General features: G+C 43.3%; 3 protein-coding genes and 1 pseudogene across 5 annotated transcripts in view; 1 reads left to right on the top strand and 3 right to left on the bottom strand.

Moving 5' to 3' along the window:
* The window catches only part of slc8a3 (solute carrier family 8 member 3), a 392,649-nt gene extending 390,001 nt beyond the window's left edge, over nt 1-2,648 (top strand). For all 3 annotated transcript variants that reach the window (XM_055640820.1, XM_055640817.1, XM_055640818.1), the window contains one exon: nt 1-2,648. This exon is cut by the window's left edge and continues 2,811 nt beyond it. The gene's annotated coding sequence lies outside the window, so the exon portion shown is untranslated.
* A 40,388-nt stretch (nt 2,649-43,036) lies between these two features.
* LOC129700382 (deubiquitinase DESI2) lies at nt 43,037-178,729 on the bottom strand. The gene is made up of 5 exons (XM_055640821.1): nt 177,828-178,729; nt 69,237-69,309; nt 67,592-67,685; nt 62,033-62,174; nt 43,037-43,702 (listed from the first exon to the last, which is right to left on the bottom strand). Exons 1-5 carry the CDS (start codon nt 177,864-177,866, stop codon nt 43,457-43,459), a joined length of 594 nt encoding a protein of 197 aa, XP_055496796.1. The 5' UTR covers nt 177,867-178,729; the 3' UTR covers nt 43,037-43,456.
* Nucleotides 53,049-53,192, bottom strand: LOC129700614 (U1 spliceosomal RNA; annotated as a pseudogene).
* Nucleotides 178,730-208,156: 29,427 nt separating the features above from the next.
* Nucleotides 208,157-238,931, bottom strand: synj2bp (synaptojanin 2 binding protein). The gene is made up of 4 exons (XM_055640822.1): nt 238,774-238,931; nt 223,966-224,102; nt 217,261-217,356; nt 208,157-214,127 (listed from the first exon to the last, which is right to left on the bottom strand). The coding sequence occupies exons 1-4, from the start codon at nt 238,832-238,834 to the stop codon at nt 214,011-214,013; spliced, it is 411 nt and encodes a 136-aa protein (XP_055496797.1). The 5' UTR covers nt 238,835-238,931; the 3' UTR covers nt 208,157-214,010.
* Between the last annotated feature and the right edge of the window lie 42,489 nt (nt 238,932-281,420).

Here is a 281,420-nt window from a genome sequence, read left to right on the forward strand (position 1 = left end):
TTGAGGAAGCAAGCAGCACAATTGTCAGGTACTTGCTGGTAGCGACATTGACGGCTGCCCAACGTGAATGTGGGATGTAATGGAGCTGTAACATTGATGATTCCAGGCTAAAGCTGCAGGGAATGTCTCAAATTCAAAACCTCGAGGATAATAGGCTGTAATCATAAAATAGATATTCAAAAGTGCTCTTATTTTTCCTGCTCTATGCCTATCTGCTTCCCAGTATTTTTGAATGGAGGGCAAAAGCCAGTCCTGCACAAGTGGACTTCTTTCAGCTGCTGGGTAAACATGTCCATCGTTGGGTTTAGCCTAGCGCTGTTTTTGCTGATGAATTAATTGGATTGTTGTTTAACCCTTTGTTACCACCCCCCCGGAGAAAGTCTGCATGGAAAACTGCAATTTATTTGTGTGCGTACCTTTCTTTCTGATCCGGAAAGGCTAGAGTAAAATTACCAAAAAAAATTGATTTGCAAAAAAAATAGATTAATTTGCTTTAAACTTTTTTCCTTAATTAGTTGAAGTTGTTCTGGGTTTTGAGGTGATACATTGTAGCTACATTGACTTGGGACAGTTGCTTTTTAATTTAGTTGCACTTGCACAAATGGTCTACTTTGCCCAAGGGTTTCCGTTTCCCAGCTCTTCTTATAAAGGTAGTTGCATGCATCCTTAATATACAGGGGCCATGTGCACGCACCTTGTATCATGCTTATTTTTTGGGTGATTATTGGGTGACCCTGCTTGTCCCCCGTCCCCCGTGGACACACCAATGCAGAAGTAGTCATGATGCTCATTATTTGAAGTGGCTGCTTTCTCCCAAGGAAACGATCAAGTATTCTGAAGGTACACAAAGATGCTCCGAAATTGTATTTGCAAGCAAGATCCTTGGGATGAATCTTCACCCTGATCCTCACCAATCCTCCGCCCAAATAATAGTACAAGTGTAATTGTTACTCATGATTAATAACCTCATCTGGCTTGGACAAGGGGGCAGGCAATTGCCCTGGAAGATTGTAGCACCTATGAATGTAAATGTTGATGGCAGTGGATGTGTGTATTTAGCAGTGTGGTCTGTTCAAATCAAGTGTTTTACTCCTGCAATGTATTTTACAGTACAGGAACAGAGGCCCCACTTCATACCCCACACATATGTTCCACCATGCACTTAGCATCAGAGAAAGATGTCATGCAGTATCTACTACTCTTTCTATATACCAGAAATGCCCATTTTATAACACGTGGTCAAACCAGTAGTTTAGATGCAGATATCATTTAAAGGTATTAACTATAATGCCTTTAAACAAACATTCCCTCCCAGCTGACTTTATACAAGCTATCAGATGACATTTTATACAGACTGTCATTTGATCCTTTCTGCAGAGTTTTTCCACTCCAGCTGAATTCTTTATACAAAACAACTCACTGCAGACAGTACCTTTGAGCCTTGAAGTGGTACTGTAGACATGATAAACACAAACCTTTTGGACATAAATGGCCCCTTTATACAGAGACTTTGTGACATCCGACTCTTTATATTGAATAACTCAGTGTGGGTGAGTCCTTTATATATGTCATAGTTGTATCCTGCGGCTAACTATTTATCCTGGTGAAATGAGGAGAAATCACTGTAAATTGTCTCACTATATTGATAATTTAGTATCCTTTATAGTTTAAAAGTCATTTCAAAAACAAAGATCAGATAATCTCCGCAGTTTGTCAAAAAGAAACAGCTAGAATGCCAATTCATTCATCTCTGAAAAGTCTTCTGAAGCAAAGAGTACATCGTCTACACCAGTTGCCGAAATTCCAGGCAGGGTGGAGGGGTGGGACGGACGGTATGGTGTGATTAGGTGTTCTGGGGATATCTTGGGGTAGCATTGTTTGTAGCAAGTCAACAGTCTGGGTTGCATTTCTCCATTTTAATTTCTATTTCCTTTGGCTTCAATGGAGATGGTGAACTTGGCTGCTGACCTGCCCATTTGTGTTGCCTCACTAAATCGGGATCTACCCGCACATGATTTCCCTTCGTCTGTGGCGAAAGGCAATGTTTTTGAAGCAAGCAGAATCTCCTTTTATTTGTAAATGACCTGACATCTTGCAAGATCCGTTAGTAACCAGTTCAGCTTTGGAGTCCAAAGATGATAGAAAGCAGAGTTCAAAGAATAGACAGTAAAAACAAAACATCTCCCACTCTGGCCTTGCCCACAGCCACGTGTAGTGCCAGCAAAACACACAAAATGGTTTTGCCACACAGATCTTCCACCCTTGGTCTGCATGCTTTGCATGTTGCATTGACTGGAATTGTTTTTTTTTTTCCTTTCCACTGTTGTCTTCTGATTTATTTTTCCTAACTTTCTTTCTTTTACTGCATCAAAGAGATTCTGTACACAGTGCCATGAATTGTAGCCATAGCTACTTGAACTAGTTTCATTTGCTGTGCTTAGCGTATCTGACCATTGCAGCTAGGTTTGGTAAAGGCAGGATCGCTCACCGCAAAATACTTCTATGGGAAAACTTTAGGTAAATGGGTAATCGCACTGCCTGTTCGCCTAGGCCCTTAGGTGTAAACACCCCAGACTTGCATTCAAAACTGCTTTGTACAGTAACCTGAAGGGAAAATGTGTGAACATTTACAATAAAAGACTGAAAAATACCAACATATCTAGTGTGCTCATTTTGCCTTGAAGAGCCTTGAAGGTTTTCTCAATTATCTCTTGAGCGTGAAAGATCTCTGGCTCCATGTCGATGAGTAAGGAAGGAGTTATCTTAAGCTTTAGGATGCACAATGCATCTCATATGATCGGCATCATTTTTCTCTGTTACCCTGTGCACAAATTATCTGCTGCAACTCCTCACAATATAGAAACATAGAGAAACATAGAAACTAGGTGCGGGAGTAGGCCATTCGGCCCTTTGAGCCAGCACTGCCATTCATTAAGATCATGGCTGATCATCCAAAATCAGTACTCCGTTCCTGCTTTTTCCCCATATCCCTTGATTCCGTTAGCCCTAAGAGCTATATCTAATTCTCTCTTTAAAACATCCAGTGAATTGGCCTACATTGCATTATGTGGCAGAGCATTCCACAGATTCACAATTCTCTGTGTGAATTATCTTTACCTCATCTCAGCTAATATTAAAGGGTACACTGCTCAAAGGGCACTGAATTGGCTGTCAAAATGTTTTGGAATGCCCTCATATAAATAAAACTGCAGAATCAAGCTCTCCTTTTAAGCGTAGCATTTCAGAATGCTGCCTGGATTATAGGGTAGTCCTGGCATCTGAGTGGCTTTTAAATATACTACACATGAGGGGCAGGGAATTAAGGGAAATGGATCATGTGGAGGCAGATGAGATCAGTTTAACTTGGCATCATGTTTCAGCACAAACATTGTGGGCCAAAGGGCCTGGTCCTGTGCTAAACTGTTCTATGTTCTCATTAGAAGTGTTAAAGTTATCGGGTAAAACAGCATTGGATCACAATGAAATGATGAAATGAAATGATTCAATTTATTGTCATTGTCAGTGTACAGTACAGAGACAACGAAATGCATTTTTAGCATCTCCCTTGAAAGGGAGACACAGGGCGTCGCGGTGTGCCCGCGCCTGCCGCCGTAACATTCCATTACAGGCAAAGGTGGGTGAAGTGTCTTGCCCAAGGACACAACGACAGTATGCACTCCAAGCGGGATTTGAACCGGCTACCTTCCGGTCGCCAGCCGAACTCTTAGCCCATTGTGCTATCTGTCGTCCATGGCAGATTTCCCTTCCCGTTCACACAACCTTATACACATGTTTGTCTTGCATTCAACAAAGCAGAGGATCTCAGAGTTGGGTCTCTATGGTCACTATCTTCCCAATCCCAGCAATGGCAAGATAAATAAAGCTCTTCAAGCTGTGGTTCCCAACACTGACTCACCATGAAGCTTTTTGTAACAATACCTGGTATAGCTGTATTCTCTGTCCGACTAGCATATACACTTGATATTAGAATGGAACACCTTTTATTGCATGGTTATCAGTAAAGGGATGGATCTGATTTGATTGGGTTTATTTCCTGCATTTATGCCATTGTATAATATAGCAAAGTTGAGCGGGAAGCCAGAGGATTGGGAAACTTTTAAACTTATTATTGCCTTTTAACTAAAAAGGCAATAATGTGGAGAAAAGATGAGGTATGAAGGTAAGCTATCCACGAATATAAAGGAGGATAGTAAAAGCTTCTTTAGGTATATGAAGAGGAAAAAATAGTTAAGACAAATGTGGGTCCCTTGAAGATAGAAACAGGTGAATTTATTATGGGGAATAAGGAAATGGCAGGCAAGTTGAACAGGTACTTTGGTTCTGTCTTCAATTAAGGAGGACACAAACAATCTCCCAGATGTACTAGGGGACAGAGGACCTAGGGTGACGGAGGAACTGAAGGAAAGTCACATTAGTCAGGAAATGGTGTTGGGTGGACCGATGGGACTGAAGGCTGATAAATCCCCAGGGCCTGATGGTCTGCATCCCAAGGTACTCAAGGCGGTGACTCTAGAAATCGTGGACACATTGATGATCATTTTCCAATGTTCTATAGATTCAGGGTCAGTTCCTGTGGATTGGATGGTAACTAATGTTATCCCATTTTTTAAGAAAGGCGGGAGAGAGAAAACAGGGAATTATAGACCAGTTAGCCTGACATCGGTGGTGGGGATGATGCTGGAGTCGATTATTAAAGATGTAATAGCGGCGCATTTGGATAGCAGTAACAGGATCAGTCCAAGTCAGCACGGATTTACGAAGGGGAAATCATGCTTGACTAATCGTCTGGAATTTTTTGAAGATGTAACAAGTAAAATGGGTAAGGGAGAGCCAGTGGAATGTAGTGTACCTGGACTTTCAGAAAACCTTTGATAAGGTACCACACAGGAGATTAGTGGGCAAAATTAGAGCACATGGTATTGGGGGTATGGTATTGACATGGATAGAAAATTGGTTGGCAGGAAACAATTAGTAGGGATGGCGGGCAGTGACTAGTGTGGTGCTGCAAGGTTCAGTGCTGGGATCGCAGCTATTTACAATATACATCAATGGTTTAGATGAAGGAATTAAAAGTAACATTAACAAATTTGCAGATGACACAAATCTGGGTGGCAGTGTGAACTGTGAAGAGAATGCTATGATGCTATGATGACAGACAGGTTGGGTGAGTGGGCAGATGCATGGCAGATGCAGTATAATGTGGATAAATGTGAGGTTATCCACTTTGATGGTAAGAACAGGAAAGCAGATTATTATCTGAATGGTGTAGGAAAGAACTGCAGATGCTGGTTTAAAGATAGACACAAAATGCTGGAGTAACTCAGCGGGACAGGCAGCTTCTCTGGAGAGAAGGAATGGGTGACGCTTCGGGTCGAGACCCTTCTTCAGACTTTATCTGAATGGTAGGTACACAAAAATGCTGGAGAAACTCAGCGGGTGCAGCAGCATCTATGGAGCGAAGGAGATAGGTAACGTTTCGGGCCGAAACCCTTCTTCAGACCCTTATCTGAATGGTGTCAGGTTAGGAAAAGGGGAAGTACAATGAGACCTGGGTGTCCTTGTACATCACTCAATGAAAGTAAGCATGCAGGTACAACAGGCAGTGAAGAAAGCTAGCGGCACATTGGCCTTCATAATGAGAGGAGTTGAGTATAGGAGCAAAGAGGTCCTTCTGCAGTTGTACAGTGAGACCAAACCTGGAGTATTGTGTTTAGTTTTGGTCTCCAAATTTGAGAAAAGACATTCTTGCTATCGAGGGAGTGCAGCGTAGGTTCACAAGGTTAATTCCCGAGATGGCCGGACTGTCATATGATGAAAGAATGGAGCGACTGGGCTTGTATTCACTGAAATTTAGAAGGATGAGAGGGGATCTTATAGAAACATGTAAAATTATTAAGGGATTGGACACGCTAGAAGTAGGAAACATGTTCCCGATGTTTGGGGAGTCCAGAACCAGGGGCCACAGTTTAAGAATAAGGGGCAAGCCATTTAGAACAGATGAGGAAACAAATTTTCACCCAGAGAGTTGTGAATTTGTGGAATTCTCTGCCTCAGAAGGTAGTGGATGCCAATTCACTGGATGCATTCAAAAGAGAGTTAGAGCTCTTAGGGCCAGCGGAATCAAGGGATATTGGGAGAAGGCAGGAACGGGGTACTGATTGTGGATGATCAGCCATGATTACATTTAGTGTTGGTGCTGGCCGAATGGCCTACTGCACCTATTGTCTATGTATATATGTAATACTCTTTATCCTTTTGGGCTCACTATCACTGTTCTCCAGAGATGCTGCCTGAACCATCTAATTACTCCAGTATTTAGTGTCTTTCTTTGGTAAACCAGTATCTGCAGATCTTTGTTAATACAACGAGATTAATAGCCAATTACTGGATGAATCGATACACCAATGATTTTGGTACAGTCAAATAGTTTACTTTAGTTTAGAGATACAGTGCAGACTGAGGCCCTTCGGCCTACTGTGTCCGTACCGACCAGCGATCCCCGTACACTAACACTATCCTACACACATTAGGGACAATTTACACTTAGTCTGGATCAAACCCGGGTCTCTGGCGCTGCAAGCACTGTGTCACCACGCCACCCGTTATTTGGGATTTGGGATGAAGTTATATCAATGTTCGATGTGTAATATTGAAGGTACAGCATCTATCTTTTGTGATACAGCACAGGAACAAGCCCCTTGACCCACAATGTCTTTGCTGCATATGATACCAAGTTAAATCATCTCTGCCTGCACGTGATCCATATCCCTTCATGTGCTCATCCAAAATCCACCTTAAATGCCGCTATTGAATCTGCCTCCACCACCTTCCCCAGCAGCATGTCTCAGGCACCCACTATTAGTAACATAGAAACATAGAAATTAGGTGCAAGAGTAGGCCATTCGGCCCTTCAAGCCTGCACCGCCATTCAATATGATCATGACTGATCATCCAACTCAGTATCCCGTACCTGCCTTCTCTCCATACCCTCTGATCCCCTTAGCCACAAGGGCCACATCTAACTCCCTCTTAAATATAGCCAATGAACTGGCCTCGACTACCCTCTGTGGCAGAGAGTTCCAGAGATTCACCACTCTCTCATTGTGAAAAAAAGTTCTTCTCATCTCGGTTTTAAAGGATTTCCCCCTTATCCTTAAGCTGTGACCCCTTGTCCTGGACTTCCCCAACATCGGGAGCAATCTTCCTGCATCTAGCCTGTCCAACCCCTTAAGAATTTTGTAAGTTTCTATAAGATCCCCTCTCAATCTCCCATTCATTGTGTAAAATAAATATGCCCTGCACATCTTGAAATGTTGCCTTTTCACCTTAAAGATACGCCCTCTCGTCTTTGACATTTCCAACCTGGGAAATGTAAAGATTTATTTTGCTCCTGGTCGCGGTCAAACTCAGTTGCGAGCCTGGTACACAGAACATTCAACGAACAAATGCAGTCAAGCAACATTTTAGAACATAATTCTCTTTTTCAAGTTTTCATTAAAAAATTTCTGTTATATATTGAAAAGTAACAATGCAATTCAAGTCGTCAAGTCAAGTTTATTCGTCACATACACATACGAGATGTGCAGTGAAATGAAAAGTGGCAATGCTCGCGGACTTTGTGCAAAAAAACAAACAAACAAACAACCAAACAAACTACATACAGAATGGAACAGAATCACATATTCTTTTACATATTAAATATTGTGGGCGGAAGGAAAAAGGGAAAAAACCTCAGCAATTTCAGCCCAGGGGGGTGAGTGAAGTTCCCATAGTGCGTTCAGCCGAATGCACTACTCTCTGCAGAGCCTTCTTGTCCTGGGCAGAGTCCAATTACCAAACCAGATTGTAATATTTCTGGACAAGATGCTTTCCACAGCCGCTGAGTTGAAGCACTGGAGGCAGTGTTATTCAGTTTTATTATTGTAACTGATCTTAATAAAAGTAATTTAATCAGAGTGTCGAATCCAATATCTATTAATAGCCCAATTTCCAATAATGTGACGTAAAAGCGTAGAGAAAAATCCATCATTTCTGTTGGTGTCAAGCTTCCTGCGTCTTAGAATATTTTAAAGCCTTAAAAAATGCATCCAAAAATGGATAGTGTAATTTAAAAAATCTCCTACTGTCTCAAAGATTGGCATGAATAATGATATCTCATGTTTAGCCTGCTTTATCACCTGGTCAATTTCTAGCACAATGCTTTATAAATTGCCTAATTGGTGCTTGTGATTCCTGGACCTTATCTTCTTCATTGAGAGATTTGTAATACAACAAAAAAGTGTAACTGATGGAAATATCAGGCCTAATTATTTTGCTTGAAAGGACCTGTTCATGACATGCGGAATGTTTTCTGCCAGCATAGCATGGTGTAATTATCTCCAAGCATCACCAGCAAGGACAGCATTTATTATCCATCCTTAATTTCCCTTGAGAATGCCGTCGTGATCCCCCTCTTAACTACTGTAGTCTTTCTGATGAAGATGTTTCCTTTCTAATGTCGGGTATGGAGTTCAGGATTTACATAGAAAATATAACACGATGCAAATACAGCACACGAACGGGTCCTTCAGCCCACACTGTTTGGGCCGAACATGATGCCAAGTTAAACTGATCTCATCTGCCTGTACATGTTCTTTATCCCTCTATTCCATGCACTTCTGCATGCCTATCTAAAAGCCTCTCAAACCACTATCGTAACAGCCTCCACCACCACTCCAGCAATGCAATCCAGGCCTCCACTACCCTCTGTGTAAAGAACTTACCCCGCACATTTCCCTTAGATTTTCCACTTCCCACATAGCTATTCCACATGGTGTTGGATATTTTCATCCTGGGAAAAAGGTCCTTACTGTCGATCCAATCTATGACTCTCATAACTTTATATACTTCTATCAGGTGCGGCTCGATGGCGCAGTGGTAGCGCCAGAGGCCTGGTTCGAATCTTGACTACGTGAGCTGTCAGTACAAAGTCTGTACATTCTCCCCGTGACTGCGTGCGTTTTCTCCAGGCGCTCCGGTTTCCTCCCACATTCCAAAGGCACACAGGTTTGTGGGTTAATTGGCTTTGATAAATTGTCCGTAGTGTGTAGGATAGTGCGAGTGTACAGGGTGATTGCTGGTCGGTGTGGGCTCGGTGGGCCGAAGGGCCTGTTTCTGCACTGTATCTCTAAACCAAACCAAAGTCTTCCCTTAACCTCCCACAGTTCCTGAGAAAACAATGCAAGCCTATCCCTGTGGATGAAACCCTTTCATCCAGGCAGTATTCTGAGAAGATCACCTTGAAAGGAGAGCTGGCATCTGCACAATATTGTTTCACAGTCGGTAAGGAGAATGACCTGGAGGGGCACCTGTAGGCATCCTGTCCGTTCCAAACTACTGTACAAAGCAATTTATCTCTATCTGTCCTATTTGCTAATCACTCCAAATCTGTGTCTTCTGGTGCCGATGGCTCAGCCAGAGAAAGCCGTTTAATATAGAAGTGATTTAACTGTAGTATGGTGATCCTGCTCCAAAACACATAGTTAAGCTAAGGAAAGGCCGACTGTCAAGAGAAGTATGAGTCGTCAGTTAATTGGTGCCCAAAATTGCCTCCAGAGATAGAATCAGGGGAAATTTGATGGGAATATGTGGACAATAATACTTTATATTTTATGTTTTATTTTTAATGTTTTATGTTTTACTTTTATTTGTCTACTGTACATCGTGTTGTTACTTGCGAGCAAAGCACCAAGGCAAATTCCTTGTATGTATGCATATTTGGCTAATAAAATTTATTCAATTCAATTCAATTCAATAATATCAATAACATTAGTATAAATGGTCACTTGATAGCTGTGGTGGATTTGATGTGCGGAAGGACATGTTCCTTGGGTATGACTATCTAAACTTGCAGCAATTTTTCTTGAGTTGATAACTTTGGTCAAATAACATGAAGGCAAATAATTCTCAGTGACTGGATGTTTGGTGCTTCTGTTTTGGATTGGTTATATCGAAAAATAATGTCAGAGTAAGTTTGTCAAAAGCTTCTTTGCCAAGGAGAAGAGCGGGATCCTGAGAGTACCTGCAAGGGAACTGGAGGAGCACCTGAGGGAGACGTACTCTGACAACCGGAGGCATGAGCCTGTCACCATTCCAGATGACATGCCACCTATCCACCCACCTGAGCGCCAGATGGATATAAGGCCTCCTACATGGAAGGAGGAGGAGAACACATCCATGGCCCACTGAAGAGAAAAGATGCTGTCTGGGCTGTCAGGTGACCATCTAGAGGCTAACAATAAGACACACACTCAGGTCTGATCAACGTGCGGTGGCCCTGCCTCGACTGAAGGTGTCTTGTGATAAAAGGCCGAAACACCCAGTGATGCTGATGTGTCTGATTGTTAGCACATTCACCTAGTGGTCATACCCAAGAATGTCAATTGTAGCGAAATCTTAGGGATTGTAACATCCAGTCCTACTAATCAATCAGAGAATCTTACTATTTGGGGAGAGAACTTTAACAAGGCCAACAATCTGCTTAAATCTTCATGAAAATCAAAAATCTGCCGAAGCTGGAAATCTGATGCAGAAATAGGTGATGTTGAAAACATTCAGCAAGTCAGGCAGTTTCTGTGGAAGAAGAAACAGAGGCAGTATTTCAGGTCAAAGACGCTTGGTCAGAACTGGGAAAGGGAGAAAAGCAAGTTTGTTTAGCGGGTACGTTTAGAGGGTTGAGAGGGAATTTCATTGAAACTTGCCGAATAATGAAAGGCCTGGATAGAGTGGATCTGGAGAGGATATTTCCACTAGTGGGAGAGTCCAGAGACTCAGAATAAAAGGAGGTACCTTTAGAAAGGAGATGAGCAGGAATTCCTTTAGCCAAAGAGTGGTGAATCTGTGGAATTCATTACCACTGGAGGTTGTGGAGGCCAAGTCATTGGGTATTTTTAAAGTGGAGTTTGAAAGATTCTTGATTAGTAAGAGTGTCAAAGATTACGGGGAAAAGGCAGGAGAATGGTTGAGGGGGAAAGATAGTTCAGCCATGATTGAATATATAATATAAACACAGTGCATAATGTAAAAAAACACAAAAAAGTTCAATAAAAAGAAGCAATATAGTACAAAAACAAAAGAAAGCCAAAAGACCCGAGTACAACTCGGCCAGTTTGTATTTTGGAGTTTAGTTGGAGTTTGTAGTATTCAATAGCCCAATGATTGTTAGGAAGAAGCTGCTCCTGAACCAGCTTACAGTTTTCAGATGCCCTGCAGCAGTGAAATGAGAGCATGAGTAGTATTAGACTCTGATGATGTTTCACCTTCGTTCCTGAGCTTGATGCTAACAGTTTGAACTGATTTGAGATACCAATAATTTGAACAAGTGAAACTCTGAACACAGGGCGGCACAGAGGCACAGCGGGTAGAGTTGCTGCCTTACAGCGGCAGAGACCCAGGTTCCATCCTGACTATGGTCGCTGTCTGTGTGGATTTTGTACGTTCTCCCCGTGACTGCGTGGATTTTCTCCGGGTGCTCCGGTTTCCTCCCACACTCCAAAGACGTACAGGTTTGCAGATTAATTGGATTTAGTAAAAAAAAATTGTAAAGTGTCCCTAGTGTGTAGCATAGGGGTAGTTTACGGGATAATCGCTGGTCGGCACGGACTTGGTGGACCAAAGTGCCTGTTTCTGCGCTGTATCTCTAAAGACTCAAAAGACTTTAAAGACTCGATGATATGTGCAGCAAATGCACTGCCATCATGTGGGAGCACTGAGCAACTGATGCTATTTAACTCTCCGTCTTTAGATGGTGCTGTCTGTACAGGAATGACAATTCAACAGGACCAAAGTTCAAAGACCATGTTATGTTAAAGATTTAGAATCCCTTATAAGATTATTATTTCCCTAAATTTATTTTTGTTTGAAAGGAAGAAAAGACACAAAATCTAATTGATACGAATACTGTCATGATGGTTGTGGAATAATAGAGTTATGTTTGCACAAGAAGACTGCACTGTCTGAACTAGGGTCCCGACATAAAATGACACCTATCTATGTTCTCCAGAGATGCTGTCTGACCCACTGAGTTACTCCAGCATTTTATGTGCTTTTAACTGCTCTGTCCCATTCTGTACCATCTCCTGGTCAAATAATCTAGTTATCACCTCCACTCTTTCTTTATAACTCTACAAAATATTTCTTCTCATGATCCTGTCTAATACCCTTTTCGTAAGTTCATAGCTTCATAAGTTGTACGAGCAGAATTAGGCCTTTCGGCCCATTAAGGCTACTTCTCCATTCAATCATGGCTGATCTATCTTTCCTTCTCAACCCCATTCTCATGCCTTCCCCCATCACCCCTGACACCCATACTAATCAAGAATCTGGCAATGTCCGTCTTAAAAATATCCATTGACTTGCCCTCTACAGCCTTCTGTGACAATGAATTCCAGCACCCTATGGCTAAAGAAATTCCTTCTCATTTCCTTTCTAAATGTATGTCCTTTAATTCTGAGGCTATGGCCTCAGATCCTAGACTCTCCCAATAGTGGAAACATCCTCTCCACATCCACCCTATCCAGGCCTTTCACTATTTGGTAAGTTTCAATGAGGATGAAACTCCTAAACTCCAGCGAGTACAGGCCTCCTAAACTCCTAAAGCTCATTCTCCTAAACTCCAGCGAGTACAGGCCTTCAAACTTATTTCCCTCAATTTACTCTTAGAACAGAGGTTCCTCGAATAAAAACATTTACCATGCCGTTGACCCTCTGGGCCAGGGGGCTTTTGTTACATTTTAACAAAGTTACATTTTGCTATAACGAATAGCACACCATTCTCTACTCATTAGGGAAAACTGTACCAAAATCCAATTAACTTCTCCAGCCTTTTAGATTTATGATTTTTTATGTTATTAAAGCTTTTCCAGGAAAGCAACCTCAGCAGGTCTGGCAGCATCCGTGGATAGAGAAACAGAGTTAACGTTTCATGTCTGCTATCCTTCTTCAGCGTTCCTAAACTGTAATGAAATAGGAACGAACTGCAGGTGCTGGTTTGTACCATTGATGAATGCAAAGTGCTGGCGTAACTCAGCAGGTCAGGCAGCATCTCTGGAGAAAATGGATAGTTTTGATGTTTCAGGTTGGAACCCTTCTCAGGACTCTTGAGAAGGGTCCTGACTCGAAATGTCACTATCCTTTTTCTCCAGAGATGCCGCGTGATCCGCTGATTTGTATCTATTTCTGCCTGACGTGCTGCGTATTTCCATTTTCTTATTTTACTTCAGATTTTCAGCATCTGCATTTATATTTTTATTTTCCAGCACACATGCGAAAGGATTTCGAGGTGGGAGGATGGTGTATGGGGAATGTGCGATTAATTTCATAGCTCTATCAAAGAGCCAATGCTGACATTCTGCGCTGTATCCTACCCCAATACTCTAATCCTATCAATGTCTTTAATGGTGGTGGAATATGGGCTTTTACTAAAACTAAAAGAGAAGGCATATAACATTGCAAAGATTAGTGGGAAGCCAGAGGATAGGGAAGCTTTTAAAAAACTATAACCAAGAAGAGATATCTGAATGGATAGAAACTTGGCTTCATGTAAGGAAGCAGAGGATGATGGTGGAATGTTGCTTCTCGGACTGGAGGCCTATGACTAGTGGTGTGCCTCAAGGTATGGTGCTGAGCCCATTACTGTTTGGTATCTATATCAATTATTTGGATGGGAATGTACATGGCAAGATTAGCAAGTTTGAAGATGATATAAAAGTGGGTGGTATTGCAGATGGTGAAGTTGGTTGTGAAAAATTACAGCAGAATATTGATCTGTTGGCCAGGTGGACTGAGGAATGGTTGATGGCATTAAACACAGAGAAATGTGAGGTGTTGCATTTTGGGAAGTCTAATGGGCGGTGAATAATAGGGCTCTAGGGAGTGTTATAGAGCAGAGGGATCTAGGAGTGCAGGTACATAGTTCTTTGAAGGCAGAGTCGCAGGTAGATAGGATGGGCAAAAAGGCACATTTTGGCACATTGTCCTTCTTCAGTCAGAGTATTGAGTATAGAAGTTGGGAGGTCATGCTGCAATTATATAAGATGTTGGTGTGGGCCGCATTTAGAGTATTGTGTTCAGTTCTGGGCATAATGTTATAGGAAAGGTTGTCCAAATGGAAAGCGTACAGAGAAGATTTACGAGGCTGTTGCCAAGACTTGAGGGCCTGAGCTATAGGGAGAGGTTGAATAGTTTGGGACTCTATTCTTTGGAACGCAGGAGAATGAGGGGTGATATTATGGAGGTGTATAAAATCAGATAGATCGGATAGGCGCACAAAGTCTTCTACCCATGTAGGTGAATCGAGGACCAGAGGATATATAATAGGAATGTGAGGGGTAGCTTTTTCACACAAAGGGTGGTGGGGTGTACGGAATGAGCTGCCAGAGGAGGTAGTTGAGGCAGGTACTATTGCAACGTTTAAGAAACATTTAGACAGGTACATGCAAAGAACAGGTTTGGTGGGATATGGGCCAAATGCAGGTAGGTAGGACTCGTGTAGCTGGGATATGTTGGCTGGTGTGGGCAAGTTGGGATGAAGGTCCTGTTTCCAAGCTGTAAGACTCGATGACACTATGACTCTATTCACGTTACACCATCTGGCCTGTGTTTGTCATCCCTCTCCCAAGTTTTCCAAAGTAATTCTCGTCCTCTAGGAAGCACTCAGTGCCTTACAGAACCAGAAAGCCTGGTTCAATCCTGATTGTGGATGCTGTCTGTACGGAGTCTGAAGAAGGGTTTCGGCCCGAAATTTTGCCTACTTCCTTTGCTCCATAGATGCTGCTGCATCCGCTGAGTTTCTCCAGCACTTTTGTCTACCTTCGGAGTTTATATGTTCTCGCTGACCACGTGGGTTTTTTCCATGTGCTCCGGTTTCCTCCACCATTCCAAAGACATGCAGGTTTGTAAGTTAATTGTAAATAGGTCCATAAATTGTCTCTAGTGTGTAGAATAGAACAAGTGTATGGGTGATCATAGTCGGATTGGACTCAGTGAACTGAAGGACCTTTTTCAATGTTGTATTTCTGTATTAAACTAAACACTCTCATTTTAGAAAGAAACTGAAGAATGTTGCCAAGATCTCCATGGTTTTCACCCTAACTCCCTTCATTGATCTCAGATGCATTTCTGATTTTTCCACCTTGTATGCTGGAAATCTGCAGCTTTGTGAAACAGCTAGAAGGGCAGCTGCCTCACAATGCCAGAGATCCTGACCTTATGTGTGCTGTCTGTATGGAGTTTGCATATTCTCCCAGTTATCTTGTTGGTTTCTTCTGGATGCTCCAGTTTCCTCTCACACCCCAAAGATGTGTGGGCTTGTAGGTTAATTGGCCTCTGTATGTAAGCAGTGGGATAAGAGAAGTAAGGGAGCTGTCCCACTTGGGCGAAATAATCCGCGAGTTCTGGCGAGTTTGCCCTCAACTCATACTCGCAGCATGGTCAACACAAGGTCGTAGGAGGTCCTTATAACTCTCCTTCATGCTCGAGAGTAGTCCCCGTGTACTCGAGGTCTCAGCTAGGTCGCGGCATATTTTTCAACATGTTGAAAAATGCCCGCGAGTAAAAAAAGTTCGCCATGGAAAAAATCAATACTATTTTTACTCGTAGGTTTAGTCAAAGTAGGTCGTAGCAGATCGACATGTTAGTCGTAAGTACTCAAGGGTAGTCGAAGGAGTCGAAGGTAGTCGTAGATAGTCTTCATCATAGTCGAAGGGAGGTCAAAGGGAGGTTGAAGGAGGTCGTCTTCACTCTCCACTATTTGGTGTCCAATTTTCCCTAAGTTAGTTGTAGCTAGTCGTAGCTAGTCTTCAACATAGTCGAAGAAGGTCTTCAACATGACATTTTTTCAAACTCTCCTAAACTCTTCTAAACTCGCCAATTAGGTCGCCCAAGTGGGGCAGCCCCTTAATGGAAACACTTGGTCGGCATGGGCTCAGTAGGTCAAAGTCAACCGACTCCAACTGGTCCAGAACGCAGCCGCCCGACTCATCACCCACACCAAATCCTGGCATCACATCACTCCAGTCCTCAAACAACTTCACTGGCTTCCCGTCTCCCACCGGATCACCTACAAAATCCTGATCCTCACCTACAAAGCCCTCCACCATCTGGCCCCCCCATATCTCACTGACCTCCTCTCCCCCTACCAACCCTCACGGTCCCTCAGATCCACATCAGCCGGTCTCCTCTCCATCCACGTCCAACCTCTGCAGTTTTGGGGACAGAGCCTTCTCCAGGGCAGCTCCCAGGCTCTGGAACTCCCTCCCCCAACTGATCCGCAATTCCGTGTCCCTCACCATCTTCCAGTCCCGCCTCAAGACCCATCTCTTCACCTCTGCCTATCCTTAGCCCCATGTCCCCCTCCCTTTTCATCTGTGCACTAATTGCCTCATATTGTGTTTTGAATTGTATTCTGTCTTTACTTTGTGTACTAGTCATGTCTCTACTATTTATTTCATTCCCCTTACATGTTTTTCCTCTACCTGTTAAATTTTTGTAAGGTGCCCTTGAGACTCTTGAAAGGCGCCCATAAATAAAATGTATTATTATTATTATTATAAAGTACTTGTATCCATGCTGCATCTAGAAACTAAAGCTGATAGCGACCTCTTCTTTACTTTATTTCCATACAATATATCACCACAGCAGCTTATTTTGTCATCAGCCATCTCTACATTCAATACAGATATAAAAGATTAATTTAATACCCCTGTGACATCATCTCCTTCCATTAGATAATCTTGCTTATTATCCCTATGAAGCCCTACCCTTCCTTGGACTATCTTTTTCATTATTTGTATTATATAAATATATTTTATGATTTATAGGAATATTTTTTACACAAAGGGTGGTGGGTGTATGGAACAAGCTGCCAAAGGAGGTAGTTGAGGCAGGTACAATTACAATGTTTAAAACACATTTGGACAGGTACAAGGATAGGTTTGGAGGGATATTGGCCAAGTGCAGATAGGTGGGACTAGTGTAGATGGGGCATATTGGTCAGCATGGGCATGTTGGGCCGAAAGGCCTAAATCCACATTAAATGACTATGGCTCTATAAGAAGACTTTTAGCATCCTTATCTTAGCTGATAAACAACTTTCAAGCTCTTCCAAGGAAGGGAGGCAAAGTGACACAGTGGTAGAGTTGCTATCTTACAGCACCAGTGACCTGGGTTCGATCCTGACTACAGGTGCTGTCTGTACGGAGTTTGTACCTTCTCCCTGTGAATGGGTGGGTTTTCTCCGGGTGGTTTAGTTTCCTCCCATATTCCAAAGATATTCAGGCTTATAAGTTAATTGGCTTCTGTAAATTGTTCCTTGCCCGTAGGGTAAAACTAGTGTATGGGGTGATTATTGGTCGGTGCAGACTTGGTGGACCGAAGAGTTTTTGAAGAAATCTTGAATGTGAAAAAGGGTTCCGACACGAAACATCAGCTGTTCCTATCCTCCAGAGGTACTGCCTGACCCGCTGAATTACTCCAGCATCTTGTATCTATTTTGGGATTAACCATCTGCAGTTCCTTCCTACACATTGTGGTCCAAAGAGTCTGTTCTTGTGCTGCACTGTTCTATGTTTTAATACCCAAAGCAGACCGAGAATGAAGGTCAGGGGAAGGAATGGTGTAACTGCCCTTCACTGCCATTTCACTGTACCGACTCGGTACATGTGACAATAATATTATTATTATTATTATTTATTATTATTATTATTATTATTATTAATGTTTAATGTTTTATGTGTCATTCCTAACTGTCACTGTATGTCATGTTGTCACTTGCGGGTGGAGCACCAAGGCAAATTCCTTGTATGTGAATACTTGGCCAATAAACTTTTTTTATTCATTCATTCGTTCACCTCAGTACGTGTGACAATGCTGTATCATTGACCTCAGCAGGTGTAAAGTTAGCTGTTGGCAGCATTTGTAACGGCAGTTGTGTTATCTGAGGATGATACCAATAATAAAATCTGCATACAGAACTTTAATTCCCGGCAGAGAGAAAGAGAGTTTCAAGCTGTTTATTCTAATATTATTAAACAGCAGTGTCATGTTTGGTGAACAAAGAGCTTTGTATTAACGTTGTGCCCATTGCGTCATTCTAGAGCACTTTGTGGTCAGCAAAATACATCTGTTGTTATAATTGCAACAGAAGGAATGAAGCAGCCACTGCACACAACAAACTCCGTCAAACAGCAATGTAACAGGATCCAGTTAATATTCTTTTTCTTAAAAGAGCATTGAGGCGCGGGGGGTGGGGGTGGTAACGAGAACAAAGTGGGTCTCAGGGAGGGGGGGGAGGAAAGAGGGGGAGAGAGGTGGGGGCGAGAAAGAAGAGGACTATACTGAATGCTTTTGTAACATAGGAAGCAAATGTAGATGCTGGTTTACACCGAAGATAGACACAAAATGCTAGAGTAACTCAATGGGTCAGGCAGCATCTCTGGGGCGAAAGAATGGGTGACGTTTAGGGTAGAGACCCTTCCTCAGACTATCTTTGTCGGCACCCTATACGTGGTGACTCTTTGCATCATTGTGTATTGTATGCAAAACAAAGAATTTCACTCTACCAAGTACATGTGAGAATAAAGTATAAATCAATCAATCAATGACAAGGAGACACAAAAAAACATTAGGGAACTGTGCAGATCTACAAGCCAAGTGGGATTAAAGAGTTCCAAAAATTAGCTTTTGAAATAATGATATTGGAAAATTTCAGGGATTAAAAGATGATAACTCCCCAGGAATTGGTCACCCGCAACCTAGGGTTTTGAAGGAGGGGATCATGAAGATAATGTAGAAACGAGGAGCTGCAGATGCTGGTTCACCAAGTAAAGACACAACATGCTGGAGAAACTCAACGGATCAGAAAGCATCTTGGACAACATGGATAGGTGACGTTTCAGGTTTGCATCCGTCTTCAGACTGATGTCTGGGCTAAGTTTTTTTACACAGGATTTGGTGAATGCCTGGAATGGAATGTTGGGTGGAGACAAAAATGATCGTAGCAGCTAAGAGGCATTTTGATGGGTACGTGGATACGTAAGGAATGGAAGGATATTGATCTTATGGAGGCAGAAGTGATTGGTTAAACTTGCCATCGTGTTTGATGCAGACATCGTGGATTGAAGAGCCTGATCCTGTGGTGTACTCTTCTATGACTACAAGAAGGGATCGGTCAATCAGGACTGAGATGAGAAGATTTATTTTGTTGTTCAGATGATATTGTCTTAGAATCCTTTTAAAAAGAGGGCCGTGAAGGCTCAGTCACTGGACATTCAAGTAAAAGATCAATAGATATTTAGAAATTGACATTAAAACGCGGGAGTAACTCAGCGGGTCAGGCAGCATCTCTGGCGGAAAGAAATAGGTTACCTTTTGGGTTGTAACCTTTCTTCAGTCCCGAATCATCGCCTATTCCTTTTCTCCAGAGATGCTTCCTGTCCTGCTGAGTTACTCCAGCTTTTTGTTTCTGCCTTTGGTAAAATTATAGGTATGAAAGAAAATGCAGTTAGTGCATAAAGGTACCATTGAGAAAGATCAGTCATGATCTTACTGAATGTTGGGCAGACATGGGGTGGCCACATGACCTATGGCATGGCGACAGCATGATGGCGCAGTGGTAGAGGTGCTGCCTTACAACGCCATGGGTCCGAATTCAATCCTGACCACAGGTGCCGTCTGTACGGAGTTTGTACATTCTCCCTGTGACCGCGTGGGTTTACTCTGGGTGCTCCGGCTCCCTTCCACACTCCAAAGACGTACAGGTTTGTAGGTTAATTGGCTTCTGTAATTTTTTATTGTCCCTAGTGTTTGTAGGATGGTGTTGGTGTGTGGGGATCGCTGGTCGGTGCAGACTCGGTGATCGAAAGGCCTGTTTATACCCTATATCCCTAAACTATAAAATTAAACTAAACCTACTCTCACTGCGTCAATTTCTTGGAAAGTTATTGTGCCCTACATGGGATCTCGTACATAAACTGGGGAGACAAAGAGAGTGCAATATATTTTAATTTAATCAGTTAACCTACAAAAGGGACCTAGAGCAGCTTGTTGTTATTTTTCATTTTACAAAACACCTTTAAATATCGGTTGATTGAATTCTCACCTGTAAATCATTTATCATTTGTTGCTTGTGGGTTTTTACAATGTGAAAATTGATTGTTCGTTGCCTGCAGTGGTTGCACTCAAATAGATATCTTAAGTAACAAAAACAGAAAATGCTTACAAAACAATGCTTGGGCACTATATGTGGATAGTTAGTGTTTTAGGCCAAAATATACCTCTCTTTCTACATATGCTGCCTATTTTACTGAGTGTTTCGACATTTTCTGTTTTTATTTCAGATTTCCAGCTTCTGCGGTATTTGTTATTATTTTATTTAACCAGGTGGTTGTAGGATACTTTGGGAATGTTAAGTACTAACCAATAACTATTTTTCTGTAAATCTTGACGCAAAAGCTGGAGCTGTTTTAATTTTACTGCCCTGATTTTCTTACTTGCCATGAGATACAATTAACTCTTATTCAGCATGTGGCAGAGACTAACAGTTATAAAGCAATGGGCGAAGGCTTTCTACATAGTTTTTAGAAAAAGAAGGAATTAAAAAACAACTCACATTCTGATTATTTTTTCCTGTTCTTTTGAGGCTGGTTAGGCATTTTTTTCAGGAAAAAACGGCATTTCTTGAGTCAAAGCATCATACAACATAAAAACTGGCCCTTTGGCCCTGCTTGCCAATGCCAACCAACATGCTCCATCTCTACTAGTCCCCCTTGCTAGGGTTTGGCCCATATCCCTACCTATACATCTTTCCTGTTCATGTACCTATCCAAATATATAGTGCATTCAGAAAGTATTTAGACCCCTTCACTTCTTCCACATTTTGTTATGTTACAGCCTTATTCTAAAATGGATTAAATTATATTTTTTTATCATCAATCTACACACAATACCTCATAATAAAAAAGCAAAAACAGGTATTTAGAAATGTTTGCAAAGAAAGAACTGAAATATTACATTTACATAAGTATTGAGATCCTTTGTTATGACACTCAAAATTGAGCTTCGGTGTATCCTGTTTCCATCCTGGTGACCAAGAACCCGATGGTCACTCTGACAGCGCTCCAGAATTCCTCTGTGGAGATGGGAGAACCTTCAAGAAGGACAACTATATCTGCAACACTCCACCAATCAAACCTTTATGGTAGAGTGGCCAGACGGAAGCCACTCCTCAGTAAAAGACACATGACAGCCCACTTGGATTTTTCCAAAAGGCACCTAAACAAGATTCTCTGGTCATATGAAACCAATATTGAACTTTTTGGCCTGAATGGCAAGTGTCACGTCTGGAGGAAACCAGGCACCGCTCATCACCTGGCCAACACCATACCTACGGTGAAGCATGGTGGTGGCAGCATCATGCTGTGGGGATGTTTTTCAGCGGCAGGAACTGGGAGACTAGTCAGGATCGAGGGAAAGATGAACAGAGCAAAGTACTGAGAGATCTTTGATGAAAACCTACTCCAGAGTGTTCTGGACTCAGACTGGGGCGGAGGTTCGCCTTCTAACAGGACAACGACCCTAAGCACTCAGCCAAGACAACGCAGGAGTGGCTTCTTGACAAGTCTGTGAATATCCTTGAGTGGCCCGGCCAGAGCCCGGACTTTAACCCAATCGAATATCTCTGGAGAGACCTGAAAATAGCTGTGCATTGACGCTCACCATCCAACCTGACAGAGCTTCAGAGGATCGGCAGAGAAGAAGGGGAGAAATTACCCAAATACAGGTGTGCCAAGCTTGGAGCTTCATACCCAAGAAGACTTGAGGCTGTAATCACTGTCAAAGGTATCTCAACAAAGTACTGAGTAAAAGGTCTGAATACTTTTGTAAATGTGATATTTCTGTTATTTCTTTTTAATTACTTTGCAAAAAATTCTGAACATCTGGTTTTGCCTTTTTATTATGGGATATTGTGTGTAGAAAAAAGAAAATAATTGAATCCATTTTAGAATAAGGCTGTAACGTAACAAAATGTGAAAAAAGTGAAGTGGTCTGAATACTTTCTGAATGCACTGTATATTAAGTAGTGTTATTATACATTCCTCAACTACCTCCTCTAGCAGCTTGTTTCATACACCCATCATACTCTGTGTGAAATGTTGCCCCTCAGGTTCCTATTAAATCGTTTCCCTCTTGGCTTAAACATATGTCCAAACATATGTTTTATTGTCATATGCATTGTTTTCTTTTGGGACATTTGACAATAAAACACTCTTGACTCTTGACTTGTCCTCTGCCCCTTGATTCCTACTCTGGTTTAGACATTTGGATTGTTGTTGTAAGAGGCAGCATCATGCTGCAGCTTTTAGAGGAGATTAACTTTATTCAAAGGGAACATTTTGCAAGGACGCCTCAGAATTTACTGGTATCGCCATAAGCAGATTCAAGGTTGATACTCATGCATTGAAATACAGCCCTGAGTCATGCAAGTGTGATTGTTTTAAACAAAGCCATCTTGTCAGTCACTCTCACTGGCATCTGTGAAACAGACAACAGCGGATCCAGACACTAAGCCTTAATGTGGAAATATCAGCGAGTGAAGGCATTCCCTCGAATAGGCAGAATATAATGAGTATTTTGCATCTAACATTTACAAATTAGAGCTGCTCTGGTCCTTTGTCAAAGTTACAGTTTAAGGTCATGTTGCTCTGAAATGATGGCATTTTGTCATTTGCTCTGACAGCCCCAAGCAGCAGCTTAAGAAGGTGAGGATGCTACTGGTTAATTTTCTGAGCCATTAGACTATAACTACAGACATTTATAGCAAAGAGGATTAAAGATCCCCTGATGGATAACTCTCAGTATCATGGCTTCACATTTTAATGGGAATCTGTGATGTTTCCAATCTTCTGGGACCCCATCAATTTCCCCCTATATAGTTGTGTCAGGAAGTTTAATTTTACTTTATAATATGTTTCTGCAACCTGCCACAAACTCATCTGAAAATGATAGTGCTTCAAATTAAGTACTTTTCTGATAGGCTGTCAGATTGACTTATTTGTTAGCACTGAAGTTGAAACTTCTGAATGCCACGTTATAGAATCTTAGAAGCATAGAATTGTTACAACAGAAAAGCAGGTCATTTGGTCCATTGAGTCTTTCCTGGCTACGGGTACAGTCAGTCCCATTCTTCGGCTCTTTCCTCAGTTCACCTCCCCTCCAGTTCCCCGTTCGAAGACCCTGATTGACTCAGTTTCCACCCTCCCTTTAGTTACAGATCATTACTCTATGTTGGGTGTGGGGCCATAATCTAGATTTATGCTTTCATAGTGAAACAAAGAGACTCTAGCATTGGCAGAATCAGTGGAGTAGTATTCCTCAGTGAATGGGCTCAGTGCCACTCATCAAGATCGGTCTCCGTTATTGAAAATCAGATTGCTTATAGGTGGTGAACCAGTCTTTCTGGCTAAATATCAGATGCATAAGATCCACTGCCTGATCAGTACTGATGCTAAACTGGTTCCAATGCAGTGACCACAGTGTTGTCATTGAATCGATACCTGGAGATTGAGACCATGAATGTACAAAGTCATTGTCAATTTCAGTCCAAGCATAAGTTCACAACAGAGGAGCAGAATTAGGCCATTCGGCCCATCAAGTCTACTCCGCCATTCAATCATTCCCTCTCAACGCCATTCTCCTGCGTTCTCCCCATAACCTCCGATACCCTTACTAATCAAGAACCTGTCAATCTCTACTTTAAAAATATCCATTGAATTAGCCTCCACAGTCTGTGCTAATGAATTCCACAGGTTAATCACCGTCTGACTAAAGAAATTTCTCATCTCTTTTCTAAAAGTACATCCTTTTATTCTGAGGCAATGCCCTCTGTTCGAAGACTCTCCCACTAGTGGAAACATCCTCTCCACATTCACTCTACCCAGGCCGATTCAGTAAATTTCAATGAGATCCCCCCACATCCTTCCAAACCCCAGCAAATACAGGCCCAATGCCGTCAAACACTCATCATATGTTAATGCAATAATTCCTGGAATCATTCTCATAAACTTCCTCTGGACCCATTCCAGAAACAGCACATTCTTCCTCAGATATGGGACCCAAAACTGTTCACAATACTCCAAATTATATATCTCCAGTGCCTTATAAAGCTTCAGTATTATATCCCTACTTCTGTATTCTAGCCCTCTCAAAATAAATGTTAGTATTGCATTTTCCTTCCTTACTACCAATTCAACTTGCAAATCAACTTTTTGGGAATCCTGCACCAGCATTCCCTAATTCCTTTACATCGTTTTCTAAATTCTCTCCTCATTTAGAAAATAGTCTACACCTTTATTCCTACTTTACTACGCTGTATACCATCTGCCACTTCTTTGCATAGACTTTCTGTAGAGTCCCTACTTTCTCTACACTACTTGCCTCTCCACCTATCCATGTATTATCTGTAAACTTGGACACAAAGCCTTCAATTCCCCCATCCAAAACATTGATAAACATCGTGAAGAGCAGCGGCCCCAGCCCCGACTCCAACGAAACATTGCTAGTCATTGACTGCCAACCAGAAAAAGCCCCCTTTATTGTCACACTTTGCCTTCTGCCATCCAGTCAACCTGCTACTCATGCTAGTATCTTCCCTTTGATACCATGGGGTCCTATCTTACTTAACAGCCTCACGTGCGGCACCTTATCAAAGACCTTCTGACAACCCAGGTAAACAACGTCCATTGACTTCTGTCGTGCTGCTTACTTCATCAAAGAATTCGAACAAATTAGTTAGGCAAGATCTCCCTTTCACAAAACCATGTTGACTTTAGCCGATTTATCATGTGCTTCTAAGTGCATAGTATAACTGCCAGGGTAGATCAGGTGGGGGAGTCTGTTTCAGAATTAAAATGCTTTGAGTTTTATACCTTTTTGATACAATGATAATACATGTTACAAGTGATAGATGATCAGATGTGGTCAAAGCCATTGTTGGTGTGACTCGGTGGTCAGGTAGCTCAGGTAGCTACCAGGCTATTCTGGTCCTCCCACAGCCCAATAAGTGATTTTAGGGCCGAGGAACAGTCCTGCTTTCTATGTTTCAATGTTGCCAAATACCTTTATTCCAAACTGTGTGGTGGTCCAAATGTCTGGTCCACTCAGACACCATTTGTCTCTTCAAAATTGCTGTTCTCATCCATTCCGCACATTCCCCACCTCTCATGGAGACCTTGAAGTATAGTTCTGTCTTATCCTGACCTCATCAATGTACAGGGTCTTGGGGCTCTCAAAGTGTCAATGGATTCCTGTTAACATAACTCTTTATCTCATCTTTAGTATTTCCAGGGATGCTGAACGATTGGCAGCCCCACCAACAGTCTGTCTGTTTTTTTCTTTTTTTGTTGTTATTTTTACATTTATACCAAGCCAATTAGCTTACAAACCTGTATGTCTTTGGAGTGTGGGAGGAAACTGAAGATCTCAGAGGAAACCCACGCAGGTCACGGGGGCAACGTACAGACAAAACCCATGGTTGGGATCAAACCCGGGTCTCTGGCGCTGTGAGGCAGCAACTCTACCGCTACGCCACCGCGCTGCCCCAGTCCTTCCAGCACTTTGTGTTTTGCTCAGCAATCTGCAGCTTGTTAGGGAATGAAATAAAAGCAAGAATGAGCCAACAATACAACAGATGAAACATTAATTATGAATCTGCCTATCAATTTTAGATGGAAAATACTGTGTTAGTGGTTTTCATGTTATTATCTCATCTCAGCTGCCTCACAACCAATAAATGTTTAGAAATTCATATCCTTCTGGTTACGCTAAACACACTATATATCGAGCATCGGCATGTTTTACCTTGCCTCTGAAGTTCACTTTATAGAAAAATGAATTTCACAGGATGAGTTCAACATATTTACAGTGATATATAATGTTTAGCACTATTGACCAGGAACAAATTCCAAGGAATCGGGAAGCTTGAACTGCATCCATGCAGACAATTGCAGCAGGCAATTGCACCAATTTTACTGTTCCACTCACAGGAATGAGTTGAATACTAAGTAATCTGTGTTGCTGTTCTTGGTTGTGGGATAAATGATCAGGGAATTTAATGAAATAAAAGGCAGACACGAGAAATGGAAAAACAATATTTTATTCTTTAAAAATACAAATCTCCAGCACTACCTTTCTTCTGAGGGAATGAAATGCCTCGTTAAAATTACATTTCCAGAGGCTCACTTTCTCTTGATTATGTGAGTTCGGTATTCCGGAAAACGCAAGGAATCATGGGATTTGTCAAATGTCACTCGCGATAAACATTCTCGGCAACTGTGCTGCTGCATGGATACAGACCTGTGCTTCATCCGTTGTCAGCTGCAAGCACTGTTGAATTGTTACTGGACCGTCCCCGTCACCTCCCGAGTGTCCCATCCCTGTCCGAGTGCGGCCGGAGATGTCCGGGGTGACCTTGAACTGACGGGACACTGGCCCGGAGCAATGGCGGCCCCAGGCTTACAGCCAGCGCGGAGAAGGAGCGCTGTCTCGTCCCTTTCTTCTTTTGTTGTTTTTGGCCTGTTTCACTTGTATGTTTAGTGTATCTTTTGTTTTTGTTTTTTGGTATGACTGTATGGTAAATCAAATGTCACTGTACGTCAAGCTACACGTGACAATAAAGGACCATTGAACCATTGAAACCAGTCGTCACGTGTTACAGCATCATATTCATTTTGATGGCAAATCCATTTTTGTGGACTGTGCAATGCACCATTTGCAAAAGCAAGCTATTTTGCGCCATAACTTTGGATTTCTATATTTAATATTGCCCACACATACTCTGGAATTTGTGTCCAACGTCAAACCTTAGTGCTAGCCTCAGCATCATCAGCTAGATTGCAGTCCTGACCTCCCATCCACCTCAATGGAGACCTATGAACGATCTTGAATGGTACTTTATCGAACTTCAATGGCATATCTTTTACACCTAATATCATGCCCCATAACCTTTACCTTACCGTCTCAGTCTGAAGAAGGGTCTCGAACCATAATGCCATCTATTCATTTTCTCAAGAGTTGCTGCCTGACCTGCTGCGATACTCTGGCATTTTATGTCTATCTTTGGTGTAAACCAGTGTCTGCAGTTTCTTCCTACACAACCTTTATCTGTGCACTGTGGACAGATTAATTGTATTCTTGTATAGTCTTCTTTGACTGGATAATTGTCAGGTCAGGTCAGGTCGGGGGTAGTTCCCCCCCCCCCCCCCCCCACGGATACCATGTAATCCCGTGCTACCTGCTCCATGGTTGGTGACTAAATCGTCTCCCCCACCTGGTTTGCCAGGTGAGGAGGGAGCTGCGGACAGTTGCGATCACTGTCGTACATAGCATTGTAAGGGATGATGATAAACCACACACACCAAAATCCTACACTTCCAGTGGCGGAATTCCACAGGAACTGGAGGACAGAGACGTGTGGTGCATCCGCCACCGTTCCTGTCAGAAACCAGCACCACTGCGTCGCTAATGTTTTCAATGATGATGAATGAATGAATTTGACTGGATAACATGCAAACAAAAACTTTTCACTGTACCTCGGTATAAGGGCCAATAATAATCTCAACTAAAGACCGAACTCAACTTTTGTTGCAGCATCTTGCCCATGTCACCCTGAGGAAGACCAAGTTAACAATTGGACGCACATTTGATGAGTATCATTCAGACCGAACATTGCTGTGAATTTATTTCCAAAAGAAGAAGCAAAAATCAAATTCCTTGATCCTTCATCGAGTTGGAATTGAGTTCCCTAGCTTTCAATGTATTCAAGAAAAAACATGCCACTTCACTTTTTCGATCAAGGATTCCCTAAAGAGAAATTAAGATTTTTTTTTTTAAAGCCGGCTTTAATTAAAATCAATAAAATCCCTGCAATTTGATATTCAGACACTGCTAGACAACTTTTTCCAAAAAATAATAAATATGGTCATTCATTATTTTTTTTTAGAAATCAATTTTATTGACCTGCAATCTCAGTTCTTACAAGCAGTGTCTCTGATTTGGAATCTACACTCTACTCAACCAGTCTATTACATTACAATCTACTACAGTGTGAAAGTAATGCAGGTTATATACACATTATTTAAGAAAAGCAGAGCCATGTTTCATTGAGCCATGTTAATGGCTGTTGGCCACCACGAGAAGCACAAAGTCATTACAAATATTTGAGCCATCTTAAAATTCCATTGGGATTCCCATGTTTCAAATGCTACCTGTGGCATTCCAGCAAGTGAGAAAACTTTCATGGGGGTTTTCTCAGGTTTTGTAGGTTTAACCACATGGTTCCAAATGTTGATGTTGCAGGCTCTTCCATTCTTATGAAATGGCCAGACATGGACTGGAATTTTTTTTTAAGGATTTTGATTTAGTTTAGTTTAGTTTAGTCTCGAGATACAGCATGGAAACAGGCCCTTCGGCCCACCGAGTAATCCTCGCACACCAGGGACAGTTACAATTTTACCAAGCCAATTAGCCTGCAAACCTTAGATCTTTGGAGTATGGGAGGAAAAACCATGTCATGGCGAGAATGCGCAAACTTCGTACAGACAGCATTGGTAGTCAGGATCGAACCTGGGTCTCTGGTGCTGTCAGGCAGCAACTTCACCGCTACATCAGTTCAAAATTTGTAGTGCCTAAAATGACAACATGATATCTATAAGGCCAACAGGGGTGGGAATAGGCAGTGCGATAGTGCTAATATGTGGGGATTGCTGGTCGACACGGACTCCTGGGCCGAAGGGCCTGTTTCCGTGCTGTATCTCTAAACTAAACTAAACTCAGAGGGTCAGGCCACATCTGTGGAGAGGATGGGCAGACAACATTCTGGGTCAGGAAAAATAGCTGGCCTTTACCTCTTGCTGCTTTAATTCTTTCTTCATTCATGATCACAGTTCAGAGTGTACAAAAACCTGGGAAAAATATATAGTACCAGCTTTGGCAAGTGTAGTATTATATAGTATCTGTTAAATGGAATGAAGAGGTTATATCATCTATGGTAGCATTATGTGTAATTTTAAAGTTCAAGCAGTGATTGGTTTATGAAATATTAGCAGGAGCTGAATGGGTGGAGAAAAATCATTTATCTGACTATCACCACAGAATGGAGTAGAAAGTATGAACTGCAGATTCTGGTTTATACCAAAGAAAGACACAAAGTGCTGGATTAACTCAGTGGGTCAGGCAGCATATCAGGAGAAAAAGGTGGATAACATTTCGGTTTGGGACCTTTCTTTAGACTGAAAGTCGGGGGTGGGGGTGGGGGTGGAAGGTGAAGAGCTGGAGAGTGGAGTAGAACATTCATGAAGATATGAAATTGTTATACACACAGTAGGTGTTGGAAATTTAGTTTGTTTAAAAAGTATTAAAAGTTTGTTTTAAATCTGCAATTGGTAGACTTTTGCTATGAGGTATATCAAAGCGCAGCATGCTAGCACATGTTAGCACTTCTGACTCACAGCTTTAGGGACATGGGTTAAATCATGTTGTCAGATGCTGACTATGTGGAGTTTGCATGTTCTTTCTGTGACTGTTTGCTCTGTGTGCTCCATCTTCCATCAATATGCACTGTTGGGCTAATTCACTGCCATAAATCACACCCTTAATAGCGGCTAAACGGCTTGTAACGGCTAAAGAACCAATTGGAAGTTGAGGGGCATATGAGAGAAAGTTGCAGGGTGGTAGGGAAATAAGGAGGGGTAATGAGATGGACAGAACTGGCCATTTGGAAGCCAGCATGCATCCTAGGGATTGAATGGTCGTCTATCATTGTGGGGATATGGGGAAAGCTGTATGGAGTTTAGACACAGATCAGCTTTGATCAATTTAATAACAGAACTGACTCAAAGCACAAAATGGTCTACTCCTCTTCTAATGCACCTATATTCCTCAATGTCACCTTGTCCACCTCCATTGCCATGCTGTGGTGTAAATATGCTTCCAAGGGGAAGATTGTTTAAGGGCCTGTCCCACTGTGGCGACCTAATCCGTGAGTTCTGGTGAGTTTGCCCTCGACTCATACTCGCAGCATGGTCGACACGAGGTCCTATTGGTTTTTGTAACTCTCCTTCATGCTCGGGAGTAGTCCCCGCGTACTCGAGGCCTCAGCTAGGTCGCGGCGTAATTTTCAACATGTTGAAAAATGCCTGCAAGTAAAAAAAGGCCACCATGGAAAAAATCGATAATTTTTTTTACTCTTAGGTTTAGTCGTAGTAGGTCGTAGTAGGTCGGCATGTTAGTCATAGGTAATCGAGGGTAGTCGAAGGTAGTCGAAGGTAGTTGTAGATAGTCTTCGACATAGTCGAAGGGAGGTCGAACGGAGGTCGAACGGAGGTCGAAGGAGATCGAAGGAGGTCGTCTACACTCTCCACTATTAGGTGCACAATTTTCCTGAAGCTAGTCGAAGCTAGTCTTCCACATAGTCTAAGGTCTTCAACATGACCTACAACATGAGGTCTTCAACATGACATTTTTTCAAACTCTCCTAAACTCTTCTAAACTCACCAATTAGGTTGCCGCAGTGGGACAGCCCCTTTAGTTTTTAGTTTTGTTTAGAGATACAGCGTGGAAACAGGCCCTTCGGCCCACCCAGTCTGCACCGACCAGCAATCCCTGCACACTAACTCAATCCTGCACACACTAGGGACAATTTCCAATTATACCAAGTCAATTAGCTATCAAAGCCAAACGTCTTTGGAAAGACATTTGGACAGGTACATGGATAGGAAAGGTTTAGAGGGATTTGGAGAAATTGCAGGCAGTGGGAACTAGTGTATTATTATTATTATTATTAAAGCTTTATTTCAGACACAGGTCCATATACACATCAAACAGTACAAAGAATTACAAAGATACATTAAGAAATTGCATATTAGCCTAAAATATATATAAGCTATTGCACCAATGCCATCTTAGCCTAGAAGTGAATCTATAGCAGCTTTTCAGAGGGCTGACTAAGGCTTCAATTATGTGGTTCTCTGACTTGTCCAGGCAACACATAAAACTAAACATCAGCTGTCTTAAGAGTGCCTCACAGGTTGGCACTCTAGTAGACACAAACAATTGACTGGCACTATGCCACCTAGGGACACGAAGTAGCAACCTCATTGCATCATTGTATGCTACCTTAAGCCTATGCATACTCTTTTTCTTATACTTTGACCACAATTGAGCAGTATATATTGGTGTGATGTAGGTTCTGAACAGGGAACACTTCACATGGTCAGAGCACATATAAAACTTCCTTATAAGCATGTTGGCTTGAAGATAAATTTTACAGCGCTGTCGGTAGAGGTCTTTGTCATCCTTCCAGTCATCAGATATGACATGACCTAAGTATTTAATTTCCTCACACACTGCAAGAGGACTGTCTGACAAATAAAAGGTCGGAAATGTAGATGGGGCATCTTGGTCAGCATGGGCAAGTTGGACTGAAGGCCTTCTTTCCGTTCAGTATGACTATGACTCTTTGTTCAGAACCATACTAAGGGTTTAAGGAATCAGAAAAGGTGTAGAGGAGATGTTTTACAATGGAACAAGGGCTAGAAGGATGAGGAAACCCCATACATAAGAAATAGGAACTGAATCAGTAACTGGAGTACACAGATTTAAGATAATTACAAATGAGGAGCATTTTTGTTACAATCCAGTGATCAGGAATACACTGCCAGAGGGAGTAGTAGAAGCGAATTCCTTCAAAATACGTTTAAGAAACAGCCAGACGGGTCCATGGATAGGATAGGTTTGGAGAGATATGGGCCAAATGCATGCAAGTGGGGCTAGTGTAAATGGGACATGTTGGCCGGTGTGAGCAAGTTGGGCTGAAGAACCTGTTTCCACGCTGTATCACTCTAGGACTCTCTATGACTATAAATGGGAATAGTAGGTGGGAAATACACATTCATGGTAAAGGGACAGGAGAATAAATGGGAGTAATTGGGTAGCACTTTCCAAAATCTAGCACAGGTCCAAATTTCACAATTTGCTGCTATATTGTTCTCTGCCTAAGAGGGCGGTGGAGGCGAGTTCTCTGGATGCTTTCAAGAGAGAGCTAGATAGGGATCTTAAAAATAGCAGAGTCGGGGGATATGGGGAGAAGGCAGGAACGGGGTACTGATTGGGGATGATTAGCCATGATCACATTAAATGGCGGTGCTGGCTCGAAGGGCCGAATGGCCTACTCCTGCACCTATTGTCTATTGTTCTCCTTTTTTGCGATTCTTGTAAAAATGCTCAACAGATGTTTTTTGGTTTCAAAGAACCTGATGGGCTGATTCACCTTGCAGCCAAGAACAGACTGTTCTATGATCAGGTCGGCATGTTTTCTGCAGATCATGGAGTGGCACTAATTGCGTATTCTTATAACCGAGCATTATATTCTAATGTAATCCCATTTTACCGACGCCTAATCACATGTCACAACTGGGAATTGTCCAAAACATAAAGCTAAGAGAAAGCACTTACTCTTTTGTTGAGGGAATTTCCTCAGTTCGATGACCCGTTCCTTTCTGCAAGGCTGACAGCCCATGAAGGTGGTATTATTTTTTGGTACCTGACCACATATATCATGAGGAAACATTTCTGTAAAGCTGAAAATAATTCCTTCTCTTTGCTTCATTGATTGGGACAGGTAAGGTCAAGCCACTCCAGATAAATTCCACCTGCTCGCAAAGCCTTCAGCTTTTTCTCTCTACCCTGTCTCAAAGAATCACAGTAAAATGGAGATTTATACACATTACTCTAGTCTTGATGCCTGGGGGAGGTTAGGTAGCTTTTAAAACGGCACATTCCATTGTTTCCCTTTTAATAGCTCTTGTTTGAACAAATCCATAGCCAAATATCCCTCAGGCTGTATATCACGGCTGAGAAAAACTCCTCCATTTGCAATCATCTTAAGATTATCTTATCCCTATTTCTGATTTCTTAAGGTCCCATGTGGTCTCTTGGCCCTGCTGGCAGTGGTTACATTCTCAAATATCTTGGCTTCTGGGGATTGATTCAGATAATGCAACTCAAAGCCCAAAGGAGTTATGCTCTACAACAATGGGATATCAATCTGCTCTCTCATTTCTTATGAGAGAAAGCGCTGATTTGGATGTCATAGTCACAAAGCGTGGAAACGAGCCCTTCAGCCCAACTTGCCTACACCGATCAGCATGTCCCATTTATACTACCTGCATTTGGCCCATATCCCTTTAACCATATCCTGTCCATGTACCTGTCTAAATGTTTCTTAAACATTGTGATAGTACCTGCCTCAACTACCTCCTCCTACAGCTCATTCCATATACCCACCACCATTTGTGTAAAAATGTTGTCCCTCAGGATTTTATTAAATATTTTTCACCTCACCTATGTACTAGGCACTATAGGTACATCAAATCTAGGACAAATAGACTCAGGAATAGTTGTTTTCCGAAAATTATAACTACTCTTAATTCCCACATGCACTGACTTTACAGCCCAACACCCGGACTTCCATCTATTATATCCACGTAATGAAATTTGGAACTGTAATGTGAATTGTAACTGTAATTTTTAACATTTAAAAAAAAAAAACATTTTTAATATTTAATATAATCTTTAAACATCTCCTTCACCATTTTGCCTTTATAGATATGTATATAGCGCCGCAGAATTGTGCACCTATCCCCCCCCCTTCTCCCTTTTGTTTTTGTTTTCTGTTTCTTGTTTTTTGTACTAAATTATATGTATGCACTGAGTACGAGCAGCTTTTAATTTCATTGTACATGTATAGTGACAATAAATGGCATATCTATCTACTCTGGATCTTCATTTACTCACTCTGGGCAGGAGATTCTGTGTGTTTACCTGATCTATTCCTGTCATGATTTTGTACAGATCACCCCTCATCATCCTGCTTTCCAAGGAATCACAATTACTCTCCTTATTTCCTCTAGAGTTCTTTTGCAAATTTAGTTTAGTTTAGTTTAGAGATACAGGCCCTTCGGCCCACCGGGTCTATGGCGACCAGTGATCCCCACACACTAACACTATCCTGCCCACACTAGGGACAATTTCCAATCTTTACCACAGCCAATTAACCTACAAACCTATATGTCTTTGGAGTGCGGGAGGAAACCGGAGCTCCCAGGGAAAAACCACGCAGGTCACAGGGAGAATGTGCAAACTCCTTACAGAGAGCAACCGTAGTCAGGATTGAACTCGTGTCCCTGGTGCTGCAAAGCTGCAACTCTGCCGCTGCACCGCAGCGCCACCCCAAACTATCTTACACACTTTGTCGTGAAGGCAGCATTCTTCTATGTAAGGACTAAAATGATGAGATTACATCGAGCAGATAAATCACTATCTAGTCTTACTGTTCACATTTTACGAGATTCTGTAAAATCAATCTTTTATTGCCGATCCAAAGATTCAAATTTTATACAAGTTTTATCGCTGGTGTAAAATTCTTCAGGAATAGAGAAACTGAATCACAGAATACAACCTGTATTGCTAATGCACAAAACCAACCATAATGAAATCTGTTTTTATTTGGAATATAACTTACCCTCAGAAAGAGAACCAAGGGACAAAGTGGAAAGGCCACATTTATTTATGAAGTTAATGGATGGATTTCATCCTCAAATTGTGTTGAAGATAGACACAAAAGTGCTGGAGTAACTCAGCGGGTCAGGCAGCATCTCTTGGGGAAAAAGGATGGGTGACGTTTTGGGTTGGGACTCTTCTTCAGACTAGAGGGGAGGGGTGGGGAGGGGGGAGGGGGAGGGAACTGGAGGTTGGAAAAGGCCAGAACAAATCAGGGCCGGCAACAGATGGCCAGGGACGGGTGGAGCCCACAATGACCCACAGTTGGCTAGGGAAGAGGTGAGAACGGGGATACAGGGCTGTGAACAGTGGAACTAGTAGGATAACCAGGGTGGGGGAGGGGAGGGAGGAAATGCAAGGGTTACTTGAACTTAGAGAAATCACTACTCATACTGCTGGGTTGTAAGCTGCCCAAGCGGAATGTGAAGTGCTGTTTCTCCAATTTGCGTGTGGCCTCACTCTGACAGTGGAGGAGGCCCAGGACAGAAAGTTCAGTATAGGAATGGGAAGGGGAGTTCAAATGTTTGGCAACCGGGAGATCGTTCAACGGAAAGATCGCCCGGTCTACACTTGGTCTCTCGGAGTCCACACCGATACAGTAGATGAGATTATTCATTCTTTGGAAATTTTAAATCTAGGCTTTTGTGCTTCTATAATTCAAAGCAAATTGAGGATCATGAATGAACCTCAAGTGGTAACATAGCAAAGTCTTCAAATTGTTGGCTATTTATGTGCAGAGAGGTACTTACTTGTGATGTTGCTTTAGCAGTAAAAATCTTGGCATATGATACAGATTAGCCTCTGATCAATGACCTCAGTAACTGTATCAGCGTGGCTCAGGAAGTAGCTGTATATCCATCTAAGGAACAAAGCGCTGACATTCGCTGTCAAATAAAGAATATAATCTCCACAGCAGGAGTACTAAAGTGACTATATAGCACAGAGCTTGTGATGTATCTGTCCCTACACAGGCCTCAGTCTTGAGATGAAAAGCATTTTGTTAATCACACTACTTTGGTTTCAATTTTTAATGGAAATAATTATTTTATTTGACTCACCACTCTTAGCAAATAAAACCATAGGTTATTATTAGAAATGGTTCATGATGGATTATAATGTTCCTTCTCATTTCTCTGTGTGCAGCTAAACAAAGCTATTCAATTAGGGTTCAGGCTTCCTATTGGGATACTCAGCCTTTAAGCAACTGGTGATCAATGTCCATATTATTATATTCAGTTCATTAGACTTCAGAGGGACAGCGCAGAAACAGGCCCTTCGGCCCACCGTATCTGCGCCAACCAATCACCATCCCGTACACTGGCACTATCCTACACACTAGGGACAGTTTATCATTTTACCGAAGCCAATTAACCTACAGACCTGTACGTCTTCGGAGTGTGGGAGGAAACCGGAGCACTCAGAGGAAACTTACGCGGTTACAGGGAGAATGGACAAACTACACACAGACAGCACCTGTAGTCAGGATCAAACCTGGGTCTCTGGCACTGAAATGGAGCAGCTCTACAGCTGTGCCACCGTGCTGCCCGCTACACCACCATGCCTCATATTCAAGAATGAATTGTTTTCTAATGTTAAGTGTAAGTATTTTATCACTATCCTACATCTCAAAAGCATTATCTTATAATCTCTCCCTATTTTAAGCATTCTCTGTGTTGGTACATATTGACAGCAGGCATGGTACATACTGTATAGGGCCAGACGCACCATATCCTACAGGAAGATAATTCCTCCTGACACAGCTGTTATATGCTTCAGTTAATGCTGTACTGCGGAGATCTTGCTACCAGTTTGGTCATAAGGTCATAAGGTCATAGGTGATAGGAGTAGAATTAGGCCATTTGGCCCATCAGGTCTACTCTGCTATTCAATCATGGCTGATCTATCTCTACCTCCTAACCATATTCTCCTGCCTTCTCCCCATAACCTCTGACACCTGGCAAAGTATTGGGAGTAAGGTGACCTCCAAATGGCTGTGTCCCATTGAAATGACTGCCAAGCCACTGGCGTCATATGTAGCATCTCACACAATGCAATGCATATTGTGCCTATAAGGGTGTCTAGACCTAGAAGGATAGTAACTTGCTAATCTCTGACCATTCCAGGTAATGAAGGCATTTTAATCATGCGCACAGGATAATATTTGGAAAAAAATGCACCGGCATACTATATAGGGAGGCAACAATCAGCTTCTTTAGCTGTTTGGAAATTGCAAAAGAGACAATGGATATCTCAGGGTGACGGACTCCTTAGAAATGATTGAATGCAGGAACTGTGATAACATAAACCACAACACTTAATCTTTATTAAACTCTGGACTAATCATTCACTTTCCATTGTTCAATCAGCTCAATGCCACATACCACTGAAAAGGCAAAAAGGCAGAAATAATTGTGTTCAATATTTTTTCATCATCTTTTAAACTTTTTCAACTAAGGTACGCCAGAGCTGTCGAGTGGAAACCTTGCATTTGGACTGCTCCTTTTGGAAAGTAGTTCGATTTTTAATTTCTTGAAGAATTTATCAAGTAGGCAGCATCTGCAGAGAGAAAAGGATAGATGATGCTTTGGGATGGGACCCTTCTTCAGACTGATGCAGCTTTTTTTCAGCTTCCTCCCCCCAGTCCGTCAATCTGCAGAATGGGCCCAACCCAAAAATGCTGTATGTCCATTCTCTCCATGGATGCTGCCTGGCCTGTTGAGTTCCTCCAGCACATTGATTTTTGCTCATGATTCCATAATTTGCAGTTTTTTGTGTATTGATTGTAATGTCCAATTTGTTTAGCAGGGAATGAACTGCAGGCACTTCCCAAATGTTTAAAATTCCGAGCTGTGTCACTGTGGGATACTATCCTCCTGGTCTAGTCAACACCTCTGTCCTCCCACCCCCTTCCCCTCCCACCCAGATTCCATCCCCTACTAGGGACAATTTACATTGGCCAATTCATCTACCAAATTGCACAGCTTTGTAATGTGGGAGGAAAACCAGAAAACCTGAAGGACACACACATGGTCACAAGGAGAACGTGCAAATTCCATACTGGCAGAAGAAAGGTCTCGGCCCAAAGGACTTGGACAGCTTGGGAGAGTGAGCAAAGAAGTGGCAGGTGGAGTGCAGTGTATCAAAGTGTGAAGGCATGCAAGGTACACAAAAATGCTGGAGAAACTCAGTGGGTGCAGCAGCATCTATGGAGCGAAGGAAATAGGCGACGTTTCGGGGCGAAACCCTTCTTCAGACTGTGAAGGCATGCATTTTGATTGTAGGAATAAAAGCATAGACTATTTTCCAAATGGGGAGAGAATTCAGAAATCATAGGTCATAGCGACTTGGGAGTGCTGGTACAGGATTGCCAAAACATTAATTTGCAAGTCAACTCTGTAGTAAGAAGGGCAAATGCAACACTAGCATATATTTAGAGAGGACTAGTATATAAAAACAGGGATGTAATGCTGAGGCTTTATAAGGCACTGCTCAGGCTTCATTTAGAGTATTGTATGCAGTTTTGGGTGCCTTATCTGAGGAAGGAGGTGCTGGTGTAGGAGAGGGTCCAGAGGAGATGTTCCAGGAATGATTGGGTTAACATATGATGAATGTTTAATGACACTGGGCCTGTATTTGCTGGAGTTTAGAAGGATGAGGGGGTCCTCATTGAACGCTGCTGAACAGTGAAAGGTCTGGATGAAGTAAATGTGGAGAGGATGTTTCCTCTAGTGGGAAAGTCTAGGACCTGAGACCACAGCCTCAGAATAAAAGGATGTACCTTGAGAAAGGAGATAAAGAGGAATTTTATTTAGTCAGACGGTGATGACTGTGGAATACATTGTCACAGACGGCTATGGAGGCCGCCAATGGATATTTTTAAGGCGGAGATTGACAGATTCTTGATTAGGCAGAATCTTGATTAGTACCGGTGTTATGGGTTATGGAGCAAAGGCAGGCAAATGGGGTTGAGGGAAAGATAGATCACTCATGATTGAATGATGCAGGAGACTTGATGGGCCCAATGGCCCAATTCTGCTTCCATAACGTATGAACTTATGAACATCACATCTCCAGAGATGCTGCCTGACCTGCTGAGTTGCTCCAGCACTTTGTGTCCTTTTGTGGATTAACCAGCATCTGCAGTTCATTGCTTTTCCATACAGGCAGTGCAGGAAATAAACACTAGTTAGGAAAAAAATATGTTAATAATAAATTAAAAAATCTTTGTTTTCAAAGCTAGCTTTAACATCTAACACATGTTACATGGTTGATTTGGTGAATTTGGGCGGTATAGTGGTGCAGCAGTGGAGTTGCTGCTTTACAGTGATTGCAGCGTCGGAGACCTGGGTTCGATCCCGAGTACGGGTGCTTGTCTTTACGGAGTTTGTACGTTCTCCTCATGAGCTGCTTGGGTTTTTTCTGAGATCTTCAGTTTTCTCCCACACTCCAAAGGCATACAAGTTTGTAGGTTAATTGGCTTTGGTAAAAATGTAAATTGTCCCTAGTGTAAGTAGGATAGTGTTATTGTGCAGGAATCGCTGGTCGGTGCGGACTTGGTGGGCCGAAGGAACTGTTGGTTCAGAACTTAGGAACAGGGAAAGCGGAGGAGCGCTGTCTGCGCGGTGAAGAGGAAGGTAAAACGTTAAGTCCGTAAGTCCTTTAGAGAGTGCGGGGGGGGGGGGGGGGGGGGGGGGGGGGAGAAAAGGGGGAGAGAAGGGGGAGCGAAGGGGGAGAGACGGGGGGGGGGGGGGGGAGAAGGGGAGAGAAGGAGAGGAGACACTTTTAAGAAGTTTAATAAAGTTTAGCGAGCATTTTACCCACCGGTAGGTCTTCCTAGGTCCTGAAAACTCCAATGAGCCAATCAAAATGCCCAATCAGCGAAGGAGATGGCCTACGGCTGCCCTCGACTGTCTGTAAGTAAATAGCGACCCCACTCCACTGCACTACGATTGAAAAAGACCCATGCCGACCAAATTTTACTCGCAGAAAATGTTTCAATATCCTGAAATTTTTTCCGCGACCTAGCTGAGGCCCCGAGTCGGTGGGAACTTCCCATGAGCATGCAGGAGAGTTCCAGTGGCCTCATACTACCTCCCAGGACCTTGTGTCGACCATGCTGCGAGTTTGAGTCAAGGGCAGACTCTTCTAAACTCGCAGATTAGGTCGCCCAAGTGGGACAGGCCCTTTATGATGTCTTGCCTTTATCTAAGGGATGAGTGAAATCAAGACTGAGGGGACTGTGCGTAATCGTCTCTAACACCAGAAACTCCAGACTGAGACTACTCATTGAATTTATGTTTGAAAAATTGGCCGAATTACAGATTGGAGTTATCACTGATGGTTTGCTGTAGGATTGGAAGATTTGTAATGTGATCTCCCTCAGTTGCTAGTTATGAATAGAAATTAAAGTTTCTCCTAATTCTATCTATATTTTCGCAGTTATATATAACAGTGCTCAAAGAAAGTGGATCGAGTGGTACAATGGCCTAGCTACTAGAGCGGCTGTGTCACGGTGCCTGAGATCCAGGTTAGATCCTGACCTCGGGTGCTGTCTGTGTGGAGTTTACATGATCTCCCTGGGACCGCATGGGTTTCCTGCTGCTTCTCCGGGTTTCCTCCCACATACCAAAGGCATGCGAATTTGTAGGTTAATTGGCCTCTGTAAATTGAGTGGATATGAAAGTGAGATAACATAAAACTACTGTGAACGGGTGATCAATGGTTGTCGTGAACTTGCTGGGCCAAAGGGCCTGTTTCCTTGCTGTATCTCTAGACTTTAGAATCTAAGTTTTAGACATTAGACTAAATTTTACAGATACAGTGAAAACAGCCCCTTGGCCCATCGAGCCCGTGCCAACCAGCGATCAACCTGTACACTGGCACTATCCTACACACTTGGGGCAATTTACAATATACACAATCCAATTAACCTACAAAACCTGTACGTCTTTGGAACGTGGGAGAAAGCTGGAGCACCCAGAGATAAGCCATGTAGTCACAGGGAGAATGTACAAGCTCCACACAGACAACACCCGTGGTTAGGATGGAAGCCGGGTCTCTGGATCTGTAAGGCACCACCACTGCACCACTGTGCCTCTAAACTAAATAAAAAATGTGTGCAATATTTTGAATGAATATTCTCTACTAATTTACTCCTGGTTTCCTCACTGCAGCGCTCAGGAGACTCTCTTTCATTCCCTGCAAACTCCAGGCCACATTAGGAGTGCTGGCAAACCATCTGAATGCAGTGGTACACAAAAATGCTGGAGAAACTCAGCGGGTGCAGCAGCATCTATGGAGCGAAGGAAATAGGCCGAAACCCTTCTTCAGACGGTTTCGGCCCGAAACGTTGCCTCTTTCCTTCGCTCCATAGATGCTGCTGCACCCGCTGAGTTTCTCCAGCATTTTTGTGTACCTTCGATTTTCCAGCATCTGCAGTTCCTTCTTGAACCCATCTGAATGCAGTGTTTTGTTGCAGAGCTGATATTCCAGAGATCCGTCCATTCTTGGCATGGGGTTTTCTGTGGCGAGTAATTTACTACTGCAAAGAGACCAACATATTCTTCATCTCCAGGATGTTTAATGCAAAACTGCTGTACTCAAAGCAAACCACAAGATGTCAAGATTCAAATGCAGAAATTCACCGTGCCAGTGTCCACTGCGAATGAATTACTGTGGTATAAATGATTCACAAGATCATTACAATCTCCAGTCCATTGACTATGGTTGGTGTTTGTCTTCATCAGAGCTGAGGTTTTCCATTTAACACAGTGAGGTCTAAATTGTGAAGGAAATGCAATTTAAACACAAAAACACCTCTTGCCCATGCACAGACCTTGGCCTACTGTCTATGTTTGTGGCAGTACAGTACAGTACTTCTCCTTCTGCTGTCATTTCCCCAATGGTTATTCCTCCTCCTAATGGTTATTTGGCAGCAGCAAGTCACCCCTCCCGGTTGTGTGGCCCCTTGTGCTGTCTGTGTGGAAATACCTCCTGCCCGTGTGGCAGTCCAGTGTCTCACCTCCGTGGCACTGCAATGCCTGTCTATTTGGCATGCGTTAATGTGCTGACCCACAAGTGTGATCTCTGAGGCAACGCACTAGCCCAGCTGCTGTTATGTTCCTGCACATAGAACATTTCACTCTCCCTACACCAATACCACCCATCCATTGTTCCCGTTCCACATGTTCTTGTACAGTGCTGCTGAATCCTGCTTTGCCTGAATTCACCCACAGATTGCCTGCTACCAGTGGTGCACAATACCTGACCATGCATTAGAATATCTTCCCAACCCTCATATTGCCCGGAGAGCACCCCTTTTAAGCCAGAACAGCACCCTGCATGCCAATGCTATATCCCCTGCTATGTGTGCCAGGATCGTACCATCTAGTGTCTATATCCTATGGGGCATCATATAGAGTCACAGTCGTACAGAGTGGAAACAGGCCCTTTGGCCCAACTTGCTCAATGCTGACCAACATGCCCCATCTACACTAGTCCCACGTGCTTGCATTTGGCCCATATCCCTCTAAACATATACTGAAGAAGTGTCTCGACCCAAAACATCACCCATTCATTCTCTCCAGAGATGCTGCCTGTTTTGCTGAGTTACTCCAGCATTTTGTGTCTATCTTCAGTTTAAACCAGGAATCTGCAGTTCCTTCCTACATGTATATTTGTCCAAATGTGTTTTAAATGTTGTGATAGCACCTGCCTCAACCACCTCCTCAAACAGTACATTCCATATACCTACCACCCTTTGTGCAGAAAAACTCAAATTTTAATTTTGAGTTTGTCAGTGGAGCACTCCCTACTATCCGTCTGTGTGTTCTATGTGATCGTCTATTGAGGTGCCTGACCAATGTGTCCTAGTGTCAGTATGCCCATGTAATGCCAGCATTGTCATTATGCCAGACAGTGCCCCGTTACCCATGTACCACAACGGCACCTCAACTATCTGTGTGCCAAAGCAGGACTCTGTGCACAGTTCATAAGTTATAGGAGCAGAATTAGGCCATTCGGCCCATGAAGTCTACTCCACCATCTATATATCTCCCTCTCAACCCCATAACCCCTGACACCCGTACTAATCTAAACCCGAACCCTCAATCACCGCCTTAAAAATATCCATTGACTTGGCCACCCACAGTGGTTCATAACTGTGGATAATTCACCACAGTGCATTATCCCCACTGTCCATGTGCCACTCATATCAATTTAGACACCCCTCTCCCCTCAATGCCTGTGCAACAGTCCCTGCCTCACCGCCCTTCTTCTGTTTGATGGACTGAAGCTCGTTACGACATTTTAAAGCAAAAAAGAATTGGCAAATAAGACTGTATGAGGTCAATGTTGGAGAAATGTCTCGTTTCCAAGTCAGAATGTTTTAATAAATATAATTCCTCTCTGCTATTATTGTTAACATCGCCCCGATGTTTTCTCTCAGCAGACGGTGCAATCAACACTAAATAATTTGTTTTGGTCCTGCCGTTTAGAATACACGTAAGAGGTTGGTTGTCGAGGTGAAATGTGCACAAGAGGTGTTTTAAAAATGATCTGGAATACAGTCTGGGAAGTAGGCTCCAACACCATCTTCCTGTCAGAACAGGTTCCCCTGATGTTACGCTCTTGGAGGTCACCCAGTTATCAGTCCAGACCATCGCACACTGAGCCTCTCACTGGGATTTGACTTGGTATCAGCCTGAGGCTGTCGAGGTCGTCACAGAAAGTCTACAAAAAACAGATATGAAAAACTGGAAAAGGGTCAGAGAAGGGTCCAGAGGCATGGTTAGACCCTGGTGTGCCTGCAGGTCCTGGCAGCTCCTGAGGTGGTGGCTGAGGCCGAGGCGGACGGAGGCTCATCGTCCCCTGTGTCGCTCTGATCATCCTTGTTCAGTCCCTGGCTGCTGATGTGGCTCTGGAGGGCGGCAGGTGTCAGCCATTCCTTGGGGAGGCAACTCTGTAGGAAGGGTATACAGGAACTGAAGTAAGCCAGTCGATTCACCCAGCGAGGGATCTCCTTGCCGCAAAGGATCTAGTAAAGAAACAAATGCAATCTGAGAGGAATTCCAAAGATAGATCAACTCCTCCAGTATAAAAGCAAAGGAACAATTCCTGAATGGTCCAAACCCGAAACATCGTCTGTCCATTCGACGTGGAAAGGATGTTTCCATTAATGTTGTGTTTAGTTTATTGTCATGGTACAGTGTTATCCAGTCAGCGGAAAAACTACACATGATTAGGAAAGACTATACGTGCATGGGAGAGTTTAGGATAAGAGGGCACAGCATCAGAATGAAAGGTCATACCTTCAAATGGAGATGAGGAGGAAAATCTTTAGCCAGGGGGTGGTGAACCTCTGGAATTCATTGCCACTGATGGCAGTGGAGGCCAAGTCATTGGTATTTTTAAGGGGGAGATCGATAGGTTCTTGATTAGGAAGGGAGTCAAAGGTTATGGGGAGAGGGCAGGAGAATGGAGTTTTGAGGGAAAAATAGATCATCCATAATTGGATGTGGAGTAGACTCAATGGGGTAAATGGCCTAATACTGCTGCTTTGACATGGTCTAATTCTCTCCACAGATGATTCCTGACCCATGAGTTCCTCCAGCACTTTGTGTTTTGCTCAATTCTCCGAAATACGCTCAGGTTAAAAAAGGTTTGTAGTGCAGGGTTTATGCTTCATTGCAATAAAAACAAATTTAAAAAATGTGCAGCTGCTGTAAATCTGAAATGAATACAGGAAATGCTGGAAATGCTGCAAAATGAGACCTAGTTACATCTGGTGAAAGGGGCTTTGATCTGACATTTTGCTACTAAGAAAGTATTCAGTGCAAGGTAACCACAAAAAAAAATATACATCAGAAAAATGTGCAGCTGCTGTAACTTCATCTCAGAGAATGAATGAGCTTCCAGAAAGGTGCTGGAGGCAGGAAATGCTGCAAAATGAGACCTAGTTACATCTGGTGAAAGGGGCTTTGATCTGACATTTTGCTACTAAGAAAGTATGTGGCAGTACAGTGCAAGGTAACCACATCATTAAAAAATATATACATCAGAACTTTAACTCTACTCAGTTTATCACATATGTCGCTTTATCTGTTGTGGATTACTAGCAATTTTGTTTTGTTTTTATTTATGACCTTACAACCATCTGATGTAAACCATTCATTACTTAGTAGGATAAGTTTAGTTACTAATTAGTGTTATAGTGTCTAGTTTCGTTTAGCTTAGTTTAGTTTAGAGATACAGTGTAGAAACAAGCCCTATGACCTACCGAGTCTGCACTGAACAGCGATCCCCATTGCACACGCACACACTACATAATAGTGACAGTTTTTTTTCTGTGGATTGGTTATTTCCTACTAATCAACTGTAATGCTTGTTAGTAGTTGCTCCGCCTAATGTGCGATTCATAGTACCAAGAGCTTGCTTATGTAAGTCAGTCTGAGTAGCTGCTAGTTACTGTAATGTCCTGCAGACCGTTGATATAAGTGGACTTTAATAAACATGTGTTGTATCTTGCTGTGTGTCCGACTCGACTCATTACATGGTGTCAGAAGTGGGATACACAAAAACGTTTTTTCGACAAATCCAGTAAGCCACATAAACCTCTCACCAGTGGACGGACAGGTGGTTCGCCTCCAGACCAGCAAGGGCTACGGCTGTCTGGGTCACATCCACAGCCCTTCCAAAGAACCTTGCTCCTACCTGGTTAATGCGGACGGAGCCATTTACAGACGCAACCGTCAACATCTCCTACCAGTGAAGGAACTGCGTCCTGAGACTCCACATCCAGAGGTTTTGCATTTTGTATACCCACCCACCCACTCGACTCATTACATTTTCTTAAGCCATTTACCCTACAAACCTGTACATCTTTGAAGTGTGAGAGGAAAAGCCATGGTGTCACGGGGAAAATGTACAAAGTCTGTACAGACAGTACCAATAGACAGGATCGAACCCGGGTGTTTGGCACTGTAAGGCAGCAACACCACCATTGTGCCACTCTGCTGCCCTAAGGACTTAGACTGTCTAGGTCTTATAATTTTTGTCAGTTTCAATCCTAAATTAGAATTTCAATGTACAATTAGAGCTCATGGTATTGTGGGTAGGGTAGGGTATGGACATGGATAGAGAACTGGTCGGCTGACAGGAAGTAAAGAGTAGAAATTAACGGGTTCTCTTCAGAATAGCAGGCAGTGACTGGTGGGGTGCCGCAAGGCTCGGTGCGAGTAACGGTAGGTACTCGGGAAATCCGGTAAACTCGTGACGTTTTTTCAACACTATGAAAAATGTCCACGAGTAAAAAAATATTTGTGATGAAAAAAATTGTTACTTTTTACTCGTACAAGCCGCTATGAGACATCCATGAACTCCTACGGACCCGCTCCGAATCAGGCGAAAACTCGGGAGAACTCTTGAATGACCTCGTACAGTGGGACAGGCCCTTAAGGCAGCAGCTCAAATGCTGCGCCACTGTGCCACCCTTTAAATGATCAGTGTAAAATTAGACTGTCTGCAAAGAGTTAATACCGGAAAAAAAATTTGAAGCATCTTACGTTTTGAGTAAAATCTTCCTATCAATGAATTCAAAATCAATGTCTAAAGATCTGATTTCAATCAGCAATAACAAATGAACAATAGTTGTCAAGCCCAGTTAAAATGATGAAGTTACAGAAACACAGGTGTACATGGGATCACTGTGAAATGGATTCAGTATGTCCCATTCCCATTCTGTCTTGGGCTTTAATGAAACTGCTAACAAATTGATGAAGTGGCTACAGGCTGTGATATATTACCCTGGGTAAACTTAACATATGCTTCAAAGGTGTGCACTCCAGGTCTGTCAATGAGCATTGGTAATCTGGCACAGAGAAGAAAGCTGCAACAAAATGAGAAGGAATTTCTTTAGTCAGAGGGTGGTGAATCTGTGGAATGCATTGCCACAGATGGCTGTGGAGGGCACGTCAATGGATATTTTTAAGGCGGAGATTGAAAGATTCTTGATTAGTAAGGGTGTCAGGCGCTATGAGGTGAAGGCAGGAGAATGCGGTTGAGAGGAATAGATAGATCAGCTGTGATTGAATGGGAAAAATAGACTGATGGGCCAAATGGCTTAATTCTGCTCCTAGAACTTAATTTACAAATATTTGAAGACATAGGTTCGATCCTGACTATGGCTGTCTGTCTGTACAGCTGTCTGTCTGTCTGTCTACTGTGGCTGTCTGTCTGTACAGCTGTCTGTCTACTGTGGCTGTCTGTCTGTACAGCTGTCTGTCTGTCTCCCTGTGGCTGTCTGTCTGTACAGCTGTCTGTCTGTCTCTCTGTGGCTGTCTGTCTGTACAGCTGTCTGTCTGTCTCTCTGTGGCTGCGTGGGTTTTCTCTGGGTGCTTCGGTTATTCCAAAGATGCACAAGTCTGTAGCTTGGCAGTCAATTGGCTTCTATTAGTTGTCCTTGCTGTGTAGGATAGTGCTAATGTACCAGGTCATCGCTGGTCAGCATGGACTCAGTTGGCCAAAGGGCCTATTTTCATGCTGTGTCTCTAAAGTAAAGACTAAGCCTATGAAGGCCACTTTTTTTTAGATGTGGAATTTAAGCACATGGTTCTGGGCAAGTGATTCCGAGCTCGAGCTGCAAGTTTGCTAACATAACTGTTATGGTAATGATTGCTGTGTCGATATGTATTCCTTCCTTCTAAAGGCATAATGTAGAGTCAGAGAATCAAACGGCCGAGAAACAGGCCTTTCGGCCCAACTCGTCCATGCCAACCAAGCCCCGTCTAAGCTAGTTCGATTTGCCTGCATTTAGCCCTTATCTCTAATCCTTCCATATACTTTTACCTGTCCAAATTTCTTTAAAATGTGGTTATTGTACCTATTTCCTCTGACATTTCAATCCATTTATCCATCACCCTCAGTGTCAAAATGTTGCCTCTTAGGTTTCTATTAAATGTTTCCATTCACCGTCAACGATGGCAGTCTCGCCAACATCCTGTCTGTCTTTTCGTCTTTTTTGTTATTTTTAGTGTGTTTTAAAAAGTATGCGTTAATGTCCTCTGGTTTGTTTTATGTGGGGGTGGGAGAGGGGGTCGGAGAAAACTTTATTCAATCTCTTTCCTTGCCGGAGATGCAAATGTTTTCCGGATCATATCTCCAGTCGTTCTGCGGCCTAACACCATGGAGTTGGCCGCCTTGCTCGAGACTGACTTTGAGCCCCACCGCGGGGTCGTGGACTTACCATCGGAGCCTGCGACCCCTTGCCTGGGATCGATGCTCCAACCGCGGCCTGCAGATTTCACCATCAAGGAGCTCACAGTCTCGGGTAGAGGCTGATGTCGGGAAGGTCCAAAGTCGCACGAGGTTCGACCAGCCCTGACCCGGGGTCCGATCGTGCGGCGCTGGGAGCTGAGATCCCCCTGATGCGGGAGCCCGATCGCCCCGATGCGGGGGGCTCGACCGCCGGTTGCGGGAGCCAAGATCGCCCCAACAACGGAAGGTTCGAGTGCACCGATCGCGGGAGAACAAAGAAGGGACAAAGATTGAACTTTTCATGTCTTCCATCACAGTGAGGAATGTGGAGGAGTTGCTGTGGCGGATGTTCATGATAAAAATTAAAACAATTATTTGGATGCCTTGTTACTCTTTATTGGTATGACTGTATGGCAAATCAAATTCCTCGTATGTTGCAAAACATACTGAACTAATAAAGTACTATTATGAAATCTATGGCTAGTTCTTGATTCACCTACCCTAAGAAAAACACGCTGTATGTTTACTCTACCCATTCATGATTTTATACACTTCTATAAGTTCTCCCCTCATCCTCCTGCATCTAAAGTCCTAACCTGCCGAAGCTCTCTCTCTTCCTCATGCACTGATGTCCTGGCAACATCCTGGTTATTCTTCAATGCACTCTTTGCAGTTTAATGACATCTTTCCCAATGCAGGGTGACCAGATCCAAACATGATATTCCCCCAGCGTGCATGCCTTTAAGTGGCATCACAAATACCCCAAATCTACCAACTGCAATGCCAACAGTGCCACCTCTCATCCCTCACCTACATGTTGTTCGACGTGGTACATGCAGACAAAGGCAACTTTTAAGTTGACACCATTCACAATGGAATTGAGATGAGAGTGAATTGAAGCAGTGCCAGATCAGTGCAGGCTTAGAGGGAGAGTGGAACTCCCATCCTCGTAGGTTGATGAAGTAAGGACACTGGTGAAGGCTGCAGGAGTTTGCCTGATAGAATATTCTGGCGTTTAGACAAATGAAGGAACTACTCTTTCTGTGGTTGGCATCAATTTGCCACTAGCTTCAAAGGTTCAAAGGTTCAAAGATTCAAAGGTCTTTTATTGTCACGTGTACCAATTAAAGTGTAGTGATATTCGATTTACCAAACAGCCATACTTTGCTTTAGACTTCAGACTTTAGAGGTACAAAGCGGATACACCGAGTCCGTGCTGACCAGCGATCACCCTGTACACTAACACTATCCTACTCACGAGGGACAATTTACAATTTTACCAAAACCAATTAACCTACAAACCTGTATGTCTCTGGAGTGTGGGAGGAAACCGGAGTATCAGGAGAAAACCCATACGGTCACAGGGAGAACGTAAAACTCCGTACAAACAGCACGTGTGGTCAGAATCGAACCCGGGTCTTTGGTGCTGCAAGGCAGCAACTCTACCGCTGCGCCATCGTGCTGCACCTCAGGGAACTCAGGCTCTGTAACATTTAATAGTAAGATTAAACGAGTACTTACCAGTATGAAGTTTGATCTGTATTTTATGAGGAGTTACGATGAGGGATTACGTGAAGAACCCGCCCAGTGCGCTGTTGCGGCATACTTCGAAGCAGCGGTGTGGAATCACAGGATAGGCACAATATTTGAAGTAACATAGTAAAGATCAGTGAGACATCAGTTTTTTAGTTTGATCTATATATTGAGGGTGGGAGCGGAGGGCACGTAATCCCTCATTGTAACTCCTCATAAAATACAGATCAAACTTCATACTGGTAAGTACTCGTTTAATCTTACTATTTGACTTCAGAGTCACGTGAGTGATTCCGTGAAGATTTCAAAGGTCTGTGATTTCAAACCGTGTAACAGTTTTTATTTCACTCACTGCCGAAGTTTTTGAGGGAGGAAGTGTTATCATAATCAACCAATGGATCTGCTTTCACAAGAAACAGAAAGGTATTTGTTAACAATAACAACATAAATAACTCCCCTGAGAAATTAATATTGCAGTTTGTAATATTCTTTCTGCAATTAAATCAGGCTTATCAACGGTTTACAATAAAAAATGTTCTGAACGTCGTTTCCCTGACCATCCTCCCGTATTGAGAATGTGGTCAACCGGGATGTCCATTCGTTCAGCCGCTGATATCAATGCTGCCCTAGTGGAATGGGATTTAAATGTATTATTATCTATTCCGGCAGCTTTCAGTACCTGTTTGAGCCACCTTGAAGTGGTTTGGCTCGTTACCCCGTCTTGGGGTTTCTGTGGTTGACCCATAGGCTTTCCTCTCCCTCTAAGATTGTGGGTTGTGTCTATATATTGTTGTAGATGGGTCACCACACTCAACCTGGACTCTGGTGGGTAGGCCCGGAATCCCACCAGTGAATTGGGCGTTCCTGGTCCATATAACCATATAACAATTGCAGCACGGAAAAACAGGCCATCTCGACCCTTCTAGTCCGTGCCGAAGTCATAATCTCGCCTAGTCCGATATACCTGCGAGTTAGGTTTTTACCAGACCTAGAATGATGAACGTGATCCGTCTGGGGTAATCACCATGTTATCCAGTCTAGTTTTATGGAGTGACTGGACTCTGTGAGCGTATACAAGAGCCATAAGCATGACCGTTTTTAACATAGATTGAGCAAGACTGAGGGATCTGGCTGGTGCCATTCTCTGAGATATGTCAATATCACACCGATATCCCATGCATGGGTATAACTGGGTTTTTGGGGCTTATTATTATAATTGCCCTTCATAAGTTTATCTTCAGTGGATGGGATCCCATGCTCTGTTGTCCTGCTGTTTTTAGATAAGCAGACAAGGCGCTTCATGCTGTATTTACGGCACTGTAACTCACCTTTTAATCATGGTGTAGATCGTCCAGGAACTGCAATACGTCAGTGGTTGAATAGTTTGGTATGTTGTCCCTGCGTCGTGGCAGTATTTTTCCCATGTTTGCTCTTGGTGACTGTTCGCAGGGATGCCGACATGGTGGTAATGGTTCATTTGGATAATCCCAGTCCCTGGTAAGGTCTATTCAAAACCTACACCCAGGAGTTTGATGTTTTTATGGCATGGGTGGCTTATGCCTGATACTGGGTTGAGTCAGCAACCATGGTCCCTAGGGAAATCCATAGGTGACTCCCCACCATGTCGTGATGAACTGGGAACCATGGCTGTGTAGGTCGGTCGGGCACGTTCAATATCTCGGAGACAGATTCCATCTGTATTGCGAAGTGCCCGACTGATGAGGCAGAAGGGAGGAAAGCAAAGCCGAAATTCCCCCTTCCAGCGTGTAGGCATCTATCGCTGCTGCCTCTGATCTGGTTCCTAAGTCACATACATAGGTTACTGGTGATTCCGTCTTGTGCAACCAAATTGATATCTGGCGTTCAAACTGCTTAATACCTTTAGCAGATATTTTGGGTTTGACATCTATTCAATGTTATCATAAATTTTTACCCGTGACGTGGTGTCTCCCACTGTGTTCTAGCTTCCTAGGGAATAGGCAGCTGATAGTTAAAATGTCTTTTGACACACCATTGCCAGATCTGTTTGACCAATTTGTTGCACGATAATGATTTTATGCTCCCCATATGGTTGATATAAGCCACCACTATAGTATTATCAATCCGTAACCGCATATGTACGTGCTGCATTTGAAATGCATATGCTTTTTAACCCAATAGGCGATCACCAATCCCTAATAGTTGATGCCCGGTGTGTGTAGTAACGATGATTCTGAATTAGTCCATCTGTTACCTGTGCTGGATATGGAGTTTAGTTGCTCCCCAGCCTAAAGTACTGGCATCGGTTTTTAATAACCAAGTTGGGATTGGTGATAATAATAGGGCTGAAAACTATGCCAAACATATGTCTGCCCACCACTGTAATTGTGATATAGCTTCAGTGGGTACATTCATGATTTGATTATAGTGACCCAAGCACCTTGACAAAGTAACAGTCATATGGATAGAATTGATATTGAAGCCCAGATACTCCATGGTAGTTAACGGCTTCAATTCTGGTTTATCTGGGCGTGGGATGAACCTCAGTGCTTTAGGGAGCTGTTTCGTAGCTAGAACTGCTGCCACGGCTAATTCCTTTGTTTCCCCTAATATGAGGATATCATCCAATATATGCCATGATTATGCTTGTTTTCTTAATATTTTCATGGCTATTTTTAATGTTTATAATAGTTTAGGGCTGAGGTTAGACCATTGGGAATGCTCTATACTCCCATATTTGCCCTAACCGGGATGTCCATCATCCAGGTAATTTTTTTTTTTTAGGTATCTACAATGATCCTAGTGTATGGGTATAAGATAGTTTGCATCTTCCATATCAATGCTTGCCATAAGGTATCCTTTGGAGATCAGATGTCTGGCAGTGACAAAAACCCGTCTCCATCTTAAAGTGTATATACTCAACAGATTTATTTAGTGATATTAGGTCAATGATGATGCTACATTCACCATTTTTTGTAGTTTTGGTGAATATATTCGATATAAATTCCAATGGTTCATGTTTACTCCCATGATCCGTTTAGTAATGAGCCTTTCTAGTTCAGCTTGACCTTCTCGCTTCTCTTTCTTAGAGGGAGAAAATGCCCTTTGGGCGCATTGCTGAACTGGCGGTAATATGCCCAATTTGAATTCAAGTTTTTATCCACTAATACTGTTGAGTATATATTAGTTATTTGTGACAGCACCCCATGCTTTTATCAACAAGTGTAAATGCCCCCCCCCCCCCCCCGCAGTTAGTAGAACACTCCTTATTTTGTGTAAACTGGGAGGAACCAGACTACCTACCTCCATGTTCATTGTTTTTTCATGAAGGCTTAGTTTTGCTGGTATGCTGGTGCTGTCGGTGGGGCGGCACATTTTCCCACGGCTCCGCTCTGGGCCCCTGTCTAAAAAGAACTTTGGGGGTAATGTGAGGCGGTCGCCAGGCTTTCACCAGTCCTTGTTCGATATTTGCTGGTGGATGCCGAGGGGTGCTGCCAGCTGGGTGTTGGATGCGATGTCCTGCTCGTTCCATGGCCTGCCCTCATGAGGCGCACAGGTTTAGCTGCCTCTCTTCCCGCAGCAGCGGTTTGCATAGCCCCGTATATTTGGGGTTGAGGGCAGGTCTTATATGCACAAATGTCAGTTGAGTGTCCCAAATTTGGGAACATCTTAGGCGTCAGCACACTCGTAGTGCAACGGGATAGTCTCATCCTGGGAGAACCACCTTGGTGATCATGGTGTCTCGCCTGCCAGGTGAGTATGTTCCGTGGAAAAAAAAACGAGCAAAGGCGGTGACATCTTGACCCTTCTGTTAGGAGCTTCAGAATTTGCTGCTTTTAGCTCTTGTCTGCGAGTCTGCTGACCCAGCTGCCTGCAGATTTACCTCTAGAAAGGCCTACTCCTGCAGGGCTTTGTTTGGGAAGATGGTCGCGTGGAGGAGCCATGTAGTGGCCCACGACACCCAGCAGCTCTTCCTGATCCTGCTCCCCTGGCATACTCCTGTTCTCGTCCGCCTGCCCAGCGTTTAAGCCAGCCCAGCCCTGGCCTCCTTAGCTAGCCTCAAAAGAGGGAGCAAAAGAGTGTGCTATAAATTGGAGGAGGCATAGCTCAAACTCCGTTGTTGCATCAATCCCTCGACAAGGGGGATGGCTAGTGCAATAGCACTGGGGTAGGAGTGTCAGCTCCCTTGGCATTCAGCCAGTGACCCCTCGTTTTCCTGGAGGTTTTGTAACTCCATGACCTCCTCTGGCTTGGGGAGACAGACATACTTGTTTTTGCTGTCTCCAGTCTGTTCCAGTATTGGAGGAAGTTGGTTCCTGTAGAACCTAAATTTTTGGTAAGGTTTTGTCTTACCTGTAGTTAGAGGCTGCCTGCCGTTTTTCAGGCGGCATTGTAGCGGTTCCCGGGCGGCGATTCTCCTTGTCAGGAGTCTGCAGGGCTGCCGGTCGGGTTTTTTAAATTTCCCTCCGGTCCGCTGCTGTTAACCAAAACAGCTGTTCAGCGGACCGGTATCAGCGCAGCTCCCTGTCAGCGGTCCGCAGCGTGTGCGGTCCCGTTTGCGCCTATCCCCCTCCACTGTCGGCTCCTTCGCTGGAGTCGAACGGGGGCCGCTTCCTCTGCTGCTTTGCTCCCCCTGGAGCAAAAAACCACAAGGCCCGATTAAGGTAGGTACTTACCTCACGTTCTTGGATTGCGGGAGCGCCCGACTCCCGCTGGCTGTGTGTGCACAGCTGTGCGATAATGCCGCAACAGCGCACTGGGCGGGTTCTTCACGGAATCACTCACGTGACTCCGAAGTAAAATCTCTATTAAAAAAAGAAAAGCCCTATTTCCCTGTGGGATTTGTCAGCAGGGTATGAGAATGAATTGAAGTGCTACAAAATACTGAGGGGTAGACCTGTCCAATAGATCCTCGATAACAATCAGCACAGGAGCACCTCAAGGCTGCGTGCTCAGCCCCCTGCTGTACTCACTCTATACTCATGACTGCATAGCCGGACATAGTGCAAACTCCATCATCAAGTTCGCTGACAACACCACTGTTGTGGGACGTATCACTGATGGGGACGAGTCAGAGTATAGAAGTGAGATCGACCGATTGACCAAATGGTGCCAGCATAATAACCTGGCCCTCAACACCAGTAAAACAAAGGAACTGATTGTGAACATTGGAAGGGATAGGATGGGGACCCACAGCCCCGTTTATATCAATGGGTCGATGGTGGAAAGGGTCAAGAACTTCAAATTCCTGGTCGATCAAATTCTGAAGATCTCTCCTGGTCTGAGAACACTGATGCAATTATAAAGAAAGCACATCAGCGCCTGTACTTCCTGAGAAGATTACGGAGAGTCGGTATGTATGTCAAGGAGGACTCTCTCAAACTTCTACAGGTGCACAGTAAAGAGCATGCTGACCGGTTGCATCGTGCCTTGGTTCAGCAACCTGAGCATTCAGGAGCGGAAAAGGCTGCAAAAGGTCATAAACACTGCCCAGTCCATCACCAGTTCTGACCTCCCTACCATCGAGGGGATCTATCGCAGTTGCTGCCTCAAAAAGGCTGCCGACATCATCAAGGACCCACACCATCCTGGCCACACACTCATCTCACCGCTGCCATCAGGTAAAAGGTAATCAGCAACATCCAGGTTCAGGAACAGCTACTTCCCCACAGCCATCAGACTATTAAACACAACTTCAAACAAACTCTGAACTATAACAGCCTATTGCACTTTAAACAGATAGTTCATTTATGTGTGTATATATATATTCTATGGTACATGGACACATTGATCTGTTCTATATTTATGCTTACTATATTGTGTTGTGCTGTAGCTAGCAAGAATTTCATTGTCCTATCGGGGACACATGACAATAAACTCTCTTGTCTTGTCTTGTAGAGCACTCTCCAGGCAAATCCCTTCGCAAAACGGCAACTGCTCTTTGACTTTCAATTTGTTATCCTGCTTTATCTATTTGCTTGCACAGCCCATTAATTTTCACACTCCCTCTGTCAAGAGCATCCTTTCACTTTTCTCAGCCGCTTCCCAAGGGGCTCTGTTTATAATTGCACTTGGGTCAGAAGCAGAATCTTGTTTCATTTAGCAGCAGCCTCGTAGTTTACATCTTGGCATTTGTCAAAGCCCAGTCTGCGTTTAAGTGCCTGCACAGATCATGCCACAGCAGTCTTAATGTTCTCATTATATCACCTCACAGGGCTGATGGGACAGTTTGGTCAATGTATATGTCCAGCCCTAACTAATTCCACAGATGAAGCTTAGGATAGGAATTTTATTGCCTACTTCTAGAGCTGCAGCCCATGCACCTGTTCTTGGGAGAAAAGTGGAGCTCAGGTGAACATTTTTGCTGCTTTGAGATCTGCAACGTGACAGATTTGATGCGGGGTGGCTAAAAGTTGTTTTGTATCTTGCACGGAGCAACAGATGGTATCATCCGTAAAAGCACAGCCAATATGGGAGCAGTGTGCTTGGTTCATTGCATGTTTTAATGAGTGTGCTTTATGGATGTACAAAGACGGAGCAAAAATGGTTCTCCTCCATCTGTCTCCATCCACCTGCCACCCTTCACCTCTCCCACATTCACCAATCACTAACTGGCCCCTGTCCCACCACTCCCCCTCTCCTCTTTACACTGGCTATCGTCCTGCTCTATTCGCATTCAGGGTTTTTGACCTGAAATGTGATAATGAGATGGAAGATTAGCCATGATTATATTGAACGATGGACCAAATCGCCTCGGATAGATTTGAAATTAGCTCAACGGGTCAGGCAGCATCTCTGGAGAAAATTGGATAGTTGACGTTTCGGGTCGGGAGCCTTCTACAGATTTCCAGTCTGACGAAGGGTCTCGACCCGAAGCATCATCTATCCATTTTCTCCAGAGATGCTGCCTGACCTGTTGAGTTACTCCAGCAATTAGAGTCTATCTTTGGTATAACCCAGCATCTGCAATTCATTTTTATAATTCCAAATTGCCTAATTCTCCTCCAATTTTTCTATGTTTTTATTTTTTTTATTTCTAAGTCAGTTTCTGTCTTTGTTAAATTATTTGGCCAAAATATCCTGCCATGTGGGGCCAGAGTGGCAAGAACCCCTGCATTTAACTGGGGAGCAAATGAAAGACCAGATTGCACTGGCCCTGGGACCCCTCGTACCTACGCCCGTGACTCAGTTAAGTCCCACACTGGAACAGCTCCACATACAGCACGTCTAGAATGGCCACACTCTGGCATTACCCTTTGGAGTCATCCATCACGGACAACATGATTCAGTCCTTAAACTCTTTATTAGACAAATTAGATAATAAAACACATCCCTTTACATGCTGTTTACTTACTAATGAGAAGCCAGGGCATTAGTAAAGGCTTTGTGTCTATCCTCCTGGGATTTCCATAAGAGAGGCACTGCCGTAGATAATTTATTCTGCATTCTTACTGATGATAAATGATGACTGCCTCAGAATTAACTACACTGCAATGGGAGCCTCCAAAGTTCAGATGCTCATGGAAGTTTGATTGTGTAATGCAGCATAATATGTGAGTGGGAGTATTTGATATTAATGAAGTCTTCTGAGATACTTCTTAAACTTGGTCACAGAATCAGGATTTGAGGCACAACCTACGCCTGACCTCCTGATGATATGGCAATGGAGGAGTTTCTATCTTTGGCTCCATATAATGTAAGCAGAGTAGGGGTGGGAGAACAAGATAGAAAAGCAGTGGTAATCAGCTTTCCCTTGTTCCAACTGCAGAGTGGAAGACAGGAGAGTGGAGGTGGGATGCAGGAGGAGAATCCAACTAGCCCGGAAGTGAGTTAGTTGAAAGAAGCCAAGTGTCGCAGGGGCAATAGGAAGCTGCGGGGCAATTGTACATTAAAGGTCCAAAAAAGGTGTTCCCAGATAGCAGGATTTGGGTAAAAATAAAGAACTGCATATGCTGGTTTATTCATTGGCTATATTTAAGAGGGAGTTAGATGTGGCCCTTATGGCTAAGGGGATCAGAGGGTATGGAGAGAAGGCAGGTACGGGATACTGAGTTGGATGATCAGCCATGATCATATTGAATGGCGGTGCAGACTCGAAGGGCCGAATGGCCTACTCCTGCACCTAATTTCTATGTTTCTATGTCTTTGGTGTGTCGGAGGAAACCGGAGCACCCGGAGAAAACACACAGGGTCATGGGGAAAACGTACAAACTCCGTAGTCAGGATTGAACCCAGGTCTCTGGCGCTGTAAGGCAACAACTCTACTGCTGCGCCACCGTGCCACCCAGAGGAAACTTAATCTATAATTAATTTCCACTAGATTCAGGAGTTTGTAAGTAATAAGTTTATCTTTTTAATCCATTTTTATTCTGGTACATTACTTAAATTGAATTGAACTGTTTTCAGATGTTCCTGATTACTGGAGACATTGTAAACAGTTCAAAGGCCTTTGAGGGCAATGAAATGGGATCACAAACAGGATCTTGGATCCACAGCCTGAGGCTTAGTCATCAACCGCAGCCTCTCCGCACAACGGGACACACATGGCAGTCAAATATCTATCTCTATTAATCCCACAGCACTGCAACAAGTTAGTGAAGCCATAAGGTATATACGGTGGCTGCTGGAAGAGACAAATATGAGTAATCACAAATGGCCTGACATTTTATAGGAAAGATAAAGTCAAGCTTGAAAGGGTTCAGAATAGATTTACAAGGATGTTGCCAGGACTAGAGGTTGTGTGCTATAGGGAGAGGTTAAGTAGGCTGGGTCTCTATTTTCTGGAGCGTAGGAGGATGAGGGTGATCTTATAGAGGTGTACAAAATCATGAGAGGAATAGATCGGGTAGATGCACAGAGTCTTTTACCCAGAGTAGGGGAATCGATGGTCCAGAGGACACAAGTTCAAGGTGAAGGGGAAAAGATTTAATAGGAATCTGAGAGGTAACCTTTTCACACATGGGTGGGTGTATGGAACAAGCTGCCAGAGGAGGTAGTTGAGGCTGGGGCTATCCCATCATTTAACAAACAGTTGGACAGGTACATGGATAGGACAGGTTTGGAGGGTTATGGACCAAGCGCTGGCAAGTGGGACTAGTGTAGCTGGGTCATTGTTGGCCAGTGTGGGCGAGTTGGGCCGAAGGGCCTGTTTCCACACTGTATCACTCTAGGACTCTATGACATGAGAAAAAATAACCGGATAAAAAATGTTAACCATGTTTCCTGCAATTCATGATGTTATTCCGTGTTGAGTTCTCCATGTATAACACGATAGACTGCCATTCATAGAGTACAGCTCTGTCCTTAACACCATTATCCCATCCAAGCTCATCACCAAACTCACGGGACTTGAAGTCAGCACTTATCTCTGCAACTGGATCCTCGACTTCCTGTCCAACAAACCTCAATCAGTGAGGATATGCGACAAATCATCCTCTATGATAATCCTCAACACTGCAAACTCAAAAACATCTGAAAAGTCCAAGGGATTGATTCGGTTTTGGGCAGTCAATGCATTTTCTGTTACAAAGTAACTGATTATTCAAGAAACTATACAGACCTCAGTCCTCCTATCAGCCTTGTTACCAACGTCAGGTAACTCGGTCTCTGCACCCCTCCTTGCAACTGGATCCTCGACTTAATCGTCAACAAAATACGAGTGGTACGAATTGACAACATAACCATCTGTACAGGAGCATCTCAAGGCTGGGCGCTCAGTCCCCTGCTCTACTCACTCTACGCCCATGACTGTGCACATTTACCGATGACACCACCCCGCTCGCTGTTGGACAAATTACGGATAATGAGGAGTCAGAGTGCAGGAGAAAGATCAATCATCTGATTGAATGATAACAGAATGTCACCTTGCTTTCAACACCTGTCAAACCTAACAGCACATTGTTGAGTTTAAAAGAGAAAGCCCGAGAATCCATATATCTGTGTTTATCAACGGGATGGTGGTGGAGAGAGTCAACAACTTCAAATTCCTGGATGTGCATATCTCTGAAGATCTGTCCTGGACCCAACACATTAATGCAATCCTAAAGAAAACCCATTAATGCTTCTACTTCCTAAGAAGATTGAAGAGTTTTGGTATGTCGAATACTCTCTTGAACTTCTACAAGTGGACAGTAGAGACCATTTTGACTGGTTGCACCTTGATCTGATTCGGCAATTCAAATGCCCATAAATTGAGGAGATTACAAAAGGTGGTGAACACTGCCCAGTCCATCATGGGCACTGACCCCCCCCCCCCCCACCTTCCTATAGGAGGCAGTGCCTCAAAAAGGCAGCCAGCATCGGCAAGGACCCACACCGCCCTGGCCACACACTCATTTCACTACTGCCATCAGGAAGAAGGCACAGGAGTCTGAAAACCGTAATATACAGGTTCGGGAACAGCTTCTTCCCAACAGCCACCGGGCTATTAAAAATTATGAACTCCAAAATTCGACTCCAAACTACAAACTGCCTTGCTTGCATTAGGGACTTCGGGCCTTGTTTTATTTTGCACTATATACAATACAATACCATTTATTTGTTATTTGAACCTCACATGAGGTTCAAACGAAATTTGGTTTCTGCAGCCATACAAGAAAAGAACCAAGACACACACCAACACAATTTACACAAACATCCATCACAGTGAATCTCCTCCTCACTGTGATGGAAGGCAAAGTCTTGTCTCTCCCCTGCTCTCCATTCTTCTCCCGATGTCAAAGTCAAAGCCCCCGGCAGGCGCTAGCAAGTCCGCGGCCATTTAAAGCCGCCCCGGGCAATGTAAGGCCCTGTTCCGGGTCTTGATGTCGGAGCCCCCAGCGGGTGCTAGCAAGTCCGCGGCCATTTAAAGCCGCGCCGGGTGATGTAAGGCCCCGCTCCGGGTCACTTTCAAACCCGCAATTCGAGCGGGAGAAGTCGCCGTTGCTGGTGCCCCGCAAAGCGGTCTCCCACCGGGGACCCGCGAGCTCCCGGTGTCACCATCCACCGGAGTCGGGTCGCAGCCACACGCCACCACAACTCTCCACGCTCCGAAGCTGGCCAGCTCCACGATGGTAGGTCCGCAGCTCCGCAGGCTCCGTGACTTGAGCCCCCAGGTCGTTCCTGTTGGAGGCCGCTCCACGGTGCTAGGCCCCAACGACAACGGAGACCCGACAGAGAAAAGGTCGGGTCTCCATGCAGGGAAGAGATTTAAAAGTTCCCCCCCCCACCCATCCCCCACACATACACATTTAAAAGCCCACTACAAACTATACCCTCAACGGGACAAAAAAAACCAAAAAAAACAGACAGACTGCAGAGGCCGCTGCGACGTCAGTCGCCGCCACCCACCCTATATATTAGATTAATAATAATTTACTTAAATTGTTATTTTATTTTTTTATTTATTATGTAATCTATTGAGTATTGTGTTTGGAAACCTGTTGTGCTGCCGCAATTAAGAATGTCATTGATCCATTTAGGTACATATGACAATTAAACACTTGACCCTGGAATAAATTACGCACCAGCTCCTCTCTAACAATGCACTCACTTTATATATGTTTTACATTGTTTAAACAGTGAGAAGTTGCAGAAGGTGAGGAAGTAATCGGGAGCAAGGAATGGATGATTTACAGGAAATGATAGCTAAAACCCTTGGAAACACTAGGATAGTGATAAAGAATCTGCTTCTTCTAACGGATGGAAGTACGGAATTATATGGCTACGTATAGGATGGTGAGATTATGTATATTCCATTCAATAGAATGTAACTTCTGATTACATGCTCATCGGAAAGATAGGTAACAGGAAGGTGAGTACAAAGAGAAATTCAGCCAAGATGTGACATGGGTCTATGTCTTTTTCTCTTCCTCAATACTTAGAGAATTATCTTACATAGAATAATACCTTTGGCATCAGGGAATCCTACAGGACAAATTGGAACATACTGCAAAACACATTAATTTTAAAGTAAAGTTAAGTTAATCCATTTGAAAAGCATTTCAAGAAGCTCTTTTTTAATTAATCTGTGTGTGTGTGTGTGTTCAGTTACCATGTAGGATTTTTAGAGTACATTAATCAAAGCACGTATTCTCTTAAAATAAATCCACTTTCTACGGGTCCTCTGGTTTTCTCCCACACTCAAAATATATACAGGCTTGTAGGTTAATTGGCTTCGGTAATAATAATTGTAAATTATCCCTAGTGTGTAGGGTAGTATTAATTTGCAGGGATCGCTGGTCGGCGCAGACTCGGTGGGCCAAAGGGCCTTTTTCCATGCTGTATCTCAAAACTAAACTAGACTAAACTAATGTGTGCATGTGTGTGTGTGTGTGTGTACTGTGTGTGTGTGTGTGCATGTGTGTGTGAGTCTGTCTGTACGTTTGTGCATGAGGAGGTTTGTGTGATGGTGTGTGTGTGCATGTCTGTGTGTGTGTGTGTGAGTGAGTGTGTGTGTGAGAATGTCTGTTTATGTGTGCAAGAGGATGTATGTGTGTCTGAGGGTATGTGTATGTGTGTGTGCGTTTGTGTGTGTGTGTGCCTGTGTGTGTGTGAGAGCGTGTGTACATATGCACAACTTAGGATTGTTAAAGTACATTCATTATAACGCATGTTCTCCTACCTCTGCCAGACCTGCAGAGAAGTGGTTGCAGTTCTTGTGCATGAGATGGTAGGCATTGCCCTTGAACTCCTTCCCAAGCTCCTCGATAATTTTGTCGACATCTTCCTCCGTGAAGTCTGTGGTGCCGAGAGCGATGGCCTCTCTGAATAAACACAACATGTTTCATTCATGTAACAGGGTGACTGACAGCAGCACATAGAGATGTCCCATGGCAATGGTCACAGTCAGAGGATGTGCAGATCATCTCTTTAAGGACACAGATGAACAGCAAGAGATCAGCACAATTTCTGTATTTGCCACACAACATTTTGAATTTTTTAGTAGTTTTAAGAGACGATTCTGGTAATCAGTAATGTTAATTTTTAACCATGCAGTCCTTCACACAACTTTTAATTTGTATATTTTGGAAGTTGGGTGTGTATGGAAAGATTTTCTGGTTTGATTTAGTTCAGTTTAGTTTATTGTTGTCATGTGTACTGAGGTACAGTGAAAAGCTTTGACTTGCGTGTTATCCAGTCAGTGAAAATAGTATGCAAGGGCGGCATGGTGGCACAGCGGTAGAGTTGCTGCCTTACAGCGCCCGACACGCAGGTACAATCGTGGCTATGGGTGCTGTCTATATGGAGTTTGTACGTCTCCCTGTGACTGTGGGTTTTCTACGGGTCCTTCTGTTTCCCCCCACACAACAAAGATTAGATAGACAAAATTGCTGGAGAAACTCAGCGGATGCAGCAGCATCTATGGAGCAAAGGAAATAGGCAACGTTTCAGGCCAAAACCCTTCTTCAGACTGATGTGAGGGTGGGGGGCGGGAAGAAGAAAAGAAGAGGAGGAGCCAGAGGGCTGAGTGAGAGCTCCAAATACAAGGCTTAGCTATGGGCATGCGGATGGGCCCTAGCTATGCCTGCCTCTTTGGAGGGTACGTCGAACAATACTTGTTCGTGACATACCAGGGCCCCATCCATGACCTCTACCTCCGCTACATCAACGACTGCATTGGTGCTACCTGCACCCACACACAACTCACTGATCATCCATGTCACCACTCCACCTTCACATCAGTCTGAAGAAAAGGGCTTCACCTTTCGCCCCGACCCAACAGTCTTTCCAGGTGCCTATCCGCTGTTCTAGATGTCAGCTTCTCTACATCGGTGAGACCAGGCGTAGGCTTGGCAATCGCTTTCATTTGCTCCATAGATGCTGCTGCACCCACTGAGTTTCTCCAGCATTTATGTAATCTTTGATTTTCCAGCATCTGCAGTTCCTTCTTAAAGGTGTTTAGGTTAATTGGCGTTGGTTACATTGTAAATATTCCCTATTGTGTAGGATAGTGTTGGTGTATTCATTTGTCATTGCAGACTCGGTGGGCCGAAGTGCCTGTTTCCACGCTGTATTACTAATGTCTAAAGATTACAATCTCTATTTCTGGTGACCTGAAACATCACTTATCTATCATCTCCAGAGATGTTGCCTGACCTGTTGAATTACTCCAGCACTGTGTCCTTCTAAACCAGCACCTGCAGTTCCTTGGTTCTATATTCAAGATTCTGTTGTATATTTATAGAACAGTGGTCCAGTCCCAAGTGAAGTATAGTGTTCAATTCTGATTGTCACATTATAGGAAGGATGTAAATGCAGTAGAGAGAGAATTGTGAATTGACAGATATTGGATTGATAGGAGAGTTTGAGACTGGTTTCTTTGTGCGAAGAGAAACAGAACAGATTTGATTAAGGTGATGATGAGGGGAAGTAAGTTAAACGAGTCATAGGTCCACTGTAAAATTGGGGCTTTTTACTGTAAATTCCAATGGCAGGTTTACTTTGCAAGATCTCCAATATTGATTTTGCAAATCTTTATAAAGTTCATTTTTGTTTGAGCTTGATGATTATTAGGGGCTCTAATGGCACAGCAGTTATGTGCTGCATGCTCCTGAATAACCAAGTGTAAATATCAGGCCAGCACCCGGGGAATAAAAAAACTACCAGCCATTGTAAATAAAGAGCAGCCGGCAGTGAATGGAACTTTATTATAGACAGTATATGAGGACTTCCGCTGAGCAATACCTTCAGCTAAATTTGGTTTGGAAATTACATTTGCATTCATGTCAATTATTATCTGCACACATTAAAGTTAATTCTGGTGAACTGTAAATGTTTCTATTTGAACAACACATAAACAATCAAGACAATCTTGTTCAGAATGGGGAATGTTTCTGCAGGATTCCGCCGTTTTATTAAAAGACACTTGAATGGATTTATTGATTGTTAAACGCTGACCTATAATCTTGTTTCGTTTATATGTACACCAGAGTAAAGAGCATTGGCACCCAGTCATGAGGCAGCTTTCATATTTTACCATCTGATCGCTGTTTCAACCCGGACATTTTATCGGGATGCATCGCAGCATGGTTTGGGAACAGCTCAAATTGTGGACGTAGACCAGACCATCACACTAACTAACCTCCCTGCCATTTGACCATTTACACCTCACGCTGCCGCGGCAAGGCCACCAGCATAATCAGGGACGAGTTGCACCCTGGCCATTCCCTCTTCCCCCCTCTCCCATCAAGGCAAGAGGTACAGAAGTGTGAAAACACATACCGCCAGATTCATGGACAGTTTCACCCCAGCTGTCATCATGCAACCAAACCATCCTATCAACAACTAGAGTGTGGTACTGAGCTACATCTACCTCATTAGAGATCCTCGGACTATCTTTAATCAGACTTTACATTATATGTTATATGTACTATACATATTAGGTATGTTACAAAACCTACCTGAATCGTCGATGAGAATCTGCCCCCAGGCCGTGTCCGCGATTTTGGCACTGTTTAGAGGGGGCGGGTTTAAAACGCGATTTTTACTAGGCTGTTGCAATCGAAAATGTTCAGCCTAGTAAATCATTAACGGAAAATCGCTGAACGACCCCGTCACAAAAGGTATTATTAGTTTTTATGGCCTTGTATAATAGTTATAGTAGTTTAAAAATCGCTCTCTAAACCCGCGACCTCTCGCAGCCCCAGGGTTTTATAAAGCAAACAATTAAAGGTATGTACCTTATTTTTATATTAAAAGGGGTTTCTTAAGAACCCTGTATATAAAGTTTTCTATAGCGAGTAGCTTATTTTGGGCTCTTTATATCCCGCAGTATTTACTGGGCATTTGAGGGCACAAATCCAGCGCAATGTGAACGTTCTAAACCAGCGCATTCACAGGAACCCACTAGAAAGCCGATTTAAAATAGACTTTAATTTACAGCAATTGAACACTAAATTCCTTCCATTTGGCCTATAAATTGATGTAAATGAGATTTAAAAATCATGTTTTATTGTGAATTATTTGTGAATATTATTTGGACACTTAGGCTATTTAAAAATGTTAATCATTTATTAAGAAATGGATAGATGTTTAGATCTAGTAATTGAAGTTTGAAATTAGCTACAATTGGGTAACTAACTAATTATATGCTTTAATTTCATGTCATCCAAGTAAGATTCTTTTATATTTGTTTCAGAATGTTTCAATCTATGATAACTGAAAATTTCATTCAGTTCTCTTAATTTTTAAGAAGGTTATGGGCTTTTGACTGTCCATGATCACAGCTTTTTTGTTATGTCCATAGAAAATCAATAGGGAACAAGATGCTAATTTCCGAGTATGAAAATGGCCATAACCTTTTTATTACTTCAGATATGAAAGTGAATTAGGTGTCAAATTAAACTTATTGTTATGCTTTATCTGATGGGATAAATTGCAGACTTGATTTTTTAAATCTCAAAATTTTGTAACATTGCTATACATATTCCTTTTATTCTGTATATACACTCTGGACAGATCGATTGTAATCATGTATAGTCCTTCTGCTGACTGGATAGCACCCAACAAAAAGCTTTTCACGGTACCTCGGTGCACGTTACAATAAACTAAACTAAACTGGATGCTCGGGTGAATGGAAGTCCCTTTGCTCTGTCTCAACCAGCGTACTGCATTTCTGCTTCGATGCAGCAGATGAAATTGTCATATCAAAATGGCAGGTGAACCGTGCTACTGATGTTGCCATTTGACCTCAGAAATGCTGGATTGTAACCAAACCATGCAACATAAATCAGAATTGTAATCAATTCCCGTCCCACAAACAGGTCACACACCAAAAACAACTAATCTAAAGTTAGAGCTTCAAGGCCATATGATTATTGCTGTAATAGGAAAGCATTAGAGGGATATAGGCCAAACGTGGGCAAATGAGACTCGCTTTAGATGAGCATCTTGGTTGACATGGACGAGTTGGGCAGATGAGCTTTCATGGTTTCCACGGTGTATGACTCTCGTAGTGCAATTAACATAACTTAACCACAAGCAGCCTCTCCCAGAAACTTTGCATGTACACAGCTTTATATGCTGTAGTTAAAAGAAGGAGTTGTTGTAACGGAGCTTCCTTCTGAAGGAGAATGACAACCCAAAACATCATCTGTCCATTTCCCTTGACAGATACTTGCTGAGTTCCTCCATAAGTTTGACATATGTTACCAATGTCGCTGGTTTAACAATGCGACTACATCCACACTCAACGCTTCCTTTACAACAAAGGTCTAAAATGGATTGAAATGGATTGAAATACTCATTGACAAGAATGATATTGTGAAATTCTTCTTAAGGGATGGCACAGGAGGGCAGCTAATAGAGCTTCTGCCTCACTGCACCGGAGGCCAAGGTTCAATTCTTTCCTCCAGTGCAGTCAGTGTGGAGTTTGCACGTTTTCCCTGGTTGCCATGTGGGTTTTCTCGGGTGCTTTGGTTTCCTTCTCCATCCCAAAGATGTGCAGGTTTGTAGGTCAATTGGCCCGCTGTCAATTGTCCCCAGTGAGCAGGGAGTGGATGAGAAAGTGGGAAAACATAGAGCTGAACGGATGATTGATGGACCCGATGGGTTGAAGGGCCTGGTCCTTATTTGTATCGCTAAACTAAAATAATTCATCATGCGTAGGTTACCATTATGTCCTCCAATTTACTATGGATGTTAGAACTGGGAGCGGTAGAGTTGCTGCCTTACAGCGCTTGCAGTGCCAGAGACCCGAGTTCAATCCCGACTATGGGTGCTGTCTGTACGGAGTTTGTACGTTCTCCCCGTGACCACCGTGGGTTTTCTCCGGGATCTCCAGTTTCCTCCCACTCTCCATAGACGTACAGGTTTGTAGGTTAATTGGCTTGGTATAAGTGTAAATTGTCCCTAGTGTGTATAGGATAGTGTTAATGTGCGGGGATCGCTGGTCGGTGCGGGCTCCATGGACCGAAGGGCCCTTTTCCGTGCTGTATCTCTAAACTAAACTAAACTAGTTCCTGTGTAGGAAAGAAGTGCAGATGCTGGTTTAAATCGAAGGTAGACACAAAATGCTGGAGTAACTCAAGCAGCATTTCTGGAGAGAAGGAATGGGTGCTGTTTCGGATCGAGACCCTTCTTCAGTTCCTCCTGCTATTTATTTTGTCCTTTGCCACTTACTACATAGGAGCCTCAGATGTGCACAAACTGCATTGTGTTTCCTTCAATAATAAATCCTTACTTGAATTTAAATGTTTCCCCCAACTCAGCAGCATTTCCAGGTGTGATCTCGAATATTCCACTGAAAGAGTAGGGGTGGCCACCATAGGCATACTCTGACAAAAGAGAGCAGAGAAAAGGTGACTCGAGCAAGGTTCAGCAACTCACAGGAATGTAATCCCTCCCCATACATGCACTGAATGCACAATGTGGTGGAGGCTGTGTGTTTGGCTCTGCTTCTGAAACATCCTACTAATGCAATGAAAAAACAAAGGAGTGGATGGTGTTTGCGAGATAGCTATACAAATATTCCATAGACAACATACATGAGGAGGAGTAGGGATTTATCAGTGTCATAGTTTGAGAGTGGACATATCGACCTTAGTGACCTTCAAGGATATGGATGACAAATTAAACGTTGGGGGTACAAAGGGGTATGTGTGTGCATCTTTAACTGTATAGAGCAGCACAGGGGTGCAGTGGTAGAGTTGTCAGACTGCTTTACAGTGCCAGTTGCCTGGGCTCAATCTGATTATGTGTGCTGTCTGTACGGAGTTTGTACGTTCTCCCTGTGACCGTGTGGGTTTTCTCTGGGTGCTCTGGTTTCCTCCCACACTCCAAAGACATACAGGTTTGTGGGTTAATTGGCTTTGGTAAAATTGTAAATTGTCCCTAGTGTGCCAGATAGTGCTGGTGTTGGCACAAACTCAGTGGGCCAAAGGGCCTGTTTCTGCACTGTATCTAAAGTCTAAAGTTCAATTATGGCATGAATGCACATAGACTATGCATATCTTTTAGATTATTACATTTTTGACTTTGTCCCCTCTCCCACCCACACCCCTATTCCATCTGCCCATCACCCACTGGATCCACTTGCTCCCTCTTCCTCACCCTTCCCCTCCCTCAGTTCCTCCCATCTGTCTCCTTAACTTAGTTCCACTCTTCACCTTCTTTTCCTGTTAGATTCCAGAACCTGCAACTTTTTGTTCTCCATCAATCATGTCCGAGCCTCTGTTCTTATTCCTCACCGTTCCCTCCCCAACCTGAGGTTTATCAACCCCTCCTCGCCCATGTCTACCTATCACTTAGGAAAGACACAAAATGCTGGAGTAACTCAGTGAGCAAGGCAAGATATCTGGAGTAAATGGAGGCGTGGCGTTTCTGGTCGAAGGCCCCCTAACCCAAAAAATGTCACCTATCCATGTTTTCTGGAGATGCTGCCTGACCTGCTGAGTTACTACAGCACTTTGTGTCTTTCCTTGGTAAACCAGCATCTGCAGTTCCTTGTTCCTACCTTTTGTTTGCTGGCTCTTATCCCACCTCTTTATACTGGCTACATCCCCTCTGCTTCTTCAGTCTAGAAGACGTGTCTCATCCTGAATCGTCAACAGTGCATTTCCTTCCACAGATGCTGCCTGACCTGCTGAGTTCGTCCAGTAACTCTTTTTTCTAAACTACATTTCCAACTTGTTTTGAACCCAACGCTGTAAGAGACGTGAGGTGAAAAGATCCAAAGCTAATTTAAATACTACAAATGACAAAGGAGACCTATTGATGTTTGACTATTTATTAGTGTCTGAGGTTTATTAAACTTTAACCTGAGACTGGACGGTGAAGAAATGAGGTGCAGGTGCATGAGGCATACAATACAACATCCCGTTGCTTACCTCGTCCATACACCTCAATACCAGAATGAAAAACTCCTATTCCAAGTGTGGATGTGTACTCATTAATCCAATACTGCAAAGGAAACACAAATGGTAAATGGTATATTAATGAGCTGTTCAGGAAGTCTAGCTATGCAGCATCTAGATACTACTAACAAGGCATTAAACACATAATTGCTTTGCTTGTCACTTTCAAATACAATGGCTTTTTTTTTGTAGAAACAAGGAACAGCAGATGCTGCTGTAAAAAAAAACCCTCAAAGTGCAGGTTAATTCAGTGGGTCAGGCAGCATCTTTGGACAACATGGAGAGGTGACATTTTGGGTCAGGACCTTCTTTAGACTGATCAGTCTGAAACGTCGCCTATTTCCTTCGCTCCATAGATGCTGCCGCTGAGTTTCTCCAGTATTTTTGTCTACCTTTGATTTTCCAGCATCTGCAGTTCCTTCTGAAACACATATGTAACTGGGGTTGATTTCATGTATGTGATTTTTGCATTCGTTTTCCCAATCATTGCTTTTTCTGTAGCTGTAGCCTGGTTTTACTGGGGTGAATTCTTGTAATTTCAGCCATAAATTCTGATTGCACTGTGTTTAAATATTCTCCATTTTCTGGCTATATACTTTAGATCTTATATACTAAACTGTGACACACACCTGGACCTGCTTCCAAGTGAAGCGCATTGACACTCTGTCAGTGATTGCAGAATTCAATCCCCATGTTAAGTATGTTATCAAATCAGAGCCCGGGGCATTTCCTTCACTCTGATGAACAAGCATTACTTCACTGAGAAAATATCACAAACGACTTCATGGGATGCACAGAGCAGAAATAACCTAACAGTTCATGCGAGTATTTATGTGCTATTCAAGCCGCTAGTATTTCCCGTATAACTAAATCTATCACTGTAACCCTCTATTCTCTCCTTCCTCGCAACCTCCTCTCAAATCTATCCATACATTTCCAGTGACTACTCACTGTGAAAAGTGTTCTACATTCTAACTATTCTTTGCGTAAAAATATTCTCTGTGCATGTAATCTATCAAAACCTCCTATCGTCTTAAAAATAATGATATCAGCCCTCAACCTTCCTTTCTTAAGAGAAAAGGGAACCAATATGATCGTCCTTTCCTGATCCACATAACCTCTATCCTTGCAAATCTCCTCTGCACCCACTTCAGTTCTCTATATTCACTTGACAATGACAATATTGTACAGATTAAGCAATTCTGCCATCAATTGCCCACATGCGTTGGATATCTTGTGTGAGCATATCTTAGCCGACTTTAAGTTGAGGTAATTTTAGACCATGCACCAAAAAAAATGTGTCCTAATGGAAAGCAAATGGAAGTAAATCATCTGGATCAACCACTTTAGTCCACGTCTAATGAAGCTGCACTGTCTTGGACATGTTTTCTTTCCTCAGCACTTATACCTAATAACAGATTGTGATGATTATAATCAATAGGATTATAAAATAAAAAATCCCATTATAATTGGGCGTCATGTATCATGGTGAGATAATTAATGTCTGCCTTTATGCCTGTTCAGGAGCGGTTCTGGGTGGCTGCAGATTGGAAGGATATGTGATTCTTTGAATGAGATGTGAGTCTTCTCTCCAGAGATGCCGTCTGTCCAGCTGAGTTACTCCAGCATTTTATGTCTATCTTTGTTCCTTTGAAGTGTTGCTTCTCATCAGCGACAGCCCTGACCATGTTAAATGTAACTTTTGACACTTGATTACGAGTCATCCTTAGAAATCCCCACTTGGTTTTGTTGGTTATTCACTGATCATGTCCTGCAAAAGATTACGCCCGATGGTCAGAAATATTGCAAGAATAAAGCACCACCAAGAAAACGTGTTGGTGCATAGGCTTCTGGCAATGTCACTAAAGCAGTGGTGACAAATTGTTGCAAGTGAACATAACAGACCGATCGGAAAGAAGAATACCCACCTGGGAGCAGGGAGAAGACAGATTCCTCAACATACCACCAAGGAGACAAAGTACTGGAGTAACTCAGCAGGTCAGGCAGCATCTCCGGAGAACACGAATAGGTGATGTTTCGGGTCTTGACGCAAAACGTCAACTATCCATTTTCTCCAGAGATGCTGTCTGACCCTCTGAGTTATTCCAGCACGTTGTACCTTTTTGTGTATTAACCAGCGTCTGATGTTTTTTGTTTCTACGCCAAGATAGTATGATTGGGCCACAATATTAGCGCAATGTTTCAGGAAGGCTTAGAGCTTTTTTCTTTTATTTTGATCACCACCAAGAGGCCAGAATTAATTTAGAAATTCGCAAATGAAGCAGAAAAGTAAATTAAACATTAGGTGGATACCTTAAATTTCAAATGGTAACTTATTGAGCTATGAGAGTTTGGCTGATCTAATTCAGAAGTAATTCGAAGATGTATTTTTCTAATCCATTCTCCAGGATTTGTTGTGCTAATCACATCATTCTACCTAAAGTGAGAAGAAAGCTATTTTGGATTCTGGCACTAATACTTTGATGGAAACAGATGAGATTTTTTTTTAATCTCTGCAATATGGATTGGAGACACCACTCAAAGGAAAATAACAAATAGCTATCAGTATTTTGAGGGGATTCAGAGTTGCCTTTTATCACTGGCTGCTGAGTTCAAATAAAATCCAGGGTTAAAATGTTTGCTGGCTGCTCGCTGTCCTGCCTGATGTGAGCCTGGCTGTGGACCGCAGTAGTAAACTGCTCTGATTCAGAACTGGCTGCCAATGTTACTCCAGGGAAATCATCTTATTTGTGTTTGGATGTTTTATTGAGGCACATTAGAGTTACAAGAGAAGGGGTGAGAGAAAGGTAAAAAGGTAAAATGAGAGGTGGCGATGGGAGAGAAGGTGAAGATAAAGCAAGTCTGGGAGGGAGGAAAGAGAGAGGGAGGGAGTGGGAGATGGAGAGGAGAGAGGGAGAGGGAGAGGGAGAGGGAGGGGGGGAGGGGGGAGAGGGAGGGGGAGAGGGAGAGGGGGAGGGGGGGAGGGGGGGGGAGAGGGAGGGGGAAGGAGAGGGAGAGGGAGAGAGGGGAGAGGGAGAGGGAGAGGAGAGGAGAGAGAAGAGAAAGAGAGAGGGAGAGGAAGAGGAAGAGGAAGGAGGGGGAGGGGGGAGAGAGAGACAGAGACGGAAGGAGGGAGAGGGAGAGGGAGAGGGGAGAGGGAGAGGGAGAGATCTAGTTAGAGAGGGAATGAGGAGAAAAGAAGGGAAGAGAGAAAGAAGAAAGTGAGAGAAAGAATAGAAAAAGAGAGGGCAAAGCAAAGGAGAGAGAGACGTGGGGAGAGAGGGAAAATGGCAAAGTGGAAAATTAAGGTTGTGGGAGAGGGAGAGGGAGAGGGAGGTAGTGGTAGGGAAGTGTTGAGACAAAAAGTGAGACTGAGGAGGAAGTGAACAAGATAGGAGAGGTTGCCTGCAACTTTATCCCAGCTAGGAGGAATCAGTATAATGACATTGTTGATCAAGGCCCAGGACAGATAGGTCAGTATAGGAATGGGAAGGGGAGTTGAAATGTTTGGCAACTGGAAGATTGTGTAGACCAAGGCGGATTGAGCATAAGTGTTCATTGAAACAATCGCCCAGTCTGCGCTTGGCGTCACTTTGGATGTGGGTGGGTCCTTTAACCTTTGAGCTACATGTTCAATTTCCGTATCTGTGGCAGTGCTGAGCTCCAAGTTAGCAGTTCTCACATCAGGTTAATGAGGCACATGCAGGGGAATCCTAGCCTGCTTCCCTTCAATACTTCCAACGGCTGTCAGTATTGCACAAACGGCAAAAATAAGCATATTCCAGCCTAGCCTGGAACCAAAAACTGTCCATTGCACCAGAAACCTCATTGCGATGGATGTGACCATCAGGGCCGCAGCTCATCAAATTAAAATGACAAAGACATTGCAATGAGTCAGAGTGATAAAAGTGCACCAAGTTAATGTGTCATCAACACTTCACCATTTCTCAGCAGATTTGCTGCCAGCTGTATTAGCATTTCAGCAAATCTGTCGTGCAAATCAAGCTGCAGTTCTCTGAATTTTGTGGTCGAAACGTCAGCAAGCTTAGGAATCTGCTGCTTCAACTATTTGTCCTTTATCATTGTTAGTTTTTTGCATATCTTTCATTCATTGTTCTTTATCTCTTTACATCATCGCCTATATCCCTCCTTTCCCTTACCCCTAACCAGTCTGAAGAAGGGTCTTGACCCAAAACATCACCCATTCCTTCTCTCCAGAGATGCTGCCTGTCCCGCTGATTTACTCCAGCTTTTTGTGTCCAGCTTCGACGATATAAACGGGTCGATGAATCCCAGGGAAGATTTGAAACTGAAGATGATCAGAAAGTGCAGGAGTAACTCAGTGTATTAGGCAGCATCTCTGGAGAAAAAAGATGGGTGATGTTTTGCGTCAGGAGCCGACCTAGTCTGAAGAAGGGTCTCGACCTGAAACTTCACCCATCTTTTTTCTCCAGAGATGCTGCCTAACCCGCTGTTACTCCAGCACTTTGTGCCTATCTTTGGTATAAAGCAGCATCTCAAATTTCTTGTTTCTACAAGATTCAAAACTGATTGGGTGCCTATGTTGCTGCAATCAAGAAATCTGCAGCTAGAGAAGTTCGAAAAAAAAAAAAAATTTAAATTGTCATGAGCTTGAAACTTTTGTTTATTTTAGACTAAGTTTTAAACATATTACACCCCAGAAAACCAAGGGAAACACTAGGTAAATAAAATATATATACTTTTTTGTGAGTTTAGTTGAGTTTAGTTTATTGTCCCGTGTCCTGCAGTGCACTGAAAAGCTTTGTTGTGTACTAATCAGTCAGCGGAAAGACAATACATGACTTTTGAAGTTGAAACCACCAACTCTAGATGTGTGCCATTCTGATCTCTGGATATTTATGTCTAATGGTCCAATTCAGATTCAAAGCTGGGCAGAAAGGAGGGAAACAATGGGAGCCCAGAGCTACTAAAGGATAACCCACTGGTTAAGAGAAACTGAAGGATTATATCCAGCCCCATCATGGAAGTGTGACTTTCCTCTTCCTCTACACTGACTGAAATCCCTAGTGTCCATCTATGCCCATCTTCTCTTGAATCTTAACCATTCACATCGCCTCTGAATTCAAATATTGTTTTGATGCAATAGACTGGTATTAATCAACACCTCAAACATTGTTGATAATTTACTGATTCTTGGGCAATGAGAGTTTAGCTGGTATAACTAATGTCTTTGTCAAGGGTGTCAGGACTGTTGGAACAATTAAATACTTAGGGAATAAAATGTAGAATGGATCGGATTAAAATCTAACTAATCTGTATTGGAATATGCTCATTCTTCCTGTAGCTATGTGAGTTTCTACCAGTTTTCTCCCACATCCCAAGGAAACCAACCTCCCTTTCGTGGACTCCATCTACACTTCACACTGCCTTGGCAAGACCACCAGCATAACCAAGGACCAGTCTCATTCCAGTCACTCCCTCTTCTCCCCTCTTCCATCAGGCTAGAGGTACAGAAGTTTGAAAATGCATGCCTCCAGATTCAGTTTCTTCTCAGCTGTTAGCTTTTGGTATGCTAGCCTTTATAAATCAGAGCATGGAGTATAGAAGCTGGGATGTAATGTTAAAATTGTACAAGGCATTGGTGAGACCAAATCTGGAGTATGGTGTACAATTTTGGTCGCCCAATTATAGGAAGGATGTCAACAAAATAGAGAGAGTACAGAGGAGATTTACTAGAATGTTGCCTGGGTTTCAACTAAGTTACAGAGATAGGTTGAATGTTAGGTCTTTATTCTCTGGAGTGCAGAAGGTTAAGGGGGGACTTGATAGAGGTCTTTAAAATGATGAGAGGGATAGACAGAGTTGATGTGGACAAGCTTTTCCCTTTGAGAATAGGGAAGATTCAAACAAGAGGACATGACTTCAGAATTAAAGGACAGAAGTTTAAGGGTAACATGAGGGGGAACTTCTTTACTCAGAGAGTGGTAGCGGTGTGGAATGAGCTTCCAGTGAAGTGGTGGCGGCATGTTCGTTGGTATCATTTAAAAATAAATTGGATAGGCATATGGATGAGAAGAGAATGGAGGGTTATGGTATGAGTGCAGGCAGGTGAGACTAAGGGAAAAAAAGTTGTTCAGCACGGACTTGTAGGGCCGAGATGGCCTGTTTTCGTGCTGTAATTGTTATATGTTATATGGTTATCAGGCAACTGAATCATCCTCTCACCAGCTAGAGTGTGGTCCTGACCTCCCATCCAACACATTAGAGACCTTTGAACTATCTTTAATTGAACTTTACCTCACACTAAATAATATACTCTTTATCATGTATCTGCACACAGTAATGATTGTTATCATGTATAGTCTTTTCATTGACTAGACAGCACGCAACAAAAAAAAACTTTTCTCTCTACCTCAGTACACGTGGTCGACAGGGAACCTTCCTGAGAAGATCCCAGACTGGCACCAGTGACCGACTCAGAAGGATTATAGACACTGCTGGAGTAACTCAGCAGGTGTCGGGTCAAGACCCTTCTTCAGACTGGAGACCCAGACTAGGGACTCATTCTGAAGAAGCGTCTTGACCCGAAACGTCATCTATTCATTCTATGCAGAGATGCTGCCTGAGTTACTCCAGAGTTACTCCAGAATTTGGTGTCTATCTTCGGTGTGAACCAGCATCTACAGTCCAACTCAGAAGGATTATAACTGCACACACAATAGAAGCTGGAGGAGGCCATTCAGCCCCTCACACTTGCTCCGTCATTCAAAGAGATCAATTCAGAGCACTGACCTCAGCATCAAGTTCCTGCACTATCCCTGTACTCCATGATTACCCAAATGTCCAAACATGTACCAATCTCTGTCTTCCATACACTCAGCAAATGAGCTTATACACCCATCTTCGATACACAATTCTAAGGATTCGCCACGCTCTGGGTACAAAAATGGCTTCTTATCTTATTCATGAATGGCTGAACTGTTATTCTGAGTCTTCGACTGCACACACTCTCCAGTGTGGAAACATTATTCCCGCATCTCTCCTGCAAGGAAATCGCCTCTCATTCGTTCAAACTTTATGGATTGCTGGTTTACAAAAAAAGACACAAAGTGCTGGAGTAACTCAGCGAGTCATGCAGCTTTCATGGAGAACATAAATAGGTTACATTTCGGGTCGGGACCCTTCTTCAGACTGGTCCTGTTTTAAACTCTCGTAACAGATCAACATTGTCACAGGTGTACTGATCTTACACCCCAATTCATCATCTTTAATGTACACCAACCCCTGCCCTCCCACATCGTAAATGAAGCAATGGCCCAATCTGACCGCTCCTCCCCGCTGATACTCACAATGGGATCCAACATCTTCCCAACTCCATGTCCAGTCCTTGATTACCCCTCCTCCCCCCGTCTGTCTTTGCCTGATCTCCCGACGCCTGGCTCCAGCCCTGGGTTTGCTCTGGACTGTTCCACGTGCCTGAAGCATTGGCTCTCCCTGGAGCGAGTTTGATTCAAAGCCACAAAGGCTCCTGATTTGCTTGCGCAGCAGTCTGTCAAACAAAGTGTACATTAGCACCCTGTATGGTGATCAAATTGAATTGCCGGTGCATCGGAGCCAAATATCTTCCAAAAAATGGTGCGGTGTTCTTCTAGATATGTTTATAAAGGAGTCAAGGCGGAATTTATTTAGTCAGAGGGTGGCGATTGTGTGGAATTCAGTGCCACAGACGGCTGTGGAGGCCAAGACAATGGATATTTTTAAGGCGGAGAATAACAGATTGTTGATTAGTACGGGTGTGACGGAATATGGGGAGAAGGCAGGAGAATGAGGTTAAAAGGGAAAAGAGATCAGCCATAATTGAATGGCAGAATGGACTTGATGGGCCGAATGGCCTACTTCTGCTCCTATGACCTATGAACATGAACTTATAATGCCAGAGCCAGTCAAACTTTTTCTGTGCTGGTCCCAGATAGGATCTGCAATCATACATGACAATTGCTCCTCTCTTTTAATTATTTATTTCAACAGCAGTATTTCTTACGCATTACCCTTTATCTACACACCGTGGCCGGTTCGAGTGTAATCATGTGTTGTCTTTCTTTGGATAGCATGCAACATAAAGCTTTTCACTGTGCCTGACAATAATAATAATAATAATAATAATAATAATAAGATAGACACAAAATACTGGAATAACTCAGCAGGTCAGGCAGCACCTCTTGAGAAAAATAATTGACCCACTGAGTTACTCCAGCATTTTGTGCCGGTCTTCGCTATAAACCAGCATCTGCAGTTCCTTCCTACACAATAATAATAATAACTTAAACTAACTAAACTAAACCAAGTTATGCAGAATTTAGGGAATATTGTTAACAATTGGCCTATATCCAGATATAACTAATGGAGCTGGCAAGTGATTAAGTGTTTATCCATATAGTTTCTCTACCACTCTAGTCCATCCTATCCGTCAATACTCCAAAGAGCTTCTGCCAGCCCTCAGAAGTTGAAAAGCTTCTTAAAAAAATGCTTTGAAGTTAGCTTTGTTGCAATGATCTCAATGGTCTGACAGTGCAGTGTTTATCTCAGTCCCAATCAAATCAGCTTTAAAGTTCCATTAATTTGGCCTTTATACCTCGATGATTTTGTTCAAAGAAATGCTCTTTGATTGACTTGCGAATGAGTGCTAATCCCAGACACAGCAGCATGCCGAAAGAACTTTAATTTAAAATTTGAAAGTAATCCCAGCTGCCACACTATCTGCTCAAATTCCCAATGTGACCACTAAACAAATGGTACAGTAATACTGTTAGTTTTCAGCCAAAGACTTCATCTTAGCACAGGGCCTTTTATAGACTGGAATCATCTTCTGTGCTGAATTCAATCACTGGGATGAATTTGATTTTGCCCAAAGAAGGAGGTTAGAACACAGAACATAGATCAGCACCAGAATAGGCTCTTCGGCCTGCAATATATGTGCCGAACATGATGCCAAGCCCACCATTTATCTACCTGCACATAGCCAATATCCCTGCATATCCATATACCTATCTAAAAGCCTTTCAAATGCCACGAATGTATCTGCTTTAACCACCATGCATGGCAGCGTGTTCCAGGCACTCGTCACCCTCTGTGTAAAAAACCTACCCCGCACATTTCCTTTAAATCTTGCCCCTCGTGCCTTGAAGCTGTGCCCTCCAGTATTTCGTTTTTCCATCCTTGGCAAAAGAGGTTGGGAGAAACTAAGTAGGTATGCCATTAAAATTAGCTAGATTTTAGTATTAGTTTTAGTTTTAGTTTTAGTTTTAGAGATACAGGCATGGAAACAGGCTCTTCGGCCCACCGAGTCCACGCCGACCAGCGATCCCCGCACATTAACTCTATCCTACACACACTAGGGATAACTTACATTAATACCAAGCCAATTAACCTACAAACCTGTACACCTTTGGAATGTAGGAGGAGATCGACGATCTCGGAGAAAACCCATGCAGGTCTCTGGTGCTGTAAGCGCTGTAAGGCAGCAACTCTGGTGCTGTAAGCGCTGTAAGGCAGCAACTCTACCGCTGCGACACCGTGCAGATAATTTACTCTATCCCATTTCAGGTATGATGGCTCTAATTTTAATTTGCCCTTCGGAGCATGCAGCTAAACTGGGGTGAGGTCCGTGATAAAGATAATGATAATACAGGTATTTGGAATATTAACTGGTGCTCAGAGGAAAGGCCATATTGTATTTACCACAAGGTGAAAAGAACATGATCCCAAATAGATAGACGGACGAGGTCTATTTTTACTTTCCTGTCCTTAAGGTCCAAGAAGCACAACAGCCAAGCTCAGGAACGTTCAGGGCTCCCACTGGAACCCCTCAAAACTCATGACTTATTTTGTTCCCAGCCCAATCGTTCCGTGGGCTTTTTTGCCTCTGCTAGTATTTCAGTTGAAGGGCAATTTGGGAACACTGATTACAACTCCATATTTTTTAACTAAAGATAGACACAAAATGCTGGAGTAACTCAGTGGATCAGGAAGCTTCTCAGGAGAAAAGGAATAGGTGACATTCCAGGTCGAGACCCTTCTTCAGACTGAGTCAGGGGAGAGGAAAACTGGAGGTATGGAAAGGTACAGAACAAATTAGAGCTGGCACCGATGGCCAACGAACCCACAATGGTCCATTGTTGGTTGTGGAGGAGGTGGTAACAAAGAGACACAAACAGTGAAACTAGCAGGATGATTTGGGTGGGGGAGGGACGGAGAGAGAGGGAATGGAAGGGTTGGAAGGGTTACTTGAAATTAGGGAAACCATTATTCATACCGCTGGGTTGTAAACTGCTCAAAAATAAAAATAAGTCTGGACTTTTGGGGGTGCGTGCTAAATAGTAACACGGATTATTACATTATTAGGGATTATTTGATGGGAGGATCCCAGGTTATTGAGAGGCAAGAGAGGAAATTGCAGGAGCATTGACGCAGATCCGAGTACCTTCTCTAGCAACAGGAAAGGTCCCAGATGGCTGAGAATGGGCAATGTTGTTTCGTTGTTTAAGAAGGGAAGTAGAGACAATCAGTTGGGAAACAAGTGAAGAGGATTCCTCAGGATAGGAGTTACTTGCATTTAGAAGAGAATGGGTTAATTAGGGCCAGTCAGCATGGCTTTGTCCGTTGTTTGATTGGTTTTTGAGGAGGTGAATGGCTACTTCTCCGTGGATTGTCACCTTGTCGTGGTGGAGAAGCTTGTGTGGTCCTGAGATCCTGAGAGCGATGCCGTCTGGAGCTATGCTCCTGGTAAGGCCGCTCATGGCAGTAAGGTTGAGGGGGAGGACTGACAAAGAGCAATCCAACCAAGACCTCAACGCTGGAACAGGCAGAGGATGATGGCTAACCTTAGTGGAGCGTCACAACGGCTGGGAAGGCGGAAGAAGGCTGCAGCAGAAAAGGGTCTCCTGTCGTCTTGGACTCCATGTCACTGGATTCTGACCCAGATCTGTCAAGGACCATGAATGAGGTGGCTATCTGTGCACCTGCCTCCCCACGTTAAAGAAAGTCACACACTGGTGTCCTCCAACCCTGGAGACACCCATGGCAGCCATGACCGAAGGGGGCGTAAGAAGATTGGCTACTGTACAGTTCCAGAAGAGTCAAAGGGGAGTTTTGGGGCTGGTGAGGGAGAATACAAGGAATTGAAGAGCAGGAGAATGTGATTGATGCTATTACGCTGTTGGGAGTCGCCTTGGATGTCATGACACAAATGGCCACATCTGGATAGATGCTTTATCATGCCAGAGACCCAGGTTCCATCCTGACTCCGGCTGCTGTCTGTACGGAGTTTGTACGTTCTCCCCGTGAATGTATGGGTTTTCCTCGGGTGCTCCAGTTTCCTCCCATACTCCAAAGATGTACAGGTTTGTAGGTCAATTGGCTTCTGTATATTGTAAATTGTCCCTAGTGTGTTCCAGGATAGTGCTAGTGTACAGGGTTTGCTGGTCGATGCGGACCCGGTGGACTGAAGGGCCTATTTCCACGTTGTATCTCTAAACAAAACTAAGGTAAAGAGATACCTAAATGCCCTAGATACCTATGTTCTTTAAACACATGGCTTGAGGAAAGTAGCACACAGCTGGGGAAATTGTAATTAGTTAGCATTGAACACAATGTTCCTGTATCCTGTTTTGTGTTACAGTTCTGGGGAGAAAAGGAGGGGTCCCTGGATGTAGAAGGCATAAAAGGGTGGAAGTAAGTTGATGAATAGCATGGGGTGCCTGAGCTAGGAAGAACATTAGGGGAAATAATGATGTTGACACTGGGGAAAAAAAGGCCAATGAAATTCTGAATGAGGTGCTTGATATCTTCAAGGGAGTTAGCAAACTGGATTGCAGATTTCATCAATATTAACATAAACTCAAAGAGTTTGTAGATCAGTAGGTGGGGATGGAATTTATGGGCGTACTGCTTGGAATTTCATTGACAGGCAGTAGTGTCGAGGTTGTCAAGTTACAGTTGTACATGACATTGGTGAGGCCAACATTTAGAGTATTGTACAAGATAGACACATAGTGCTGGAGTAAATCAGTGGGTCAGAGACTACCAACTGCATCACAGTATGGTATGGCAACTGCTCTGTCTCTGACCGGAAGGCATTGCAGAGGGTGGTGAAAATTGTCCAACGCATCACCGGTTCCTCGCTCCCCTCCATTGAGTCTGTCCAAAGCAAGCGCTGTCTGCGGAGGGCGCTCAGCATCGACAAGAACTGCTCTCACCCGAACCATGGACTGTTTACCCTCCTACCATCCGGGAGGCGCTACAGGTCTCTCCGTTGCCGAACCAGTAGGTTGAGGAACAGCTTCTTCCCGGCGGCTGTCACTCTACTCAACAACGCACCTCGGTGACTGCCAATCCCCGGACACTTATTATTATTTATTCAAATCATGTGCTATGTCGCTCTTCCAGGGAGATGCTAAATGCATTTCGTTGTCTCTGTACTGTACACTGACAATCAGAATCTCTGCAGAAAAGGGATGCGTGGCGTTTTTGGGTCGGCACCCCACCGATCCTTTTTCTCCAGAGAAGCTCCCTGACCTGCTGAATTACTCCAGCACTTGGAGTCTGTCTTTGGATTAAACCAGCATCTGCAGTACCTTGTTTCTACACTTAGAGTATTGTGTTCAGTTTCAGTCACCCTGTTATAGGAAAGATGTTGTTAAGCTGGAAAGGGTGCAGAGAAGATTTACAAGGATGTTGCCAGGACTCGAGCTATAGGGAGAGGTTGAGTAGTCCAGGACTTTATTCCTTGGAGCGCAGAAGGATAAGGAGTGATCTTATAGAGGTGTATAAGATCGGTAGAGGATATTCTACGGTAAATGTCTTTTACCCAGAGTAGAGGAATCAAGAACCAGAGGACATAGGTTTAAGGTGAAGGGGGAAAGATTAAACAAGTGCCTGAGGGACAACTTTTTTTACACAAAGGGATATGGGTATATGGAATGAGCTGCTGGAGGAGATAGTTGAGGCAGGTACTATCACAACGTTTTAAAAGATATTTGGACAGGTACATGGATAGAATAGGTTTAAAGGGCCAAGCGCAGGCAGGTGGGACGTGCAGATGGGGCATTTTGGATGGTGTGGACAAGTTGGGCAGAAGGGCCAGTTTCCATGTTGCATGACTCTATGAGTCTACGACTAAGTTATGGGAGTATTGCCAGGAATTTAATTTACAATCAGTAGTGCTAAATGCACAGTATTGCTGTGGCCATGCGTTTTACTCAACTTTCAAGATTCAGCGCCTTTGACTTCAGTGAAGTGGAGCAGAACATGCAGCCGCTGCACAACAATGACCTGGCCGATGACGGATTTCAGAGTGACAAATAGATTTTTGGGCAGAAATGGAGTGATATGGCTTTCAGACAGACGCAGTATGTTGCAGTGGTTGTTCCCAGCTTTGTTTAAACTGCAATTGGAAGGAAACTAAGTTTATGGGGTGGCACACTTAGTAATGCATCAAGGTTTGCCAGAGCTTGCTTCATTGCCTTAGGGAGCTGGGAGTAAAGTCCAGAGTATTTATCGACTCGAATTTCTATATGGGTTTTCCATGTCGGTGATTTTATTGGTGAATTAATCTCAAACTCACTCACTGTTACATTTTCAACCCATCACGGTTTCTTTTAATTACTAGGCAATGAAGATAAAAGCAACTTTTCATTCAGGCAAAATCGAAGCAAGTGATTTAGCACATCTGAGAGTTGGTACGTACTCAGCGTATTTGCAATGCAGATTTATTTTATTCATTGTTTTCACGGTCTTATGTTTTATCTCATTTTAACATAATGAAAAAAAAATGCAATCAGTTTCTCTGTTGTACTTTCTAATTTATGGTTATTCAGTGGAGTTTATCTTGGTTTGAAGGTAATTATAGCAACTGATATCATAATCTTCTGCAGAAAGGAAAATTTGGCTGCTGCAGCTTCCCGTCGCAACAATTCACAAAAATCTCATTGTTCGCAGGCAAAAAGGCCAGATCTTAAATAAAAACAGAAAATGCTGGAAATGTCTGCCTTATGCGCCTGTTCCACTTGGGTGACTTTTTAGACGAGTGCAGGAGACTCTGCGCTCGCCACATGGTCGCTGATGGTCGCTGATGGTCGCTGATGGTCTCTGGTGAGTCTCCTTCATGGTCACGAGGAGTTCCCACATACTGGGAACTAGTCACGGCCTCAGTATGGTCACCGCAAATTTCTTCAACATGTTGAAAATTGGTCGCCATGGAGAAAATCAATAATTCTGTAGCCGTAGGTGCAGTTGTAGTGGGGTCGCCATGTAGTTATGGGTAGTCAAGGTAGCCGTAAGTAGTTTTTGTTAATCGCCTTAGCTGACCGGGCATTTTCAATGGCTCATTGAGGAAAAAAACTTAAACAGGAGTTTTCAGAACTAAGGATAGCCGACCGGTAATGCTAAATGTCCGCCAAACTTCACAGTTGTGTGTCTCTGGCTTATTAAAAGTTGTCCGGCTTCTGAAATGTTGTCTCCACTCCTTCTCCCCCCTTTACCCACTTCTCCACCCCTTCTTCCCACCTCTCCGCCCTCTCCCCCCCCTCCCCCTTCTCCCCTCTTTTACAGGAGTTACCGTACACTGTCCGAGCCAGTCGTCGGAAGTCCGCTGAAAAATCACCTAAGTGGGACAGGCCCATTAGAGTAATAGCTCTATTTCCAATTCTACACATGCTGCCTGATTTGCTGAGTGTTTCCATAATTATTTCTGATTTCTAGCATATGCAGATGTTTTTACTTGCAAAATCAAATCTTGCCTCATATTGCCAAACCTTAAATGTCCCCCCCCCCCCCCCCCCCCCCCCCCCACAACCCCCACCCCCCCCCCCCCCCCCCCCCCCCCCCCCCCCCCCCCCCCCCCCCCCACCCCATTGGTAAAATCTGCACTGCCACAAAAACCCTCCTCTGTGTCTTTGATGTTTTCTGACCCAACCTAAGACTGTCTGAATCAGACTGAATCGGGGTGATCACTGGTCCGCGAGGATTTTGTGGCCTATTTCTGCTCCTATGACATGAACTTATGAAGGGGGGCAGAAAAAGGCTGGAAGAGGGGAGCAACAGGACAAAGCGTGACAGGTGGATGCTGACAAACGGGGCTCGGTGAACTTTGGTAACTTTGTCGGCACCAGAAATGCGGCGACTCTTGTGCACTGCTTAGGTGAGGTCTGCTGTGTGATTTTACCAGGTTGTAAGCAAAACAAATCATTTCACTGCACCTAGTTACACTTGACAATAAAGTATCATTGAACCATTGAATTTTTGATAGTCATGTTTTTGGAACAAAGGACAGATATAAAAGCAGAAGGTGTGAGACAGGGCTGAAGAGCTGTGAATTGTGAAGCCAGAGGGAGGAATGTAACAGGAGGGTAGGGGGAAGAAATAGTACTGTTCACAGATGGAACGCCTTGCTCCACCTCTCCAGGCTCAGGCACCAGTTCTCTAACCAGCTCAGCTCACAATAAATTATTTCTAGTTTGTTCAGCCTGCTAGATTTTATACTCCTAGAAGGAGAATACTGCAAATTGGCCGACTCAATGTAATCACTTCAGTAGTGAATAAATGTCCACGGAACAATATTTCACAGGGATTTTATCTGTCTCTTGTGATATCACTGGCATATATCTGAGAGAAGCAGCATAAACATGCCTAGCAGGGCTGATTATACACGGGCTGGGCTGGGAGCATGGCCAAACATAGTATTCCAAGCATAGTCACATGCAGTTGAATGAATTGCAGCTTGTGTAACCCGTAAATCCATGGCCATTGTTTGTATAGCCTCATTGTCTCTTAATCTGGTACGAATGTTAGATATCTACACGGGCTGTAGAAAGTCCCATGTATGTATGCCTAGAACAGTGCAACATAGTTCTAGGTACAGCACAGGAACGGGCCCTTTGCCTTACATATTCTGTGCTGAACATGATGCCAAAAACAAAACTCCTCAGATTCACACTAGGTCATAAGGTCATAAGTGATATTAGTAGAATTAGACCATTTGGCCCATCAGGTCTACTCCATCATTCAATCATGGCAGATCTATCACTACTTCCTAACCCCATTCTCCTGCCTTCTCCCCATAACCTCTGACACTTGTACTAATCAAGAATCTATCTGTCTCAGCCTTAATAATAACCACTGACGGCCTCTACAGTCTTCTGTGGCAAAGAATTCCACAGATTCACCACCCTCTGACTAAGCAAATTTCTCCTTCCTAAAAGAACATCCTTTAATTCTAAGGCTATGACCTCTCGTCCTAGACTCTGCCACTGGTGGAAACATCCTCGCCACATCCACTCTATCCAAACCTTTCACTATTCTTACGTTCTTACACTGATACCCATCGCTTCATTCTCTGCATATCCAAGTGCCCATCTAAAAGTATCTGAGGTGCCACATTTGCATCTGCTTCCCCCACCATTGCCCCGCACATTTCCTTTACACTTGAGAGACACAAGAAATTGCAGATGCTGGAATCCTGAGCAAGAAATTAAATGCTGGAGGAACTAAAAGAGTCAGACAGCATCGGTGGCGGGAATGGACAGACGACATTTCGGATCTGGACCTGGAAGTCTGAAGAAGGATCTTGTTCCGAAACATCCTCATAATGTCTATTCCCTCCACAGATACTGCCTGACCTGCTGAGTTCCTCCAGCACTTTGTATTTAGCTCCATTAAATGTTCCTAATTGACCTTACACCTATACTCTCCACTGTTTAACACTTCCACCCTGGGAAAGAGGTTCTGAGTGTCTCTCATCTATGCCCCTTATAATTTCACATATTTCTTGTAGATCTCCTCTCAACTTCTGACGTTCTAGAGGAAAGTATCCAAGCTTGTCCAACCTCTTCTTATAGCTAGTACCCTCTAATCTAGGCAACATTTTGATAAACCTTTCTTCACTCTCCCTATGCCTCCTCATCCTTCCTGTACCACAGTGATCAATACTGCTTATAATAGTCCAAATGTGGCCTGACCAACGTTTTTTAAAGCGACAATATGATTTTCTGACTCGTATATTCAATGCCTCGACCGATGAAGGCAAGCACATCGTATATCTTCTTTATGTTCTCTTGTGTTTCCAAGTGGACCAAGATAATAGACAGATTAAATCTATTTATTTAAATTTTACAAGGGAGAATTGCAAAAGTGAGATATTGGTCACAGACACTGATATGCCATTAAATTATAAATGATCAAAATTAAATTAAGGGCTTTTCCTAATGGAAATGAATTTGATTGTGTTTCTTTGGTTAAATAAATATGAATGAGACATTTTCTTATGTGGGCTCATGCCTTAGAAGCACCTTGTTAAAATGTAGGGTATTTACACCTTCACCACCAGCATAATCAAGGGCCAGTCTCTCCCCGGTCATTCCCTCTTCTCCCCTCTCTCATCAGGCAAGAGGTACAGAAGTTTGAAAACACATACCTCCAAATTTAGGGACGGTTTCTTTCAGCTGTTATGAGGCCTTCTTCTCCCTCTTCTCATCAACTAAAGTGCTGTCCAGACCTCCCATCTACATCATGGAAAACATTTGAACTATCTCCAATCAGACTTTATCGACGTGATTGTATTCATGTATTGTCTTGACTTTGACTAAACAAAAGCTTTCCACTGTACCTCAGTACACATGACTAATAAAACTAAGCTAATGAAACTATTTGTTTACAAATTATGCGTTCACCTTTTTCTATATGTACAAATGAGCCACTAAAAATTAATTGTACCAGCGTGGTGTGTCTTTGATACATTGTTGTACCAGATACTGCTGTTGGTTTAATGTTCAGTGTGTTCAATAAAAGATGTTCTATTGATAACTCTATCTTTAAAATAGACACAAAATGCTGGAGTAACTCAGCATCTCTGGAGAAAAGGAATGGGTGACGTTTCGGGTCGAGACACCATTCCTTTTTTCCAGAGATGCTGCCTGAGATGCTGAGTTACTCTGTGTCGATGTTTGGTGTAAACCAGCATCTGCAGTTTCTTCCTACACGCTCAATATTTAAAATCATTATTTGCAAATACTCACACTAAAAAGTCAACAGTGTGCAGCAATAGCTAAAATTCGCATAGACTAAACTGTGAAATCCAGATTTATGTTTTACATTCGGGATGGCTTCATGTCTAGCTGACTTATGTTGCAGTACTTGTTCCAAGCTGGATGGGTAAAAGCTCAATATCTCCCCTCAGGCAACATCACATCAAGAAGGAAACACATTCTTTCCCATGAAACAATGTTAGTTTCATACAACTTTTGGTATATTATAAGTTGATGCAGAAAATGTAAGCCCTTCCATTCATTTTGCAACAATAAGATAAAGAGCCTAAATAATAATCGCAAAAGGTGAGTGACTGTCGGTAAATTGGTTCAGGCCCATCCAGACCATATTATCAATGAGGTAAAATGAGTCTGAAGAAGAGTGCCGACCCGAAACATCACCTGTAAAATCAGTCTGAAGAAGAGTGCCGACCCGAAACATCACCTGTTCATTCCCTCCACAGATGCTGCCTGACACGCTGAGTGCCTCCAGGAACTGGAAAAAGACATACTTTGGTCTGCATAGTGCTTGCTGGACTTCCAGTGTAAGGAGATGGCTGCAAGTGAATGCAGCTGACTGGCACACTCCACACCACAGCAGTATGGGCTGACGACCCATTGAATCTCACTGCAGCTACTGCAAATGCAGTGTGGGGAAGGAGCAGAGTCTTGGTCCCTGTTGCACTGTATACTGAGGGTCTTGGGCCTGCATAACAACCTCTCAGCAACCTCACTGGTACATTGGTTATATGGGAAACGTGAGTGGTGTTGATGGATTGTAAGAAAAGCAATGTATTGCTGGCACAGAGAAACGTGTATACTGATTGAATTTACTGCCTATCTTATGGAAGAAATATATATTTCAAATAAAATAACTACACGACTCCCCCTGGTGCTGTTGATGCTTACATATCATCAATTGTGTAGTTTAGTTCAGAGATGAAGTGTGGAAACAGGCCCTTCAGTTCAGTTCAGTTTATTATTGTCACGTGTACCGAGGCATGGTGAAAAACTTGTGTTTGCGTGCTATCCAGCCAAAGAAAAGACTGTGCATGAATACGTTCCATGTATCTGCCACCCTCTTTGTGGTGTGTCCAGAGATACTGCCTGTCCCACTGAGTTACTCCATCATTTTGTGTCTATCTTCGGTGTAAAGCAGTATCTGCAGTTCCTTCCTACACACTCTGTGTGAAAAGGCATCAGGAACATTTGGGGTTATATGTCCAAGTGTCAGGTGTGGGATGGGGGTGAAAGAAATGCTTTACCTTGAAGGAATGTTGTGCTATTTTAATCAATATAATTGATTCAATCGAACCTACTGCCAAGGTGAGTCTGAGTCGGGACCGCTGGGCTCCGCAGGGTGTTGAATGTATCCTCAATAAGGATTGTATCATAGTTGTATAGTAATTTATTACGGATACATGTTTGTATTGTATTATGGTGGTGGGTTCTGGTTTGTTTTATTGTAGTGTAAATATTATTTTTAATAATTGAATAAATTTTGTTGTATAAAAAAAAAAAAAAAAGAAAAACGGTGAGTCTGAGCATAGATGGGAAGAAAATGCAACAAGCTGCTTTTTCTTTCAATTTCTCAGCATAGTCCAAATCTGACGTGTTCTTTAGTGTAGTCAATCAACATCATGTTAGCTTATGTGTAGCCTAACCTTGAAAAAGCCTTTGTGCGCCCAGCTCATCAGCATGCAGCTCCTTCCTGTGTGTCTGTGAGATACAATAAATGTCAGTATTAATAATTACTCTATCAGGCCCACTATCAGAAACGCGCAGCTTTTCACTCTGCTCAGCCTGATCCATAAATCAAATAGACGGGATATCCCTGCTTACTTAAGAGATAAACTCATGTTTTATTTTAGGAAACAGCTTCCACTGATGGTGTGAACAGAATTAAAAACCGGCTTAAGTTGCCTGCCGTGGATCAAAAAGAATCTAACTCCGTAGAAGAAAGACCTCTATTTATGTAGACCCAAGCAGACAATCAAGCACTTTTGAAAGACAGGGGATTAGGGATGGATGCGGAGGTTGGATGGATAAAAGGTGAGGACCAGGGGAACTCTATCCCTGTTTTGTTTGGGGCAGATGGATGAGTGAACAGAACTGCGGGACGCAGAGGAGACACGGACAAGGGTACCTTCCACAACAGCGGGAGTGAAACTATGTTTACTGAAAAGAGACGTCCGAATGTGGAAAGTCCTGTTTTGGGAGCAGATGAAGTGGAGACCGAGAAATTTAGAGTAAGGGATGGATGGAGTCTTTACAAGGGGCATGGTGGGAGGAGGTGTGGTCAAAGTAGCTGTGGGAGTCATGCACCCAGAGTAAACTACAAATGTAGAAGCTTCCCGACTCGAAATGTCACCCGTTCTTTTTCTCCAGAGATGCTGCCTAACCCGCTGTGTTACTCCAGCACTTTGTGTCTATCTCTAGTGGGTTTTTAGTAGGCGTTAGTAGATAGTCTGTCCCTTCGGATGGAGACAGAGAGATCAAGAAGGGGAGAGAGGTATCAGCTATAATGCAAGTGAATTTGAGAATAAAGTGGAAGTTTAATGGAGGCAGCCTCAGTGCAGTCGCGGGTGTAACAGAGAAAGTTGGGTAATGGTGGCGGGGAATGGCTTATTTGGGGTTATTCTTCATTCTTGAGATGTTCATCTGTGATCTTCCCTCAACCAAATCGCTTGCTCAGCTATTTCCTATTAGGAGCTGTGGAGGCCAAGTCTGTGGATATTTTAAAGGCAGAGATAGACAAATTCTTGATTAGAATGGATGTCAAGGGTTATGGGGAGAAGGCAGGAAAATGGGATTAGGAGGCAGAGATCAGCCATGATTGAATGGCGGAGTAGACGCGGTGGGCCAAATGGCCTAATTTTACTTCGGAGTCACGTTAGTGACTACGTGAAGAGCCCGCCTCAGCACGCATGTGCGGCATTACGTTTCAGCAGGCAACAGCGGAGGCGGGAGTCAGGGCTCCCGCTACAACCTGAAAAACGAAGCTAGGTAAGTACTTACCTTTATTCTAACAGCCCCTCGCGTCTGCTTGTTCCCCGTAGGGCATGCAAGCGGCCCCTTGGACTCCGGGGAAGGAGTGTTCCGTTCGTGGAAGGGGGGGGGAAAGACGCCACCAGGACCGCACACACGGCGGACCACGGACTGGGAGCTGTGCCGGTGCCGGTACCACTCCACACAGGGGCGACAATGGCGAGAAGACGGCGCTTGCACTCGTTCCTCTCAGGAGGTTTTCCTCAGTCCTCGCTCGCCCCTCGAGTAGCTGGCCAGGTGAAGGCAGGCAGGCGGGCTGGCGGAGGCTTCCGACCATCGGAGCCGATGAAGGGGCGGACCCACTACCGCAGTGTTGGCGTGAAGTGCGCTGCACTCTGACAGCAGCCCGAGTGCATGAGAGAGAGAGAGAGCGTCTAGGACCGCAAACCAGCGCTCCGCTCCCGACACTGCGCCAAGCCCAGCCGTCAGCGCAGCAGGCTGGGAAAAACGCCACAGAGGCATCGGGCCGCCAGCACCTGCACGCTCGACCGCGGAGGAGCGTCTTCATTGCGGTAACAGGCGGTAGGACCGCTTACCGGGCAGTCCGCTAACCTGACACTGCGACCAAGCCCAGCCCCGCTAGCGCCTGAGCAGTGGGCTGGATGTACATGCACAGAACCGGCCGGTGGTTCCGACATCGGACGGGGACGTCTCTCCACCCAGGAGGGGGAGAGACAGCCGCCTGAGCGGCAGGAGCGGCTCTTGGGCATTGGATAAACAGAGGTGAGTTGCAGTTGTGTTTTGCAGGCTTTCAGAGATGTCACAACGCAGAAAACTCTCAAAGAGAAACTGCCCCACTCCAACTCTACCAGCGGGGCAGCAACCGGCGGCAGTGTCGCTCTCAGAGCGGTTCGCTATCCCCGAGACCGAGCCAAGCCCAGTCTCGCCAGAGCCTGCACGGCGGACTGGGAAAGCAGCCAGGAAGACCAATCGGCCGGTCGTCTCCGATTCGTCGGAGGGGGAAATGTCTCCCCCAAAGCAGAAGAGAGACAGCCGCCTGAGCTGCATTTAGCAGCTCCTGGAGGAGATGGTCCACCGGGAACAGCAGCGCTCCCGGGGACAAAGGACAGGTACCTCCTCCACAGTGTCTTGTGCACTGCCCTTTGCTCCCTCATACCAGGAGGCTAGCATTGGTGACAAGGGCAGGGCTGGTCTGGAACAGGGCCAGGCGGACGAAATCGGGAGTATGCATGGGGTGCAGGAACAGGAACAGTTGTTGGGTGTGGTGGACCTCTTCGTAGCAACCCCACGGGCTGGAGCACCGCTGAAGCCAAAATGGCAGCCAGTATTAACCACCTAGCCAATAAACCTCTACTGGAAAAGATGCTCGCCGAGGTGCTGGAAGAACATACAGCACCAGAGAACTGTGAGGCCCTTAAGGGAAAAAAGCCTCAACAGCCAAATCTCGGGAAATGTGGGGGCCCCTATTCGGGCACAAGAACTCAAGCTACAGCGGATCCTAAGGCTCCTGACGTCAGCTATCACAGCCTTTGCTCGTTCTGTGGAGACAACGGAGATGAATACATGCCAGCAGGATGTGCTGGCATTAATGTGTACCACACAATTCGAACTCAACAATCTCCGGAGGGAAAATATAAGACCTGCCCTCAATCCCAAATTTGCTGGCTTGTGCAAAGCCCCAGCTGCGGAGGCTGACTCACTGCTGTTTGGGAAAGATCTGAACAAAAAGCTGAAGGAGATGGAAGAGGCATCAAAAACCTTCGGCCTCATGAGGGCAGGCCCCGGGACGAGCAAACCACGACCACCGATACCCAAGCGGCAGCACCCCACGGCATCCACCAGTCGACGTCTAGAATATGGGACTGGTGAACGCTTGGGGCCGCATTATCCCCAAAGATCTTTTTTAGATCAGTGCCCGCCGCGGACCCCCTGGAAAATGCGCCTCCCTCCAACATCGCCAGCACGTCGTCAGAACAAAGCACTCAGAAAACAGAAAGGACAAAACTGCCAATAACCATGGAGGTAGGTGGGTCTGGTTCCTACCAGCATATAGAGCTCTTTCTTGGACTATCTTGGGCTTCATAATTAATTCAGTCTACGTGACTATAATGTTGCCAAGAGACAACATAGTTGAATTGGCACAAACATGCAACAAATTAATGGTCAACAAACTACCAACTACTCGACAAGTAACAGAGTAATTGGGAAAATGGTAGCATTTCTGTCTACATAATTCGGACCTTAGTATCAAAAACGACATATAGGTTGTCATTGAGCGTCTCATGAAGTTACCCACTGAAGTAATATCAGAAAGACAGTGGTGGGGTTACCACTTATACTGGGCATTAATTATCTAAAATGTTTGGGTGAATTTTATGGATTTAAAGCACTTGCATGTACGGTTATAAATAGACTATACTACGGTGGTGGCCTACATTAACCATATGGGCGGCATAAAGTCGGTATCATGCGACAAGTTGGTCAACACAATTTGGCAATGGTGTGTCCAAAGATGTATTTGACTATCAGCAACTTACCTGCCAGGTAAGCTAAATACAGTGACAGACACCAGGTCACATAAATTTAATGACAACATCGATTAGATGTTTTTATAAAAAAGTTTCAATAAAACTATCAAGCTATATGACACGCCAGATATCGATTATTTGCATCAACGCTAAATCACCAGGTGTTTGGGTGATGTCCTATGTATGTCGCTTGGGAACCAGACCCTGGGGCAGCAAATGCGTTCGCGCTGGATTGGTGAAATTATTTTCTATGTATTTCTTCCCTTCTGCCTCATCAGTCGGGGACTACGCACAGTACAAAAGGACTCTGCTTCAGGTATTTTGATAGTACCCGACTGACCTACGCAGCCATGGTTTCCCAATACTCCATGACATGGTTGTTGAAACTTCGATGGTATTCCCCAGTGACCCAGAATTATTAACACTCGGAGTCGGGCACAAGTCATCCGTGCCATGGGAAATTCAAGCTCCTGGGTTGCAGATTCTGCACAAACCACTTCTGGGACTGGGATTATTATAACGAACCGTCGACACCATGTCAGCATCCCTCTGAACATCCACTGGACTACAGCACTTGTCCAGCATCAAGAGAAGTACTGCATGGATACAGGGATAACCTACTCAACCGATACAGTTACTACGAACTGGAATTCCTGGTGAACCTTCACCATGATGAAGGATTCGGCTACAGTACCATCAACACAGCTAGAATTGCCCTGCCTGTCTTTTCAAAACAGCTATAGGACAACAGGCCATGGGGTCACACTGGCTGGTGGTAAATCTATGAAGGGTATTACAACTCTAAACCCCTAGACCAGGTACACCCATATATGGGATGTCACAGTGGTACTGCCATACCTCAGGGGATACCCACCAGCCAGATCCCTCAACCTGAACCATCTATGCTCTAAGCACATATGTTGATGGCACTTGGAGCGGCACAGAGGGTCCAGTCACTACTCCTATTGCAACTGGACACCATGCTCACAGCTCCAGACCAGATCTCTATCATTGTCCAGGGAATGGTCAAACCAGACCAGGGACACCTAATCCAATCATAGAATCCGGGCTTACCTGCCAGAAAACATGGTAATGTGCCATGACCCTATTACCCTACATAGACACAACCTAAATATTCGAGGGAGATGAAAAGCCTTGTGGGTTAGTCACAAAAAAAAAACCTTGTGGTCGGGTAACGAGCCATTTTGGGATGGCTCAAGCAGGTACTAAAGCTGCTGGGATAAAACTAACATGTACAAAGTTTCATTCCACAGGACAAGCTTCCACGTCAACGGCAAAAAGAATGGACGTGCCTATAAACCACATCCTGGCTACAGCAGAATGGTGGGGGTAAAACGTTCAGAGAAAAAACCTGTTTTTATTTGCAAGAAAGATTCCAGTCTGCAAATATTTAAATTAGCCCAGGGGAGCATTTTAAATTTATTCATTGTTATTGTAAAAATACCATTGTGTTTTTCTATAAACAGATTCATTGGTTGATTACGATAACACACTTCCTCCCTCAAAGACTTCGGCAGTGGTGTAGTAATAGCTGTTACACGGTTTGAAATCACAGAGCTTTGAAATCTTCACGTAGTCACTCACGTGACTCCGAAGTAAAATAGTAAGATTAAACGAGAACTTACCAGTTTGAAGTTTGATCTGTATTTTATGAGGAATTACGATGAGGGATTACGTGCCCTCCGCTCCCACCCTCATTAAATGGATCAAACTGATAAATTGATGTCTCTTTTTTCTTTACTATGTTACTTCAAATACTTGTGTCTATCTGTGATTCCACACCGCTGCTTTGAAGTATGCCGCACATGCGTGCTGAGGCGGGCTCTTCACGTAATCCCTCATCGTAACTCCTCATAAAATACAGATCAAACTTCAAACTGGTAAGTTCTCGTTTAATCTTACTATTATACTCCTATAACTTGTGAACTCGAATATTAAAGTGTGCTACATTGCTGCAGCAGTACTATGTTGCTTCACGTAGAGGCCAGGCCAAGAAGGACAGTTTATTTCCCTGAATGACATGAGTAAATCATAGGGGTTTTACAACAATACGGCATTTCATCTTAACTGTGACTATCACTTTATTTCATTACTTGGATTTAAATTTACCAGTGGCTGTGATGGGGTTTGAAATTAACCCCCCTGATCAACAATCAACAGTTGGGGGCAGCACGGCAGCGTAGCAGTAGAGCTACTGCCTAATGCCCCTGTCCCACTTAGGAAACCTTAACGGAAACCTCTGGAGACTTTGCGCCCCACCAAAGGTTTCCGTGCGGTTCCCGGAGGTTGCAGGTGGTTGCCGGAGGTTGCAGGCAGTGGAAGCAGGTAGGGAGACTGACAAATACCTCCGGGAACCTCCGGGAACCGCATGGAAACCTTGGGTGGGGTGCAAAGTCTCCAGAGGTTTCCGTTCAGGTTTCCTAAGTGGGACAGGGGCATTACAGTGCCAGAGACCAGGGTTCGATCCTGGTTATGAGTGCATGTCTGTATGGAGTTTATACGTTCTCCCCATGACCAGTGTGGGTTTACTCTGAGTTCTTCGGTTTCCTCCCACACTCCATAGACATACAGGTCCGTCAATGTATGGTATAATGTGAAATTGTCCCTAGTGTATGTATGATATTGTTAATGTGTGGGGATCAGTGGTAGGTGGGTCAAAGGGCCTGTTTCCACGCTGTATCTCTAAGCTAAACTAAACAGTCCAGTCCACTGGATACCCATCAAATAAGTTAACCCCCTATGATATCATTACTACATACTCCATCTGGGAGAACAGATGGGGCCTTAATTTAATGTTACTGAATTCCTGTTGGAAGTTAATGCTGAACCTGCTTCCACATTATCATGGCTCAGCATGTAAAATTAAATTCCCTTTATTCCCCTTTGAGTATTTGGGAATATTACTCATCTCGTTGCCAATTCTAGCACATCAGCTGCTGAAATCAGGACATTTGTCTTTGTTCATCCCAAATCTGACCATTGCATCCCTCTCACAGTCTCCCACCATTCACGCTGCATTTGGCTGAACTGATCCACTCTCTTCAACCCCAACAAGACCCTAATGCAAACTGCCAAGCTTCACTGATCTACACTAATCATGGTCCATTGATAGGTTTGTTTTAATATTCCCATTTCTTACATTCTTAATAGCTTGTGAGCTTTCTAAATTTCCCAAGCTTGCAGTAGGTAACATCTCTACAAGTCTCCTAATTCCTGCTGCTCCAATATTGAAAGCCATTCATTCTGGTTCTGGTGTGTGATGCCCATCCCTGGACTACATCCACAACCCTCTGCAATTTCTTGTGATCTTGAGCAGTGCTTAGTTCGTTTCAAATAACCCTTTCATTCCCCCTCTCTCCATCTCCCCAGGTCTCTGGCGCTGTAAGTCAGCAACTCTACCTCTGCGCCACTGTGCTGTTCTCAAATCAAAGTGTGATACAACCCAATAGTTGATTGGAAGTAATTCTGAGCAAACCAGGAAGTAAGGAGTCCCTATAAGGAAACGATTGGTTGAAAATTTATGTAGCGAGGCCTCTGGGGAGAAAGTCATGTTCGACTGCAGCACAAATGGAAAGGTTGGTAGCAGCTGCATATCAGACTCGGTTTCTGAAATTCAGAATTTTGTAAGTTGCAATCTAGAATATATCGTGAAATTAAAAACAGACTGCTGAGGCTGGAAAAGTAAACTAGTACGAGAAAATGCTGGAAACCCTCAGCAAGTCAGGCAGCATCCAAAGATGATGAAACATGCATGCATGCAGATCGCACCTTTAAAGAAATGAGTATCAATGAAGGAGTGTAAAAAAGAAAACGGCAAAAGATTTCAATGTTCTGCCATGGAGTTCATACTTGCTTGAATTCCATGCAAGTGATTGATTCTGCCAAAGTCAAAAGAAAACCTTTGCATAACCTGTCGTGATTACCAGGCTAACCTAGAGGTGAGAAACCCTGAGGTGAGAAGTCCCAGTAACACTGTCGGATGACATGAAGCAAATATGTCATTTGGAAAGAACACATATGTTACTTTTGGTAGTGAAATTAGTGTTGGCTATGGCAGCGTTCTTTTGTTCCAGAAGGTAAACCTCCTTGATTGTTCTCAGCAGGCCTTATCTAGTCATATTATTTCTCTGTCACATCAGTTTCCAAAAGGAAGTGTAATTATCTCTTTAATCTGTCTCTACTGTCCCTTTTAAATGGCTATCATTAATAACCTATCTCACAAATTCTAATGCTCTCTGTGCAAGTGTCAGCCCCAAGAATGAGTGGTTTCATTAAAAAGTACAGGGGATGACAATATATCTACATGGTTTCGCACCGAAAAAAATTTAAACCTGACAGTCTGATATAATTATGAGATTTGCTTGAGTATAAACAGGTTGCAAAGGATACCAGTGAGCATACTGTCATGGTAAACACCAAACATGGAAGAATTTTGCATAACTATTCATTTGCCTTACCTATTACATTCTACTATGCATTCCCAATTGTATTATTTTCCTTCATTACTGGGCTAACTCTAAATAGTTTTCTTAATGTCATCCTTGTTATCTTGCCATGCATTATTCCACTCCCTACCTTTCTTACACACTTTGACTTTTTGCACATGTGTGTGGCTTTATCCTGGAACTTCCACCAACTCATGACAACTGATCACAAGAGAGCGCCTGACAAATAACAAAATAAATATTAAACCTTCACTTCTTCTGGATGGAAGCCGCTGTATCACAAACAACATTTAATCAAAAGACAGAGATGGCACAAATCCAGCTGTTCGCTGATCTGCCCAGAATACTAATTGACACACTCATTAGCACTTATGATATTGACAGTATGGTTCTCTTATCCCACACAGGGCTGACATTAGGTTGTAAAAAGTTCAGCTTTATTAATTGCTCTTCAATGAGAAACATTTTAATGAAAATTAATCATCTCCCAGGACTCGCAATGAGATAGAATTCTTCTGACATTCAGCACTAAGCTACTGAGGTGTAGTTACACCTGTTGCTAGAAGATTAAATCATCTCCACTATAGTTCTACGAGGAAGTCAGAATTAAATCCAGCACACAACAAAAGGTTGCAATTAACTGTCGGTTAAATGAACACCGATTATCAGTTGTTATTTTTTTCTCCATTAACCTTACAAAGCAGCAATAATTCAATTCTAATTAGTCCATAATGCGAAAAATAAAGTCAAACACCAATATTATTGTTCAGATTAATTCTCATTAGACATCATTGTTAGTTTGTCCTTAGAGCTTTCTCGATACAATTTGACTTAAAACTCATTTTCAGAAGGTGGACATTACAAGTAAAATTGATATTTAGTTACGTTTAATTTAGAGATACAGCACAAAAACAAGCCTTTCTGCCCACTGAGTCCGCGCCAATCAGCAATCATCCCATACACTAACACTATCCTACTAGGGACAATTTTCAATTTTTACCAAAGCCAATTAACCTACAAACCTGTACGTCTTTGGAGAGTAGGAGGAAACTGGAGCACCCGGAGAAAACCCACGCGGTCATGGGGAGAAGGTACAAACTTTGTACAGATAGTACCCGTAGTCAGGATCGAACCCGGGTCTCTGGTGCTGTAAGACAGGAACTCTACCACTGCGCCTGGTAATATGCTATTTATTTGCTATTGTGAAGGTGCTGGTGAGGTTGAAGATATTTTTAAATATTGGTGTCTATCTGGTGAAGGTACTATTTGGCAAGGAGTTGAAGGACCACCAACAATGAAACATGTTAATATCCAGGTCAGAATAGGGTTTGACTCAGTGCATCTCCAAACTATATGATAAAGCAGACAAATTTAAATATATTTGATTTATATCAAAATATATATCAACCTAAAACTTTTCAATTTCCTCACATAGAAATATCCAATGGTCAGAGAATCAACAACCCTCGCCCATACCCTATCAGTACATGAAATAGGCCCCACTGCTCAAATGTACTTTTACAGGATCAGACATTGAAAGTGCACAGTAAAATGCCATTCAATCATGCTACTGTCGGCTCTTTGGTCGGCGTTCCAATTTTGTCCAAATCCTCATCTGTTTTTCATTATTCTGGAGATTTTTTCTACTTGAGTATTTAAAGCTGAGTTTCACTGTTTGTATCACTAGTTATCATCTTCTCCACAGCCAGCAATGGACCATTGTGGGCTCCACCTTTCCTTAATCATCGTTGCTGGCTTTGACGTCCTTTGCATACTTTTTATTCCTATACCTTTTCATATCTCGTTTCACTCTTCCCTGACTCTCAATCTGAAGAAAGGTCTTGACCTGAAATGTCACTTATTCCTTTTCTCCAGAGATGATGCCTGACCCGCTGAGTTACTCCAGCTTTTTGTGTCTATCTTCAGTGTAATCCAGCACCTGCAGTTCCTTCCTGCACATTTTGTCTGCAAAGAACTGATCCTGATTTCCTCTGCAATAGGGCAGAGAGCTAGATTGCAATATGATCAAAATGCTTTGCTTCTTTAGACTGACAACAATTTATTCTGAATGTATTGTTGCTTGAATCCAGTTGAGCAAAACAGGCAGAGATACTGAGATAAAAGTTTTCTAAGGTTTATCATTTGCTGTCTAAGTCCCCCAATATATGATTAGATATGTAGTAGAGTTATTTGTGAAATATCATCTGTATAAACATGCAGTACAGCCTGAAATCGTGCACATTTGCTGGTCTACTTGAATTACATTACATTTTGGGAGAGATATTAGAAACATAGAAACATAGAAAATAGGTGCAGGAGTAGGCCATTCGGCCCTTCGAGCCTGCACCGCCATTCAATATGATCATGTCTGATCATCCAACTCAGTATCCTGTACCTGCCTTTTCTCCATACCCCCTGATCCCTTTAGCCACAAGGGCCACATCTAACTCCCTCTTAAATATAGCCAATGAACTGGCCTCAACTACCTTCTGCGGGAGAGAATTCCAGAGATTCACCACTCTCTGTGTGAAAAATGTTTTTCTCATCTCGGTCCTAAAATACTTCCCTCTTATCATTAAACTGTGACCCCTTGTTCTGGACTTCCCCAACGTCGGGAACAATCTTCCTGCATCTAGCCTGTCCAACCCCTTAAGAATTTTGTAAGTTTCTATAAGATCCCCCCTCAATCTTCTAAATTCTAGCGAGTACAAACCGAGTCTATCCAGTCTTTCTTCATATGAAAGTCCTGACATCCCAGGAATCAGTCTGGTGAACCTTCTCTGCACTCCCTCTATGGCAAGAATGTCTTTCCTGAGATTTGGAGACCAAAACTGTACGCAATACTCCAGGTGTGGTCTCACCAAGACCCTGTACAACTGCAGTAGAACCTCCCTGCTCCTATACTCAAATCCTTTTGCTATGAATACTAACATACCATTCACCTTCTTCACTGCCTGCTGCACCTGCATGCCTACTTTTAATGACTGGTGTACCATGACACCCAGGTCTCGTTGCATCTCCCCCTTTCCTAATCGGCCACCATTCAGATAATAATCTACTTTCCTGTTTTTGCCACCAAAGTGGATAATCTCACATTTATCCACATTATACTGCATCTGCCATGCATTTGCCCACTCACCCAGCCTATCCAAGTCATCTTGCAGCCTCCTAGCATCCTCCTCACAGCTAACACTGCCCCCCAGCTTCGTGTCATCCGCAAACTTGGAGATGTTGCATTCAATTCCCTCGTCCAAATCATTAATATATATCGTAAATAGCTGGGGTCCCAGAACTGAGCCTTGCGGTACCCCACTGGTCACTGCCTGCCATTGTGAAAAGGACCCGTTTACTCCTACTCTTTGCTTCCTGTCTGCCAGCCAGTTCTCTATCCACATCAATACTGAACCCCCAATGCCGTGTGCTTTAAGTTTGTATACTAATATTGGTCACTTAATATTAATTTAATTCTTAATAAATTTGAAGACAGCTGCCTAGCCTATAGGAATAGATTATGACCTAATACAGAATTTGTTTTAAATATTTCTGCTTTATCGGACAGATCTGATTGCACTACAAACAAAACAGCCTGGCAAAGTGAACACTGTGGACTCAAACTTCAATCACCTATTGTTTTCAATATTGTGCAAATGAAAACGGATGTTGTTCAGGGACCTATGGCTGGACACTCACGGAGCCCATGGATCCTATCTGCACAATACCTGTGTCAATAGCCCACACAAGCCTAACCAACAACCAGAACAGCTTACACTGCCAATGTGAAACAGAAATGGCATGTGCCAGTAAGGCAGAGTGTACATATGCAGATCAATAAATAAATAGCTTGATCCATTTAACATTTTTTCTGGCCGTCTGAAGAAGGGGGGAGACCAGAGCGTCACCTGGGTGTCTTTCTACACCAGTCATTGAAGGTAGACCCGCTGGTTTCAGCAGCAATTTGTATATAAAGCAACTGCAGTCCCTTCATTGCAAAAGGATTTTAACAGGAGCAGAGAATCATACTGCAGTTGTACAGGGTCTTGGTGAGACCACAGTGTGACAGTCTATTGCGGAGGTCACAGTCTCAAAATGAGGAAGGACATTCTTTGCCATAGAGGAGTGAGAGACGGTTCTTCAGTCAGATTCCTGGGGATGTTGTGGACTGTCTTGCCACAGAAAGACTGTGGCGTTTATACTCTCTAGAATTTATAATTTTCAGGCAGGGATCTTACAGAAACTTGACAAAATACGGGGGAAGGGGTTGGATGGCTAGAAGGCAGGAGAGATGGGGTCCCGAGGCAGAGAAAGATCTGCCATGATTGAATAGGAGAGTAAGGATTGATGGGGAAATCCTTTAAAACCGAGATGAGAAGAACTTTTTCACCTTAGAGAGTGGTGAATCTCTGGCACTCTATAATTGCCACAGAGGGTCTTGAGGCCCATGCATTTCATTGGCTATATTAAGAGGGAGTTACGGATCCATGGATCCTATGTGGCTAACAATATCTGTGTCAATGGAGAGAAGGCAGGTAACGGGATACTGAACAGCTTATCAGCCAATGTCATATTGAATGGCGGTGCAGTCAGTAAGGGCCGAATGTACATACTCCTGGAGCAATAAATAAATAGCTTGATTCCATTTAATCATTTCTATCTTGTGAGTGAATACTGTTATTTTACTTCCGAGTCACGTGAGTGACTACGTGAAGAACCCCGCTTACGACGCATGCGTGCCATATCGCTACACGCATTGCGACGAGTCACACAGGGGGAACGACGTTCCCCAGCGGGAGAATTTGAAAGTCGGGAACAGCAGGTAAGAGACTCTGCGTTCCTTCCACTTACCTTTTAGGTGGAGACATGGACCGGATCCATGAAGGCTGCGGAAAGCTGGCGGGGGAGAACCGCGGAGTGCGGGCAGCCGGCAGCAGCAGCAACGGCACACCAATTTTCCTGGAGAGGAAACACCTGTGCCCGACTTCGCTCCCGCACCGGCAAAATTCACTTCTCGGCCGGGCGGGAAGCGAAGCAAAGACGTCCCGTATGCCAGTCTCAAGCGAGTCTGGCTTGGAGCAGTCGCTAGCGGCCAGCGCCGAGGCTGGAGGACAGAGAGCAACCACGAGGGACCAGTGCTGTAAGTACCGGGGGTACACAGGAGGGCTGGAGAAGCTCAGCGGGTGCAGCGGCATCTATGGAGCGAAGGAAGTGGGGACGTTTCGGGCCGAAACCCTTCTTCAGACTGTAAGTACCGGGGTTGGTCCGAGGGGTCCCTACGAGCAGCCGGGAGTGGCCAGTGCTGAGGGCATTTGAGCCGGTCTGACCGGCTGTAAACCAGTGCCGTGAGCACCGGGGTCGGTCCCAGCGGTTTAAGTTTAAGATTAACAGCCGGTTTGACCGACTGCGGAACTGCCGCGAGGGACCAGTCCCGTGAACACCGGGGTCGGTCCGAGCGGTTCGAATCTGACCAACAGCGGGAGCGCCCAGAACTGAGGGCATTGGAGCGGGGTTGACCGGCTGCAAACGACCGCGAGGGACCAGTACCGTGAGTACCAGGGTCGGTCCCAGCGGTCTGAGATAAACGAGCAGCCAGGAGCGCTGAGAGCGTTGGAGCCGGTTTGACCGGCTACACAGCAAAATCCCGACGAATCGGGTACAACCCCACGGACCCCATTGAATTGAGTGGTGGTCCAGGCTCGAGGGGCCGAATGGCCTGCTCCTGCACCTAATTTCTACGTTTCTATGTTACTATGACCCTTACTATAGGTATGTGGGAAAATGGTGTAGACCTAAAAATAGGGTTTTTTCATAGAATCTGTTTGTTAATCCTTTGGTTAAAGTATTAGATGGGTCCAGGGCGCGGGAAGCACGGAGACGGCGTGGACCCGCTAGCCCACGCTGGAGGAAGCCGGTACGAGTGGCTGCAGCATGATCAGCAGCCAGCACAGGTGCCTGTGAGTACCGGGACCGTGTGGAGTGGTGGACCTACATACAGGACCGGTGCGGTCAGCGGCGGGGCGAGGAAAACCCGCAAACCAGTGCCCGTGTGTACGGGGGACGGGAACAGCGGAGGAAAAAAGGAGCTCCTTCACAGTGGCAGTCACATGAATGTGGAGACTAGCCACAGTGGGCAGGAGGTAAGCCCCACATGGGTACCCCGTGCGGGACCCTAGAGATCTCTAACTCTTTAAAAAAGAGTGGGCAGGACCCTGATGGGCCAGACCCTGACCACACAGGATTACATAATCCAGAAGCTGCTGGATGGTGGAGACTGGGATCCAAGGATGGCAGCCAGTATAAATTACATGACTGGCCATCAATTACAACAAATTTTCACAGAGACCATCTCCGAAAAAGGTGGAAGAAAGAAAGAAATCAGCACCACCATCTCCGAAAGTGCAAATCACACCAAAACAGGTGGAAGTGGAGGAGCTCCTCCATGGTGGCAGCCCCATGAATGTGGAGGCTAGCCACAGTGGGCAAGAGGTAAGTCCCACAGCGGTACCCCGTGTGGGGCCGCAGAATATCTCTTACTCCTCGGAGGAGAGTGGGCAGGACCAATTTTGGTCAGACCCTGACCAAGGCACAGGTTTACATAACCCTGAAGGAGGGGAGACATCAGCTGTGCCGGATTTAAACCCCGCGCCGGGAAAATCAAATCCTAGACCGGGCGGGAAGGCAAAGCGCAAAGTACATCACTGCGAAAATGATGTGGAGAAACAGCCTCCGGATAATACTTACCGATACCGGAGTAAGGATGAGCAGCTGCAGGATATAGCGCAGCCAGCAGCGGCCACTTTCGCGGAGCTGGGAAACCGGTACAAGAGGCTGCAGCATGTTCGGCCGTCAGCGACAGGTGAACCGGGACTGCGAGGAACGGCACAACTATATGGGGCGGCCGGGAGCGATCAGTGCCCGTAGGCATGGGGACCGGCTGCGGCAAAAACCGCGTGCGACTAGTGCCCGAGAGCACGTAGGTCGGCAGGAGCGGTTGTTGGAGGAACTTCTCCAGAGTGGCAGGCTCCAGGATATGGACGATAGCCACAGTGGCATAGGTGTAAGTCCCTCAGCAGATTACCATAAAGGGCTGCTTGACGTTTCATCCTCCTCGGAAGAGGGTATTGAAGGGCTGCCTGTGTTAGATTCTGAACCAGAGATGGAGCCACATTCCCATATGGAGGACGAGGAAACCAAGTTGCTGGACATGGTGGGGCAATACTTTCAGCAAAAACAGACTGGCAAAGATCTAGAGGCCAGGATGGCTGCCAGCATTAAGTACATGTCTACACATCACCTGCAAGCCAATACCTTTGCTGAGGTGTTGGCAAGACATTTACCTCCGGGAACATAACAGGACAAGGTATTGAACCGAAAGAAAGTTCTAAAGTCCTATCAGCGGGATATTATCGGCCGCACTATTAGAAATAGACATGACACTAGTTCACCAGGATGCACTGGCCTTATATGCAAACCTGGAACCTCCCTAACCACTGATATAGAATGTGGAGGTATTCATTACTTGCTCCTTAGTTCAGCATGTACTGAACTGAACGTCATTCAGACAAGGGAGCAACAAATTGAAGCATTATTAAACTACGTACACACATTATAGATGTTATGGAGACATCCAATAAGAATCACAGAAACTCGTGTACTAAATATCCTTATCATAATCAGAGGTGGTGGCCACTTCATTTGGTCGTACTTATATTCTTTCAGATGGGAACTTTGTGTCAGCTTCTGTATTGATCCTAGGGTACTATCTGGCGAGCATCGTACCAAGATGGCTGGCTAGATTACCAATTAGATGTACCCACATATGTGTTAACTACAGGTCATCTGCGGTTCACTGCTAACACAGTTCACATGGCACTGACTTTGCTGGTAAATATGGTACAGCCTTAATGGAAACTGGCAGGGAACAAACTATCCATCAGACTGCTAGTAGATTGGCATAGGGACTGTGTGCCAGCCATATAATATCAGGCATTTTCCAATTACTGAACGCAGTCACGCGTCATTCAAACTTACTGGTTCTTTCTAGCAACATGGAGAGTTACCCATGTTACTATCTATATTAACCTATTCATTGTAGAATTGAAAGCACCTCTTCTACACCTAGGACTGACGGACCATAGGCGGAATTTTTTCAGCGGGTCACAGACAGTCCACTCATTCAACAGTACTTGGTATCCTCTAGAAATAGGAAGTACGTTCATAACTATTATCATCACCCACAGATATATGAACAGCCATCTGTTCTGGAATTCCTGGCAAGCCTCCATTACGATGAGAGGCTTTGTCATAGTACCACAATTGCGCCAGGAGTGCTCTGTCTACATACCTGTCGAACGTACAGAGCGGCATTCTGTGGGGACACACACACTGGTAACGAAACTCATTAGGGGCATGTTAAAATTAATCCCCAAGAACTAGGTACATTCATATATGGGATGTGAGTTTTGTACTGACCAAGTTAAGAAACTGGTCTCCAGCTACAGCTCTATCATTACAGAAACTGACTATGTAAACAGTCATGCTGATGGCCTTGGTCACGGCACAAAGAGTCCAGTCACTACAGAAACTAAGGCTGGACAACATGATGATTTCATCAGGGAATCAAACCTGTCACATTTATCATAGGGTCAAACGGAACAGACTGGGGTCAGCAGGCCTAAAAACAAAGTACAGAGCCTATGCGACAGATGGTCGTTGCTGTATTATATCTCATTTACTATCATACATGAAGTATGCTAGATCATCAGAGGAAGAAATGTCACGTTTATCAGCTACTAATAGCCACTCAAAACAGTGACAGTCCAGATCATCTCTAAATGGTTAAGCAAGTCCTAACAAAGGCTGGAGTGGACACTAAGGGAAACATTTAAATCTTACTCCATTAGGGCTGCAACTACATTGGCAGCTATAAAGTTGGACGTACCAATGTACTAAACCCTCAAGACAGTAGAATGGTCAACAGAGGAAATTATCCAATGACTTTATAACAAACCAGTTATTAAACCTGGAAGAATTGCAGAAACAATTTTAAGTCTGCATATATAATTCACTGCACTATAGGGGCAATAATTGGATTTAATATTTTACAGTTGGGTTTCAATATCGTATTATGTTTAATGATGTTAACATCATTTCTCCCCACAACCAAGGCAGTTGTGAAGCATGGACTCGTTCCACGGCATGAGGTCACAGAGCTTTGAAATCTTCACGTAGTCACTCACGTGACTCCGAAGTAAAATAGTAAGATTAAACGAGAACTTACCAGTTTGAAGTTTGATCTGTATTTTATGAGGAGGAACGTTGAGGGAATACGTGCCCTCCGCTCCCACCATCTTATGATCATATCAAAAACTGGTATCTTTTTCATAATCTTACTATGTTAGGTCAATATAGGATATCTGTGACCTCACACCGCTGCTTTGAAGGATGACACGCATGCGTCGTAAGCGGGGTTCTTCACGTATTCCCTCAACGTTCCTCCTCATAAAATACAGATCAAACTTCAAACTGGTAAGTTCTCGTTTAATCTTACTATTTTGGTTTAGAAAACTTCGTGAAAAATAATTCAAAAAGAAAAACAAGTCATAATGTATATTCAGGAATCAGGTAATCATCTCCTGATGTTCATTACTTTTAATAATAGTACAAATAGCAAGGACCGAATGCGTATCTCACAATTCATTATTAAGTAAAAATATGGGGTCTTGATAATAAGAGCACTTTATCAATGTTATCTTTGATATACTTCAATGGAACAAAATTAATAAAAACACTTTACTTAATGGAGGAACAGATCCAATTAGCTTAAGTAACACTTGATATGTTATTGATGCTGGATCCCTGTATTTTCAGCATTTCAAGAGGTACTCTGACCAGCTTTCATTGTTGGTGATAGTGAACGTGATGTATGTTTTCTGCTTATATATTCTGGTGTATTATGAAGCAATGCTAATTACTTCACATCTTCCCTCAAAAGCGTCACTGAACAATTTGTCTAATTAGCTTAATTGTATTACATCATCCAAAAGTGCTTTTGTAAATGGACAGTTGAGATATTTCCAGCTGCCAGCAATTTTGTGAAGAAACTAGTCGGTGATTCCAAGCCATGGACTTTCTGCATGAATACAATAATCACATAAACATAGCAATAAATGTCCCCAATGCAATATTTCCAAGCTGTTCCAAATGTATTCGATAGGTGAAGCCCAGAAGTGTTTCAGTCCTTTTAGCAATTAGGAAGTAGTGAACTTCAAAGTACAGTAAACCCTCATTATACTGAACCATGGGGGGAGGGGGGAATGGTGCCGGTTATTGCCGATTGTGCGCCAGAATTGAGTACGGTATTATCATTGTATCAGTAGAAACAAACACCATTTGCTGGTTTGCTGGTTAACACACAAAATGACACAAAGTACTGGAGTAACAGCGGGTCAGGCAACATCACCGACCTCGGATGAACATGAGGAGGTGGACTGAAGTTTTTACTGTGTTCCTTCACAGTGGAAAATGTTCACTCTGCTGTGGGGAGACGTTCATGTTAAATTCTATAGTGTGTTGTGTCATTTTTATATTTTTATTTTTATGAATATATGGAAACCTAATTTCTAATTCCTAATTTCTTCTATGTAACCATATAACCATATAACAATTACAGCACGGAAACAGGCCATCTCGGCCCTGCAAGTCCGTGCCGAACAACTTTTTTCCCTTAGTCCCACCTGCCTGCACTCATACCATAACCCTCCATTCCCTTCTCATCCATATGCCTATCCAATTTATTTTTAAATGATACCAACGAACCTGCCGACACCACTTCCACTGGAAGCTCATTCCACAACGCTACCACTCTCTGAGTAAAGAAGTTCCCCCTCATGTTACCCCTAAACTTCTATCCCTTAATTCTGAAGTCATGTCCTCTTGTTTGAATCTTCCCTATTCTCAAAGGGAAGTCCACATCAACTCTGTCTATCCCTCTCATCATTTTAAAGACCTCTATCAAGTCTCCCCTTAACCTTCTGCGCTCCAGAGAATAAAGACCTAACTTATTCAACCTTTCTCTGTAACTTAGTTGTTGAAACCCAGGCAACATTCTAGTAAATCTCCTCTGTACTCTCTCCATTTTGTTGACATCCTTCCTATAATTGGGCGACCAAAATTGTACACCATACTCCAGATTTGGTCTCACCAATGCCTTGTACAATTTTAACATTACATCCCAGCTTCTATACTAAATGCTCTGATTTATAAAGGCTAACATACCAAAAGCTTTCTTTACCACCCTATCTATATGAGATTCCACCTTCAAGGAACTATGCACGGTTATTCCCAGATCACTCTGTTCAACTGTATTCTTCAATTCCCTACCATTTACCATGTACGTCCTATTTTGATTTGTCCTGCCAAGGTGTAGCACCTCACATTTATCAGCATTAAACTCCATCTGCCATCTTTCAGCCCATTTTTCCAAATGGCCTAAATCACTCTGTAGACTTTGGAAATCCTCTTCATTATCCACAACACCCCCTATCTTGGTATCATCTGCATACTTACTAATCCAATTTACCACACCTTCATCCAGATCATTGATGTACATGACAAACAACAAAGGACCCAACACAGATCCCTGAGGCACCCCACTAGTCACCTGCCTCCAACCCGACAAACAGCCATCCACCATTACCCTCTGGCTTCTCCCATTCAGCCACTGTTGAATCCATCTTGCTATTCCGGCATTTATACCCAACAGTTTAACCTTCTTAACCAACCTTTATGAGGAACCTTGTCAAAGGCCTTACTAACGTCCATATAGACAACATCCACTGCTTTACCCTCGTCAATTTCCCTAGTAACCTCTTCAAAAAATTCAAGAAGATTAGTCAAACATGACCTTCCAGGCACAAATCCATGTTGACTGTTCCTAATCAGACCCTGTTTATCCAGATGCTTATATATATTATCTCTAAGTATCTTTTCCATTAATTTGCTCACCACTGAAGTCAAACTAACAGGTCTATAATTGCTAGGTTTACTCTTAGAACCCTTTTTAAACAATGGAACAACATGCGCAGTACGCCAATCCTCGGGACTATTCCCGTTTCTAATGACATTTGAAATATTTCTGTCATAGCCCCGGCTAATTCTACACTAACTTCCCTCAATGTCCTAGGGAATATCCTGTCAGGACCTGGAGACTTATCCACTTTTATATTTTTCAAAAGTGTAAGTACTTCTTTTACTTTGAAACTCATAGTATCCATAGCTACTCTACTCGTTTCCCTTACCTCACATAATTCAATATCCTTCTCCTTGGTGAATACCGAAGAAAAGAAATTGTTCAATATCTCCCCCATCTCTTTTGGCTCTTCATGCTACCTATAATTATTGTAGATCTCCCTCTTTTTCCAAACAAGATGTCCAATTTCCCTTGAAAACCAGGGCTCTTTCCAATTTTTACTGTTTCCTTTCAACTGAACAGGAACATAAAGATTCTGTACTCTTAAAATTTCCCCTTTAAATGTCCTCCATTTCTCTTCTACATCTATCCCATAAAACAAAATGTCCCAGTTCACTCCTTTTAAATCATCTCGCATCTCATCAAAGTTAGCCTTTCTCCAATCAAAAATCTCAACCCTAGGTCCAGTTTTGACCTTCTCCATAATTATATTGAAACTAATGGTATTGTGATCACTGGACCCGAAGTGCTCCCCAACGCATACCTCCGCCACCTGTCCTGTCTCATTTCCTAACAGGAGGTCCAGCACTGCCCCTCCTCTAGTAGTTACCTCTATGTATTGCTGCAAAAAACTATCCTGCACACATTTTACAAACTCCAAACCATCCAGCCCATTTACAGAATGTGTTTCCCAGTCTATGTGTGGAAAGTTGAAATCTCCCACAATCACCACCTTGTGCTTACTACTAATATCTGCTATCTCCTTACATATTTGCTCTTCCAATTCTCGTTCCCCACTCGGCGGTCTATAATACACCCCCATAAGTGTTGTTACACCTTTCCCACTTCTCAGTTCCACCCAAATAGCCTCCCTAGACGAGCCCTCCAATCTATCCTGCCAAAGCACTGCTGTAATATCTTCCCTGACTAGCAATGCAACAAATCCACCTCTTGCCCCTCCAATTCTATCACACCTGAAGCAACAAAATCCTGGAATATTTAGTTTCCAATCACAGCCCTCCTGCAACCATGTTTCACTGATCGCCACAACATCATACTTCCAGGTGTCTATCCAGACTCTAAGCTCATCCACCTTTCTTACAATGCTCCTAGCATTAAAATACGCACATTTAAGAAACCCCCCGTCTCTTCTTCTCTGTTTATTTCCTTTTTTTTCTTTCTCCTCTTGTGTCCGAGTGCTTCCCTTTTCTGCTTCCTGCCTCCCATTCTGTCTACTAGCTTTCTCTATTTGAGTCCCTCGCCCCAACCATTCTAGTTTAAAGTCTCCCCAGTTGCCTTTGCAAATTTCCCCGCCAGGATATTGGTCCCCCTCGGGTTCAAGTGCAACCCATCCTTTCTGTACAGGTCCCACCTTCCCCAAAAGAAGTCCCAATGATCCAGAAACTTGAATCCCTGCCCTCTGCACCAGTCTTTCAGCCACACATTTATCCTCCACCTCGCTCCATTCCTACTCTCACTGTCGCGTGGTACAGGCAGTAATCCTGAGTTTGTTACGTTTTTGGTCCTTTTCCTTAACTCTCCTCCCAACTCCCTAAATCCTCCCTTCAGGACCTCTTCCCTTTTTTTTACCTATGTCATTTGTACCCATATGTACCACGACCTCAGGCTCCTCTCCCTCTGATTTCAGGATATCTTGGATGCGTTGAGACACGTCCGAGACCTTGGCACCAGGGAGGCAGACCACCATCCTGGTCTCCCGACTGCGTCCACAGAAACGCTGATCCGACCCCCTAACAATAGAGTCCCCAATTACTATTGCCCTCTTCTTTTTTCCCTGCCTTTCGGAGCACTTTGTAAAGCACTTTGATTTCAATGCGAGTTGATTCAAACGTGCTATCTAAATAAAAATTGCTTACTTACTTACTATCACTGGAGAACATGGATAGGTGACATTTCGGGTCGCGACCCTTCTTCAGACTCTCTCGTTGTAAGAGGCAGGGGAGGGGGTACAAGCCAGGGGTGGTGCGGGCAACTATTGGTGGGTTGTCTGCTATTACCGGAATCTCTAATAAAGAGGTCTGGTAAAATGAGGGTACACTGTATTTGGCCATTTGAGTGGCTGCCATTTTAATGGGTTGACTGGGTATTTGGGTTTGGATCATAGTCTTAGATTAGGAACAATGAAGTGAGGCTTTTGCAAAACTTAAATCATAGTATAGGTGACTGGACGGTCTCTGTGCTGTAAATTTGATGGCATTGTATGCAATGTCCATGGTGTATTGTGCTAACTGCACTTTTAAGAAGCGCAGCCTAATGTAGCCTGCTCCAAATTTCATTCAAGTGAAGTCAATGGGACAATTTTCAGGAGACAGTGTTGAACAGCTATATAACATGTTCACCATGATTGACAGGAGGATTTTTAAAAATATTACATTTAGTCCAACTCTCCAAAGAAGTAAGAAAGATACCAGGTGGCATCTTCTGGAAGTTGGATGGTGATTCAATTTATCACATCACTGCTAAGACGGAGGAATTGAGAGTAGGGGTCAGAGTCTTTGCAGGAGGCAGAGTGTGAAGATGTGAAGTCTCGTCTCTACTCTCAATTCCTTCGTTTATGCAGCATCTGTGCTCCATCATAGATGAGACCTTCACACTGGTATCCTCGATATCCTACATCTCTGCTCCAGCTCCCCCTCAACCCAGTCACAACAGGGACAGAACCCCCCAGTCCTCACGGTAAACTTGCTGCCATACAGTGCCTGAGACCTGGGCTCAATCCTCACTATGGGTGCTGTCCGAACAGAGTTTGTACACTTTTCCTGTGACCACGTGGGTTTACTCCAGGTGCTCTGGTTTCCTACCACATTCGAAAGAAGAGCAGGTTTGTAGGTTAATTGGTTTCTGTAAAATTGTCCCGATGTGTGGAGGTTGAACTAGTGTATGGGTGATTGCTGGTCACCATGGGCTCGGTGGGCCAAAGGGCCTGTTTCCATGCTTTATCTCTAAACTAAACTAAACTTAGGTTTCGGGCCAAGACTGCTTACGTAACTTTGAGATGGTTGAATAAGAGGTAAGTTTAAGGATTTTTTTAACCTGTGTCACGTGTGTTAAATGGAAAGAACCTCGTTGACGACCAAACGTTCCACCATGCACTGCATTATCGGTTAGCATCAATTTTGGTTCTGCAGACCAACAACTTAATTACTGCACCGTTGGAGTTGAGACATAGCTGAAGGGTTTCAATAAAAATGTCAATTTAAAAGCAACTAAACTTGGCAGAATTGAGGACAAAAGCAGTCAACCTAAATCTTGCAGATCTAAGCAATATGACCATCAGCTACTTAATTTCTTCATGGGTTGCCTGGAGAGCAACTTCTTCAAACAGCAAATAAATGCATGTGATAAATAATGCAAATGCATCAAAATCAGTACCAAAGCGTGTAGGAGGCATTCGAAAGAAGATTGAAATGTTTAAGTAGAGATTTTTTTGCTTCTTTGCAAAGGCTTTGTGCATGGGAAATCATGTCTCACATATCTTACAAGAGTTTTTTTGAAGAGGTCATGAAGAGGACTGATGAGTGCAGGGCAGTGGACGTTGTCTATATGGATTTTAGCAATGCCCTTGGCAGTCCGCCTTGCCTTACACAATCTCCCGGTTGCCAAACACTTAAGCTCCTCTTCCCATTCCCATACTGACCTTTCCGTCCTGGGCCTCCTCCACTGTCAGAGTGAGGGCCGAATGCAAATTGGAGGAACAGCATCTCATATTTCAATTGGGCAGCTTACAACTTAGCTGTATGGATATTGAGGTGAGGCTACTAAGGATCATCTTCAATGGTATCAAAGGGCAGATACTAGCAGGGATAGCAGGTTGGCTGGATAGTAGAAGGCAGAGTGGCAATAAAGGGGGCATTTTCTGGTTGGCTGCCAGTGACTAGTAGAGTTCTGCAAGGGTCAGTGCTGGGGCCGCTACACTTCACGTTGTATATTAATGATTTGGGTGAGGGGATTGAATGCTTTTTGGCAAAGATTGCAGATGATGCAAAAATAAGTGGAGGGACATGTAGTGTAGAGAAAGCAGGGACTCTGCAGATAGACTTGGACAGGTTGGGAGAGTGGGCAGAGAAGTGGCAGATGGAACATAATGTGGCAAAGTGTGGAGTCATGCATTTTGGCAGCAGGAATAAAGGTGTAGACTATTTTCTAAATGGGGTGAGAATCCAGAAATTGGAAGTGCAAAGGGACTTGGGGGTGCTGGTGCAGGATTCCCAAAAAGTTAATCTGGAAGTCGAATCGGTAGTAAAGAAAGCAAACTCAATTTATTTCAGGAGGGCTTGTAGACAAAAACAGATATGTAATATTGAGGCTCTATAAAGTGCTGGTTAGGCCACATTTGGAATAATGTGAGCAATTTTAGGCACCATATCTGAGGAAGGATGTGCTGGCTCTGGAGAGAGTCTGGAGGTTTACAAGAATGATCCCAGGAATGAGTAGGTTAACATATGATGAGCATTTGTCGGCACTGGGCCTGTACTAGCTGGTGTTTAGAAGAATGAGGGGGGGGGACCTCATTGAAACATATAGAATTGTGAAAGGCTTGGATAGAGTAGATGTGGAGAGGATTTTCCACTATTGGGAGGGTCTAGGTCATGGCCTCAGAATTAAAGGACGTTCTTTTAGGAAGGAGATGAGGAGAAATCTCTTTAGTCAGAGGGTGGTGAATTTGTGGAATTCTTTCCCACAGAAGGCTGTGGAGGCTGTCAGTGGATATTTTTAAGGCAAAGATAGATAGATTCTTGATTAATACAGGTGTCAGAGGTAATGGGGAGAAGGAACAAAAATGGGGTTAGGAGGGAGAGATAGATCAGCCATGAGTGAATGGTGGATTAGACTTGATGGGCCAAAATAGCTTAATTCCACTCCTATGACCTTATGAACTTCAAGTAACTCTGCTTTCCCTCGCTCTCTGTCCCTCCCCCACCTTTGTACTAGTTTCACTGTCATCCTGCTTCGTTTCATTCTTGTTCTCGTTAGTTTCACTCATTATCACCTTCTCCTCAGCCAACAATGGACCATTGTGGGCTCCACTTTCCTTGATCATCAATGCTGCTTTTGATTTGTCCCTTTACATACCTTTCATTCATCTGTTCTTTGTACCTCTTCATATCTCTAATTTCCCTCTCCCCTGACTGTAAGTTTGGAGAAGGGTCGCGACCTGAAACGCCACCTATTCCTTTTCTCCAGAGATGCTGCCTGACCCGTTGAGTTACTCCAGCATTTTGTGTCTATCTTCAGTTGTTGTGGAGGGCTGTTTTTTCTGATTGGAGGCTGGTGACCAGTGGAATGCTGAACGGGTTGATGTTGGGTCCACTGTTTTGTTATCTTTGTAAATAATTTGGATGACAGTGTATTTAACATTGTTAGTAAATTTGCAGATGACACCAAAAATAGTACTATAGTGGACAGTGATGAAGAATATCTAAGTTCACAACCGGATCTAGATCGGTTGGGAAGGTCCTAAACGAGCTACCGGAGGAAGCAATAGAAGCAGATACACTTGGGACCTTTAAAATGTCTTTGGACAGGGACAGATACAGATAGGAAGGGTTCTGAAGGTTAAAGAGCAAATGCAGGTAGATGGTATTAGCCCAGAATGTTAACATGATCGGCATGGAGAAGGTGAGCCAATGGGTCTGTTTCCGTCATGATATAGAGCTATGACTATCTGGCTAGATATAAATATAAAATTGGCCCTAGTGTGTGTAGGATAGTGTTAATGTGCAGGGATCGCTGGTCGGTGCGGAAACAGTGGGCTGAAGGGCCTGCTTCCGCGCTGTATCTCTAAACTAAAAGGCATAAAATTGATAGAAAGGGATTTTTTTTTCCCCACAAGAATATTTTAACCAAAGATAATCAAAATGTAAATATGTAACTTCAGTAGAATCTGAGTAACAAATTTAATTAATACTTGCTGTTTGATTATGTGGAGTATAATAAGTGGCTTTCATTTATAGTGAAAGGGATTTGAACTCATTTTTATAGTTTGATGATTAAAAACATCTCTCATGGTGTGACATAATTGAATGTGGAACATAAACTATTCATTGAGTCATGCAGCATGGAAACAGACCCTTCAGCTCCCCTGAATCTGCGACAACCATTAAGCACCCATTTGCACTAATCATGTGTCACAGCGACGTAATGGTAGAGTTACTGCGTTACAGCGCTTGCAGCGCCGGAGACCCGGGTTTGATCCCGACTACGGAGTTTGTACGTTCTCCCTGTGACCACGTGGGTTTTCTCTGAGATCTTCGGTTTCCTCCCACACTCCAAAGACGTACAGGTTTGTAGGTTAACTGGCTCGGTATAAGTGTAAATTGTCCTTAGTGTGTGTAGGATAGTGTTAATGTGTGGCGATCGCTGGGCGGTGCGGACTTGGTGGGCCAAACGCCTGTTTCCGCACTTTCTTTCCAATATTACCATCGATCTGCCATGGACGCACTTCATTGAATTGACAGCCAAGCAGGCACCAATACATTGATTTCCTCAGGAGACTAAGGAAATTCGGCATCTCTCCAATCACTCTGACAAACCATAGAAAGCATACTGTTGGGTTGCAAAACAGCTTGGTTTGAGAACAGCTTTGCCCGAGACCAGTGGCGTAGCGTGGGGGGGGGGGGCAGAGGGGCGGTCGCCCCGGGCGCTAAATTTTTAGGGGCGCAAAAAAATTGTTGGGCAAAAATAATTTATAAAATTAAGAGGCCCGGGGAGCCGTTGGAGCGAGGAGGTCTTACCTGGAGCGGTGAGTATAAAAACAGCGCGGGGCTTGCTTCTACAGAGGCCCGGGACGTGCCCTAGCTCCGAGTTCTGGTGGCCGTTGTCCCAACTCCGTGGCCAGGCCGCCGCTGTCGCTGCTGCTGCCGCCGTCCCAGCTGCTGCCGCCGCCCCAGCTCCGAGGCCAGGCCGCCGCTGTCGCTGTCCCCGCTCCGAGTTCTGGTCGCCGCTGCCCCAGCCACCACTGCCTCTGCCCCAGCTCCGAGGCAGCCAGCTCCGCCATTAGGCCTTGGCGTAGGCAGAGACGGGGGATACGACAAAAGATGTCGCATCCCCCGAAGGAAGAGTCCAAAAACGCGTTCCTTCTCCCCTTCCCTTCCCTTTCTCCCCTTCCCTTCCCTTCTCCCCTCCTCTCTCTCCCCCCCCCCCACTAATGAGGGGGTGCAAAACTTTAAACTGCCCCGGGCGCTCAAAACCCACCCTACGCCACTGCCCGAGACCGCAAAAAATGACAGTTGTGGATATAGCCCAGTCCCTCACAAAGACCCAATCTCCACACCATTGATTCCATCTACACTTCGCACTGCCTCAGAGAAGCAGCCAACACAATCACCACAGACATTCATTCCTTGTGTAGTAAGGAACTGCTAATTTAAATCGAAGATAGACACAAAATGCTGGAGAGACTCAATGGAACAGGCGGCTATCTTCGATTTAAACCAGCATCAATGGTAGTTTAAAACAACCAACCAGTTCTTTCCTACATAAGGAATGAATGACCATGGTGATTATGTTCCATCACTGGAGAGAAAGAATTCCTTTCCTCCAGAGATGCTGCCTGTCCCGCTGAGTTACTCCAGCATTTTGTGTCTGCCATTCATTCCTTCTTCTCTTCGCTTCTGTCAGGCAGAAGATACAGAAGTTTGAAAGTTCGCATCACCAGAGTCAGAAACACCTTCTTCCTCTCTGTTTCAGATTTCTGAACGGTCCTTCCATAAACTCGGGTACTTTCTGATTCATCTCTACCCCATTGCAGATATTGGACTATGGATCTGGTGTGCTGCAATGGTGAGAACCATATTGTACACTCTGTGCTCTATCTATTATTCTGATGGCAGGTGTCGGGGCAGGCGAGCCGAACTGGGAACTGCAGCCAGTCCCGGGAACGCAAGCTGATCTAGGAACTGCAGCTAGTCCCGGAGCACGCAGGTGACCTGGGCGCTACAGCCAGTCCCGGGGCAGGCAAGCTGACCTGGGAACTGCAGCCAGTCCCGGGACACGCGAGGGACCTGGGAACTGCAGAAAACTAATTGAAAAACATGCGAAAACTAATGTGAAAAACTACACCAAGTGTCACACTATGGCGATAGATGTGGCCCTCCATCCACCCCCAGACATGGGTCCTGGCCCCAATGCAGAACAAAGTTGGCGACTCCTTTGGTATCATCTGATTTGATTGGACAGCATGCAAAACAAAGCTTTTCACTGTTCTTCCATAAACATGACAATAATAAACCGAAACCTAGACTAATGAATCCACCAACCAGTCCGCATATCATTCGAATGTGGGAGAGGTGCAGGAGCACCAGAGGGATATTCACATGGTCACAGGGAGAACATGCAAACTACACATAAACAGCACCCAGGGTCAGGATTAAACCCAGATCACTGGAGCTGCACTGAAGCAGATATTGTACCAGCTACACCATTGTACCCCTCAAAGATTTTTATTAAATCAATTTAGTACAACCATGAATGCAATGAAGATGAAAATAGAAAATAGAACCGCAAGGAGAAGAAGAATAAAATAAAGAACAAGGGAGAAGTGTAGATGAGAGAAATAATGAGAGGATTATGCTCGTTTTGAAATTAACTGATATGAAGACATGTATTTATGTTCAATAGCAGATGAAAATTGTCACATACCCATACTTTAAAAATGGCATTTCAAGTTACGATTTGTAAGGGGTATATATAATAAGTGCCTTTCATTTATAGAGCTTGGGATTTGAACTCAATCTATAGTATGGGGATTAAACACTTCTCTCATTGGGCCACGTATTGAATGTTAACGCTATTCCCAGTGATTGCACAAAACAAATTACTTTATACTTCGAACGGAACATGTTTTGTGTTGACTGTTAGGTTGCCTTAAGAATTCCATGAACCTTTGAACAGTTGATCCCGAGGTCTTTATTGCAAAAACTTTTATTTATTTCTAAGTACAGGTAACAACTGCTGGTTTCAAAACTGAGGGCTAAACAAATAAGCTCTTGATGGTGCATGAAAGAGCATTTTACACATTGTACGAAGTTTAATTCATGATTGATTCAATTTCTCTGCTCTCTCTCTTATTTAATGGATAATATACGTTTAAGCAGAAATTTGTTAACCAAGATGTTATGGTGGCAACTACTCTATTTATCATATATAACAATTACAGCACGGAAACAGGCCATCTCGGCCCTACAAGTCCGTGCCGATTTGCATCATGAAAGAGTGTTCACCGATACACCTTCATAGTAATTAGTCCCCTGTCGACCACACTGCCCTTCTCTCCTCTCATTCCATATTCCTATCTTTGCAGCATTTTGCTGTGAAAGATCAGGTTGGGTAGCCTGTGTGCGAGAAACTTAATCGATTCTTCTTCAACCTCAAGGCCTTAATGCCTGGCTGTGTACAAGGACAGAGATCAGGAGCTTTCAGGGGATGGTTAGGGTCTCCTGAATTGTTATGCTAGCTATTATATTATATAATATTATATGATATTATATTATATTATTATATGTCCACCACCAATTTTCAGGTACCCTTGGTTCCAGAGCCTAACCGCATTATCCGTTTTGATCGTCTCGGGGGTGGTGGGCAAGACATCAGCCCCCAAAGTCGTCTGTGGAATTTGGCCATGGGAACGGATCTGCCGGATCCAGCCAGGCCGGGGTTTCAGAGCCCCGGCTGTAGACGGCAAGTTTGACCCGCCGATCGGCGCAGAAGTCCCGATGAGGTAGAGATGAGGTAGAGATGAGGTAGAGACAGGAAGGCACTGCAACGGGTGGTGAAAACCGCTCAGCACATCATCGGTGCCCCGCTCCCTGCCATGGATGCCTTCCACCGCAAACGGTGTCTGAGACGGGCCGGGAAAATCATCAAGGACCCCTCTCACCCTAACCATGGACTATTTGCCCTCCTCCCTCCTCCCACATTCCAAAGACGTGTAGGTTTGTAAGTCGATTAGCTTCTATACTTGTCCCTAGAGTGTAGGATACACCTAGTGTATGGGGTGATTGTTAGTTGACGCTGACTCGATGAGACAAAGAATCTGTTTCCATGCTGCATCTCTAAACTAAATGTTTCAGATGGCAGAAGGGGCAGGCACAAGTCCTCTGTTTCATCCCTCATCACTCCTGCTACTGTCCACACCCATCCTTCACACCTTGAGCCTCACGATGGATTGCAGTATGCTAATTCTGTTAGTCGCCCAACAAGACTGATGTTTTGAGAATAGCAATGGGATATAATTTTTCTTGACAGGCAGTCTTATCCATCATACAAATAGGGCTACTCAGCAGTGGTGTGACAAAGGTGTTGTTCACAGAGATGAAGTATGAAGCTTTCTAGATTAAATAAAATGCCTATCAACAAATTTAAGAAAGGAATTCCATCCTAACCTCATTGTGATAATGGATTCTGACAGCATAATACTTATTTTATCTTCATTTTTGCAATATCATATAAAGATCTGTTAACAGTGAAAGATCTAAAATCTCATTTCTTCCTATATCTGGGTTAAAGCTGGTCAATTGAAATGCCCAAAAAGTTGGGTGCAAAACTTGTTCTCAATCCTACGTGGAAAATGGGGGGAACCTTTGCTCTCAAATACATGAAATACATAAAAATAAAATGACCCGCTGAGTAAGTCAATGGGTCAGGCAGTGCCTCTGGAGAAAATGGATAGGTGACGATTTGGGTCGGGACCCTTCTTCGGACTGAGTGTAAGGGGAGGAAAATATTGTTAAAAGATTGCTTTGATTGTCACTTGCACAGGCACTGCATGGGTTAATCTCAGATCTTAAGACCTGCTTTAGAATGCATCCCAGAAACCAGCCCATATCAGACTTGTTCCATTCAGCTATTCAATTACTGATGTACTCAAATTAGCACTCCTTCAAGGAGGCAACAGAAGCTGCAAACACAAAGGTGCATCTTTTACAGGCTTTTCTCTATGGGGAACAAGCACATGAAAGGAAAATTGAGAGAGATGCAGCATCTCACAAGAGAAGGAATGAGTGATATTTTGGGTCGAGTTCCTTCTTCACACTGAGAGTCAGGGGAGAGGGAGCCTAGAGATATGTGGATGGGTAAGGTGTGAAAACGACAGATCAAAGCGGACGTTGATCAAGGAAATGTAGAATGGATCATTGTTAGCTGAGGGGAAGGTGACAACGAGGCATACAAACAGCAAAATTAATCAAGAGGACAGTAAAACTGGTCAGGGAACTAGGGTGGGGGAGGGATGGAGAGAGGGGGGGAACTAGGGTTACGAAGTTAGAGAAATCAATATTCATGCTCCCAGGGAACAGGAAGTACCACACTGAGGTTGTAGGATTGGGTGGAACCTTTGCTATATTGCCACAGGTTCCCATTGATCACATTCTGATCAGGAGTCCTCTATTCTCTCCCTAAGTAGGACTCGAGCCAGAGGGCACTTAGAGGGCGCCTGCATTATTAATCAGTAATAATCACCGTGGATTGTGACTGAGAAAACTAGGAATCTTCATTTTTATTTTTACATCTGTCATCTCATCTGAGCAGATCTACTCTTTGACTTGACTTGGTATGTTAAAGTTCTTCTATCAGGTTGATAGTTTGACATTTGTGCATTAATGGATTGCCATCGGGAAGAAGGTACAAGAGCCTGAAAACTGTACCCACTGGTATTGTACCCCAGTGTTATACAGGGTGAAGCTGCTCCTGTACCAGTTCAGGAGCAGCTTCTTCCCAACAACCATCAGGCTATTGAACACTACAAACTCCAACTAAACCCTAAACTAGAAACTGCCTCGATTGCACTATAGACATGGGGTATCGGTTTTGTCTTTGCACTATATTGTTTGCATGTGTCTACAGAGGTACAATGTTTACATATCTGTTGTTTTTTGCAAGTAAGAATTCCATTGTTCTGTTTCATAAGGCCATAAGTGATAGGAGTAGAATTAGGTAATTCGGCCAATCAAGTCTACTCTGCCATTCAACCATGGCTGATCTATCTCTCCCTCCTAACCCCATTCTCCTGCCTGCTCCCAGTAACCTCTGACACCTGCACTAATCAAGAATCTATCTATCTCTGCCTTAAAAATATCCACTGACTTGGCCTCCACAGCCTTCAAAAGAATTCCAGGACATAGAAACATAGAAAAATAGGTGCAGTTTTAGGCCATTCAGCCCTTCGAACCAGCACCGCCATTCAATATGATCATGGCTGATCATTTAAAATCAGTACCCCGTTTTGACTTTTTCCCCATATCCCTTGATTCCTTTAGCCCTAAGATGACATACTGTATGACAATAAAACACTCTTGATTCTGTCCTTCTTTAAAGTCCAATTCATGTTTTCCTTCATCTTATTCAAATTCTTCCTGACTTCTGATTTTATTTCAAACTACACATCACAGTTTTGTAGATATGCCTGGTGCCACCTCGGCATATTCGATAGGAGGCAAAAATGTATGCGAGACTCTCTGCTGTGGAACCTTTTCTGCAGAGGGATACTGTATCTTCCTGATGAATCCGGTCTTTATTAGGTTCTGCAAAGGTGTGGTACCGCTGACTCAATGAATGAATCTATTTATACTGCATGAATCAGCATGAATCATTCATTCGTTGTACCAAGAAATGCGATAGGGTCTGGAGTGTGATTGTCCACTCGTCAGACAATTCTGCGAGAAATCACGCTAATGAAAGTCATGCGCTTCTTTTGTAAATGGTAAGCGTGAAAATGGGCAGTTCTCTATTGAACAAATAAGTAAGTTGTTGTCCCTGAATTGGGTTACTTGGATCGCAAAGAAAACAACACGAAGGGTATAGACCGGTAAACATCACCCATTCCTTCTCTCCAGAGATGCTGCCTGTCCCGCTGAGTTACTCCAGCATTTTGTGTCTAAACACGTAATCATTAATTGATAAAACTACTGACGCAGTGTATTACGATATTATGGGACATTGCGGGTAGGGTTTGTGGGTGGATGGGATTCTAATATGTCCCACTATATAACCAAAAATGTCTGAAGTAACACGGGCTATATAGTCCAACTGTCTTCTGTAACTGTTCTTCTGTCTGAAGAAGGGTTTCGGCCCGAAACGTTGCCTATTTCCTTCGCTCCATAGATGCTGCTGCACTCGCTGAGTTTCTCCAGCTTTTTTGTGTAACCTGTCTTCTGTAACTGTTGCCAAAACTATATTATTTAAATAAAAGAGGAAATAGATGAAATGGTATAGATTCTGTGGTCTATCAATACTGAAACATGACCTTTCTTTGGAAGTCTTCAGAATGTTTGCTCCTACATTCAGGACATTCAGAAAAAAATATTTATAAAAGCTGAATTCCTTTTTTAAGGAACTTGCTGTTCACACCTTCCTCTCAAACACGTCCCACTCCCCCATGTCAGGAAGCTAAGAACATGTCATAGAAACATAGAAAATAGGTGCAGGAGGAGGCCATTCGGCCCTTCGAGCCAGCACCGCCATTCATTGTGATCATGGCTGATCGTCCCCTATCAATAACCCGTGCCTGCCTTCTCCCCATATCCCTTCTCCCCATATCCCTTGACTCCACTAGTCCCTAGAGCTCTATCTAGCCGATCCATCCTTCATGACCAGTGCACTTCACAGCACCAGCTGAAAAACCCGTATGTGCATGTGGCCAGCTCTGACAAGGCAAGGTGAGGGAAGGGAAGGAGTGATAATAGGAGTGATGGCAACACAAAAGAGTTTACATTATAATATAGGTATACTACTGATGGGCACAGGGATCAAGGTGTAGAATACTTGGGTACCAAACTAGTGAGCACAGGTCTGTTACTGTATAACATTGGGCCAGAATACTGGTGTGCATTTGTCCACCACTGTATAACACTGGGGTACAATACAACTAGGGTGGGTATAGGTCTGTTGTTGTACATCATTGCTTATAAACTGGTGGGTATTGGACTATTGATATCATTGTGCCCATACCAGGCCTTTGAAGGAATTGTTTGAAATTGTGGTTAGTGCTGATGAGAGATCTGTGCCACCACTACTGTAATCCAATGGCAAAGCAGCCACCAGTACTGTATATGGATAATGCATTTATATTGTGTACAACTAGTGCTGTTATTATACAGGCCTGCATCTACCAGCATCAAGCTCAGTTGTGCCTCTGTTGCAAACCTGTATCCATCAGTGTTCTATAGTGACGGACCTGTGGTCTCCAGTCATCTGGGCCGTATTGTACAACGACAAGCCCTGTACCCATTGGATATGTTCTGAATTGACATGCAACAGACCTGTGTCTATCAGTAGTATGTTTGTGTGTCATATAGACATAGAGTTGAGTTCACCAGTATTTTGGCCCAGTTTCACGCATCGACAGACATGTCCTCACCAGTTCTGTTGTAAACATAGAACACTAGTTAGTTTAGTTTATTGTCACATGCACCGAGGTACAGTGAAAAGCTTTTGTTGAGTGCTAACCAGTCAGCGGAAAGACAATACATGATTACAATCGATCCATTTAGAGTGTATAGATACATGATAAGGGAATAATATTTAGTACAAGGTAAAGCCAGCAACGTCCGATCAAGGATAGTCCGAGGGTCATCAAGAGAACATAGAACACAGAATCTAGAACACAAAACATTACAGTACAGGAATGGGCTCTTCAATGTTGTTTGCCGAACATGATGCCAAGAATATTAGAAGTCTTTCATTTTCTAACACGTCTAGGACAGATTACATTTATGGTTTTGGAAATGGATTTTCTGCAAGGTACTGTTGGTTGAAGGGCCCGTTCCCGTTCTATATTCTGTAAAGAAGTCAAAGCTGTTGATTGAATATTTTGGTCTTCAGGGTGAGAACTCTGTACTCATGGGACAGGTACAGAGCAAAACTCCCTTTAGCCTGCCCTGCAAGGTAAACCTCTCCAGAGGCACAATGCTATTTCTCTGGCAGCAAGTGTGACTATGCAAAATGATTGGCCATTTGTACCACGAGCTGGTTTATTTTAGGAACATGATGTGACTCACTGGTTTTTAGTTATTCAATTGATTTATATTTATTTTTTTCCTATTCCCTGCTCTTGATTTTTTTGTTTTCAAACATTACGTCACATTCCATTTCACATCTATCCTCAATTAAGTTCTCCATTTTTCCCACTTCAACTGCTAATCTACTCTTCCCTTGTCTGACTCTCTATGCCTTTCACAATAAAAACTCTAATGATTATGGTCAAGCTAATCAAAGACATCTTTTCACGCTTGTATTGTCTTGTTGAAGTTAGCTTGCCTGAGGGGGATGACATGTGAGATCTTTCCCCATGTACTTTACAACTTAATACCATTAGACATGGTCATCACTACTGAGATGTCACAACAGGGAATGTCATTTCACTTGCTACCCACGAACGTTGGAACTAAATGTTCATGCTTGCAGGGTTGATCGATCATTGAGAGGATGTTACAAGGAGGCAACAGATGACATGACAAACTGCTAGAATGAAGCTCCAATGCTCCGGAAACATCACTGACCTTCAGGAATAAATAGGAGTCTCCGTTTGTCTTGAAGTGAACTGCAGATGCTGGTTTACAAAGAAAAGTGCTGGAGTAACTCAGAGAGTCAGGCAGCCTCTCTGGAGAACAGGGATAAGTGACATTTCGGGTCAGGACCCAACACTAAGGATCCTGACCAGAAGCATCACCTATCTATGTTCTTCAGAGATGCTACCTGACCCGTTGAGTTACTCCAGGGACAGGGCATCCTGGAATCATTCCTGGGGATTTAATGCGAAAACTAACACACATGTGGGAGTCCCCCAGACAGAACTGCAGGGATCCCCAGCAAATATACGTGCATCATCATGCCAGAAACATGGGTGGCATGGTGGCGCAGTTGTTGAGTTGCTGCCTAACAGCGCCAGAGACCCGGGTTCAATCCTGACTACGGGTGCTGTCTGTACATAGTTAATATGTTCTCCCTGTGACCGCGTGGTTTTTCTCCGAGATCTTCGGTTTCCTCCCACATTCCAAAGACGTACAGGTTTGTATGTTAATTGACTTCTTATGAATGTAAATTGCCCCTTATGTGTACAGGATAGTGTTAATGTGTGGGGATCACTGGTTGATGCGGACTCGGTGGGCCGAAGGTCTCAAAACCCAACTCAAAGAGCAGGTTAGATCTGCACACTATGGGAAGGATGTGATTCCGCAGTGCAAATAAGTTTCGGATGCTGCATGGATTGGAGGACTTTAGCTTGAGGTAAATCGTAGTCCTGCTTTAAATGCACATTGCCAATAATTGGTTATTGCTGCCTAGTGCAGCAAACAAGCAGTAGATAGGACTGTTTGGTACTTTTGTAACTTTGTCGGCACCAACACATGAGAACGACACTTGCTGCCTAGGTTGTATGCAAAACAAAACTTTTCACTGCACCAAGGTACCCAAGGTACATGTGACAATAAAGTATCATACATTCATTCATTCATTCATTCATTCAATCATTCATTCATTCAATCAATTCATTCATTCATTCATTCATTCATTCATTCATTCCATCCATTCATTCATATCATCCATTCATTCATTCATTCATTCATTCATTTCATCCATTCATTCATTCATTCATTCAATCAATTCAATCAATTCATTCATCCATTCATTCATATTAAAGACTACATCCCCAACCTGCCGAGCCTTACTTGATAAGTCTGAGGTGAGAAAAAACTTTTTCACCCAGAGAGTTGTGAATTTATGGAATTCCCTGCCACCGAGGGCAGTGGAGGCCAAATCACTGGATGGATTTAAGAGAGAGTTAGATAGGGGCTAGTGGAGGCAAGGGATATGGGGAGAAGGCAGGCACGGGTTATTGATAGGGGACGATCAGCCATGATCACAATGAATGGCGGTGCTGGCTCAAAGGGCCAAATGGCCTCCTCCTGCACATATTTTCTATGTTTCTATGTTTCTATCCACTAGTGTTCCAGAAAAATGACAGTGCAAATGAATCCACTTGTTGTTTGGGTGAGGAATTTGTCAGATAGCACATGGATATTATAGCTCTGATAGCCCAGGTATTTGGTCTCAGCACGAAGATTACATGGATAGGTCACCCACAAGAAAGAAGGAACCAAACATTACCGTGAAATAGAAGCCTTTATATATTCGACAACCAGAAATTAGAAACAATTCTGCTTTCAGTGTAAACTTCACGCTGTGATACGAGCTGCAACAATATTAGAATTGTGCAAACTCATTTGTGTGGATGTATTTCGCTGGCTACAGCCATCTGATCCGGCAACAGAAAACAATAATATGCTTAGCTCTTGGAAACCAGTAAATAACAATATCAATCAATCCCAACAATATCAACATCACTGAATGAAGGGAACTCCACAAGAAGGAGGTCCACAAAGCCATCAACAAACCAAAGGGTCAAACAATCAGGTGATGGGGAAGAAAAGCATTAGCATTTTGCAGACAATAAATCACATGTATTCTCAGGAGGATTGCTGTGTTCCTCTGGGGCCTGGAGAATGAGCCGTTGCCCCATTGTGAGTAACTGAGTGCATTCAAAGGGATTAAACCATAATGGTTCGATGCTTCAATGGTTCTTTATTGCCAAGTATGCACTTCACAGTGAAATTCTTGCACCCGTTGCCATATATTGGCACCATTTAAAAAAAAAAGAAGTCTAAAGACCAAAGCCTGGTCCACTGTTGACTGTACTGGTGCGTACCTGATCCCGGTATGCCCAGGTAAGCCCCAAGCTGCTGCAGGGCCTCCTCTGTCGCCCTTGACCAGCTCAGCCTGTCAACCAACATCCCTCTCCTTGCCTGACTGCCTTTGTGTAACAGGGGGCACCTCTTGCAACTGAATCTTGAAGCGCTCGAGACTTTACCCCAGTCCCTCTCCTACCGGCCCACTCCATGCATCCATCGTCACCAGCGACTCCCTCCAGTCTTAGGGGCTGAGCATAAGAACATAAGAACATAAGACATAGGAGTAGAATTATGGACATTCAGCTCATCCAGTCTACTCTGCTATTCAATCTATTTTTCCCTCTGAACCAACATTTCACATCCTTACTAATAAAGAACCTATCAATTTCTGTTTTAAAAACACGCAATGATTTGGCCTCCACAGATGTCTGTGGCAATAAATTCCACAGATTCACCACCCTCTGGCTAAAGAAATTCCCCTCTCATCTCCATTCTGAAGGTACATCCACTGTGGCCTCTGGTTCTCGACTCTCTCATAACTGGAAACATCCTTTCAATGTCCACTCTATCTTGGCCTTTCATCATCTGGCAAGGTTTCAATAAGATCCCCCCCTCATCTTTCTTACAGGCCCAGATACTTCAAATGCTCCTCATACCTTAACCCAGTCATCCCTGGGATCATTCTTGCAAATCTCTTTTGGACCTTCTCCAAAGCCAGCATTTCCTTCCTGAGATATGGGACCTAAAACTGCTCATAATGCTCCACATGTGGCTTCACCAGTGCCTGATAAAGCCTCAGCATTATATCCTTACTTTTATTTTCCAGTCCCCTCAAAATGAATGCTACAATTGCCTTTGCCTTCTTTATCCTGCAAATGAACCTTCTGGGAATCCTGCAACAGCACTCCCATTCCGTTGCACCTCCAATTTCTGAATCCTCTCCCCATTCAGAAAGTAGTCCATATCTTTATTCCTCTATCAAAGTGCATGAGCGTACACTTTGCAACGCTGTATTGTAGGTTAAACATCATCGCAGTTTAACCTTCTGATCCTTACAAATCTTCCCAAGCTTTCATCCTTCCCCATTTCAATAATCCTCACCAGTCTTTCAACCTTGTGAGATGTCTGCAGGAATATTAAGTATTTTACAATGATCACAAAGTTAACTTCTAGCTACTAAGCCAATTGCTTTCCAACATATTTCAATGCACTACTTGAAGTATTTATTTGTGGAAATATTTATTTGTGTCAAAATCCACATTAAAGAGAGACAGTGCTGAGGGCTCCTGAGAGGCCAAGCATCGGACCTGAGGTGTAAATGGCCTTTTCCTTGCCAGCTGCCTTTATAGGGAATTCCTTGCAACAATATGAGCAAAGGTCTGTAAATAAAATCTCAGTGGCATTCATTACGAGTGTTGCTTTGCACTGTCACATCCGCTTAGAGTTGCTCTAGGAGAGAGCTGCCCAGCAAATTGAGCAAGCAGCTGATACAGCTTATTTGCATGACTTTGGCTGAACTTGAGCTAGCACAGACGTGACCGCCACTCTTTTCCAGTTTGTCACTTCGTCAAAGCATGACGGCTGCACTGTGCTTTAATGAGGGTTTCCGAATACTTTGTTGGGTATCTTTTCCAATGATGGCAGCAGACCAGCATCATTTACCGAACAATTCATCACTCATAACAACTCATATAACCATATAACCATTACAGCACGGAAACAGGCCACCTCGGCCCTACAAGTCCGAGCTGAACAACATTTTTTTCCCTTAGTCCCACCTGCCTGCACTCATACCATAACCCTCCATTCCCTTCTCATCCATATGCCTATCCAATTTATTTTTAAATGATACCAACGAACCTGCCTCCACCACTTCCACTGGAAGCTCATTCCACACCGCTACCACTCTCTGATTAAAGAAGTTCCCCCTCATGTTACCCCTAAACTTCTGTCCCTTCATTCTGAAGTCATGTCCTCTTGTTTGAATCTTCCCTATTCTCAAAGGGAAAAGCTGATCCACATCAACTCTGTCTATCCCTCTCATCATTTTAAAGACCTCTATCAAGTCCCCCCTTAACCTAAATATTAGTCAAAGAATTGGATTTTGAGGAGCCTCTTAAAAAAAGGCGTACGGAAGGAATTTTAGACCTAAAAGTATGCCGTCCCCTCATCCCCCTCTCCTCCTCCTCATTTTCCCCTTCCCTTTCTTCCCTCCCCTCATCCCTCCGTGGTCGGGTTTGGGGGCAGGAAGGATTCACAGAGAAAGAGAGGGCTAAGGCAAAGATGAACCCTGAACACAAGGGTGGATTTTGAAAATCCATTTATCACTCAATTAGATGCCAATTGGGTTCTGAATAAACACAGCAGTGGTGGATTGTGAGGCAAAATGGTTTTAAATTCCTCCAGTTTATGAATATTATGCTGTTAGCTACTTTTCATTTCTCTGTTCTCTACTTCTCACAGTGTGAAAGCAGAAAAGAGGAAACATAATTATGAGCTTAGGGAGGATAATTAAGCTCAGTATCCCAAGGTTGAGCAAGGGGAGAAAAACAGTTGAGTGTTTTGCTCTTTACCCCAATTGTAATTAGTCACCACCACTGGATGTGTATGTGTGCGCCTTACTTGATACTGGATGTGTTAAAAGGCTATTAAGTGCTGCCATAACTCAGCAGGTCAGACAGCATCTCTGGAGAACATGGAGAGGTGACGTTTCAGGTCGAGAGTCTTCTTCAGCCCGAAACATCACCTCTCCATGTTCTCCAGAGATGCTGGCTGACCCGTTGAGTTACTCCAGCACTTTGTGTCCTCATGCGCATTAACTGACATTTACAGTTCTTTGTTTCTACATGAATTAAAAGGCTCGCCAGTAAGGTACTGGATAGACAGGAGTAGAATTATTTGGCAAAAGGTGTCAGTCCTTCAGTACAGATGCAAAACCAGGTCAACAGACACTGCAAATGAGCCTCCTTATTCAAATTCTTGCTTAGAGGTTTCAAGCTATATTCAGAACCAGCAGCAACAAATCAGCACAATATAATTAAAACTGTTTTAAAGACAGTTATTAAGTTTGAATCAGTTCTCACTTGAGGCCAATAGAAACATTGACGATCGGAGACATTCCAACTTTAATTAAGAACATATAACCCATGTGGATATTAGTCTTCAGCTAATCAACTAATTAAAACATTTCACTGCAACACCCATTCATTAAACACTGAATCAGCATGTCTGAACACAGCAAAGACTCACAGAAATGTGTTTACCCCAAGAGAAATATCTAATTGAACTTCTTCAGCCAGAGGGCGGTGATTCTGTGGAATTCATTGCCACAGGCGGCAGAGGAAGCCAAGTCACTGGGTGATGGACAAGTTCTTGATTAGTAAGGATGTCAATTGTTACGGGGAGAAGACAGGAAAATGAGGTTGTGAAGGAAATATAGATCAGCCATGATTGAATGGCAGAGAAGACTTGATGGGCCGAATGGCCTAATACTGCTCCTATGACTTATTGTGAGTCAGGCTCTGGCAATATTAAATCAACAGCACATATAACTAGATGGTAAATACAACTAGATAGCTTGCAATATAGATTTTGACTGTCGCAGCGTCGCAGTGGCCTCTGCAGCCCGTCTGTCTTTTTATTATTTTTTGTCTCGTTTGAATGTAGATTTTATTTATTTTTTTGTGTATGTGTGTGGGTATGTGTGTGGGGGGCGGGGGGTGGGGGAAACTTTAAAAATCTATCCCCTGCACGGAGAACCCGACCTTTTCTCTGTCGGGTCTCCGTTGTCGTTGGGGCCTAATACCGTGGAGCGGCCTCCAGCAGGAACGACCTGGGGCTCCAGTCGCGGAGCTGCGGACCTACTCACCATCGCGGAGCTGGCCGAGTTCGGAGCGGGTGGAGCTGTGGTGGCGTGCGGCTGCGACCCGACCCCGGAGATTCGGAGGCTCCAACCGCAGGTCTGGTGGACAGTGACACCGGGAGCCCGCGGGTCCCTGCTGGGAGACCGCTTTTCGGGGCTTCCGCAACGGTGACTTCACCCGCCCGAGTTGCGGGGTTGAAGAATACCTGGAGCGGGGCCTTACATCATTGCCCGGCGTGGCTTGGAATGGCTGTGGGACTTTGCTAGCGCCCGCCGGGGGCTCCAACAACAAGACCCGGAGCGCGGCCTTGCATCACCCGGCGCGGCGTTAATGGCCGCGGGACAATTACCATCGCCCGCCGGGGGCTTTGACTCTGACATCGGGAGGGGAATGGGGAGTGCAGGGGAGAGATAAGTCTTTGCCTTCCATCACAGCGAGGAGGAGATGCGCTGTGATGGATGTTTGTGTAAATTGTGTTGTGTCTTGGTTCTTTCTTGTGTGTATGACTGCAGAAACAACATTTCATTTGAACCTCAATGGGGTTCAAATGACAAATAAATGGTATTGTATTGTTTTGTAAAACTTAGCTGTAGTTCGCCAGGGTACTTGTATTAACACTGGAACATTTTTTATCTCCCAATTTGCATAGAGTTTTACAAGACCTTACATTCATACCAAGCAGCCACAAATCCATGGTCTTAAATTTTAGAGAGAAGAAATTAATTTATTTTAGCAAATCCTGAAGTTGGAAAAGAGGGCACATGAAAGCAATAGTATTTTAGATGGGCCGTGTTCAATCTCACTCTGCTTCAACTTCATAGACATTGCAGGAGCTTGAAACTAGAAAATTCCACTGGGTTCCCACTCATTTCCTCCCTTGTAGAAACAGAGAACTGCAGGTGCTGGCTAATACAGAAAAGGACACAAAGTGCTGGCGTAACTCAGCAGGTCAGGCAGCATCTCTGGAGAACATGGATAGGTGACGTTTCGGGTCGAGACTCTTCTTCAGATTCTCTCGCTGTAAGCAAGCCAAGGGTAGTTGGTGTTGTAAGTGGCTGGGGAGGAGGTGGGAGCCGTGGGTGTGGCATGGGAAGACATCAGTAGATCCATCTGCTATAACCAAAATCCGTTATCATCAGGACTGTTAAAGTGAGGGTTTATTGAGGGTTAAATGAGAGCTTGAAACTTTAAAATTCTGTTGAGTTGCCACTCATTTTCTCCTTTGTAGAAACAAAGAACTGCAGACGCAGGGTAACACACAAAAGGACAAAACATATGAGAACAACTTGGCAGGTCGGGAAGTTTCTTGGTGGTAGAGGACATTCCGGGGCAGCTTCCAACAGATACCCAACAGATTATATGAACTCATAATGGAGGGTTCACAGACAGTCACTGGACCGTCTTTGCAAGCAAGAACCCAGCTTAATTAATCATCTGTGCATTGTAAGGAGCAGAAAGAATGTGTATTATCATTCTCAGCGCATTGGACTCTACGTAAGCTAATAGCACAGATTGGAAAGCATCTGAGAAACCTGGTCTGAAAAAGGATCCCCACTCGAAAAATCACCTTTCCATGTTCTCCAGCAATGCTCCCTGACCAGCCGAGTTACTCCAGCACTTTGTGCCTTTTTCTATAAACCAGCATCTGCAGTTCCTTGATTCTACTAACCTGGAAACTTCACGCTTCACATGAATCAGTAATACTCTGCAGTGCCAGAGTCCATAACACATGGACTCATGGAAAATATATATTTAGTGGTACTTTTGGTTTCTTATAAATTGGTCAGATATAGTAAATTTAGTTTATTGAACTCATGCATACATAATATGAATTATGTCAACAGCACAATGATGCGTCTAGTAGGCCCTAAAAATTGTAAGATTAGTATAAATGGGTGGTTGATGGACTCGGTGGGCTGAATGACCTGTTTCTGTGGCTGTGTCCCTCTAATACTCCATGATAAGTTTATTAATAATTACTGTCTAGTTCCTGTGGCATTGTCATTTTTCAACGCATTCCATCTATTATCTCATTGTTCACTTAAATGTATTAAAGATTCTCATCACTGGTTTCAAATGATTCTCGGTCTGATTGCATGCTATCTAAATGATCATTTGTTGCCATATGTTCCCGTTCATAACCCTTTCCCTCCTGCTTCTAATTACCATTCATGGGCTTGTTCCTTCTGCCACAAATACTTGACTCATTTTCTCCCCTTCTTTGCTTAGGTTGAATGTTATTGCTGGCATTTCTCCTCCAGTACGCTATTGTTATTTAAATGTACTCCAAGATGCTAAACATTGGCAGGCATTCCAACAATAACAGGCATTCCCACTATTGCAGCAAGTTATGAACTCAACCTTCAATACCAACCACCCAGATGCATTTCCCATCCAGCGATTAGGAAGGGAATGGGGATTTTGTTTTTCCAGAGGGCCTATGTAGAGACCCATCGGTTCAAATCACATCTTTGGATTAATGTCTCTCTTCCATCCAAACCTTTCTCACTGGTGAAACACAAAGTGCTGGAGTATCTCCGCGGGTCAGGCAGCATCAGTGGAAGGATTGTTTTGGGTTGGGACCTTCTTCAGACTGATTGTAGTGAGGTGGAGAAACCCAGACAGAGGTGGGGGCAGGACAAAGCCTGGCGAGTGTTAGTTGGATGCAAGTGAGGAGGGGGCAGGGGTCGATCAGTAGATGGGTGGACAAAGGCTAGAAATCTTTCTCCCACTGTATCATTTTCCTTCCACTTCACAATTATGCGCCACTTTGTGTTGGTCTATCACATAAAATCCCAATAAAATACATTTACATTTGTGGTTGTAACGTGACAAAATGTGGAAAATTCAAGGGGTATGAATATTTTTGCAAGCCACTGTACGTAGGATGGTGTGCAAATGCAAATAGTTAGTGGTGCCTAAATACATATCTTGAGACAAAAATACTACTACAAATAGCTCTCAAGCCATTAATGATTCACATAAGGTCACATCAGTTCTTGGGTTCTATTTCGGATTTGAAATGTAATAGCCAAAATAAGCTATTTTCTGCTTTTGCTGATGTCTCCTGTCTTGCCTTTTACTCTTTCACTTAGTTACTCTCCACATCTGACTTTATTTTTAATTCATTTGTGGGATTGAATGTCATGAGCAAAGCCAGCGTTGTTGCCATAGGCAACCAGCTGGTTGGTTGGGCCTGCTTTGGATAGCAGTAACATCCACCTCTCTCTATCTGCTACTCGATTCATGCATAGTCCAGACCCGGTAAACAATATGCCAAAGAAACTGAGTGAACCGGCTGTGTTGTTATGACAACTTAATATTTCCATGACCATGTCTCCGAGCATCAGCTTTATTGGGGAAGATTGCACAAACTGATGGTCTTTTCTCTCAAAAATGTTGCAGAATTAATTGTGAAGCATTTCCCACTCATGTGGAAACAAAACTGGGTCACTCAGGAGCAAGAGTTTAATCTGGGGTTTGGTTAGTCAGTGGAACTTTCCCTCATGTGAAGTCTTAGAAGTAAATTGTGTAGATGCATTCAAAGCAAAGTACATGAGGGAGAAAGAAACAAAATTGTATAATTATGGTCTTGGATAAAATAATGTGGAAGGAGGTTCAATCCTGACTTGGAACCTTATTGTAGCAAATGGACTTTTCTTTGCCTAAATGGCAACTGCACACCTAACCCAGCAACCAAAGCATTCCCAGAGAAGGATCTATTATTATCTGAACAAGCAATCTACTCTTTTTAATCTATTTTCAACCTAAATATCTAGGTATAGCATTGTTTAATTATATTCTGCTCTCTGTATCTTTCCCTTTGCTCTCTTACCTCTAATGTTCATTTAATTTTTGTTCATTAGATGTTCATTTCACTGTACATGTTGTATGTGACAAATAAAGTTGACTTGACTTGATCTATTGAGCTTACATAGAAACATAGAAATTAGGTGCAGGAGTAGGCCATTCGGCCCTTCGAGCCTGCACCGCCATTCAATATGATCATGGCTGATCATCCAACTCAGTATCCCGTACCTGCCTTCTCTCCATACCCTCTGATCCCCTTAGCCACAAGGGCCACATCTAACTCCCTCTTAAATATAGCCAATGAACTGGCCTCACTACCCTCTGTGGCAGAGAGTTCCAGAGATTCACGACTGTCTGCGTGAAAAAAGTTTTTCTCATCTCGGTTTTAAAGGATTTCCCCCTTGTCCTTAAGCTGTGACCCCTTGTCCTGGACTTCCCCAACATTGGGAACAATCTTCCTGCATCTAGCCTGTCCAACCCCTTAAGAATTTTGTAAGTTTCTATAAGATCCCCTCTCATTCTCCTAAATTCTAGAGAGTATAAGCCAAGTCCATCCAGTCTTTCTTCATAAGACAGTCCTGACATCCCAGGAATCAGTCTGGTGAACCTTCTCTGCACTCCCTCTATGGTAATAATGTCCTTCCTCAGATTTGGAGACCAAAACTGTACGCAATACTCCAGGTGTGGTCTCACCAAGACCCTGTACAACTGCAGTAGAACCTCCCTGCTCCTATACTCAAATCCTTTTGCTATGAAAGCTAACATACCATTCGCTTTCTTCACTGCCTGCTGCACCTCCATGCCTACTTTCAATGACTGGTGTACCATGACACCCAGGTCTCGCTGCATCTCCCCTTTTCCTAATCGGCCACCATTTAGATAATAGTCTGCTTTCCTGTTTTTGCCACCAAAATGGATAACCTCACATTTATCCGCATTATACTGCATCTGCCAAACATTTGCCCACTCACCCAGCCTATCCAAGTCACCTTGCAGTCTCCTAGCATCCTCCTCACAGTTAACACTGCCCCCCAGCTTAGTGTCATCCGTAAACTTGGAGATATTGCCTTCAATTCCCTCATCCAGATCATTAATATATATTGTAAATAACTGGGGTCCCAGCACTGAGCCTTGCGGTACCCCACTAGTCACTGCCAGCCATTGTGAAAAGGACCCGTTTACTCCTACTCTTTGCTTCCTGTTTGCCAGCCAGTTCTCTATCCACATCAATACTGAACCCCCAATGCCGTGTGCTTTAAGTTTGTATACTAATCTCATGTGGGACCTTGTCGAAAGCCTTCTGGAAGTCCAGATACACCACATCCACTGGTTCTCCCCTGTCCACGCTACTAGTTACATCCTCGAAAAATTCTATAAGATTCGTCAGACATGATTTACCCTTTCGTAAATCCATGCTGACTTTGTCCAATGATTTCACCACTTTCCAAATGTGCTGCTATCCCATCTTTAATAACTGACTCTAGCAGTTTCCCCACTACCGATGTTAGACTAACTGATCTGTAATTCCCCGTTTTCTCTCTCCCTCCCTTCTTAAAAAGTGGGGTTATGTTTGCTACCCGCCAATCCTCAGGAACTACTCCAGAATCTAAAGAGTTTTGAAAGATTATTACTAATGCATCCACTATTTCTGGAGCTGCTTCCTTAAGTACTCTGGGATGCAGCCTATCTGGCCCTGGGGATTTTTCGGCCTTTAATCCATTCAATTTACCCAACACCACTTCCCGACTAACCTGGATTTCACTCAATTCCTTCAACTCCTTTGACCCGCGGTCCCCTGCTATTTCCGGCAAATTATTTATGTCTTCCTTAGTGAAGACGGAACCAAAGTAGTTATTCAATTGGTCCGCCATATCCTTGTTCCCCATGATCAACTCACCTGTTTCTGACTGCAAGGGACCTACATTTGTTTTAACTAATCTCTTTCTTTTCACATATCTATAAAAACTTTTGCTGTCAATGATTTCCCTGCCAGTTTTCTTTCATAATCTATTTTTCCTTTCCTAATTAAGCCCTTTGTTCTCCTCTGCTGGTCTCTGAATTTCTCCCAGTCCTCTGGTATGCTGCTTTTTCTGGCTAATTTGTACACATCATCCTTCGCTTTGATACTATCCCTGATTTCCCTTGTTATCTACGGATGCACTACCTTCCCTGATTTATTCTTTTGCCAAACTGGGATGAACAATTTTTGTGGTTCATCCATGCAGTCTTTAAATGTCTTCCATTGCATATCCACCGTCAACCCTTTTAGAATTAATTGCCAGTCAATCTTGGCCAATTCACGTCTCATACCCTCAAAGTTACCTTTCTTTAAGTTCAGAACCATTGTTTCAAGCTGATTCATAGCTTGAGTTTGACTTGATTGTATTCATAGAGCCATACAGTGTGGAAGCAGGCCCTTTGGCCCAACTTGCCTATGCTGACAAACATGCCCCATCTACACTAGTGCCACCTGCTTGTGTTTGGCCCATATCGTTCTTAACCCATCGCCTTCAATAGTACCTGCCCCAACTTCCTCCGCCGGCATCTTGTTCCATGCACACAACACCCTGTGTGTAAAAACATTACCTCTGAGGTATGGTATATCTGATCTGTTTCTCATTCATGTATGTTGTGGCTGATCTGTTTGGATAGCATGCAAAACAAAGCTTTTCATTGTACCTCGGTATGCATGATAATAATAAATACAAAGCTAAACCAGTTCACTATAGTTCCCAAATATATATTAGGCATCAACTCCAAGCCAAATGCAATTGATATGGGATGGGGATATTCTGAGGCATAGTGAAGACAATAGTTTATACAAAGAGCAAGAAATATAAAAAGCATCATGAAATGCCTCTTGCCAAACCTTTGATCTCAGCTGTCAGAGAGATTTTGTTTTCCCCGCAATGTAAATTAGCATTCATCCTAAAGCAGCTAATAATATTTTCCTTTTCAATGCAATGATATTTTCAAGTACACAAAGGGTGGTGGGTGTATGGATCAAGCTACCAGAGGAGGTAGTTGAGGCAGGGACTATCCCAATGGTCAACAAACAGTTAGGTACATGGATAGGACAGGTTCTGAGGGATATGGACCAAATGCAGGCAGGTGGGTCTAGTGTCGCTGGGTCATGTTGGCTGGTGTAGGCAGGTTGGGCCGAAGGGCCTGACTCTACACTGTATCACTCTATGACTATGACTAAAAAAACATAGGGCTTTTACTTGCATGAGTATAATGGTGAGCCTTCTCTGATATTTGTGTCTAAACATTAGTGTGAGTTCAGGTGAGGACAGAACCCTGGATCTCCTGGCCTCTGTCTTGGATTATCCTGAAGTTAACTCGGGTGGTACAGCTGGTGTCTCACATCGCCAGAGACCTGGGTTCGATCCTGACTTTGGGTGCTGTCTGTGTGGAGGTTGCACGTTCCCCCCCGCGACCACGTGAGTTTTCTCCCACATCCCTTTTCTCCCACATCCCACATCCTTGGCAGGACAAATCAAAATAGGACGTACATGGTAAATGGTAGGGAATTGAAGAATACAGTTGAACAGAGGGATCTGGGTATAACCGTGCATAGTTCCTTGAAGGTGGAATCTCATATAGATAAGGTGGTAAAGAAAGCTTTTGGTGTGCTAGCCTTTATAAATCAGAGCATTGAGTATAGAAGCTGGGATGTAATGTTAAAATTGTACAAGGCATTGGTGAGACCAAATCTGGAGTATGGGGTACAATTTTGGTCGCCAAATTATAGGAAGGATGTCAACAAAATAGAGAGAGTACAGAGGAGATTTACTAGAATGTTGCCTGGGTTTCTACAACTAAGTTACAGAGATAGGTTGAATAAGTTAGGTCTTTATTCTCTGGAGCGCAGAAGGTTAAGGGGGGACCTGATAGAGGTCTTTAAAATGATGAGAGGGATAGACAGAGTTGATGTGGACAAGCTTTTCCCTTTGAGAATAGGGAAGATTCAAACAAGGGGACATGACTTCAGAATTAAGGGACAGAAGTTTAGGGGTAATATGAGGGGGAACGTCTTTACGCAGAGAGTGGTGGCGGTGTGGAATGAGCTCCCAGTGGAAGTGGTGGAGGCAGGTTCATTGGTATCATTTAAAAATAAATTGGATAGGCATATGGATGAGAAGGGAATGGAGGGTTATGGTACGAGTGCAGGCAGGTGGGACTAAGGGGAAAAAAAATTTGTTCGGCATGGACTTGTAGGGCCGAGATGGCCTGTTTCCGTGCTGTAATTGTTATATGGTTATATGGTTATATGGTTATATCCCAAAGACATGCAGTTTTGTAGGTAAATTGGCCTCTGTAAAAAAAATGTCTGTGGTGTGTCGGCATTGGATGCACAAATGAGATAAAATAGACTGAGTGTGAACGGGTGATCGATGGGTGGTGTGGATTTGGTGGGTCGAAGAGCCTGTTTCCGTGCTGTATTTCTAAAACTAAAACTAAATTAGTGTGAACGGATGATTGATGGGTGGTGTGGCCTCTGTGGGCTGAAGGGCCTGTTTCCATGCTATATCTTTCAATCAATTGATCGATCTTTATGAAAAGCAGAATAATCATTGCCTCTCCACTGAAGTCTACTGCAGGTCTGTAGCTGTATTTGCTTTGTAGGTATGAATTAAATGCCAGAGAAGATTACACAAAGCAATTCGTGCCCTCTCAACTTGTAAATGTTAATGACTGCCAATCAATCTCTCTCACATTGAATTAAGAAAGTAGAATCTCCTTATTGCAGGTCTGAATGATTGGTTCAAATTAATACATTTAAAATATTTTTTTTAAATATCCCTTTTAATCCCTTTCTGCCTCCTTTCTCCTTATTCAATCTCATTGTCCCTCTCTTTAATTCACTTTCTGTATTTGATTTAATGTGGAATTTATCCAGTAAATTGTGAGATGTTCCTCTTTTTACATTTGCATTACTAAATTACGGCCAAAAACGGGCCGGTGTGAGCGCCAGCGGTCGGTGGGTCGAGAACGGGCCGTGAGAATCCCGGTGATTAGTGGCGTACGTTCTGCCAAGAACAAAGAGGGACCCAGTGAGGGAGGCCACCAAGAGAACAATGAGTTATAGCAGTAAAATTAGGCCAATCGGCCCATCAAGTACACCCTACCATTCAATCATGGCTGATCTCTGCCTCCTCATCCCATTTTCCTGCCAACTCCCCATTACCCTTGACACCCGTTCTAATCAAGAACGTCTATCTCTGCCTTAAAAATATCCACTGACGGCCTTCACAGCTCTCTGTAGCAATGAGTTATACAGATTACCTACTCTTTGACTAAAGAAGTTCCCTCACCTCCTAAAAGAGCGCCCTTTAATTTTGAGGCTATGACCTCTGGTCTTAGACTCTCCCACCAGTGGAAACATCCTTTCCACATCTACTCTTTTGTGGGAGAGGGAGGGGGTGTGGGGGGGAGTTAGAAGGACGATGGACTATCAGGATTTAAAGAGCCTCGTTTAATGGGCCTGTCCCACTTAGGCGACTGCAGGATACATGGGGGCCACATGTTCACAGGTGGTTGCCGGAGAGTCGCCTTCATGGTCGTGAGGCGTTCCCGCATTCTGGGAACTAGAAGCGGCCTTATTATGGACGCCAAGAATTTTTCAACATGTTGAAAAATTAGCGGTGACCAGAATGAGACCGCCATGGAGAGTAGCGAGAATTCTCGTGCCGTAGGTGGGTCGCCAGGAGGTCGAAGGTTCTCGTAAGTTCTTGTAGATTCTAGCCGGTGCTGACCGGAAAATTTAATTGGCTCATTGGGGGAAAAAAACGTAAGCAGTAGTTTTCAGAACCAAGGATAACCGACCGGTAATGTTAATGTCCGGTGAGCTTCACAGCCGTGTATCTCTGGTTTCTTAAAAGTTGTCTCCACCCCTTTTCCCCTCTTCTCCTCCACCCTCCTCTCCCCCCCTCTTTTAAAGGACTTACCGTACACTGTGCTTTAGTCGCCTTAATTACAGCGCCAACCTTCCTGTTCATTGCGGAGTGTGTCGGCATCACCTTGGCTTTGCACCGTGTAAATTTCACTCAGACAGCGCTCCCCCCCGCCCGCATGCCCTGTACCCCGCCTGCATAACGGGCTGGTGAAGGAAGCGATGTGCGTGTGTGTGTTCCACTCTGACAGCAGTCGCCTGAAAAACCGCCTAAGTGGGACAGGCCAATAAAGCTACTAATGTAGAAATAAAGTGACCAGCAGATGCTGGTTAAAACACAAAATGACACAAAATGCTGAAATAACTCAGCAGGTCAGGTGGAATTTCAGGAGAACATGGATCAGTCCCAACCTGAAACATCACCTTTCTGTGTTCTCCAGAGATGCCACCTGGCTTGCTGAGTTACTCCAGCACTTTATGTCCTTTTGTGCTTAATTGTAATTGTTTTCGAGTGGGGGCGCTGTCCTGAACGGCTGCCTGTCCTGCAGCTGTCCGTTTTTTTTCACTTCTTTTTAAATTATTTTTAGTACGTTAAAGTGTTTAGTTGGGGGGTCTAATCTTTTTATGTGTGGGGGGTGGTGGGGGGGAAGGGGGAAACTGCTTTTCAAGTCCCTACCTGGTTGGAGAGGCTACCTTCCTCCGAGCAGCACCTTCGACCTGTCCTCGCGGACTACCAGCGGGTCCTGGAGCGACGTTTCCTGAGGGGACCTGGCCAGAACCTCGGCTTTGGCGGCGGCGCGGCGCTGGAGTGCTGTTGCGGAGCGGGCGATGCCTTGTCTGGGTCGCCGCGCTGGAACTCCAGTATGCTGGGACCGCCGATAATAACATCGTGGAGCCGCGGTTCTGTGGAGCGGCCAGCTGCGGCGCTGAACTTTACATCCCGGACCCTGGGATCTCTTGCCGAGATCGCCAGTGTGTGGGGCTCCGATCGGCGCGGTCTGTTGGCTTGGAAGCCGTGGTCTCCGGTAAGAGGGCGGCCGTTCCTGGCACCCCAAGCCGCTGAGGGTTCTCCCGACGCCGGAGTACCATCACCCGGCGAGAACGGCCGGGAACATCGGGCCCCGTAACGGCGACTGTGGGGGCCTCATAGGCCCGACTTTGGGTGGACAAGACGATGGGGACTGGACTTTGTGCCTTCCCCCACAGTGGGAACCTCTGTGGGGGGATGTTTTTATGTTTTAATGTTAAACTTCTTGAACGCTACGTTGTATTTTTATTAGTGTGCTGCAAGGACATCTGAATTTCCCCTGAATAAGGGGATTAATAAAGTAATATCTATCTATCTACTGACCTTGAGGCATGGTGGTGCAGCATGTAGAGTTGCTACCTTACAGTGGTAGTGAACCGGGTAGGGTCCTGACTACAGCTGCTGTCTGTACGGAGTTTGCACATTCTCCCCGTGAGCTGCGTGGGTTTTTTCCAGATGCTCGGTTTTCCAGATGTTCCAGTTTCCTCCCACCCACACATCTAAAGATGTGCAGGTTTATAGGTTAATTGGCTAAGGTAAAATTATAAACTGTCCCTGGTGCGTGTAGGATTGTGTGCGGGGGAACGCTAGTCGGCGTGGACTCAGTGGGCCGAAAGGCCTGTTTCCACGTTGTATCTCTAAACTAAACTAAACTTGTTGTCCCTTAACTGCCTCCACAATTCAGGGCTGCCAATAAAGTCAATCTTCTCAGTGGCATCCACACATCTATGAACAAATAATTCTGTTTTTTTAAATACTGGTTTCAAATCTCTGTGTGAAATGGGCTAGCCTTAACTAGCTTCATTAAATAGTTATTGCACCCACTAGCAACCAAGTATGTTTTTACCTCCTCAGTATCAAATGATGGAAAGTGACACCTGTGGTGTTTGGGGCCTTGGTGTAAGAGGAGAACTGAATAGGCCAACAGTTTCAAGAGAGAGTTAGATTTAGCTCTTGGGGCTAAAGGAATCAAGGGATATGGAGAAAAAGCAGGATGATCAGCCATGAGGCTGGCTCAAAGGGCTGAATGGCCTACTCATAGAAACATAGAAAATAGGTGCAGGAGTAGGCCATTCGGCCCTTCGAGCCTGCACTGCCATTCAATATGATCATGGCTGATCATACTCCTGCACTTATTTTTTTATGTTTTAATGTTTCTAGCTCAGTACTGCACAGCTTTATTTCAAAGGCCTCACCACACACTTCTGATGGCCTCTGTATACAACTGTTCTAAGCCCGTAACCCCGTGACCACATAAACACATAACCCCGTGCTTAACATGGTTGCAATCTTAAATGAAGAAAGGTTAGGACCCGAAACATCACCTATTCCTTTTCTCCAGAGATGCCGTCTGACCCGCTGAGTTACTCCAGCATTTGTGTCTATCTTCGGTATATACCAGCATCCGCAGTTCCGTCCTACACAAAAGTTCATAAGACTTGATCGGACCCAGAGATCTGAATGGCCTTCTTTTGTCATGTAAACTTTCTATGCATTTGATTACATTTACAGGATGGATGCAACTTTTTCCAGCGATCCTATGCAACTGCCTTTACACTGTGCATGTTCAACTCGTCAGTGCAACAAATTGAACAAGTCCTGCATGCCAGCTGAGACCATCAGCCAGCGCTCAATGACACCAAGGCTCAACGTTGAGGATAGTGGGTCACATTCCCACCTACACGCTGCCATTCCATGAGCAATGGCTGGCCAGCAGGTGACGGTTGCAAACAGTGCTCACCTCAAAGAGATGGGGCCCATGCTGTCAGCTAACATTGGTTGATAGGCTCAACTGATGTGCAATACCTGTAAAATTAGTCTCACTATGAATGCAGGGTAATGGGAAAATGAATGTCTTTAGACTTTAGAGATACAGCATGGAAACAGCGGCCCAATGTATCCGTGCCGACCAGCAATCCCCATGCACTAGCACTCTCCTACACACCAGGGGCAATTTACAATTTTACACTAGCCAATTAACCTACAAGACTGTATGTCTTTTGGGTGTGGGTGTTTTGAAAGGTTTTTCTATAGTAACACGCTAAAACAGTAGTGCTGACAAGCACATAATTCAGTTTTGCGATTTGGGTATTAATCTCAGATTGCAGAAGTGATCTTGTTTTTGCAATAATTCATTTGGTCTTTGGCTTCAGGCATCACAGATACTTTTAACTCGGTTTTCGCTCACTGTGAGTTCAGAAGAGCAGCCAGCATTTCTGTACACGGTGATTAACCAAAGCTGTAAATTACTGTTGTCATTCAGAAACTTTCAATGAAAATCCCTGTGACCTTAAAGATTCTGCAGTTTTTCTGAACAGAGAACGACAAAACATTGGGGAGAATCTAGTACCAGAGGGCACAGCCTCAGAATAAAAGGACGAGAAAACACTTTTTCTCTCAGAGAGTGGTGAGTCTGTGGAATTCTCTGCATCAAGGGGGGGTGGAGGCAGGTTCTCTGGATGCTGTCAAGAGAGAGCTAGATAGGGCTCTGGGGATATGGGGAGAAGGCAGGAATGAGGTACTGATTGGGGATGAATAGCCATGATCACATTGAATGGTGGTGCTGGCTCGAAGGGCCGAATGGCCTACTCCTGCACCTATTGTCTATTGATGTACCTTTAGAAGTCAAAATCATAACTCTTTTTCAGCACTGCAACTATTTTCCCTGAAACATTTTAATGCTCATTTCCAGACCGTTTATAACACTGCTGGAATTAGAGCATTGACGTCTGATGCAGGTCAACTTTGAAACCAAGATGCATTAAGTGTGCTGGACAGGATGATAACCCTACCTGGTGGAGGCAGATCTTCCCACTACATTTAAGCACCTAGACAGGTACTTAAATTGCCAGGACGAATAAGGCTGTGGACCTAATGAAGGTAAATGAGATTGGAGTACTTCGGTACAACAGGCAGCATGGAGACGGTGGACTGAAGAACACATCTGAAGAAGGGTCTCAACCCGAAAAGTCACCTATTCCTTATCTCCAGAGAAGCTACCTGACCCGCTAAGTTACTCCACTATTTTGTGTCTATCTTCAGTAGACTAAGGGCCTATTTCTGTGCTGCACTGTGCTGTACTCATTCTCCATGTAACATTTTGAACATTACCAGAGAATTTGGACGATATTGTCCCCGGAGAGCATTCCCCAGAGGTCATTGAAGCAACAACCTAGTCTTCCCGGTGTGATTGCACACTGGGTGAGTGTCCAGTTAAATGCCTCAAACACCTTCAATCTTCAGGCGTGATCCCTGCACACCAACCATATTCTTTGCTTCCTTCTCTGCGCACTTGCAATCTCCATCTCATTGAAAATGTAGGTCTCCATTCCCACCTTGGCAACACTGGCCCTGGTCTGTCCCAACTGTTGACTGAGGCCCACCCACTCCATCCTACAATGCCCACACTTCATCAAGGCTCCAATTCCCCCAACACAAGCCATCCTCCCAGAGTCCAGAGCATGAGGGACATACAACATGGTTCATCTACTGCACTGAAATGGACAATGCTCTCACAATGGGCACAGAGAAGATTTACAAGGATGTTGCCAGGACTAGAGTGTTTGAGCTATAGGCTGAGGTTGAGTAGGCTGGAACTTTATTCCTTGGAGCACAGGAGGATGAGGGGTGATCTTATAGAGGTGTATGAGATCATTAGAGGAATAGATCAGGTAGATGCACAGAGTCTCTTGCCTAGAGTAGGTGAATTGAGGTCCTGAGGACATAGGTTTAAGGTGAAGAGGAAAAGATTTAATAGTAATCTGAGGGGTAACATTTTCACACAAAGGGTGGTGGATGTATAGAACAAGCTGCTAAAGGAAGTAGTTGAGGCAGGGACTATCCCAACATTTATGAAGCAGTTGGACAGGTACAGGTTTGGAAGGATATGGACTTAATGTTGGCAGGTGGGACTAGTGTAGCTGGGACATTGTTGGCTGATGTGGGCAAATGGGCAAGTGTTTCCACGCTGTATCACTCTACCACTCCATGTCTCTAACTGTATCCATGGACTCCACACTCTAAATCATGAGGTTTCAGCAGAGGGTCATTGAGTGAAACGGCTGCTTCACATTCCTAACATACTCCTCGAAGTACCGGGATTTCCCAGGCAATGTGATCTTAAGGATCTTCCATTGCTATTTATGCCCAATTTAGAACACAGAACATAGAAGAGTACAGCACGAAAACAGGATCTCCGGGACACGGTCAGTGCCGAGATCAACTCTTATCTGCCTGCACATAGAAACATAGAAAAATAGGTGCAGGAGTAGGCCATTCGGCTGACCATTTAAAATCAATACCTCGTTCCTGCTTTTCCCCCCCATATCCCTTGGTTCCTTTAGACCTAAGAGCTAAATCTAATTCTCTCTTGAAAACAGTGAAGTGCAGGAAGAGAATTTGCAGGGTGTAAAGCACGTCAGAAAGCAAAAGCAAGAAAAACGTACATTTCAAAAAGCCCTTGGCAACAATTTATTTTTAGTGAGCCTTCACAGTTATAATTGATGCCTCTCAGGTTGAGTAGAACGTTAGGGCCAATAAATCTTCCTAAGAATGGAGTCCTTTCATCATGAATTGCCCACTCTATCTCCTTAACAGTGACTTAATTCAATTTTACAGCCCAAATTAAGCAATTTCACAGCAAACCCTCGTTGTGGAAAATAGTGCAAAACCTGCAGTATTATGTAAAGATTCGCAACACACAGTTCACTCCTTTCTCCCCACTATTGCTGGATTTTTGCACACCAATAGTGGTTTCCAGAGTGGACCTGCCATTCATCAGAAAATTCTGGGCTATTATTAACACTGCATCTTGTCCAGTAGAATATCGATTTTTATTTGCTTTTGCGTTAACAGGTTTCCTCAGACCTCTCCCAGTCTTTGTTCAGTTTAGTTTAGAGATACAGAATGGAAACTGGCTCATCAGTCCTCCAAGTCCACACCACCCACACGATCACCCATTCCCACTAGTTTTCCTAGTTTCTCATCCACTCCCTATACATTAGTGGCATTTATTTTACTGAGGCCAGTTAACCTACAAGCCTGCATATCTTTACAACATGGGAGGAAACCAGAGCACCTGGAGGAAACGGTCACAAAGAGAGCATGCAAACTCCACACAGAGAGCACCCGAGGTCAGGATCGACCCTGGGTCCCTGGTGCTGTGAGTCAGCAGCTCTCCCAGCTGCATCACTGTGCCTTCTCGAGAAAAATAATGCAGGAAATTTACTTTTATGTGTTAGACATGCATGAAGATTTCAAAACAGTTGGAGAATTTATTAGCAGAATGAACAGATACCTTGAATGTACTCTTGTGATGTATAGGAGTGAAAGACCAATGTTAACAATTTGTGCCCTGGGCTGATAATTGTTCATTGCTTCCTCATTTCTTTTCCCTAGTTGGACAGCCAATTTGAAGTATCAGCTCCCCGCTGTTGCCTTCATCAGCTCTTCCTGCTCACAACCTCCCTTGGGCTTTACTTTAGCTCTCTCCTAAACTGCATCTCTTTAAACCCCAGAGCAAGCATTCACACACAAGAAAACAAAAGCAGGAGTAGGCTAGCTGGCCTCACAAGCCTGCACTTCCATTCAATGCAAACATGGCCAATTGAAACCATTGAAGAATTATAAGGGTACATTTTGAAATTTCCTGTCCATTGGTATGATGTAAAACTCCAATAATCCGGCAAAACTTGGATCGGACTTTACTGGACTTTATCTTGCATTAAACAGTATACCCTTTATCCTGTATCTGTACACTGTGGATGGTTTGATTGGTCCCACCACTGATCACATCTTCCCATCTCCAACCCGTTATGTTTGTCGCAGAGCCCGCTCCCACTGCAACTCCCTGGATAACTCATCCATTCCCACCCAAACCACCCCCTCCCCAGTACATTTCCCTGCAACCGGAGGAGATGCAACATCTGACCCTTTATCGCCTCCCTCGACTCTGTCCAGAGACCCCGACAGTCCTTTCAGGTTAGGCAGAGTTTCAATTGCTCCTCCTCCAAACTCGTCTACTGTATCCACTGTTCCAGGTGTGGACATATATATCGGCAAGATCAAATGTAGACTGAGCGATTGGTTTGCTGAACACCTTCGCTCGGTCAATCTTGGCCTACATCCCATTCCCACCTTGACATTTCTGCCCTGCACCTCCTGCATTGCCAGAGTGAGGCCCAGTGCAAATTGGAGGAACAGCACCTCGTAAAGGCTCCACCTTTCCTTGTCCATCGTTGCTTTTTTTTTTTTTTTTTTTTTTTTTTTTTGTACAGCACTTTGGTCAGCTTTGGTTGTTTTTTAAGGTGCTTAACAAATAAAGTTATTATTATTATTATTATATCTTTCATTCATTCGTTCTAAATCCCTCTATATCACCATCTATGTTTCCCTTTCCCCTGACTCTCAGTCTGAAGAAGGGTCTCGACCCGCATCTCTGATAGTCGCTCTATTTTGCTCTGCACACTAACATAGATTGTTAGGCTGGACTGTTCCTACAGCTTTGATTTTCACAGCTTTTAATTGATGGATTGATTGAAAGATGTAGCACAGACACAGGCCCTTCGGCCCATTGAGTCTACACTGATCATTGATCACACATTCACATTAGTTTAGTTTTGTTTAGCTTAGTTCAGTTTAATGTCACGTGTACCAAGGTACAGTGAAAAGCTCTTGTTGCCTGCTGACCAGTCAGTGGAAAAACTGTACAGGATTAGAGAATACAGGGAATAACATTTCTGTTATCCCACTTTCTAATCCACTCCCTGCACTTTAGGGACAAATTACGGAGCCCAATTAACCTGCAAACCCGTACATTTTTGGGATGTGGGAGAAAACCGGACCACCCACAGAAAGCCCACACGGTCACAGTGAGAACGTACAGACTCCACACCGACAGCATTTGAAGTCAGGATCGAGCCTGTATCTCTGGCACTGTGTGGCATCAGTTCTATCAGTGCTCCGGTTTCCTCCCACACTCCAAAGATGAACAGGTTTGCCTTGCCTGTTCCTGTAGTTCCAACATATAAAAATATTCTCATCAGCAACATCACGGCATCAAACTGGTTCGTAAATAATAGATGCCTTACAAGCGATCACAAATCAATCAACTGATTGAAAAATTCGAAATTGATTGCTGATGCACAAACATCTATTATTGTCGAGTTTCCTGGAAATTGATTACCTGTTATTACCCATTATTGTTTTCATTGTGTTTCATAGTGGATTTATTTTTGTTGCACAAAGCCATGTTTATGCTTGAGGATTTCATCAGTGGGACAAGATAGGCTTTGGATGAATGGTGTAAAATGCCAATTTTGACTCGTATACAGTATCATTGCTAAAATTAGCTGTTGTGTGTGTGTGTGTGTGCGTGTGTGTGTGTGTGTGTGTGTGTGTGTGTGTGTGTGTGTGTGTGTGTGTGTGTGTGTGTGTGTGTGTGTGTGTGGCCCTGTAGATGATACAAATCTAAAATAAAACAATTCTGGTGAAGGATCGCCAGTCTGAAAATTCTAACGCAAATTAACCTCACGATGCATGATAATGTACTTACTTATATGCCTGTTCCTTGCTGAGGATGCAGTGTAATGATTGGGAGCAGTAGTGGAATCTTCCATAATAGATACTTGACAATTTAATAATGTTATTGGGCAGTCAGAAAAGTAGCCTTCTCTATTTTGGTAAGGAGATAAACATGTGTTAGAGAGTTTGCTCTTAATTCAGAATTTTATTTTCCATCAAGAATTCCTGACTAGTCCCTGAATTACACATTTGGATAATGAAAATTCTATTAATATAATTCATAAGGTTTAAATTTACAAACAAGTACTGCTTCATAATGCTGATGCTACCAATGCAATTCAGTGCAACGGTCCTTGCTCCCTGCCATGCTCCTGCCCGTTTTGTCCACTGAACTTTCTTTCGTCACTTTTCATACCGTCCGACTTCTAGCTTCACACCTGCCACCCACCCACCTACCAATCTCGTTTAAACTCACCCATGTAGCAATAGTAAACCTGTTTGCCAGGATATTGGTACCATTCCAGTTCAGGTGCAACCCATCCCTCTTGTACAGGTCACCTCTGGCCCAGAAGTTCCCAATGGTCTATAAACCGGAATCCCCGTCTCCCTCCTGCAGCAATTGTTCAGTCACACATTCATCTGTCCCATCGTCCTGTTGCTACGCTCATTAACGCAAGGCACCTGGAGTAATCCAGAGATCACTACACTGCTTTTTGAACTTTTGCCTAACTATCTATATTCATCTCGACCCTTTTTCCTACCCATGTCATTTGTGCCACCATACACAAAGATTTCTGGCTGCGAATGAGAAGGTCATAGACCCTAGCAACAGGAAGGCAACACACCATCCTGGATAGACCCAAAATGCTGAAGTAACTCAGCGGGACAGGCAGCATCTCCGGAGAGGAATGGGTGATGTTTCGGGTCATGACCCTTCTTCAGACGGAGAGTCAGGGTAGAGAGAGAGAGAGAGGGAGAGAGAGACATAGAGATATGGATGGGCAAGGTGTGAAAAATGACAGATCAAAGGGGATGGTGATCAAGGAAAAAGTCAAATGGTTCATTGTTAGCTATGGGGGTGACAAAGAGAGATACAATCAATGAAATTTAATTAGGGGAACATGAAACTAGTCAGAGTACTAGGATGGGGAGAGACGGAGAGAGAGGGGAAGCATGGGTTACAAGAGTCTCAATTGCTGCCACACAATCTCCAGTCTGCCCCTAATTAGTTCAGTCTAACTAATGAGTATCGTACCACTATAGCTCTGGCTGACATTACCCTCCTCTGCTCTGTCTCAGAGTCAGACTCGATGTCACAGACCTGACTGCAACTGCTCCTCACCCCTGATGGGTAATCCCCCTCAACAGCATCCAAAATAGAATACTTGCTTTGAAGGAGAATGGTTCCCGGAAGTACCTGCACTCAATGTTTTCTCATTTTCCTCATGGTCACCCACCTTACGCTCTTCCTGCACCCCGGGCATGACCACGTCATTATCATTCCCATCTATGAAGCTCTCATTCTCTCAGACGATCCTAAGGTCATCCAGCTGCTGCTCCAGTTCCCTAGTAAAGTGTGTAAGGAGTTGCACCTACACACAATTCCCACAGGTGTAGTCATCGGGAATAGCAGCAGATTCCCTGACTTTGCACATCCTGCAGGAAGAACATTGCCCCATTCTGCCTGCCTCACTACTGCACTAAACCCAGGAGGAAAAAAGGCAAAACAATCACACACAAGAAACAGTTGACTGTACTTTACATCCTATCCCCCTTTCCGAAGCCTCCTTGCTGAAACCTATAGAGCCGGAGCCTCACACTTCCCTTCCACAAGACACTTCCCACTCCACACAGCCCCTCTTCCTCCTCCCCCTTCCACACTTTCCTCCCCTGGGCCCCTCTTACCCCTCCCCCCCCATACGGCCCCTCTTCCACTCTTCCACCCTTCCACCCTTCCCCTCACCCAACACAGCCACTCCCAAAAGGTCACTCTGCTAAACCTCTTTTTATTTGGCAGTTCAATTATCTAATTTTCATCACTCAACCAATCCAGTGACTGCTGTTTGAAATCTCCTGCTGCATCTCAGACACTGAATTAGACTCATTCACCCAATTCAACGACTGCCTCTTTGTGAAATCTCAGCTGTGTTGGGTTCTTGCCAAGCACATGATCAATGCAGTTATAGATTGGATCGCTGGAAAAAGTCAGCTAAAATGACATTGAGAAAAGTCTGATCAAAAGGGCCTGCATTTACAAAATTATTCAGTGTGGAAATACGTATGGAAAATATCAATTATACTTTCAAAATAACGCAAATGTTCAGTTCATAAATCCAGCCGAACTATGTCGAGCTATTGCTTTGTTTTGTTATAATCATGATGATGATGTCATTGTATGAGTAGTGTCTCTTAATTACAAAATGATTTGTGACATTGTCTGTCAAACGATTGATAACATTGATACTTTAAATTTTCATCCACTTTTACTTATGGTTTTGATGCATTTTGATGCATTTAATTCTGATGATGGAGAAACGTGCTCTCTCTATATCCGTGGTCAATGAGATTCCGTTTCTGTAATGCTTTCTTTATGGGAAACTCTTTGATCTTTTCCCCTTGTCACTAATCCTCATATCTGCAGATCCCACTGGTCTGGTATTAAGCACGCTGTGAATCACTAAGTATTTTTACTTTTACTTTGAGTAACGAGGAGAAAGGGAAATTTAACAAATAATTTATTTCCACAAATGACTTAAAGCTCAAACTCCAACAAGATCCTCACTTAAGTTTAGACAGCACTAGGGCTCTGGGAGGTCTTTACATTAAAACAGTTGTTGGAACAATTCAAAAGGAAATTTAGAAAATATGCAAGTTATCATTGAACAGCTGATTCAGAAAGTTAAGGTTCAGAATTGTTCAATATTTCAGGTTCAGGAAAGTTCAATTTAGAAGGTTGTCATCTATCCCCCAGCTAACAAAGACCCTTTCTATATTCTACATTTCCTTGATCAACATCTGCTTTGATCTGACTTGACTTGACTTGACATTTTCACACCTTACCCTTCCATATCTCCAGTCTCCATCTCCCCTGACTTTCAGTTTGAAGAAGGTTGTCAATCCAAGACGTCACCCATTCCTTTTCTCCAGATGCTGCCTGTCCTGCTGAGTTATTCCAGCATTTTGTGTCTTTTGTGTGACAGGAAACTATTTGTATCAACTTTGAAAGATTTAATGGTGAAGTCTATTGGTAGGTTGACAACATAAAACTAAGTAAGATGACCTGCTTTAATTGATAGTTATTTCTTAAACTCAACTTAGTTTAACAGCATGTAAACAGGCCCTTCGGCCCGCCAGGTCTGTGCTGATCAGCGATCCCCGTTACGCTGGCACACGATAAACACGAGGGACAATTTTCTATTTTTTACCAAAGCCAATTAATCTACAAACCTGTAAGTCTTTGGAGTGTGGGAGAAAACCAACGCACCCGGAGAAAACCCACACGGTCACATAGAGGACTTGCAAACTCCATACAGTCAGCAACCATAGTCAGGATCAAACCCGGGTCTCTGGCGCTGTAAGGCAGCAACTCTACCACTGCACCACCGTGCCGCCCCAACTTAAAACCAGCCACACTAAGACTATTATGTCAACCTGTATACATATACATTTTTTTTTAGTTCTACAGTCACTGAAGTTGTTGAATAAACAGTCTCTGGAGGGGTCTCGACTCAAAACGTCACCCATTCCTTCTCTCTGGAAATGCTGCCTATCCCACTGAGTTACTCCAGCATTTTCTTGGCAACTTCTGTGAAAGAATATTCTGTGATGCGTAATCTTTTATACGCAATTATTAGTAAATCAAATGTTTCAAAACAGGTTGTCTTGGCAATGGCCATGTTGTTTCAATATTGCCATGTCACCTCATCAAGTAAGCATCTGAGTTTATCCTGCACAAAAAAAGGCTATCTCAATGACAGATGAGTTAACATTTAAATTCCAGAGACTTGGCTGGAAATTCAGATGACAAACATACTTTTCCGTTGATGCAAGTCAATGTGTATCGTACAAGAGAAATAATTTCAAAGATTGTTAGGGATGTTCAAGATATGATGTTTCATCAATTTATTTTCAATACATTGTTTTAGATTTAGTTTTAGTTTTAGAGATACAGCATGGAAACAGGCCCTTCGACCCACCGAGTCTGCACCAACCAACCGTCATCCTACTTCAATCCTACACACCAGGGACAATTTACAGAAACCAAATAACCAACAAACCTGCACGTCTTTGAAATGTGGGAGGAAACCAGAGCACCCGGAGAAAACCCATGCAGTCACAGGGAGAGCATGTAAACTCTGTACAGACAGCACCCGCAGTCAGGATTGAACGCTGATTGGATTGATCTCTGGTGCTGCATGGCAGCAACTCTACTGCTACACCATTGTGCTCAAAAATATTACCATTTGATTAAACCTCTTTTACTAAATCATTGATGAAATACTAAACACAAGCCCTTAACTACAATGGACATGAATTATAAGTACCAAATTTACAATTATAACACACACAAGCTCCTGAAGAGGATGATACAAAATATTTTTGCCCTGCTTAGCAAGCCTCAAAGAAGAATCAGCTAAAAACTCCAATGTCTGTGCTTTTACACAGCACATATTGCTAATATGAGGCAGATTTTAGCTGTATCTCAGCTGTTAATCAGTGTGGAGCAACCCTGGAGCACAAGCTGCTTCATGGTCATTCACAGGAGAAAGATTTGCTTCCCTATCACATTTGCCACAATCCACAATGTCCTTATGACTTCACAGTCAACAAAGTGCTTCCTGGTGTGGTTACTTTGGAAAGCAGTGTATTGCCCACAACATTCCCCCACCAAAAGGGATAATGATAATGTCAGGATCATCTGTGTTTCTTTATTGTGATGACATGTTGGATGAATTTTGGCCGTGGTATGGTGAGAACTCCCCTGCTGTGCATCTACATGGTGAAGTGGCTACCTGAGGGTGACACCTCCAATGCTGCAGCACTCCCTCAGTACTTTACAGTGGTGTTAGTGTTCAACACTCAATGAATTGGTATTAGATTTCAACACTACAGGACTTCAGCCCATAACCTTCTGACTGAAAGGCAAAGAGAGTTACCCATTGTATTACGGCTGATATTATTGGCAATAATAAGAAACAGTGGGAGGAACTGCAGATGCTGTTCTAAACCGAACAAAGACATAAAAAGCTGGAGTGACTCAGCGGGACAGGCAGCATCTCTGGAGAGAAGGAATGGGAGACGTTTCGGGTCGAGACCCTTCTTCAGACTGAAAGTCGGAGGAATCGCTGAGGGGGAGCAGCGAGAGGGGATGTTGCAGAACTCTCGATGGAGGAGAACTTCTTCAAAGTAGACATTCCTCCTGCTCTCATTCATTTGTACTATATCTCTCTACATCATCGTCTATACCTCTCGTTTCCCTTTCCCGTGGCTTTCAGTCTGAAGAAGGGTCTCGGCCCAAAACGTTACCCATTCCTTTTCTCCAGAGATGCCGCCTGTCCCGCTGAGTTACTCCAGCATTTTGTGTCTATACAGAACACTGAGTATCAACTATGGTATTCTTACCATGCATTTTCATGCATAATTAAGCCTTTACATGCTATTACCTTCTTACTGTCTCTATGACTGCATTTTTAAGTCTTATCAGACTTTTGAAACAACCTGTCATATGCCAAGGATGAATTCTCAATCTTCCTATCTACCTTGTTTGCTGCTCTTGCATTGTTTTTCTATCTGCATTTTCTTTGTAGCTGCAACACAACCTTCAGTACTCTGTTAATCATCTGTATTGCACTACCCGATGTACTTATGAGTGGCATGATTCGCCTGGACAGCACACAAAACCATGTTTCACTGTTCCTCGGTACATGGGGCAATAGCAAAACAACATGAATAACAATCTCTTTTCATGGGAGGATAATAAAGTAGGCCAAGAAATTCAATCACATAATGGTTTCTTGTTCATTGTATGCAGGTAAAAAAGAAATTGATTTTGCTTTCAATGGTGAAACATGATAATGATAATTTCCAGGTCATTTTACTGGGAGCATGACTAGGCACTTTCAGATATGAGTCACCCTTGTGACCTTGACTGAATTCCAGCATCAGGGATCGTTGAAGTGGTGTAATTCCCCATACAATGCACCCTTTACCCAGATCGCCTGGACTGCATGGTTCCATCTCTTCCCCTTATCCAGAGCCCTTTCAAATCTTATCCAGAACCACTTCACCTTATCCACCATTTAAATTTCATCCAGTCTCATCCAGTTTCACTCTTCAAGTCAAGGACTGGTAAATCTTCCCATTGGGGCAAAATGATCCTCAGCAATTGAATGATATGTGATCACACGTTCTCAGCAAACAATACTAATCCATTGTTCAAAAAGATAAATCAACTGCTGCTGCACCCTTGGGCTGAACGAACAATAGTGCAAAATGAAGTTTTCCCACATATTAAATTACAACAGTCTGGAAAACAATGTAGTTTGGAATTAGAATGTGATTTTGGGAGAGAAAAAAAACGTCATTCAATTTTATTGCAGAGCCCTTGATAGCTTAACTCGGGTATATTGACAAAGCTGCAGAAAGAGATGCTCGATGCTTTGGCCAACAGCCAGCAGTCTATTCACGTTTTGATGCTGGCATCAGGGTGACACTTTTGAAGGAACAAATGATTCTTTCTCAGGATGAATTTGTGCTGGATGTGTCTGGATTCTCCAGCTTGCAAGCAGCTCGAGGTGTTATGTTGTCAAGCGAGTGACCAGCTTGCATTTCAATAAAGAAGCACCTTAGAGAAAAAATTCCACAAAATATCTTACAGCATGACACAAATTTGCCATGTGTAATACATTGTAACCGGAAAATGTATCTATCTTTTTCAATTATCCTCGTCTTGTTACTTGTGAAATATGCTTGTAATTCCAATCCAATATATTTTAAACACCAAGAACATATCTATTTTCCTTGGAATCCAATCATTCTCTAGTTTAAGGATTTAACAATTTGTTTCACAGGCTGATCACTCTCTGCTCCATTTATCATGTTGAAATAGACTTATCAATTTTAACTCATCTTCAACCAACCACTTTTCATTATGGAATTCCTGACATTGAACGATCTACCTTGAAAATCTTTCATAAATCATAAAATCTCCTGTTGTTTGTCTTAACAAGGTGAAAAATACCAAACTCCTGTTGTTTGTCTTAACAAGGTGAAAAATACCAAACTATCCTTCACACATCAGTCCTTTTAAGTGCAAGAAGGAACTGCAGATGCTGGTTTATACTGAATAGAATGGTTTTCACAGCCAACAATGGACCATTGTGGGCTCCACCTTTCCTTGATCATCGTTGCTGGCTTTGATTTGTCCTTTTGCATACCTTTCATTCATTGTTCTTTGTACCTCGTTTTAACTTCCGTTTCCTTCTCCCCTGAATCTCAGTCTGAAGAAGGGCCTCGACCTGAAACATCACCTATTCCTTTTCTCCAGAGATGGTGCCTGCATTTTGTGTCTATCTTCTGTCCTTTTAAGCCTTAGTATTAATCTTATGGACATTCTCCAATGTCATAACAGAACCTCACTGTGAAATAAGGGGACCAAAACTGGATGAAGATTTCTCAACGTTACTGACAAACCCCCACATGCAGTTAAAATTAAGTTTTTCACATCGTGGTGCACTCATTATTATCAATGTTTTGTTTGCTTTCTACTGCAGGTTATTCATCATAAGGTCATAAGGACTAAGAATAGAATTAGGCCATTCGGAACATCAAGTATATGGATTAACATCTTAATCAAATTATTTGGAAAATGATAAATTTAAATGGCACTCACTTTGCTGCCTGAATTGGGATTCATTATAATGTCATTGTAGGTATGTTACAAAACCTACCTGAATCGCCATTGGGAATCTGCCCTCAGCCAGGCCCGCGATTTTGGCGCTGTTTGGAGGGGGCGGGTTTAAAACGCGATTTTTACTAGGCTGTACTAATCGCACATGTTCAGCCTAGTAAATCATTAACGAAAAATCGCTGCAAGACCCGGTCGCAAAAGGTATTATTAGTTTTATAGGCCTCGATAATATAGTTCTAATAGATTTTAAATTACTGTTTCATCTCGCAACCTCTCGCAGCCCCAGGGTTTTATAGAGCAAACAATTAAAGGTATGTACCTTATTTTTACATTAAATGGGGCATATATATAACCCTATATATCAAATTATCTATAACGAATAGCTCATTTTGCGCTTTTTATATCCCGCAGTATTTTTCTCGGCATTTGAGGGCACTAATCCAGCGCGATGTGAACGTTCTAAACCAGCGCGTTCACATGAACCCACTAGAAAGCCGATTTAAATGGGCATTTATTTACAGCAATTGAACACTAAATTCCTTCCATTTGGCCTATAAATTAATGTAAATTAGATATAAAAATCATGTTATATTGTGAATTATTTGTGAATAATCTTTGGACACTTAGGCTATTTAAAAATGTTAATCTTTCCTTAAGAAATGGCCTGTTGACTATCCAAGATCACAGCTTTTTTGTAATGTCCATTGAAAATCAATAGGGAACAAGATGCTAATTTCCGAGTATGAAAATGGTCATAACTTTTTTAATACTTGAGATATGAAAGTGAATTTGGTGTCAAATTAAACTTATTGTTGTGCTTTATCTGATGGGATAAATTGCAGACTTGATTTTTTAAATCTCAAAATTTTGTAACATTGCTAGTCATTGGACCATTGGAACCAGGATGAAACCATTCTTGCTTCATTCATCAATCTGATTGCATTTGATGGGCTGTTCATCTTTGTTATTTCAGCTGTACTCCACATTCCTTGGCATCCATCTTGTTTTGTTTTGACATGTGGTGCAACAGTATCGTAAAAATTAAAGGTTTCAGGTATGGGTGATCAAGAATATAAAAAATCATCTCCTGCTTTCTTTTCTTGCTTATTTCTTTTCCTCACTATCTCTTTTTCCTCCTTTTTATTCACACACACTAGATTTTCCTCTATTCTTTACTATCTCTTTCTTTCTTATTTCTCACTTTAAATAAAAAGGAAGTTGTACAGAGAATGTATTATGTTAACATAATTTTGGGAACCTGTAAAAAGGTACCACTGTATTGTACTTACTTCTAATAAAATAAAATAAAAAATAAATAAATATCCATCTTGTTTTGTTCACCTCTCTCATTTAAATAACGTTGGTGTTGCCAGTCCTGACCCTTTTCCACCTTTGGTTACACGAACTTGATTCTTCAAACTCTCTGGAAATACCCTTCTCTATTATGTCACTCTATCTCATCTTTGGTCCTTCTCTTCCTTTTTGATCCGGCAAAATGTATTTCCTTACTTTATCTATATAATTAAAAGTCTAAACTTGATCACTTCCTATTTGCACTGTATATTGAATTTAGAAAAAAACGCTATCACTTGCGGCTGTGATTTTTGGCCATCTTACTCAGTCCCCCTCCGCTCTTCAGGTGCAGAGGATTTTTCCCATCAATGAAAAATAAAAGAGTTATTAGTGCTTAAAAAATGTTGAGACTCTTTCTTCTGTCAATCACACCATGACAGCCATGCCCCTGCCGGTGGGAGGGGGAAGGACTATAAAACCCGGATGTGTGGGCATGGCTCAGTCTCTGCAAGATGGGGGAGGGAGAGGTCACCACTGTCTGAGCCTTGCACCCTGCTTGAAATGGTATGAAACTGCACTTGAATTTGGCGGCCTTGCACCCTGCTTGAAGTGGTAGGAAACTGCACTTGAAATTGGTGGCATTGCACCCTGCTTGAAGGGGTATGAAACTACACTTGAATTTGGTGGCCTTGCATCCTGCTTGAAATGGTAGAAAACATTTAAATTTGGTGGCCTTGCACCCTGCTTGAAATGGAACTTCAAGGAATAGCTGTGAGTCCACTGCCAGCACACCAGGCTTGAGTGACTGAGCGGCAAGCCCAATAATCCATTCTGTCCACAATGTCCATACTAGCCCTCTGGAAACCAGTCCCTTCTGCCCACAACACCCATACTAGTGCTCCAGAAAGCCCCCCCCACAGGCCACCAATATTGGAATTGGTGGAGAGGTAGAATTTTGCGTTGGGGGACCAACCCTCCCGTGTGAACATGGGACCCAACGGGTCCCACTTAGTCTAGTTCTCCATGAATCTTTCCATTGTCACATTCAGCTTCTTTCATTGCCTTTTCTGCTAGAGTCATATGTCTGCTCCATGCATTAGTGGTAGCCACACACTTTAGACTTTAGAGATACAATGGGGAACCAGGCTCTTCAGCCCACCGAGTCTCCACCGACCAACGATCACGCAGTACACACTGTAGGTACAATTTTTAAAACTTACTGAAGCCAATTAACTTGCAAACCTGTCATTTTTGGAGTGTGGGAGGAAACCGGAGTAAACCCACGCGGGCACAGGGAGAATGTACAAACTCCACACAGACAGCACCCATAGTCAGGATTGAACACAGGTCTCTGGTACTGGTAAGGCAGTAACTCTACCAATGCATCACTATGACTTACCACCTTAAATAATTTTTAAAATATATTTATCTCAAATTTTTAAGCATAACTTATCCTTGTATCCAATAAGTTTCTTAACATTTCCACCAACGTCACTAAAGTCCCCCTGAATTTGTTCTAATTTTAAAATGATCTTGCTTTTTATTTGCACTCAATTAGCAAGGGTCATGATATTCAGGTTATACTTCCATCAAAATATAAAGGCTATTATTAGACAACCACAGTTCACCACTGGAGGGGAGAGTTAGATGGGAGACAGTGGAGGGAAGGGTGAGGGGGAAAACATTGACTTTTCTAATGTTAGGTAACCTCCAACCCATACGCAAACTGGAGGAACTGTACCTAATATTCCGCTTAGGTAGCTTACAACCCAATGGTATGAAGATTGAATTCCCCAATTTATGGGAACCACCCAACAGGCAGTTGAAATGATGTTACATTTTATAATTATATTTTATTATACAAGAAAGGAGCCATTTGGCCCATCAAGTTTATGCTAGCACTCACAGTAAACCCATCCATCCCAGTCTCCAACAAAGCTAGATCTCCAGAGATGCTGCCTGAATGGTTGAGTTACTCCAGCACCGTGTTTATCTTTGGTTAAACCAGCATCTGCAGTTCTTTGGGTTAGATAAAATTGGATATCAGAAAGCCAACCTCTTTCTTTTCCCCAATCTTCAAACTCTCCCACACACATTACCTACACTGTTTACCGATTCTCTAAAAATATTTCTCTTAGCTACCCACGCATCAAATCTTGATGGGTTTGTGCTTGGCCTTTCATCCAGAATTGTGGAGAGAACAAGCGACTTTCAAAGTATTTTTTGTGGCGTTTGACACCTGCTACAATCTTGTACATTCCCAAGCTTTCCCCTACTTGTTTATTACATTTCTGCCTTACGCACTGGAAAGTCTGTTTCCAATGCTACTTAAGATGATGATTCATGACAGCTTTCACTGAGCAGCCTGAGTAATACTCTCCAAAATTAGACATCCTATAAGCTACTGAGATGAATCATGTCACTTCAAGAGCTGCAAAAGCTGAAGCTCAGTATCACGTGTATTTTTTTTTTGCCAGACAATTGATGACTCAAATTATCAGCTAGTATCCATATTAGCCATCTGGTAATGAAGCAGTTAAGCCTTTCACAGGGCTGCAGCAGTGGGCTTCATAACTAGCACTCACCGACACTTGACGAATGTGCATGGTTCTGTTTTTCAGTACTGTGAATATTGCATTTGTTAACAATAGCAATGAGAGCACTGAGAAGTGTGAGTGTCCAGTGCCAGGTATTTGTAGCTCGCCAGCCAGTATTCCCTGTCCGCAGATTGCATCTGGTATTAGAATTTGGCAGAAATGCAGGATCAGTTGGAATTGCATTGGTGGTTTCTGCACTTGTTTGCAAATAGCTGCATAGAAAGAGTGTGAAGTCCCATTCAGGACGGCACAGCAGTGCAGTGGTAGAGCTGTTGCCTCACAGCACCAGAGACCAGCGTTCGATCCTGATTACGGGTCTGTGTGAAGCGTGCACGTTTTCCCTGTGACTGTGTGTAATTTCTCTGGATGCTCCGGGTTTCTCCCACATTTCAAAGACTTGCAGGTCCGAAGAAGGGTCCCAACCCAAAACGCCACCTATCCTTTTCTCCAGAGATGCTGCCTTACCCAGCCGAGTTACTACAGCACTTCGTGTCTCTTTGGTATAAATCAGCATCTGCAGTTCCTTGCTTCTACAGGTTTGTAGGTTAATTGGCTCTGTAAATTGCCCCTAGTGTGTAGAACATTGAACTAGTGTACAGGTGATCAATGGTTGGCGTGGATACGGTGTGCCATAGGGCTTGTTTCCACACTGTATCTCTAACGTAAACTATCTCCAATATTTCAATTATATACAGAACAGCCCTTAATAGTGTTCATTTTAGAAACCATTTGTTCTGATTTATGTTCTACATCGATGCCAGATTTAGCTGGCACAGAGCACATTGTTCACTGACAGGCAGGTTTCTGCCAAGAATCAATCAGCGCCATGGGAGTGGGGGGAGGAGATGGGTGGGGAAGAGGTAGGAGAGAAGCTGAGCCAAGATAGCCAGAGGAACGATCCTTGGCAGTCACTGAACCCAAACAGGGTTTATTTCTCTGCATATGGAGACTGAAACAGGGCTGGTATGAGTCTCAAGGGCCTGTCTACTTGCATGCGATTGCATGCATTTGGCGCGACCAAACGGAAGCGGAGTTCACGCGAAGTTCACGCTAAGTACGCGCTAAATACACGCTACGCGCTACGCGCTAAGTTCACGCTAAGTTCACGCTAAGTTCACGCTAAGTTCACACGTGACGCCATTTGCGGCATACTCACCAATCAGCTGGGCAGGAGGCGGGCCGACTGAATTTGGGCATCACACGGTGTCGGGCGGTGACGTCATCACACAACGCCACGCCGGGCGGTGATGTCATCGTGCAATGCCACGCGCTGGCCGTACGCCGTCAAGACACTGCATAAGCCGTCAAGACGATGTGTACGCAGGCAATCCGCCTGCGTGCCGACAGGCCGTTGGCGCGCAAAATTTTCAGTGCGGGATTTTGTGCGCGATGTCGGGACCAGCCCCGCACAGCTCCATACACCTCCGCGCTTTGAAGTGGGACAGGCCCCGCGTGGACATACGATGCCCGTACGCCTCAAGCGACCACGTTTGGTCGCGCCAGATGCATGCAGTCGCATGCAAGTGGGACAGGCCCTTAACAGTAAGCCTTTGTAGCTGGAGATCTCAGGCTGATGAGTCAATATATCACTGCAAAGTCAATGATTACTAAAACAATTGCTGGTCTTTAGAATTTAAGCTTTAGAGATTGGGCATGGAAACAGGTCCTTTGGCCAACTGAGTGTGTGCTGACCAGCGATCCCCGTACACTGCACAATCCTACACATTAGGGACAATTTACTTTTTTACAGAAGCCAATTAACCTACAAACCTTCATGACCTTGGAGTTCAGGAGGAAACTGGAGCACCTAGAGAAAGCCCACACAGGCACAAGAAGAACGTCCAAACTCCGTAGAGACGGCACCCACAGTCAGGATTGAACCTGGATCTCTAGCACTGTAAGGCAGCAATTCTACCACTGCGCCACAATGCCGTTTACTTTAGTTTAGTTTATTGTCACATTTACTGAGGTACAGTGAAAAGTTTTTTTGTTGCATGCCATCCAGTCAGCGGAAGGGTGATACACGATTACAATCGATCCGTCCACAGTGTGCAGATACAGAATAAAGGGAATGACGTTTAGTGCAAGATAAAGTCCAGTAAAATCTGATTAAAGATAGTCCGAGGGTCTCTAATGGTAGGTTAGGACCATCTCTAGTTGGTGATTGGATGTTTCAGATGCCTGAAAACAGCGGGGAAGAAACTGTCTCTGAATCTAGGGCCAAATTCATAAATAGTTCATGCTTTAGTAACTTTGACAGCACTGACAATATGGTCATTTCCATCCTCAGTTTTTATCAGGACCATAAGAATGGATTCAGTAAGGACGTTCTCATTGAATCACAAGTGTTTCAAATCTTTGTTGGCAGCTGTGCAGATATGCTTGTAAATCCTGCCAAAAAGGAGCAGGAATAGAAACAAAATTTAGCAGAGGATTCATGCATTGTAAGGCCATTTTAGTCAAGTCTGTATTTCTGTGACTGTAAGTGTAAGTGTATGACTGTAAGAGTATCAGTGGAAGTATGGACTGCTAACTTACTTTATCCCAGGTTCTACTAGGAACTTACTATTATGGATCAAGCACAGCTGAATTAGCAACACAGATGGAGGGGATTCACGCCCACGAAAACTCGGGAGGTGATGACTCCAGACGGGAATCATGAAGCTATGCCCATAAAAACTCAGGAAGCTTGATGAGATTCTGGGAAAATATATCAGCATCTTGTTGTTAAAATGTTTAATAGAATGTAACAGTCACCAGTGTAAAACCAGTTATCATATGATGATGGTTATCATATGATAAAAGAGAGGAATGTAAATCCTGGCCAAAATGGAGCAGGAATAGAAACAAAATTTAGCAGAGGATTCATGCATTGTAAGGCCATTTAAGTCAAGTCTGTATTTCTGTGTATAAAAAGCCACAAGCTGCTGGCTGGTGTCAGGAAGTCTAGGTCCCAGATCAATGTTGCAGATAAGGAATGTCTTCGATTGTCAGTATGAATGAGATACTTGCAGAGGACCTCCAAAGTATTGTAAATGCATGAGTTTGATTGGATTGCTGCAAAAGAATTGTAAATGTAAATAATATTGCAAGACAGTTACCCTGTTGTTTGTTGATTGGCCAAAGTGTTAAGCCCTGGCAGGATTGTTTTGAGTTCCAGGGTAAATGTTGCATTATTCAGTTAATTAGCTTCCTTCCAGAAGCTTCTGCCAGAAACTTTGTAATCGGTTTGGGGAACTGTCAATAATGCATTGATGTAATTAATATGTTTGATTGGACTGTAAAGAGACCACCCCTATTAGTGCGGCCCCTCAAGGTTCGTGATCCCATAAAACGTAACCCCATTTTAGATCGGTCGATCTTCTGGAGGAATGCTTGGGACGGCGTGACCTTTTTAAATGTGTCTGCTTGCAAGAGGCTGAAGGGCTTAGCCAGGCAGAGACAAAGATCGCTGTGGTTTAGGTATCGTATAGGGGAATTTGCTGTTCAATCTAAAAATAAACTTTAGTTGTTCCAGTGTTTGAGTCAGTGTTTTTTACTAAACTAGACTAGTGGGGTAAGCTTTAGTAGAGCATATTTTCATGCTCAAGGCATGTAGTATCCAAGGTTCAGTGAAGGAGAAGTACGGATACCCAGGATTGGGAATGTGCCTTGGGGCCTCGTTCTTCAAACAACTCAGAGTCCAGATTGACTGAGATGTTTGTCAGTGTTCAAAGTCGAAAGTCAAAGTGAAATTCAGGAGTAATCAAAGTGATCAAAGAGTTGGAGGTTGGATCAGTGGATGGGAGGTCGCAATGTGGAAAATGAAAGGAAAATACCCTAATAGAGTGGTGTTGCCAGCACCGCCTAGATGTGGTTGTTCTGAGCATGTGCTGTTTCTGATGCACTTGAAAACATCCCAGCCCAATTTTCCTTGATAGACCACCCCCAAGAGATCACTGCAGAAATACATCATCCATGCACATCAAACTCAGGAATCACATCCTTTGTGTAACTGGAATCCAGGAATGAATTCCTGGAGCAGAGCAAATTAGCCCAGAAATGATCATGTTTAGTTTAGAGATACAGTGAGGAAACAGGACCTTCGGCCCAATGGGTCCATGCTGACCACTGATCACCCACACACTAGTTCTATGTTATCCCACTTTGGGGCATGCTAGGGCAATTTACAGTGGCCTACATTATCCTACAAACCTGCATTCTTTGGAATGTGGGAGAAAACCGGAGCACCCAGAGGAAGCCAACAAGGTCACGGGGAGAATGTACAACCTCCACACAGACGGTGCCCAAGGTCCTGGTCGAACCCGAGTCTTTGGCACCTCAAGACAGCAATTGTACTGTTGCACCCACTGTGCAGGTCAATCATTGTCACGTTCCCCTCATGTAATAACTGTAGCTCTGGAATAAATGGCATTATTCTTGGTATTTGTTTCTTGGTGTTTCGTGAATGCCTCGGGTAGAAAAGGCCACATGTTGAGCACCATTTTGCATCCTTGCCACTCTTCCCTCCAACCAGCTTGCCCTGCTGTGTGCCACTGCCTGCCCAATCAACTACTCATGCTACACAACAATACAATACAATACAATACAACAGGTGGGAGAGCTGCTCATGTATCTACAACTGGATCCTCCACATTTATATAGAAGTCTTGAGGTCAGAGAAATGCCTTAAGCACTTTGCATGCCTTTCTTCCTAGATCTATACAAATTGAAACGACTGCACAAAGCACAAATGCACTTGTAGAATCACAGCCAAAGGAGAGAGGGGAAAAAAGCAGCCCAGCAACTAACTGGCAAATAGTCAGTGAACTCTAATGGATGATGGTATGGAATCCTTCTTGCCTGATTAACACTGTCCAGCCACACAACATTGAGGGAGGTCATTACAGAACACAATGCAAAGTGCTGGAATAGGGTATCTGAAGAGGGGTCCCAAACTGAAACATCAGCTATCCAGAGATGCTGCCTGACCCAATGACCCACCTCTTTGTGTCCTATTTTGTAGGACCAGCATATGCAGTTCCTTTTTCTTCATTATTGAGCATCTGAGCTCCTAAATGCCAAGGGTCCATGCTAATATTGTGCTGGTGCATTCCTTCCCATAAGTAACACCATGGGTGTCCTTTAGTAGCTCAATGGATGCTTGTAGCATCATGGAATGAGTGTTAATTTCTCACCGTCAGCTCAGATAATGAAGACCTTTATAGAAAGCAGTGTTTAAATCGTGCTTCAAAATTTATGAAATAATTACTAATTTATTAGCCTGTAGCAAACAGCATCCAACAGGCCTCAAGTGCAGTAATGGATTAAAAGTAACAACTAATATAAACTTACATTTGGCACAGATAATTGGTCAAAAAGATCCAAGCTATCGTTTTACTGTAAACTTTACTGCTAATGAGGTAACCTTTTTCGCCGAAACAAAAAGTGGGAATGCACAGGTTGCCAAACAATTTTGGTGACAAGCAAGCTGAAATGACATACCAAGCACTTGGAAAAGCTGCTTTCTCAACTTACAGCAGGGCTACTCAGAGCCACCTAGTTCTCAAGTATTCTAAAAGTGCGAAAGGCTTCATTTGAATATCTCCATGCCTGTAGCAAGATTTCATCTCCTGAGAATTCTTCCCTTAAAGTGGAAGATAAAGTTGGGAGAATGGCTTAAATGAAAATTGCATGACACAGTCATTAGATAAGGACTTTTCAGACTTTAGAAACCGTGCAGCCAGCGAGTCTGCGATCACCCAGTACACTGACACTATCTTATACAATGGGCAAAATTTTTGATTTTCTTTTACCAAAGGTAATTAACCTATAAAACGGTACATCTTTGGTGCGTGGGAGGAAACCGGAGCACCTCGAGAGAACCCACGCTGTCTCAGGGAGAACATTCAAACTCCGTACAGGCAGCTCCTGCAGGCAAGATTGAACCCGCGTCTTTAGCACTGTAATGCCCCTGTCCCACTTAGGAAACCTGAACGGAAACCTCTGGAGACTTTGCGCCCCACCCAAGTTTTCCGTGCGGTTCACGGAGGTTTTTGTCAGTCTCCCTACCTGCTTCCACTACCTGCAACCTCCGGCAACCACCTGCAACCTCCGGGAACCGCACGAAAACCTTGGGTGGGGCGCAAAGTCTTTAGAGGTTTCCGTTCAGGTTTCCTGTGGGACAGGGGCATAAGGCAGCAACTCTCCTTCTGTGCCACTGTGCTGCCCAATGCTCATAATCCATATGAGTGAGATGGGTGAATCTGTGAATACAGTTCCTTTTATTACCTAATGAAAGTCACATTGCTTTGCCACAATGAACATGCTTGAAGTTCTGATTAGTTTAATGTAGTTTAGTTTAGAGATACAGCATGGAAACAGGTCCTTCGGCCCACTGAGTAAAGCCAACCATCGATCTTCCACTCAGGCTAGTTCCCTGTTATCTCACTTCATCATCCACTCCCTACACAACGGGGCACTTTTAAAAATGCAAATTAACCGTCAAACCCACAATTCTTTTGGGATGTTCAGAGAAAGCAGAGCACCCGGAGGAAACCCACGCGGACATGGGGAAAACGTGCAAACTCCACACAGACAGCTCCTGAGGTCGAGATGTAGGAAACACAGCAGACAATTAGCCTGCAACAACCTCCCACAGATAGCAATGTACAAACTCGGTATGGACAGCACCCATAGTCTGGTTGGAACCTAGGTCTCTGGCTCTCTCAGGCAGCAACTCTTCCACTGCTAAAAGACCTGTGATTTCAGTATCTGAGGCATATTGAGCTGCCACAGACACTCACGCATGAATCACTTAGAATCACCGGTGTAATGAGGAAATACAGCAGGAAAATAAGCCAATCACCCTGTTCAGTCAGTACTGTCCAATTTCATTACATGGTGTTCAAGAAATTAAGCAGGATAGATACACAAGGAATTATTTCCATCGGTCAGGGAGTCTTTGGCCAGTGGGCATGACTTGAAAATTATGTAGACACAAGGAACTGCAGCTGCTGGTTTAGAAAAGACAAAGTGCTGGAATCTCAGCAGGTCAGGCAGGATCTTTGGAGATCATGTCTGAAGAAAGGTCTCGACCCCAAAACGTCACCTATCCAAGTTCTTCAGTGATGCTGCCTGACCCGCTGAGTTACCAGCTGAGGCATTCAGGTGAACATTTTGATAAACTTAACCTGAGCAGAAGGTAACAGAAACCTGGAACTCTCTTCACTATTCTTTGGAATGGAGGACAACCTCGTACCTTCCTGTGTTCCCATTGCCCCAAAAATGCCTGTGATTTCAGTCACTGAGGCTGAGATTAAGATCCTTCTGGAGAGGAAGTCCTGGGAAAGCATCCAGCCCAGATGGTGTACCTGGTCACACTGTCAAAACCCAACTGGCTGGAATGTTCACAGACATCTTCATTGCGACACTGTAAAGTCCCCACCTGCTTTAAAAGGATATCTACAATACCAGTGCCCAAGAAGAGCAAAGTAACAAGCCTCGGTGAATATCAATAGGTGGTACTCAGGTCGTTCGTGACAAAGTGCCCTGAGAGTTTGTTTATGACACAAATCAGTTCCTGCCTCAATAATGACCTGCCACCCACTTTTGTTCACCGGCCGCCACAACAGATTGACAGCAGATAATGATCTTGTAGGCTCTCCATTAGGCACATATGTCAGATTTATTTTTAAATCGACTACTACTCAGAGTTTAGTTTACCCTTCCAAATTCATCATCCGGCTCAGAAGAACTTACAGTGCCAGAGACCCAGATTCAATCCTGACAATGGGTGCTGTTTGTTCTGAGTTCGTACGTTCTTCCTGTAAATGCGTGGGTTTTCTCCGGGTACTCCGGTTTCCTCCCGCACTCCAAAGACGTACAGGTTTGTAAGTTAATTGGCTTTGATAAGTTGTAAATCTGTCCCTAGTGTGTGTAGGTTAGTGTAAGTAGTGATCACTGGTCTGAGCGGACACGGTGAGCTGAAGGGCCTGTTTCTGTGCTGTATCTCTAAAGTCTAAAACAAGATTTGCATTTATGGAATACCTTTTTCCTGCTCCTAGATGCACTAACGCACTTTAAAACCTTTTAAAGTACTTTTAATGTGTCACTACCACAATGCAAGAACCAATTTGTAAATAGCTTCACCAACGAAAGAATGTGATCATGTCCAGCATTGCTAATTGAGTCATGTGTCTATATACTGAATACAAATTTCATGTTCTTCTTATGTCTGCCAGAGAGATCACATGATGGGCCTGCCCCACTGGGGCGTCATTTGCACGTCACACCTAATCGCGCAAAGATTAGATACATCCCAAAATCCTGGGGTGCTGCTCGTAACCGCGAGTCACTGCCTACGTCACCACGCACCATGCGAACGTAATGCACGTCGTGCGTCGAGACACGTAAATGATGTCGCGTAAATGACGCGCACATGATGCCCAAGTGGGACAGGGCCTTGAGGACTTACCATAACATCTCACCCAAAAGTCAGGTTTCCAACAAGGTAGTAGATAGAGTCATAGAGAATCATAGTGGAAACAGGCCCATTGGCCCAACTTGCCCACGCCGACCATCATGTCCCATCTACACTAGCCCCTCCTGCTTGCGTTTGGCCCATATCCCTCTAAACCTATCCTATCCATGTACCTATCTAAATGTTTCTTAAACATTGTGACAGTCCCTGCCTCAACTACCTCCCCTGGCAGTACATTCCATATGATGTTGATTTATTTCTTCGTTTGACCTCGTTAAGAAATCAGATGTGTGTTCAAATTCTATAGCTATTCAATCCACATGCCATGAAGGCAAAGTGTTTCTTTGAGGGCATGAAACTGCAGCTGTCAGCAAAATTCCCCTGAAGGCACCAAGAACTGCAGATGCTGGAGTCTTCAGCCAAACACAAAAGACCAGAGTAACTCTGCAGGCAGCATCTGTGGAGGGAATTTATGGGTGACGTTTCGGATTGGGACCCTACTTCAGACCTTTTTCAGAATTTCCTCAAAATTCCCTTGCTGGTACTTGAAGCAGACCAGAGGAGCAAATGGAATCAAATGTTTGGAGGTGAGAGAAGCCGATTTAAACTGTTGTAGAGGTGGGCAGGAATCCAGAATGCCTCCTGTTTTGTGTAGGAATGAACGGCAGATGCTGGTTTATACTGAAGATAGACACAAATGCTGGAGTAACTCAGCTGGTCAGCCAGCATCTTTGGAATGATAGGTGACATATCTGGTCAGAACCCTTCTTCAGACTGTTTTAGCAAGATTGCTGTTACTGCATTAGTGAATGTTTTTAATTTCATGTGCATCGTGACTGGGTGATGTTTCAAAGCTCACTGTCAGCCCAATAATATTTGGCCAATGTTAGGAGTACTTCCAATTTCACATCAGACTAACTCAGAATAGGCTAGGTATCGAAAAGCAAAAATGCCTCAGGACCCTAATTCTGAAATAAAAGTAGAAAAGACAGATGCTCAGCAGCACAGGAAGCATCTGTGGAAAGAAAAACAAAGTTCACATTTCAGGCGATGAGCTTTCATCAGAATTATCTGCTTATTATAATTGGTGACACCCATCCAGCATTTGTTTAAATACAGCCATTTTTACTGCTCATGTTTTTCAGACAATTTTGAACCCTCCAGACATGTAACCAACATATAGTTTTTTTTTGTTTAGGTTACAGACACAGCACAGAAACAGGACCTTCAGCCCACCGAGTTCAGGCCGACCAGCGAATCCCGCACATTAACACTATCTGACACACACAAGGGACAATTTTACATTGATACCAAGCCTACAACACTGTACGTTTTTGAAGTGTGGGAGGAAACCAAAGATCCCGGAGAAAACCCACGGGAATGTACAAACTCCGTACAGACAGCATCCATATGGAGGATCAATCCCGGGTCCCTGGCGCTGTAAAACAGTGGCTCTACCGCTATGCCACCGTGCCCGCCTGTTTGCTGTGCCAGAGAACAAGTAGATGTTGAGATAAAATTGTACCCGGTAGCTGTCAGTGCTAGCTATTATACTTTGGTCATTTGGGTTTCCCTTGTGATTGAGGAGGGCCGATCCCCTGGCTTCAATAAACAGTTCCTTTACACCAATGTTGGCCTCCAATTATTTAGTAGTTTTCCATTCTTTCCTCACATGTTAAAAACAGTTTGAAAATAGAAAAGTTCAGCACAAGAACAGATCCTTTAGCCTACAACGTCTGTGCCGAACATGATGCCAAGATAAACTAACCTCATCTGCCTGCACATAATCCATATCCCTCCATTCCCTGCATATCCACGTGACCATCTTTAGTTTAGTTTAGTTTAGAGATAAAGCACGGTAACAGGCCCTTCGGCCCACCGAGTTCACGCCGACCAGCGATCCCCGTACACTAACACTATCCTACACACTTGGGACAATTTACAATTTTAATGACATCAATTAGCTTACAAACCTGGATGTCTTGGGAATGTGGGAGGAAACCTTAGCACCCGGAGAAAATCCACGTGATCACAGGGAGAATGTAGAAACACCGTACAGATAGCACCCGGAGTCAGGATCGATCCCGGATCCCAGCGCTGTAAGGCAGCAACTCTACCGTTACGCCACCATGCCGCCCATAAAGTTTTTTATACGCAGCTTTTTAAATGATGCCTAAAATTATATTTGAACTCACTCCTGCACTGGCAGGAATGGTGGAGAATGACTGTTCACATATTTTCTATGAACTCTTCGCTGCGAACTATGGAATCAAAATTAATTGTAATTTTCTTCAAGAGACGTGTTTGCCCCTTACATTCCAGGCAAATTACCTTCCTGAAGCTTGGCTGGGAGAATGCTGACAGTGCACATTGCCCATTGCATGTCATACGTAATGGGGTAGTGTAGTCAAGAAAATTAGGAAAGGTAAAGCACAAAAGAAAAGGAAGCTTTATTTCTAAACTACATAAAAGTTCATACATTAGTTGCATATCTCAATGAACTAACCTGCTTGCAAGTATAATGTTCATCATTGTGGCTGTGCCTTTAGTAAAATTTCATCGTATTTGGCGGTGTGGAAGATTGCAACCTTCACGTGGTCCACCCTGTTTCGATTAATGCAATCAACCCGACATGCAGAAACATCACAAACAGATCTATCCATGACCTACAACTTTAGGCTGTGCACGCAAGGAGAAGAAGATCGTATTTGTCTATTCAAATATTTAAGAAGCATTCCTGTGAAACATGACAGCTTCATGCTTAGGAAAAGAAAACACTTTTCAGGTTGTGTGAACATGAGGTTCAAGAGGTAACTCGTGTGGGCCTGATAGATCATTACTTATTTACAACAGACCGTTTGTAAAAGGTTTATTTCAGATGCTGACAGCTTTGTCGCCTGTTTAGATGAGACATGATGAAACACAAAATGCACTATTTCCCACATAACGCATCAATAAAATAATGGCAGGTAATTCTCCCAGCACTGGGTTTTGTGAAAACGCCAGTTGAATAATTCAGTTTTCATGTTATGATCCACCCTGGCTTGTTTTGATGCTATTGTTTATTCTGCTGTTGAATAATCGATAAAGTCTAATCTAATTCATCCAAATTGCATGAATTGCGTTTTAGGAATAAATTAAAGTATATCATGGGGATATGGATAAACATGTGGATTTTCTGGGAATCTGCAAGGTCTGGGGCAAATATTAAAGGCAGTGAATGCAGGAGGATCATTTCAGAGCAAGAATGATTTCACCCTCATTACTCATATGCAAGTAAATATAGAAACATGGATACATAGAAAATAGGTGCAGGAGTAGGCCATTCGGCCTTTCGGGCAATATGATCATGGCTGATCATCCAGAATCAGTACCCTGTTCCTGCTTTCTCCCCATATACCTTGATTCCATTAGCCCTAAGAGCTAAATCTAACTCTCTCTTGAATACATCCAGTGAATTGATCTCCACTGCCTTCTGTGGCAGAGAATTCCACAGATTCACAACTCTCTGGGTGAAAAAGTTTTTCCTCATCTCAGTCCTAAGAATAAGGCCTACTCCTTATCTTAAAATGTGACCCCTGGTTCTGGACTCCCCAAACATGGGGAACATTTTTCCTGCATCTAACCTGTCCAATCCCTTAAGAATTTTATATGTTTCTATAAGATATCCTCTCATCCTTCTAAATTCCAGTGAATACAAGCCCAAAGTAAACCAAATTCATCAATACCTTTGCTTAGAAATTGCCATTTGTAATGTTGGTGGAATATTGCTCAATGAATTTGTGCAATTGTGCATTTCCTTTTAATATCATAACATATTCTCTGACTAAATAATACCCTTCCTAAGGTTGTGTAAACTAATAGAAACAGTCCATCAAGCCAGTTCTTCCTTTCAATGAATTCATAATAGATCTATGCTTTGTTGAATGCCATGGTTTGCGACCCTTAATAATCTTGCTTGAATAAAATCTATCAGTCTTAGTTTACAAATTCCACATAGGTCTACTCTCCAAATATTTGAATGAGAGTTCCAGACCTGCACCAGTCTTTATGTAACAGAATTATTCCTGTCAACACCTCCGATGCTATATACATTTGGTTGATGTTTATTGAAAAATCGACTTCAATTTCAGCAAGTGTCACTACAGGCTGCATCTTACTGCTTTAAATCTAAACTATCACAAACTCACCAAATTGATCACATAATTAAACAGTTCTCTTCCACAAAAATCCACTTGCTTGGGATCATATTTAACATTGTAAATCTGACAACTGGCAACATCATTACGTAAATCCACACATCAAAATGCACCAGACACAGTTAATGGTGAGGGGTTGGGATGGAAGGGGTGTGGAAGGTAAAGGTAGATAACAGTAATTACAACGTCAGGAGGATTTGAGAACTATATTGGATATATACTTATATCATTTGTAAAAACAACAAAGCTGTTTTGTTATAAGTGCACTGTTCCATTAGTCACCGTTTACATTCGATCAGACACCCAATTAAATATCGCTATCGAAATAAATTATAGAGCACGTCTCAATATCAACTACTGAAATCACAACGTGAAAGTAAAGAACCTTCAAGTCATGACACCGTCTGATAATGGGACAATGTCACACGTTGACCATTTCCACAATAAAGGATGGAAAGGAATAAAAAAAATAATGCCTAAATGATATGTCCTGGGAAAATCCTGCCTCTTGCTTCATATGATAAGTGAATAGGCACATATCACTGCCCACAAGTTCAGGGGTGAGTGTGTTTTAACAGAAGAGGTAATTGACATAAGGAAATAGGGAGAAGATCAATCATGGTCTTACAGACTGGTGAAAAAGGCTCAAAAATCACTTCTGAAGAAGGGTCACCCATCCTTTTTCTCCAGAGATGCTGCCTGACCCGCCGAGTTACTCCATCACTTTGTTTCTATCAAAAATCATTATGCTTATTCATGATAAACAAACCCTCAGACAATCCTGTGGGATTATCTGCTGCTCAGGCAGTATTAGCCATGACACAAATTAGAATGGAATAATTGATAATGCCTACTGATTGCATATCACTGCATGTTTTTTTTTGAACAGGACATCCAAGGATTTATTTCCACCTAAAGCCAATGAATAACAAACCAAAGCCACGTGTGAGATGTAACATCACTCTGTCAAAGATGCTCCTGGTAGCACAGAGGATGTAAAGTGACAATACGAATTGGACAAGATGAAATGAACCAGATACAGCACATTAAAAAAAATCTTAATTGCTGGTTGATGTAACATTATCTTATTTTCAATTTACAAAGCAATTTTGTGTCATGTGTGGATGCAGATGATTAAAGAAAATTTAAAATGTTCTTGCAAATAAATCTCAGTTCAAATTGTGGCCATTAGGCCAGTTGATTAACATAGCCTGCAGAGTGGTGAATATGCATTTTACAATTCTCATTGCAAGCCTAAGTGTTTTGCTCCTAAGAGTGACATTGGTGTCCTCATTAACATTGTCATTAAGCACAATTAGATTTGTTTTAAATGTCACTGGATCCTGGTATGTAAGAAGGCATGCTTAACATCATTAGAAAGTTAATATTAAGTACTTCTGTACATCTTTTAAGCAGAATACTTCCTATATATTATAATCTGAGTTTTGAGAAATGTTATCAAACATGTCAGCAATGTGTAAAATAGGGGTTATTGGGGAAGCAACTTTGGTGTTAATTATCTTTTAGGTGTTTTTGAGCTGTAAGTGTGAAGAGGGTAGGGTATTTTAAATAAATATTGTCTCTAAATCATCATCCATCATTTTATTTATGACAAGTATTTTTGTTTATTCATTTAGAGATGATAACCATTTCAAATTACTCTGAACCGAGTTGGTTTGTAGATTTTTCCCTAAGAGACAATCAGAATATGGGCCTCCCTGCCTCTCTCTATCTCTCTCTGCCTCTCTCACTCTCTCTGTCTCTCTCCACTTTACCCACTGGATCTCTAGGTATCACCTTGAGGTTGACAGACGTTTTGCACTGTTGGTTTCTTTATTTGACTGCAAGATGATATTCAATCACCAAAACTGTCTTTTCTCACATCCATTATGCATTATCACCTTCATTCATCCGTTGCCGAGCCACTCATCCGTACTTCTGATCTGCTAGTCTTGACTATTCCAATGTTCTCCCAGTTGTCCTCATATCTTTCACTTTACAAAAATATTAACACAACACAACAATATTTTAACTCCCCCTAAATCCCTTTTACACTTTACCCTTGACATCACTGGCTTACACTGGTGATCCATTTGGGCAATATTAAATATTGTTCTTTGACTTCCCATATCTTACAGGCAACACGCTTCCATATCTCCATAACATAACCCAACTTGACCATCTCCCTTATTCATCTCTGAACTTAATCACCTCACCATTAACCAACAGCTTCCTAGTCATTAAACTCTGAAGTTTACGACCCCTCCCGCCCCCATAACCTCTCAATTGGTTCATCCCTCCCTTTCTTTTTAATATGCCACATAAAACCGATCACTGACCGAGTCTAAGTCATGTTGTCTAATACAGCTCAGTGTCATAATTTTGTTGGATACATTTTCTTTGATTAACACTGAGTCACATTTCACCGTTAAAGATATAACATAAGTGTTAGATACTTTTGCTATTTTTATAAATGTTAAGGCATTCTGCAAGCAGGAGATATGAAAAAGGCCTCATATAACTTCTGAACCAAACTCAACTAACTCACACATGAAGAACTATCTCCCCTTCTGTGCATGAGGTGATTTGATTTTTTTTTACCATTACAGATTCTTTATGTGCAATTTTAATAAAATTAATTCAGAAACATGACTTTAATTTCAGGTTATTATAATGAAATATGGAGTTTACACGGTGTGACACAAAAGCCAAGGCAACACCAAGTCCAAGAGGTTTAACAATGTTACAGCCTTAAAATATGTTATTGCCTTTGGCCACGACCAAACATAAAAGTTGGAACAGTGTGGAATGAGCTTCCAGTGGAAGTGGTGGAGGCAGGTTCATTGGTATCATTTAAAAATAAATTGGATAGGCATATGGATGAGAAGGGAATGGAGGGTTATGGTATGAGTGCAGGCAGGTGGGACTAAGGCGAAAAAAAGTTGTTCGGCGCGGACTTGTAGGGCCGAGATGACCTGTTTCCGTGCTGTAATTGTTATATGATTATATGGTTATATGGTTAGTACAGCATAGGAACAGGCAATTCATCCCACAACTCATCCCACATCCCAGGTTAAACTAATCTCCTCTACCTGCACATGATCCATATTCCCCCATTACATGCATACCCATGTGCCTATGTAAAAGCCTCTTAAATGCCACCATCATATCTGCCTACACCACTAGCCCTGGCAGTGTGTTCCAGGCATCCAATATTTGCCTCTCATAATTGTAAATACTTCTATCAGATCTACCCACAGCTTCTGACAATCCAGAGAAAACAATTCAAGTTTGTCCAACCTCTCCTTGTAGCAAATACTCTCTAAACAAGGCAGCATTTTGATAAAGCCTTTTGCATCCTCCCCAAACCTTGCACACCCTTCCTGTTACAGAGTGACCAGAACTGCACACATTACTCCAAATGCAACCTAATTAAAAGACATATGAAGCTGCACCATGACTTGCTGACTCTTATACACAATGCCCCCCGACCGATGAAAGCAAGCATTCCATACACATTCTTTACCACTCAATCTACTTGTGTTGCCTTTTTCAAGCAGCTAAGAACTGGGACCAAAGATCTTTCTGTACATCAATGCTTTAAGGCCTTTGCCCTTAACACCCCAAAATGTGATCTGTACAAAACTTTTCTGTATATTTGTTCTTGGTGTATGCTATGATAAATATAGCATTTTACTAAATTGTCATAATGCTTTAAGGGGAACGCTTAAAGCTGGGCTGCAACCTGAGAAAGCAAATTTAATATCATAAGATTTGTAAAACAGAAACAATATGCACATACTAACAAAGAAAGAGCAAAGATTCTCCCAACACCAAGAATCCTACTTATAACTCTTCAATCCAACGTGAATGCACACCACCATTCTCTGTGTCAATTCAGTTAATGTAGATTATTTTGCGCCTGAACACAGATGGAGCGACCTCTGGGGAAGAGGCTAACACACTGACCCCCATATTTATTATGCAGTCCATTAGATTTTAATGTTTATTGCATCAAATGGGTGCTATTTAGGACTTACCATATCGTAAACATTGAGAATGACTGGTTCATTTGCCATCGCTCGTTGCAGAGATCATTCAGATCCAATAATCCTTCGATCAATTACTGGCCCTGGGTCGCTCTCACTGGCCCACGGTTACGGTTGCATCCAAGATCAAACGGGCGCAACAATTTTTTTTTCAGGCAAGAATCGGAAATCTATCCACTGTCCAAAAATACACGGTGAGGACTGGACAGCCTCTACTTCGTGCAATGTGATCGGGAGAGTGTGCCGACAGTTCATCCATAGGTAGTGCCCCGTTCTATAAATCTAGCCTGAATAAAAAGGCAGATACACGTATCGCAGCACTTTAAAACAAAATGCATCGAAGTCCCCAACAATATACCGGCTCAACGGCTGGATTTTGGTTAGACGTCACTGCATTAGACGCCCCTGCCCCGCTGGAAAAAGCTTGCTTCATGCCCGGCTTTCAGGAGGGGTGTGGAGATGAGGTGCAGGTTACTTTTCCGCCGGCGCCTTGCCGAGGCGAGCGGCAGCAGCGGTGGCCGGCGCTGTCCAGGGTACTGATGCAGCGAGGCTCCCCCTCGCCTGGCTGGAGTAGGATGACATCACTTGAAGGCTGCCCGGGAAGCGGCTCCCCAGCCTGGATTTTAAAGCAGCCACTGCAAATTGAGATGGAGATGCTGCGAGCTGGTTACATCATAAGCGTTCAGCGCTTCAGCAGGCCCGGGAAACGCTTAAAGGTGGGCTGCAACCTGAGAAAGCAAAACTTGCTTAAAAATCATGAAAGTCTGGGGTGGTCAGGAACCCCTTGAATTAAAAAAAAAACTCGGATTAAAACATTACTTTTTAACTGCAATGTTAATTCCACGTTATTAAGTGAATGGGAGCAGCTAAGATTGGATCATAGTTTAAAGTCAATAGAGGGAACTGATGAAAATATTGTGCAGGATGCAATGAGAATTTGTCACTGGGAGCAAGGGATTGGACATTGGAAAGAGAGAGAGAGAGAGAGGGGGGGGGGGGGGGGGATAGAGCTGGTCATGTGAAAGGTTCAGTGACTAGTTGATGGCAGCTCCGCTAGCCAGCGTGGAGCACATTCCTGCGGCGCGTTGCGTTGCGATTCGTGGTCCTGGGTCAGGAAAAGGGGGCCGTTCGCAGAACCCGCTGCTTCACTCCGGTCCAGAACAGCGGGGAGGTTCGCCTTTAAATCCCGGCGTTTGAGATGAGTTTGTGCACAGCCTTGCAGCAATCCCGAAATAAAACACTTGATCCGAGGCATTCGCAGGACAACCACACGTGATTTTTCCCCTTCCTCCGAGCAGATAGATGTTGATAGCGGCTGCAGTTTATGACATTTCAACTGGCGATTCTTGCGTGAGAAGGCTACAGGAGGTTAGGCAACAGGGAGATCGGATATTCTTGAACTTCACATTCTCCCTTTCAAGTCCTTCTATTAAAAAAAAACAGTATTATCCTGAACAAAGTGTTACAATAAAAAGCATCGTTTTTATATTCAGGAAAGCTCCCAATGTTGCAGAATGGGGTTGGGATACAGGTAGGGATAACTCCTGTGGATAGCACCACTAGAGGACAGTAGTGACAACCGTCCACAAAGTCCAAGCACACGTTGTGTTAATTCGTATAATCAGCGCCGCTTCAACTAAAATCAACGACGGACCATTATTATAGCACACACTAACCCTCACCTAATCGAGTCCATACACAAACTTCAATGGGGCCATCTCAAAACGGGTAGCATCACATTCTAAGGCAGGAATGAACCTCGAAATCTAATTTTCAACTGTGAAATTTATCTGTAGTGAAAAGTTGAGAATTCTTCACATCCATTCTAACCTTGTGACATTAAGGTGGCTTTGCAATGAAGGGAATTTTTTTCTTGATCTGTGATACTTTTAAAAGGGTTGTGAAACATGTTGTACAATCAAAAGAAGTTTATAAATGTATTGTAGAAAGAAGGAACTGCAGATGCTTACAAAAGAAGACACAAAGTGCTGGAGTAACTCAGTGGGTCAGGCAGCATCTTCGAGAAACATGGATAGATGATGTTTTGGTTCAAGACCCTTCTTCATTCTGAAGTCTGAGGAAGGATCCCTACACAAAACACCACCAATCCATGTTCTCCTGAGATGCTGCCTGACCCGCTGAGGTACTCCAGCACGTTGTGTCTTCTTTTATAAATATATTCATCTTTGGTAGACTTGCAGGATGGAGGATGACTTTCTTCCATTTGGGTTCTAAAACCGGCAACTCTATGGATTCTTGCCATATCCGCAAACCGAAAAATGCCATTTTTTCCCAGGATGTCATCTGCACACCAAAGCTCGCGTTTGGCGCCAAACTTGACCCTAAACGACCCACGGTCAACCCAGGTCTGTACTACTGTAGCGGCTGCCTCCTCCCCGGAGACCGGGGAGAGACACTTCAGATCATTGCTTAAATGTTAGTCAGTTAGTTTGAAAGAGTCTAGTCCCCTACTGGTCCAAATGCCTTACCGGGTCGCCGTGCACCCAGTGCTGTGGCCGGCAACTCCCAGCTGGGGCTCGGGCGTCTGGCCCTGGAGCTCCGGCCCCGGCAACTCTACCCCTGGCTGCGAGGCGCTCCAAACTCCCCCAGCTCCCACATTTTGTCGGCGGCGTCGCAGCGCTGGGATACCAGCGGGGAGCGGGCAATGCCTTACCGGATCACGGTGCGGTAAGATCCGGAGCGCTGTAGCCGCCGACACACATCGTGGAGCTGGGGCTGCGGGCATCCAACTATTTAGCTGTTATATCTGGATTTGGAGCGCCTCAGGGGTAGAGTTTCGGGGTTGGAGCTCGGACGGAGCCCCCAACTCCGCGATGTTAGTCGCCCAGTTAGGGGACTAAGAACAAAGCCCCTTTGTACCCCCCCCCCCCCCCCCCCACCACCACATAAAATCTAAACTAACTGAAACATTTATGCAATGATTTACATGATTCCCCGGTCTCCGGGGAGGAGGGGCTCCAGACGTTTCAAGCCGCCCCCGCGCTACCTTCCTAATCTACGCCAAAAATCTTCCATTCGTAAATCCGAAAATGTCCGAAATCCGACAAGTGTCTGGTCCCAAGGCTTTCGGATAAAAGGTTGTGCACCTGTATCTGTTTCCATTTTCTGTCTCTTCTATCCCAGTGACAAAGCTAATGTTATCTAAAAAAACATGAAAGCATGAGTGTAGGGGCTGATAACTTGCCATTGACTCACAGTTAGAGGGCACTTGATAATGTTTCGTTGGGGTAGTTCAAGTATTAATTACTAAAATGTAACTTCCATCAGTAATCTTTTAAAGTTTTCAGTTAATTATCTATCTACATGTCACTACAATCAGAGCCATTAGTATCCCCATTGTGCAAGGTGCTGAGTGAGTACTTGGAATTATTTTTCTTTAATTGTGGAATTGATTTTAAAATCTAGAGTTGGGTTTGAAGGGTGAAGATTGTGACTTCTTCCCGCTGGCTGCTTCTACCCTACCTAACTTCACGAACTACAGGTAGTTGATCCTTCCCTGTTTGTTTTATTTCACAAACTGAACATGCCTAATTTCCATAATCTAAATTATAAATACACCCAGAATAATATGGACCAAAGGTCCTTGTGTCACACAAAAACACAGGAAAATTGGAGCAGGGGTAGGCTACCCACTACCTCAATCCTTCCCTGGTATTCAATATAATCAGAGCTAATTTACTCTGACCTCAATCCAGCTACGTGCCAGTTCCCTGCAGCCCTCAAATCCCCAATCTTTCAAAAAGTGACCTACCATCACTTTAAAGACTTCCAAAGATCAATTCACAAAGGTAGATAAGATCATGAGTGAAAAAGATAGGGTAGATGCACAAAGTCTTTTAGCCAGAGTAGGGGAATCAAGAACCAGAGGACATAGGTTTAACGTGAAGGGGGAAAGATTTAAAAGGAACCAGAGGGGTAACTTTTTCACACAGAGGGTTGTGGATGTATGGAATGAGCTGCCAAAGGTGGCTGGTGAGGCAGGTACTATAAGAAAATTAAAAGCCAGGTACATGGAGTGGAAACGTTTAGAGGAAAAAAAATCACCTACGACTTATCCATGAATCCCATAGCTACTGAAATAAATTGGATTACTTTACTCAATATGATCAGGTTCAGAGGTCATGTTTACCAACGTCACTGGTATAAAGCTGCAAGAATTGGACATTCCAGCACTGGATTCCATGAGAACTTCATCGTCAGAATGATAGAAGAAAGGAACTATCATGAAGTATGGATCTACTGCGTTCACCTGTGCCTTCCACTGAAGCCCTGATGTTCCCGACAATCACAACAAAAAATACTCACCATTAAATACATGATTATTAGCCATGCCAGAAGATGCCAGCCCAATAAACAAGCTGCATAAAACAACGTGGGCCTGGCAAATTACGTGAATCACTGTAATTTTGTATGATGGTTTTCAATGCAGCTAAATATGAGGATAAAGGAAGTTTCAAATTATCATTTAAAGCAGGGAATGCAGTTGTGAGATTTAAAAAAAAAATTAAAAAGACCAATTATGTCGGCTATTATAATCAGAGAGTTAGAATATAAAGAGGAAGAACTTTTGATGTGGCTTTACTGAGCCATGATTAGTTAAGCATTTGGGGTGGCACGGTGGTGCAGCAATACAGTTGCTGTCTTACAATGCCTGAGATCTGGGTTTGATCCTGAATGCATGGGTTTTCTCCAGGTGCTCCATTTTCCTCCAAAAGGTCCATTGCCTGCGAACAGAATGCAGCACAAATTCATCAGAACATTGTTGAGGCTCCAAAAATTCTATTGTAACCAAAGAAATTGCAAAGTAGGACGTGTTTCCTGGAATGATAGATGTTATTAGATGTAATAATTTCTGTGTTAAGGACTTTGAAAGAAATTGATGGCGTGGATAGGGAGAGACTTTTCTTGCTACTGAAGGAATCCAGGACAAGATGGCATTACCCATTACCCAAGAGCCAAGCATTTCAAAAGAATGGAGTTTGAAGAAGGGTCCTGACCAAAAACGTCACCCATTCCTTCTCCCCCAGAGATGCTGCCTGTCCCATTGAGTTGCTCCACCATTTTGTGTCTATCTTTGGTGTGAACCAGCATCTGGAGTTCCTTCCTGCACAAAAATAAAGCATTATTCAAAATCAGATTTGTAGAAGTATGGAGATGCCTCCAGTAGAAAAAGCATCTGTGAGGTTAACTAGTGGTTTTAATTCTGAGATGGACAGATTAGAACCTAGTAAAGATATAGAGCCATAGAGTAATGTGGCAAGAATTCAGGCCCTTCAGCCTAACATTTACCAAGATTTCACATCTACACTAGTCGTGACTGCCTGCATTTATCCCATATCCCTCTAAACTTTTTCTATCCATGTACCTGTCCAAATGTATTTTAAATTTGTCATGTAAATTTGATATAAATTGCTGCAAAACCAAGATTATTTGACAGAGTTAAAACACAGATTTCCCCTTGAATGGTAAAACATCATCAAGGGGCTGAATGGCTTGTATATGCTTCCGTGTGTATTTGGATCTACAATAGGATCCATAAAGTGAAAGGAGCAAAGCTTAAAGGTGATATGTGGGGCAATTTTATTTACACAGAGGATGGTGAGTGACTGGGATACCTGCCCAGGGTTGCATTAAACGTCATTCACGTTATTCCCTTTATCATGTATTTGTACACTGGGAGTGGCTTGATTGTAATCATGTATTGGCTTTCCGCTGACTGGTTAGCATGCAACAAAAGCTTTTTACTGTACCTCGATACACGTGATAATAAACTAAACTCCAAGGGTAGTGGGTGGAGGCAGATACAAAAGTGGCATTTAGTAAGCTTTTAGGTATGCACATGGATATGCAGAGAATTAGGGGCTATGGGTCATGTGTAAGCAGATGGGATTAGTTTATCCTGGCATCATGTTTATCTCAGACATTGTGAAGGGCCTGTTACTGTGCTGAACTGTTTTATCTTCTATGTCTGAATCTTTGGTATGGGTGCCAATACAAGAGAAATCAGAAAAGGCACAAAATGTTCTGTTGTCATGAAAAGACAACTTATTCCACATAATAATTCCAAATCCCAGACCCATATGTCCAGTACTGAAATAGCATTATATAATTTGTTTTAATTTACTGAAGTTGAGCAAAAATTTAAAACAATACTTGGTCACTCAGTATTACAGAGCACAACACTCATCATGACCTGAAATACCCAAGATAATATTTAACCATAATGAGCAATTCACATGCAAATTCGCCATGGCAACCAGTCTGTTTTTCAGGCAACTGTTCACTGTTGTGAAAAAAAAGATTAAAAAAAAGACCAATGGATTAAAAAAGTCCAGTTCAGGCAACATAGATTAAATCCATTTGCTGGTTAGGGTTCCAGCAGGAAAATAATCAGTTTGAAAATAGAAGTCAGATTGAGGGACATTCCTTAAGCAGTTCTTCACCAGATGTCATAGCCAGGTACCCATCGCCACCCTCTGCACAGTTCCAAACAACTACAATTTATGTTCCACCTTACACTGGGCTATAGAGTCACAGAGTCATACTGTGTGACAACGAAATGCATTAAGACAACAAAAACAGAGTCATACTGTGTGGAAGCAGGCCCTTTGGCCCAACTTGCCCATGGCCAACTAACATGCTCCAGTTACACTAGTCCCACCTGCTTACATTTGACCTATACCCCTGTCCTATGCATATCTAAATGTTTCCTAAACATCGCGATCGTCCCTGCCTCTACTACTTCCACCAACAGCTCATTGCTCACACCCATCACCCTTCGCGTAAAAAAGTTACCCCTCAGGTTCCTATTAATTCTTCTCCCCCTCCCCATTAAACCTATGCTCTCTCGATTCCCCTACTCTGGGCAAAAAACTCTGTGCATTTACCCAATCCCCCTGTCCTCCAAAAAATAAAGTCCTAACCTGCTCAAATACTCCCTGTAGCTCAGGTCCTCGAGTCCTGGCAACATCCTCGTAAATCTTCTCTGCACCCTTGACAGCATTTTCTCTATAACATCGTGATCAAAACTGAGTATAATTCTCTAAATGTGACCTCACCAACATCTTATATAACTGCAACATGACCTCCCAACTTTTATACTTAATTTATCTAATGCAGTTCTTTTTATCTAATGCAGAAATAAGGAACTGCAGATGGTTTACAGAAAAGGACACAAAGTGCTTGAGCAACTCAATGGGTTACTGCCTGAGAACATGGATAAGTGACATTTTGGGTCTTGATCCGAAATGTAATCTATTCATGTTTTTCAGAGTTGCTGCCTGGCCCATTGGGCCCAATAACTCCAGCACGTTGTGTCATTTTGTAAACCAGCATCTGTAGTTCCTTGGTTTCTACAATACATTTACAAGGGTCGGGACCGTTATTCAAACTGGCAGATTTATAAGTCTGAAGAACTTGTATGACCCAAAACGTTGCCTATCCATGTTCTCCAGAAATGCTGCCTGACACGTTGAATTACTCCAGCACTTTTTATTATTTTGTCTTTATCTAATAGCTGGCACTCATTACCCACTCAGGCATCATCTAAATTAATTAAAATCCCAATTTTGTTTATAAAGTCGATTACCCTTCTGCCTCCATAATGCTTTCCAGCCATATAGACACACAGCATCTCAGACCTGCTCCAGTTTGAGCTTTTTCACAGCTTTAGTCTTCCTTGCTTTTGGCTGGAATACAAATAACGTGAGGTGCAAGCAGGGGAAGATGATTCTGAATTGCATTCAGATAATATTCTTTATTCAATACATTTCTGGCTGAACATGGAGGCTGGAGTTAGTTCTGAGAAATGAAAGCCAAATGAATATCAATGGAGGTTTTGAATAGCTAAGGAGAAGGGGTTCAGTCCACTGCAAAAAAACGTCAACTGGAGAAGGGCCAGTGACAATGGGGTATGAACAGATGTGGCCCTGATAAACTAAAACCAAAATGTTGCATACAAAATTGCAACGGAACAATAGGAACTGTGTGGTGGTGTTTTGGTTTCCGTCAACTTACATTGACGTGGGTGGTGTGGGGAGGTGGGGGGTGATTAATGCCATAATCCCCGGATGACTTTTAACAAAGGGCAAAATAGAGCAGGTAAAAAAAAACCTATGACAGCTTGTAGACACAAAAGGATAAACAGACTGATTACAGAAAGTTCACTGGGAAAGTAAGTAAGTAAATAAGAGAGAGTATGAGAAAAATTGCTGGCAGTGTATGAAAGGGAATGCAAGGGGATATTCCATAGGCATGTGGATAGGAAAAGGGTTGTAAGTGGAGAGGGGGAGCAACCAGAGACCAAAAGGTATATTGACTAAACAGATCTAAGGCATGACTAAGCTACAAATCAAGAACTTTACATCAGTCATTACCAAGGAATAAGTTGCTGCAGGGGTCTCAATAAAGAAAACTATATTGAGATGTTAATGGACGAGCAATTGACAAAGAGACGGTGCTGAAAAGGTAGATGCAATTAGAGGATAAGTAATTTGGTCTGGATGGAATGTATCCAAGGTCACTTAAGGCAATATGGAAGGAAATTATAATGGACCTGTCCATCATTTTCCAAATATCTATAATCAATGTACATACAAACATGCACATTAGAATCATTCAGCTCCTTCAGCCTGCTTACATCATTTCATAAGATGATGATTGATCTCATTGTAGCCATAACATATTCCTGTCTCCCTCTGGCAACATTTTACCCTCTTACTAATCAAAAATATTCACAACATCTGCTTCCACAATTTTCTGAGGATTAAAATTCCAAAGTTCTCGAAAGGGAAAAAGACAATCTCCTCATCTCTCTCCTAAATGCGTGACCCCCTACTTTGAATCAGTGACCCTTGGTTCTAGATTTGCCCATGATAGGAGACATCTTTTCCACGTCAACTTGTCAAGAAAAGAGATGTTTGATTCAACTCCAATCTCACTCTTCTAAACTTCAGCAGGTAAAAGTCTAACCCTTCATGATTTTCTCTGTAAGCCAACCTGCCCATTGCAGATGTAGAAAGAGGGAACTGCAGATGCTGGATAAAGGAGGGACCCAACCCAAAACGTTATCTTTCCAGGTTCTCCAGCGATGCTGCCTGACGCACTGAGTTACTCCAGCCCTTTGCGTCTGCCCATTCCAAGTCTATTGTGTCTGCCCATTCCAACATGGATAGGTAACATTTCAGGTCAGGACCCTCTTTTCAGACTGTTGCATCACCCAGTTGCTAACCATTTTAAAACACTGGTTCAGACAAAAGCATTGTGTCCAATTCTGGGCAACAAACTTTAAGAAAGATATTGCTAGCTTGGAAAGGCTGGAGAAATGATTTATTAAATTAATTCCAGGATGTGGACATTATTTACATGGAGACTAGAGAACCAGGAGTTGTACATTTTGGAACACAGGTGCCACGAGGAAGTAGACACAAAATGGTGGTTGGTAGTGTGGCGGCGCCTAACGGCAGCGGCTCAACTGCAGTCCGTCTGACTTTTTTAAATTTTTATCTCGTTAAATGTATGTTCTGATTTTAGTTTTATTATTATTTTTAGCTGTGTATATGTTGGGGGTGGGGGGGTGGTTGGGTGGAAACCGTTTAATCTCTTCCCCATTCGGGGACCCGACTTTTTCCCTGTCGGGTCTCTGGTGTCGTTGGGCCTAACATCGTGGAGCCGGCTGCAGCCTCCAACACAATCCAACACCAGCCTCCAACACCAATCTGAGGGCTCCAGTCGCAGAGCCTGCGGACCTGCCATCGTGGAGCTGGCCGACTTCAGAGCGGGGAGAGCTGTGGTGGCGTGTGGCTGCAACCTGACCGGAGCTTCGGGGGCTCCGGCAGCAGGCCCTGTGGACGGTAACATCGGGAGCTTGCAGGTCCCTGGTGGGAGACCGCTTTTCGGAGCTCCCACAACGGCAACTTCTCTCGCCAGAATCGCGGGGTTTAAATGACTCGGAGCGGGGCCTAACATCGCCCCGCGTGGCTTAAACTGCCTCAGGACTTACCATCGCCCGCCGAGGGCTTTAACATCAGGAGCCCCAGATCGCCTTGACGTTACAGTTGGACTGCTGGACTGCGGGAGAAGAACAAGGGAAGAGATAAGACTTTTGCCTTCCATCACAGTGAGGAGGTGTTGGAGATTCACTGTGATGGATGTTTGTGTAAACTGTGTTAAGTGTGGGTCTTGGTTTTTTTTGTAATGTTAAGACTGTAGAAATACACGTATGAATGGCAATAAAAGGTATTCTTCTACCTGTCTCTCTTTTAAATGTCTTTTAAATTACCTCCTCTGGTAGCTCATTCTATATACCCATCAACCTCTGGGGGAAAATGTTGCCCCCTCGGGTTCCTATTTAATCTTTCCCCACTCACCATAGACCTATGGTCTTTGGTTCTTGATTCCTCTAGCCTGGGTCAAACAACTTAGGCATTCACCCTATCAATTCCCCTCATGATTTTATGCACTATAAGATAACCTCTTAGCCTCCTATGCTCCAAGGAATAAATCCCTATCTTCACAATTCTCTCCCTGTAGCTCGGGCCCTCGAGTCTCGGCAACATCCTCGTAAATCTTCTCTGCACTCTTTCCAGCTTAATGGCATCCTTCCTATAGCAGGGTGAGCAAAACTGAACACAATCCTCCAAATGCAGCTTCACCAATGTCTTGAACAATAGACAATAGACAAAAGACAATAGGTGCAGGAGTAGGCCATCCGGTCCTTCGAGCAAGCACTGCCATTCACTGTGATCATGGCTGATCTACAAGTACCCCGTTTGTGGGGTAACAACTGTAACATAACGACCCAACTTCTATACTCAATACCCTGGCTGAAGAAACCTTCTTTACAATACTATCTACCTGTGACGCTACTTTCAGAGAACTGTGCACTTACACTCCTAGATCTCTCTGGTCTACAACATTCCCAGGGCACTAATATTCACTGTGGTACTAATTCACTAATATTTCTGCCCTGGTTTGACTTACACACTGCAACACCTCACACATATCTGCATTGAACTCCATTAGCCATTCTTCAGACCATTTGCTCAGTTGATCAAGATCCTGCTGTATTTTTTCTTAGCCGACCTCTATCTATGATATCACCTACTTCAGTGTCATCTGCAAGTTTGCTTATCATGTCTTTCAAATTCTCATCTAATTGTTGATATAATCCACATTCATCAATGGGCCCAACACTGATCCCCGAGTCACACCACTGGTCACAGGCCTCCAGTCTGAGAAACAACTTTGAACCATCACCCTCTGCTTCCTTCCATAAAACCAATTCTCTATCTAGTCAGCTAGCCCTCCCTGGACCCCATGTGATCTAACCTTCCAGAGCAGTCTATCACGTGGAACCTAATCAAATGTCTTGCTGAAGTCCATATAGATAACATCCACAGCCTTGCCCTCACCAACCTTTTTGCTTACTTCTTTGAAAAACTTACTGAGACACAATCTACCATGTACAAAACCACGTTGACTATCCCTAATCACCCTCCATCTATCCAAATGCATATGTATATTATCTTATCCCTCAGAATCCTCCCCAGTAACTTACCAACCACAATTGTTAGGCACACGGGTCCATAGTTCCCAGCCTTTTCCTTGCAACCTTCTCAAACGTTAGCCACCCACCAGTTATCCAGCACCTCACCCATGTCTAATGATGATTCATAGATCTACATCAGGGCTCCTGCAAAGTCTCACTTTGCATAGTGCGCTCCGATATATCTGATCAGGCCCAGTAGATTTATATACCTTGATATTCCTCAGGACATTAGGCTCCTCTTTGACTGTAATATGGACTGTCCTCAAGACATCTCCATTGACTGTCTCAAGTTCCCAAGTCTTGAGTGATGGCTAGAAACAATGCAATTAGACATAAACTGTTCGCATTGGTAGAGGGGTCAACACCATGGAATAAACGTGACAGGGGAAAAAAGATCAAACATGACCTGAATAAACCCTATCAGGCAGAAAGTTGTTGGAGTCTTTGGAGAGGGTGCCGAAAAGCACATCGGTACAGCACATAGAACAGCTGCCTCACAGTGTCAGAGTCCTGGGCTTGATCCTGACCTCGAGTGCAGTTTTGCAAGTTCTCCGTGTGACTGTTTAGGTTTCCTCCGGGTGTTCCGGTTTTCCACCCACATTGATCTTTGTAAATTGTTCCCAGGTGTTTCGTGAGTGGTTAAGAAAGTCAGATAACAGAGATAGTGTGAATGGGTGACCGATGCCTGGTATGGACTCGGTGGGCCAAAGGGCCTGTTTCCATGCTCTACCTGTAAACTAAACTAAACTAAACTAAGACTTTTACCAGAATGCTGCCTGGTTTACGGCGTATTGCAGTAGCTACAAGGAGAGGTTGGACAAACTTGGATTGTTTTCTCTAAAATGCAGGTTTAACTGAAGACCCAATAGAAGTGTGAGAGGCATAGATAGGGTAGTCATTCAGAACCTTTTTCCCCAGGGTTGGAAATATCAAAGACTAGGGGGCATAGCTTTAGGTTGAGAGGGGAAATCTTTAAAGGACACATGGGGGACATGTTTTTTAAAGAGAGAGTGGTGGGTGCCTGGAATCCGTTGCCATGGTGGTGATGGAGGCAGGTATGATAGCAGCGTTTAAGAGGCTTTTATGTGGACACATGGATAAGCTGGGAATGGATGGATATGGATCAGTTGCAGGCAGAGGATTTTAATTCAACTTGATAAAATGTTCGGCACAGACACAGTGAGACAAAGTGCCCGTGTCTGTGTTGTACTGTTTGTTCTATGTTCTATGTCTGGAATGAACTTGCTGGTGAAGCAGGAAGGGCAGATCCATGGCTAAAAGACTGCCGAAAAGTATCTGATAGGAAAAAATTTGCAGGGCTAAGGGGAGGGAGGCTCACTGGTTTATTTCTACAGAGAACCAGGGTGAAACTGCAGGCAGCATGACCTCTATCTGTGCTGTAATCATTCTGCATTCTACCATGCCTTCAGCTGCCTGGGTAATGTCCTCGAGTCCACTCGCTAAATCTCCCCAATTTTTAAGAAGCATCTTGAAACTTAAGGCCAATCGTTTAATCACTGGTTCTATTATCTCAATCATATGCCTTTACGATTCTGGTTTGAAAAATCACTCATGTGAAGTCTATAAACATGTTTTGATGCAGTTTCTATCAATTACAAATTTTACTGGAAAAATAGCCTAAATCTGTTTAGCAGCAACTGTATCTCAATTATAGAGTGTTACCCACATACTAGGTACATACCTTTGTATCTCTAGGATGGATGTAGACCCTCATCAAATAGTAAGCTTTATTTTCCAAATCTGTGGAGTGAAAAAAAATGTTTTCAGGAATCCACAGGCACATTTAAACCACACAGTATTTCTTGAGGCACTGTTCTCATTGCATTCTGAGATGCACAGTTAATGACAGTGGTATCTGCGAGTTCTTATCTGTCTCTCTGCAGCACCACCAACACAACACACTCTTCTTCAAAGCAGTTTATGACCCACAGCTCTGCTTTATCTTTCGCTGCATTCAATGTTGCAAACAGAGAGCTATTCTCCTTTTCAGGCCATACCGCTCCAATTAGAGATACTCCATTTAACCATATAACATATAACAATTACAGCACGGAAACAGGCCATCTCGGCCCTACAAGTCCATGCCGAACAAATTTTTTTTTTTCCCCCTTAGTCCCACCTCCCAAACTTAAAGAAATAGTTAGATTCCCTTTGGAGGGATATGACCAAATCCACATTTAGGTTTAATTCTACCAATGAACCTGCCTCCACCACTTCCACCGAAGGACTCAGTTTCCGTGCCGTATCACTCTCTGACTAAAGAAGTTCCCTCTCTCAACCTTACCCCAACCTGTTTTCTGTCTGTTAATTCTGAAGTCATTCCTCTTGTTTGAATCTTCCCTATTCTCGAGCTGAGAGCTTGTCCACATCTTCCTGTCTATCCCTCACATCTGATGAAAGACCTCTATTTCTTTGAATACCCCCTTATTGCTTCTGCGCTCCAGAGAATAAAGACCTATTTTATTCAACCTATCTCTGTAACTTAGTTAATTCAACCCAGGCTTTATTCATTTTAGTAAATCTCCTCTCCCACTCTCTATTTTGTTTCAGTTCCTTTCATTTGGGTGAAAAATATTGGAACTCAGTACTCCAGATTGTGCTCTCACCAAATCCTTGTCACATGGATTTTAACATTTGGTCTTTGATCAATTTTCCTTCCCTTTCACACAAAGGATGGTGGGTGTATGGAACAACTGCCAGAGGAGGTAGTTGAGGCTGGGACTATCCCAAATTTAAAGAAATAGTTAGACAGGTTTGGAGGGATATGGACCAAATGCAGGCAGGTAGGACTAGTTCTCCAGTGTGGGCAAATTGGGCCGAAGGACCAGTTTCCGTGCTGTATCACTCTCTGACTATGACTCCCTCTCTGCAACCTGAAACCAACCTGTTTTCTCTTGTGTTCTTAGGACTGTTAATTCCCACTTTGAGATGTCTCTCGAGCTGAGAGCAAATTATATCTTCCTTTTAGTTATCACACTCTGATGAACCAATAACATATTTCTTTGAATACCCATGATTATTGCTTGTGCCCCTATAAGCACATATTTGGATCGGTGAAAGATAATAATGTGTAATGAAGCTTTTTTCAGTTTAGATTAGTTTAGATATTATTCCCACGTGTAAGCGAGATACAATGATTTCATTTTGAAGAAATGTTAGCCATTCAAAGAAAAGTACCACAGATGTGCTCGGGAAAATCTTATCATCACATGGATGAGATAATTTGGTTTTCTGATCAAAGCTCTGATAAACAAATGATTATCAATTATACCAGCCATGAGGCTCTGGTGCAGGACCGACACTACATGTTTCAGAGGACCGTTCAGTTGCCTGATAATAAATGTACGCAAAAATAATTCATCTCAAAATTCCAGGTTTAAATCCCATTCTGTTTATGGGTCGGTTTGAAAATTGGTTGATTAGAATTGCTAGACATTTCCATTTGCCCTGCAATATCACAGGATTAGGACATCCATACTTTTGGAGAGGGAATTCTGTATTTATCAAGTAAATTAAATAGCAAATCTTGCAAGTTCATAGCTACCCATAAAAACATTTGTAATTTCAGCCATTGAAGGTATGCTTTGATTGTAATTTAGTTAACATAATTTATTAATGTGTACATGACATTTTAGTTTAGATTATTTTGGTTTATTATTGTCACGTGTACCGAGATACAATGAAAATCTTTTGTTTACATGTTACCCAGTCAAAGAAAAGACTATACATGATTAATGATTATAATCAAGGCATCCACAGTGTACAGATAAAGGGTAAAGGGCAAGATAAAGTCCGATAAAGTCTGATTAAAGATAGTTGAAAGGGCTCCATTGAGGTGGATGGGAGGTCAGGGCCGCACTCTAGCTGATGAGAGGACCGTTCAGTTGCCTGATAACAAATGGGACAAAACTGTTCCTGAATCTGGAGGCTTTATTCCAGATGACAGGGCCCAATAGTCATGTTTCTATGAAACAAGCCCTTTGGCTCAACTCGTCCATGCCAACCCAACCAAGATGCCCCATCTAAGGTAATTTATTGTAGCCATATCCTTCTAATTGCTCAATTTTAAAATCCTCTCACTCTCTGGACATAATAAATCTATTACAAGTTTTGTCCTTTAAGTTGTTAGTTGGACAATTAGGCAAATTCGGTTGCCAAATTTAAACCATGAAGCCACTTTCAAGAAGAATGTGAACCGATAAACCAGTATCTTCAGTCCTTGTATCTTGGTTTCAACTCCATTAGTTAAAGCTTCATTCCATGTATTGCATTCACGGCACAAAACGACAAACTTGGCCACTGGACTGCAGGATGTGCTGACTCTGCTCAAAGATTCAGTGTCTAACCATTCTCCCCTGATCAATTGCATTAACAGTGCTGGCAGTCATAGCAATCTGTTGCAATTTGCCTTCACCTGACTGGAGTTCCGAACATGGAACAAGAGTGCAATCCCCAGCTGCAGAATGCAATACAAGTCCTTACATAATATCATCTTTCTCACTCTTTGTGACTGCACAGATGTTCTCCGTCCATCCATTCAAAACGTTTTCAGTTTATTAGGTCAGACTGCTAACTTTCTGTTCATAACTTTCTGTTATGCACATGGTACCAGCTGGCTCCTTCTGAAACATAGAAAATAGGTGCAGGAGTAGGCCATTCGGCCCTTCGAGCCTGTACCGCCATTCAATATGATCATGGCTGATCATCCAACTCAGTATCCTGTACCTGCCTTCTCTCCATACCCCCTGATCCCTTTAGCCACAAGGGCCACATCTAACTCCCTCTTAAATATAGCCAATGAACTGGCCTCAACTACCTTCTGTGGCAGAGAATTCCACAGATTCACCACTCTCTGTGTAAAAAATGATTTTATCATCTTGGTCCTAAAAGATTTCCCCCTTATCCTTAAACTGTGACCCCTTGTTCTGGACTTCCCCAACATTGGGAACAATCTTCCTGCATCTAGCCTGTCCAACCACTTAAGAATTTTGTAAGTTTCTATAAGATCCCCCCTCAATCTTCTAAATCCTCCCTCAATCTTCGAAAGCAGCAAGATGCCAAAGTATGTCCTTGTGTTTCCATAAACCTAGTGGTATCAATAGCTTAGGCAGAACTGTGGTCAACAAAGTTCAGCACTGAAGAATGTGAGACTTAAGACTTAAATGTCAATATAGATTCCAAACTGGGAGAGATAAGAACTATGGAGGAGCAGAGAGATTTAGACATCCAAGGGTAATTATTACTAAAAGGTGAACAAAAAAAAGCAATTGGAACAATGGCCTTTAGATCAATGAGATAACACCTAGCTCTTGAATGTTCAGACAAACCAGTCAAAAACATAAATTCCTAGCAAGAAGTCTGTATGTGGACCAAATAAAAAATAGGAATGCCAAGTTAGCTACTTGCTCTGTGTATGAAAACATAAAGATAAACAGAAGGATGATTAACTGACAATAGACACAAAAGGCTGGAGTAACTCAGCAGGCCAGGCAGAATCTCTGGAGAGAAGGAGTGGGTGACGTTTCGGGTCGAGACCCTTCTTCAGTGGTTCAACGGTAACTGACATCTGGGTGAATTAATTCACTTTGTACATACACCTCTCCACTGCCATCGAACACCTGAGTGGGACTGTATAATTAAGCTAACGATTGATGCATTGAACCATGCATTTCGAGAATTGTGGTTCAGAGGTGATTAACAAAATGAGAAAATGAACTAAAGGAGGGGAGGGGTGGTGGCTTTGAACTCTGGCTTGACCCCTGAAAATATTTGAGCAGAATGAACTGGCCATGTGAGGGGGAGATGGAAAGAGATAAAGAAAAGAAAGGCGAGGTGTTTATGCTCGGTCAGCTCTCTGTCGGGGATCATGACAGAAGCCTCCTCATGGCGATACCCAGAAATGACGACATGGTGCACTCTGGGACGTGTCGGGCGACCAAATCTGTCAACATGTTGGACGACGACAGAAGTCAACAGCGAGCTACACGTCGTCTGACACGCGGGTGAATGAAGCTCTCTGCCTGGTAAATACTTTACTGCAACAAGTTATGCTGTGACCATTGCTCCTCAATAAACCAATAAACTACCTACCATTTCTCAACCCTTTGGATAATTGGCAAAGTTACAGAAAATGTGAGATTTACAACTGACCTTGGAAAGGACAGTGCAGGTTTACCAGGATACATCCAGGGTAAAATGGGTTAAATCAGGTAGTATAGTACAAGACTTCATTCTTTTGAATATGAAACAAAAGCTAAACTAAGTGAGGATTTAATAAAGCATTTGTTGATAATATTCCCCATTAATGGTGGAGGCCCAGATCAAAGGGCGTAACTAAAAGGCTCTAAACCAGGTGACCAGTCCAGCTATCCATCATGTAAAGGTGATAGAAATCTGGGACATTTCACCAAAAACTACTGTTGATGGAACAACAAAAATGTCAACACTGACATAAAAGATTACAGAAGGGTAACACAGAGTTGATATATGCATTAATTATGATCTTAGAAAACAGACGAATAGAGGAAGGCAGAATGGACTAATCGTATTCATGTGTGGTCTGTAAAATCTGCATTTCATTTCAACCACTTCAGTTAGAGCAGGGCTCTCCAGGCTATGGGCCACGGGCCATATCCGGCCCGCCACGAGATTTTATCCGGCCCGCAGCAACGTTCCGTGCGGTGGGCGATTTAGCGGGTTCTGTGGTAGCGCGGGAACTTACACGTCAGTTTGCCTTAGGTTATCAAGTTAAGGGTTTGTGTGCAGCTGCTGACAGGTTATCGTTAGTCGTACGTGACTAATACCCTCTTTTATTCAGGACGAGAAAGGCAAGAAAAGTAAGAATTCACCTCAGTTTGCCGCAGGCTCTTAAATCGAGTGTTTTACAACAATAATTTTAAATTTTAATGATTTCTTAGCGAAGTGCCCACCCATGAGCCACTGCGATGGTGACACGTGTGGTCACTGCGCCATTATATCATATGATATTTCTATACTGTCTGCATGCCCACTGGTGGTCACTGTATTTTTTCTGTTTTTATAATAATTATATATTAAATATATATATCTGACATTTCTTTATTTTTTCCTACGGCCCGCAAATCTGTGCCAAATATATAATGTGGTCCTTATGCTGAAAAGTTTGGAGGCCCCTGAGTTAGAGCATCAGTCAACCTAGTGACTTTAGTATAGGAAGGAACTGCAGATGCTGGTTTAAATCGAAGGTAGACAAAATGCTGGAGTAACTCAGCAGGACAGGCAGCATTCCTGGAGAGAAGGAATGGGTGATGTTTCGGGTCGAGACCTTTCTTCAGACTAATTCACCAGTAACTGACCCTACTTCAGACTCTGTTTAAGAGGGAACTGCAGATGCTGGAGAATCGAAGGTTACACAAAAAAGCTGGAGAAACTCAGCGGGTGCAGCAGCATCTATGGAGCGAAGGAAATAGGCAATGTTTCGGGCCGAAACCCTTCTTCAGACTGATCGGGGACGGGGGTGGGCGGGGACAAGAAAGGGAAAAGGAGGAGGACTAACAAAATTGGGAGAATTCGATGTTCATGCCCCCGGGATGCAGACTCCCCAAACTCCCCTTTCCGAACCAAAAACCCTGGGTGGACCGGTCTGTCCTTGTAGCCCTGAATGCTCGCACCGCTGCCTACAACTCGGGCCTGGCATCAGGCTACGTGAGGATGCTGTTCATAGACTACAGTTCAGCCTTCAACACGATAGTCCCCACCAGACAGGCTGGGAAGCTACTGGAATTGGGGCTCAACACCTCCCTGTGTGCCTGGGTCCTGGACTTTCTCACCGCCAGACCACAGGTAGTCAAGATGGGAGGGAATACATCGAAGTCCCTCACCCTGAGCACAGGATCGCCCCAGGCTTGCGTCCTCAGCCCCCTATTGTACTCCCTGTACACACATGACTGTGTGGCTAGGTTCAGCTCCAACTCAATAATTAAGTTTGCTGATGACACTGTGGTGGTGGGCCTGATCTCAGACAACGACGAGAAGGCCTACCGGGAGGAGGTGGCTGGTCTAGCACTCTGGTGCCAGGATAACAGCCTCCTCGAACATCAAAAAAACGAAGGAGCTGATCATGGACTTTAGGAGGGCACATCATCCGAGGACGTACACTCCATTGAGGATAAATGGGGATCCTGTGGATAGGGTGAACTGGTTTAAATATCTGGGAGTCCACATCTCTGAGGATATGACATGGGCATCACACGCCGCAGCACTCGTGAGTAAGGCAAGGCAGCGCCTTTACCACCTCAGGCAATTGAGGAAATTCAGAGTGTCTCCGAGGATCCTCCAGTGCTTCTACGCAACAGTGGTGGAAAGCATCTTGTCCGGAAACATTACCATCTGGTTTGGGAATTGCTCTGCCAAGGACAAGAAGGCTCTGCAGAGAGTAGCGCGTTCGGCCGAACGCATTATGGGAACTTCACTTGCCCCCCTGCAGGAACTATACATCAGGAGGTGCAACTCCAGAGCCAACAATATCATGAGAGACCCCTTCCACCCCTGCAACGGACTGTTCCAGCTGCTACGGTCAGGCAAACGCCTCCGTTGCCATGCGGTGAGAACAGAGAGGTTGAGAAGGAGTTTCTTCCCAGAGGCCATTCGGACTGTAAACACCTATCTCACCAGGGACTAACTCTACTGAACATTTTTTCCTTCCATTATTTATTATGTAAAGGTATATGTGTGTTATGATTGTGTTTATAGTTTGTTTGGTTGTTTGGTTGTTTGTCTTTTTGCACAAAAGTCCGCGAGCATTGCCACTTTCATTTCGCTGCACATCTCGTATGTGTATGTGACAAATAAACTTGACTTGACTTGACTTGTTCACTTTGTAATAAATAAACACTTTCTGTTTTCTGTCTAAATAATGTAGGCTGGAAACAAATCACATTTAATATTGGAAAGTTTCAGGTTCAATCCATAGTTTCTCCCAAGTTAACTATGCCCCTGTCCCACTTAGGAAACCTGAACGGAAACCTCTGGAGACTTTGTGCCCCACCCAAGGTTTCCATTCGGTTCCCGGAGGTTTTCGTCAGTCTCCCTACCTGCTTCCACTACCTGCAACCTCCGGCAACCACCTGCAACCTCCGAGAACCGCACAGAAACCTTGGGTGGGGCGCAAAGTCCCCAGAGGTTTCCATTCAGGTTTGCTAAGTGGGACAGGGGCTTAATCTTACCCGGGGCTACAATTAGCCTTAATAGCAGGAGCAGGGAAGAATAAATTGATGTTAAGTTGCCAGTTGAGTTCATTTTCCAGGGACCTACAGAGATGTTTACAAGAGTGGCCACAAAAATACCATCTCTAAAGCTTTCTAGGGATAAACAGCCACGTGCATTTACCACCAAAGGCAAACACTCAAATGAGATGCTGGGGAAATAGCAGTGTCCACACAACTATTCCAGGAACGCTAGAGTAAAATAATGGCACCAAATATCACAATTTCTTATTTATTAAATACATAACAAAGGAGAGCTGAAAAATGTTGTCAGGGCAACTATTGAGAGGACAAGAGTGCCTTAGTAATCAACTGCATACATCAATACACCCAAGAGTCAAGAGAGTCAAGAGTCAAGAGTCAATTTAATTGTCATTTGGACCCCTGGAGGTCCAAACGAAATGCCGTTTCTGCAGCCATACATTACACACAAATAGACCCCAGACACAACATAATTACATTTAACATAAACATCCATCACATAGCTGTGATGGAAGGCCAAATAAACTTATCTCTCCACTGCACTCTCCCCCCCCCGATGTCAGAGTCAAAGTCACAGCCCCCGGCTGGCGATGGCGATTGTCCCGCGGCCATTGAAGCCACGCCGGGTGGTGCGAGGTCGCACACCGGGTCTTGGTGTTAGAGCCCCCGGTGTGCGCTCGCAAAGTCCGCGGCCATTCCAGCCGCGCGGGGCAGTGATGTAGGCCCCGCTCCAGGAGCTCTTCGACCCCGCAACTCGGGCGGGAGAAGTCGCCGTTGCAGGAGCCCTGAGAAGCGGTCTCCCTCCAGGGAGCCGTGGGCTCCCGGCGCCGTCGTCCACAGACCCGCAGCAGCAGCCTCCGACTCTCCGGTAGCAGCAGCAGCAGCAGCGACAGCAGCAGCAGCGCTCCTCCACCGCTCCACCCGCTCCGGACTCGGCCAGCTCCGCGACGGCAACGGTGAGTCGACACCTGAGTCCCCGGCTTCTTCCTGTTGGAGGCCGCTCCTCGTTGCGGCCTCAACGACACCTGAGACCCGACGAGAAAAGGTCGGGTCTCCAGTGCAGGGAGAGATTCAAAAATCTCGCCCACCATTTTGCTGCAAAAGGCAATGAAAAGGTGTGGTGGCTTAAAATGGCACTGTGCAAATCTTCCTCACTAATCTGTGCTGTCCCTCTCTCCAGGCATGTACAGGTATCTAAATTTGAAGAAGTGCACTAAACAAAATGTCGACAAAAGAACATTTTCCATGATGACTCTCAGATCCCTTGTAAAGCTGATGTTCCAACACCTTACCAAAGGAATAGCAATAACCCACTCTCTAACTCAAGCATATGCTTGTTTCGCTCGTACGGAAAGTTTGTACCAGGTGTTCCATACAAAACGGTCTTGGCATCATTGTGGAGTCTATACTTATAGCTGGTTGCTGTCAGGAAGAAATAACAAGACAGTGTTGCTGGAATAGATGCCAAATTCAGCCCAGTGTGAGTGAATGTCAGGTATGTGAGGATTGAACTCAACTGCTCATTCTTGGTTGCAGAGCCCGCTGATGTTTGCTCAGCTTTCAAATCTGGCCGTTTGGATAAGTGGCCTATAGTTGACAAAAAAAAAACATTAAAACTTGCCACAAATGTGAGGAAAGCAGGGAATCAGAGAAATGGAAAACTATCTTGGCTTCAGGGATCTGAATAACAATTGCCCTGAACGACGTCGACTGTGTGGTTCTGTAGCAACGACAAATATGTTAATTTGCTGTCAGTAAGAAGGAATCCCTCTGTAAACTGAGAATAAAATTGAACTCCGTGTTCCTGCCAAGGATCTAGCTACACAAAACGTACAACACCATCTGTCAAAACAGCCGCACAAGGAGTCTACCTACAGCTTCGAGAAAATATAAATGAATAAGATACACCAATTACTTTGATGCTATCATAACATTTTAAAAGATTACTTAGTAATCCTGATTCTCAAATATCTGAAAATATGTTGCATATCGTTAATTATTTAATTGGGTTTCCCAAAAGCAACTGCTGTACGTCATTCAAATGTGTTCATTACATTTCGTACAAAACAGCATTTGGGCAAATAACCAGTTATTCTCTGTGTGTGGCAAAAGGTTGTCGACTAAACTAATCTCCAGTTCCTTGTTAAACAAACATTCCAACAATTTAACATAGGAGTAGCAATGTATTATTCTTGAAATTGTACTGGAATGTTAATCCTTAGCTTAATGGTTCAAATCATGGAGAAACTAGCATCAAATTGGCAACACAATTCTATGCAATTGGTAAATTCATACTAATGTTATTTATTTAAACATCCCTTAGTTCAACAGTTATATTGAACATCCTTGTGTTTGATCATCCCCCTCAATCCAGTCCAACAGTAACAAAAATTGCAATGTCCAGTCAGAACCATTCTTTTATAAAAAGCTTTGTCGGTGTTTCCATAAGCAACAATGGAAAAGCCCAAGTACATTTTCACTGCCTGCTTCATATTGCTCAATATTGGTCTCTAATTTCTTTGTGATCAATCATCTCACACACAACATTTTCTTTTGTGTCACCACAAAAAAAAACAAATTTAAATTTGTTGCTGACTGAAGCCAGTTCTATTTTCCAAAGAATATTACTTTTTTTCCCCACACTGTGACTTTCTGGTAAGTGATAAAAATGTGCACCTTTATAATACATCAGACAAGTGGAAACCGATGTGACCAAGGACCGACCCATCCCTATAAATTACTATTAAAACACATAGTACGTGCGATAACACCAGGATAAGCTCAACCAAGAAAACTAAGCCCAAAGTCAAAGGAAACTGATTATACCAATTTTGGCCTAGGTCAATAACTAACACCTTATGCAATAAACAGCTACCTACATGGTAACATGCACGTTAAAAACTGCTCATGTAGATACAAGTATATCATTGGGGTTACTAAGTAGATACCTCCCTTCACTAGTGTTTTGTTGAGTTAGGCCCAGGACAACTCGGGAAGGCTCAACAGTTAGTTCTAGCGTCCCAGAACAACCCCCCTGAATATCTGCTCTCACCACCTATGCTACCAGTATCTACTAAATAATGGAGACTCCAGACGATTAGTTCACTCTAGCAAATGCTAAACACTCGCATCCTATCTTCCACTTATCCTAACCAATCAACAAACTCGTAACACCACAAATATCAAACTTGCTTAAAACTGGAATACACTTACACAGAATACACTTACAAAGAAACACTGCCAAGGATAAACCTAAAGCTATCAGTGTAATTTAATGTTTTTCTTATAATAAGCATATATTTTAGGTTGCAAATTATTTCTGTCTGATTGACATTGAAGCAATACATGAATAATTAATACAATGCAGGGATCTAATTTTCTACAGTTGCAATGAGCATTAGATTATATGTGTAGGGAGGAACTGCAGATGCTGGTATGTACTGCTTTTTATATAGCAATGAGCTCACAGACATTAACATCAGCATATACTGCAGCTTAAAAGGGATGTATGCAACAGTCTATATACATATTATGTAAAAACTTGCAATCAAAGATGCATTTGCAATCATGAACGTAAGGTAAGAAAATGATCCATTGCAGAAGCTAGGAATTATACTTGGCAGTTACTATTTTCAAACAGCAGGTGTTTACCATTGCACTGGAAGTGCAGCAACATACACTTGATAATTGGGAAACATTATTGACCTTGTGCTCTGGATAGGTGTACATCTCCTGCCATTTTTGGTTTGTATGATCACAGGTCTTCAGTTTCCATCTGATTACACGCCTTGAGGATGTTCATCTAAGTGTTCAATTAATAAAACAACGAGATTAGGGACATTTCTATTCAACCTGTCAAAGGAATTGGGGGGAGTTTAGAAATAGTCAGTGAGGTCACCAAACATAACAGTTGAGTGGCAAATGACAATAGTGCTAGCTTCCCAATATTTAACTGAAGGAAATAATGGGTTAACAGGGCTGTATGTTGTGACAGACACCCTGACACCTTGTATGTCATTTTAATATTACACTTATCCCATCCCCCTGGATGTTCCGGATGAATAAATTAAGGTTTTGTCAACTAATTACAAATCAGGCTAATTACAAATCAATAACATTAGCCAACTCCGAAACATGAAGCGCTAAACATTGGGATCCAGACATCTCGACAACTGGCCTCAGTTCCCCGCTCACATCTGGCAGTGCTCTCTGTCTGAAGCAGGGGCCGCGGGGCGTTTTTGAAAATGGGGTGGCTGAGCCCGGTGAGGGAGTAGAGCAACCGAGTGGGATGAGGGTGTGGAAGTGGGGTGTAGCCCCTCCCAGGGGAGGGACTTTTTGAAATTTGATGTATTAAAATCATGTTTTAGTGCATTGTAGAAGTATGATTTCAATGTTTTTTGTATGAAGTATTTTTAAGATGTAACTTATTAAGAAGTAACTTTTTCCACACAAAGGGTGGTGGGTGTATGGAACAAGCAGCCAGAGGAGGTAGTTGAGGCAGGGACCATCCCAATATTTAAGAACCAGTTAGACTGATACATGGATAGGACAGATTTGGAGGTATGGACCAAAAGCAGGTAGCGTAGCTGGGACATGTTGGCGGGTGTGGGCAGGTTGCACCTGTTGGCGGGTGTGGGCAAGGGCCTGTTTTCACACTGTATCACTATGACTACATTATACCTCCAACATGTATGAATGCTTCAAAATCAAGTGATCGAGTTTTATTGTCATATACTCAAGCATAGAAACATAGAAAACAGGTGCAGGAGTAGGCCATTCGGCCCTTTGAGCCAACACTGCCATTCAATGGCTATTCATCTAAAATCAGTACCTCTTTTCTGTTTTTTTTCCCCATATCCCTTGACGTCGTTAGCCCCAATGCATTTCGTTGTTTCTGTACTGTACACTGACAATGACAATTAAAATTGAATCTGAATCTGAATCAAGAAGTAAATGTAACTCTCTCTTGAAAACATCCAGTGAATTGGCCTGCACTGCCTTCTGTGGCAGAGAAGTCCAGATTCACAACTCTCTGCATGAAGAAAGTTTGTCCTCATCTCAGTCCTAACTGGCCTACCCCTTATTCTTAAACTGTGACCCCTGGTTCTGAACTCCCACAACATCGGGAACATTTTTCCTGCAGTTACAGTAAGTGAAAATCTAGCAGGCAAGCAGGATGCTTTCTCCAACCACCCCCATTTGAAGTCCACTATCTTCCACCGTTTCTACCCAGTGCTTGGTACTTACTTCCAGCAACGACTGGTTGTCCTCCAGGATGCACCGAGCCACAGCCTGATCCATGTCGGTCACCTGGGAGAATTTGGCACAGAGACTCTCACGGCAGTGGCGCAACGCTTCCGATGGCACAGGGCTCTTGCACTGAGGCTGCTCCATGGCCGGAGCTGCAGTGAGCAACTCGCCAGCCCGGCAAACACTCGCCAGCTCCGCTCCCTGTCCGCATCTGTCTCCACCACTGCTTCCGATTCCAACTGCCCATGCAGTTGATATGAGTTTGGAAATTTTCGTTGATCACAGAATTTCCCACGACAGAGCGTGAGAAATTTGTGATCAGCGTGAGAATTTTGCGAAATGCGTGATGTTCACGCTCAATACATGGGAGTTGGCAGCCCAGCCCCTCACTCTCCCCTCTCCCTCTCTTCCCCCTCTCCTTCCCACCTCACTCTCCCCCCCCCCCTCTCCTCCCTAACTCTCTCTTCCCTCTCTTTTCCCTAACTCTCTCTCCCCCCCTCTCTTTCTCTCCCTCCCTCCCTCCCCCTCTCTCTCTCTCTCCCTCCCTCTCTCTCTCCCCCCCCTCTCTCCCCCCCACCCCCCTCTCTTTCTCCCCGCGCTCTCTCTCTCTCTCTCCTCCTCCCCCACCCCCCTCTGTAAGTTATGGACATACGGTTGGCAACAACACGAAGTGTGTTCGGATGTGGCAAAGATGTAGATGTTAGGTGTAAGCACTGCTGGAGAACGTGGCTTATGAACAATGGGTATTTTTTAGTAGTCACTGCCTTTTCCGGTAAAATTTTCCAAGGAAGAAATTTAATAATACCTGAACGAGAGCAGAGAGTCTCTGTTCACAATACATGAACACATACTACTTTGAAGTTCTGTGCAGCCAGTACCAACTATGCTGTTCATTAGGTACATGTATTGATCAGCCCAATCTCACATCCAACATTTCTTAAAAACCTCTTCTATTAAAGACCGGGACATAGAAACATAGACAATAGGTGCAGGAGTAGGCCATTCGGCCTTTCGAGCCAGCACCGCCATTCAATATGATCATGGCTGATCGTCCAAAATCAGTTATGACTTTTTCCCCCATATCCTTTGATTCCGTTAGCCCTAAGAGCTAAATCTAACTCTCTCATGAAAACATCTATTGAATTGGCCTCCACTGCTTTCTATGTGGCAGAAAATTCCACAGAACTGGGTGAAAAAGTTTTTCCTCATCTCAGTCCTAAATGGCCTACCCTTTCTTCGTAAACTGTAACCCCTGGTTCTGGACTCCCCCAACATCAGGAACGTTGTTGTATGTTTCTATAAGGTCCCCTCTCACTCTTCTAAATTCCAGCGAATACAAGCCCAGTCGATCCATTCTTTCATCATACGTGGGTCCCGCCATCCCAGGAATTAACCTGGGGAACCTACGCTGCTCTTCCTCAATAGCAATAATGTCCTTCTTCAAAATGGGGAACCAAAATTGCACACAATACTCGAGGTGCGGTCTCACCAGGGTCCTGCACAACTGCAGTAGGACCTCCTTGCTCCTAAACTCAAATCCTCGCACAATGAAGGTCAACATGCCATTGGTTTTCTTCACTGCCTGCTGTACCTACATGCTTACTTTCAATGACTGATGTAGAAGCACACCCAGTCTCGTTGCACCTACCCTTCGCCTAATCTGACACCATTCAGATAATAATCTGCTTTCTTGTTCTTGCCACCTCATCAAAATAGTAAATATTTATTGTCTATACCACCGGGTGGCACCAGCAATGGCTGCCTCACCAACCGTCCATCTGCCCCTTTCTTATTTGTTGTTTTTTTTAGTGTGCATTAAATGGATGTTTTTAGTGTTCTTTACTTTGTTTTATGTGGGGGTTGGGGGAAACTTTTTCTAATCTCTTACCTCGACGGCTTAACATCGAGGAGTTGGCAGCCTTTGCTGGAGCAATTTCGCGAGCTTCACCGCGGAGCCTGCAATCCCTTTGCCAGGGATCGGCCTCGGAGCTCTAATGCGGGAGCCTGTGGATTTTAAAGTCGTGGAGATCGCAGTCTCTGGTTAGAGACCGACATCAGGGACTACAAGCCCCAGGAGCTTCAATCGCCCTGACACGAGAGCATCGATCGTCCCAACTGCGGATGGTTTGACTGCCTCGGCCGTAGGAGAATAAAGATGGAAGATTATACTTTATTGCCTTCCATTACAGTGAGGAATGGCCCCATAGCAGAAGCGTCTACATCGTGGGGCTGGAAACTGGAAGTATCCTGAGCTAATTTTGCTAGCAACATCATCTATTGCGACAAATGATGGCTTCCACTGATTGTCGCCGGAAGCTTGTATCCCTTTCAGGACGGACATTGACAGCGAGGCCAACATTTGTAACAAGATGGACACGAAAAGACAGTGAGGAATGTGGGGAGTCCACTGTGGTGATTGTTTATATGAACTTTTATGTAGTTGGGTGTCTTGGTGCTTTTTTTAAAGTATGGCTGTATGATAATTCACATATTAATGTACCTTTATTGGTATACGTGGCAATAAAAGATCTTTGAAAACTTCAACCTTTGAATATGCAGATACACAACATTCACTGGCTCTCCCTTATCCATTCTACTTGTTACATCCTCAAAAAATTCCAAAAGATTTGTCAAGCATGATTTCCCCTTCATAAATCCATGTTCACTTTGACCGATCCCGTCCCTGCTTTCCAAATGTACTGCCATAACATCTTTAATAATCGACTCCTGCATGTCACCTACTACCGATGTAAGGCTAACTGGTCTAAAATACCCAGTTTTCTCTCTTCCCCCCTTTCTCAAAAAGTGGAATTACATTGCCTACCCTCCAGTCCACAGGAACTGATCCACAGAACAGGCTACTGTGGATGAAGAATAGAGGTACATTTGGTAGAAAAGGCCAATTGAAAATCAAGTTACTTGCCTTGAACATTCCTATTAAATCCATAAACCTCACTGCACCATTCACTTTTGACCTGTATACTCACGGTATTGCCACCAATTTCTCTTACCTCCCATTGCTTATTGTCCAGAGGGCCTTTTGTTTCACCATCGACACAGGACTTATCTCTTCATTTCCATCAGTCCTCCGAGTGCATTGGTTTAAAGTATTTGGTTTATGGACACTCACCAGTTAAGCCATTGCTTAAGAGGTGGCACAGCGGTAGAGTTGATGCCTTACCACACCTGATACTCTGGTTCGCTCCTGACTACGGCTGCTGGCTGCACGGAGTTTGTACGTTCTCCGTGGCCACGTGGGGTTTGTACGTTCTGTGGCCACGTGGGGTGCTCCATTTTCCTCCCACACTCCAAAGACGTACAGGTTTGTGGGCTAATTGGCTTTAGTAAAAATAGTAAATTGGCTCCAGTGTTTAGAATAGTGCAAGTGTACGGGTGTGATCGCTGGTTAATATGGACTTGGTGGGCCGAAGGTCCTATTTCCACACTGTATGTCTAAAGTCTAAGATATCACAGACCAATTCATTTTTGGAGAAACTTCTTACTGCTTCTTACAGTTATAATGAAACTTCCTCATTCATAAAAGGAGTTGCTCTTTACAGGTTAGCCAGGGCCACGGCCTTTCTGTGCAGGACGTGCAGTGCCTTAGCGATTAGACCCAGCAAACTCCACTGAGGAAGTTCACAGCAGGGCATCTAAGCGAGAACAAACTTAGCCAACAAGTGATACTTCAGCATTAGCCATATGTTGGTATGCAGAAAATTTGTGCCATTGTTTATCTCAAAAATGATGTATAACTCACCTCATGTTAATATACTTTAGTTCTTGAAGGTAGAAATAAGCAAGTAACTGCATGACCAAAATATGACCAGCTGAAGGCATTTTTACGATACAACTGCAGCAAAGAAACATGCTGCTTGGCAGCATCGAGTCACATGTGGTTCATTATGCAGTTTAGAATGATTTTTTAATAGATCCAGTCGATTTAAATAACCTTGCCTTAGGTAACTTTATCCCAGCCAACATAATACTTAAGCATTAGTGCACATCACAAAATCAATACATCCAAATATTGATTTATTTTATAGGCTCTCACCTAAATGCAGTTAGTTTAATTGCTTTAATTTTATGCAGTCGGGTAAATAGATGTAATAGCCAGCAAGTTGCTTTTCACAATATTTAATGTAATTATAGAACCATTGGGGTAACCTGTATGGATTGTATGAGTTCTCCAAGAATGAGAATAGCGTTATGGTATAATTCCAATGTTGAACATGAGTAAAGAAGACACAAAATAATGTTTTTAAAAATGCAAATTTGGCAAGTAACTTTATGAACCATTGCATTTCAGACATTGATTTTACAAAATTATGCATAAATAACTTCATTTCATCTGGATACATTTATTTTGTCACAAACAAAATTTGCACGCACTTTTGTCCAAATGCCTTTGCTGCACTGGTAGTAAATGTGGATCGGACTTTCACAGCATGTTCATTAACATTACGGTAGTCACAATTCTACTTTTGAATCATTATGCAATTTTCAAAGTTAATTAGCAGCACTTCTTCCCACACCATATATATCCAACAATCAATCTTTCCAATCAAAAAGGAAATTTTGATTATGAATCAAGGCATCACATTGACAAAAAGGATGCAGTTTCATCAACATTGATTGTCCACATGAATTAAAACAGATGGCTCTGGCAGTTTTATTTATCACTTTTATAGGAAAATTTAAGTTATATGGAAATAGATATAAAAAGTCATTTACAAATAAAGTAACTTCCCTAATAAAGGCAGCAATTTTCATAATTCCCACAGTAAGCAGTGGTGCCAAGAATGAATCACATTAACACAGTTTGTCAATATAGAACAGCAAAGGCACCAATATACAATCAGAAAAGTCAAATCATATCACCAGCCGAACAGCAAAGATACTGTAACTACATGAATATGGGTGTATTGATATTATAATGTTTATTGTCTCACGTTTACACAGTATTGAAACTTTGGAACCATTTTACAAAAGAGAAATACAGGGATATCACTGCCTACAATGCTCACCACTGGCATTGTATTTCACAACAATAAAATTTTGTATTGGAACAGTAATCGGAAACCTGATCGATATAGAAATTTCAATTAAAGTTCAAGATTTTATAACAAAATCAGTATTCAGTTACTGTCGCTTTCAGTGGGTTGTTACTTATGTCTAAAACACCGATTTAAATCTACAACTGGCTTGTACAGAAAGAATCGTAGCTACTATTATACTTTACATTTAGATCTAAAATCAGTGTTCGAGAACAACACAGAACTGGAAATATTATGCTTGAAAAGGTTTATGCAAAATCCTTGGTGCTGTTATTGACAAGGCTCATAAAATTCCATCAGGAATGAATACAATTTACCTTTAACTGTAATAAATACTAATTGTTATTCAAACTACATGGACCAAAAGAGCCACACATGGGACGGGTGAAAACAGAACCGGAAATATTATTGTTGAAAAGGTATATGCAAACTCCATGGTGCTGTTAATGAGAAAGCTTATAAGTTTGCAGCAATATACAAATAATTTTAACAATTGTCATCACATTTACGACACACATTTTCAAAATGAGAGAGTTGCACCAGCTAGCAATTACATACTTACACTGATTCCCTGAAGTGTAAAGTGTCAGGATATCCCATCAGGAATTAATGTAATTTACCTTAACTGTACTAAATAATACTAATTACTACTCAAACTACATGGACCAAAAATGCCAGGCATGGGGATGGGTCAAAATTTCTATACCATAACGCAAAAAAGGATGCACATTTCATTGGTGACAAAAAACATCCCAAAGATCTGGAGGAAAACCAAAATCATCGCTCTTCTAAAACCCAGTAAAGATCCAGCATATGCAAAGAGCTTCCGCCCAATCTCCCTGCTATGCCACTAGTACAAGCTGTTTGAGTGCCTGATCCTCAACAGGCTTGCCCCAGTCGCTGAACCAGCCATCATCCCTCAACAAGCTGGATTCCGACCTGGCAAATCCACAACAAGTCAACTTCTGAATCTCACACAGCACATTGAAGACGGGTTCCAGAAAGGACTGGTGACAGGAGCCGTCTTTGTTGATCTGTCTGCCGCGTATGATACTGTGAATCACCGCCTCCTCCTAAAAAAGATCTTGGAGAATACCAAAAACCTGGCACTCACGGACCTCATCGGAGCCCTCCTGAAAGATAGGCGCTTCTATGTTGTCCTTAACAACAAGCAAAGTCGCTGGCGACGACAATGGAATGGCTTGCCTTAAGGTAGTGTGCTGGCTCCACTACTATATAACATCTACACCAATGACCAGCCAATGGACCAGAACACTGAGCGGTTCATCTACGCCGACGACCTCTGTGTAACATCCCAAGAGAGTACGTTTGAAGCTGTAGAAGCGAATCTCACCTCAGCCCTAGATGAGCTACACCTCTACTACGAGCGCAACCACCTACACGCAAACCCTGCGAAGACCCAAGCCTGCTCGTTCCATCTCAGGAACCGGGAAGCAAACAGACCCCTTAACATCACATGGTCTGGAACACCACTTGAACACTGCACCAACCCTGTCTACCATGGTGTAACACTGGATCGCACTCTCTCCTATAAGGAACACGTCAAAAACACCAAACTGAAAGTTAACTCCCGAAATAACATCCTCCGGAAGCTGACCAACTCCAAATGGGGAGCCACAGCACACACATTAAGATCTACTGCTCTGGCCCTGTGCTACTCCTCTGCGGAGTACGCGTGTCCTGTTTGGGAGAGATCATCCCATGCCAAGAAACCAGACCCAGCGTTGAATAACACCTGCCGCTCAAGCACTGGCTGCTTGAAGCCCACCAACATAAACAACCTGCACCTCCTCGCTGGCATTGCCCCTGCTGATGTGAGACGGGAAGTCGCTAGCCGAGTAGAGATGACCAAGGCCACCAGTGATGAACGCCACCTCCTCTACGGACGTGTACCCCCGGCCCAACGGCTGAAGTCCAGGAGAAGCTTTCTCAGCCATGTCCAGCCCCTAATAGCATCACGGGAAGAAACCAGACTCCAACTATGGACAAAAAGGCTTGAGGACGACCCCCCTCCTTCTGAAGCCCTCCCTCCGGGCTCAGAAGCACCATGGGTCCAGTGGAAGACGCTCAACCGCCTGAGAACAGGAACGGGGCGATCAAAAGCTGCCATGGCCAGATGGGGCTATGAAACTGGCCAAACCACCTGTGAATGTGGAGAAGAGGACCATACAATGCAGCACTGCCTTGTCTGCCCCCTACTACCCAACCAGTGCAGCCCAAAGGATCTTGCAGTGTTCAATAAAAACGCAAAGGACTGTGTAAAGGAATGGGAAACTGTCATATAACCAACTAGCTTCAAAGACACGAAAAGAAGAAGATTGGTCAAGTACAATCCCAGATATTTTCATGTTGTGGGGTTCTAGTCTATCCATCTGATTTGAGTGCATAGGAAGGTGGTTATAAATCATGCTCCTAGTTAATATTTGGCACTATGCTTGAATATTCTTTTAAACACATTGAAAGGGATTTTTGAACTAGAGTGTATTTTCCAGCATATTTCCATGAGATCCATAAAATCTAATAGCAGTAATAGAAAATGCCATAATAGAACAAGATAGCCGCCTGCCTATCACTTTAGGCCAAAGAGTATCGGAAAAGTAGCATATTGTAGTTTTTTCAATGCGCTCTTCCTTGTCTTTGATAATAACTTGGGAAATCAGAATTGTTCATGCTGGCCATACTCTTGAGTGATTATTACCAGCAGTAAAGGTAGAAACACATTACCCTGCCAGGTAATATTAAGGTTAACAGAGGGCAAAGATTGCACAGCACATCTGAAAACATCTGTGCACAGAGCTGAAATGTTTGTCAGTTACCACAGCGAGTGTGTTCATTTGTAATTTTTTTCAAATATTATTTTAACTTATGATATAGTTAGATAGAGCTCTTTAAGATAGCAGAGTCAAGAGATATGGGGAGAAGGCAGGAACGGGGTACTGATTGTGGATGATCAGCCATGATTACAGTGATTGACAGTGTTGGCTCAAAGGGCCGAATGGCCAACTCCTGCCCCTATTGCCTATTAATGTACACTGCCAACATGCAAGACATAATTAATTCTGAACATTTTAAAAGGAATAGACAGTTCTAAAAGGATAATGTTTTCTGTAAATAGGAGTACAATATTTCTCAGAAGATTCATTATGTTATAATTTCATATAATACAGCTGGTAACTGTGCAAAAATAAAATCTGTATGCTTGTTAACATTAAGCCAGCCTTTTGCAACTGAAACAGCAATCATGGTCATGAATTTCACCAATCATCTCATGGCAGCCAACTGAGAAGGAATGATGAAAGCAAGCTTGTTAATTCAACCAGTCTATTGCTAACTTCGACAAGTAATACATCCAAGAGGGAGATGCATCAAAGTGCTGAGCTGAACACTGAAATGTTAAGCTAATTATTGGCAATTGTTCTGCAATCAGAATTTGTTTAATGTTATCTGAGAGCAATAAAATACCAATGTGATTTGGGAATGTCCATGTGCAGAACTTGATTTCTAAGGAAGGGCTCAGCATTAGTATTTAGCACTGTGTAGTATTAATTTAGTATTGAGTCTGAAGCAGGGTCTCAACTTGAAACGTCACCCATTCCTTCTCTCCAGAAATGCTGCCTGTCCTGCTGAGTTACTGCAGCATTTTGTGTCTACCTTCGATTTAAACCAGCATCTGTAGTTCTTTCCTACACATTAGTATTTAGCAAATCTGACAAACAAAATAATAAAAAACAGTCTTCCAATGTTTGCATCCAACACAGACTTATAAATGTAAATATCACTGAATTTTTGGAAAAACTTTCATATGGGACATACAAGTAGATCCACATTTCACAAATAATTGATAAAATAATTTTACAAAAAAGAAATTACATAAGTTAGATAAAACCACCTTAGCAACATTTATGAAAGTGAAAGCTCTTAAATCAAGTAACAATTGTCAAATGGTGTACATCCAATTTACAAGTTCATATATTATTCTGGTGACCCTACTGTGAATTTGTTTGAAAGAAGCGTATCACTTTTTGGTCCATGCTTAGTGTTTTAAAATATATTAACTACTAGATATGGAGAAATTAGATTTTATCCTTATACACTGTTGCAGGTAATGTAATGAATAATACACATTTGCACGTGCTTGAATGTAAGTGTTTCAACTGCTTTAAAAAATTCTGCTGGAAAATGTTTCCTACCAAAAATATAAGAAATGAAATGAAATTTTATAAAGGATTTCTCCCGGTATGTAGCGATCACACACTGAATTTGAACATATCACTTAAACGTTTTGACATTATTTACAGTCTTTTAGCTCAGAAATCTTTCTTCGTTTGATCACTTGCTGAATCTTCTTTAAGTGGTCTTTAAAAAAAATAAAACATTCAGCTCTCGTTCTCTGCCAATTTGGATCCACAAAATCACCAGGTTGGCCCCATTACCCATTCATGATTTTTTCAAATACATTTACATGCATGTGCAGATTGAGGAACCAATCATCGTCGGTATAAATAGTGATCAGTTCCCTCCAGATCACGTATAAAGTGCCTATCTGCTGTGCACTGCTCCAATAAAGAACAGTCCTTGATTACACAACTGCACTGCGTTATTTCAAAAATCAATGATTACAGTTTTTATACATACAATGGAAGTAGTTTTAAGTATTTTTTTAAAAATGTAGTTTTTATAAACACTCTACTGTTTTTAAAACATTATAGGTCATATGTTAATTTGTAGTGCATTGCTCCATGTCTTTTGTTATCCATAGGAAGAACATGCCCCTGCCTTTGATGGTTAATAAGGACTTTGTGTATACGATTTGTAATATCCTTTATATTTATTATTTTGTTTTTAAAAATCATTGCAGCTTATATTCTGTGGCATATAAATGATTCAGGTATTCTACAAATGTGTACATTCCCTTTAAGATCTATAATAGATCTAATTTCAAAGTCAGCATTTGGCTAGGCACACCGATAAGTAAGCCTATGTGGACATTAGCATTTTGGCCTACATTAAAAGATGAGGACATTTTCTATCTTCATAACCTGCGGCGATATTTCACGTATACACACATTGCCAACACTGTTATACCCAGAATTGCCATTACTAGTTGTGATACAGATGCCTTGTTGTTTTGATCATTCTCGATTCTTATCTGAAAGAAAAGGAAAAAAATTGATTAGTGGACTAAAAGCTCACCAAACTATACTTTAGCTTCAAAGATAGATCAGTGTATCCTAACGTTTAATTGAGTTTCCATTACAATGTGAACATATCAATTACTTCCACTGTTGCCCCACATTTCCCCCCCCCCCCCATTTCCCCCGGGGGGGGGGGGGGGGGGGGGGGGGTCATTGTTCAACTCATTGAATCTAACTCTCAAATCACTTTCATCAGTCCCATTCCTATACATGCATCCCTACAGTCTAATCCTTCATACATACTGAGTACACCCCTTCCCGTCATGTCTCAACTCTCCTGCACTTAACTATGGCCGATTTACAAATTAACTGACTAGCATGTATTTTGAATGCAGGAGGAAACCAGAGCACCCACCGGAAGCCCAATGCAGTCACAGGGAGAACAGGCAAACGCTGTCAACAACAAATCTGGAATATTGGATTTCAGCAGCAACAGCATTAACTAAGAACATTAAATGAAAAGCCTAGCACAATTCCTGAATGCAGTCAATGATTTTCCCAAGGGGCACAGGCTACATTTGAGATACTTTTGCTGGTAAACATTTTTCCCTCAGTGGACTAGAGTATTCCAAGTTAATAGATTAGATATAATTGTTTTGCTTTCCGTTTCTGTAAATCTGCTGGGAATTTATTGGCAGGCATGTGCAAGAACCTCAGACAGTTTGACTGCTACCAATTTCCCAACTGCAGTGCAATATATGGGGCCTTTATGGCCGCACAAATCTGCAATCAGCTGTAGTTCATCATTCCTGCCTGCTCAAAAGACTGAGACAATGTTGCCTTGAGAACTAAAATATATTGAGTAATGGGCCTGTCCCACTAAGGCGACTGCAGGAGACTATGCAGTCGCCACATGTTTGCGGGTGGTTGCCAGGGAGTCGCTTTCATGGACACTGTACACTGTGCTTTAGCCGTCTTAATTACAGCGGCAACCTTCCTGTTCATCGCGGTGTGTGTCTGTATCACCTTGGCTTTGCACGGTGGGAATTTCACTCAGAGAGCACTCCCCCCGCTTGCCCTGTCACCCGCCTGCATAACGGGCTGGTGAAGGAGGCTGTGTGTGTGTCTGTGTCTGTGCGTGCGTGTGCGTTCCACTCTGACAGTTACCGTTGACAGTCACCGGCAGTTGCCTGAAAAATCGCTGACACAGGCCCATAACTTTCAGAACTAGTCAACCAAAACAATGCCAAACACTGAAACCAAATAGAGACTGTTTGTCAAGGTTGACCAAAATAATTGTTGGTTACATTAAAGCAACAAATCCACAATTTTAATTTGTCTGATTTAAAATATGGGTACAATTTTTATTTCCTTCAATGATGTACAATCCAAATTAAATGGGTAACTTGTTCTGAAATGAATTTTCCATTTCAATTTAATAATAAATTTTAAATTATGAATCATGAGTATAAAAGAACCAGAATAAAACAGACTAAATTATGCAGATTCACCAGTCATGCTGCTACAAAGGATAGATAGACAAGGAACCGCAAACAAAAACTGCCTACAAAAAAAAAGACAAAATGCTGAAGTAACTCAGCATCTCTGGAAAACATTTGTAGGTGACATTTCGGGTCAGTTCCCTTCTTCAGACTGGGTGACGTGAAAGAAAGCTGGGAGAGAGGGGAGGTAGAACAAAATGTGATAGGTAATAGGTGGACATGGGCGAGAGAGGGGTTTGTTGGGCAGATGGTTATGTAAAAGGCCAGAGATTAAAGCAGAAGGTGGAAACCAAAAGATCGAAGTTGCACATTGTGAAGCAGAATATTAGGCTCTGTTCCTCCAGTTTGCTTGTGGCCTCACTCTGGCAATGGAGAAGGCCCAGACCAGAAAGGTCAGTAGGGGAAGGGGAATTAAAATGGTTATCAACCAGGAAATCCAGTAAGTCTGTGACTGGTGGTGGTATCACTTGAGGTGAATGAACTGTCAAAGGATGATGTGATAGATGAAGAGGCTGGTAGGATGAAACAATGAGGAGGGGGGAGGGCCAGTAAGAGGGAACTATGGGACACAGAGGAGATGCTGGCGAGGGATCTATCTTTGACAGCAGAGGGGGAACCACATGTAATAAAAGAAAGAGGAATGAAAAGCCTCAGCTTGGCAGCAGATGCAGCAGAGACGGATGAATTGAGAGTAGGGAATAACATCTTTGCAAGTCAGAATCAATAGTGTCAGCAGTGAAATATATCCCTCCCCAAGACTGAAACCAAAGAATTTGCATTCAAATAGTAAATTTTATGACAAAAGGATGTTCCAAACTCTATAATAAATTCTGAAATGCAATTTCTATTCTAGGCACAGCAGCCAACTTGAGTACAGCACAATCACAGAAACAGCAATGTGATGGTGACTTGACAATCTGTTTTGGTAACTTGGTTGAGTAAACAAATACTGGACAAGACATTTCAAATATTAAAAGGCAGACAACTGCAAATACTGGAAATCTGAGTGGCACAGCTGATAGAGCAGTAGCCTCACAGTGCTAGAGACCAGGACTCGATCCTAATCTAGGATGTTGTCTGTGTAGAGTTTGCACCAAATGGGTTTCTTCCAGGTGCTCGTTTCCTCCCATATTCCAAGGAAAATGTTGACAATACCCTGCAGCTCAGGCAGCATGTGGAGAAATAAGCAGTTTCTGATCAATGATCTCAGATTGGAACCGATAACGGTTCATAAAGCTGAAACATTAACTGTTTACTCTCTGCACCAATGTTGCCTGATCTGTCAAGTATAAAGTTATTTCCATTTCACATCACGAATTACCTTAATCTGTCCCACACTGACATGTCAATCCAGATTAAAGTATTTACATGTCTGGAGACTGATTTGAACCTATGTACTTCTGACTCAGAAGCACGTGTACCACCACCGAACGAAGACTGACTAAATAGCTAAGCGAGTCGTTTTCACGCAACATTACTTTAGACAAATTGTTGTTTGGAGGTGGAAACTTCAAAACAACATCTCCACCTTTACAAACCGCAACAAAAAATAAAACGGCACTCAGGCTTCCTGTAAAAATTAAGCACCAATGCCTTGGAGAAAATTAGAAAAGTGATGATTAAATTACAAATTTACAAACTTTACCTTTTTTAAAACCAATAGTGTCACCTCATTGCCGGAATTTCGAAATATTTCCACTGCTTCCTGATGCGTAACATCATCAAGCTTTTGCCCATTGATCTAATTGGTGAAAGAGAATTTAGTTTTAGATGTTACCGATGAAGAACATATTTTATATACTCTAAGCAGTGATGTGATAGAAGGGTTAAGACGAGTAACAAATTTGGCAGGGAAATTAAAGAGATGTGCATGTACAATGAGGTGGCATTTCACCGATTATCAAATGGGATAAGATTAAAAGATACGTAAAGGGGGTAATTTTCTGAAATATCTTCGGGAGAATTTTGTAACCACTATGTTGCAAGTTTAACTGTGGAAGCAGCACAACTGAATCTGGTGATGGCAATGCAGTAGACCAAAAGCCAATTGGTGAACTGGCCCCCCACCTCGCGGCCTACCAGCTGGATCAGAGCGGCATTTCCTGCCGGGGACCGGGAACCGGACCAGGGCTGCTACAGCGGCGGCGCAGCGCTGGAGTCACCGCGGAGCGGGCGATGCCTGCCTGGGTCGCCGTTTGGAGCTCCGGAGCGTTGAGCCGGTGCTCCAACATCGTGGAGCTTTGGTGCGGAGAGCTTCCAACGCGGGCGGCGCTGAACAACATCGTGGAGTCCTGGGGCGCCTTGCAGAGGGTCTACAGCAGTAGTCTCCACCCGGCGCGGCCTGAGGACTTTGGAAGCCGCCGACTCCGGTAGGAGGGGGCCGACTTTGGTGTCCACGCCGCTGAGGACGTCCCGCAGCCCCGACGTCGGACTTGCAACACCCCGGCGAACGGTCCTGAACATCGGGCCGCCCGTAGCGGCAACTGCGGAGGGCACGGGGAGGCCCTGACCGCGGGGAACAGTGGAGGAAGAGACTGAATTTGGTGCCTTCCCACACAGTGGGAAACTTTGATTCTGCTGTGTGGGGATGTTTTATGTCAAACCCTATAGTGTGTTTTTATTGTATGGCTGTATGGGAATTTCATTTCACTGTGCCATCTGGCACATGTGATGAATAAATCTATCTTGTATCTTGAACACCTGAAGAATGATCATTGCATGGGCGGAAATCCTGGGGGGAACGGGGGGGACGGCACACGGGGGCCTGTAAGAATAACAAATAACGTTCTCCTCAAAGTGTGATCTTCATAAGTGATAGGAGCAGAATTAGGCCATTCACCCCATCAAGTCAACTCCGCCATTCAATCATGGCTGATCTAGTGCCCTCCATAATGTTTGGGACAAAGAGCCAACATTTATTTATTTGCCTCTATACTCCACAATTTGAGATTTGTAATAGAAAAAAATCACATGCGTTTAAAGTGCACATTGTCAGATTTTAATAAAGGTAATTTTTATACATTTGGGTTTCACCAGGTAGAAATTACAGCAGTGTTTATGCACAGTTCCCCCCCATTTCAGGGCAGCATAATGTAGGTATGTTACAAAACCTACCTGAATCGTGGCTGAGCATCTGCCCCACCCCTTGTGTGTGATTTTGGCGCTGTTTGGAGGGGGCGGGTTTAAAACGCGATTTTTACTAGGCTGTTCCAATCGCAGATGTTCAGCCTAGTAAATCATTAACGGAGAATCGCTGCAAGACCCGGTCGCAAAAGCTATTATTAGTTTTATAGGCCTCGAATAATAGATATAATAGTTTTAAAAGCTAACGTTCACTCCGCAACCTCTCGCAGCCCCAGGGTTTTATAAAGCAAACAATTAAAGGTATGTACCTTATTTTTACATTAAATGGGGCATATATATAACCCTGAATATCAAGTTATTTATAGCGAGTAGTTCATTTTGGGCTTTTTATATCCCGCAGTATTTTTCTCGGCATTTGAGGGCACTAATCCAGCGCGCTGTCAACGTTCTAAACCAGCGCGTTCCACATGAACCCACTAGAAAGCCGATTTAAATGGGCATTTATTTACAGCAATTGAACACTAAATTCCTTCCATTTGGCCTATAAATTAATGTAAATTAGATATAAAAATCATGTTATATTGTGAATTATTTGTGAATAATCTTTGGACACTTAGGCTATTTAAAAATGTCAATCTTTCCTTAAGAAATGGGCTTTTGACTATCAAAGATCACAGCTTTTTTGTAATGTCCATTGAAAATCAATAGGGAACAAGATGCTAATTTCCGAGTATGAAAATGGCCATAACTTTTTTAATACTTGAGATATGAAAGTGAATTTGGTGTCAAATTAAACTTATTGTTATGCTTTATCTGATGGGATAAATTGCAGACTTGATTTTTAAAATCTCAAAATTTTGTAACATTGCTACATAATGTTTGGGACCCAACAATGTCATGTAAATTAAAGTAGTCATGTTTAGTATTTTGTTGCATATCCTTTGCATGCAATGACTGCTTGAAGTCTGCGATTCATGGACATCACCAGTTGCTGGGTGTCTTATCTGGTGATGCCCTGCCAGGCGTGTATTGCAGCCATCTTTAGCTTATGCTTGTTTTGGGGCTAGCCCCCAGTTTTCTCTTCAGCATATAAAAGGCATGCTCAATTGGGTTCAGATCGGGTGATTGACTTGCCCACTCAAGAATTTACCATTTTTTAGCATTGAAAAACTCCTTTGTTGCTTTAGCAGTGTGTTTGGGATCATTGTCTTGCTGTAGAATGAACTGCCGGCCAATGAATTTTGAGGCATTTGTTTGAACTTGAGCAGATAGGATGTGTCTATACACTTCAGAATTCATTATGCTACTATCATCAGCAGTTGTATCATCAATGAAGATAAGTGAGCCAGTACCTATAGCAGCCATACATGCCCAGACCATAACACCTCCACCACCGTGTTTCACAGATGAGGTGGTATGCTTTGGATCTTGGGCAGTTCCTTCTCTCCTCCATACTTTGCTTTTGCCATCACTCTGATTTAAGTTAATCTTCGTCTCATCTATCCACAAGACCTTTTTCCAGAACTGTGGTTGCTCTTTTAAGTACTTCTTTGCAAACTGTAACCTGGCCATCCTATTTTTGGGGCTAACCAGTGGTTTGCATCCTGCAGAATAGCCTCTGTATTTCTGTTCATGAAGTCTTCTACGGACAGTGGTCATTGACAAACCCACACCTGACTCCTGAAGAGTGTTTCTGATCTGTCGGACACGTGTACGGGGATTTTTCTTTATTATAGAGAGAATTATTCTGTCATCAACTGTAGAGGTCTTCCTTGGCCTGCCCGACCATTTGCGATTAGTAAGCTCACCAGTGCTCTCTTTCTTCTTAATGATGTTCCAAACAGTTGATTTTGGCAAGCCTATGTTTGGCTGATATCTCTAACAATTTTATTCTTGTTTCTCACATAATGGCTTCTTTGACTTTCATTGGCACAACTTTGGTCCTCATTTTGATAAACAGCAATAAAAGTTTCCAAAGGTGATGGAAAGACTGGAGGAAAGACTAGGTGCTGAGAGCTATCTTATACCTGCATTAAGGAGAACACACCTGAGCATTTACAAACACCCTATGAAGCCATGTGTCCCAAACATTATGGTGCCCTGAAATTTCTACATGGTGAAACCGAAATGTATAAAAATGGCCTTTAATAAAATCTGACAATGTGCACTTTAACCACATCTGATTTTTTTCTATTACAAATCTCAAATTGTGGAGTACACAGGCAAATAAATAAATGATCGGTCTTTGTTCCAAACATTATGGAGGGCACTGTATCTCTCCTTGTCAACCCCATTCTCCTGCCTTCTCCCCATAACCTATGACACCCTTACCATAGTCATGCACAGTTGCAGAAGGACACCTTTGTTTCTTGACTCAAAACCTCTCACCATGAAATCCAACATATCATTTGCCTCCTTATTGGTTTGTTTCACCTGCACATTTGCTTTCAGTGAATAATGTACACAAGGAAGCTTGATTCCATTCGATACCAATGCTTCCCAATCTAACATTATTTAAATATACTGCCTTCCTGTTTGTGCCACTGGCGTGGATAACTTTGAAACAATCCGTGCAGGAGTAGTCCATTCGGCCCTTCGAGCCAGCACCACCATTCAATGTGATCACGGCTGATCATCCACAATCAGTACCCCGTTCGTGCCTTCTCCCCATATCCCTTGACTCCACTATCAATTTATGAGCCCTATCTAGCTCTCTTGAAAGCATCCAGAGAACCCACCTCCACCGCCCTCTGAGGCGGAGAATTCCATAGACTCACAACTCTCTGTGTGAAAAAGTGTTTACTCATCTCCGTTCCAAATGGCTTACCCCTTATTCTTAAACTGTAGCCCCTGGTTCTGGACTCCCGCAACATCGGGAACATGTTCCCTGCCTCTAGCGTGTCCAAACCGTTAATAATCTTATGTTTCAATAAGATACCCTCTCATCCTTCTCAATTCCAGAGTATACAAGCCCAGCTGCTCCATTCTCTCAGCATATGACAGTCCCTCAATCCCGGAAATTAACCCTGTGAACCTACACTGCACTCCCTCAATAGCAAGAATGTACTTCCTCGAATTTGGAGGCCAAAACTGCACAAAATACTCCAGGTGTGGTCTCACTGGGGCTCTGTACAACTGCAGAAGGACCTCTTATACTGCTCCTATACGCAACTCCTCTTGTTATGAAGGTCAACATGCCATTCGCTTTCTTCACTGCCTGCTGTACCTGTATGATTACTTTCATTGACTGATGAACAAGGACCCCCAGATCCCATTGTACTTCCCAACTTGACACCATTTAGATAATAATCTTCCTTCCTGTTTTTGCTACCAAAGTGGATAACCTCACATTTATCCACATTAAACTGCATCTGCCCACTCACCCAACCTGTCCAAGTCACCCTGCATTCTCATAGCATCCTCCTCACAGTTCACACTGCCACCAGCTTTGTCATCTACAAATTTGCTAATGTTACTTGTAATCCCTTCATCTAAATCATTAATATATATTGTAAATAGCTGCAGTCCCAGCATCGAGCCTTGCGGTAAACTAGTCACTGCCTGCCATTCTGAAAGGTACCCGTTAATCCCTTCTCTTTGTTTCCTGTCTGCCTACCAATTTTCTATCCATGTCAGCACTTTATCCCAATACCATGTGCTCTAATTTTGCCCACTAATCTACTATGTGGGACCTTATCAAATGCTTTCTGAAAGTCCAGGTACACTACATCCACTGGCTCTCCCTTGTCCATTTTCCAAGTTACATCCTCAATAAATTCCAGCTTAGTCAAGTATGATTTACCCTTTGTAAATCCATGCTGACTTGGACCGATCCTGTTACTATTATCCAAATGTGCCGCTATTTCATCTTTTATGATTGACTCCAGCATCTTCCCCACCACCGATGTCAGGCTAACTGGTCTATAATTCCCTGTTTTATCTATCCCGCCTTTCTTAAAAAGTGGGATAACATTATCTACCCTCCAATCCACAGGAACCGATCTAGAATCTATAGAACATTAGGAAATGATTACCAATGCATCAACAATTTCTAGAGCCACTTCCTTAAGTACCCTGGGATGCAGACCATCAGGCCCTGGGAATTTATCAGCCTTCATTCCCGTCAATCTACCCAACACTATTTCCTGCCTAATGTGGAATTCCTTCAGTTCCTCTGTCACCCCCAGATCCTCTGGCCACTAGTACATCAGGAAAATTGTTTGTGTCTTCCTTAGTGAAGATAGATCCAAAGTACCTATTCAACTCATCTGACATTTCCTTATTCCCCATATAAATTCACCTGTTTCAGTCCTCAAGGGTCCAACTTTGGTCTTAACTAATGTTTTCCTCTTCACATACCCAAAGAAACATTTACTATCCTCCTTTATATTCTTGGCTAGCTTACCTTCATACCTCATCTTTTCTCCCCATATTGCCTTTTTAGTTATCTTCTCGCTCTTTAAACATTACCCAATGGCTTCCCACTTATCTTTGCTATGTTGTACTTCTTCTCTTTTATTTTTATACTGTCCCTGACTTCCCTTGTCAGCCACGGTCGCCCTTACTCCCCATGGAATCTTTCTTCCTCTTTGGAACAAACTGATCCTGCACCTTCTGTATTATTCCCAGAAATACCTGCCATTGTTGTTCCACTGTCATCCTTGCTAGGGTATCTTTCCAGTCAATTTTGGCTAGCTCCTCCCTCATGGCTCCACAGTCCCCTTTGTTCAACAGACACCTCCGATTTACCCTTCTCCCTCTCAAATTGTAGATTAAAACTTATCATATTACTACCACCTAATGGCTCCTTAACCACGTTCCCTTATCAAATCCTGTTCATTACACAACACTAAATCCAGATTGCCTTCTCCCTGGTAGGCTCCAGTACAAGCTGTCAAAGAATATGATTTGATGCATTTGGGCTGACAGGATGCAGGGTTATAACGGAAAATGTCATAGTTCTAAAGAATGTGCAATGACAAGTGCCTCAAATGGATAAACATTTGAAGTTGGCTGGACATATTTTAAAAGTATTAGCAAAGCTTGTGGAATCTTGGGCTTTGGAAATTGAAAATGCCAAACCATGACAAAAGTATTGCAATGTGCTCTGGTTACAATACATTAAGAAACATGGGAAGATACCGGAGAGATTTGCTAGAATAGCTCCAGGGAAGAGGATTTGACTACATGCTAATGCTGGAGAATCTGGCATGTCCAAGGTTAATTTCATACTCAGTATTCAAATTAAACAACTTAGATGTCTTACTGCTAAGATTTGGTCTTGCTCCTTTAATCGTCCATCAAGAGCTGCTGGTCCATCAACTTTTATTTTGCTCACATAGATTGCGCTGTCCTTACAATTGGGCTGGTAATCAGTTCCTCCAATAATATTGAACCCCAACCCTATAAATAAGGAAAGGTGTAAATAAAATGTTACAGTACTAAAAATCCTGTATCAAAATTGATTGACACATCAAAAATGTTCTCAAATAAAACAAACCTTTATAATCTGCCGTATTCTTCAATAAAAGTGCCAACTAGCAGCAGCTTTTAAGAGCAACATGAAACAGGACATATATAATGTGTGATTAGGCTGAATTTTAAGTACTTATTAAAACATCCTTGTGACAAATTTGAATTGGAACAAGCGTCAAGTATGGGCCCATAAGATTTCTAAGTTATTTAAATGTAGCCTGCATGGCCCTAATGTTAAATGCTCCACCATTGCCAGATGTGATTTTAGCATCTTTCAATCTAACCACCAAAATTCCATCTTCAATTATCCAGTTCTTTTTCTTGCATTCTTCTCCTTTAAGATTTTCTTTGGAAACTCAAACTTAGACATCTGCACTAAAAGGTCTCTTTCAGATTTTTTTGTTTTGATAATAATTCTGGGATGTTTAATTTTGTGTCAAGTGTGTTTAATTGTTGAATATACCAGGAACAATGAAATTTTTACTTGCTGCAGCATATATAATAATCAAAAATACAATAAATTATCCACTATACTAGGTAACCAGACCATACCACATTAGCAGGGCTGCCAACTCCCACGCATTGAGCGTGAGACTCAAGCATTTCGCCAAATTCTCACGCTCGCATGCTGATCTCAAATTTCTTGCGCTCTGTCGTGAGAAATTCTGTGATCAACAAGAATTTCAAAATTCATGTCAACTGCATGGGCCACGGGTGTTGGAGAGCCGGGGCTGAGGGAGGGATGGAAGCAGAAGAAGCGGCGGGAGCAGATGCAGACAGGGAGCCGGGGCTGGCGAGTGCTTGCCAGGCTGGTGAGTCCCTCGCTGCAGTTCCCGCCATGGAGCAGCCTCAGTGCAAGAGTCCCGGGACATCAGAGGTGTCGGAAGCGTTGCGCCGCTGCCGTGCGAGTCTCTGTGCCGAATTCGCCCTGGTGACCGGCATGGATCAGGCTGCGGCTCGATGCATCCTGGAGGACAACCTGTGCCTGCTGGAAGTAGGTACCAAGCACTGGGTAGAAACGGTGGAAGATAGTGGCCTTCAAATGGGTATGGTTGGGGAAAGAAATCTGCTTGTCTGCTAGGTTTTTACTTACTGTAACTGCACGAAAGATGTTCCCGATGTTGGGAGAGTTCAGAACCAGGGGTCACAGTTTAAGGATAAAGGGTAGGCCAGTTAGGACTAAGATGAGGACAAACTTTCTTCACCCAGAGAGCTGTGAATCTGTGGAATCCTCTGCCAGAAGGTAGTGGAGGTCAATTCACTGGATATTTTCAAGAGAGAGTTACATTTAGCTCCTGAGGCTAGCGAATTAAGGGATATGGGGAAAAAACAGGAAAGATGTACTGATTTTAGATGACTCGAAGGGCTGAATGACCTATTCCTGCACCTAATTTCTATGTTTCTATGCTTGAGTATATGGCAATAAAACTCGACCACTTGATTTTCAAGCATTCATGCATGGTGGAGATATGATGTAGTCATAGTGATACAGTGTGAAAACAGGCCCTTTAGCGCAACTTGCCCTACACCCGCCAACATGTCCCAGCTATACTACCTGTTTTTGGTCCATATCCCTCCAAACCTGTCCTATCCATGTATCAGTCTAACTGTTTTTTAAATGTTGGGAAAGTTCCTGCCTCAACGACCTCCTCTGGCAGCTTGTTCCATATACCCACAACCCTTTGTGTGGAAAAAGTTACCCCTTAAGAAGTTACCTCTTAAAAATACTTCAAACAAAAAAACATTGAAATCATACTTCTATAATGCACTAAAACATGATTTTAATACATCAAATTTCAAAACGTCCCTACTGTGGGGGGGACACATACACACACACCTCTCCCCCCACCCGTTTGCTCCACTCCCTCCCCAAGGCCAGTGATCAGTGATCGCTCAGCCCCCCCCCGCCCCCAATTTCAAAAACGCTCCGTGGCCCCCTGGTTCAGACAGAGACCGTTGCCAGATGTGAGCGGGGAATTGAGGCTAGTTGTCCGGATGTCTGGATCCCAATGCTCAGCACTTCATGTTTCGAAGTTGGCTAATGTTATTGATTTGTAATTAGTTGACAAAACTTTAATTTATTAATCCGGGATATCCGGGGGGTTGGGATAAGTGTAATATTAAAATGACATGCAAGGTGTCAGGCTGTCTGTCACAACATGCAGCCCCAATAGCCCATTATTTCCTTCAGTTAAATATTGGGAACGTAGCACTTTTGCCATTTGCCACTCAACTATTATGTTTGTTTACCTTACTGACTATTTCTAAACCCCCCAAATTCCTTTGACAGGTTGAATAGAAATGCCCCCAATCTCGTTGTTTTATTAATTGAACAGTAAGATGAACATCCTCAAGGAGTGTAATCAGATGGAAATTGATTCAGATGCGATGTTTAAGAGCTTGTTCCAAGAAGGGGCATATTTTAAAGGAGTGATAGACATACTTGCAGGGGAATGTGTGAAGAGGTTATTATTTGTCTTTAGTTTTAGCTTGAACCAGGACATCTGAAGATTCAGTTTAATAAAGTAATTGTGCTGATACTGACTCCAACCAACCACGTAATGAATATCATCCATTCCGGAGGTTTTATTTGTAGACAATAGACAATAGGTGCAGGAGTAGGCCATTTGGCCCTTCGAGCCAGCTCCACCATTCAATGTGATCATGGCTGATCATCCCCAGTCAGTACCCCATTCCTGCCTTCTCCCTCTATTCCCTGACTCTACTATCTTCAAGAGCCCTATCTAGCTCTCCCTTGAAAGTATCCAGAGAACCTGCCTCCACCGCCCTTGGAGGCAGAGAATTCCAAAGACCACTCTCTGTGAGAAAAAGTGTTTCCTTGTCTCTGTTCTAAATGGCTTACTCCTCATTCTTAAACTGTGGCCCCTGGTTCTAGACACCCCCAACATCGGGAACATGTTTCCTGCCTCTAGCGTGTCCAAACCCTTAACAATCTTATGTTTCAATGAAATACCCTCTCATCCTTCTAAACTCTAGAGTGTACAAGCCCAGCTGCTCCATTCTCTCAGCATATGACAGTCCCGCCATCCCGGGAATTAACCTTGTAAAACCTACGCTGCACTCCCTCAATAGCAAGAATGTCCTTCCTCAAATTAGGAGACCAAAACTGCACACAATACTCCAGGTGTGGTCTCACTAGGGCTCTGTACAACTGCAGAAGGACCTCTTTGCTCCTATATTCGATTCTTCTTGTTGTAAAGGACAACATGCCATTCGCTTTCTTCACTGCCTGCTGCACCTCCATGCTTACTTTCATAGACTGATGTACAAGGACCCCCCAGATCCCGTTGTACTTCCCCTTTTCCCAACTTGACGCAATTTAGATAGTAATCTGCCTTCCTGTTTTTGCTACCAAAGTAGATAACCTCACAAAGTGGATAACCAAAGTGGATAACCTCTCATTTATCTGCATTAAACTTCATCTGCCATGCATCTGCCCACTCCCTCAACCTGTCCAAGTCACCTGCATTCTCATAGCATCCTCCTCACAGTTCACACTGCCACCCAGCTTTGTGTCATCTGCAAATTTGCTAATGTTACTTTGAATCCCTTGATATATATTGTAAGTTAATCCCTACTCTTTGTTTCCTGTCTGCCAACCACTTCTCTATCCATGTCAGCACTCTACCCCCAATACCATGTGCCCTAATTTTGCCCACTAATCTTTTATGTGGGACATTATCATATGCTTTCTGAAAGTCCATGTACACTACATTCACTGGCTCTCCCTTGTCCAATTTCCTAGTTACATCTTCAAAATATTCCAGAAGATTAGTCAAGCATGATTTCTCCTTCATAAATCCATGCTGACTCGCACCGATCCTGTTATTGCTATCCATATGTTCGGCTATCTCATCTTTTATAATTGATGGTAGGAGGGTAAACAGTCTGTGGTTGGGGTGAGAGCAATCCTTGACGATGCTGAGCACCCTTCGCAGACAACGCTTGCTTTGGACAGACTCAATGGAGGGGAGTGAGGAACCGGTGATGCGTTGGGCAATTCTCACCACCCTCTGCAGTGCTTTCCGGTCGGAGACAGAGCAGTTGCCATGCCATACTGTGATACAGTTGGTAAGGATGCTCTCGATGGTGCAGCGGTAGAGGTTCACCAGAATCTGAGGAGACAGATGGACATTCTTTAGTCTCCTCAGGAAGAAGAGACGCTGGTGAGCCTTCTTGACCAGAGTTGAGGTATTGTGGGTCCAGGAGAGGTCATCGGAGATGTTGACCCCCAGGAACCTGAAGCTGAAAACATGTTCCACCTCTGTCCTGTTTATGTGGATGGAGGTGTGTGTGCCGCCCCTAGACTTTCTGAAGTCTACAATGGTCTTCTTGGAGTTAAGGGCCAGATTGTTGTCAGCGCACCATGCTGCTAGGAGCTGGACCTCCTCCCTATAGGCCGACTCATCATTGTTGTTGATAAGGCCAATCACCGTTGTATCATCTGCAAACTTGATGATGGTGTTAGTACCATGTACAGGTGTGCAGTCGTAGGTGAAGAGGGAGTAGAGGAGGGGGCTCAGCACACAGCCCTGTGGAACGCCGGTGTTCAGGGTGAGGGTTGAAGAGGTGTGCTTGCCTAACCTAACAGACTGGGGTCTGTTGGTTAGAAAGTCCAGTATCCAGTTGCAGAGGGAGGGGTCGATGCACAGGTCACCGAGTTTGGTGATCAGTTTAGAGGGTATAATGGTGTTGAATGCTGTCCTGTAATTGATGAACAGCATTCTTACGTAAGTGTCTCTGTTGTCGAGGTGGGAGAGGGCGGAGTGAAGTGTCGTTGATATGGCATCCTCCGTACTCCTGTTCTTGCGGTAGGCAAACTGATAGGGATCCAATGTGGGTGGTAGGCAGCCTTTGAGATGTGCCAGGACCAGCCTCTCGAAGCACTTGGTGATGATAGGACTAAGTGCAACTGGGCGGAAGTCGTTGAGGCTTGCCGCAGTGGAGTGTTTTGGCACCGGCACGATGGAGGTGGTTTTAAGGCACATGGGGCCAACTGCTTGGGCAAGTGACAGGTTGAAGATGTCAGTCCAGATGTCTGTCAGCTGCGCAGCACAGGCCCTGAGGCATCAGGGCCAGCAGCCTTACCTGCATTAATCCTACTCAGTGCCACATACACGTCGTAGGGGGTGAGTGTGAGGGGCTGGTGATCGGCAGGGAGCACAGCCTTGATGGCCATCTCTAGATTGTCCCTGTCAAAGCAGCCATAGAAGTGGTTAAACTCCTCAAGGAAGGAGGCGTCGCTGGATGTGGGGGTGGTGTTGGTGGGTCTACAGTCTGTGATGGCCTGGATGCCTTGCCACATGCGTCGGGGGTCGGAGTTGTTGTTGAAGTGGTCCTCAATCCTTATTAGAGGTTATTGTTTGCAGACAATAGAGTCAAAAGCCTAAGCAACAAACAGTGGTAGGTGCAATAAGCAGGAACAATGCACAAATAACATTGGACAATAGGGTTGTCAGATCAGTTTTTGAAAGGCCACATCAATTATCTATTTGAAGATTCAGTGGTGTTTATTGTGCTGAAGTAACTCATCGTGTCAGGCAGAATCTCTCTTAGTACTTTATCTCAATTTGTGTCCCATATCTTCCTTTTCTTTCCTGAAAATGCTGCAAATAGCAATCAGTGTACTAATTTTGAAAGTTGAAGGAAGAAGTCCTCGGTACGCTATGAATTGTTTATTTTTGAGGCAGATGTAGCAAGAACAAAGCACTTATCTAAAAATTGGTCTCTACTATTTATTAAATCCCCTCATAATTGTATCTACCTCACTTAAATCTCCCTTCAGCTTTGTCCATTATAAAGAATAATCCGTCTACATAATCTATTCTCACAGTTAAAGTGTTCAAATGCAAGTTATTGTGGTTATTGTGGCAGTTGATGAGGACAGATGAGAGGGTCCGAGATGCAGAAGAAAACGGGTGGCAAGAAAGATTGTTAAAATATACTTAGATGGCAGCTTTATCAACTGTATACATGCAAATTACAAATGAAGTCATTTTGTGTTTGTTGCATTTCTGCCAGAAGTCTTATGCATTGGGAAACTGGACAAGAGCCTTCTGGGTGCAATTCAGCTTGGAGTGGCTGGTGCTTTTCCAACATCAAGAAAGTGCACAATACTCATCTCTACTTTGCTGTAAAAAAATTGGAGCAGTAATATGCAACAATCTAAAAGTTTAATTCAGTTAACCTTGAAGCAGTTCTGCAACAAACCTCATCCATTAGTCACACGCCATGGAAACAGGTCTTTCAGCCCAAATTGACCATGAGAACCAAGATGCCCCATCTAAGCTAATCCACTCTCCCCATCTAAGCTAATCCACTCGCCCCATCTATTCCTCTCATGATTTTATACACCTCTCCAAGATCATCCCTCAGCCTCCTGCGATCCAAGGAATAAAGTTCAACCTCTCCCTAAAGCTCAGAACCTCTCCAGTACCTTAAGCGTACACAGATGTTGGGCTAAAAAAGACTGCTGGAGTAACTCAGTGGGTCAGGCCGCATCTCTGGAGAATATGGACAGGTGATGTTTCTGGTCGGGGCCATTTTTCAGACTTAGCCTTTTCCTTTCCCTTTCCCTAACCATATCATTTGTACCAATGTGCACATCTCCTGGCTGTGTGCCTTCCCCCTTGAGAATGTTTAGGAGCTGCTCTAAGATATCCTGGTTCCAGAGAGGCAACACACCATCCTGTATTACTGCTGTAGAATCTCCTGTCTGTCCCTCTAACTAATAGGGCTCCTATCACTTTGGCTCTGTTTGTCTTTCCTTTTCTTGCTTTGCCTTGGGGCCAGGCCTGATACCACAGACATGACCAGTCATCTATACTATTACTAAAACTCTCATCTTGACCACTTCCAGCTTGCATTAAAAAAAAAAAAATATGCAAAAACTGTACCCTTTATCGCTAGGATTTTTTCGCCACTGTTCTCCTCTCCTCCAAGCACACCAAATTTTGTTCCGATCGGTGGAAGATTACAAAATTTATGAAGATTTAAAAAAGCATGAGATCAGCAGATTGGTCTTCTCGCATGTCAGTCACCATGAAGGTAACGTCCCTTCCGGCACCCGCTGCAGAATAAAGCCCTGGAAGTGGGGCCGAGTCCACAAATGCTGATTGAGTCCGCAAGAGTGGAGTTGGGAAAGCCGCTGTGTGGAGTCGGGAAAGCCGCTGTGTGGTGCCGCGGCCGGTGGGTCAGGCCTTATCCTGAGTGGAGCCCCCCTCCCCCACACACACACCCTCCCCCCCCACACCACCTATCTCACTGAATGACCTTCTGATCTGCTGACCTTTCAATATCATTAATAACTAAAAGATCCCCACTGAAACATCAATGTTTTTACTGTAGAATCCGCCACAAGAATCTTTACAGGTTGCATTTTCATTCACAGGCATTACAAACAAAGATCAACAAGCAAACGGTTTGATTAGAAAATGCAAAATTGAGAGTAAGCAAGCTTGGTGGAAAATGAAAGTAAATAAGGAAAAAAAAATCAATTTCAGCTCAAATAATTAGCCAGATGGACTAATTGCAATGCTGATGCAGTTTATGAATTGAGTAAGATCAGTTACAGTGGTATCAAAGAAGTGTGAGTGAACAATACTATCTAAGGCAGACTACATGTAGTGTAGAATTAACAGTGAATTGGGAAATGTAGAAATATAATCATAAAAGATAAGTGTATATAAACAAGCTTGTCTTCTTACTGAAAAAAAACAGGGAATATAAGAATAATCTTTCAATGGAATGTACAAATTGAATAAGAGCAAAACATTTCATTATCATTGTGCCAATATTAAAAAAAAAAAATTAGCTTATGCAGACTGAATGAGCTGAAGGTTCATTAATCAGAGCATTTCCACCACATCCATCTTAATCAAGTTAGAAAAAAACTCTCTGAGTACAGGTGCAGTAAGGGGCATTAAATAAGTATTGCCCCCAAATTTAGAATTCTGACTTTTATTTAACACCCTTTCCCATTTCATTTCCAGCCTCAAGATCAATGTCAATTGATACCTTTCCAGGTACTGTACACTGACTGAGAATATCTCTTAACTGTTTCTTATAACTGTGCATAGAAAAATCCCTGCTAGTTAGTCAACATTTCAAGACAGTTTAATCACACGCATCAGAAACAGAACAATAAAATTCTTAATTGCTGCAGCTCTTACAGGCATATTAAGACAATATACAATAAACAATACAAAAACAATTAATTATACTAGGTAACCCAGACCAAAGTTTGGCTCATGCAAGCCAAAATACATAGTGCAATCATTAAACAATGCCCATAGTTGTTTGGTGCCGAAGTAGGGTTATGGGTAGGATTGTACCTATGGTTTACAAGACTCATGGTTAGGGAAAAAAGTACATAACTCAATGATAATGAGAAGGAAACAGGTATAATCTCATTGCTACGCTGGAAACATGGCTTTACGGTGACCAAATTGTAAAAACTAAATATTCAAGGTATTTAACATTTCAGAAGGATGAGTCTCAAAAAGGGGATGGTATCAATAGGGGAGATGCACAGTGGTGCAAAATGAAGTTGGCTTGACAGAATATTAACGTGCAATTAACATCAACTTGGATTGAACCAAGCAACATTGGCAAACATTTTTGCCGGAAAACACTGGCAATTTATCTTTTGACCACTATATGGTTGTGTCATGAAGCAGGAAATCAGAGATGAGTGCAATGAGGCAATACAGTAATCATGGCAGACTTTAACCCACTTATCAACTGTATTAATCAAATTTACTGTAGTAAGGTGGAGGACAAATTCATGGAATGTAGATGAGGTGCTGTTCTAGATCAATACCGAGCAACAAACTAAGCAAGAGGCTATTTTGGAACGTTTGGTATAATGGGAAAGTTAATAGATAATCATTTTGCCAATGAATCTTTGGGAAAAAAAGTGAATATAAATATGATAGAATCTACCATTGAGTTGCAATTATATAGCTCAATGCAGAAGTAAAAAAAAAACGAATCTATATAAAGGAAATAATTAAAGCGTGAGAGGAGATTTAGCTGTGGTTGACAGGAAGAATACATTAAAAGATATGTTGGACACAGAATGGTTAGAATTTTTTTTTAAACTGCAAGTTCTTTTTTTTTTAATCCTTTGAGGCACCACAAACTCAACAGAATAGAAGAAATGTATTTATGACCGAAGAGAAGTTAAAAATTGTGTTAAATGCAAGGAAGATGCTCATAACATTATCAACATCAGCAGTGCACTTGAAGGTTGGAAGCATTTTTGGAAAAAACAGTAACTAACTACTTTAAGATGGAATACGAGATTAGATCGGCAAGAAAAGTTAAAAACTCATTGGTAAGACCATTTATTGTTACAAACAAAATGAAATGACTAATTGGGCCCCTTACAAAAAGGGAGGGGGTGGAATTTATAACAGGAACTTCTTTTTTGTGTCCACCTTCAAAGAAAACTGAAAAACCTGCCCAATACATTAGAGAAGAAAGGGCCTAACGAGAATGAGGAAAAAGGAAATAATGGTACTGATGACGTTGGCGAATTTGAGGGCTGACAGATAGAAAGGACTCATACATTGCAGAGCTTTGAGAAAAGTGGCTTTTGAAATAGTGAATGCTCTGGTCATCTTCCAAAGCTCTATAGCTGTCTTCTCTCTCTGGAATAATGCAATATACCAATTATTATTGCATAATTTAAACAATGGAGGCACAGAAAAAACAACTATCTTTTTGGCAAGCATCAATTTAAGGAAAATGTTGGAATCCTTAATAAAAGATATAATACCAGAATATCTTATGAAGAATAATGGAATTGAGTAGAGGATTTCTGAAAGGAAAATAATGTTTTGATTAATCAACTCGTGTCCTTTGCGGATTTGACTGATGGAATAAATAAGGAGGAAACAAATGTGATACATTAGGATTTTCAGGTGGTTTATGATGAGGCTGATGCACAATGTTAGAGCAGAATTGGAGGTAATATATTGAAAATTGGTTTTCCTAGAGAAAACAAAGAGTAGGATTAAATAAATAATTCTCAAGTGGGAAGGTTGTGGCTCATGGAGCACCAGAAGGAATCAACGCTTGATCCCCAGTTTTGCACAATCGATATTATGACATTGGCTTAAGCGACTGAGTGTTGTATGCTAAATTTGCTGCTGTAAATTCCAGGTAGGATTGAGTGTACACAGAAGAATATAAGAAGATTTCAAGGGAATGTGGATAAACCGAGGGAGTAGACGAGAACATAATTGTTGGAATAGCGTGGAAAAATGAAAAGTTACCACTTTGTTGCACATAACACAAAAGTGGAGTTTTGGTAAATGTAAAGAGATTTTGTAGTGATGTTCAAAGGAACCCAGGTGCATACAAGTCACCCAAAGCCAAAATACAGGTGCTGCAAGTGATTGAGAAGGACATGGTACATTAGTCTTTATTACAATTGAGTTCAAATTCAGGAATAAAGACATCTTATTGTAATTTTAGAAGGCATTAGTAGGATACACCTTGGAGTAGCATGTAAACTTTAGGTCTCCTAAACAAATACAGTTCATACTTGCCATCGAAGGAGAGAAATTAAGATATACAGGTGCACAACCTTTTATCTGAAGATCCAAATAACGAAAACCTCCGAATAGCGGACATTTTTTCGGTCCTTGAAGAAAGGTCCTTGAAAACGTTCACAGCGGTCGGTCCTCGAAGAAAAGGGAACTAAATCCCCATTCATGAAAGAGAAGGTGAGGGTATATTGCGGGGGAGGGTTAATAATTGACAATATGGTTCTGCCTGCCCGCTGAGTTAAAAAGTTTCCACGGTAGACTCACGATACACAGTGTATCGTGAGTCTTGCGTGGGAACTTTTTAACTCAGCGGGCAGGCAGCAGCAAATTGTCGCTCTCTTCAGTTTCACCCCATCTACACCCCTCTGCTTCCCGACCATGTGTGTGACCCCTTCCCTCCCCTCTCCAGCTCCCCGCTCATTGCACCGGCGCGGGGGCTTTGCACTGTCTTCACGTCGGCGATGTTAGCAGGGCACCGGAGACGTCAGGACCAACGGGACACCGACCCCCAGGCCCACTGCAAGCACGGAGATCCCAGAGACCCACAGCCAGCAGCAACCCAGTCCCGTTCCAACTCCAGATGAAAACTGCAAACTGGCCGGAGACGTCAGGACCACCAGAAGCCGTTCCCCGAGCTGCGCCCCCTCATCGGGACACCGACCCCCAGGCCCACTGCAAGCACGGAGACCCCAGAGACCCACAGCCAACAGCAGCCCAGCACAGCCCCGCTCCAACTACAGAGGAACCTGGGTTGCGGATGACGGGGCGCAGCTCGGGGCGTCGTAGGGGCCCATCGGGGAGCGGGTTCCTGTTGGTCCTGACGTCTCCGGCCACCTGCCATCCTCCGGGAACTGTACCGCCCTTGCAGGAGAGTGGGGTTGTTTGCAGTTGCAGAGGGAGGGAGCAAGGGCGGTACAGTTCCCATTCTCAGCTCCAGTCCAGGTGGGTGGCCGGAGACGTCAGGACCAACAGGACACCAACCCCCAGGCCCACCGCAAGCACGGAGATCCCAGAGACCCACAGCCAGCAGCAACTCCAGCCCAGCCCCGCTCCAACTCCAGAGGAACACGTAGGGGCAGAAGCTGATGGTGTGCAAGGTACGTCTTGTTCTTGGGGTCGCGCAGCTCGGGCTGTGGGCGAACTGCCACTTGTCGCCGTAGCGGCCCATCGGGGAGCGGATTCCTCTGGAGTTGGAGGGAGAGGGGGGTATTGTGCTGTTTGATCGCCCCCTGCTATCCTAGGGACAGGGGGACACATCGGCTATTTAGACTGGTGGGCAATCACTTCCAAAGTTCTGCCCACAGTCAGTACACCTCTCCTACACTGCATTTCATACAAACGTTTATTCTGCAAGAAAAAAACGACATTGAAGACTCAAACTTGCGACCGAGTAACTGCCGGGATCAAGGCGCAAACTCGCGATCTTACGGATATGAGCCAAGCACTCTACCATTGAGCCAGCCATTAAAATCTACGCAAATAAATTTACATTCCGAAGGCCGACAAATTCTGAATTACGAAAAGTGTCTGGTCCCAAGGCTTTCGGATAAAAGGTTGTGCACCTGTGCTAAACTGGGGAGTTATCATCAGAATAAACAATAGAGACACAAGGAACTGCAGATGCTGGTTAACAACAAAAACAAGACACAAAGTGCTTGAGTAACTCAGTGGGTACGTATCATCTCTGGAGAACATGGTTAGGTGTTGTTTGGTGCCTGGAACATCATCTATCCACGTTCTCCAGAGATGCTGACTGACCCACTGAGTAGTCAGGTCTGCCTGACCCACAGAGTTGTACCAGCACTTCATGCTTTTTTGGGAATAAACAATAGGTCGTTTAAGACTGAGGGAAGGAAAAGTATCTTTATTCAGTTTGATAAACCTTTTGGAGTTTTCAACCCACAAGGCTGTAGGCTCAATCATTGTATGTGTGCTGTACAGAGAACAATAGATTTATGGATATTAAGAGAATTAAAGGTTATTGGGAGTACTGGGATCCTCATGAACAGCAGCCAAAGCCCAAAAGACCAAGTGGTTTACTTCTCATCACACATATATTCTTGTGTTCAGACTCAGAGATATGTGAAGCAACTGTGGCATGTATTGCTCCAGCAAAATAATTATATCCAGTTACATCAAGTCAACACAAGATTTAATATTTGAAATAAAGGAGTTATCGTTAACCTAATTTCTCCAATGGATTCACGGTCACCAGCTATTAATCATGAAGGCAAACATCCATCTTTGCTGCATCGTGATACCACAATGTGCTAGCTCATGGTCTGAATACATCATAAAAACTCCAATTGCCACTGGACAATCACCAGCAATTAACCAACAGATATTCTGCCCTATAACAATGAAGACACTTCAGTACTTCATTGGTAGCAAAGCGCTTTGGAAAGAAAACCTACTCCTCTAGTTTTGTCTCCGTGTAATTATATAAATGGATAAACCCATTGATAGTGCCTCATGTCAAACCTGACACCAATGTAATGGCACCACTGGTTTTAACAGAAATTTGGTTGACCATTGGTGATGCTTCACCTCTGTTCCATCTTGGGGAAGGCAGGGAGCCTGACGGAAATACAGGCAAGGGGTCCATCAACTGCAGTAGAGGTCGGAGTGGAATATCAAATTCCATCAACTGAAACGCAGCAGTAACATCCTTTTAAGCGACAGGATGTGAGTCAATAGGTTTACAATAAATGTCACCGGAAAGTTTGTCACCAAAGATGGAGATGAAGCGATCCAGAAAGGGGAGAGGCGCTCTTACGTTTGACATAACAGAAACATTTGCAAATATTCTAAAACCAATTCTGATGCTTTCCCAAAAGGACAAAGTGCTGGAGTAACTCAGCATGTCAGGTAGCATTGCTGGAGAATATAAATAGGTGACATTTCAGGGTGGGACACTACTTCAGTCTTCCCCTCAGGTAGGTTCTGCATCAGAGATGAGAAAGAGCATCCTGAACTGCAATGACCTTGTTCTTTCTTTGCCCCACCCTGACTCTACCATCTTTTACATTTTTTCGAGATGCATCACAGCATGGTTTGAAAGCAGCTCCATCCAAGAAATTGCAGAGAATTGTGGACACATCCCAGACCATCACACAAACAAACCTCCCTTCCATTGACTCCATTTACACCTCACGATGCCTCCAGCATAATCAAGGACAAGTTGCACCCTCTTCCTCCCTCTTCTCCCCACTCCCATTGGGCAAAAAGGTATGGAAGTGTGAAAACACACACCTCCACATTCAGGGACAGTTTCATCCCAACCGTTATCAGGCTGTTTAACCATGTTACGAACAACTAGAGAGCAGTCCTGAACTACTATCTGCCTCATTGGAGATCCTCGGACTATCTTTGCTTGGACCTTATTGCCTTTATTATCATGCACAAAATGATATTCCCCTTAACATGCATCTGTCCACTGTGGATGGCTCGATTGTAATCATCACCCTTCATGAGTCAAGTGTTTTATTGTCATGTCCCAGATAAAACAATGAAATTCTTACTTACAGTAGCACAACAGAATATGTAAACCAGTCCACTGGTTGGTTAGCATGCATCAAAACCTTTTCACTGTACCTCGGTACAAGAGACAATAAACTAAATTTGAGCTCAGGGTGCCCTTGTTCACATGCCCAGGCCCCGTCCAGACATCCCACCCATTTGTCCACAGACATCCCACCCAACTGTCCACAGACATCCCACCCAACATTCCACAGACATCCCACCCAACCGTCCAGACATCCCACCCAACTGTCCACAGACATCCCACCCAACTGTCCACAGACATCCCACCCAACCGTCCAGACATCCCACCCAACTGTCCACAGACATCCAACCGCTCTGCTCACACGGTGGCCTTCCCCGCGGCACCATGGATTCCCGTTATGTGCCTCTCCGTCTGCCCACTGCCAAGAGGACATATACATTCACCTCCACGCTGGGTGCCCAGCTCCCCGGCAGGGGATCTCCCCTCCCCTCCCCTCCCCTCCAACACCTCCGAGTACCTGCAACGCCTCGCTTCAGACGGATCTCCTCCGTCAGGGTGGCGACAGCCGCGCAACTCATGCCGACGCGGGCAGAGCAGCCGCCGCGACCACGGAGCCGGGGCCTGGCTCAACCCGCGGCCTCCTCGCGCATGCGCACTCAACCGTCCTCCGGCACGGCCCGCCGGCCCTGACGCAGGCGCAGACGTGACAGTGACAACAGTGGCAAGTGCAGGCCAGGTGTGTTCCATGGTTCCTCATTGTCTCAATGAACTTAGGTACAATCAAATTCCTTTTTTTGTTGCAGACAGTTCAGTAAAAATCACAGGCACAATCACAACTAGAGTGTAAGAATATTTGGAAGAACATTTAACAACATATACAGGGCTGCCAACATTGGGTGAGAGTTAAGAGTGAGAAATTGCAAGGGAGAGTAGCGACCGTGGGGTGGATGGGAGGAGGGTGTTCAGGTTATTTGGGTTACGGCCCGTGTGCCGTAGGTTGCCCAACCCTGTCCTAGATGTTTGGCCTCATTGTGGTCCTCCCCATGTTTTACAACCGATTCACCTGGTTAGTTTTATCTCCGGCTGCTTCATGTTGTCGGCGGCTGCACATCCAACCAAGAAAGAAGAGAAGAGAAGAGATGCAACGTCACTCACAGCCGCCAACTGACGCGCTTCCACAGACCGCACAGATCGTTGTGATATGGCGCAAAAAGACAAACTGTGCAGGGACTGAAGACAGCGTGAGAATTCTGTCATCAGCATGAGAATTGGCTGAAATGCGTGACTCTCACACTCAAAGCGTGAGGGTTGGCAGCCCTGTCTAAGGCCAGGATGTGACAACAGACGCACAGGGAGACACATACACAAAGGAAGACACACACACACACACACCCAGGGAGACAGACACACACACACACAGGGAGACAGACACACCCACACAGGGAGACAGACAGACAGACAGACACACACACAGGGAGACACACACACACACACGGGGAGACACACAGGGACACACACACACAGGGGGACACACACACACACAGGGAGACACACACACACACGGGGAGCCACACAGGGACACACACACACAGGGGGACACAGACACACAGAGACACACACACACAGGGGGACACACACACACAGGGACACACACACACAGGGGGACACACACACACAGGGAGACACACACACACACGGGGAGCCACACACACACGGGGAGACACACAGGGGGCCACACACAGGGGGACACACACACACGGGGGACACACACACACGGGGGGGGACACACACACACGGGGGGACACACACACACGGGGGGACACACACACACAGGGGGACACACACACACACAGGGAGACACACACACACACAGAGAGACACACACACACACACAGAGACACACAGACAGCCAGAGACACACACACACACACAAGGAGACACACACACACACAGGGAGACACACACACACACACAGGGAGACACACACACACACAGGGAGACACACACACACACACAGGGGGAGACGCACACACACACACAGGGAGGGAGACACACACACAAGGAGACACACACACAGACACACACACAGGGAGACACACACACAGGGAGACACACACACAGGGAGACACACACACACAGGGAGACACACACACACAGGGAGACACACACACACAGGGAGACACACACACAGGTACACACACACGCACAGGGAGACACACACACACACACACAGACAGGGAGATACACACACACACACACAGGGAGACACACACACACACACACACACAGGGACACACACACACACAGGGAGACACAAACACACACACACAGGGAGCCACATACACAAAGGAAGTCACACACATGGAGACACACACACAGACACGCACACAGGGAGACACACACCTTTCCTTCCCCCCCTTCCATCCTCCCCCTCCCTCCCTCTCTTTCCTCCCTCCTCCCTCTTTTTCCTCACGCTTCCTCTTTCTCCCCTTTCTCCTTCCCTTCCTTCATCCCCTTTCTACATTCCCTCCCCGTCTCTCTTTGCCTCCATCCCTCCCTTTTTTTTTTCTCTCTCTCTCTCTCTCTCTCTCTTTCTCCCCTCCCTCTCTTTCCCCAGCCGCCCAATGGGGAGTCTGGCGGGCACGGTGTAGCGTGGATTGGCGGCGCTGGCGCTGCCATGTGAGTTGAAGGGCAGGAGAGGGAGGGAGCGAGGTTGCCGCGGCAGCCGGAAGCGCAGCGCTCGCAGATGGCTCACAAAAGCGCTGACACCCGCTGCCCGGGACCGATGCGCTTCCCCAATCCGTGCAGATCGCTGTCATGCGGCGCAAACTTGAGACAAACTGTGCAGCAAAGATCCTATAGCTCCGCTATAGGATCTTTGCTGTGCAGGGACTGAAGACAGCCTGTCAGCGTGAGAATTCTGTCTTCAGCGTGAGGGCGTGAGAATTGGCTGAAATGCGTGAGTGTCACGCTCAAAACGTGAGAGTTGGCAGCCCTGATATATAACAACAATGAACACATTTATAACGACATTTAAAGATATGTGGACAGGTACATGGGTCGGATAGATTTAGAGGGATAGGGGCCAAACGTGAGCAGGTGCAACTAGTGTAGATGGGGCATCTTGGTCAGCATGGGCAAGTTTGACTGCAGGGCCTCTTTCTGTGCTGGTGTATGACTCCATGACTCGAAGATAGACACAAAATGTTGGGAAGGCCGTGTTTGGAATATTGTGAGCAATTTTGGGCACCATACCTGAGGAAGGATGTGCTGGCTCTGGAGAGGGTCCACGGGAGGTTTACAAGAATGATCCCAGGAATTAATAGTTTAACCTATGATGAGCGTTTGTCGGCACTGGGCCTGTACTCGCTGGAGTTTAGTAGAATGAAGGGGGACCTCAATTAAACATACAGAATAGTGAAAGGCTTGGATAGGGTGGATGTAGAGAGGATGTTTCCACCAGTGGGAGAGTCTAGGACTAGAGGTGATAGCCTCAGAATTAAAGGATGTTCTTTTAGGAAGGAGATGAGGAGACATTTATTTTGTTGGTGGGTGGTGAATCTGTGGAATTCTTTGCCACAGAAAGCTGTGGAGACCAAGTCAGTGGATATTTCTAAGGCAGAGATGGATAGATTCTTGATTAGCACATATGTCAGATGTTAAGGGGGAAAAGGAAGGAGAATGGGGTTAGGCAGCAGAGATAGATCAACCATGATTGAATAGCGGCTTAGACTTGATGGGCCGAATGGCCTAATTCTACTCCTATTCCTTATGATATTATTATTATTATTATTATACATTATACTTATGTGCGCCTTTCAAGGACTCTCAAGGACGCCTTACAAAATTTAGTAAGCAGCTTGCAAAACAAATAAGCGGAATGAAACAAAAAAAATAGTAAGGACATCAACAATACACCATTCAAAGAGAGAGCAACGGCAGCTAATCGCACCAGCCTTCACTCTACCGGCAGCCATCTTGGAAACGGAACAATCAAAACACATTTTAGCATTGAACATCCACCACAGTGACTCCTACACACTCCTCACTGTGGTGGAAGGCGAAATAAAGTTTGTCCTTCCCCTAGCTCTTCCTCGGTCATGGGCCTCGAGCCCCCATTGACGGGACGATTTTGACTCCCGTAGCCAGCTTTCGGGCCCTCCGCGTCGAGGCGCTCCACTCCCGCATTGGGGGATGTCAGCTCCCGCGCGCCAGGCGAACGTACCTCACTTCGGGGCTGGTCGAGCCTTCCGCGGCGTTGGTGCTCCCGACTCGGCCTCACCCGAGACTGCGAGACGTAGATGTTCAAGTCCGCAGTGGTCACGGTGGGAGCGATCCCAGGCAAGGGATCCGCTCCGATGTTAAGTCCACGCCCCGCAGTGGGGCTCACGACAGTCCGAGGAGGCTTCCAGCTCCAGTGATGGTAGGCCGCAGAGCCCGGAGAATGTGATCCAAAAATTAATCACGTCTTGGAAGGAAAGAACTTGAAAAAAGTTTACTGGTGTACAATAGAAGACGCTATGTACTGGAGTAACTCAGTTCTTTCAGAGTTAAAAAGAGCCCTGACCCGAAAGGTACCAATTTGTATTCTCCAGAGATCCTGCCTGACCCATTGAGTTGCTCCAATTTTCCAAATGGTACAATCTTCCCAGAAGAAAGAGTTCTCCCATTTTAACATCATATTGTATTGTATCCATTGCATTGAGGTAAGGGTTTAGAGGCACAAATTGGCTGAATGACCATTATCAAAATAGAATAGAATAAAATACAATGCCTTTATTGTCATTCAAACAGCTTGGTTTGAATGAAATTTGTTTGAACAATTAAAAAAAAAAAACCCAAGACCCACACTTAACACACTTTACATGTACATCCATTACAGTGAATCTCCAACACCTCCTCACTGTGATGGAAGGCAAAAGTCTTACCTCTTCCCTTGTTCTTCCCCCGCGGTCCAGCAGTCCAACTGCAGCTTCGAGGCGAACTGGGGCTCTCGATGTTAAAGCCCCCGGCGGGCGATGGTAAGTCCCGCGGCCGTTAAGCTGCGCCGGACGATGTTAGACCCCGCTCCAAGTCATTTCACCTTGCGATTCCGGCAGGAGAAGTTGCCGTTGCAGGGGCTCTGAAAAGCAGTCTCCCACCAGGGACCTGCAAGCTCCCGATGTTACCGTCCACAGGGCCTGCGGCCAGAGCCTCTCTGAAGCTCCGAAGTCGGGTTGCAGCCACGCGCCACCACAGCTCTCCCTGCTCCGAAGTCGACCAGCTCTGTGATGGCAGGTCTGCAGGCTCCGCGACTGGAGCCCTCAGGTTGGTTCCAGCCGGAGGCTGCTGCCGGCTCCACGATGTTAGGCCCAACGACACCGGAGGCCCGACGGAAAAAGTCAGGTCCCCGAACGGGGAAGAGAACAGTTTCCCCCACTCACCCCCCACATATCTATAACTATAATCAAACATATACTTAACGAGACAAAAATTATAAAAAAGGCAGAGTGCAGTCGAGCCACTGCCGTTAGGCGCTGCCACACCACACTTCTTAAAATAACCTTATTGTGCTTTGTAGAGGATATTTTGGTACTGGATCTGGATGCAATGCAGATTCACCAGCATGATATGTGGGCTTACCACAGCTTCAAGATGGATCTCTAAGCAAGTCCATGAAAATGGCAACACAAGTAGATAGGGTGTTAAAAAAGGCATGCAGCATGCTTGCCTTCATCGATTGAGTGTAAAAGTTGTGAAATTGTGTTGTATAGAACTTTGGTTGGGCACCATTTGATGCATTCGGGGCACTTCTGATTGCTGCCTTAGAGAAATGATATTGAGGCTTTGGAGACGGTGTAAAATAGGTTTAATTGACATAGGTAGATGTTTTTTTTCCCCATGGTGGAAATATCAGGCAAATGAGGGCACAGATTTAAGGTGAGAGGGGGAAAGTTTAAAGGAGAATTAGAAACATAGAAACATAGAAATTAGGTGCAGGAGTAGGCCATTCGGCCCTTCGAGCCTGCACCGCCATTCAATATGATCATGGCTGATCATCCAACTCAGTATCCCGTACCTGCCTTCTCTCCATACCCCCTGATCCCCTTAGCCACAAGGGCCACATCTAACTCCCTCTTAAATATAGCCAATGAACTGGCCTCAACTACCCTCTGTGGCAGAGAGTTCCAGAGATTCACCACTCTCTGTGTGAAAAAAGTTCTTCTCATCTCGGTTTTAAAGGATTCAAGCGAGAGCAGGCCCCTTTATCCTTAAGCTGTGACCCCTTGTCCTGGACTTCCCTAACATCGGGAACAATCTTCCTGCATCTAGCCTGTCCAACCCCTTAAGAATTTTGTAAGTTTCTATAAGATCCCCTCTCAATCTTCTAAATTCTAGAGAGTATAAACCAAGTCTATCCAGTCTTTCTTCATAAGACAGTCCTGACATCCCAGGAATCAGTCTGGTGAACCGTCTCTGCACTCCCTCTATGGCAATAATGTCCTTCCTCAGATTTGGAGACCAAAACTGTACGCAATACTCCAGGTGTGGTCTCACCAAGACCCTGTACAACTGCAGTAGAACCTCTCTGCTCCTATACTCAAATCCTTTTGCAATGAAAGCTAACATACCATTCGCTTTCTTTACTGCCTGCTGCACCTGCATGCCTACCTTCAATGACTGGTGTACCATGACACCCAGGTCTCGCTGCATCTCCCCCTTTCCCAATCGGCCACCATTTAGATAATAGTCTGCTTTCCTGTTTTTGCCACCAAAATGGATAACCTCACATTTATCCACATTATACTGCATCTGCCAAACATTTGCCCACTCACCCAGCCTATCCAAGTCACCCTGCAGTCTCCTAGCATCCTCCTCACAGCTAACACTGCCCCCCAGCTTAGTGTCATCCGCAAACTTGGAGATATTGCCTTCAATTCCCTCATCCAGATCATCAATATATATTGTAAATAGCTGGGGTCCCAGTACTGAGCCTTGGGGTACCCCACTAGTCACTGCCTGCCATTGTGAAAAGGACCCGTTTACTCCTACTCTTTGCTTCCTGTTTGCCAGCCAGTTCTCTATCCACATCAATACTGAACCCCCAATGCCTTGTGCTTTAAGTTTGTATACTAATCTCTTATGTGGGACCTTGTTGAAAGCCTTCTGGAAGTCCAGATACACCACATCCACTGGTTCTCCCCTATCCATGCTACTAGTTACATCCTCGAAAAATTCTATAAGATTCGTCAGACATGATTTACCTTTCGTAAATCCATGCTGACTTTGTCCAATGATTTCACCACTTTCCAAATGTGCTGCTATCCCATCTTTAATAACTGACTCTAGCAGTTTCCCCACTACCGATGTTAGACTAACTGGTCTGTAATTCCCCATTTTCTCTCTCCCTCCCTTCTTAAAAAGTGGGGTTACGTTTGCTACCCGCCAATCTTCAGGAACTACTCCAGAATCTAAAGAGTTTTGAAAGATTATTACTAATGCATCCACTATTTCTGGAGTTACTTCCTTAAGTACTCTGGGATGCATCCTATCTGGCTGTAATTGTGATAAGCCTATAATCTTATCAGCCTATAATTGTGAGGCAGGTTATTTTTTTACATAGTGGTAGGTCCAGAACATGCTGCCAGAGGAAGTGGTGGAAGCAGATATATGATATCAACATTTAATGTACTAAACTAAGTGGGACCCGTTGGGTCCCATGTGCACACGGGAGGGCTGGTCCCCCAACGCAACTGGGGTGCTTTCAGTAGCGCTAGTGTCGGTGTTGTGGACCGAAAGGACTGGTTTCCAGATTGCTAGTTTGGACATTGTGGGCTGAATGGACTAGTCACTCAGGGCTGGTGGGCTGGCAGATCAGTCACTCGGGGCTGGTGGGCTGTCAGTTCACTCACGGCTATTCCTTGAAATAGCATTTCAATCAGAGTGCAGGCCACCAAATTCCATTTCATAGCATTTCAGGCAGAGTACAGACCACCAAATTCAATTTCATAGTATTTCAAGCAGAGTGCAGCCCACCAAATTCAATTTCATAGCATTTCAAGCAGAGTGCAGGCCACCAAATTCAGTTTCCATAGCATTTCAAGCAGAATGCAGGCCACCAAATTCAATTTCATAAAATTTCAAGCAGAGTGCAGGACACCAAATTCAATTTCATAGCATTTCTAGCAGAGTGCAGGCCACCAAATTGCATTGTCATTAAGGGCTAACAAATAATTGACTGCAAGTACATTGCAGACTCACAGTTCAGTTGATTCACAGCTTAGAATCACAGTTGTGGCCTCTCCCTCATGATCTTCCAGAGTGACTGACACGTCCAGGCATCCGGGGTTTTATAGTCCTGCCCTCCCCTCCCCCCCCAGAAGGGACGTTACCTTCATTGTGGTGATTGACAGGCGAGAGGACCAATCAGATGATCTCAAGAATCACAACTTTTTTATTTTTCATCGATCGGAAAAATCCTCAGGACTGCCTCAGTAAGATGGCCAAAAATCATAGCAATATATGGTAGCATTTTTTCTAAAATCAATATACAGCACAGACAGGAAGTGGTCAAGATGAGACTTTTAGTTACATAGATTTAGATATGCACATTAACAGGAAGAGAATAGAGGGATGTGTAGGCACATGGGATTAGTTTAAATTGGCATTTATAAACTGAAGGGTTTGTATCTGTGCTGCATTATTCTCTGTTTTAAGCCCAGTTAGGAATGGGTAATAAATGTGAATGAGCAACAAAAAAGAGACAAAAACTGCTGGAGTAAAAGCGGGAAAGGCAGCATCTCTGGAGAGAAGGAATGGGTGACGTTTCGGGTCAAGGCCCTTCTTCAGAGTGAGAGTCAGGGGAGAGAGAAACTAGATATATTGTAGGGTAAAGTGTAAAAACGACAGATCAAAGCAGACGATGATCAAGGAAATGGTTCATTGTTGGCTGAGGGGAATATGACAACGAGGCACACAAACAGTAAAATTAAGCAGGAGGGCAGTGAAACTAATTAGTAAACCACAGTGGGGGAGTGATGGGGAGAGGGAAAGCAAGGGTTATTTGAAGTTACACAACTCAATATTCATAGCGAAGAAACAAAATGCTGGAGAGGCAGCATCTCTATCTCTTTATTGTAAATGTTATTATATATTTTCATTCTTCCATCAGCACACTTTACATTCTCCCCATCAAAAGCAAGGAGGGCCTCAACTTGGATCTAACTTCATTTGAAAAAACAAGTCAAGGTGGCAAATGTTCCCCATGTAATATCAATAGTTCAAATAGATTTTGTGATGTTGGCAGGATGATAGTAGGCAAGTGACTCACAGAGGGAGTTAAAAATAATGTTTTAAGTTGATATTTCTCACTAGCTTTAGTCAGTCTTTGTGGTTCAACGTATGCAGCATAAACAATTTGAAAGCGGTTGCCATTGAAGCTTGTAGGGTCAAGTCATTCTGGGACTCCTCTATAGTTTTTTATCTACTGTGGTCTTTGTGTCACTGCAATGTTAAGCTATGTTGATCACTTGTGCAAACTCATACCATGCACCCTGCATTATTCTCCTTTGAAGAGAGTATCCTGAAATGCCAGTAAAGTTAATCTTCCCAAGATAGGATCAAAAACATGGAAGTTCTGATAGTTCCATCAAAAGTGTGCAGAATATATAAATATTAAGTAGAGGAGATATTTTTCTATCACAGTCTACTCTTCAAGAGCATTTCAATGGGCTAATGTCTATTAAAAATAGCATGCACAAAAATATATATATTCTCTTCAAAATTATATGGGACAGCTGTAGTCTTGAAACAGGCCTCCAAATCTCATCTAAAAATCAAATAGAATGATCGGCATGTTATGTAAAGAGCATACATCATTTTTCTTTCTCCTGGAGCATAGGAGGTTAAGTAGTGACTTTATAGGGCTATATAAAATCAAGAGGGACATGTAGATTAACCCTTATTAATTCATGCCATTTATAACCTTCACTACACATATGTGCATGCCACCCTTTACATGGTATTACGGTACTACACAAAGACTCTCTCTCTCTCTCCCTCTCTCGGGCACACTAGTCAGTAAAACCAGCCGCAACTGTTGGAATGTTCCTGTGTACTTAATGGAATAAGGTTGGATTTCACCATGAATGTGTTTTTCTTATGGGCCACCTATAAGCATGGTGTCAGAATCTTGAATCACGTCTCCAACTATTTTGCCTGAATTTATTTAAGTTTATTGTTTTACATTAAGTAATGGATAGTTCCTTATGCAGACCAGATCCTTTGGTGTTCGACAGTGAGCTTGCTGAACGGTGGCACTTGTTCAAGGTGGAATTCGGGATTTTCATTGATGCTGCCCACCCTGCAGCTACACCCCACACTATTGTGTCAATTCTCCTCAATGTAGCAGGCACAGAGGCTGCCTTGCGGGCACAGGATTTCCACTATGCCCCAGAACATACCGATCCGGTAACACATGTTGAGACCCCAGCAGACCGGGGCCACATTCTGCCTATGATGTCCATGCCTTCTATAGGTCCCCACAACAAGCATTAACCCCTCAACATTTGCCTAAACCCCCCAGGGAGGGTAACTGATCATCTAGTCAATAACTAGTCAATAGCTGTCTGGATCGTGCCAGGGAGGTAAATCCCAAACTCAACCCTCTCAAGTGCAGGTTTCAGGTTGACGAAGTGACTTATGTGGCCCACATGTTCACCAACAAATACATGAATGCACTAGTGAAGTTACATCTAATGTGCTATTGTTTGATACATATAGTTTTGTGAAACATGAATAAATCTACCAGTTAATTGATACTGATAGATCCATGCGAGAAAATAGCATTAAAATTGAACACAACTTCAGCTACAAAAATGTAGATGAGAAATGGAATTTGGTGCAAGAACTGAGAAATTGTTTAGTTACATTAATTTGTCCTTGAAACTAATTGAGCAAGCAATTATCATGAACTTCTTAGTTAAATTTGTTAAATTCTAATTACTGTACCTGGCATTATTATACCCTTGAAAACTGAGCACAGTGTACAAAATTGTTGGATCAATGATTCCTCAAATTTCCATTCGTCAAGGTGAGACTCTTCTAAAATATCCAAATGAAGAGGTGATAGTTCGCTCCATCCTAGGGAAGATCAATGGGGCAGTTGTTTGTTTGATCAATGGACATGGTTGCAATTTCTCTATTTTCACAAAGCAGAACTAATCAGCATCAAACAATTATGAATGAAATGTGGATAAAACATTTCCCTTCCCAAAATAATACCATTTTCATAATATCAATTCATATTGCGTTGCAAATATTCTTTTCACCTCCTCTACAGTTAAATGATTAAACATTTCACAGTGATTCAGGATCAGTTGGCTCCAAGTCTGAAGAAGGGTCTCAACCCATTCCTTCTATCCAGAGATGCTGCCTGTCCTGCTGAGTTACACCAGCATTTTGTATCTATCTTCGGTTCCAATATCCGCAAGTCAGCAGATAGCTCAATGCTTTTTGAGCAATCTTATATCATTGAACACAAATGATCTGTCAACAACTTTACCACAGTAGTTCATAGACTTTATTAAATCATTTAGTTTAGTTTAGTATAGTTTAGTTTAGTTTATTATTGTCACGTTTACTGAGGTACAGTGAAAAGCATTTGTTTGCGTGCTATCCAGTCAAAGAAAAGACAATACATGATTACAATCAAACTGTCCAGAGTGCACAGATACAGGATAAAGGGTACAACAATTAGTCCAAGATAAAGTCTGGTTAAGTCCGATTATAGATAGTTCAAAGAGGACGATTCAGTTGCCTGATAACAGCTGGGAAGAATCTGTCTCTGAATTTGGAGGTAAGCATTTTCAAACTTCTGTACCTCTTGCGTGATGCAAGAGGGGAGAAGAGGGAGTGACCACGGTGAGAATATTCCTTGATTATTGTAGAGAATAGAATGTGCAAGACATGACTCAAACCTGAAGCAGGTCCTGGATTGTGCCAGAGAGGTAAATCTCAAACTCAATCGTCTCAAGTGCAGGTTTCGGGTCGACTAAGTGACTTACGTGGGCCACGTGTTCACCAACAACGGACTCAGTCCAGACCCGTGTAAAACCATTGCCATCACCAGAATGCCAGCACCTACAGATGTGACAGCACTACAGCGATGTCTAGGCATGGTAAACTACCTGGGAAAATTAATCCCAAACTTTAGTGTGCTGTCAGCCCCACTGCGACAAATTGGTCATTCAAGACAGCATTATAATGAAAGGACATAAGGCCGTCATCCTGACATCTCTTCACAGCAAGTACCTCGATATTGTCCATGGGGGCCATCCTGCTGCAGAAATAACCCTCCAACATGCAAAAGGTATGCTTTTCTGGCCTGACATGGCTGACTACATTGAAACAACCACTTCTCCCGCATCCCACACCAGACTTACCCTGGTCCACAGTAGCAGCCAACATCTTTGAGTGACACGGCAAACAATACCTGGTTCTAGTCGATTCCTACTCAGTATGGTTCGAAATCGACCTGCTCAGTAGCCCGACCTCAGCCATGGTCATTCAAAAATTCACTCGCCATTTCTCTGTCCACAGAGCACCCCTCAAGCTACTCTCAGACATGGAACTCAATTCTTCAATCAGCTATTCAGGGATTTCGCGAAACGCTGAGACTTTCACGACACCACCAGCTAGCAATGTTACAAAATTTTGAGATTTAAAAATCAAGTCTGCAATTTATCCCATCAGATAAAGCATAACAATAAGTTTCATTTGACACCTAATTCACTTTCATATCTCAAGTAATAAAAAAGTTATGGCCATTTTCATACTCGGAAATTAGCATCTTGTTCACTATTGATTTTCTATGGACATAACAAAAAAGCTGTGATCGTGGACAGTCAAAAGCCCATAACCTTCTTAAAAATTAAGAGAACTGAATGAAATTTTCAGTTATCATAGATTGAAGCATTCTGAAACAAATATAAAATAATCTTACTTGGATGACCTGAAATTAAAGCATATAATTAGTTAGTTACCCAATTGTAGCTAATTTCAAACTTCAATTACTAGCTCTAAACATCTATCCATTTCTTAATAAATGATTAACATTTTTAAATAGCCCAAGTGTCCAAATAATATTCACAAATAATTCACAATAAAACATGATTTTAAAATCTCATTTACATCAATTTATAGGCCAAATGGAAGGAATTTAGTGTTCATTTGCTGTAAATTAAAGTCAATTTAAATCGGCTTTCTAGTGGGTTCCTGTGAACGTGCTGGTTTAGAACGTTCACATTGCGCTGGATTTGTGCCCTCAAGTGCCCAGAAAAATACTGCGGGATATAAAGAGCCCAAAATGAACTACTCGCTATAGAAAACTTTATAAACAGGGTTATATACAAGCCCCATTTAATGTAAAAATAAGGTACATACCTTTAATTGTTTGCTTTATAAAACCCTGGGGCTGCGAGAGGTTGCGGAGTGAGAGAGTGATTTTTAAACTACTATAAATATTATACAAGGCCATAAAAACTAATAATACCTTTTGCGACGGGGTCTTTCAGCAATTTTCCGTTAATGATTTACTAGGCTGAACATTTTCGATTGGAACAGCCTAGTAAAAATCGCGTTTTAAACCCGCCCCCTCTAAACAGCGCCAAAATCGCGGACACGGGGTAGGGCAGATGCTCAGCCACGATTCAGGTAGGTTTTGTAACATACCTACACCAGCAGCCCCGATTACCCGCTGTCCAACGGCCTTGCCGAGCGTGCGGTAAGAAGTGCAAAAGAACTAATGGAACGCTCACACAGGGCCTGCTCCGATGTCTATCTCGACTTAATCAACCTACGGAACATCGTCCACGACCCTCTCCTGGGATCTTCGGCCAAACGGCTCATGTCACGGAGAACCCGCTCCACCATGCCTATGGCCAAGAAACTATTAGAACCACAAGTTCGTGCACGTCGGTAATCCAATCCCAGCTCCAATGCCGCCGCGACATACAAAGAAAATACTATGATAAAACCAGTTCTCCGCTTCAACCGATCAACAAGGGAAGGCTGTCCGCTTACGGTCACTCCGAGGTTACGACCGCCTCGGAGTCATTCTGGGGTCAACCACAGAGCCACGTTCGTACCTGGTCAGTATTGACAACGGCATCTATCGACGCACCCGGCAACACCTCCTCCCGGTTAATGAACTGGCACCTCCACATCCTTACCCAGACCAGCCTGCCGGTCTTCCCTCACGCTCTGTGAATGTCACTCCAGGGATTCCTCTACCGGTGCCAGCACCATCCCTGCCTTCCCCGGTGCCCCCATCTCCACCGGTGTCTTCTCCTCCATGTTCACCCGATAAGAGACTTACTTCCTCAGAGAAGGATGAGGTGCACAAGGGGTAACACCGTACATGTGCAGGTCGTGTCTGCAAGTCAAACCCGCTGATTGGAAAGTTCACTGGCTATACTTGAACTGTGCCTGACCCATTCCGTTTTATGTGCTCACATATGCACAAGCATGTACACGTAAAATAATAAATGCCCATACCCCATACTGGTGTTTTACAATATTCCCCACTTACCACTCTATATATGCTTTGCTTCTTTAAGAGGAAAGATGTAGATTAACTCTTATTAATCCACGCCATTTATAATCATTTCACATTTTCACATTGTGTTTTTGATTTTTTTGTTTTTGGACTGAATTCTGTTTTTAATTTGTGTTTCTGTGATGTCTTTATTATTTATTTTATTCTGATTATGTTTTTTATTCCTGTTAATCTCTGAAAGGTGTCCTTGAGATTTCTGAAAGGCGCCCAAAAATAAAATGTATTATTATTATTATTACACATATATGCATGCCACCCTTTACATGGTATTACGGTACTACACAGTTTTACATCAGCAAGGTCAGCCGGCTCTCACAAGCCACGCCGAGCTGGAAGTGAATGGCTGGCAGTTTAAATGATCCTGATTGGTTATGGAATAAAGACTTTTCTTTCACTCTGTGTGTTGTTGTGGGTCATTCACAAACAATTATGTTGATTATGCCGAGGCAGCTTGAAGTATAGATGGAGTCAGTGGAAGGCAGTTTGGTTTGCATGTGCAGCAGTCTGGCTGTTCTGGATTAGCCTCATCAGTAGAACTGCTCCTGACCAGTCAGTATCAGTATAAGCCGATGGCTCAGTGAGCAAACAATCACTAAGTTTTGTAGATCAGGCTGATTAAAGAGTGCAGAGATGATTTACAAAGATGTTGCCAGGATTTGAGGGCCTGAGTTATAGGGAGAGGTTGGGCAGGCTGGGACTTTATTCCTTGGAGCGCAGTGGGATGATGGAGAATACAAGATAAAGGAAATAATCTTTAGTGCAAGATAAAGTCCATAAAAGTCCAATTAAAGATAGTCCGAGGGTCTCCAATGAGGTAGATGGTAGCTCAGGATCACTCTCTAGTTGATGATAGGATAGTTCGGTTGCCGGATAACAGCTGGGAAGAAATTGTCCCTGAATCTGGAGGTAGGCGTTTTCACACTTTTGTACCTCTTGCTTGATGGGATTGGGGAGAACAGGGAGTGGACGGGGTGAGACTCAATCTTAATTATGATGCTGGTCTTGCCGAGAGTGTGTAATGTAGGTGGAGTCACAGGAAAGGAGATTGATTTGCGTGATGGTGCGGTCTGTGTCCATAATTCCCCTTTATCGTCTTGACATTGAGGGAATGGTTGTTGTCTTGACACCTGGTTACAAGGTTCTCAAGCTCCTTCCTGTACTCCATCTTGTCATTATTTGATATCTAGCCCACTACGGTGGTGTCGTACGTGAATTTGTAAATTGAGTCGGATTTGTACTTGGCTGCACCATCGTGGGTGTATAACGGGCCTGTCCCACTTGGTGATTTTTTCAGCGACTGCCGGCATCATTGACTGACATATCAGGTCACCGAAAAATACGCGGCGTGATGACGTATGACGCGGCGGTGACGTGGCTGGAGGAAAAAAGTTGTTGGGGCAAATGAAAATCCTGCTGAAAGATGCGGAGGTAAATTTATCATTGGGTGCTAAACCACTGTAAATGTGGAGAGATTTGTTTTACTCCTCTAAGCCTATTTTCAATGGAACACTCTTTCATTTGGAGTTACATGAACATATTTATACCCCATCAACTGGCATACCCAATCTCAGAAAAAAAACATTCACCCTAATCATTCATAAAATATATATATTCGATAACAATCAGCACAGGAGCACCTCAAGGCTGCGTTCTCAGCCCCCTGCTGTACTCACTCTATACCCATGACTGCATAGCCAACCACAGTGCGAACTCCATCATCAAGTTCGCTGACGACACCACTGTTGTGGGACGTATCACTGATGGGGATGAGTCAAAATATAGAAGGGAGATCGAGCAACTGTCCATATGGTGCCAGCGCAATAACCTGGCCCTCAACACCAGCAAAACCAAGGAACTGATTGTGGACTTTGGAAGGAGTAGGAGGGGGACCCACAGCCCCATTTATATCAACGGGTCGATGGTTGAAATGGTCAAGAACTTCAAATTCCTGGGCGTGCACATCTCTGAAGATCTTTCCTGGTCCGAGAACACTAATGCAATTATCAAAAAAGCTCATCAGCTCCTCTATTTCTCGAGAAGATTACGGAGAGTCGGTTTGTCAAGGAAGACTCTCTCTAACTTCTACAGGTGCACAGTAGAGAGCATGCTGACCGGTTGCATCGTGGCTTGGTTCGGCAATTTGAGCGCTCTGGAGAGGAAAATACTACAAAAAGTAGTAAACACTGCCCAGTCCATCATCGGCTCTGACCTTCCTTCCATCGAGGGGATTTATCGCAGTCGCTGCCTCAAAAAGGCTGGCAGTATCATCATCAAAGACCCACACCATCCTGGCCACACACTCATCTCCCTGCTACCTTCAGGTAGAAGGTACAGGAGCCTGAAGACTGCAACAACCAGGTTCAGGAATAGCTACTTCCCCACAGCCATCACGCTATTAAACCTGGCTTGGACAAAACTCTGATTATTAATAGCCACTTTCTGCTATTTGCACTTTATCAGTTTATTTATTCATGTGTGTATATATTTATATCATGGTATATGGACACATTTATCTGTTTTGTAGTAAATGCCTACTATTTTCTGTGTGCTTAAGCAAAGCAAGAATTTCATTGTCCAATACAGGGACACATGACAATAAACTCACTTGAACTATATTTTCATGTCCTGTTTATGCCTCTGGTTCATTGCTAAATATGGAAAAGTTCAGTGCATTCCCTTGGTATTGACCAAATGATTGTTGAATAACTGACGTTACCGAGGAGATAACAGCCGGGGTTCATAAAGATTATGTACACAGAAACTTTGTGGTTCACGTATTTGAACAAAGAAAATTGAGGGTATTCTGGACAGCCAGCCGCCTGATGTGACTTCAACATTTCTTCCTTTACGTTATTTAATATGGGAAGTGTATTTATTACCAGTTTTTGCAGTGCCTTTCTGCTGGCCAAACTGATTTCAAGACAGTGCTCTCCAGCAGTGCCGTAAGTGTATCCTTTTTATTGATTAATAACATGTTTACATTTTTTCCAATCCTCAGCATTTTCAGTTTTATTTTAGATTTCTAACATCTGCTTTTTTTCTGAACTTCATTCTTAAATCTAACTATCATTTTCCTCACATGTTTAATTTAGGAAAGTAAATGGTGCGTATTATCTTTGTTAAAAAGCTGTAGGTTATTCAGAAATGTCTCCATATAAACCATCACACTGTAAATGTCAGGCAGGCCCTCTTGATTTCTGATGGCAGCTCATTTTTAAATAGTTTTGGTGACTGGCCTCTCATGCTGAACTTTCAGTCATGCACCGTTTAGTTTAGTTTAGAGATAACTAGTATCTCTAGTTTATTCCACTAGTTTAGTGGAAACAGGCTCTTCGGCCCATCGAGTCCACGCCGACCAGCGATCACCCCGTACTCTAGCACTATCCTACACAATAGGGACCAGGCACGGAGGCCTTGAAATTAAAAGTTATTGAAGAGGGGAAGGGCCTATAAGGTTTCTTGGATGTAGGATGGAAGGGACTGGCCATGGGGGGAATAAGATGGAATCAAGGTATTTGGGGCAAGAGCAGGCAGATACGAAGGCCCTGTCTGCATGCTGCACAGCTCTATGACTCTTGGACCCTCCCACATAATGGTATCCGTGTGTATGATGGTAGTACCATCATCACACGGATGATGCATTTCAAGATGCTGACTTCCCACTACTAGCTATGGAGAATGATTTTGGGATGTCAATACCTCATGGATCAATTAAAAAATATATATATACAATGAAGGTAGGGTGGATAAAATATTGAACATGATTTTAGTTTAGTTTAGTTTAGAGATACAGTGTGGAAACAGGCCCTTTGGCCCACCGAGTCCGTGCCGACCACGATCACCCGTACATTAGTTCTATCTTACGCACTAGGGACATTTTACAGAAACTAATTAACCTACCAACCTGCATATCTTTGCAATGTGGGAGGAAAACGGAGCATCTGGAGGAAACCCAGGCGGTCACAGCGAGAACGTATAAACTCAGTACAGACAGCACCCAATCGATCCCTTGTTTCTGGCACTGTAAGGCAGCACTCTACCGCTGCGCCACTGGAGTGGAATTCAATGGCTTAATACGGTTAATCCCGGCTCCCATTTTTAATGTTTTTTTATATATGTTGGTTGGTTGCTTTGCATTGGTACCTTGTGAATTTCATTCCCAATCAAATTTTGTGAAATTGCTATGAGCCCTATAAGCTTTCTCAACACAGGAATGTTGCTGGTGAAGGAACAAATTGCTTACGATGGCATAATTCAAAATTAAGTTATTACACAAACACACAAAGCGGCATTAAGCAATAACAAATAACAAATCTGCATAAAAGTATCGATAAATAAAATATGCATTCTTTCAGTTTTGAGCATCTTTCTTTTTTGAGAATATGCGCAAGGTGCCTGCTGTGTAATGAAATGCAAGTAAGCAAATTAGTTTAATTATAAACTGAAATTAAGCTATAAACGAGTGCATCATTATATAGACCCTTAACATTCCAGCTGTAATTTGCCACTATGGCAGAAAAAATGATTGATACCTCAAGTGGAGTTGAATCCAGCTCCCCCTCTACAAGTTAATTGCAATAACAGAAGATGAGAGAGTAATTTACCATTACTCAATCTGGGAAATCAAGTCAAAATTAAGATTAAAATGCCACTTTATTGTTACAAAAGGAAATTGTACTGCTGGCTAATGCATGCTATTTTGCCCATATCTAGTTCCTCTTGAGTAGATTGAGGAAGACCATTTATTTTAGCTGCAGTAATCCATCTGCTGAATGCATTCCCACAGTTTGTAAGGTAGGGAGTTACAAGATGCTTACCTTGTAAACCATTGATGGGGCAGTGATACATATCCAGGTTGGATTGACGTGAGGCTTTCAGAAAGCTGGAGGTGAATGGGATCCCATGCATCTGCTGTTCTTGGCCTTCTGGAGACATTTTGCAGAAGAAGCAAGCATTTGGTGATTTACCTCAATCTTTCCTAGAGCATGCACGCATTACTACATTGCACGGATTATTACCATTGAATGCCGATGAAAGTCCGTATGCCAATCAGTACAATATCTTGAATATTGCATTAATTTTAGTTACATTGCAGTCACCCAGAGAAGCAGGGATGGTGGCTTGTGAATGGCAAAGAAATGTTAGGAGTTGAGTTTGCCGGTTACTCAGCCTCAAGATTGACTTTGTAGGCAATGGATTCATAGGGCTGATATATTTGAATTTTTGGTCAACTGGAATCGGATATTGATGGTAGTAGATTTGGGCTTGCTAATGCCATTGAAGGCAATAGAAAGATCTCATATAGAATTTGTAGCACAGAACTAGGCTAAATGGTTCGATGAACTGTGCTTTACATGAGTTTTCATCCATTCAAAGTCATAGAAAGATTACAGTGTAGCAGAGGACTTTTTTCTCCAAGAGCTTTCTGATTGCTCTATTCATGGCAATATTACCATTACTACCAATCCAATTAACCCACTCCCATAGCCTTCCTCGAAAGGCCTTCACTTTTTACTTCCCATGCTTTTATTCCGTTCTCTTTTGGGTTCTATTATTGAATCTACTTTCACAAGTCCCAGCAGACAATTCCACATCTTAGTCACTTATTGTAAACAATATTCCATTGTGTCCATTTCATAAGTTCCAGGAGAATAATTAGGTCATTTGGCCCATCAAGTCTGCTCCGCTATTCAATCATGGCTGATCTCGCTTTTCCTCTCAACCCCATTGTGCTGCCTTCTCCCAAACCCTCATACTGATCCAGAATCTGTCAATCACCGCCTTAAAAATATCCATTGACTTGGCCTATTCGGCTGTCTGTGGCAATTAATTCCACAGATTTACTACCCTCTGACTAAAGAAATTCCTCCTCATCTCCTTTCAAAAGGTACGTCCTTTTATTCTGAGGCTATGGCCTCTGGCCCTAAACACCCTCTCCATGTCCACTCTATCCAGACCTTTCACTCATCGCCTTCATTTTATGTCCACTGGTTCTTGACTCCTTCACCAATGGAACATTTCCTCTGGCACTATTTCCCTAACTCTAAGTCCATGAACATTTTGAACAATACTAATTGCATTCCCTCACAATTTCCTCTGCTCCAGTGTGGAATGCTGCACATTCCATTTGATTTGTGGCTCTACAACATTTGAAAATCTCATCTCTTTCCAAAACAAAGATGTACAGATTTGTAGGTTAGTTACTGTAGCTTTGTTAAAAATTTAAATTGTCCCTAGTGTGTAGGATAAGGATAGTGTACGGGGATTGCTGGTCAGCATGGACTCAGTGGGCCGAAGGGCCTGTATTTCCATGCTGTATCTCTAAAGTGTAAAGATAATTTATTTTCATTTTGCATTTAGGCAAATCTGTTGTTAACGAGAAAGCTCAGTACATCCACGAAGCAAGCATGAAGAATCCCATTTTTCAACTGGTCAAAAAATGTGGCCTTCTTCAGCAAGGCCAAAATAACTCTGCCTTTGATTGGGCCATGTTTATCAACATGCAGGAACAGCTAGATTCTGCATTTGTAGAACAAATGATGAATCTATCAAGATCTATACATTAGCATTCTTGCCTTCATTCTCAGCAAAAGCAATACACCCCATCAAAAAGCATTGGTGATGACGTCTTGGAATAAATAACGAACCTCATTCCAAACTGAACTGGTGACTCTACTACGCTCAGTCGTCAGAAGCTTGGCCTGCTTGAAATGCTAATGAAGGAAGAATGCGTCATTAAAGTTGCACAAAGCCTCAATGATGTGTCGCTGCAGGAATTCAGTGTTTATGAAAATATTGAAGGTGGTGACAGCAATTCCACAATTCTCCACAGTAATTAAAAAAAAACCTGAACTTGTCCTTATAACCATATAACCATATAACAATTACGGCACGGAAACAGGCCATCTCGGCCCTACAAGTCCATGCCGAACAATTATTTTCCCTTAGCCCCACCTGCCTGCACTCATACCATAACCCTCCATTCGCTTCTCATCCATATGCCTATCCAATTTATTATTTTTAAATGATACCAACGAACCTGCCTCCACCACTTCCACTGGAAGCTCATTCCACACCGCTACCACTCTCTGAGTAAAGAAGTTCCCCCTCAAGTTACCCCTAAACGTCTGTCCCTTAATTCCGAAGTCATGTCCTCTTGTTTGAATCTTCCCTATTCACAAAGGGAAAAGCTTGTCCACATCAACTCTGTCTATCCCTCTCATCATTTTAAAGACCTCTATCAAGTCCCCCCTTAACCTTCTGCGCTCCAGAGAATAAAGACCTAACTTATTCAACCTTTCTCTGTAACTTAGTTGTTGAAACCCAGGCAACATTCTAGTAAATCTCCTCTGTACTCTCTCTATTTTGTTGACATCCTATTCCTATTTTGTTGGCATCCTTGTTTGTCTTTTGCATCTAAATTACACAGTTCCATAGTTTATGAAATGGTTGCAATATTTTGAGCAGCATCAAGTTTATATTAAAAATATACATTTAACAAGTGCAACTGTATCAAAGCATCACTTGAACAACTAAATAACATTCCATATGTGTAGACATTACCAGATCAATATCAAAATAAAGAGTTTAACCAGATAATTCTCGGAGCACATATTGTGATCACTACATGGAGTTGGCAGACCACATCAAATTGTCCATAATGAGCAATTTTCTTTTTTTAAAAAGCTGAAATGCCACTTATTCATGTTCTCCAGAGATGCTGTCTGACCCAACTGAGTTACTCCAGATCTTTGTATCTTTAGTAAGTAAATGGTTACCATGTTTTGCACTGAATGGGTTCTCACTAGATATATAGCATTGCTCAGTGACAGGAGCTGGTGGTGGTGAATGCCTTGTACTCTGTCAGAGTATAGATAGTGGAGAAAAACACCCTTTCCAAAGAACCAGTGAAAGTAAAACTCTAGCATCAATTTTTTTTATTATTGAGCAACTTTTTATTGTTTATTATGGTGTTTACAGAGTACAATGTTTACATATCTGTTATGCAGCTGCAAGTAAAAATGGTGTTCTGTTTCTGGACATAAAGCACTCTTGACCGTTCTACATTAACTCTGCACTTTCCTCCACCAGCCTTTCCCACATTCTATATTATCTTGCTGGTATCCATAGCTTACTTTCAGTAGGTCATACATTTAAGTTGCAACTTACAATTGAATACTTTACCATCTTGGCATCATCTAAAAGCTTTAGCCATTAATTGTTGTAACATAGACTATAAAATATAGGCACATCTTACCGATACTCAGAATGTAAATCGGGAAGGCATATGCCTTATTATTGGGTGCACATGGCACATTACATCAGAACAGATTGAACCTGGCACAAAATTGAAACCTGTAAACTCCCTGGAGGAGGCTAGACAGAACATCCAACCATAACAAAGCATGGAATATTGTCTCGTGATACGCGATGGTACATGATGTACAAGAAAATCATTATTGTAGATTGATCAGAAGCGAGTAGTTTGGTGAAGAGTGAAAAGGAATCAAACTGCAATCAGATGTGTTTATTGGTGTAATACTTAATGTATAACTACTATTGTCCATTATATTCAGTATACATACGGGGTGGGTGAAGTTAAATGATCCCTTTCGTCTTTAATAGTTTTGTTCATTTAATAACCATTGCAAAATTATTTTAATGAGTGATGTAAGTAATCAGAACCATTACTATAATGTACCACTATATATGTAAATTCTTACGGTGTGAAAATGGTACTTTATTTTAAACCAATTATTTAAAAATCTCTGTTGGGAGACGTTTGTGTGATAGAGATCTGTTGCAAATAATTGCAGTACTTTAGAGATCGATTTGGTTTTACTTTGCATTGTTTGAACTCAACTTCAGTTACAATTCCATCATCAGACAATCCAAAATTACCTGTTGAGATACTGAATCACATTGATTGTTTTCATGAGAGAATTTGCTCAATATGCCTCATTGTATTCATTAGACATTCATTACCTAACATTCATTTTTTCCAAAACTCATTGTATTAAATGGAGTTTGTAACTCAATGAGCAGTTTTCAATGAGCATCAAAGTAATTGGATGATTTCTAATGTCCAATGTGCCTGATGGATACATGCAATAGTTTAAATTATGGCCAAATGATGTTGTGTCATTCTCATTCAGGATTTACTGATTTACCTATTCCAGAGTATTCCTCATTGATTTCAAACCTAGCAGAAGTCATCCCGAAAGAGATGCTGTTGGTGGGGAAGCCTGTTATTCAGATCCCGTGGAATGGCAGTTTTGCATCAGAGGATGGATTCTGGTACCCTGTCAGAGAGATGGTTGAAGATGGAGATTACTTTCTAGCTGATCACATCATAGCGATAGTCTCATTAGGTAAAATAAATAACACCTCATTTAAGATACTGCTTTAATGATTAATTGATGATCAAAATATTCTCGATTGTGAAAAGGTTACACGAATAACAATATAATTAATGACGTTCTTAATATTAATCAGATGTAAAAACTGATGAATTGAGCACCAATCGGTTAAGGACAAAGATGACCAAGATTGTGATTAAGGGAAAAAGATCTAGAAATTTCCTGAATGCATTAGAATGAGGGCATTTTCAGATCAGGGGAGTGTGTAGAAAGGAACTGCAGATGCTGGTTTATACCGAGGATAGACACAAACTGTCTATCTCTGGAGAAAAAGGATGGGTGACAACCTGAAACGTCACCCATTCATTTTCTCCAGGGATGCTGCCTGACCCGTTGAGTTCCTCCAGCACTTTGTGTCTATATTCAGATGAGAGAAACTTGATTATAAACCTATAAAATTGGAGTCGCCATTCAGTAATTGAAACACCATTAATGTCCTACATACAGCCTGATCAAAATAATATCTTTAAGCAGTATGAGTCATGCTGAACAGCTGAAGGAAGCAGGTTTGATTTTTCCTTCTCTGATGGTTTTCAAACAGTAGTTTTGCTGGTCCAGGGAGGCACCAAAATCAGAGAAGACTCAAGTTTGATTGCATGAGCTTTGTACAAGCAGTGAGTAATAGTAATATAATCTCAAAGCAAGGAGGCAGAATTATTTGTATCAAATAACTTTTCTGATTAAATTTGGGGAAGGTTGAAGCAATTGTCTATCCTGTTTTCCTGTCTTGCAATATCTGCGACCCTCCCTTAATGCATGTGTTGCTGCACTCCACATCTATGCTCTTCATACCTCTGCACAGGTAGTTCAGTGATTTAAAAGCAAAATACTACTAGAAATCCCAAATAAAAGCAGCTAACAAAAAAATCAGTGTGTTGGGTAGCATGTGTGGAGAAGGAAGCATGGTTTCTGTTTTACATCGATGAACTGGACAAAGTTGGGTTTATTGTCACGTGTACCAAGGTACAGTGAAAAGCTTTTGTTGCATGCTAACCAGTCAGAGGAAAGACAATACATGATTACAATTGAGCCATCCACAGTGTACAGAAAAATGATAAAGGGAATAATGGAAATAAATGAATGTGGAGATAAGTGAAGTAAAGGTGGCGATTTAAAAAAAGTTAAGGTTTTTTTAATGTTTTTTTTAATGTTAATATGGAGAAAAAATGTGAAATGGACAGAACGATCAGAGAAAGGAGGGAGAGACTGAATGAATCAAGTATTAGTGGTGATGGCAGAAAAATAGGGTGATAAAGCTGAATAATGTTAGATAAGTCTATAGAAGGTGTAAATAGAAGAAATAAAATGTGATTTCATTCATTTATCCTATTCCCCGTTTAGATTACTTCACCACCACGTTCATTATTCCAGCTACCCTGCCCTCCACCCTATTCATAGACTTGCCCTTATGTTTCCACCACATCATCTTTTCACTGCAGCACTGCTTTCCAGCTGTCTTTCCATCCTTTGTATCCTATAAACCAGCTCATCCAAAACTCTCCAGTCCCAAACTTATCCAGCATCAAATCCTAATGACACTGTCCTCACTGGCTTGTACTTTCTCAGAAACCTCTAATTTTATATTCTGACGCACTTGTTGAAATTGCAGTGTGGCCTGCCCCTCACTTCATCTCTAACCTCGTCCAGCCCTCTCCAGTTTAAACCCAATTTCTTTGACTGAACATTAGCCACCCTGATTGGCATCTGTCATGGTCATTGGTGTAGTGACAAAGTACTGCACAAAAGGACACAATGTGCTGGAGTAACTCAGCAGCTTAGGCAGCATCTCTGGAGAACATGGATTGGTGACGTTTCGGGTTGAGATTCTTCTTCAGAATCTTGGTTCACATTGGATTTCTTAGTTTATACCACTGTTTAAATGCAAATTACTGTTAGTATGCTGTCAACAAGTTATTTATAAAAGTTTTGCTCACTGCATATTGACAGAAATGTTCATAGTGCAACAGTTTAGAATCAAATTCCCCAATGGGCAAGACCATCCGTAAACAAGACAACTGTTTCAACGCCCTCTGTCCCTTAAGGTCTGCTGGAGTTCTGTTTCAAATCATGTTAGTTCCCCTTCCCCTTCCCATATCAACCTTTCTGCTTTCGGCTTCCTCAACCTCCACCGTGAGGCTACAGGCGAACTGGAAAAAAAAAAAAAAATTGTTGGCAATAATTTTAGGAAAACAATTAAATGGGGACGGAACGTTTACAAAATTCACTGTATCCCCCTACCCTGTGTAGATCCAGGCAGAGTTGGTGACCCTGTAGGAGCTGAATTTCCATACAACAAGGCTCGGCATCATCATATATGGCATCATTATAATGGCTGGGTGATTTCATTCCAGTAACATGTCAAGTGACCAGCTTGACTGGCAAGTGGGTATTTGGGTAATGTCCAGTTCCTATAGTTCGATGGTCAGAAGATCTGGCTAAAAGCTCAATGTGAGTTGTTTCTAAAAAGTTAAAAAAACGAATTAGCAGTTCAATTTAGGTTACAATTCTTTTTTTCATTTATCAGAGAACACTGATGCAATTATTAAAAACGCACATCAGCGCCTCAACTTCCTGAGAAGACTACGGAGAGTCGGTTTGTCAAGGTGGACTCTCTCTAACTTCTACAGGTGCACAGTAGAGAGCATGCTGACCGGTTGCATCGTGGCTTGGTTCGGTAACTTGAGTGCCCAGGAGCAGAAAAGACTACAAAAAGTAGTAAACACTGCCCAGTCCATCATCGGCTCTGACCTCCCTACCATCGAATGGATCTATCGCAGTCGCTGCCTCAAAAAGGCTGGCAGCATCATCAAGGACTCACACCATCCTGGCCACACACTCATCTCCCCGCTACCTTCAGGTAGAAGGTACAGGAGTCTGAAGACTGCAACGACCAGGTTCAGGAATAGCTACTTCCCCACAGCCATCTGGCTATTAAACTCAACATACAAAACTCTGAACATTCATAGCCCATTATCTGTTTATTTGCACTTTATCTGTTTATTTATTCATGTGTGTATATATTTATATAATGGTATATGGACACACTGATCTGTTCTGTATTATTCATGCCTTCTATATTCTGTTGTGCTGACACAAAGCAAGAATTTCATTGTCCTATCTGGGACATGACAATAAACTCTCTTGAACTTGAACTTGAAAGGAATGATCATCAGTAAAAGAGTGATAAAAAATATGTTAATCTTAGAAGGACGGTAGGGTTTACCTTGTGTGTAGGAAGGAACTGCAGATTCTGATTTATGCTGATGATGGGGAGAGAAGGGGGGGTGGAGAAGGGGGGGTGGAGAAGGGGGGGGGTGGAGAAGGGGGGGTGGAGGGGGGGGGGGTGGAGAAGGGGATGGAGAAAGGGGGGGGGGTGGAGAAGAAGGGGGGGGGGGGGGGGGGGGGGGGGGGGGGGTGGAGGGGGGGTGGAGAAGGGGGGGTGGAGAAGGGGGGGGGTGGGAGAAGGGGGGGGGGAAGAAGGAGTGGAGACACTTTTAAGAAGTATAATAAAGTTTAGCGGGCATTTTACCAAAAACATTCCAGTTTTTCTTGGTCTTGAAAACTCCAATGAGCCAATTAAAATGCCCGGTCAGCGAAGGAGATTGCCTACGGCTACCTCGACTGCCTGTAACTAAATAGCGACCCCACTCCACTGCACTACGAGTTAAAAAGAACCATGCCGACCAAATTTTACTTGCGGAAAATTTTTCAACATACTGAAAATTTTTCCGCGACCTAGCTGAGGCCGCGAGTATTCGGGAACTTCCCTCAAGCATGAAGGAGAGTTGCAGTGACCTCATAGGACCTCCTAGGACCACGTGTCGACCATGTTGCGAGTTTGAGTCGAGGGCAAACTCTTCTAAACTCGCAGATTAGGTCGCCACAATGGGACAGCCCCTTTAATAAGATTGTCCTGGAATATGACATTCCATTTTGGGACAAAGATGTTGGTGCAGAATATTGCATGTTTAGTTTGGGAGGATGAAACTCCCTTTCTAGGTTTGAAAGCAAACACAACTGAGTGGTGGCAACGTCTGTATTGCCTTGAAGTGCTCCGCCCATCGGAAAGGTAGGCGCATTATACTGTACATAAGAAGGAACTGCAGATGCTGGAGAATCGAAGGTACACAAAAAGCTGGAGAAACTCAGCGGGTGCAGCAGCATCTATGGAGCGAAGGAAATAGGCAACGTTTCGGGCTGAAACCCTTCTTCAGACTGATTGCCTATTTCCTTCGCTCCATAGATGCTGCTACACCCGCTGAGTTTCTCCAGCTTTTTGTGTACCCGCATTATACTGTACATGTGTTCATATCAAAAACAATTTCTAAGTACCAGTTCACTCTTTTTTTGTTCTTTGGAACGTGTAACAGGATAAATGTCCTAAGGATGAAGAATGGAAGAATACTTTTAATCCTTGATATAAAATCCTCAAAGATTCCCGTTTGATACCAAAAATAAGAATATAAATGGCAGAGGAAGGGTGTAAAAAAACATGATTTGTCCTTGAGGAATTTAGGATTATACTTATCTCCCAGAGATTTTGTTGATGGTTAGTGTTTTTTATTTAGCTTTCAATGATCTGGGCAGAAAGTGACCATTTGATCAACACACATGAAAGATGAAGTCCCAGACTTCTTCGCATCTTGTAGGAACTATGTCACTACCAATGATACAAATGGGGATCAAAAAGATTAAGTGGAACACATTTTTAATTTAGAATCGAGAGAGCTGCCTCAAACGTTTGGAACAGCATTTATTATAACATTGCAAAGATTGGGAAGCTTTTTATAAAACAACAGAATGTAACTAAAAGGGCAATACTGGGAGAAAAGATGAAATAATGAAAGTAAGCTAACCAATAATATAAAAGAGGATAACAAAAGTTTCTTCAGATATATATAAAGTGTAAGAAAGAGACAGGAGTGGACGTTGGACCGCTGGAAAATGATGCTGGAGAAGTGATAATGGGAAATAAAGAAATGGCAGAGGAGTTGAATAACTTTTTTGCATCAATCTTCAGTGGAAGACCAAGTCAAGTCAAGTCAAGTTTATTTGTCACATACACATACGAGATGTGCAGTGAAATGAAAGTGGCAATGCTTGCGGACTTTTGTGCAAAAGACAAACAACAAAACAACCAAACAATTTATAAACACAATCATAACACACATATTCTTTTACATAATACACCAGCAATGTGACTGAAATTCGAGAGGATCAGGGGGTAAAAGTTAGTGCAATGGCTATTACTATTGTGGAAGGGAGATCTTGCCTGACGGACCCGTTGGAATTCTTTGGGGGATATCTACCCTTTAATGAACATCACTGGAACTGATTAACTGTTTACCACATTGAAATTCTTGGATAAGACCACTGATAAAATGCGGAAGAAATTGTGGATTAAAGTAATATTATTTGTTTGTGAGAGCTTGCGGTGTATGGATTGACTGGTGCATTTCTGAAATTACAAAAATAATTACTCTGCAAAAGTAGTTTCTTTGATTCATTAAATAAACTGTTAACTCTTGAAAATACAAGGTTGCTGAGGAAACAGAAATAGATGGCAGCATGGTGGCACAGCAATACAGCCTTACAGCGCCAGAGACCAGGGTTTGATCCTGACCACGGGTGCTGTATGTACGGAGTGGATTAAAGTAACATTGCAATTCACTGCTATAACATTGATTCTCTGCACACAATAACCAAGAAACATTGTCACGAGACCATAGGATGAGGAACTATACAAGGAAATAAGTTCCATTGGAAATATTTGGAGAAATGTGAGCAGAGGACGAGCAGCTTCAGTAATCGACTATTTTCAATTAACAACACTTTAGTGTTGAGAGAGGCAATAACAATAACTAAGCAGGCAGTACAGACTAGGGGTGGCACGATGGCACAGTGGTAGAATTGCTGCCTTATAGCGCCAGAGACATAGGTTCGACCCTGACTACTGGTGTTGTCTGTACAGAGTTCGTACATTCTCCCTGTGATCTTCAAATTCCTGGGCGTGCATATTTCCGAAGATCTCTCCTAGTCCCAGAACACTGAAGCAATCATAAAGAAAGCACATAAGCTTAATTGGCTTCTGTAATTGGCTAGTGTGCAGGAAATAGTGCACGGGCGGGTGATTGCTGATCGGCGTGGACTCAGTGGGTTGAAGGGCCTGTTTCCACTGTATTTCTAAACTCAACTAAGCTAAACTTAATAGGTAATAAATTGAAATGGATTTACAGGCAAGACCAAAGTTTGCACCTTGATGGTGGCTAAAAAAATGACATAATAAATAAATACAGAGATTTGATTAGTGTGCAACAAAGGAAGAGTAATTTTACGTCCAACATTTAGTAATGAAAAATGAGCCTGGATAACAGCCTAACATGGCCTGAAATGGATGAGAACGCATTTATCTATATTGAAATCGTTTTATCATTGTTTTGCCTGCATGTTTAATCTACCCGCACTTCTTTGTGATTTAATGGTCCCTTGCTCTCAACCCTGGCTATTCTCGAAGCATCAACAAAAGGATATAGGGCCTGTCCCATTTGGCAATTTTTTTTGCCGACTGCCGGCATCATTGACTCACATATCAGGTCACCAAAAAATTTGCAGTGTGATGCGGCGTGTCGTGGCGGTGACGTGGCGTGATGCGGCTTGATGACGTATTGACGCAAGGTGTTTTTTCAAATGTCACAACAATCTTTTTGTCGCCGCTGGATTTTGAAATGTTCAAAATCTTTTGGCGACCTTGACACCGACAGTCGCCGAAAAAAATCACCAAGTGGGACAGGCCCCTATGTCTCTTCTTCTTAAGCCTTCTGCTCCTCTAGGGAGCATAGGCCATTGACAATTGTCCTCCACCTCGCTCGGTTGTTGGCAGTTCTTTCGAGATCTCCCCAGTTATGTGATTATGCAATATCATCTAAATAATGAATAGCTGCAACCTCAACACAGATGGATAACCTTATTCACATCCTATTTGAATATCAGCCTGCATTTCGTACTCTCCATTTTCTGCTGCAGAACGAACTATAGAAGAATAAATTCTATCCCTTTGCGTATTGTTTGTCAAGGGGACGCGGTCGAGTATGGCTGCTCTGCCTGCAGCTGTCTGTCCTTTTCACCCTTTTTTAATTTTAGTGTCTTAAAAGTTTTTTGTTATGGAAGCCTAGTTTTTTTATATGGGGGTCGGGGGGGGGGAATGTTTTTTCTCGGTCCCTACCTGGTCGGAGCTGCGGCTTTCCTCCGAGTCGTGTCTTCGCCCCTTCCTCGCGGCCTACCAACGGGCCTGGAGCGGCGTGTCTTGCCGGACCCGGCCAGAACATCAGCATCGGCGGCGGTACAGCCTTACCCAGGTCGCCGTGTGGTAAGCTCCGGAGTGCTGAGACTGCTGTGGTCTGTGGAGCGTCCAGCTGCGGGCAGCGCTGACTTTGAACACCGCGGAGCCTGGGATCTCTCGCCGAGATCGCCAGTGTCGGAGCTCCGACCAGCGTGGCCTGTGGACTTCGGGAGCCGCTGTCTCCGGGGAGGAAGCGGCCGTTCTAGACACTCCAAGCCGCTGTGAGTGTTCTCCCGTCGCCTGAACTCCATCATCTGGCGAGAGGGCCTGTAACATCGGGCCACAGTTGCGGCGACTGAAGAGGCCTCAATAGGCCCGACCATGGGTGAACAGGAGGGATAGGACTGGACTATGTTGTCTTCCCTCACAGTGGGAACCATTGTGGAGGATGTTTTTATGTTTTATGTTAAATTCTTTAACGTTGTGCTTTATTTTTTATTGGTGTGCTGCAGATGGCTCAGATAACATGGCTGCTGGAGGCAAGAGTGAACACTGGCGCAATTAGTTGCCGCTGCTCTCTCTCCGAATTGTGTATTGTTGCTGTATATGTTGTTTTTGTTTCATGCTTGTTTTAAATGTAAGGTGTCCGTGAGAGCCCTGAAAGGCGCCCTATAAATAAAATGTATTATTATGGTATTGTTTGACATAAGATTCCTTTCGTTACAATAAGAAAAATATTTATATTGGAAATTTTTATATTGGAACAAGTTTAATTTAGTTTAATCGTTTATAAAAGAAAAAAGAAAAAAGCTCCACTTATTACAATTAACTCATTTAACACCAGGGGATAGTTATTGACTGGAAACTCAGCTAGACCAACCACATAAATATAATGGCTGCAAAAGCAGGTCACAGGCTGGGCAGCCACTGGTGAGTTTAATTTAGTTTAGAGATGCAACATACAACAGCCAGTCATCTCTACTGCTGCGTCACTGTGCCGCCCTCTGTATCTCTAAACTAAACTAAACTTGGTCTGTGGGCCTTCTTTTGAATTAGATGTTTAGATGATGAACTATGTGCCCGGACTTTAGAGATACAGTATAAAACAGGCCCTGCGACCCACCAAGTCCGCACTGACCAACGATCCCTGTACACTAGCTCTATCCTACAAACTAGGGGCAATTTATAGAAACCAATTAACCTACAAACCTGCACATCTTTGGAATGTGGGAGGAAACCGAAGCACCTGAAGAAAACCCAGGCAGTCACATATGTACAGACAGCACCCAAGGTCAGGACCGTACCCGGGTCTCTTGTGCTGTAAAGCATTAACTCTACTGCTGTGATACACTGTGCCGCCCTGTCATGTGAGTATAAAACATCCCATGGGGAAATTCAAAGAGAAGCAATGAATGACTGTACTTCAAAAGTACGTTTTAAAGTACTCTGTGGGAATCTTGGGTTTTCTTTGCCGAGTGAACAATCTAAAAGCATTTGCCCTGTTCTCTTTCCAACATATTAATACAATCATGTCACTCTGATACCAGATGTTGCCGGTTTTATTTGCTGGGGAAACCACATATCGGAGCTACCACAGCACCACTGACGGAGCCCTGTGTCTGGCTGGAGAGAGGCAGATCAACTGATTGCTCATTACTCCACCCATCAAGAACAACATCCTCAGACTCGACTGTTTTAGGTGAAACAAGTCAAACCGCTGATTATTTGGTCCAGTTATACAGCATTTTTATTTCTCTCCTACCTAAACTTCTAAAAGTTTACCACCAGAAGCGGCAAAATTATTAGGATTAAGATGTTCTCCACAGATATTTTAGATGAAGGAGAATTTTCTTTAGACTGTACTAAGAGCATCAAAAATATCAATCCTGATCTTGAAATTATTATTGAATTTAAGACAAAGTGTAATGGCTGTTTTTTAAAACGTTCTCAAAATCCAATTTCGATAGCCATTAATTTGGCGAGTATGATTTGAAGGTATAGCATAATGCACTCACGACACACACTAGGCAGCAAAGATGAATGTTGCACTTGTCGTTTTTTGATTAATTAGTCGTCTATTGAAATAATACAAAACAAAGAATTAACTCATAACTTTCCGTTCTTATTCGCTGTTCCATTCACTTCATATAAATCACATAAAAGCTTTTTCTTATTCTTCTTCTCATGACATGTATACCAAGATCCTGCTGTTCCTTGGTACTCCCTAGGATCCTATCATTCATTATGTATATCTTAGCCCCTTTATGTCGGACTGAAGAAGGGCTCTGACCTGAAACGTCAGGCATGGAAATCACTATCAAAACATGGAGGGGACCGGGGAACGGGGGGACACAATTTCTTGGCGGCAGCGCGCGCACATGCGCACACTCACACACACACGCGAGGCTTCGGAGGCTCAATCCAGCGCTAAATGCAGCTCAACTCTGCCCGTCTCTGGGTTAACCTACAGCCCTGCCTGGACTGACGGGACACCAGCGCTGCTTCTCCACGCTGGCTGTACACCTGGGCCATATTTCCCGCAAGTCCAGGTAGGGCTGTAGGTTAACCTGGCGGGAAGGCAGAGTGGAGCTGGGTTTTACGCTGCTTCTCTGCGCTGGCCGTGGGCCTGGGGGCACAGCTCCTGCCTGACTCCCGACGTCTCTCGCCACCCCCTGGCGGGGGGGAACTCGGGTGGGGACGGGACAGCGCCGGAAAGCCGGGATCGATCCTGGCTGTGGATGAGGCACAGGTCTGTGCTGCCCCCATTGCCTGCTGACCGACGTCCCTCTTGTCCAATCGGCGTCCTCGATCAGCAGTCCCACCCTCACTGTCTCGCGGAAAGCAGAGAGATTTTCACCGGGTTTTAAAATCCGGATTACAAAAAATGGGGGGGGGGGGGGGGGGGAACAGGGGGGGGGGGGAACGTGTCCCACCTGTCCCCACTGGGATTTCAGTGTGCGCATGCGCCCGTGGCCACCAAGAAATTGTGTCCCCCCCTGTCCCCCGGTCCCCTCCATGTTTTGATAGCGATTTCCGTGCCTGACGTTTCAGATCAGAGCCCTTCTTCAGTCCGAGGAAGGGTTCCAACACAAAATGTCACCTATTCTTTCTCTTCTGAGATGCTTCCTGACTGCTGAGTTACTCCAGCATTTTGAGCCTAGCCATTTCCTTCCTACAACCTCTAAACTACGTGTCCCTTTAATCCTCTGGTCATATTTACTTCTACTAAGGGGAAAAGCTTCTCGATATCTATTCGAGCCTCTTTATGTCCCCCCCACCCACCCACCAAAATGTAATAGTTCCGATTTTTGTGCTTTAAATTGTATCTGCCACTTCTCTGCCCATCTTTCTGATTGATCAATATTGTAGTGTACCTATAACAGTTGTTATAGGTAGAGTTCTGTTTAACAGTTCTAGTCACCCCATTACAGGAAGAATGTGGAGGCTTTGGAAAGGGTGCAGAAGAGGTTTACCAGAATGTTGCCTGGATTGGAGGATATATTAGTTGCAAGTTGAAGGTGAAAAAACTTGGATTGTGTTGTCTGGAGCATCAGAGGCTAAGGGGAGACCTCATAGAAGTTATTAAAATTATGAGAGACATGGTTAGGAAAGAGTGTCAGAGACTTTTTGCCAGGGTAGAAATGTCGAAGACTAGAGGGCATAGGTTTGCGGTGAGAGGGGCAAAATTCAAAGGAGATGTGTGGGAAAAGTGTCTGACACAGTATTGCCAGGGATGGTGTTGGGGGCAAATACGACTTTGGCGTTTTTTGAAAGGCTTTTAGATAGGTTAATGGGTATGCAGGAATGGTGGGATATGGGTCAGGACTGTCCCATTGAGATTAGTTTCACTTGGCATCATGTTCACCATGGACATTGTGGAGTGCAGGGCCTGTTTCTGTGCTGTACGTTTCACTGTTCTATGCTCTTGAGTCATGACATCCCTCCAATGCCGTCAATGGTTTCCATGTGATTGTAAGCTATGAGGGTATCGACCTGAAACATCACCTATTACTTTTCTCCTGAGATGCTGCCAGACCCGCTGAGTTACTCCTGCATTTTGTGTCTATCTTCGGTGTAAACCAGCATCTGCAGTTTCTTCCTACACATTACCTGTTTATCCACTAGTCACTGACTCTCGAGCTCTCACAAGTAGATCCTCGCATCAGCACTGCCGCAGACTCATTAAAGAGATATCATCTGTAGAGATTCAGGAACCTAAAGATTTCTGAGTATACTGTGCCTGGAATTAATAATGTCAAAGAAAAGACATATGTATGCAAATAGGCCCTCTTGCAGAATCCTGCAAGTTCTTTCAGATGGTCTTGATGTTACTTTAGTTCACATGAATTTAAATGAAATGAAGAAAAATTAACCCAATTTCCAATTTATCACAGTTGGATATTTAGATTTTGTGGCGAGGCAAATTGTCTGCTGTAAATGAACCACATATAAAGACTTTATTATCACATTCAGTAAATTAAATTATCATCATCAGGCCCAGAATTGTGGTCAGCACAAATGTTTTTCTGAGGTCTTGCCCCAGGTTTAACAGCCCAGGCCCTGCACTGCAGAAGTCTGCACAAAACGCCCCCGCATGGCAGAAACAAGAACAACCCCACGCACAGAAACACTAACAGCCAGGTCACTCACTGCCCCTAATTTAGTCATGATAAAACTATCTATGTTTCTGATGTAGACAAAAATCCTGGAGAAACTCAGCGGGTGAGGGAGCATTTATGGAGCGAAGGAAATGGGCAACGTTTCGGGCCGAAACCCTTCTTCAGATTGAGGGTGGGGGTGTTTCTGATTAAAAAAAAAAAATTAAAATTAAACTATTTTAAAAAAGGCAAATGTTAGGGATTAAATAATCCTTTAACCTCTTAAAAGAAAGTAACATAATTTAAATAAATTCAAATTTTAAAAAAAGAAAATATTAATCCCACGGCTCATCTTCAGTCATATTAATGGAGGATAACTTTAAACTTTAGAGAGACGGCGTGGAACAGGCCCTTCAGCCCACCGTGCTGATCAATGATAACGCCGTGCATAAGCACTATCCTACACACTAGGGATAATTTACAGAAGCCAATTAACCTACAAACCTGTATGTCTTTGGAGGTGGGAGGAAACCAGAGCACTCGTAGAAAACCCATGCACGCGGTCACAGGGAGAACGTACAAACTCTGTACAGACAGCACCTGTAGTTAGGATTGAACCCGAGTCTCTGGAGCTGTAAGTCAGCAACTCTACCGCTGCGCCACTGTGCCGCCCCTACTTCCTGAACCAGGTGTAACCCCAATAGGGTTTCTGAAGCGCATTCCCATGGTAGGTGCTGAGAAATTTGCAGCAACCTCCATGAATTAATCAAAAGCCATTGAGCGCTTTTGTTCAGCGAAAGGTCACTGAGTCTATGCATGGTCTCACTGAAGTATAGGAGGCTTCTTTGTGAGCAGCAAATGCAGTAAATGACACTAGATCATATGCATGTGAACCTTTATCTTGCTTGGAAGGACTGCTGAGGTCCTTGGATGGATGTGAAGGAGGAGGTATAGAGACAGATGTTGCATCTCCTGCAGTTACAGGGAAAAGTACCTGAGGAGGTGGTGGCTTGTCCTGCCCCTCCTCTTTTCCAGCTTTCACCCCTCCTCCCCTACAACAATCAGTCTGAAGAAGGGATCTGCCCCAAATATCACCTGTCCATATTCTCCAGAGGTGCTGCCTGACCCATGAATTACTCCAGCTCTTAGGGCTCTTAGAGCTGGCGTATAGAGCTCTTAGGATGGAGACCTACTGGCAATTGCAAAATTGATTTGCATGAGGGTCTTATAGGTCTTGGTGAGTGTTCAAGGAGTGTTGTGCCTGGTTTCTCATTGTCATCAATGAGAAACCAGGAGAACATCAGTATTGCTCTCTCTGAAAGTTGAGGAGAATGAGTCAACAATGAGGAGATGGAGGAAGGAGTTTGGCAGGATACGTTGTACAAAGAAGAACATCAGCTCTCTTAATCATGTTGGTAAGGCAATTGTATTTGTAATCTTTTTGGTGACAGCCCCAACAAGCCTTTTAGTAAAGGATCTGTCCCACTTGGGCGTCATTTGCGTGTAATTTACGCGACATCATTTACGCATCACAACGCACGATGCGCGCATGGTGCGCATTACGTGTGCATGGTGCGTGGTGACATAGGCAGTGACGCGCGGGCGCGCGCGGCGCCCCAGGATTTTGCGATGTACAAAATCTTTGCGCGCCATCTGCGTGACATGCAAATGACGCCCAAGTGGGACAGGCCCTTAAGTGTTGGTTTGATTGCTGGTCTCCTGACAATGCTGCAATCATGGATAGTTGCCTAATACAGGCATGAGGCCCTTATCTACCTGCAGATAAGCTGAGAGTTCAATGTCAGAGTTTATTGCTCCACAAGATAACTGCAAGGAATGGCAAACTCTCATGGAAACACTGTGTTGTGCAGGTGACCATTTGCTCGCCCCAGAGCAGAGCAACATTGTGCTCCTTTCTGGGTCTCTTCCTCAGAAAATTTTTCCAGCATAAATTTTGTAATTTTCCCAGTTGAAAGCTCGCTCAGCATGACCTCAATGTTCACATAATGTACAATTTTGGCACTTTTATTTTACCTCAGTGGTCTACAAAATGACATTCTTTGTTTACACAGAAGAATCAACTTTGACCGACTCTATTTTTTCTGAAATGGAGCAATTTAAAGGGCCAAAGCTCACAATTCATTCCTCACCCAGGTGTTCCTCATCAATGTGCAGTCTCAGTCTACACACAGTCACATTTAAAACCAAGCCTCCACTTGTAGACTTTTCCACACAGTAGAATTGGCTTCAGGTGGCCATTAGTCCATACTTGACTTTTCCATTGGTGAGATATTGTTAGCTATTGGAATCAGAGACATGCGTGGGGAACATGTGGGACGAAGCATAATGGGGTTCGTTGCCCAAAATGTTATCCACCCAAGAGTGTACAGATACCCTTGTTCTTACCTAGACTTTGCTGAGGAGCTTCACTGAGATGGTCCCCATTGGCAGACATAGCATGAGCATCAAGCCCACGGTCATTCTCAGCATTCTTCATGGCTGCTGCCTCTGAATTTCACCTCGCAATTGATTGCTCCCTGCTGTGGTGGAGATGACACCCTAGTTTCATGGTTAAAGAGAGGAGAGTTTACCTAATTTTCCTTTAACTCCGAGGAACAGATAGAGCTGGGACAAGATTTGCCATTTGCGTCAGTTTCTTCCATTCTAGAGCCACATGGAAACCTATTGGAAACCAGCCAGACACTACTTTGGGTAATGATGTACTGATAGCAATATCATTCTTTGAAGGTGCCTCACCTTCTGCTTTAATCTCTGGCCTTTGTTCTAACCACCTGCCGATTTGTCCTGCTTCCTCTTTAGCCCTATTTTCTTCCCCACCCGTTGCAATCAGTCTGAAGAAGGGTCTTGACCTGAAACGTTCTCTGGAGATGCTGCCTGACCCGCTGAGTTACTCCAGCAGTTTGAACCGTCCTATCAGTTGATTCTGTGCCTGTAATATATTTTTTCACAGATTCAGACCTAAACTGTGCGCTTGAATCATCTGGTCGTAGAAAGCTGTGGGCCACGTACTGGAAAGTGGGATTAATACGAATGGGTGCACACTGGTCGACATGGATATGGTGGGCTGAATGGCCTGTTTCCATATTGTATATCCCTACTCTAAATGTGATTGAAACCAAGGGTTGACATTTTTAGTTTAGTTTAGAGATACAATGTGGAAATACGGCCTTTGTCCACCGAGCCCATGCCGACCAACGTTCCCCATACGTTAGTTCTATCCCACACACTAGGGAGAATTTAAAGGAGCCCATTAACCTGTACATCTTTGGAATGTGGGAGGAAACCGGAACTTCCAGAGAAAACACACACGGTCACAGGGAGAACATGCAAACTCTGTACAGACAGTACCTGGAGTGAGGATCATACCCAGGTCTTTGGTGCTGTAAGGCAGCAGCTCTACCACTGCACTTCTCCTTTGAAATAAAGGTTGAGAATTTATTTGCAATTGTGAGCCACCATGTTGCCACTCACTTTTGCCTGCACATGCTCCAAATATCTTCAATCCCAGCATGCTCATGTGTCCCTCTGAAAGCCTCTTCAACACCACTATCATATGTGCTTCCACCAACATCCCTGGCAGCGTGTTCCAAGCACCCACCAACCTCCGTGTTAAAAAAAAATCCCATCTGACCTTTTAGATATACCCTCTAGTATTTGACATTTCCATCCTGGAAAAAATACTCTGACTGGAGTAAGTAACCAATTGTCAAAATTCAAATGTTTAGCACAAGTTATCATCTTGCAATGCTCTAGAATTTCTGGACTGTTCAATTTCTTAAACTAATATCTTCTTCATTTCCATAGGCCTGGACCAACAACAACAGATGTGATCCATAACTCATAAATTTCATAGGTTGATAAAATAGTATAACATTTTGCCGGCTCCCTGGTAGAATTATTTAATTAATCCCTGCTTTTAGCATGAATTTAAAGGTCTCACAGTTTGCCTTCTGCTACTTTTAAGTTGGATTGAACATGGTGTCCATAAGACAACTTGTTATCTTAGTGGTACCCATGGGACACTAAGGGACTGTCAGTATTATTTCATTCATAGTGTACAAAATAGTGCAAGTTTCAATTCACAATCCTCACTCTGCTTACAAATGCAGTGTCCCAGCCTAAACAGAGAGAATTTTAAATTGTGTCAGAAAGATCTGAGATGCTGGTTTATACCGAAGATAGACACAAAGTGCTGGAATAACTCAGTAGGTCAGGCAACATCTCTGGAGAAAAAGGATGGGTGACATTTCAGATCGGAACCCGTCCCCAGTCTGAAGAGGGGTTCTGACCTGAAATGTCACCCATCCTTTTTCTCCAGAGATGCTGTCCACTGAGTTCCTCCCACTTTGTGCTGAGTGGATCAGACAGCATCCAGCACTTTGTGTCTATCTTGGAGAATTAGAAATTGTTGTGTTTCTAACAATGCATCATTCCCTAAGTTAATCCTTGTAACTCCTTTTGTGGGGTATTAAGTATCTAATGCTCTAGCCCAGAGGCAATTGAAACCAGCAGAACCATGATGACACATTAGGAACTTCGGTGTAAAGAACAATTATAAAAAAATAAATCAATCATTATTTACACAAGTGTGCTGGCGGAAAAAAAGCATATGAACACATTTGCAGAAGTTGCAATAGGTTGTCATTTAGTCTGATCTTCTCTCAGTTCTGCTGAGCTTGTGATATATAAACACTGTGTTATTCATTTGTTACTCAATGGCAAGTGGCATAATTTTTTGCAGATATGCATGAGATTTAGAAACTGCCTTTGGCATGTTATTCATTTATAGGCACTCACGGACAAAGTACTTAAACCGAGGTTCGAGAGATACACAAAAGATTGCCCGAGCAGACTTCAGTTGGAAGAAAAATCTGCTTTAAGAAAGTTTACCCTCTGCTGCACACCAACAAGAAGAAATAAAGGTAAGACACTGCAAAATAGATCTCACATTAGTTCAGTTGTCAATTGTGAATAATGAAAATGGAGTGAATTTGGTTGTAAACACATATTATGTTATTCGTGCTGTATAAGTTCAGATTTAAACTACTAGGAACAAAGGGTTAATAAAAATATATTATTGATTCCAGAATGCAGCTGAACAATTTACCATTTATGGGATAAACATATGTTACATTCAGAGACATGGTGGTTTGATAATTTCTATTTCAGAATTTTTTATTATTTATGCTATTTTTTGTCATTTGCACTTACTCATGTACAGCAAAAATGGTTTAGCAACATTTATGCAAAAATAAATGTAAGTTAAGCAAAGTGATTTCCACACTTTGTATTACAAAGTGCTCGGTTGATATTTGTCCTGATCGAAGGGAGAGATCTTGATGCAAAAATTAGGTTCTGTGGAACACCTATTTTGGTGCGCCACATGTGCTGTTTTGATTATGTTGATAGTCTGTCTTTAATAATGTATTTAAGGCACAGATCACACCAGATTCCATTTAAATACTAGACTAAGTAGGACCCGTTGGGTCCCATGTTCACACGGGAGGGCTGGTCCCCCGACGCAATATTCCACCTCTCCACCAATTCCAATATTGGTGGCCAGTGGGGGGGGGGGGCTTTCTGGAGCGCTCGTATGGGTTCTTGGGGTGGCAGCTTAGTCCCTCAAGCCTGATCTGCTGGCAGTTCTCTCATGGCTGGCAGGCTGGCACTCATTGCTATTCCTTGAAATTCCATTTCAAGCAAGGTGCAAGGCGACCAAATTCAAATCCATTTTCCTACCATTTCAAGCAGGGTGCAAGGCCACCAAATTCAAGTGCAGTTTCTTACCACTTTGAGCAGGGTGGAAGGCCACCAAATTCAAGTGCAGTTTCCTACCACTTCATGCAGGGTGCAAGGCCACCGAATTCAAGTGCAGTTTCCAACCACTTCAAGCAGGGTGCAAGGCCACAAAATTCAAGTGCAGTTTCATACCACTTCAAGCAGGATGCAAGGCCGCCAAATTCAAGTGCAGTTTCATTCCACTTCAAGCAGAGTGCAAGGCCACCAAATTCAAGTGCAGTTTCATTCCATTTCAAGCAGGGTGCAAGGCCACCAAGTTCAAATGCAGCTTCATACCATTTCATGCCGGGTGAAACCACCATAAAACACACAAAACACCAAACTAAGTTCAGTAGACATTCAGTGTATTCAGTTGATTCACAGCTCAGACAGAGTCGTGACCTCTCCCTCCCCCATCATGCAGAGACTGAGTCACACCCACACTTCCGAGCTATATAACCCCTACGCCTCCCACCAGAAAAGGTGTGGCTTTCGGTGTGATTGACAGGAGAGAGATTCTCAACATTTTTTAAACACTAATAACACATTTATTTTTCATTGATGGGAAGAATTCTCTGCACCTGCTGAGCAGAGGGGGACTGAGTAAGATGGCCAAATATCACAGCCGTAAGTAGTAGTGTTTTATCTAAAATCAATATACAGTGCAAACGGGAAGTTCATTTGCAGTAGTGCCTTTCAACTTCAAGGAAAAGGCACCCAAGCCACCATTTGCAGTAAGTAGTGCCTTTTAATTTCAAGCCAAAGCACCCACCCCCATTTGCAGTAAGTAGCGCCTTTCAACTTCAAGCCAAAGCACCCAAGCCACCATTTGCAGTAGGTAGTGTCTTTCAACTTCAAGCCAAAGCACCCAAGCCACCATTTGCAGTAAGTAGTGCCTTTTAACTTCAAACCAAAGCACCAAGCTACCATTTGCTGTAAGTAGCCTTCTAAGTTCAAGCCAAAGCACCCAAGACACAATTTCCAGTAAGTAGTGCCTTTCAACATCAAGAGAAAGCACCCAAGCCACCATTTGCAGTAAGTAGTGCCTTTCAACATCAAGCCAAAGCACCCAAGCCACCATTTGCAGTAAGTAGTGCCTTTTAACTTCGCACAAACCATATTTTCATTTTCAAACCACATTAAGGGGACTCACAGTTGAGTAGACATGTGTTCAGTATTATTCAGAGCTCAGACAAACGTGACCCTTTGGCTTCATCCATCTTGCAGAGACCGAGTGAGGCACACCACTTCCTGGTTTTATAGTCCCTTCCCCTCCCTCCAGCAGGGGCAGCAGAGGGAATGGTGATTTAAAAAAAAAAAAACATTAATATCTCTCTGATTTGTCATCAATGGGAAAAATCCTCCGGTCCAGGAAGGCGGAGGAGGGCTCCGAGCGAGGTGGCGAAAAATGACGGCCATAGGCGGCAGCGTTCTCTCGGAAATCGCAGCACAGTGGGCCAAAAGCGGTCAGGA

Source organism: Leucoraja erinacea, chromosome 9 (assembly GCF_028641065.1).
Source record: "Leucoraja erinacea ecotype New England chromosome 9, Leri_hhj_1, whole genome shotgun sequence".
Taxonomy (NCBI): domain Eukaryota; kingdom Metazoa; phylum Chordata; class Chondrichthyes; order Rajiformes; family Rajidae; genus Leucoraja; species Leucoraja erinaceus.

Bases quoted from the DNA above. Each gene is read 5' to 3' on its own strand.
- LOC129700382 (XM_055640821.1), bottom strand. From the start codon at position 177,866: ATGGCAAATGAACCAGTCATTCTCAATGTTTACGATATG. The intron at 69,310-177,827 runs GTAAGTCCTAAA...TTTCCTTTGCAG, and splicing joins TTCTCAATGTTTACGATATG to TATTGGATTAATGAGTACAC. The intron at 43,703-62,032 runs GTAGGAGAACAT...TTTCTTTACTAG, and splicing joins TCTCTGCAGGTCTGGCAGAG to ATCCTTTGCGGCAAGGAGAT.
- synj2bp (XM_055640822.1), bottom strand. From the start codon at position 238,834: ATGAGTTGCGCGGCTGTCGCCACCCTGACGGAGGAGATCCGTCTGAAG. The intron at 224,103-238,773 runs GTACTCGGAGGT...CCTTATTTATAG, and splicing joins TCTGAAGCGAGGCGTTGCAG to GGTTGGGGTTCAATATTATT. The intron at 217,357-223,965 runs GTAAGACATCTA...TTCACCAATTAG, and splicing joins AGCAAGACCAAATCTTAGCA to ATCAATGGGCAAAAGCTTGA.